The sequence below is a fragment of the Pleurodeles waltl genome, chromosome 7, assembly GCF_031143425.1.
Source record: "Pleurodeles waltl isolate 20211129_DDA chromosome 7, aPleWal1.hap1.20221129, whole genome shotgun sequence".
NCBI lineage: Eukaryota > Metazoa > Chordata > Amphibia > Caudata > Salamandridae > Pleurodeles > Pleurodeles waltl.
In genome coordinates, this window is record NC_090446.1 from 113408811 (window position 1) to 113694681 (window position 285871).

Genomic DNA, 285871 nt, shown 5'->3' on the forward strand with positions numbered 1-285871 from the left:
AAGAAGGCAGACCATTGGGTCAAGACTAGAGTGACCAAGGCTTCCACAGGGGGTGACCAAAAGAAAGGGGTCACAAAGCCTCCCCAGGGGAAGTGTGTTGAGACATCCAAGGGAAAAAGTAAAGAGTCTTCTACAGGGACCCAAAAACCTGCTCAGGAGGGTGAGCCCAGAGCCTCTTCACAGTCCTCAAATGGGTATAAGGGTAAAAACTTTGATCCCAAGAAGGCCTGGTGTCGCATCTGTACTCAGCATGGACACCAAACTGGAGGCAAGGCCTGTCCCAAGAAAAGTCCCACAACAACTACTACTCCAGTTAGCACTGGACTAGCCAGTCTCCAGGTGGGATCAAAAGTGTGCCCAGAGCAAATCAGGGTTCACACTGAAGCTACATTAGTCTCTGAGGGTGGGGTGGACTTAGCCACACTTGCTACCTGGCCCTCTAACATGCAAAAAATACAGGCAGCAGCTCTTAATCAATCAATGGGACTAGGATAGAAGCCCTGAGGTATACAGTGTCAAAGCCCAGCTCACCTGAGTTCTTGTTCAGTTCTGATGGAGGTTGAAGACAATCCGACCCCACCCTGAAACTGCTTGTTCCAGCACACTAGTTTTTAAAACAGTGCACTAAGAACAGAAGCTCAAGGGAAGGGGGGAAGTGGATAAAATAAAAAAAAAGAGAGACAACACCGTTCTTGCGTTTCCACTGTTGAAGTGCTGCACAAATCTGCGGCCCTTTCTGACTTCTGTAGAAACTGGTGCCTCTTGGATCCTGGTCTCTAGTTTCCAGGTTTGGAATGTGTTACTGCTCTGGGATGTGTTTTCTATTACTGTTAAGCTTTTTTCGCATATTTCCAGAATCTTTTATAAAACTAATACTGTACTTTTACATCAAAATACAGCATGTAATTTGTGCAAGTCCTTGATTTACTGTTTTCCTTGCTGTCAATGGTTTCCACTGTTCGATTCCCAAAAGTTCCATGAAAAAAAACAATGTCCGCTTCACAAAGTCCTGCAAAATAATCCTGCAACAAAGAGCCTTAATCACAATGCTCGTGGAAGGCACTTCGCCTCAAACTGTCTATACACGAATCCAGAAATTGCCGTCAAAGCTCCCTCAGGTAATAAAAAGTTTTGCACTTACTTGTTGCTGGCAAGAGATACTGATCAGTCTAACCTTGTCTTCTTTCTCTTTTGCAGGTTACTCGTAGGAGAGAGGCTGAGGCAAGGAGGAACCGGAAACCGGAAGAAGGAAGAGCCAGCAGCTGCGCCAATTGAAGTCAAGGAAAGTCTGTAAAGAGCAGGAGTGCCAGCGCCGAGGGATCTGTTCTCAGGTAAGCGGGAGGTAGACGAGCACAAGCACTGGGTGAGGCTCGGGGGATGCCTTTTATAGACAGGGCTGGGTGTGGTTCGAAGAGCTGGGTGTGGTTTGAAGGGCTGGGTGTAGTCCTCACATGCTGCACATGTTCTTGGAAGGTGTGCAGAGCTGGGTGTGGTTTGAAGAGCTGGGTGTGGTCCTCACATGCTGCACATGTTCTTGAAAGGTGTGCAGACTTTCAGTTATTATGCAAATGAGTTGGATTAACACATGGCCTAGGGAGGAGTGTTTTAAAGAAGCCTTGGTAAAAGCAAGGCCCAATGTGTAAACAAAACAGCACATTAAACAACATACACAGAAGCCTAGGGGGGGGGGGAAGGTGAGATAACAAGAAAGGCTTTGAATAGTAAGTTTAAAAGGGAGCTATTACAGAACCCACTAGTGCAGTGAGAGGGGACATGCTCTTTGCTGTGTACAAACCCTAACATACAGGTGCCAGTGTCACAATGGTGACAGACAAACTGGTTCCCCAGGACAGTACCTGGCTGGACAGACATATCCAGTCACTAATGCTGACAATCAGACTAAAGTCCATCCCATGGCAATGGTAACTTTAGAATGGGGAAGGGTCACTGGCCTGAAACAGGTGGTAGTCTCTTCTGCAATCCCAGTAGACTGTCTGCTAGGAAATGATCTGGAGTCCTCAGCATGGGCTGAGGTAGAACTCAAGACCCATGCAGCCATGCTGGGTATCCCTGAACTTGTGTGTGTCAAGACAAGGGCACAGTGCAAGACTCAGGGTGAAAAAGAAGTGTTGGAGTCTGGAATAATGGCCCAACCTTCCAAGAGGAAAGGAAAGAAGACTGGGGAACCAGCTTCACCACAGCAAAAGAAGCAGAACCTCTCTTCCCAGGAAGAAGTTCTATCCCCTGAGGGAACTGAGTCCATGGAGCTGGGACCTTACCAGGTTGAGTTCTTGGGCCCAGGGGGACCCTCAAGGGAACAGCTGTGTAAGGGGCAAGAAACCTGTCCCTCTCTTGAAGGCCTAAGACAGCAAGCAGCTGAACAAGCAAACGGAATTGTCAGTGGAACTCACAGGGTCTATTGGGAAGATGGACTCCTTTACACTGAGACAAGAGATCCAAAACATGGTGCCACTAGGAGAGTGGTGGTGCCTCATGATTTAGGGAGTTCATTCTGACCTTAGCCCATGACATTCCCCTTGCTGGGCATTTGGGACAAACCAAGACATGGGAGAGGTTATTCAACCATTTCTACTGGCCCAATATGTCCCAGAAGGTAAAGGGGTTTTGCAGCTCCTGTGTCACCTGTCAATCCAGTGGTAAGACAGGTGGCCATCTAAAGGCCCCCCTCATTCCCCTTCCAGTGGTGGGGGTCCCCTTTGAGAGAGTGTGAGTGGACATAGTAGGTCCACTGGAACCTCCCACAGTATCAGGGAACCAGTATATCCTAGTAGTAGTGGATCATGCTACTAGGTACCCTGAAGCAATTCCCCTTAGGTCCACTACTGCCCCTGCAGTAGCCAAAACACTCATTGGTATTTTTACCAGAGTGGGATTTCCTAAGGATGTGGTTTCTGACAGAGGTACCAACTTCATGTCAGCTTACCTAAAACACGTGGAATGAGTGTAGGGTGACTTACAAATTCACCATACCATCCATAAACCAATGGTCTTGTTGAAAGATTTAACAAGACATTGAAGGGCATGATCATGGGGCTCCCTGAAAAACTCAAAATGAGATGGGATGTCCTCTTGCCATGCCTGCTTTTTGCCTATAGAGAGGTGCCACAGAAGGGAGGAGGGTTTTCCCCCTTTGAGCTTCTGTTTGGCCATCCTGCTAGGGGACCACTAGCACTTGTAAAAGAAGGCTGGGAGAGACCTCTCCATGAGCCTAAACAAGATGTGGTGGGCTATGTTCTAGGCCTACGTTCAAGGATGCAGATTACATGGCAAAGGCAAGCAAAAACCTTGAGGCCAGCCAACAACTCCAGAAGATGTGGTATGAACAAAAGGCTGCTATGGTTGAGTTTCAGCCAGCGCAGAAAGTCTGGGTTCTGGAGCCTGTGGCTCCAAGGGCACTTCAGGATAGATGGAGTGGTCCTTACCCAGTTCTTGAGAAAAAGAGTCAGTTCACCTACCTGGTGGACCTAGGCACTAGCAGGACCCCCAAAAGGGTGTTCCATGTGAACCGCCTCAAACTCTTTCATGATAGGGCAGATGTAAACATGTTAATGGTTACAGATGAGGACCAGGAAGCTGAGAGTGAACCTCTCCCTGATCTCCTCTCCACTGACCCTAAAGATGGCTCAGTAGGTGGAGTGATCTATTCAGACACCCTCTCTGGCCAACAGCAGGCTGACTGCAGGCAAGTCCCCCAGCAGTTTTCTGAGCTCTTTTCTTTAACCCCTGGTCAGACACACCTGTGTACCCATGATGTGGAAACAGGAGACAGCATGCCTGTCAAAAACAAAATATTTAGACAGTCTGACCAAGTTAAGGAAAGCATCAAAGTGGAAGTCCACAAGATGCTGTAGTTGGGAGTGATTGAGCACTCTGACAGTGCCTGGGCTAGCCCAGTGGTCTTGGTCCCAAAACCTCACACAAAAGATGGCAAGAGAGAGATGAGGTTTTGTGTGGACTACAGAGGGCTTACTTCTGTCACCAAGACAGATGCTCACCCCATCCCAAGGGCAGATGAACTTCTAGATAAATTAAGTGCTGCCAAATACTTAAGTACCTTTGACTTGACAGCAGGGTACTGGCAAATACAAATGGCACCTGGAGCAAACGAGAAAACAGCATTCTCTACACCTGATGGGCACTACCAGTTTACTGTGATGCCCCTTGGCTTAAATAATGCCTCTGCCACCTTCCAAAGGTCCTGGACCTCTCCGCAGCCTTCGACACTGTTTGCCACCAAATCCTCAGCGCACGCCTTTTCGACGCAGAAATCCGACACAAGGCACTGGACTGGCTCATCTCCTTCCTCGCCGAAAGAACGTAGAAAGTTTGCCTCCCTCCCTTCCAGTCCCCAGCAACCAAGATCATCTGCGGGGTCCCCCAAGGGTCCTCCCTCAGCCCTACCCTCTACAACATTTACATGGCCCCGCTCGCCAACATCCTCCGCCCCCACAGAATCACCATCATCTCGTACGCAGACGACACCCAGCTCGTCATCTCCCTTACAAGGAACCCCACCACCGCCAAGACAAACCTCCACGTCGGACTCCTAGACACCGCCAAATGGATGACAGCAAGCCACCTCAAACTCAACTCCAACAAAACAGAAATCATCATCTTCGGCCCCAGCAAGACAGTATGGGCCGACTCCTAGTGGCCCCCCGACCTCGGACCACCGCAACACCCTCCACCCACGCACGCAATCTTGGCATCATCTTAGACTCATCTCTCTCCATGGCCCAGCAAATCAACACCATAACTTCCTCCTGTTTCAACACCCTTTGCATGCTACGGAAGACCTTCAAATGGATCCCCATAGAAACAAAGAAAACCGTCACCCATGCACTCATCAGCAGCAGACTAGACTACGGAAACGCCCTCTACGCTGGTACCACAGCCATGCTTCAGCAGAAACTCCAGCGAATCCAGAACGCAGCCGCACGTCTCATCCTGAACGTCCCACGCCATGAACACATCTTCGCCCACCTCAGATCCCTTCACTGGCTGCCCATCACCAAAAGGATAATTTTCAAAGTCGTCATCCGCGCCCACAAATCCCTCCACAACACTGGACCAGCCTACCTCAACGAACGAGTGAACTTCCACGCACCCACTCGTCTCCTCCGCTCTGCTGACCTCGCTCTCGCCACAGTCCCCCGCATCCAACGCACCACCTCCGGAGGCAGATCCTTCTCCTACCTCACATCCAAGACCTGGAACTCCCTCCCCACCAACCTACGCAAGACCCAGGACCGCCTGACATTCAGAAAACACCTCAAGACATGGCTTTTTGAGCAGTAAATCGGCATCACCCACCCTTCACCCCCCCACAGCACCTTGAGACCCTACCAGGTCAGTAGCGTGCTTAATAAAAATTTTTGATTGATTTGATTGATTGATTGAAAGGTTGGTGCATCAAGTCCTTGCTGGCTTGGAGTCCTTTAGTGCAGCTTATCTTGATGATATTGCTGTCTTTAGATCCAACTGGCAGGATCACCTGGTCCACCTGAAGAAGGTTTTGCAGGCCCTGCAAGCAGCAGGCCTCTCTATCAAGGCATCTAAATGTCAGATAGGGCAGGGTACTGTGGTTTACTTGGGACACCTTGTTGGTGGAGGCCAAGTTCAGCCACTCCAACCCAAGATCCAGACTATTCTGGAATGGGTAGCTCCAAAAACCCAGACTCAAGTCAGGGCATTCCTTGGCTTGACTGGCTACTACAGGAGGTTTGTGAAGGGATATGGATCAATAGTGACACCCCTCACAGAACTTACCTCCAAGAAAATGCCTAAGAAAGTGAACTGCACCGTGGACTGTCAAAAGGCCTTTGACACCCTGAAGCAAGCAATGTGTACAGCACCAGTTTTGAAAGCTCCAGATTACTCTAAGCAGTTCATTGTGCAGACAGATGCCTCTGAGCATGGGATAGGAGAAGTCCTGTCCCAAACAGATGATGATGGCCTTGACCAGCCTGTTGCTTTTATTAGCAGGAAGTTACTCCCCAGGGAGCAGCATTGGAGTTCCATTGAGAGGGAGGCCTTTGCTGTGGTCTGGTCCCTGAAGAAGTTGAGACCTTTTTTTTTTGTTGGTACTCACTTCATAGTTCAAACTGGCCACGCCCTCTCAGATGGCTAATGCAAATGAAAGGAGAAAACCCTAAACTGTTGAGGTGAGGTGGTCCATATCCCTACAGGGAATGGACTTTGTAGTGGAACACAGACCTGGGACTGCCCATGCGAATGCTGATGGCCTTTCCAGGTTCTTCCACTTAGACAATGAAGACTCTCTTGGGAAAGGTTAGTCTCATCCTCTTTCATTTGGGGGGGATTGTGTAAGGAAATGCCTCCTTGGCATGGTTACCCCCTGACTTTTAGCTTTTTGATGATGCCAAGTTATGATTGAAAGTGTGCTGAGACCCTGCTAACCAGGCCCCAGCACTTTCCCTAAACTGTACCTTTGCTTCCACAATTGGAACAGACATGGCACTCAGATAAGTCCCTTGTAAATGGTACCCCTGGTATCAAGGGCCCTGATGCCAGGGAAGGTCTCAAAGGGCTGCAGAATGTCTTATGCCACCCTGGGGACCCTTCACTCGGCACATACACACTGCCTCACAGCTTGTGTGTGCTAGTGGGGAGAATATGACTAAGTCGACATGGCACTCCCCTCAGAGTGCCATGCCAACCTCACACTGCCTGTGGCATAGGTAAGTCACCCATCTAAAATGCCTGACAGCCCTAAGGCAGGGTGCAATATACCACAGGTGAGGACATATGTGCATGCGCACTATGCCCCTACAGTGTCTAAGCAAAACCTTAGACATTGTAAGTGCAGGGTAGCCATAAGAGTATATGGTCTGGGAGTTTGTCAAACACAAACTCCACAGTTCCATAATGGCTACACTGAAATCTGGGAAGTTTGGTATCAAACTTCTCAGCACAATAAATGCACACTGATGCCAGTGTGGAATTTATTGCCAAATGCACCCAGAGAGCATCTTAGAGATGCCCCCTGAATACCAGTCTGACTTCTAGTGTGGGGCTGACCAGTTTCTGCCAGCCTGCGACAACCAGACGAGTTGCTGGCCACATGGGGAGAGTGCCTTTGTCACTCTGTGGCCAGGAACAAAGCCTGTACTGGGTGGAGGTGCTTCTCACCTGCCCCTGTAGGAACTGTAACACCTGGCGGTGAGCCTCAAACGCTCAGCCCCTTTGTTACAGTGCCACAGGGCATCCCAGCTAGTGGAGATGCCCGCCCCTCCAGCCACTGCCCCCACTTTTGGCGGCAAGGCTGGTGGAGATAATTAGGAAAACAAGGAGGAGTCACCCACCAGTCAGGACGGCCCCTAAGGTGTCCTGAGCTGAGGTGACCCCTGCCTTTAGAAATCCTCCATCTTAAGTTTGGAGGATTCCCCCAATAGGATTAGGGATGTGCCCCCCTCCCCTCAGGGAGGAGGCACAAAGATGGTGTAGCCACCCTCCAGGACAGTAGCCATTGGCTACTGCCCCCCAGTCCTAAAACACCCCCCTAAATTTAGTATTTAGGGGCACCCCAGAACCCAGGAAAACAGATTCCTGCAACCTGAAGGACTGCTGACCTGAACCCCTGCAGAGACGATGGAGATGACAACTGCTTTGGCCCCAGCCCCACTGGCCTGTCTCCTGACTCGAAAACCTGCAACAGCGGCGCATCCAACAGGGACCAGCGACCTCTGAAGCCTCAGAGGACTGCCCTGCACCTAAGGACCAAGAAACTTCAGTGAGCAGCAGCTCTGCTCAACAACCAGCAACAAAATTGCAACTTTTCTACAACTTCCAAAGACTTCACTCTTCCCGCCGGAAGCGTGAGACTTCACCCTCTGCACCCGACGTCCCCGGCTCGAGATCCAGAGAACCAACACCACAGGGAGGACTCCCAGGTGACTGCGACCTCGTGAGTAGCCTGAGATGACCCCCCTGGAACCCCACAGCGACGCATGCAGAGAGAATCCAGAGGCTCCCCCTGACCGCGACTGCCTGTAACAAGGAACCCGATGCCTGGACCAAGCACTGCACCCGCAGCCCCCAGGACCAGAAGGAACCGAACCTCAGTGCAGGAGTGACCCTCATGCAACCCTCTGCCTTGCCCAGTCGGTGGCTGAACCAAGTAGCCCCCTTGTGCCCTGCCTGCACCGCCACAGTGACCCCTGGGTCCCTCCATTGAAACCAATACAAAACCGAACGCCTGCTTTGCACACTGCACCCGGCCGCCCCTGTGCCGCTGAGGGTGAGTTTTGTGTGCCTACTTGTGTCCCCCCCCAGTGCTCTACAAAACCCCCTTGGTCTGCCCTCCGAGGACGTGGGTACTTACCTGCTGGCAGACTGGAACCGGAGCACCCCTGTTCTCCATAGGCGCCTATGTGTTTAGGGCACCTCTCTGACCTCTGCACCTGACAGGCCCTGAGCTGCTGGTGGGGTAACTTTGGGGCTGCCTTGAACCCCCAACGGTGGGCTGCCTATATCCAGGAACTGAGACTTGTAAGTGTCTTACTTACCTCACAATCTAACCAATACTTACCTCCCCCAGGAACTGTTGATTTTTGCACTGTCTACTTTTAAAATAGCTTATTGCCATTTTAACAAAAACTGAATGTTATTGCTCTAATTCAAAGTTCCTGACTTACCTGTGTAGAGTACCTTGCATTTTATGTATTTACTTCAAATCTTGAACTTGTGGTTCTAAAAATAAATTAAGAAAATATATTTTTCTATATAAAAACTATTGGCCTGGAGTTAAGTCTTTGAGTGTGTGTTCCTCATTTATTGCCTGTGTGTGTACAACAAGTGCTTAACACTACCCTCTGATAAGCCTACTGCTCGACCACACTACCACAAAATAGAGCATTAGAATTATCTAATTTTGCCACTATCTTACCTCTAAGGGGAATCCTTGGACTCTGTGCACACTATCTCTTACTTTGAGATAGTATATTCAGAGCCAGCTTCCTACATCAGGTGTGTTCAGCAATGAGTCAGATTTGTTGCAAGATTTTGAACACAGGATTGTATGGAAAAAAATGCTGCGCCTATGGCCATGAGTCCAGGAAAGTACCTAACTTGATGTTTGAACTGTTAAAAGAAGATCTCCAAAGGCTGTTCATTCAGGGCGTAGTTTAAGAAAAAGAGCTCTACGAGTGGGTGTCACCAATGGTCCTGATGGTCAACAATGCAAGTGAATGCATTAGGATGTGTCACATTTTGTGACCATAATAGGTGCATATGGGTTGATGGTTAACCTGATCCAAAAGTCTCAGAAATGTTGGCTGTTTTGAGTGAGACCAAATCATTTAGTATCATGGATTTATCCTCCACTTATCACCAAATCTTATTGCATGAGGTTTCAAGGCATTTAACATTGTTTGTCATTCCACTTTGGGTGAACAGGTTCATTAGGATGGCAAATGGAGTGGCGTCTTTTCCTGCATGCTCCACAGAGCGATATAAGTGGTGTAGGAAGTGGTAGCATGGGAGTTATGTTTTTAAGACATCATCCTTGTGTTTAGAAAGGATAGAGGGTATCATGATAGGGTAATTTAAAAAAGCATTAAAACAGTTTGAGGATAGTTATCTCACCTTGAAAAAAGAAAAGTGTCAGATCAGAGATGGCACAGTAATCTATTTTGGGTATACCATCTCTGGAAAGGGTATTTGTCCACATCAGAGCTTGAAGAGATTGTAATCAAGGAACTTGGTCATTGTGAAAATGACCTGGTAAAGTCATTTTTTTGGTTTAGTACAGTTCTACTCTCAATTCATTAAGAACTTTGCAGTGTGTAGTCAACTATTGAGAAAGGTATTCGGTTTGAGTGGTCACAGAAGAGTGATGCAGCTTTCAGAAAGAGAAAGTATGCAGATTACCCACGTTTTGGCACCCACGTGAGGATGAGTTTGACCACAGGTACACGTCTGGGGTGGAGGGGGCGATAGTGACAATTTTGGCTCAAATAATAGATAGTGAATAAAAGGTGGGGCACAAGTATCTTGAGCTCTCCAAGTTGTGGAGGATTACTAGTCTGTTATCGAGAGAGATGTCTTGGCCTGCATTTGGGTGGGCCAAAACTTCAAATACTTTAAGTACTTCTTGTGGTTTTTCCCCTTTACGAAGAGGATTAATCATCAACATCTAGTCCACATGATTAACTGCAAGGGCGATGAGCGAGAATAAAAAAGTAGATCGAATGGCTGAGTGAGTTCAACTTCCAAGAATGCTTTCAGGTAATCAGGAATCAGGATGTGATTGTCTTTTGCAATTCCCCATGCAAGGGGTGGGGGTGAGTGAGGAGGTTGTAATAAATGTAAATTGGGTGATAGAGGATGCCACAGGGAAGGAGAGCAGGTTATCTAGAAGACGTGAGTAAGTGTCCCAGATGATCATAAAACTGGTTCATAGAGTGGCCTTTTAACATTGAGCTGTCATGACGGGTTAAGCCTTACTGCAATTTATTTAAGAATGGGTGTTGGAGAGAAGCAGATGGGCACCCTTGAAGAATACAGAAGCAAGACATCTATTCTTGCCCAAGTGGGGCATATGGTAAGGAATCTCACCCAGGTCAATGTGAAAGAGCAGTATTGCTGGCTTAGTGTTAACCAGCAGGTTGAGACTGATGTGAAAGACTGCATCTTTTGTGCTGGTAATGACCACCTGAATAACTACGTTTGCCCCTTTGTCACACATAGAAAATCCCTGTGAGTCACATGTTACACTACGACTAACAGGGGCTCCTTCTAACTGTTGTGGAGGGGTGTGTATTGCTCGTGGACTACACATCTAAATGGGTATCCCCTAGATGTGCAAGCTCTGTCAATATGATAGTGGTGTTGCTTTACGAGATGAGTTTGTGGTAAAAGGATGCCAACAATAATAGTGTCCAGTCTATGTCTCAAGATGCAAGAATTTTGTTAAGTCTGTCCATCACCGATCTTGGAATTGTTTTGTATGCACACCAGGCTACTAGATTGGTGGAGCGGTTGAACGGGCTAGTCAAATCCTGTCTCCAAAGAGCACTGGACTAGAATTCGTCATTTACGGTGGTGTTGCGTGAAACATGGCGGGCACAGTGTTATGCTCCTTCCAGTAACCCAGAAGTCAACTTTTATATGTTTGAAATGCAGAGTGGCCAGCACAAAGCTTAGAATTGCCACTCTAAGTCGGAAGAAGTGGAGAGAAAAGGAAGCTCACTCAACTAGAAGTGATACCAGTGGCAGTAAAAGGACAGTTGACGATGTCAATAAGTGTGCCCTTGAGAGAGTGGAAAGTGAGTGACACTGTCCTGGTGAAGAGACATAGGCCCTCATTATGACCCTGGCGGACGGCGGTATTTTGGAGAAATGTACTGCCAACAGGCTGGCGGTACACTTCCCCAAAATATGACATTGGCGGTTTGGCTCAAGCCAAACCGCCAATGTACCACTCTGTCCGCCAGGGCGGTAACAGCCGCCAGGCTGGAGACTTCAGTCTCCAGCCAGGCGCCGGCCGTCACTGTCCCACCCGTGGGATTATAACCCCGCCTACCGCCATGATTTTCGGGGTTTCCTTCCTTACCGCCATGAAAACCAGGGCGGTAGGCACTATCAGTGCCAGGGAATTCCTTCCCTGTCACTGATAGGGGTCTCCCCCGCCCCCCTCCCCCACCCCAGAGCTCTCCCCCACCTTCCCACTCCAGGCCCCCTCCACGGCATACACGCACATTCACGCACCAGCATATACACCCATACACACACTCATACCCACATTCACCCACACATGCATACATCCATTTACACACACATCCACACCCACTGACATACATACAAGCACCCAGGCATTCACACAACACAACATACACGCACAGTCACACCCATTCATGCACACACGCATTCCACACGCCGCACACAGAGCATACACCCACACCCCCACACACACCACCCTCCACCCCCTCCCCTGTCGGAGCACCTAACTTACCTGCTTGCAGGGGATGCTCCAGCAGGAGACGGGATGGGGCGCTGCTGCCAGCAGCAGCGTCCGCCAGCAGAACACCGCCAAGCCGTATCATGGGTCATGATACGGTCTGCGGCGTTCTACTGGCGTGGCGCTGCTGCTGTCAGCCACGCCACCTTACCGCAGTCCGCTGCCATGGCCGCAGCCGGAATTCCGCCAGCCTTCTGGTGGAATTCTGGCTATGGTCATAATATAGCAGACGCTAGGTAGCCGCGGCGACGGTATTTTGGCGGCCGTCGCCACGGAGGTAGGCGGCATTTACCGCCATTATCATAATGAGGGCCATAGTATAGTGAAGAAGAGCAAATTGAAGTTTAACTGTCCTTTTAATAAGTGAACAACTATATGGTGGTGGCTGACACCAGTGATGTATGAAGTATGTCCAGGTGGTATGTCATCGAGAATCAAGTACTGGTAAAACTAGGCAAGACGGATACGGGTGAAAAAACGCACGATCCTAATCATCTTGTTGTGAACATGTCCACTCTTACAAGGCCACTGGACCCTAAGTGTAAAATTTTGGGTTGGTTTAGGGCAAACGAAAAGGGCTTGTTGGTGGAGAGACTTTGAGATATCTTAGTAATGTTTACTGTTTTTCCTTTGAGGTATTTTTCTGTAGTTTCTGACCTTGGTGTTTCCTTGTCTTTTCTTTTTTCATCTTCATCATCTGTTATGCTCTCATCAACCACAGTTCTTTCTCTTCCAAAGCTCTGTTCCTTGTTGTTCCATTGTTCCATTGTTCCATTGTTCAACGGGGGAGGGAGTGATGCTATGGACTGTCTTCTGTAATGCTGGAGTGGAATGGTGTTACGTCATTTGGAGTGTTGCCTCTACCAGTATTCTGGAGAAGATACTTACTGGCATCCTTCCTGTCTGCGTTTTGATGACCCTATTCGTTTTAATTAAAGATCTGTTTGTTTCTGCCTGGAAGACTGTGACTTATTTATTCCTTGCGGAGATTCATATCACAAATGTACTTAATATCTTTCTGTGCCCCTCTGACCGTGTATCCTACTGTTAACAGTAAAAGAGAAGATATCAACCATGGCTCATCTGTGATTCTAGGAAAACCAAACCCTATTTTAAAAAAACAGGAGTCGTCTCGGAATGATGTTCAGTTTCAGAAGAGAAACCCCCCACAGTGTGAATAGATACAAAAATGTATAGTAATAAGGTGATTGGCCCCTCCCGTATGTATCCACACAAGGACTGGGGAGCAGATTTCAGCCTGAAGCAACCATTAATTCTGAACTTGCAGAGTCACTTAATGGCAATTGAGGAAATGGAAAGAAAGTTTATGAAATAATCAATACACCTGTTCGTCCCTTATATACCTGGCAAAGGGAAACAGCCTATCCCTTTCCAGACTTGTAGTGTGTTACCCCAGTAAGCACACAGTAAACAAAAGTATTCAATAAGAATATTTAACACACCAACATCTTAAGATGAATGTGGATAAGCAAAACTGTTGGTATAAAAGCCAACATCATTAGATTGTTTTATCGAGTCAGGGGCGTTGCTCAGTCAGTAAGATTGCGAGGGAGGTCATTGGGAGGGTGGTCGTGGTGGTTATGGCGGGGGATGTTCGAACGTCAGAGTTTCCGAGAATCAGGACGGCATATAGGGGGTCATTATGACCCTGGCGGAAGGCGGAGAAGCGGAGGTAAGACCGCCAACAGGCTGGCGGTCTTTTTTTTTAAATTATGACCATGGCGGTTACCGCCATGGTCATCTGCCGGTTCTCCGTTCCGCCCGCCAGGGCCGAGACGACCGCCGGGCTGGAGACCTGGGTCTCCAGCCCGGCGGCCGTCATTGTACCGCCGGCGGTATTTTGACCCGGCTTACCGTCGTGGATTTCCTGCGGTTGGAATTCCTTCCCTGGCACTGATAGGGGTCTCCCCCACCCCGACTCCCTCCCCTACACCCCCCACCACCCCTGCCACGCCCCAAAGGTGGCAGGGCCCCCCTCCCCACCCCGACCCCCAACATCACTGCACCCATACCCACACGACACGCACGCAGTCACCACCTACATACTTACATACTTACACGCACACACGCCGACATACATGCCTACATCCACACACACAGTCATACACGCACACCCACATTCAAACATACATGCACACATCCATACAGACATACCCACAGACATACACGCACTCACACACCCCCTCCTCTACATACACACACGCACACCCCCATGCACCCACACAACACCCCCCCCTCCCCTAACAGACGATCGACTTACCTGTTCCGTCCATCCTCCGGGAGGGGATGGGAGCCATGGGGGCTGCTCCGCCGACACCACACCGCCAACAGAACACCGCCAGGCCGAATCACAGGATGTGATTCGGTGGGCGGTGTTCTGTTAGCGTGGCGGTGAAGGTGGAGCAACCTCCACTTACCCACCGCCCGCCAGTATGGCTGTTGGCGGCTCTCCGTCGGAAAAAGGCCGGAGAGCAGCCAACAGTCATAATACGCCGAGCGGAAAACCGCCACTACTGGCGGTCTTCCGCACGGCGGTCCCTCGGCGGTCTTGTAAAAAGACCGCTGAGGTTGTAATGACCACCATAATGTTTAAATACATTGTAGGACAAACAGGGTGCATGAGAGGGGCCTAAGGGGCAGTGGAATGGGAGAGGACTGCAGTTTAGTAGGAGTACCGAGAGAGAAAACACAATATTCTGTAAAATAACCAATATTTTTGAGGTCTTTCAAAACCGAGAGAGTGTGTTTGCGTTTTTGTCAGTGTGTATGTGAAAAGTCCTGCTGAAATCCGACTGACACCTCACAATTGCCGACTGAAAGCATCTGTACCCAACTATTAATCATAAATACATTTATTACGGGTGTGTAGAACCTCATCTGTGCTAAATCAAAAGATGTTCTTACATTTGTCCTTATCCATTGACCACTATCTACTGTTCTCCTAAAAACAAAGTGACCTGTTGTGTTCTGCAGGACTGTTTATGCCTCACTCTGTTTTATTGTTTATAATCTGCTGTTAGTGGAGCGTGTTAGATATTTTTGGTCTTTTTATTTTTATTTTTATTTCTTATAACTTTGACTTTGCTGATGATGCACACCTTAGTAGAGGTGTGTCTGGACGTCCCAGATGATTACTGTTCGTTTTTTTCCCACCCATCTGAAAGCGTAACATCTCTGGATAACAAAACAGAATTTGAAAAGGATTCCAAGGAAAACAAAAATCTTGGTGCCCTTCTACACCCTAGCCCCCAGAAATGTGGCCACGCCTACTGCAGCACAGCATCCCAAAACCATCAGCATGTTGGGTTTTACCGTGCACACTCAACTCTCGATGTTGCTGCACACCTCTAAAACTGATAGGTGTTTCTGTTTCATTACACCTCATAAAGAAAATCCCTACCTTTCCCCAAGTAATCCAATCCACATTGGCAATTTTCCTTTCCAGATTGAACAAAGAAAACCACATTTTCCTGGGCCTCCCTGTCTCTGGCATAGCTCGACTTTGGCATCCCTAAAATGTTGCAGATCATGTACTCCATGGTCCCCAGATAAAAATGTAAGATCATGCCTCCTGTTACTACACTAACCTTCTATGAAAAGCTGAAGCTTACATTTTACTTTCTACTTCGTGCATCAAGTACAACACAGTAAAAGCCCTTCTTTTCTCTCTGACAGTTTCTTCCCTACACCCCCTCTAGTATCCGTCATTCTTCAGGCACACATCTCTTTGGCTTCCTAGCTATAAAAGTAGCACCTGGATGGGAGATCATTCTCTGAGTAGGATGACCAATCGTGGAACTTGCTTCCAAGCCATTTGAAGACTCAAGATCTTCTTCAATTCTGGAAAACAATTGAAACCCACCTTTCCTTCCGTCTTTACGTGTCATTCCGGTGTGATGCTGATTACATTTTTCTGTGTTTTTCTTAGCAATGAGGGGAAAACACCACTGGAATTAGCTGTGCTTAGATTACTTTACAGGTGATGTTATGTAGCGTAACATATTATCTCCACTCTGAATCATTGGGAAGACTAGCTGACCAGGCATTCAGGGGAACACAATACAAATACTACTCCCATGCACATAAATCTCACATGCCTAAATATTTTACTCATGCTAGTGCCTGATATGCCATTAGCGTATTGTTCACTCATACATGCATGTGCCCCTTTAATCAATCGTTTTTCAAATTGCATACAAGGCAGACATTCTGGGGACCTTTTGGAGTGTAGAATCTCAGTGCTTGATGATTGCTTAATGAGAGATTTGTGAACACGGTAGGGGATGACAATTACCTTCCATTACATGATTCTATGCAGATTCCAGTTCTTAGGGCAAAGGGCTGAGAAGGAAAGGTACAGAGGTCTCACAGAGATAGTTGGGTTAGTGTTGGGAGCTGAATGACAATATGTGGCCACTGCCAGCAAGTGTGCACCTTGCACAAGTTGTCGTTGAAGCAGGTAGTGCTGGATGAAGGTACAGTCTGTTGACTTGTACCCCAGAGAGGCATGAAATAAGCTGGGAAATTGTTTTACTGTCTCAGAGATGCCAAGACAGTGTTGAGAATCTACTCTGTGTGCTCACACAGATTCACATGAATACTAAATAATACTAGACTTTATACGCGTCTCAGTGATGTTACCCACTCTCCAGTATGTCTAATTTCCTGCAAGCGCTTTCAATCAAGAGGCATTTACATTCAGAATGGGAGGGAACTGCTTGAGGGCGAACTTTTGGGTGTGCAGCTGTTCACTGGTCTCAAGCAACTAGTGTCATGGGAAGGCTTGGGCAAAGCAGCCTACCCGATGAGCTGTGTGAACGGCTCTCCCAAGAAATGCTCTCCTACTTTCTGAGGATGACTGGGGAGTCATTGTGAAAGGCACACTGTGATGTGACCTCTGCAAGCAAGTGATAGTCATCTTCGAGCAGTTTGACCTCCTTATACATGTGACTCAAATGGGTTAAACTCATTGATAAAGCTGGAAGACAAAATTCTGGCAAAGGTGCTGGCGAACCATCTCATTAGAGTAGTTGTATTGCTAGTCCATCCTGACCAGCTTTGCTTCAAGCCTGAGTGAATATCCCACCATGTCAATAGGTGCCCTTACAATGCCTTGGCATTGTCCCATGGAGCAGTAGGCCTGCTTATTTTTGTATTGGTTTACTTTAGATTGAATTGCTCACCCGGAATGAACTTCCTGTTTATAGTCCTTCAAAAATGAACATTGGCAACGGTTTCTGAGATATAAGGTGTTCCTCTATGGGCAACTGTGAAGGAGGGTTCATGTGAAATGTGGCATCTCAGAGCAGCTCCTTATTGGCAGGGACACTATGGAGGGACTTTGTCCATTATTATTTGCATCAGCGATGCAAACCTCTCGCCTTGTTGATCAGAACTGGTGCCTCTGGGATTTGAATAGGGCACAGGACTCGAAGATCAAGTTTTAATGTATGCTGGAGACCTTGTTTGGTATTTGAGTTGCTCCGATTTGCCCTGTCATCCCGTTATGTTGATCATTAATAACTTTTCAACTTCTCAGACCTCCATGTCAACTTGTTCAAATAAATTTTGTTTCTAGTGTAGGGTGGTTTGGGAGATCACCTGGCAATTGAGCCAGAGGATGGAGACTGTGGGTTTCAATATCCTATAAGTGTTTATTGCAAAAGATAAATCATTCAGCTCAGCACACAATATGAGACTAGTATTGGATTACCATAAATGAGATCCCAGCAGCTGACAGAATTTTTGGATCGGAATAATGAGTAGCAAGGCTATGTTTAAAATGGTATCTCACCCAAAATACATATGCTGAGAGTAAATGCTGCAAATTGGAGATGGTATATAGTCCTCCTTTCCTACTGTTGTGATTTCCTGCCTATTCAATAGCAGATGAAATGTTGAGATTTTTCAGGCTTGAGACACCCTGATTCGTCTACATCATTTGAGAAGAACAGATTGTGGTTGTTCTGTTTGTGGCATAATATCCTGAAGGATATTGGTTGGTGTGGATTCCTAACTAAAGAAACCCTGATATCAAATCTGGAGAGCTTTGCATTTGGAACATGATTTCTAAGTCAGATGCTGTACTTACTGTGTCAGAACAAGATGTTGCCATACAGAGACATTAAGCAAAACTAATACTTACAACTGCTCCTTGCCCTCATCCTACACCTCCATAATATTTAAGCACCTCGTTACTTCATTGCTGTTGAAACCAAGCTAACAACAATTGATCTTGAGTCCAGAAGGGATCAGGAGCCTACCTTATACTGATCATTAATGGGGTCATTATGAACATGGCGGTCTGGACCAGCACGCCGGCGATGGCGGTTATTACTGCCAATGGCAAGGCGGTCCAGACTGCCATATTTTGAACATAGTAGTGAACTGGCTTCAAAACAGCCAGTCCACCACCATCCACCACCAGGCCTGATTCGAACCTCCGGGCCGACTGTGAGCACATTGGACCTGGCGTTGGAGGCTGGACAGGTGGTGGGATTATGATGCCCTTTCCACCAGGGATTCCTTGGCGAGTTACCCTGCCAGGTGATCCCTGGCGGAAGGCATACAGGTGACAGGAATAATTATTCCTGTCACCTGTATGTGACATGCCAGGCCCATCCCCCCTTTCCACAATCCCTACCCACCCCACCAAGCCCCTAGAAAAGCCCCCACCACCCGAACACTGAAAACTGCCCCCCCCAACCCTCCAACCCTCCACCCCAAAACCCCATGTAGGCCCCCCACCCCGAGCCTCACCATCGCCCACCCCTACATACAGGTCCCCCAAAACCCCAACCCCCCACATCCACATACACCCATTCACTTACATGCATTCAGACACACATCCCCCCACATACACCCACGCACACCCCCATGCACTCACACACACCCTCCCCCCTACCCTCTCAGACAGCACTTACCTTTTCTGTCGCACTGCTCTGGGAGGGAACGGGCTCCCAGGATGCTGCTCCGCCGCCATCGCCACCTCTCCATACAACGCCACACCACGCGCCATTATTTGGCGGGATGCCAACTGCTGCCAATGGCAGTCTTTTGTTGACCGCCAGAACGGTTGGCGGCTGGGCATCCTGCAAAGTACATAATGACCCCCTAAAACTTCAGATTTCTTTGAGGCATGGGAATGAGATGATGGTGAAGTCTGTGAAGACGTCTGGAGGGAAGTGCTACTAATGCAGTTCCGACTGATACAATACGAATACTGACACAGAGTCCGTAGAACAAGCGTGGGTTTGGTGCATTGGGCATGACTATGCATTACACTGAGGAGAGATTTGGTTCACCTAGTGAGGAGCCATCCTACAATCTTGACCTGGGCTTCTGCAGCAGGTGTTTCGTTGAGAGTACTGGCATGGCATCTTGTTGTCACACGACTAGCTCTACACTAAATTCTGTTCAATATGGTTCTGTTCTATTTTTTGATGGACACCATACTGGTATTTTTTACCACAGTTTACTTGGGATAACCGTTTGACTAGAATGAGCAGCTTGAATGAACTTCAATAAGAACCACTTCCTGTTTTCCAATAAGGGTTTCTCTTGTGGGCATTTTTAATAAGCTGTACAATTTAGCATTGCTTTCATTTCTCTGTAAACCAGAGACAAACGCTCTCACTTGAAACATATTCTGCAAGTTAGGGTATTCGTATCTGGCAGTGTGCATAACTAATAAATTTACATCTTCAGTAGAGATGCCAAAGTTGTGTTCCTCTTGCTGCAGCCAATCTGTAGCAACTTTGGTATGCACACACCATGTAGGTCCACCTATCAGACAGGCAATGTTGGTCTTCTCTGATTGTGCGGAGTTTCCAAAATTTAATGGACTGATTGAATCTCCAAAGTAGGTAGATTTGTGGAAAAAGTCACTCACCGATCCTTGGATGACTATATAATAATCCCTTGTTTTCTACAGCTCTGAGTCTATGTAACTGACCAAGTCTGTGGTGATCTGAAGCTGTGAATTAGCTACTTTTGTCATCCTTTCTCAATTGAATAGCTGAACATCAAGAGAAAAAAACTTTGTGGGCACCATTAAGTCTTGTTTCGTATTTACTTACTAATATAATCATGATCATTTATTTGTAGCGTCCATCTAGGCTTTGCTCGATGGTTATAAGGAAATTTAAAAAGTGGCATACATTGGAAACAATTTTTAGATTCCCTTTAAGATTTGTGGACCAGAGTAATCATCTTGGGCCTTATTAATTGTATGTTTTGCTGTTTAGCCCCTTTAACATAAATTCATTTGTGATAACACATACGTTTATCATTATTGTTTTTTTCAGACAGTGTGGCGAGTCTTCCATGTACGGTGCAAAACTTAATTGGTAAGCTGTCCGCATTGCATTGTTGGCTTCTTGGATCATAGCCATTTTAGGTGCTGTGGGATTGCATGACCTAGTGGTTTTATATTTAAATCTTACCAGTGGTTGGAATCGTCTCAATGGCAAAATATGTGCCGCCCTCATCTCTAGTAAATCTGTATGGCGTGGTTACATAGACGATAATGATAAGAGTGGAGGTATACAAATGTTTTTTTTTATTTTAATTATTTGTTATCCCTGTCTCTCTTAGGGATAATGTTCCTTATTTAGTAACACATAAATGTCATGCTGATAATGCCTCAGATGATTTACCCGGTGACCACAGCCTTCACCAGAATGTTCATCATTGAATAATCCTATTTAAAACTGTGATAAGTGATAGTGCATAGCCAACGTTGTAGATTAAACCACCCTATTCCTTTGATAGATGCTTAAACTAATTAACACTCAGTGTTAACCTATAAATCCAATGTCACTTTCACCAATGCATTGTGAAATTTCTATGCGCACAAAAGTATTGCAGTGTATTGTAACTTCAGTTCCATTTGCATTCACCTAGTGCTTCTTACTCCTGATGAGGTGCAGATGCATCTTCAAAACAAGCAACATCATTTACAAAGCAGTCCCAAACAGCACCCCCACTTACCTTGCAAACAAATTCACTATCTCTGGTGGTTCTCAGCACATCTGCAGCCAGAACCATCCAAACGTAGAAAAGTAAGTTTAAAAAAGGATATACAAGGCAGAAGACCGTTTACATACATGCGCCTGGATCTGGACCAACATCTTTCGACCCGCCAGGACAACACCAACACTTCTCCAATGTAGGAAAGATGTAGAGAACATTACATCATTGCACAAATGGTTCACAAACCAACAAACCCTCCTGACACTTCTTCCTTTATGCTTGTCTTTGACCCTTTACCGAGCTCTGCTTCCTTGTGTCTAGGTTTGTGCTACAGAAATACCACTTGCGTGCATACATACATTAGTGGGCCAGACACACACACACACACACACACACAATAGAGTGCTTGTTAGCTTGAGTGTTGATTTGCAGTGTATTTAGAAAGTGTTTTGGTGTTGTGTGTTAATAAACAAATTGGTGCCCTTCTCTTGACGTTGGCCACAGCACCTTAGAGTGTAGGGGAGGGAAGACGAGTGAAGAGTAAAAATCATGCAATTTCCAATAACCTATAGTTGTGTATGGTTGAAAGGCTGTGGGCTGTAAGGTCTAAGTATTGTTGAAACAGATTTATGGTCCACCCCGCCCTTCATCAGGACGTGAAGAATTACAACATGTGAATCTGTACTTCCTACAATTATGTTCTCACAGGGACGTTCTCAACAACCACATTCCTATGAGAAAGACATAAACAAATTATACTAATGAAAACCTTGTATGATACGTATCAAGTAGTATATTTATCGCCACACCACAGAAAATAACTAGACATGAGTGATAATTATTTTCAACATTCAGACCATTCTAACCAATGATTAAATAACTCTCACTAGTGAACCACATATGCAGTCCCAAGGCAACAAAAATGGATACCGCTAAAGTGCAAGGCTACAAGGTTAACTCTTAACTAGTAAGTCTTATGAGGCACGATTTCCATTAAAAACAGGATCCCAATACTAATAAAATCAACAATAATTATAAATGTGGGCCCACAATCCTCAAGTGAAATCAGAGGTTTCTCTCCAAGTTGTGCTGGTGATAACACTGTCCACAATGTATATTTGGAACGGATATTCGATACATAAATATACGCTTGCAAACAAACATTGAGAGACAGCTATGCACAAAAATTAACCCCGACAAATTTGTTTGAAAACTAGTGGCAAGCTATCACAAAATTAACATAATTCCCATAATTGTCTGCAGTTATTTTAGAATATCAATGCCAAAAATATTGTCTGACAATATTGAGCTCTAAATATTGTTTACAAAAACATAGCTCAATTGAATGTAGATTTTTTATTATTAACTCCGATGGATGAATGTTTGTTAAAATCATGTAGGACTACACCATTTTGGTACCAAAGCAGTATCTGCTATGATTCTATAGAAGGAAGAATGTGATGTTTATTTTCAGCTTTTTCTGGGGCCTAGTAAAGGGGGTGATATTAGATGTGATGGTGCCTTTTGTTTGTATTTGTTGGATGTAACCATGTAATACTATGAATTTTTGTAACAATTGGATTCAAAGTGATGAAAATGAACATGGCTTTTTCCATTGGGTGGAACATCATGCTTTTGTATGTGAAACTTCAGACTGACCTATGAAATTGAATTGGGCAGATGATCCAGATAGATAGCCAACACCAAGGGTTGCATTAATTAATCATGCGTAGGGTATTAGTTAAACATTATGCTAAACAAAAATTTGAGAAACATCGGGGAACAATAGTTTAGACACTGTTTTACACTGATTGTATAAATAGTACATTTCAAGTTATATCTTGCTGAATGTATAATCTTTTTACATTTCTCATTTCGTTTGATGGAATATTCAAAGGATTTGATATCATCCCAATCTTCTTTGAGTCCATTTGTCCAATACCATGATACTATTTTGGTAAGGTTTTGTGCAACAGACAAGCAATAGGCTTCTGGGACTTTTGCATGTTTATTATTACATTTCTTGCTGCCCTGAAAGGAACACTGGACATTCATTTTACATTAAAAGCTGTTGTAACTGTGTTTCTATAACAAAATGTTTAGGGCTATGTCTGATGTCCTTACAAGACTGGAATATCTTTGATCTAGGGCTTGTTGATTTGCCATGTTCCATTAAGTCTGTGTATTTCCTGCCTACAAAAAGACAAGCCATTTCATCAGACTGTGTGCTACCCCCCTAGTTCATACTTGCCTTCTATCCCTTCACCTTGGAGGCAAGTTAGATGGATACTCCTGGTCTGGAGTGACGGGTAAGGGCATTAAACCTGTGATCAATGTAGTCAGAGAAGACATGAGATCAGCAGGTGCACCCTCATTGATACATCATATAGCCACCAAAAGGTGACATTTCCCACCAAGAGACTACGATAAACCCTGCAGTCGTAGTGGATGACTACTGATTCTGGCCAGCATACATGAAAGCTTTCCCTTGAAGACACGGAAACCCTAGTCGTGCTCTATGGCACCCATCAAGATGTAAAAAAAAAAAGCGATGTTGGTGAATCCTACTTTGATCATTTGCCAGGGGGTCCCATGAGCCAGATTTAGCCTCCAGGCTCACAGTAGTCGGTTTTGCCAATGTGAGTTTTACTTCTGATTCTATAATGTTCTACAGTTGAGGTTAAATGTTATATGAACCTCTTAAAAATATATAACTGATTATTTCTTATGGCTCAAGTTTTTGAAGTCTCCTGGCCTATAACAGCCTCTGGAAAATGTTCACTTTTTCACCTATAACTGTGCACTGTAGTGTTTCATGCTGGCTGCTGTTCTAGTGTTTAATGCTGGCTGCTATTCTACTGCTGTGTAGTACTTTCATATCTGGACCATATTAACTTCTCTGCTGCATGGGTCTATGAGAGTGGACAATTCATATATCTCAGGCTTGCTTTGATGAGTTACTGGTTTTGAATGCCGAGGTCAGACCTGCTGGAACTTTCGGATTCAGTCATGACAGCACCCCTGGTCAACTGCATTTAATCCCGGGAGATATTAAAATATTTCTTTCATGTCTCCTCTGTCACATCGGGACTATATGGATTTATGTTCTTGCATCTCACTTTGTAAGATTATGGGAGTCGACCATATAAAATATTTGCCCCGCTCTCAAAAGTGTGTGCCTGTGATATTCACTTTTAAAGAACTTGCCTCCGGAACACAATACTCTTGGCAAGGCTCAGTGCATTAGTGCAGATGTGTCCTCAAATCTGGATACAGTACTAAAAATGTGTCCTACAGAACAGGGCACAGCAATCAAGATGAATCATCAACAATGAATCATAAGGTGTTAACACAACTTCCTTTTTTGTACTAGTAAACCACCACATCATTGTGTAAAGATGCTCCTACAGTTGGCAGGATGACAAACTCTTTTGGGATGAATACCTTCTGCAGATTCCATCCTAAAACATGGTGCATTGGTTTCACCTTCATGAAACCAGCAAAACTGGCTATTCCTTGGGCATCATTATAGATTGCCAAGAGTGGCCTTTAGGTACAGAAGATCACATGCACCCCATAACACACACACTCTTCATTGTCAGTGTAATTTATGATTGACTGTGACATTGAAACATGTGTTAATAGACATAAAGATCTTACAGTAGGTCCTAGATGCGCCATTTCATGGATATGACAATTTTCAGGAGACAATCAGGTTGCTTGAAGTGGAAGTGATGCACAATGTGTCCTACGATTCTAACGAGAAACAATGGATACGTTTTAATGAACAGGGCTGCCACCGAAGTAAAGAACCATCATTAACTCTGGAGAAGACCCTGCATGACTGAAGGATTGACAAGAAAGTGTTGTAAGCCATGTTGAGAAAAGTAACATTGTAATCTACAAAAGTGGGATAGCCTCTGGCTTTGCCAGAATGCCTGTATGTAAACCACGATAAAGCACCACATTAGCAGAAGCAAACTGGTTGATTCGGTAGTCAGGACATTTCCTTACAGGTCAGTGTCTCTAAATTCAGAGAGAATGGGGGGGAAGCACCATAAACGTTTCAGGTCCTCTTGGCCTATTGAATAATCTCTGTTTTCCACTGTGCCTTTAGATATTATCACAGCTTCCTGGGAATCCTGCATACAGTGTAAGTGGTATTTAATTTCTTAATGTTCAGCCAGCTGCCCGTGCAAAAAAGTCCGCAGACCCTGTGTCCTCAAGTTGATGTGACTATAAAATTCACAGCTCTAGTGTGGTTGGAAGACTAAGTTTGTCTTTCACTCTGTCCTACGCCTTCTTGCCTTCTAGATTGGCGTAGGTGGCATTGTCAATCCTGAGTCTTAAAGATGATGAATCTATATTACTGAGTCATGCCAGTGATCTTGGCTAGAGCCTTCCATGGGCAGTATTCGCTGAATTTCTGGAGAAGTTTGTGTACCTTGAATTGGAGCTTCATTAAGAAGAACTGTCGATGTTAAAGGATTCTTCATACAGTCAATGAACTTCACAAAAGTCCCACTCAATGAAAATGTCTTCGACAGCGACAATCAACCAACATCTCCCACTTCTTCTCCAGAGACTTGTCTACGGGTGGGCAGACTTGCTGATGGATAACAGTGGCTGAAACTTTCAAGACTGGAAGACAAAGACAATACAAACAGTTTGAGGTGCATGGGGTAAAAGGAGTACTACTGCAAATGTGTTCTAAAATAAATAAACATACAGCTTCAAACTTGGCTAATGGGGCGAGATACCGAATTGTGACACCCTATTATGCTGCATTTTCTGTTGTATTTCCTAGGGACGCAGACAGGGATCCAAGATCCACCGCACTTTACAATAAACATAAGAAAACGACTTGTAAAGAGGACCTTACTCCTACAGCAAAGGTGCAACAACATGCAAAGCCTTGCCTCATCAGTGACAGCTCTGCCGTATGCAACCCTATCCAACTCTGTAAGCCAGCACACCTCATATTTTCAGACTCGCACCTGAACAGGTTGACTTTTTTCTTGAAACTCAGTTGCATTGAATGTAATTCAGCTTTAAGCTCTGCTACGCCTTTAGCTATTGCCATGATTCTTGTAAAGAAACGTGGATTGGTGCCTAAATCAGGCTAAAAAAATAATTTACTTGCAAATGTTGTGATGGAATATTATTTTAGCAGGCAGTGTACAGATGAGTTGAGTTGAATAGGTAAAAGTCTTCCTTCATTGCATATTGTTAAGTCTGGTTGATGGAATTTCTCAATACAGCGAGAGGAAAAACAGATAAGACTTGTCAAGTAAATGTGCATGTTTCATTCAAAGCCTAATTTGCAGACTGCCAGATGTAGTTAGAATTTATTAAGAAAGCTTACAAATAAAATATTTTGGTAGCCTAATTAAGATAAGTATTTTTAGATTAAATAAACGAATATATTGTTTGGCAAACATGGCAGACATAATCTGCAATATACATGCCATAAGTAATGTACTCAATATGTTCTTATGAATTATATGTATTTAGGGGATACAAGGCTCAAATGTCAAGGTCTGTGCAAACTAAGGATAATGGCACAGGAGCACACAGGCACCCTAGAAGTGAAGGCATCAAGTTTATGTACCACTGGTGAGGATCCTGCAAATGGACCAGGCAAAGGTAGGTGTCTCTGATCTTGATGTAGGTGTCTGGTGCAGCAGGGAGGTTTCTGCTATGAGGTTAGGTGCTAATTAGGAAACTCCACTTATAGCCCCTTCAGAAATTAAGGGCCAGAAGTACAATGCATTTTTGTGGTTGTAAACATTCCGATTCAGAGTTTGAGACATCCAGGTTTTTTTTACAATCTATAAAAAGAGTAGGTAACTTTTTCCAACTCCTAAAATTGGTTTACAAACGGATAACAAATCCCTATTTGGAAGGGGCACGTTGTAGGTGCCTCTTCAAAGTAGCTATTCCTATCCATATGTAACAGTGTTTCAGAAGCCATTAAAAAGCCATAAATAGCCACAGTAAACCATACTGATTTTACCAACTCCCATTCACAAAAGGGAAAAGGTCTTTTTCTGAATGTAAAAAAATGACGTTTGGTGGATAGTAGGCAGTGGTCCATTGGACCCCTGCCAACTCACTAACATACAAAAAACAGTAAACTTTGCTTTAAAAAAAAGATGACTTTATTGAAAGGCAATCACAGACGTGGTGGTCTGCTGACACCAGCAAGCCACCATCTCTCTGATTGCCTCCAATTGGAGTAAGTCGCAATTTGTTTCCTACATTATGAATAATATTTAATTATGGCAAAAATACCGGATGTAAAATGCTGTCTGTATTTTGCGAGCAGTAAAAAGCATATTGGGCCACAAATGCTTGCAGGAGTTAAGAAACAGGAGATTCAAGAGATGGGTGGAAAGGGTACAGGCCTGGAGGGATTTTACAGGTTGTCCAACTTGTATGCCAGACTTTGACTTGGCATAAGGCCATTTACATTTTTAATTCTAGATGTCTCTGTCACTTTTTGAGTGCACAGGGTTTGTTACCTGTGATCCTATAATCACTGCCACAGTATTTTCAGTTGGTGACAGCTAATCAATTGCTTAGATTATCATGAAGAGACATTCATCCCTCCCTCATTGTATGAAGGAAAAAGCTCTTTTTTCCAATAGGATTGGTTTTATTTTTAAATGTGTTGTCCTAGGAAATTTGGGGGATTTGAATCACAAATAATCCATGAACGTTCTCAATACGCAAAAAAATTTACTTCTCAAAGCCCACTCAACAACTTCCTCTAACACAAATATCTAAAACATTCCCTCAGTTTATGAACTCTCATTTAGTTTGTCCTGAGTGTGATCTGCATGAAGCTTCCATTTGTCCTGTTTGATTGGGGAGCTTTTGTACAGATTCGTCAAACTTCACAAAAGTTACAATCAAATCAAAACAAAGAGACTTAATTATAACTACAGTCATTATCATTTACTGTGATATATAAATATATATATGGTGTTTATGAGGCCAATATAGCAAAACTACAAGGCAAGAGAGCGCTGTACACAAGGTGGATTTTGCAGATGGTAGAACATGCAGAAGAAAGGAGAATGAGTAAGCATACAGCAGCATGATGGTGGTTTAGAATGGAGATGGGAAAAGTACTTGAGTGAAACATGCAAAAAGGATGTGGCGGTGATGGAAGTGAGAGCAGGGAATGGAAGGGATAATTCACTCTTCAGTATTGCACCTCCGTGTTTTCTGAGCCATATGGTCTAGAAATCAAATATCTGAGCCGTGCATCTTCTCCCAGTTATATCTTTTGAGTGTCACTTAAAAAATATTATTACTGATCTCAGTGACTTGCAATATCCTTATACATTACTGTTGAGTTCCATAACCATAAAGAGGAACATGGCCAGAGGCTGAGTTCTTTTATAAGGTTATGGATTTCCTCAATGACTTGCAATATCCTCAGCATGTAGGCCAGGGGAACTTTATCACATATAATACATGGTCACATCATCACCTTTCCCACAAACCACTTAAAACCTTGGTGCGAAGCTCTTCCGTATGAAATAGTGAGCATGTTTGCAAATATGAAGAATAAAAATAAAACCTTTAGTGAACAATTAAATACATCAAAAACCTGTTAGAAATGTGTTGCAAACACATATTAGAAATAGTTCAACACAAGTTGTTTTTTTTTTCTAAGTAAAGCTGCAGTAGCTCAGAATGTTTGGAAACATGCAGAGAGAGTCTAGATTTTATCTATATAAGCAGTGCGGGTGCGAAAAATAAACATTCTTTCTGCTTATCATTGTGAGCTAAACATTAAAGCAGAAGAAAGAAAAGCAACCTCCTGTTTTTTGTTGCTTTAAACAACTGCTTCAGTTGTGCTCCATGGGCTGACCTGCCTTTCACCTTGGCTACTGGCTCTGCAGCAGGCACATATAAAAGTTGAGTTCTGGCGTATTTTCTTTTTATAATTGGTGACTGGGTGCGTCACTAGTTGCCGATGATAATGACAGTAGAGACTGATGTTTATACAGGAATTACAGAATCCCATGCATTATAATTCTATATAGCCCCCGCAACTGCATAGCTGAGTCTTTTCGTGGTGCTGTAAACAACAAGGCTTCTGCTAAGCAGCCTCACAGTTAATTGCACTGGAGTTTTCTCTGCTGTAATCCACACTTGTCAGACTATCTGCTTTTTGATTTATACAAGATTTGTGTCACCAGTTCTGCTGATTGTATTGAATGACCTTTGTTCTCATGTTTCCATAGTAACTTTGCTGCCTGTGTCAGCATACCATTTATGACTCATTCATAACCCTGATAAGGGCATTAAATATGGCAATCAAACTGCGAGTTAGAAGTCATCCAGGCTGGAAGGTTTGTTATTAGATATTCGGTGTATGTACGGACTCACACAGACATTTAATCACTTTTCCAGTTATAAATTTCCCTACCAAGGGCTGCAAGATTGCTGTCACTGGGTCACTAAAACAATCAGTTTCCAGAAACTGAGGGAAGTGTTTGCTAACATGCGGAACATGACTTTGAAGACAAGGTTCCTATTCTAGGTACCAATCTGTATTTCAGTCTAGTACATGGGAGAGTAGGTTTTCTTTTCTGGATATGCCATTTCCATGCAGGTTGGCTTCTTTCAAGATGGTGACCTCGTTTCACAACATTAATCGAAGAGTGATCTGTCAAGGATTGCGAGAGTGGCCGATGGGCACTAGACGTTCTTTTTTCCTTCTTTTTTTTTTATAACCAACTCATACTGGAGAAGGGATAAAACGCACGTCTGAAATCTGGGAAGAAATATTTGACAGCCTTCTGGTTAGAAAGACAGTGTGCTGCACTATGCATGGCTGTTATAGCTAGAGCAATGCCTACAAGGGTATACAACCAGTCGTGGTTCGCAGAGGTTATAGGGGGTGGGAGGGAGTTGGGAGGAAGCTTAATAAAATAAAATAAAAAAACTTACCACCGTGCAACCAATTCTCTGTCGTCTCAGCACCAGGCAGGCACAGGCTCCCGGCCTGCCCTAGAGCCAATCCTGACACTTAGGATTGGCTGGGAGGGCCCAGCCCGTGTGCTCCCAGGCAGACTGGGAGCCTGTACCTGCTCTCTCCAGCACGGCAACATAGTGCCGGGCTGGAGAGAGCACAGTGCGCATGTGTGCTTGGCTGGCCCGAGATGGCCGGCCAAACATATATGCGCACTGAGGGAAGTGCACAGTGCACTCCCCTCAGTGCTCATCATCCCCAATGCCCCGCCCCTTTAACAATGAAAGGATAATAAATTTAGTTTATTATCCTTTCATTGTTAAACGATTTGCAGCGGTTGCTGGTGGTGGTGGTGGTGGTGGTGGGGGGGGGGCGGGTGACGCTCTTCCGCCATAGTAGAGGAGCCGCCACTGGATGCAACATGGTGCTTCAATCAAATGGGTCTTCCTGTTTGATTGTAGCACAATGTTGAGATACAAACGAAAGGAGCAAAGCAGAGATGTCGCCTTTACTATCAGCACTGCTCTAGACAAAAATCTAAATAATGTGGTGGCCCACTTCCTGCCTAGGCATTGCAGTGTGTTCAGTACAGGTTAGGGGGAACCCTTTAGATTGGTTGTCAGTGTTGTTTTGAGTAAATATATATTGTGTTAAAGTTAGGAGAAACAGCCAAAAGAGGTCTGATAATCTTGGTGACACCAATTAACTTTTCGAACCACTTGTTGATCCATGGCTGTAACTTCATTAAGATCCTTGTAGAAGGTTGCCTTACAGCAACACCAAAAGTGGCCACAAGAGGGTGTCCAATCACAACAAATGGCCTGATTGAGGCCTTGTTGCATAATGAAACAGAGTGCTGAAATGACAAAACATTGTTTAGGTGCCTGGCGCTCAAAATATCCTTGCACTGGTGCTAGCTGGTCAGTAACTCAGAGTCGTGAATCAAATGGAACATTTATAGTTCATTTCATAGGTTGCAGGATGAAGCTCAAGACCCTAGAGTCTACTGCTTGTTGTTGCATGCTTTCATACTTGATGACGCAGCACTTAGAGGCAGCTAACAAGGTAACATCACAGAACAGGATGTATAAATGCCCTGCAAATGTTAGGTAACAAAGACCATGTTTGTCAAGACAATAAAACTCTCTATCCCACAAGGGATCATATTTTGAAGACCCCTTTCTGAATAGCTTGGCTTGGTTTTAATTTAATTGATGTATTTATTCATGTTGCAAGCTAGCAAGCCAGACTTGCCAGCTCACATGGTCCCAACATGTCTCACGATTACGGCTCCCTTCACAAAGGACCCCGATGAGGGGGCTGAAACCACACAGTGGTAGAGAAAACAAGCTGGAAACCACTATACAAAGTGGCTTTCAAGCTTGTTTTTCAGGAGCTCTGAGCAGCCACTGCCCATTGGCAGTTCTGAAGTCATTTGTATGTACAAACTTTGTTTATTTTTTAAAGCACCTTTGGAAATAATATCAAATGGAGGCTCAATTTCATGCTGCTTGACATGACCAACTCTGTCCTAACTCTATCAAATGTCCTGTTTTCCACCAAGAGCAGTCTGCTGCTGGTAAAGTTAAGCAGTTCAAGCCTTACTCAGAGAAATAGTGTGGGTTTAGAGACTTTGAACTAAAGAAACACATCTAGCACAAATCAGTGACAGAATGTCAGCCAGAGCTTAATCTTTTCAGAAGTACTTCACTAAAACCACAAATGCTACACATTAGTGGCTTAGAAGAAAGAAAACAAAGGGTGAGCTGTAATATTACTGTTCAGTGAATATTGTGGTAGGTAGCACAAGCCACTGTCATGAGACAAAAGTGTATGATACTTTTATGGCACTATCCCCCAGTGAGTCATTGGGTATCCCCTGGGTAGTCTGTTTGGTGCCTGAAATTCCAAGAAGGGTGTCCAGCTAAGTTGAGAGCTTGTTTCGTCTATTCCTCTGTTTGTAGTGATATCGCCTCACCTCATTTGGCCTTCTTTGTGGTGGGCAGTACTGTTTCATTGTTGAGTTGTTTAGGGCAGAGGCTGTGCCTGGGTAGGTCAGATGCTATGGTGAGATTATGCGCCCAAGAGAGTATGAACCTCTGGTCCCTGGTGTTCAATGAGCTTGCCCTTGCATCGAGTATCTAGTGAGCAGTCAGCATTCATGGTGCTGGTGCAGGCTAGGCGAGCTTAGGCCTGCACCAGCATGGGCTGAAGAGGTGGCTTTGTGGTTGTGGTACTCACAGTTTGGTAAAACTTGCAGCTGGGCAATCAACCAAACAAACACCATTTGAACAGATAGAAGTACTTTGCTCCTGGTGTCAGCCTCTCCAGTAAAATAGTCCTCATTGGACACTTTGGCTTACCCGTACTTGGATTGCAGCAATTTTGTTCCAGCAGCTTCATGGTGCTTTAATGTTGTACGGGAACTCGAATATGCTAGAATTCCCAGGTGTGCTCCATCAATGGGGATACATGGTCAGGCCACACTGTGGCGACACCTCCGGGACTTTGGGCTTCACTTTTGTGGAATGGTGCAGCTCCTTTCTCAGTACACAGGAGACAACTTCAGCTTTTTATGGTCTCAGTCCACTTTTCTGGGCAGCATCTCTCATGTGTATTTGTGGTCTACTACACTCTCTCCATCTTGAACAGTTAGTCAGTTCTCTCCCTCCAAGCAAATTCCATGCAGTTCTACAGCATGGAAATGAAAACCAGTTGGAGTCACTGGCAGCATGGGTTATGCCGACATTCCTAAGACGGTGTATGAGTTACACAAAGGCATCCGTACATCATGGCTCCGCTTAGCTTCACTTACTTGGGGGTTGAACGTAAGCACCCAGCAAAAACAGCACAATCCTGAACAAATTGGGACAAGTAGCTCCGGTGCTCTTCTCTAAATCTAGAAAGAAATAGTTATCTGACTACATTATCTGCCCTATATATTGCTTTCCTTTCTGAACCAGTGGTCCAGGCCTTTATCTTTTCCTTTTTGCAGGTGGATTCAACTCCCTAAAGTCTACTTAAGTCGAAGATCAAACCGATGGAGAAAAGAAAGGTTAGAGGGATAGATGGAGAGAAGAATGGATGTTGGAGAAAAGGATAGATGAATAGATGAATAGATGGATAAGAGGAGGAATGGTTAATAGAGAAAAGGAAAATACAGAAAGAACTGATGGAGTGATGAATGGTGAAAGACAGGCAAAATGGTGGATTGAAGCATGAATCAAAAAGAGTGATGAGCGATAGTTGAATGAGTGAGAAAGATGAAAAGATGAAAGAAGGATAAAGGAAAGAAAAATGAAAGTCATGGATCTGTAAAACAAAGGACGATGGAAAGAAGAATAAAGATAGGATGAGAGAAGTGTGGTAAAAAGTGAGCAAAATAAAAGAGGAAATTGAAAAATAAAGAATGCAGAAAAGAAAAAGAAGGTAGAAGCTTGAAATGAAATTTAGGGTATATAAAAGAAGCAAAGGAAGCTAGTAAAATAAGGAAAGATGCAAAAAGATGAAAGTAGAAAGACAAAAGAAATATGTAAGGATGTAAGAAGAAAAGAAAACATGAAGAAAGAAAGAAAAATTGGAAGATAAAATCAAGCCCAAAAATATGGTAAAAATGGAATGTACATAAAAATAATGTGAAATACAGATGGATTTGTGAGTGAATGATAGGAGAAAGAATGAGAAAAATGGTAGAACTAAAGAAGTATGGAAACAAGATGAAAGGTGAGAGAAAAGATTAAACGAAATAGAAAACGCTGGTGTGGTTAATGAATTGGAGTATTTCATGAGTGCCCACTTACAGTGGCTTTTAAAACCTATAGCAAGCTAGACAATGTATTTGACAATTGTTCTATAGAGTGTAGTGGTGCCCGATTTTGTTTCTTCAAAAATTCTGTGGATGCAGTGACCCCTTCAATATATCTGAGGAAGGTCACTTACAGTGGGAAGTTCTTGATGAGTATGATTTCTTCCTGGATAGAGTCTATATTTTTTACAAAAATCTTTGAGGTTCGAAGTATAAATTCCACCACTTGGGCACATTATTTTCAGAATTTCCTTGGGGGAAGAACCCTTCCACCCCCCAGAACAAGTGCCAGACTAGCTTGCCTCGCTCGCTCCCTGAGTGTGAATTTGGGAAATGGTTTAAAGTGGTGACTGTTTTGTTTTTCAGGCTAATGGTGACTGGAACTGACTGAAGACTACTTCACCTGCTGAGGTAGCTGTTTCAGAGGACCTTACTTGTCCCCCTGACTGACCCTCTACTGGAGTTGGTCACCTAAAGTGACTCTAAGTGACCGCATTACAACTAGACCAACTGTTTAGTGAAAACATTTCTAAGTGTCAAGTTTGTTGATTTTACCAGTGCTTGTTCGTGAGATGCTTTTATTTACTATACCTTGAATATTCTACTGCCCCGGAACCCTCCGGTGGATCTTTTTCATTGTGGTGTCTAAAAATACAGGCTATTTTTATAAATTGGTGTCAGATTTCTTGGGTGTCTCGTCGATTCCTTCTTCAGTTGGTTTGGTGCTGTTTAATGCTTTACACTTGTTCCTTTGAGTAAGTCTTGTTGCTCGGAGCCACAGCTATCCAGGGTTGAACTGAAGGTTTGACATGAAAACTACTGGTCCTAAAGAGGTTGGTAAGTGTATTACAAAGTGAGGTCTCACAACCACTACATATAATACACCGTATTTTCTCACACACCCCATTTTTTAAACGTTTTCTTTGGAAGTAGTGCCTGACCCCTTCATCATCTCTGAGGAAGGTCAGTTACGGTAGGAAGCTCTTGATAATTTTGATATATTTTTTGAAAGCTTCTAACTTTTTCACCAAAATCTTTGAGAATCGAGGTATAGATTCCTACCCTCCAGAACAAGTGCAAGTCCAGGTTTCCTTTCTGATTCAGTCAGTGTTTATTGGGATATGATTTAAAGTGTGTGCTATTTTTTTATTTCAGGCACTTTCTTGAGATGAATCCTGGGTCATTGGTCACATGACATCACTTCCTGTTTTCACAGTGGGGGAATGAGTTCTCAAACATAATCTGGTATCAATTACAATTATCTCATCAGTTAGGGTTAATGTTGCCTAAAAGACTTAGCAGTGATGTCCATTAAAATGGATAGTTTCCATATGTTTCAGGAATGTTGCATCATCCAGACTGCTGTATGCTTGAACTTAATGACCCCTTGGTGGGTTACGTTTTGTTAAACGAAGAGCCAACGATGCCATGCGTGACACCGCTAACACATTTTGTGCAGCCTCTCTGATATTTAAAAGATGGTCATTGCCAGCATAGCTGTCCATGGCTCAGTACTCCACAGCAAAGGCTAGATGACTCATTGGAAGCGGAGTACTGCACTTGACACCAGAGCCCCCCTCTAAACACATTTACCTAGCATGGCACCAGCCTCAGCTCCTCTGGTTCATACATTGGTCCTAGAACACAATTTAGTTGCAATAACAGTGTTTGTTCTCCAGGATATGTTGTTCATACTATATTGCTATGGGTCAAATGTTTCCTTCGCTCCTACATATTCTCTGACTGTATATCTAGCCCTTTCAGGCCTTTCTCAGGATATCCAAAGAGGCTAGGCACAATGACCGAAGCAGGTCATAGCGACCCGACATCCAAACATCTCTGGAAGCAGCATTAACATACACACAATATCCTAATCCACAGACTCTGATCCCTTTCTTAGAGGGTGAACTGCCCAGAAGGATGGCAGGTCACCGAAGAAGTGTAGACCTCCTTTTACACAGGTACAAGACATGTGATGCAGACTTACATTGTATTCTAGAGTTGCAGTATTTATATCCTTTTTGTGATGGCCTGCTGCATACCTACATGATACATACCTTACAATGCTACCTCTCTTCAGGCAAACAGTTGACCTTTTCTATAAATCCTGCTTCTTGGGTCCACTGTGGCCTGCTTGTTTTTCCTTTCTTTACACTCACCTTCTGGCAGCATCAGTGCACTTCTTGCTTCCTCCGGTTCTCTTCTCTCCGTCTGTGCCAACTGTGTTCACGAACTCTTCCATGGTGCCACTTCACTTCATTCTCCAGCATGTGGACCTGGGCAACAGTGACAAGGAACCGTGAGACTCAGCAGGCTGGTATTGTGAGTTTGAGCACACAGACTTGTGGAAGTGATCTACTCTACAGGCTGTATGAGCCCAAAGATCTTTGTTGAGTAAGACCGTGGCAAGGACCTGTGAAAAAAGCAGGCTGGTGTGGTGGCCAGTAGTGATTGTGAGTTCACAGAGGTGTGCAAGAGGCTTTGATGGACTAAAGGTCTTTGGTGAGTGATTCAGTGTCAAAGACCAGTGATAAAAAGTAGACTGGTGTTGTGGCCAGGTGTGATGTTGAGCATCCAGAAGTGTGGAAGGAGTCTACTCTACTCTACCAGCTCTGGAGGCCTAAGGATCTGTTGTGTGGAAGACCGTGACAAGGACTGAGACATTACAGGCTGGTGTTGTGGTCAGGAGCAATTGTGAGTTCACAGAAGTGTGGAAAGGGTCTATAGTACACGTCTAGTCCGTATCGGTCTAAAGGGATGTGGTGAGGGAGTGTGTGTTGCGTGGACAGTAATGCTGTGCCGCAGAGCCACATCCCGCCTCTGTGTATAAATTTGTCTGGTTTCCCTGACCTTATGTGGTGGGTTTATGTTAGGAGGAAGAAGGGCAAAGCAACAAAGAGGACTTGAAGGGACTACATTCCCTCCTGGGAAATTATTTGTTTTGATGGATGGAAAGGCACAGGCTGCTAGCTGGCAGTGTTGCGCACATGTGGTGATCTTGAGTGAGGGAGGCGTGTGTCAGAGTACTGCGGATGAGTCCGGGAATTCACACTCCTGCACCTATACATGTCTTTCCTTGTTCATTGGTTTACGTGTATTGTGCCTTAGTGTACGGCTCTGCTTGAAGGCTTCAACTGCACACGTAAGTGATGCGTGGAAAGCTTGAACTAACCTTAGACACTGGTAACTACTATGGGTCATATTCCATTCGATTGGCCCAGAACAAGTACAAGTAGCTAAGATTAATTAACGCAGTGATATATCACTTTTGTTTGCTTTTAGCCATGCCACAAGTTCAGGGCTTTGTTTGTAGTGAGGCTTTCCCTGGTGCAAGGCTTTACCTGTAGTTAGGCATCAGTGAATGGCTTTACCTGTAGCACTGTACTAGAGTGCACGTGTCTGGTTAACCTGTAACCCTGCCCAGGGTGTTTACCTTACCTGTAAGTCCAGCCACTCTTTACCTGCCTTCCTACCCAATTGCCTCGCTTTACCTATAGTCTTACCTCAGTGTGTATCTTTACCTATAGTTCTGCCCGACTGTGTATTTGTACCTATAGTCCTGCCCCAGTGTGTATCTTTGTCTGAAGTCCTGCCCCAGTGTGTAGTCCTGCCTCCAGTCAGTGGCTTTAACTGTATTATTGCCCCAATACAACAATTCACCTGAGTCTTGACCCTTTAGGTGGCTTTATCTCTAGTGTTGCCCAGTTCTTTGGTTTTGTCAGTAGTCTTGCCACAGTGCAAATCTTTCCTCTAGTCATGCCCCAGTGTGTGGCATTACCTGTAGCCCAACTAAAGTATGTTTCTAGCAGTTCTGTTTTAATAGTCTATTTAGTAGAAACGCAAGAGGGGCACACTGTATTTGAGTAGGAGTAGGAACCAAAAACACTGTCTCATGAGCTGCTGCAAATATCAAGGGGAGGGGTGTGGGAGTGGGGGTGCTGGGGTACCATGGGGTGACAAATAAATTAAAAAAAGACCTACTGTTCGCCGCCGTCCTCTCCTAATGCCTCGCTAGTCCTCCTTTCCTGTTCTGGTGTCCCAGCATTCACTGGCACACCAGAACAGGTTCCCCAGCAATCCTGGCACTTTTTTCATGCTACAGCTAGTATGAAAGCAGTGCCAGGATTGGTCTGAGCAGCTCGGACTGCTACTCAGACACAACCCTGCAGCCTGTGCAGTTTCTCGAGCCAGGCTGTGTACCCATCTTAGGCCATCCAAACACACATGCGCACTTAGTATACTCAATTCCTCACCCCCCACCTCCCGAGGCCTAGCCCCACCTCTCCCTGCACCTGCTGGCTGAGCCAGCAGCAGAAAAATAAAACGATATTGAAGTATTGTTTTATTTTTTCTGCTGCTGGCTCTTAGTCAAGGGGGCAACACTCCTCCGCCATTGCGGAGGAGCCGCCCCTGCTCATGAGTATGTAATGATACATGTATGAAAAATTAATCCAGGGAGCTTTGTGTTTACTCCCAGTTTCTTTGTGTAGTGACCACCTGAGGTTGTTCCTTCACATACTAAGTAAGAAAGCAGGCACAGAGTGGTGATATCAGATGAACCACTGTAGTCCAGTGACTGATTATTTACACCCTCGAAATAAGGGCAAACTAAACTGTAGTTCAGGCTGTTCTCCCTTTAACAGTTCACAAATAAGAATATATTTGAAAGGCAGTTGGAGTCCGGATTTACTTTATTTAATGTTTTTCTCTGTGGCAAAGTAACTTTCACAAAAGTATATTTAAATCTCCTGAATTATAGCTCGTTTAGTTTAATACAGAAGTATCACCTGATTCTGAGCACTATTATTTTTCTGGAACCAGAGGATTTGATTTAGAAATGTTATTGAAAAGATGTGGGCATCAAAGGAAAGTACGACTGAAGCAGAAAAAATAAACCCAAAAATTGGCACCCCCGATTTCTCTCTTTCAACATCCCCTGTACTATGGGAAACGGTGAGATTTCCTACCTGGCCTATTCCTGTGATTGGTCATTGATATTATGACGAGTTAGTCGCCTGGCAGGTGGTTGCCTGACATGCCAACATCTGCGCCTCCCCACCTGTTGTTAAGTGGTACAAGGCAAACTGAAAAAACTCCCTGTTCCTAGAGGCTAATCTACCATATTCCCCCGCCCTAGAAAACATGAACCATGCCCACCCCATGTTACCTTCCTCTGTAGAGAAGAGATGGCCTTCTCCATCCTGGTCACCACCGACTGAAGATTCTCTGAGGCAGAGGAGGAGTCAACTAAGGATTCTTGATCTTGAACCCTAAGGACAGTGATTGATGAAAATAATCAGCTATCAATATGTGTAATGCAACATTGGTTTAAATGTCTGGGCAGATCGGTCCCCCATCCATGTGGGTAAAATCTTATGTCTTCCTCAATTGTGAAAGCTTAAAAATATAAATATGCAAACTCCAGTCGTTTAATTCTGATATGTAAAACCTCACTTGAGGTACACAATCTTGTATCGCCTTCAAACAGTCCCCAATAATGTACAGTACTCTGTTGCTCCCAAGTAGGCTCGAGCTATATATGTAGCAATACATGCATGAACATATTCCAAACCCACAGACATGAGACACATGGAAACACTTTGTACCAGGATACCATTCATAAGATATTTCTTTATTAAGGAAGTATATGGATTATCTAGAAAAAAACACAATACATTTACATGGAGTCATAGTCCTGACGAAGTCCCAGGGTAACACACAATGTGACGAAACATGTGTTGGCTGTCTGGAATTGTACTTTCAAAAAGGCACAAGATAAACAAAATAACTGAACCAAAGACCAAGTCAAGACTTGTCTTTTGAGCGTTGGTGTGCTAGGCGTTCGATATAATACCTACATAGTGTATGTATCACCTGTCCAAGCACTGAAAAATATCTGCAATAATCACTGAACTTTGGCCCACATCACTGTTCACCAATTACATGAAAAGAACACCCATTAAAAAAAATTAAATAAAAATTCGGTAAATATCCTCAAATTAGGCTAGCCCACACTGTGGCTAGTCCACGTTTTTTCCACATTTGTTTGCTACATTAAAGCATGTCCTACTGGTTTTGCCACTGTTGGAAAAGAAATAGCAAAAAATATTGTTTTCTTTGTAAAATTCATGTAGGGGAAGAACTGAATGTAACAAACAACACAGTTGTTTATTTTTCAGATTTAGAATTATCAGTCTTCTATTTTAATGAAAGCCCTTCCTGAAAGCAGAATGATATATTGCCAGCTGGTAGCATTAAGAGATAGAGAATTACTCCCCTGGGTGGAGCCAGGCCAAAGTCCACTCTATGCATAGTCTAACAAATTGCAAAACCATATATAATCCAGATAGCAGCACTGTCAAACCACACCTATAAGCACTGGAAAAGCCAATAGCTCTCGCCTTTGGGAATGATTGGCTATGCCAATAACATTAGCCATGCTATACTGTATCCCCAAAGCTGAACAGCTTGGCTAAATAAATAAAAAATGCCTGTTATGTATTTTGTAGGTGTGCGCACCATGCATGTGTGTGCCTACAAAATTACGCTGCTGTTTTTTCATTTTTATTTGCTGATCCAACGTACATTGGCGAATACAAAGAAAAAACATGCAAAGATACCCTTTTTGGGGGGAAGTGGGCACAGGAGAGCAACATGGGCAGGAGGTACACAAAAGTAACGGGGGGAAACAGATGTGGGGGAAGCAGTACTGGCGGGGCAACCTAGCAGCATCATTGGGGCTAATACAACACAGTGGGCCAGAAGCAACACAGAGGGTGTGGGTGGGGGCTGCAAAACAGTGGGTGGACTCGAAGCCCCTGTAAGCTAAAAGTATGTTTCCCAAGAGACAATGCCTGTGCTGCCTAGTGAGTGGGAGGAAGGGAAGTTTATCTGACCTAGGCAGGCCATTATTATGCAATATTGGAAATAATCATGCACTAGTATTTGGTGTATTGAGTAATTCACAGAAATACTACTTCAAGGGTCATTAAGTGCATGTTGGAAGTTGTCACAAATCAGGTGAATTGTGTGAAACTGTTTTTATGGCATTTAACACTATTATACATTAGGAGAAAAGTACTACTCTCCGTGTCTATTAGTACCAGAGCACAAGCAAAAGGCGGGTGTTAATTTTACACCAAAACAACCAGAAACTATGCTTGCACATTTATCTCTGAGTTTGCAGGAATGCCATGATAACTTGTTGTGGAAACAATATCACTGAATTGTGGGATAACAGCAAAACATCTGACGTTCTGTAAATGGTTCCATTAGTGAGGCTGTGGTAATTTCTCCCTAATGGCAATACAGCACAGCTGGACTGTATATAAAGAGCAGAATGTATTTCTGAAAGTGCTCCCATTGATGCCCCAAAAATGTTCTTCTAACTCCTTTAACGAGGTAAACATTTCCATATTGCTCGATACTGATGCTACAAAGAGCCACATAAGAATGTCCCTGACATCACCCAGTAACTCCTCCCCATAGTTCCTGATTTTGGGAGATTTGATAACGCCATGGAGGGAGGTGAATAACAGGGGTCACAAGTGAGCTGCTGAGGGTCACTTTAGAAATTAAAATTACTGGGAGAATTTGATTCCCAGTTCCTCCCTGTGTTTCACCCTCGGTCTCCCTCTGCTATCAGCAGGAGGAGTCCGTGAGTGTTCAGGAAAGGATGGGACTGAGGGGTAATAAGGAATTTTTAGGGTTCAGGGAAGGGTAGTGTTAAAGGTAGTAAGTGCTCTGTACTGTTCAGGGAAGCATACTATTTATTATTAAGGGGTAGTAAAGGTGTTTTGGTTTAATGGATGAGTACTGTTAAAGGTTAGCAATGGGTTTTTAGGGTTGAAGGAAAGGTAGTGTTAGCGGGCAGTTAGGGTATTTAGGCCCATATTTATACTTTTTGACGCTAAACTGCGCTAACGCAGTTTAGCGTCAAAAATTTAGCGCCGTCTAACGCCATTCCGAAGCGCCATGCGGGCGCCGTATTTATGGAATGGCGTTAGCCGGCGCAAGCAGACCGGCGCTGCCTGGTGTGCGTGGTAAAAAACCACGTAGACCAGGCAGCGCCGGCGTAGGGGGAAAATGGCGCTAGGGCGTCTTAAAATGGCGCAAGTCGGGTTGACGCTAAAAAATCGTCTTAACCCGATTTGCGCCATTTTTTCGACGCCCAGACGCCATTTAAATGACTCCTGTCTTAGTAAAGACAGGAGTCATGCCCCCTTGCCCAATGGCCATGCCCAGGGGACTTATGTCCCCTGGGCATGGTCATTGGGCATAGTGGCATGTAGGGGGGCACAAATAAGGCCCCCCTATGCCACCCAAAAAAATTTGAAAAATATAAAAAATTGTACTTACATGAACTTACCTGAATGTCCCTGGGGTGGGTCCCTCCATCCTTGTGTGTCCTCCTGGGGTGGGCAGGGGTGGCAGGGGGGGTCCCTGGGGGCAGGGGAGGGCACCTGTGGGCTCATTTTGAGCCCACAGGCCCCTTAACGCCTACCCTGACCCAGGCGTTAAAAAGTGGCGCAAATGCGGGGTTTTTTGACCCGCCACCTCCCGGGCGTGATTTTTGCCCGGGAGTATAAATACGACGCATTTGCGTCGCCGTAATTTTTTTAGACGGGAACGCCTTCCTTGCATCTCATTAACGCAAGGAAGGCGTTCACGCTAAAAAATGACGCTATTTGCCAATACTTTGGCGCTAGACGCGTCTAACGCCAAAGTATAAATATGGCGTTAGTTTTGCGCCGAATTTGCGTCGAAAAAAACGACGCTAATTCGGCGCAAACGGAGTATAAATACGGGCCTTATTGTTCATGGATGGGTATCATTAAGGGATACTAAGGGGTTTATAGGGCTCAGAGAAAGGAGGACTTATGGGGTAGTAAAGAGTTTCAAGGTTTGGAGAAGGGTAGTGTTAAGGGGTAGTAACTTTTTTTTAAGGGGTCAAGGATGAGTATGAGTAATGTTAAGGGGTAGTAAGGGGCTTTTAGGGCTCAGGAAAAGATAGCATTAAGAGGTAGAAGGGAATTTTTGCAGTTCAATGAAGGGTAGTCATAAAGAACAGTAAAGTGTTTTTTAAGGATAAGGGATAGGTAGTGTTAAGGGATGGTATGGTTTCCTGTTTCAGGGAAGATTAGTGTTAGCAGGTACCGTGGGGCTTTTAGAGTCCAGGGAAGGGTAGCGGTAAGAAGTACTAAGGGCTATTTTTAGAGTGTGTGGAAGGGTAGTGTTAAGAGGTAGCAAGGCATTTGTAGGGTTCAGGAAATGATATTGTTAAGGGGTGGTAAGTGGCTTTTAGGGCTCACAGTGTGGTAGCATTAAGACCTAGGCATGAGTTATTAAGGTTCAGGGAATGTTAGTGTTAAGGAGAAGTAGTGGGTTTTAGAGTTTGGGAATGGGTACCGTTAAGAGGCACTAAAAGGAGTTTTAGGGCTCACTGAAGAGAAAGAAGAGTTGCATTAGGAGTAGTAAAGTGTTCATGGAAAGGTAGCCTTAAAGGGTTTGTAGGGTACAGGGAAGAGTAGCATGAATGGAAATAAGAGGTTTTTAGAGTTCAGGGAATCATAGCACTAAGGGGTGGTAAGGAATTTTAGGTTTTGGGGAAGGTAGCGTTAAGGGGTATTAAGGGATTCCTAGGGCACAATGATGGGTAGTGTTAAGGTGTAGCAAGTTTTTTTTATTTATAATTCAGGGAAGAGTAGCGTTAAGGGGTGGTGAATAGCTTTTAGGATTCCAGAATAGGTAGCTTTAAGGGCTAGTGTTGGTCTTAAGTGTTCGGAGATGTATACCGTTAAAGGGTAGTAAGTGTTTTTTGAGTTCAGGGAAGGAGTAGCTGTAAGAAGTATTAAGGTTTTTCATGGCTTATGGATGGGTAGCATTAAGGAGTAACAGGGCTTTTAGGGTTCAGGCAAGGGTAGTGTTAGTGGGTAGAAAGAGGTTTTAAGGTTCGGGGATGGAAAGCTTCAAGGGTTTGTAAGTGTTTTTTTATGGTTCAGGGATATGTAGCATTAAGTGGTAGTAAAGTTTGTATTGGTTCATGGGAGGGTAGCGTCACAAGTTTGTAAGGAGTTTTTAGGGGTGCCAGAGGGGGCATTAAGGGGTAGTAAGGATTTGTAGAGTTTAGGACGGGTACCATTAAGGGGCACCATTAAGGAGTAGTAAGGGGTTTTCAGGGTTCTCCAATAGGTAGCATTAAGGTATTGTAAGAGGTTTGTATGGTTCAGGGAAGAGTAGTATTAAGGGATTTGTAGGATTTAGAAAGGGTATCATTACAGGATAGTAATGGGTTTTTAGGGTTCCAGGAAGAGTAACAATAAGGAGTAGTAAAAAGTTTTTAGGGCTCAGAGAAGGATGCTGTGAAGGAGTAATAAGGAGTTTTTAGGTTCTTAGATGGATAGCGTTAAGTGGTAGTAAGGTTTTCCAATTCAGAGAATGGTAACATTAAGGAAAGTATGGAGTTTTGAGGGAAGAGTAGCTGTAAGTGGTGCAAGGGTTTCTTAGCGTTCAGGGGTGGGTAACATTAAAGGGTAGGAGCGGGGTATTAGGGTTGATGGAAGGGTAGCATTAAGTAATGGTAAAGAGTTAATAAGGTTCAGCGAAGGGGTGCATTAAGCAGAAGTTTAGGTTTTTAGAATTCGCATAATGGTAACATTAGTCGGTAGTCAAGAGATTTTAGGGTTCAGGGATAGATAGGGTCAAGGGATAGTATGGGGTTTTAAGGTTCAAGGATGTGCAGTGTCAAGTTATAAGGAGTTGTTATGGTTCAGGGAAGGGAGGCATTAAGGTGTAGTAAGGGATTTTTTATGGATTCGGGAAAGAGTAATTTAAAATTAAATTATATGGAATAAGTTAATTTAATTTATATATACAAATATTACATTTCAAGAAAATTCAATATGATATTAATAATGCAATTTAAAAAAACATTCAAATTAGTAATTAAATTAACGTTTGATTCAAAAAAAGTGTTTCAGTCTATAAATAATAAAACTGGAATTGGAAAGAAAAACACTATTCTCCCAAGGAGTGCCCTGTTAAGGTATCTTTGAAGTTGATGATGGAAAGGGGTGGTAGGAGGTAGCTTGTCACAGTAACTCATTCCATGTGACTACCATTTGTGCTGCTGCCAGAGATCCAGAAATGAAATAATTATCTTATTATATAGGAGACATATAGCACTGCAGTGACGTGTGTTTGAATGAAAGGTCAAAATCTACTGTAACACGACTATGAATGATTACAGGGTTTGGAGTGTAGGAACATATTTGTGGAAGCATAGAGTTTCTACCCAATTAAAACATATACTACTCTCCACCAATATGTGGGCTGAGCCAAAACCCTCTCACTCTGTAGTCCTCCTGAAAGCTCTTTTTTAGGTTGATCACATAAGATCTGATGACAGCTGTGCCGTCATGCCAGACCTAAAAATGGTCTAAGCGTATGCTACGTTTCCAGATCTAAACCTATGCTAGACAGCATGTACACGCAGTTGCAGGATGGTGACTTGAATCCACCTAGATGAAACCCTCAAACTCACCCATTTTAAATGTGTATTGCAGTAAAATGTAACAGAATTGGCAAAATGAGGCACTTACTTATTTTCTTCAATCGTACACCTTGTCATAGCGCTCACAGATCAACCACGTAGGACATGCATTAGGGGTGGCGTAGCTGGTGGCCTGGCCCAGACCAAGCACGTCTGCGCAGAGAACACAGGCATACAGTGTATGACTTTGGTGGGTGTGTGCTCTGCATCCACAGGCGTGACCTTTTTATTTTATGCTCTGGAGGACATTACTTTGAATGGCCCAAATGGAAGCACTATTGCAAAGGAGTGCCCATGACATGGAGAGGGGACACCCCATGGCCATCATAGTTTGGAGACACACCAGACATGTACAGTTCTCCTTCTATGATGCATGTTCTATGCTCAGGTTATTCGCACTGAAGGGGGGGTGGGGGTGGGGAGTGGGGGGTGGGGGGTGGGGGGTGGGGGGGGCGGGTGTGTGTGTGTGTGTGTGTGTGTGTGTGTGTGTGACAGAGATGACACTAACTGTGCTTATCTGTTGTTCTGCAAAAGGGAACATTTGTGGTAGGTTTCCCTGCCCCCCCATTTTCATTGGTTGCCTGTGTGACAACACAGAATTTTCTTTCACCAGTGGTGGCTCCTCCTTTATGGTGGAGGGGAGTCGCCCCCTTCCCTCTCCCCCGCCAGCAGCTGTAAAACATTAAAAATAAAATAATAATAAACTATAGCCCATATTTATACTTTTTGATGCAAACCAGCGCAGGTTTGCGTCAAAAAGTTTACTGCCGGCTAAACGCCATTCCATTGCGCCAGCCGGGCGCCTTATTTATGGAATGACGTTAGCCGGCGCTGCGGCATGGTTAGAGTCAAAATAAATTACTCTAACCGGGCAGCGCAGGCGTAGGGAAGAATGGGGGTTGTGCGTCAAAGAATGGTGCAAGTCAGGTTAGAGTAAAAAACCTTGGCTCTAACCTGACTTGTGCCATTTTTTGACGCACAACTCCTATTGAAATGACTCCTGTCTTAGGAAAGACAGGAGTCATGCCCCCCTGCCCAATGTCCATGCCCAGGGGACTTCTGTCCCCTGGGCATGGACATTGGGCACAGTGGCATGTAGGGGGTCCCCCAATGCCACCTAAAAAAAAATAAAATATATACTTACCTCCACTTACCTGTACTTACCTGGGATGGGTCCCACCATTCATGGGTGTCCTCCAGGGGTGGGTGGGGGTGGCAGGGGGTGTCCCTGGGTGCAAGGAAGTGCACCTGTGGACTGCTTCCATGGTCGGAGACCGTGGAAATGAGCCCACAGGTCCGTTAACGCCTGCCCTGACCCAGGCTTTAAAAAATGGCGCAAATCAGGCTGGGTGCCATTTTTTAAGGCCCGCCACCTCCTGTGCGTCAAAATGACGCAGGAATATAAATAAGGCGCAGATGCCTTAGTAATTTTTTGTACGGGAACGCCTACCTTGCATATCATTAGCGCAAGGTAGGTTTTCACGTACAAAAAATGACGCAAACTGCATAATTTTGCCGCTGGACGTGTCCAGCGCCAATGTATAAATATGGAGTTAAGTTTGTGTTGAGTTTGCGACAAAAAAAATGATGAAATTCCGACGCAAACAGAGTATAAATATGCCCCTATGTTTATTATTGTTTTATTTTTGAAGGGGCAAGGCAATTGGTACGATGAGCACTGCGCATGTGTGTTTGGCCGGTTGTCTCAGGCTGGCAAAACACACATGTGCACTGAGCTCTCTTTGCCGAGTTGGAGACAGCAGACAAAGACTCCCAGTCTGCCCCAAAGTGCAGCCAATCCTAACGCTGTTTTCAGGCTGCCAGCAGCATGAAAGCAGCATTAAGATTGCCCGCAGGGCAGGCTGGTAGCCCTTTCCTGCTGTGATGAGGACAGAGGAGCGGCAAATAAGGTTAGGATTTTTTTAAATGTAGTTTTTGTGTTTGTCATTCCCCCTTGCACCACCCCACCCCGCCACACACCGCACCACCCCTTTACTGAGCCTCGAGCCGCGACTGTTTTGAACACTTTGTATATGCCAGCATTAAACTGAGGCTTGAACTGCATAAACCTTCTGCTATACTGGCCCTCTAATGTGCAGCCTAAACAAAAAGCTGAATCCATAAATACCCAGCAAGCACATAAGACTTTGTGCACAGTTGAGGATTGGGCCGCACTGAGCTAAGCAACCGATTGCACTTTAGAAAATGCTCCGCTTATGCACAGATATGTTGAAAAGGCTCACATGTACAGAAAGTAACACTACAAGCATACACCAGACCTACCGAGATTACCTTCAGATGCACACACAATCTATCAATGTGCCCAGTGACATTCATGAGCACCTAACTAATAGCTTGTACTGAACATATAGAGCTGAACAAGTGCACCAAAATTAAATGTTCTAATCGGCCAAAAGCAGAACTGCACTTATGTGAAAATATAGTGCATGTATCACATCTCAGATACTACAGAACAAGCTTAGCTGTGTGTACTGGCCTCCTTCAGTGCTTTGGAGGCTGACACTTTTCACTGTATTGCAGAGCTCGCATTTATATCTCACCCAGCAGAACACCAGGGTCCAATATAAATAGAGCCTAGCAGTGGCAGACACCCCCCACTGATGGATCCAAGAGTAAGTGCTATGTCTATGCCTGATCCACAATATAAATGATGGTGATAACTTTTGTTTCTTCAAGTGAATGGAATAGAATAGGGATCACCCTGCTTAGAAGAGTGCCCTGGAGGGTAGCATGATATGTAGCAAGGTGCTGCACGATCAGCGGTAAACAAGAGAGCTGGTACGAGCAATGAGTCCTGGGCCACATCACTCTTCCCGTCAGAGCAATCTTCCAAATGCGGCGCGTCCTATTCTAGCCTCGCAAGCACCCGGCGCCCCCGATTGCTTGGACCATCCATTGGGAACACACTGTGGTCCCCGGGGCACTTCTCGTCCTTTTAGCGCCGGCTTAACGCAGATCTTCATTTGTAGCACCTCATGAAACTGCCTCCTCCTGTTCTGGATTTGTCACAGGAATCTACAGTATTTCTACCCCGAGTGCCTTAAAGTTTTTGTCATCTAATTTTCAGGCTCTTAAAAAAAAGTCTTTGAGTCCTGATGATGATCTCGATATCCAGTTAAGGGATTGACATCTCAGCTGTTGTTACGGAGCCCATTTACACTGTTTTTTAATCCTTAACAGCCGTGCTATTCTTGTTTTGGATATGCACTTTAACCACTATGATCACGTGTGTATCACTTAAAAGAGCGCAGAGCATGCTTTGTCGCGTTACCCACTGTGCCATTGTTAATAGGTTTGATTTTTCCTTTTTCATAATTTTTCTCCTTACCAATAAACAACCATTCCGTGTTTAAGATTGCTGATATTGTGCATCTAGGGACCACTGTTCTGATATACTATGACTACCCAAGGTCCCTGAAGACTCTTGGAGTCCCTTGTTTCTCAGTGCTTATATAATCTTAAAGCCAAAGAATCTATTTCCTCTATTTCTCCCAGATGTTCTCTAAAGGAACAAAGGACAGTCCATTAACCAAAGTCACAAGGTTTGAGATTCTTAGCACTACAATAGAGCTTGGGGGTTCCAGCTAATGAAGGCTGGAACTCTTTAAAGTTGCTGGACACCAGGAGGTTTGAACCACTACAGTCCGGTTTCCAGAAAGGCCTAATCTTTGAAGTTGCAACTCTAAAACTTCCATACTGATAACTGTAGTGTCTGAACAGCTTCTTTTTTAAGGACTGAAAATCTAAGAAGCCGAGGAAATCGTAGAAGAATATGTTTCTTGGGAATTGCTAACTGCTGTGCGAGGGAATCAACACGATCTCATCCACACTTGAACTACAAGAATGATCACCTTGTTGTCTGTCTAAATTCTGGCTAAGCGTCTTGGAATCATGGAAAAAGGAGGAAAAAATATCAGAAGAGCCAGATGCAATGGCCACTGAAGAGCCTCTATTCCCCAAGCTTCATTCTACTAGGATTTTGTGCAGAACAAAGGAAGCAAGGCATTTGTTCCTGTATTCCCATCAACATTCAAGCAGGATGTATTCTGGCTCTAGAAGAATCAGAAGATGAAATTGCAGTTGGGCCATTCGGAGTCTGGTAAAAATGTCTTCACCAGATCCGTTTTGAATCTTGCTCCTATTACTTGTAAGTTCTGGGAAGATATGAGATGATATTTAAACTGACAAGAAAATAATGCAGATGAAGAAGACAAACTCTGGCTCTTACTTTCTGAGCAAGACTTATTGAATTTACATGAATTATCCATTTGTCTAGGTGTTGAGACATTGCTGTTCAATGTGTAAAATTCCCATCGGAGGGACCAATATTTTGGTGTAGGTATGTAGTTCTGACATAGGACCATAAGGAAAGACTTGGAATTGAAAATGAACATAGCCTACTGTGAATTGGATATTTTCGCTAAATGCTGGGGTGGATGGGAATATGCAAGTATGCATCTTCAAGTCCATGAAGTCATGAATTCACCTAGATTATTTAGAGAAATGATGCACTGTAATTTCTACATCTGGATATTAATTGTTGAAACCAAGCGATTACCCTGCTGAATGTTGATGATTTTTCTGAAGCGCCGTCTATTATTTTCAACAAAAAACACTTGAGAGGAAACCTCCAGGCCTCTCTCTGGAAGAGGAACTGGAGCGGTTGCTGCATTTTTCACCAGATCCTGGAGTTTGCTCATATAAGCTAGTCTCTTGTTGCTGTGCTGAGACTGCCTTGTTGGTTTGGAACTGAAAGCTAGAGAGGGTCTGAAGAACTCTAGTCTGTAGCCTTGCTTATCGCATTAATGACTCAAGGGTCTGAGACTGTTGAAATTCAGATGTCCTAGAAAGCTGAATCCGGTCTCTCACTGGAAGACCAAATAGAATATTTGGTGGTGATTTTGAAGCCGGCTTTTCTATGGGGAAATCAGTGTGGTAATATCACATCCAGTATTAGCTGTACCAAAGGGTACAGTCATTACAAAGTGTGCTTGCAGATTGATTTTCACAGGTTTTCCTACCATTCTGGATACTTATCCATCGATCCTTGCCATCTGCTTTCACTAGGCAAAGTATATTTGGGAAAGAAATCTCAGTTGTGTGTGCGCTCAATTATAAACTTGATCTGTCTGATAACAACTATTACCCCCAGAATCAGGATTTACTTCATACTAAGCACCTATGTTTGCAGGAGGTCAGATTTGGTTCAATATCATTGGCGCACAACATTGTGAGCAGAAAGCATGTTTTGTAAGGTTGCCTGTTTTGTGAATCAGTCATATAAATTCAGATTTGCAGCTGAAGTGTGTTTTCTTGTGATGGGTATTATTTTTCTGGTTTGTTGCTTGCTGCTGCTCCGCCTCGTAGCGCTTTGGAGCACTTAGATGGAGTGTCGTTACTCCCAGTGTTCTCTTCCTGGGAAAGAATTGAAAGGGTGTGTATGCTTGTTTCATCCTATACTGGCCACGTGTCTGTGGTTAGTGGTAGCCTGAGGGTCTCCCTGCTCTGGAGGGAAATGGGTTGATGTGTGCAGCGTTCCCTGGCTGAGGAATGCTGGGATTGGGACTAAGGTAACGCAGTAATGCTGAACCAGAAGTCCACCCTGCTGCTGGTAAGGCATGCTTTATAAGTAAAATAAAAGTAACTGGGACTAACTGTTTGTGTACCCATCTGTATCTATGCATCACCGAAATGCCTCTACAAAGATCCATTCAAAAACCTGTTCAAATAAAGCACCGTCACTTGTATTGCACCTCCTTGGCATTCCACTTGGTGCTACTCAGTATAAAGCATATACATCTTCAATGGATCCACAGCTCAACAGGAAATAACAATTACCTACAACACTATTGTTGCAAGGTATCATATGTAGGTGCTTGTAGGCCTACTTCTACTTGAGCCATAACTGTGCGTCAAATTAATTTGAAGAATTTAATCTTCCAAAGAGATAAAGTTTGAAACAATTAGTTCAACTCAATGTGACAGCACTGCAAAATAATTTGAAGAGGGAGCAAAATCCAAGAAGATTTTTTTGGGTGTCTGTCCTTGACAGCAGGGCATTTTATACAAACTTTAAAAACCCATCTGTGGTTTTTTTTTCTTCTAAATGTCTTAAAACATTTTGGGGTTGAACCATTTTAGGCCAAGAGAACAGAAAGGATACAGATCGCTAACACACATCAGACTGCTGAGGAATTATTACAGGTATGTAAATGGTTACTGTCTCTAGAACTTCATTTTTATTAGTTTATTTTACTGATGCATTCATAGGGCACAGGTACTAAAATGAAACTGCATAGCACCTACCCCAAAGGAATAAAGACGCTTGAAATATTATAGGCTCATGGCATCAAATTGACCGTCTAGAAAGAGAAAGGGTTGTAGGCTCTTCTTCAATTGTTTCGAGGCGTGTACTCTTTATAGGTTGCCGGCAGACAACTTTTATCTATAGGTTATCAAAAGACTTCTTATGACCTATAGCAAATACAGTGGGCTTTGAGTCAGCATTTGCTTCCCATTGGTTGACTTTCTTGTCACTCTCATTGGCTTTCTTCTAAGATGGCTTTCGTTCCTGCTCTTCTGTTTGTCCTAGCCCTCGAGAGCAAAGCTTCTTGACCATGCTTTAGATTGGATGAATTTATATCCTTCCATTGCTCAAATTCGAGGACATATTTTTTTCTTCATCATTTAGCACTGAGAATGCATGTGTGTTCTAGCTCCCTCCCTCATGTGCTGCTTTCCCCCTCAAATGCTTGCGCTTTCAGTGTTGTTTCCAACCCCTCATAGCTTCCCTATAAAATACTGTATGACTATATTTGTATAGTTGACAAAAGAGCAGATTTTAAGGATTCCTATTGTTTTATCTCTTGCTTTAACACAGGCCCTGGTGATAATCCCTGCTGCCTCTTTTACTGCCTGCAACCCCACCGCCAGCAGTAGAAACTTTACTGAGTGGGTCACAACAGAAGCTCAGAGATCCAAGTTACATCAGATTCCGTCAGACACCAGAACAAGAGAGGTGGCGCTCCGTGTCCGACAGCCCTGGAGCATTGCAACATACACGAGCTGGTCCCAGCCCAGAGTGGGGAAACAGCCATACTGTGGCCCCTACCAGGAAGTTGTAGTGAGCGCATGAAGATTACCTGAGCATGGGTTCCCTGCACCATCAATACCACATGCCGGCATCGCAGAGCCCTGCCACCGAAAGGCTCAACCCAACACTCGCACCTCTACCGAGTAGCATGGAGCTGTGAGCACTGCCAAAGATGGAGTAATATAGTTAGACACCTCATATTGCGTGGAAGCACTGGCCATCATACGTGAAGACTTTTATGGTGGTGTGGGAGGAGCTCACTGCTGGGCTTCTCCTGGAAGCCACTAGATCCACTCCCTGGGCTACTACAAGAACCAAATGACTCAGCATTTGTTTCAGTCTGAGTCCTGCTGAAAGTAAGTCAGATATTGGTAGGAGCTTCACATTCTGACACCTCTTTATTATTTTTAATTCCTGTTCACTGTTTCCCGAGTGCAACATCTTTCTTTGCAAAGACTTAAAATACTGATATGAATGTAGTTATGAGTTACCTTAAGATTTGTTTGCTTTTCCTTCATTATTGTGAGATGTTTATTTATGTCACATATATATATATAAACATTTTTTAACGTTGCTTTACAAACAAGCATTGGCAAAGGCAATAACTTGGCACTCACATTGTGAAGATGCGATCTATTGCCTGAGCCAGAGCTTGTTTCTTTTGTGCCTCTGTGATTTCTGGTATAGAGTGGATGAGCTACAAGCATACAGGCATCTGGGTATGTGAGTTTGAGTGCATGCCTTCATGAATCATGCAGTTGGATCTGAATTTGATCTAGGCTGACAGGCAGAGCAAATGGAGCATTTTAGTAAGTTGCTGATGTAGTAAATTTTCATTGGTACCCAGTTAGTTACAAAACATGATAGCTTTGAGTGAGGCCAGTGTGGTGTTTCTCTGACAGTGTATATTTCAATGTCTATTTCGGAATAACCGGCCTAAAAGGAGCTCAACAGTGGGAAGGAAGTTTTAAAGAGAAAAGAAAAGTTTGATTCTGGTCAGTAACCTGTGACAGAATTATGTGTGGCTTAAGTTTTTGTATGTTATCCTTGTAGGACATGAATTACACACAACATGACCAACCCTTTATGCCAGTGGGAACCTGGAGCAAAACAACAATACAAAAACTATGGTTCACCAAGGACTTATTTCTATAGACATTTAACAATGCAGGTGATATTCACTTTACCATACTCTCTTAATGAAACATTATCAAAGACCAACTAGCCTCTTTCCAGTAGAACAGGCAGTGCTATTTGTGGAAGTCATGGTTTGGTACAAGGGGAGATGCAGGAAAAAGCACTGTAAGGGTTCATGTTCGACACCTAGGATTGTGGACTCTGCCTTGCTCAAGATTAAGATTCAGGTGCGGAAGACATTGTTGTTTGGATGTTGTCATGTGGCCTTGGAAGCACTTCATGTCACTGATAAACAACACTTTGAGGTAGTGTTGTGATTTTTTAGCATATAGAAGAAGGGGATAGTCAGTTGATACAGCCCGAGGAGTTCAATCTATTGGTTGAACAATATGATGGACCGTATAGAGCCATGCGGGATACCACAAAAGACCAGAGGAACCGGGAACTTTAAGGATTGCTGTTTTACCACATGAAAAGATGGGGTTCAGGTCAGAGCCTGTGATGGATGTGAAGAAGGTTTCAAGTGCAGTTTGATGATCAATATTGGCAAAGGCCAGTCACACCACTAGAACAGCTAGGAGGCAAGACTCTTGGTGAAGCATAATAACAGCCAATTACATTATCAGGTCTTGAACATATCACCTAAATAAAAACAAAGAAGGGATAGATCACATACACCATCACAAAGAGAAATGTATTGAATTAAATATATGGAATGAATGATGTTAAAAGGGTTAAATGACAAATTAGAATATGTTTTGTTTTTTAACATGAAATGCAATTTTCATAGAAGACCAGATGTCCTCTACCTGTCACATGACCTCTAAATAAATCACACTTATTATTAATGGGAAGTAGCAGGTTAAGTAATGGAGAAGTGCTCGGATGTTGCCAGCTCATTTTTTTATACTTAAATATACATCAGGTGGACCCGGTAATCCTCAGAATCTGTATCTATTACCTATAACAATTTAGAATTTCCTGTCTAAATCATTTTTGAATTTGTATAGCTTATTGTTTTAGTCACAAACGTATGCAGCATAAAGCGTTAACACCATTGTAAGGCTTTTAATATATTTAAAGTTGTAGAATGTTTACAGATTATGAATATGGATTTGATCCTTGCTAGATAATTAAATTGTCCATTGTGATTGAGGACTGGATAAATTTGCATTTATTCTGTTTCTTTTTTCTCAGAATTAATTTAATTTTATGAAGTCTTACGGTAAACATATTTTTGACAAAATGCTAACAGAAGCACAGAATGCATTGAGTGATTGATTTCATTGCAACCATCCCGTATATCGTTTACATGTTAGAGAACTATGAATGCAACTCAACATGTAATGAAAGCTCTACATAAATCAGTGAGAAACTGAGCTGGGCGGGTATATTATTTGCAGAATATTTCTTCAAAGGTGTATTTGTAAAATAGCTGTGATACCATTTGAACTGGTGGCTTTGATACTGGCGGAGGGTATGTGGCCATTTGTAGTAGTTTTTAGGAAGTTGATATTGCCGGCTAGGGGTTAGCTAGGGCGGGGGTGTGTCTGAGGTTTGTCAGTATGGGTGTTTTCAATGTCATAGTTATGCAGACTGGTGTTTTTCTGTCGTTGAAATAATGATTAATGTTGGTGGGTATTGTCCTTGAGAGGGGATTAGAGAGGATTGATTCTGCGCTTAACAGCCTTGAAAACTGCTTTGACTAGCTGTTGATCTGCAATATATGTTTTTGGCTTGTAGTCTGCTGTTGCTGAGTTGTTTTCTGAGCCTTGCTGGCTTTTTTGTGATTTTTCTGGTCATGTGATATTTGAGACTTTCCGCCTGACTTTTTAGAATTGTTTATTTGCCTGGTGTTGCCATTAATCTCTTGAGTGTACTTGGATGCTGATAATTGGGGTTTTTTCAAGTGGGGGTTATGTCTGTCTGTATAAATGGTGGTGTCAATGAGTGGTTTATATCCGGTTGTGATGGGTGTGTTTTGTTTGTTTCAGTGCAATGCGAGTGGGAGGTACTCACAGCAAAAGTTGAGTTTTGTGATTCATACATATGATGTAAGGTAGTGCGTCCAGTTTGGTTTTGCGAACTCAGTTAAGACTTGCACGTGAGCTGCTGAAGAGACGGGGCTTCCAGGTGAAAAGAATTTCTTAAGTCAGTATTTTGTAACCTGTGGTCCAACTCAGGGGCTCTACAGACCAATTTAATTTCTAACCATTACTTTCTGTCACTAAACACCAGCATTTTAAGCTAAATAACTATGTAAATGAGATTCCTCATACGAGGATAATAGTTTAATGGCATAACGATAATACTTACGTGAACTGTTATGCATCCTCAATGTGCCTGATATACGAATTATTGAAATCACTCCTGCTGAGAGTTCTGATTTCACAGGTCTAGTGATGTTTACAGTGACCTGGGTCATGCACCTGCGTGCGGTAACTCTCACATTTAAACATGCATTTGCAGAGCAGAGTGACAACACTAGATGCCATGACCCAATATGCCCTGACCAAGATCTTGTTACCATTCGTGATATCCCTCCTACCGACACCAACATATTGAGAGGGGGGGTCCCTCCAGATCCCAATGGCTAACAAAAAGGTGAATGAAGACTACCTCAAACTGAACATGGTGTAAAAAAAAGAATTCATCCTTCCAAGAGCCTAGGTCTAGAGATGGATCTCTGACAAGGGAGGGATTAGATGGAATGTACAAAATTTAGACTTCCACTACACTGGCCTGACCCTCAACAGCTGTATTTGCAGTTCAGCTGTTGAAGGTAGGGCCAGCATCAACTTTTTAACTCCATGAAGTTTAAAACTCTACCTTTTGTTATTGTCTGTTCTCTCAGTCTAGATGGTAGCAATGCACTGCTTACCATAGAGGCTGGTTTCACTTAGGCTCAAATAAAGTGTCCTCCATGTTTCAGCCTCTTTCGTTGAAGATCTTAACAACTACGACCTGCGCTGCACTACCTGCCCTTTAAGGACTGCATCACCTTGTAAACCCGACTGATTACCTACGAGGCTGTAAGAGACCCCATTCTACAAAACCGAGCAGAAAAAACAACCATCTGAGGACCCCAATGATACACAAACGGTAATAATGTCGTCATAGATTAAATCAAGAAATGCAAAAAGGAGAAGGCTGGAAGTCAAGCCTTCTCTAGTTAATGCATTCAGGTCTTGGAATAACATCACTATACAGGTTGGGATCACCATTACCTCCAGCACATCAGAGCGTAGCACCAATCAGCTTGACTTACTCTCCGAGGCTGTTTTCAATGCAGCGTAGTCCTGTGGCTGGGTTTTCACTATATAAATACCACTACCAACGCGCATGATGCAATTACAAATTCACATCGAACAACCCAAGGTTCTTTTCCAGAACTCTCCTGTTATTAAATATTTTGCTGCTTTGAAAGGGGAAACAGCCTTTACATCGCTGTGCTTAAACAACGTAGTCTGAACCACAAATGCGTCTTTGCAACACATTCCTTTACCACTTAAGTCATAACAAAGACTTGCCTTAATGAAAGCGTTGTTGAACTGATGTTGGACGTTAAGTCCAACACTTTCCCTACTGTTGCGCAGACTGGAGTTGGAATAGTAAATTATACTATTCCAAAGTCCAAAGCTTTCCCTAAGGCAAGTCGTTGCAACTACTTGCGTAGTAAAGGAATGCATTGTAAAGATGAATTCATAGTTCAGACCGCGTTGTTAAGGCAGGCGTGGCAAATGTCTTTGTGGTTCCATCATACAACCCTTTAAAAGACATGCATTACTTCCCATGCTGCCAGTGTCCTTCCTTATAAGTGTCACCCCCACTCGCAACATTGTCGTCTTTCAATGGCCCCATATGATTCAGAAATAGCTGTTGCCCCTTACCTGGTGTCCTTCTTCTCTTCTACAAATGGGCTTTCTTCTGGAAAGCTGTAAATGGGAGATCTCCGGCTCCGAAACTGCTGGGACAGGGCACGGAACTGCCCCCGACTCTTACAGTCTGCAGGGGAAGTAGAGGAGCAGAAGCCAGATATGAGTGTTCAGCAGACATCCCTGTATTCCCACAATCTCCATCAAATTTCTATGACCTTGCAGAAAAGTTTTGTGAGTTTTACACCAAAATAGATGGAGGAAACCATGATAAATCACATTTACTGTGATAATCACCACATACCCGGGTACTGATCTATACCTACTGTGATCAATACCTCCATCATCTGATTTCAGTTACGAAAGAGCTGATAAAAAAACAATACAAAGTAGTGGCTTCCATCTGTGGGCTAGGAAGGGTCTTAAAATAGCAGCCATGATTGTTTACTTGTGGGCTGTCTGGGAAGCAGATGCATGGCCTTGTTAAATGTACCTTCTCCTAATCAAGCATATAGCCCTAGATCACACAGAAGATTGAATACTCATTACAGGTAGAGACAGCTCTGGTTTTCCTGCCTGTGCCACATGTGGCTGGGAGCTACTTGAATTCTAATGATTTGAATCCCTAGAGAGATGATAGCCTCTCATTATTCTGGGAAATAATATTGATGTACAACTTTTAATGCTGGAAATCGCAATGCTAAGAAAAGTAATGTGACTACACCTAACATGTTTCTGTAAGCCCTGGGAAGACACTTCTCATGGATTAAGAATGGAGATACATCAACCAGGAATAGTAAGCATTCAAATCACCAACTGTTGGCACCCACAAATTCAGCAAGTATGTTTTTTCACATATTCTTGCAATCCCAGATTCCCCTATATTAGTCAGAGCTAAACATAAATCTACTTTGTAGGCTCAGAGATGGTAAATATATGCGTATGTGCAAAAGGCAAAAAGAGTACAAAACAAGTGGGCATAATGTACTGGAATCTAACATACGTAAAATATGTGGGAATATCACATAGCCACAATACACAGGACTAGATTATAGACATAGTAAACAGAACAACTAGCTGGCACTATTGTGGGTGTGTGTAGGCAAAAGAAATAGCAGTCTGGCACAAAGTCCGGGGACAGGCTGAGCAAATAGGAATATTGTGTTGGCAGACTTGTCGAACATCTATGCTCAGAAAAAAGGCAAGTCGAAATGGCAAAAAATGTAGGTAAATCCAAGCAGGGGAAAGGGAAATAGCAGGTTGTGACTCCATGAAGGAGCATCTTAGTAACCAGAAATAGCAAGTTATCACAATAGCAAGAGCAAAGAGGGCCAGCATGCAGGCATACTGCTCTCACCACAAATAAAAACATTAACTTGGCACACGTAAAGAAATAGCCAGTTGGTGCAACACGCAGGAACATCACCGCTCCAGTGAATATGAAATACAAGTTGCCTCAATGTGTAATTACATTATATGCAGGACAGACAGTATCAAGTTCAACAACATAAAGGCATGCTATTTGCTAGTAGGCTCAAAAATAGGAATAGTAAGATAGCAACACATGCAGGAACTTTACACCTCCATCAAAACTGTATGGCACAACTCAGGTACATGACTAGGCACCGTGGGTGATGATGTATGGTTGTGACACATTGCCCCTAGGGTATAGTAGATCCAGCCCTCTTGTGTACTGGGGATCAAAGATATAACTCCCAAACCCCAGCCTGACCCAGCCATTGGCTTGGTCATTCGTACCATCGCAGCAGTCCTGCCACATGCGTATGTCCATAGTCGGGATGTCATCACAGCTGGCCATGCCCTTGGGGTACTCTGCTACACTGAAGACGTCTGGCTGGAGATGCCGGATGTCATCACCATTATCACAGAGCACGCGAGCCAATGAGACCTGTCGGATCTGGATGAGTTGGTCTGATGTGAACACGCCTGGGTTGGTGTACCAGAACCTGATGAGAAGGATGTGGTAGCATAGAATTAGAGGGTTATTTAGAAGAAAACAGAGGAGAAAACCTGACCTCTAACCAGGATGTTTATCACTGTGATGGACGGAAGAGGTGTTTCACCATGTGCATGAGCCTAGATTTTTAGTTGTGAATTACATACTCTCTGAACCACACTTTACCAAGGAACACATCATCAAAATCCCAAGGTCTTGTATCCAGTTTGTGTTAATGATAAATTACGTGATTTTTCTTTGCCCATGGAATCCTGTGACCCCACCACACACAACAGACTATTGACAAGATCTTTCTGCCCAGCTCTCATAAACCTTGACTATGTCGTGTCTCACATCCTGCCCCACCTGGAGTAGACTCTTCTAGGTGGGAAATTAAAGTGCCAGTAGACAGATGGTTTTCTTGAAGTGTTCACCTTGATAAGATTGAGGGGTTTAACAGGCATCCCTGTCCTATTGACAAAAACATGTCTTCTCATATTAGTTTGTATGTCTGTAGACTAATACATCTATTTAAATTAAATACATGGGATCTCAATCAGAGTATTAGGGTAACATGATGTCTGCCACAAAAGGAGATGCTCTATCTGCATTCCAACCTCTTGCAGTGTGCTGGGGAATGTGGTACGTGCAGAGCTGGCAACAGACCTGCCATTTTGGCAGACCCGAAGCCAGTGTAAATAGCATTGGAGTGTCTGCCCAATTGGGGGGCCCCTTGAACACCATTTTCACTGGTGTCTTTTCTGTCCAGGACCACCATATAAACCAATGGTAGTCTAGGACTGAATGTGTCCTGAATCGTGCCCTCACACCCTTGCTGTTTCCTCCCTGCACTTGGAGAACAATAGCTATGTTCTTTCCGAAGATAGTCCTTGGTTGGCATGGAATATCTGCTACCATGGCTCAGTGTTCCCCGAAAGCGAATCCCTCATGTATGTGGTGGGTATTTTTGTGGGAAATTGTCACCTTTCATAGAAGACACATTCTAATGGAGACCTTTAATATACAAGCTACAACGTCTTGGGTAAACAACTTAGGGGCATATTTAGGAGCCCCTTGCACCTCTGTTGTGTCACTTTTTGTTATGCAACGGCGGCGCAAACCTTGAACTCATATCTATAAGGCCACGCAAAGCCACTTTGCATGGCTTTGAAAGAGCTCATAGATATAGAGCAAGGCAGCGCAAATCACAGTGTTGCCTTACTCTGCTCAAGGGAGGCATTCCATGGGCATTGCAGTGGGTGTTCCCACCTAAAACCCATGGATTTTGATGCATCCCCAGATTTGCAAGAGCCTGTAAACCTGGGGATGCGCCAAAACCTTACGCCTCAGAAGGGGAAGTGCAATGAGTAGAAATATCTTTATTTCTCCTCGTTTTTCCTCTTTCTATGTGTGCTACATTCTGCAGCATACATAGAAAGGGGAAAAAGCCTCCCAGGATACCTTATGCGCAGGAAGGTGTCCCTGTGTCAAAAAGTCCATAAATATGAGTCTAAATACATTGTATTTAATATCCCATAAAGATAGTCGACATGGTAATTAACTCTAGTTTTTAGGTGGATTGCTCTACTTGATGTTGACTTCCTCCAACTGGCCCAACTAACCTACTTTTACCTTGCATGGGTGCTGTGAGAGCTTGCCACTGTACCTGTCTCCATCGCGCAGTCTTCTAAACTGAGTGGCCAGGAGACACAGCAATGTAGGCCCAACTCTGCTCCCTGGGACGAGGTCTTCCACCATGAGGGCTGGGAACAAGTCGATGTTTTTGGGTGTCCCGTACAAGCTGTTAAAGGATATGAATATTGAGGAGTAAGAGTGAGATAGCAATTATTATTATGGTCAAGCTTAGATAAGATGGGTTGCAGGAGAAAGAGATGGGTAAAATTAAAGAATGCAGAACAGGTCAAAAAAGTTCAACTGACTAACAGAATGGAGCAGACAAAAGAAAGTGCGCATTAGGTATAAAATCAGCTGGAGGAAGAGAAAAGGAATACGAATAGGTCATGGTATGGCAGAGGGGGAACTGAACAGATTAAACAGTGGGGAAAATAAGTGGTAGACAAAATAAGAAAATCACACGGAAAAAACTGAGACCTACCAAAGAAGTATCTACGATTAAAGGAAAGGGGCATGTCCAAGGAAATGGAGAAGGGCACAGGAGCAGTGAAGAATCTGTTCTGTGCAAAATAATGTTTTTATTAACTGAGATTTTTGGGTTCTTCATATGCGAAGGACTGCGGCTGAATGACTTCTAGCTAACAAATCTTTAAGAATCAAACTTCTTGTTATCTGCCTTCATATTCCTGCTCAAGGACAACCTGCTTTAAGAATCACTTAGAGAGGCTTTTCAATTGTAAGACTTCCATCTCCAGGGCCCCAGCTATAAGACTTATTTTTTCTGGGTTAATATATATACAGTACCCTGCTCAAGGATGTATAGCATTAAGACATTCTGTTGACTGTCCAGCAATCTGGTTTCTTTATTAGGTCTGCCTGCTATGAACCAAGAGACCTCTAGCTAATACAGTACTCTATAATTCCCTAATAAAATAGGATAAAACATGTTTTATTGAGTTTTACAGTTTTAGGATATCCTTGTCTACGATTTACAGCTGTAAGCTATCTTACTTCTGGACCTACATCTATAAGGCACCATTCTCTTGATCTTATACTTCAAGATATATTTTTCTTTGGCTCCCAGCAACAATGCTTCCTTCTCAGATCAGACTGCTGTAAGATATTTTCCATTGCATCTTACAGATAGAAGGTATCCTTTTCTGAGTTTTACAGTATATGCCCTCTTTCTCCAGGGCATAAGAATCTTTTTCCGCTGATCTTAATAAGATATTCTTCTCCAGAACATATTTTTCTGAATCTTACAGCTATAAACCATCCTTTAAGAGCCATTGCTTCAAGATCTTTATCTAAGGGACGTACCTCAATAAGACCCGATTGTCTCCGATATGCTGCTTTTGCAGTTCATGTAATTATGATTTATGATCCACACCATTTATCTGAAATTACACTTAATTAAGCAAATTACATGACTTTCACACATAGGCTACATTGTTTTACTTCTGACCTCCTCTAATGATCCTGAGGAAAATATGAAACTATTGAAAATATGAAAATAAATATACCTTTTGCACTTCTTATTTTCAAGAAGAAAGTCAAAAGATAACCCAAGTTTTAAAATATCACCACCAGGGTAAAATATTATCGGCTCAATCTGCTTTTCTAACAAAATCTCACTACTCTCCAATGACTTTTCATTTTATGGCTGATTCCGGCTGAATAACGATTGATTTCATATGATGATGATGATGATGATGACTTGCATTTCTAAGACTTGTACTTAAAAACATCAGACGATGCTTCAAGTGTAAATACAGCTTTAGTCAGTGTCAGCAGAACACCATGTTTCCCATCTTGGGATTCATGCGAGAACCAGCTGTGTTGTGGGAGCTGTAGTCTTTGTTTGCTTCCCTTCCATTAGTTAGATTAATGCAGCTCAAAGGAAGATTTGTAACCAAAAAGGCAGCAACTGGAAACATAGCATTCTGTTGACATGGAGGAAGGTGGCAACCACCTCTGAAGAGATCCTGTCGGTTAAGAAAAATAGATATTTTACTGTTCTGGTGCTTTACACCTTCTGGTGACCTACCTTCGTAGCTTCTCCCTTATCTCTAGGTTTTGGATCTCATTGCGGAGGTCCTCGAAGTCTTGTGCTGAAGTGAGGTTGCAGAAAACCCTGTAGTCATCGTATGGGGGGATGCCGTGGTCACGGCCACGCTGGATGTTGATGGCAGCCAGATCCAGAGAAACAGAATGCACCATGGAGAAGAGCTTCTCTGTCAGCTCCATATTCAGGAGTTCCATGGGGACTCTCATTTTCCCTGGCACTCCAAAAAGGCCACGCAGAATGGGGTCGATCCCACCCTCCTGAATGATTCGGAACGGTGAGAAGAAGGCCTTGTGCAATGGGAGGTGTCCTTCACGGATTGGCTGAAAGGTAGAATTCAAGCGTTGAAGGATTGGGTTGATCAAAGTGTGCCCAAAACGAAAGGCTGCTGTGGCAAATGCATTCAGGATCCCAGCATTCACACTTGGGTCATAACCTTTGTAATCCCCCAGCATCTTCATTCCGGCTTCCCCCAGAATCTTGGGTAGCCAGTGTGTATAGGTGATGTGTTGCATCTGGGCACCAATGATTTTGCGAGTCTCGTGATAGATGGTTTCACCATCCCAATGAGGATTAAGGCTGCGCAGCTCTTTGGCAACCCTGTTGTGTTCCCGGAACCACAAGATGTGCATTGAGGTAAGGCCCAGCTGCTCATTGGCCCTGTGATCCCCAGCTAAAAAGCATGGGACGGAGGTCTCATTTTCACTCCTCATACACTCTGTTGGAGGCCCCACTGCAAAGGGCAAAAGGTGCTTCCCTGTGCCAGGCACCAGTTGCCCCTGCTTTAGCATCCCGCTGTCAGGCTGGGCCATGTCTCTCAGCTCCAGAGACTCCTGCTCTGTGCTGCCATAGACATTGGAGGCGTCTATATATGACGTGAGGTGGTTGATCTGCTCCCGGGCATAGACTGAGTTCATCAATAGAGAAGTGGCACCGCTGCCACAGACAGGGCTGGAGCGCACAAAGAACATGCAGCGACCGTTGCGCACTCGAGGGTCGTTTTCTGGAATGGTGATGGAGAAGCATGGAGGGTCATTGGTGCAGACACTGGAGCAAGGTGCCCCATCTGAGAAGCGGGACATGCTGATGGCAGCCACTGTCTGATCCATGTCATGATCTAAGAACTGCCCCCACTGCATGAGCATGTGGGTGTAGTGGTCATCTGGTGTGATGGTCTCAGTGCCTACCATGGTTGTGGAGATGAGGCGTGGCAGCGGCAAGGGCAGCTCTCCAGATTCCTCAGTTAATGCAAAGCCACGGGGAAGGTTGAAGCCATTTTGGTACGCTGGGCGAAGCAGGCGCTGGAAAGCTGTGAGTGAGGCACCCCACATTGGATGACGTAGGTTATTGCACGAGCCATCGGGTGTTCGATAGCGTGTATGGAAGCAGATGTCAGAGCAGTTTGGGAAACGGCGATGAGCAGAGCATCCAGACAGGTTGGCAATCATGTTCAAGTAGTGAGGTGACACAAGGTCGTTGTAGTGATAGCCTGTAAAAAACACAAACAGCCTTAAATTGTTAATCCATAAAAGTTTTGACCCCAGAGAAATGCAAACTGTACTGGAGGAAGGTTCAGTCTCAGTTAAAACTCAGTTAAGTGCCCATTGCCCCCAACCACAGTTTTCTTTACAGAGCTCTGGCAAAAAGATGGCAAAGCATAAAGGGCCTGATGGATGACACAATTTTGCGGTTGCAAAGAGTGAAAATTGCCCTTTGCGACTGCAAAATGGCCTTGTACAACGTACCATCCCTATTTTGAGAGTTGGTATCCAGTTAACGACTCGCAAAATATGCATTGCGACTCGTAATTAAGAAGGGGCATCCAAAGGGCATACCTTCCTAATTGTGAGTCACAGAGAGATGTATGATTGTTTTGTGACAGTGAATGCGGTCACAAAACAATCGCAGTTAATCAATTTCAAACTGGTGGTAACCCATTTACAAACAGGAAGGAGACCCAACGGGACCCCTTCCCCTTTGTGAATGGTAGCGAAAAAATTTAAGAGCAGGCACTGGTCCCAAGGACCACAGCCTGCTCTTAAAGAAATCTTTTCATTGTCATTTTTGAAATGCACTCTGTTTTCCTTCAAGGAAAACAGGCTGCATTTAAAAAACGAACTGCCTTATTTAAAAAGCAGTCACAGACATGGTGGTCTGATGACCCCAGCAGGCCACCATCCCTGTGAGTGCGGCCATTCTCAAATGGGTCGCAAATTGCAACCTGCCTCATGAAAATGAATGAGGCAGGTCCCTTGTGACCTGTTTGAGAATCGCAAACAGTGTGGATAACATTTAGTTTTGGGACTCGCGATTCGCAAACTGATGGCAACATTGCGAGTCGCAAAACAAAAGGTCGTACATCTGGCCCATAAAGTTCCTCCCAGATGGAGATTTGGTAGGAATTTAGGAGCAGATATACAAAATACTTATTCTACATTTCCTAAATCGCGACTCCTTACAAACCGCTATTTAGGAAATGCAAAGTGGTATGTACAAAGATACTGATTTCCTGATAGCGAGTCCCACGAAGTAGGAATAGCTATTAGGAATTTGCTATTCAGGTAATACCAAACCATGCGTTACTATGGGCTAAAGGTCCCTGGGTACAAATGTCTTTGTATTTCCTAATTTACGATTTCCTATTAGCAAATCGCAAATTAGGAAATGCTAAAGCAAGGGTGATGTTCAACCTTCGGCCATCCTTTGGCACCCCAAAAAAAGTGGTGCACATGTAAAGCACCCTACGTGCAAGTGTGCACTTTAAAAAAGCATTTTGGAGTGCTTTTTTAAAAATTGCAAATGGTTACCATCGACTTTGAGTCGATGGTAATAGCATTTCCTAAATGCCCAATTCGCATTTAGGAAATGCTTTGTACATGTGTATAGGAAATCGCAAACAGGAAATCCCTATAGGGTAGAAATCGCAATTTGCGACTCCTTAAAGGGCTTTGCACATCAAAAAATCCCATTTTGCATTTTTAACGGCCCGTAAATTGTGATTCAGACCGTTAAGACATGCAAAACGGCTTTGTACATTTGGCCCTTTGGCACCGCATGATAAAATCTGCCTGCACTGAGATTTGGCAGGAGGCTTCCCAGGGCACAAAAATATCCTTTCTGCAAAGCCCTGACAGACTGCTGAGTACTGGCTGCTCTTGAAAATTCCAGACTGTCATGTGCACCCACCCGAACGGCAGCGTTAATAAAAAAGAGTTAATGTCAAACTTTTCACTAATGATAGGAGTGTGTCTGTTTTTAAGTACTTCCAATTCGTGGATGATGAGAGTACTGATGCACAAAGAGATTATGTTTGATCCTGGGTCCTGTTCGTGTTTATCTCCTCACCTGTAAGAAGGTATGAGAGACTACTCTAGATCAGTGGTTCCCAACCTTTTGACTTCAGTGGACCCCCACTTTATCATTACTGGAACCCAGGGACCCCCACTGAATTATTATTGGAATCGGGGAACTCCCCCACTGAGTCATTACTTAGAGCTGGGGACCTAATCTGTTAATATTATTCAAATTTCTAAGCAGTCACGGACCCCCTGAAGAGGTTTCTCAGACCCCCGGGGGTCCCCCAACCACAGGTTGGGAACCACTGCTCTAGGTCACACAGATATGAAGGCACCACAGTGGAAACTGATACTTGCAATGGATGCCGCTTGATATAAGAAGCCAGTGCAGGAATGGAGGGTGTGGGTCTAACAGTGCATGAATACAACTTTTGCACATAATTGTCCATTCGCTGAAAGCCTCAGAGCCTTCATTAAGGTATATGGCAGTTCAGGTTACTGTAATGTTCAATTACAGAGCAGAACATAGTAGCACTATTCATATCCTTATGAGAACAACAGAAGTGCAGCACGGCTCTTTGACTGAAGAAGAGGTGAGTCATGATTGGGCGTCCACCATTCCTGCCGTGCACTGTGTATACTACTAGAGCTCTCATCTGGGGCCCCTGGCTGTATTCATGAGCATTAACCCACGAGTATATATTTTGGGGCATATTTAAGAGCCCCTAGCGTCAATCCAACACCACATTAGCGTCATTTTTTTAAAACGAAAATGTTGCATTAGAAGGCCAAAAACACCACACTATATTCACAAAGTAACGCACATGCATTTTGACACTTTGTAACCCTTTGCGCTACATTATGCCTGCGCCAGGCATAATATATGCAAGGGGGGAGTTCCCCCATTAAGGGAGGGCAAAGAAAAAAATGGCAAAAGGAAATCTAACAGTTTTCCTTGCGTAATTTGTTTAGCCACTTATAACGTCTGCTTAGAGCAGGCGTTAAAAGGGGGCATGCCACTGAATACAATGGGCCCCTATGTACTCTGCAGGAGTAGTGCCAACATTTTGGAGTTACTCCTGCAGAGTACATCAGTAGCGGCAAAAAAATCATGCTGTTGCCCCCTATCCTGCACCATGGTGCACTGTATTTTAAATACGGCACGCACATGGTAGAGGGCACTAAAGGGTACCACAAAAGTGGTGCTACACTGGGTGCAGCACCAATTTTCTTAAATATAGCTTTTTTTTTTCTAGCACATTGGCGCCTTCTCTGTACTTGGGGTCACCTTCTGGGACCCGTAGTGTGGCAAACGTGGCAGGTCTGCCCACAGACCGTGGCCCCTTCTGCAACAATCCCCAGGTTGATACAGTCCTGAGGAGGCCCTTATATTCTGCGTAGGGTTGAAACATCGTCGACACCAGCAACAGACAAACCTTGAATTTAAAACTAGACACTGCAAAACTTACCAGTGTACAAATACATATATATACAGTTGTACATAATGTCATGGCTGTCTGTGTGAAAACCAATATATGATCATTTTTATCACTTAAACTGCTCAGGTTTCTTCTGGTTTTGGTTTTGGTTTCCCACACTTGGGGCACTGTGCAGATACTATCTCACTGGATCATGTTATTTTGGTCTTAAAAGCTAATTCTATGTCAGGACCGGAGGCTAGGATTATGACTTCTTTCTCCACTTTATTAAACAGCAGCCAAAGAGATAAGAAAAGTACTATTCCCATGAAACTCTAGGAATTGGAGTACAATAGAAACCAATCATAACAGAGGTAATTAGCCATTCATGAATAGGCAGTCCCAATATAGTCCTTTCATTATTTCCAGGATTCCTCTTTCTTCGCTGCTTGCAGCCATCATAAGTGGAATCCCTTATTTTTTCTGCTCGAATTTTATGTGTTTATTGCATTTGCTTCTGGTTATGTGTTAAATTTATGGTGTTGAGTTGATTATTCTGCTCATTACGGTCGCATGTACATTTTTCGCTCCTTCGCGATCGTTCGTTTGTTTGTTTTGTTTCTCGTGTGCACTGCGGTGTTCTTACCGCCACCAGGTGGCGTCTGTCAGAACACTCGTTCTTGGAGATGTGCTGAGGAGAATGCGTCCCTTCGATTCCTGTCAGTCTTCTAGTCAAAATTGCACGTCCTCCTTCAGCTATGTGAGCGTCTCCTGCTGTTACCGCCTGAAGAGTGACGCCCTTTTTTTATAAAAAGGGCCTGTCGGTTCACATAAGCTTTATTCGGCCAGCTGACCATCAAAGCAAAACAATACAATACAATATAAATAGACATCATAATATCATAACCAAATTTAAAAGGAATGAAATCCATGTTTGCCTGACTTAAAACAATTTCAGATCATTGTAAATAAAGAATGCGTATGCGCCATGCCACTACTAAAAACTTACTTACTGCATAAATTATCACATTTAAATTATGGCTTTTTTAAATCCTCAAGGCTAAAACATAATTCCTTAACTTCAATTCCCGACAAATTTTGCGAATCCATTTAAACCTTGGGGTTGAGTAAGTGGGACAAAAAAACATAAAATGCTCTACTGTTTCGGAAGAAATGCCACATACAGGACAAATATCAGAGCTTGGCTTAGGTCCCCATCTGCACGTCAAGGACTTCAGAGGTAAGGTTCCAAATCGAAATCTAGCAAACAAACTTTTGCCTAATAAATCAGGTATTATATCTAGATATTGTTCAAACTCTGGGTACCATTTAAAATCAATAAACAAATTAGTTAAATGACCATTCGATTTTTGGGAAATGTAGTTATTACGTATGTGGGACCAGTAAGCTCCCTTCAATGCTTTTACATGGGACTTCACGAGTTGATGGGGATTCTCCCAAAAGTCCCTCAATCCCAACGTACAAAACCAACTGGATACGTGTTTGATCCATGGGATGGAAATGGAGTTAGGACATCTTAACAGTTCTAACAGAGAAGACTTATATACGGCCAATTCGGGGACTATCCATAGCCTCACCCAATACAATAGAGGCCGTAAGATAATTAGGTCAGCCATTCATTTAAACCCTAGGTCTAGAAATAGGGGGGTTAATGGGGTGCTAATAGGGCAAGCGCATAAAGCCTGTGCAAAGCTATTCTCAATTTTGGTTATCCTACTGCTATCTGACATGCCCCAAATCTCTGCGCCGTAAGCAGCAGCACCCTGTGCCTTAGCCACATAAATCTTTACTGCTGGAGACACAACTTTAGGGATCATATTCCTATAAAGATGCAGTGTGGATGCTGCCCGATGTTGCAAATGCCCAGCGCTCTTGCCGACTTGTTCCTCCCAAAGGAGTGAATCTGTAAGTCTCACACCCAGATAGTCAATGGAGCTAACCTGGTCCAAAATAGCTCCAACTAACCTAATAGTACATTTCTTACGGAGGCCAGAGCGAAGCACCATCAATTTCGTTTTCTTCGAGTTCAGCTCTAAACCAAAATTCCAGCAGAATGAATTAAATCTATCTACGAGAATTTATAAACCCATAGGGGTTTTCGAAATCAGTAGAGAGTCATCCGCAAAAAGGAGAATAGGGATTTTCTGATTAACTAGAGTGGGAGCATCATTCTGACATGTCATTAGTTCTTGGACCACCTCATTGATGAATAGAGAAAACAAGAGTGGAGCAAGCACACATCCCTGACGGACACCTCTTTGAATGGGAAATTTGTTAGTCAATTCACCTTGATTGCCCCATCTTACTTGCGCATATGTGCCTTCATGCATTTGTTTCAATAGATGGATAATATCAGGTGGTGTCCCTATTTTGTATAACACTCCCCAAAGCTTATCTCTTGGGACCAAATCAAAAGCAGAGCGCAGATCAACAAAAGCAACATATAAAGTTTGCTTTGCCAAGACTACGTATTTCCAGTGTAGCACGGCCAACCTAAAGGCCTGGTCAACTGTGCTAATTCTAGAGCGGAACCCTGCCTGAAGTGGTGAAAGGATCTGCTGCTCCGTAACCCAGCTCGATAATCTAACTAGCAGCTGTTTGGCAAAGATTTTTTGTAAATTGTCAATTAAGCTGACCGGTCTATCATTAGTTGGGAGATTTGTATTGGCCTGTATTATTTGACGCACCATACTTCTTGCTGGGGTCTATTGCCTTTTTGGGGACACGCTCACAGGCAGGTTTTTTTCCCCTTCAAATATAGATCTGAGTGCACTGGGGTGTTGTGTCCCAGGCGGGCACCCTTATAAACCAGTGTGATTTCGCACTCTTCGTATTAAGCTGACACCCAGCTCCTATAACAACTATTATAATAATATACATATAACATATTGTTATATATATATATGGTGTTATCATATATATATATATATATTATTGAACTTACGTATTTATTAACATTTAAATAATGGAATTAACTGATGATGAGGAGTTCTTTGATGCTGTTGATGCCTCTATTTATAGAACAGTTTCTGAAGCAATTGGTCCTCTTGAGGTCAGACTCTCACAACAGATAGCACGAGGGTGTGCTAAACTTACAGCTTCTAGCCTGACTCCCTCAGCGCCACCTATGTCCTTTAATGACTCTCAATCTTCTATCATGGCTGCAATTCCAGCAAAGCGTCGCTGTGAAGCAGGAGTTGATCACAATGTTTTTGATCGTGTTAAGAATTCCCTTTTATCTCTTGCTGACTCCTCTCTTTCCTTGGACCCGCAATCCCTCTCTCTGTCTCTCCAGTATACTGACTCCTCTGGGGATCAAGATGATGGATGCTAGTCCATCTAGAACATGGCTTCCTTCCAACTCTCAGTGTACTCCTCAAGAGTCCACTTCTGACGTCACCGACATGTTAGACCCTGATGATATCATCCATCCTAGGTCTTCTGACTGGGCCCTGTCTGATAAAGTCGCACATTACGTGGGGGGACACATTCGTAAACCTTTCGAAAAAGAATCCCGCAATTGTCTTAGGGCTGAGTGCCCCCATCCTTCTCTATCCGATAAAGTAGCTCTTACTCCTGAACTGGATTCCAGAATGTCCATGTTCCTGCAGAAGTTTGTTAAGGATCCAAAAAAGGGAATAGACAGGTTGTGGCGTGCTTGTCAAGATAAGCTTCTAGATATTTTAGGCCCCTTGACTAAAATTCTTGACATGGCTGAAGACGCCAAATCCTCAGGTGTGCTTGTTTCATCTGATATTCTCTCAGGGTGGGCTCAACAAGCTATAATTTTTCTTAGCAATGCTAATTGTGCGCTCTCTCCTCATTAAAGTAGATTCCAAGTTAGGAGACGTAGCTGACTCAGAAGCGGGCCCTGTGGCCCAGGGTGGTTTATTTGGTGAACCTTTCTTAAAGGAACACCTTCACTTCCTTAGATAAAGCTCAATCATCACTGAAGAGAGTTTTTCCCACCTGTTTTTTCCAAGGGGCTGGTCGAGGAAGGGGCCGATCGACCAGCCGTGCTCAAGCACCTGCCTCTTTCAGTAGCCAAGGCTCCAGACAAATCCAATTCCAGGACCAGTCAAGATTCGCCAACTTCTACCCCACAAGAGACAGATGCTTCAGTTATCGAGGTGGCAGAGGAGCTGCAACAACCAATTCCGGTGAGTGTTATCCCTTCTTCCCTTCTAAAAGTAGGGGGCCACTTGGCAAATTTTATCCAGGCATGGGAGTCATTAACAAAAGATGCATTGGTTTTACAAACAGTCAAAGGTTTCCAGATAGAGTTTGTTGGTTCTCCCATTCAAGTATCTCGCCCAAAGCCCCTTGTGTTTTCCGCTCAGGATACCATTCTGATGGACGCGGAGGTTGCAGCACTGTTGGCCAAAGGAGCTATTTCTCCAACTGTGCTGCATCCTCGAGGTTTCATTCGCAATCTATTCTTAGTGGACAAAGCAGATGGAGGTCGACGTCCGGTCATCAACTTAAGGGAATTCAACGAATGGCTAGTTTATCGCCATTTCAAAATGGAGGGAATACACCTTCTACGAGAAGTCTTGCACCCTATGGATTGGTTAGCTCGCCTAGATCTGAAGAACGCCTAACTGACTATTCCAGTTTTCCTGCTGCATCGGCGTTTTCTTCAATTCATATGGAAAGATCAGGTTTACGAGTTCACGACCCTTCCTTTCGGTCTCTCTTCAGCACCATGGTGCTTTACAAAACTTCTCAAACCTGTGGTGGAACATCTCAGAGCTGGAGGTGTTCAATTAATGGTTTATCGAGACGATATCTTACTCCTGGCTCAGTGTCCCAGAGAATTCTCTCTCCAGCTTCAAACAGCTGTCAACCTGCTACAAGAACTAGGTTTTGTCATAAACGAGACCAAATCGCTCCTAATTCCTTCTCAAAAAGTGTTTGTTCTAGGTTTCACCATAGACTCAATCTCTACCACCTTAAGTCTTCCATCCCGGAAAACGACAAAAATTTGTCACGAGCTGCGACGTACTCTGACCAAGGGAAGAGTTTCACTTCGACAGAGTGCTCACTTACTGGACTACTTTCTTCATTTACACAAGCAATTTTTCCCAGTCCTGTCCATTACCGGGCTCTTCAACGGCTAAAAGCATATCACCTTCGCAAAGGTTTAACATACTTCCAGAAAATTCTTCTTTCGGAAGAATCGTTGGAAGAAATACATTGGTGGGTATCACATATGGAGGCAAGGAACGGGAGAGCAATCTTTGGCTCTGCTCCGGATCTTATAACCGAGTCAGACGCCAGCAAATAAGGCTGGGGGGCTCGTTGCGGGGATTTTTCCACAGTGGGAACTTGGTCTCCGGAAGAGCAGAATTTACATATATATATTGTCTAGAGCCTTTAGCTAGTTCGTTTGCAGTCAAGTCCTGGACCAAAGACTCAATCCATTTGTGCGTCCTCCTGAAGATGGACAATATCTCGGCGGTCCGTTATATCAATCATCTAGGGGGCACTCGTTCCAAGGCCCTTTCCAATTTGCGATCAGTTTTTGGCAGTATTGTCTGGATCATCAAATTTCAGTCACTGCTCAATATCTCCCAGTGCTCAAAATCAGATTGCGGACTTTCAGTCCAGACATTTCAGAGATTCCAGCCTTTGGAAACTTCATCCAGAGGTGTTTTCTCATCTCCAGGATCTATGGGGCCCGTTTACAATAGATCTTTTTCATCCAGACTGTATCACCAACTTCCCAGATTTTTCAGCTGGAAACCGGATCCTTTGGCGACCGCCACAGATGCTTTCCTTCAGGATTGGAGTCGCAAGAAGGGCTACGCTTCCCCCCCTTTGCAATGATAACTTCTAACATCCGCTCATGTTCATCGCCAACAAACAGATGTAGTGCTGGTGACACCAGTTTGGAAGTCGCAAGTTTGGTTTCCGGTTCTTCTGGAACTTTCTTGGGATTTTCCAATCCGACTCCCCCTATTTCCCTTCTTGCTTCCCAATCCGGACAATATGCCTCAACAGATGGTTCTGGAAAGCTCTCTCTCATTGATGGCATATTTCTGGGGACAATGATCAGTCCCAGGTCTTTTGCAAGACCTATTATCAAAGGCCTGGACTCCCAGCACGTCTAAGCGTTACAGATCAGCTTGGGGTCGATGGGCCCGTTGGTGTTTGCGAAGGAGTTACGATCTCATGGAAGCTGACGTAGTCCATGTTCTCAATTTTTTGGCCTACCTCGCTTCTAGGGGAATGGCATATCATTTTATTAATACCGTCAGGTCAGCTATTTCAACGGGACACTGTTTGGTTGATGGTTTTCCTCTTGGGGAACATAAATGAGTGTGTTGTCTCCTTCGAGGTATTAGACTCTCCTTACCTCCTGAGCCCCGCTATTTGTCTTTGTGGGATGTCAATCTAGTATTGAATCTGTTCTTGTCTTGGCAACATAATCAGTATCTTTCAAGGAAGGAACTTTCAGCCAAACTGGATATGCTTCTTTGTCTCATTTCCTGTAGAAGGGTATCTGATGTCTGTGACTTGGATATAACTGACAGAACTTTTTCTCCTTCCGGGGTATCCTTTACAGTGAGTAGACAAACTAAAACCAATACCAGAGTAGAATCTTATCCTGCTTTCCCGGACGTTCCTAAGTTGTGTGTTGTACGCTGTCTCAAAACTCATGAGGAGATGACTGTGGATATTGGCCCCCCTGGAGAGCGCCAACTTCTTATCGCATTGAGAAAACCTCATAAAGCACTTTCCTCACCTACCTTAGCTCGGTGGGTTTGTTGGGTTATGCAAGAGGCTGGTATTAACCTCTCCCTTTTTGGTGCCCATTCCACTTGTGGGGCTGTGGCTTCTAAAGCATTTTCTCTAGGTGCTCGCCTGGAAGATATCATCAATGCAGAAGACTGGTCTTCGGACTCAACATTCAAAAAATTATATTTCAAACCAGTTTTTGATATGGTTCAATTTGTGGTTGATAAGCTTGGAACTAGAATAATCCTCGCCTCCAGTCCTGACATAGAATAAAAAACTTCTTAGCTATTGTAACGGAAAGTTTCAATTCTATTAAGGACTCGAAGACAAGGATTATCCCGTCCAGTTTTTATAAAAGGAAATTCTTTTTTCAAGGAAACCTTGTCAATTTCTTCAGTAAGAGCCCCCTTTGAGTAGTAAGTAACTTATATTTATACCATTGTAACTATTGTATTTACACTTCTAATTGTATTGAATTGTTTAGATTTCTTATAAATTTGTTCTTCTCAAGTCTTTTCTTCATGGCTCAGAATATTTTGGTTTAAGATTATCCCCCTTTTTTCGTAGGGAATGAAGCGGCAAAACAGGATACTTAACCATGGATGACAACCTGCTTGCACGACGAAAGAGGAATCATGGAAATAATGAAAGGACTATATTGGGACTGCCTGTTCCTGATTGGCTAATTATCTCTGTTATGATTGGTTTCTATTTTACTCCAATTCCCAGAGTTTCATGGGAATAGTAGTTTTCTTGTCTCTTTGGCTGCTGTTCAATAAAGTGGAGAAAGAAGGCATAATCCTCGCCTCCGAGTCCTTAATAGAACTGAAACTTTCCATTATGATAGCTAGGAAATTTTTCATTGTTTTGTGCGTATGTAAATTAAAGTTATTGGTTGGTTGATAAATACAAACTTCATACTGTTTTTTTCTATGTTTTTCTTTGAGATTGAGTTTCAACAGTATTCTCTGTCTTGATGAAATATGGTTTACTTATGATTCATTCCTTACAGGACTTCCTGCTTTATACTATTTTTCAAAATAATTCAATGTGAACACATGTTCCAAGCTAAGACTTGATACCCAGGTTTGCATTGGCAATTGGGTCGCTCTTGTGTGGTCATAGTAACCACAGAAGTACAGCAATATCAGATAGAAAATGCAAGTGCAGGATCAATAAGCTAGGCCAGGGCCCCCCTCACTGGGGCTCAGAATTCAGGAGTCAAGTGGTCTACGACATGAGATGAGAGGGATTCAGTCTAAGTGAGGTTCAACATCAGTGGTCTAGACCGCAGACATCCACTTACCATGCCAAGGGGAAGTCTTAAAGGCATTTTGCCAATACCTCATTACTAAGGCTGCCAGTGTGCCATTTTACTGATTTTTAGATCTGGGTTTTGACACTGCAGCTGTCTATTAATATCTGTAAATATAAAGCACAGGAAGCTACTAAAAGGGGCAAGATTTCCAAATGAAGCTACAATAGCTTCAAATATGCAGAGCTACAGGTCCACCAGTGTTTGTGGTTCCATTTGGCCACATAGAGCACTTGTGTCCTGTAGACATCAAAGGCTGAGTGTATATCTATTACAAAATGTGAAAATATAAAAGCTGCAAATTATTTCATCAAAATATATATAGGGATAAACAAGAGAACTGACAGAAAATATAAATATGGCTGACTACAGAAGGACATGTGAAAAAGAAATACCATAACACTAGGATGCCTTCTCAGGATCTCTATCAAATCTATATATGGTGTTTGGGTGGATGGCACCTGAGTATTAATGTATATGAGGGGGATAATGTACAAGGGCATTAATGAGTAAATGAAGGTGTGCTACATGAACTGAACCCATAGTTTGGAATAAACAATAGTATGAAAAATGTTTCTCATGTCTATCAAAAGAGTGATCCTTAAAGAAGATAAAAATCAAAACTGAATCTTTAATTTAGGTTTAGTTTAAAGACTGTGGGGCCAATTAGCCCCTAAATTAAGAAATGAGTACTTACAAAAGATTAGCTAAATCAAGGCCAGACTGGAGCATGTGGCACATCATATCAGAGGGGCATATTTATCAAGGGTTTTGCGTTGACCTTGCACCAGCAGGTTATGCACCTACGCAGGCAGAGAGCAGAAATGCAAATATCCTGATAGACAGCAATCTGTAGTACTGCGTTGTGTGAAATAATGATAATTATGGCCCGAAAAGCCTGGGCTCTTGGGACGTGCATCACGGATTGGAAAAGGATGGCTTCAGTATCAATCAAAGTTGTATCTGCCTTCTTGCCAGAATCTGCAGTTTAATGGTGTTAGGTTCAGAGCCAATCTTGGAATGGTGAGCTTGACAGAAGGTAAGGTGGAGAGATTAAAACGATATCTGTATCTTACAATTCCACTGGATATCTTCCAAATAATAGTTAGAAGGCTCAGCTTTATAGTGATACCATGGGTGAACGTTTGTGCAGAGGCTTGTGTTTGCTTGGTCTCTATGATTGTGCAAGGGTTGATGTTTGCTTGGTCTTGGTCTCTATGGTTGTGCAGAGGTTATCCTTGCTTGATCACTATGGTTGTGTAGAGGTTGATGTTTTCTTGATCTCTATGGTGTGCAGAGGTTGACGGTGGCTGGGTAGCTTTGTTTCTTCAGTGCTCATCTCTCTAGGTAGCAATGCTATTTGTGTTGCTTTTCATCAGCCTGCACCTTGATCATTTGTCGAGAAGCTATTGCAATCTAGGGATCAAACCTTATAATGCTACGATTACATGATTCCTGTCTTGGATAGTATTTTGGAGGACTAGCTGACGAAGCTGGTGCCTTCCCACCATAATTAGGGTGTTCCTTGTCTGCTTCAGGCCTCTGTAGTCCTTTTAACAGTTTCACTGAGCTACCTTTAGGGTTCTACCACACACACACACACACACACACACACACTCTCACACCACATAGTCTTCCAAGTTTGCACATCAATGCAACGCAAACATAAGTTTATCTCTAACTCCTCTTTGCCATATTTCTAGCTGATGCATAGATACAGTATCAGACAATAAGAGCACCACTTTGGTTAAATCCACAACACCAAACACTTCCGACATGGTTCACACTACAGGTCTACACCCTTCCAACCAAGTACAACGTTTCGAACAGCATGCTACCTGTTCACAGTAAGAACTTCAGCACTTTGTCAGTTTTACAAAGCACTTTATAAATGCATCTATAATAGAGTTCATTCACTGAGGTCTTAATCCTGCCTGGCTATCTGCACCTTAGGGTATATCGGTCTGTCTGTCTCTCACCGGTGGTCAGACAGGTCTTACCCTGATGTCTGTACCTTGATATCCGTCCGTCTTATGATACACTTCGCTCTTTCACTTAAGGTCAACCTAAAATCACACCGTCTTACCTCAATATATGTATTTTTACAGTATCAGAAAGGCTTTCACTGTCTCACTTGACTTCAGACTCACATATGTTTCTCAGCAAACCCCAGTTTTGTTTCTGTCAGTCACCTCAACAGGTATAGGGCTGACTGTGTCTGAACATTTGTTCTCTGATGTCCATCTGCCACATACCTGTGCTGTTGAGCTCCACAGTCAGACCCTGTTGCACATGCTCCTGGATCAGCTGCAGAGTTCGCTCAAAGATCTCCCCTGCTCTTGCAGTCTCTATGGTGTAGGGATCCCTGGGGTAGCGGAAAAGGGCCAGCAGCTCAGTGGGGGGTTTTGGACGCCTGTTGAAAGAATAAAAGTATTTTTTACAAAGAGCTGTTGGGACTGAGGACAAAACCACAATCAATGCACTTTCTAAGCATATCCAGTATTTCATCAATGCCCTGTTATTTTATTCTCTGGTGAAAATAAGCACAATTCCAAGAACGCAAGACATAGAAAACTTTTAAAATGGTGCAGGCTCAGATATGAGGAATGATGAAAGGAATTAACTCTGCAGTCTGCAAAAAGGGGGATATTTGAGAGCAACATTTAAAGGCTGGTTGTGTTAAGCTGAGCAGTAACACAGGGGTTCTTCTAAACAGAAATGGATGGAAAAGCGTTCCAGTGGCAGAGATTGGAATACTATTAGTAGAAGAAAGCAACAAGACCTGGGACAGAGAAGGAGGAGCAATAATTGTGTGACAAATAGAACAGATGTAGAGACTAAATATGTTATACTATATCACAGCAGAAGGTCATTAAATGCCCTCATCCAACCATCAATACATCTTTTCACAGCCTCTGCTGCTTGTTATTTCTGCATGAAGTAATTCAGTTTCTGAAAAAGTACATTATTCCATAAACACACTACACTGTATGACACTATCTCTAAAGCATTTCAAGTGCTGGTTGAAGATAGATTTTCTCCAGATGTTCAGTACGTATGTTTGATGACCACCTCTATAATGGTGGATATTTTGTCAAAAGTAAAAAAACACTTTTGTGTCCTGAGATACACATTGACAGTAGGGTATCCCCGTTTTACCAGCTCCCTCTCTTTCTTGATTTACTACTATATGTATTCTTGGTGTCCTGTATGCAGTCCGTCCCTGAGATGAACACTGATGATATCGGATGAGGAAAGGAATAGATCCCCAGCATCGATATCACAGTTTATATTCGTATGGTACCTGGCTTATGGTACTAGCCATAAAGACAAAACAAACAAAATTAAAGCTAAATATGAGGAACTTGGCAGGCTAGAATTACTTCATGTGAGGTAATCTCAAGGCGGCCAAGTGGATTATGAAAGTTTACTAAAAGTAGCTATTGTAAAGACAGATATTAATAGCACAGATGCCAGGACAGCCACTGAGAAATATCCGGTATTTAACAGGGAGAGCTATGAGTACAGTGGCACATGGCACAGTGGGGAAGCATTCGGCTCTCAGATTCAGACATAACGAGGTCATGAACGGGATTAATGCAGTCTGAGACAAATCTGGTAAAATGGTTACCTCTTTTATTGACATTGCTAGAGTTTTAGGGAATATTACAAAACCCTGTATCAGGAATATCAGTTTCCCATCTCGGAATACATTTTACAGTGGTTGGGGCAAGAAGATAGGGCTGACCTAGACACCCTGTCTACTTTGTAGGAAGTCAAAGAGGCACTGGACTGTCTCCCAACAGGGAAAGCTGAGGGACCAGATAAGATCCCTCTGGAATTTTATCACACCTTTTTTCCTGCTATCTACTGACATGGGTGCTACATTTTTGGAGGCACAGTGGGGAAGGGTCATTCCTGAGTCCTGGGCAACTACAAATATTGTGACTTTAAAAAAAAAAGGAAAGCATCACTGAACCCAGGATCTTACTGGCCAATTACACTCATGAACAGTGATGCCAAAATCTATTCCCATGTGCCGGCATCTCGACAACGCAGGATCATTGCAAAACTGGTCTTTCCATGGCAACACAGCTTTGCGCCAGGTTGCAGTACGACAGGCCATGTAAAAAGGGCTATCATGCTGTTTGATGTAACCGAGACCCAGAGGACCCATATGGCAATGATCCCGCTCGATGCAGAGAAAGCCTTAAATTGAGTCACTTGGCAATTGGGAATTATTAGAGAAGTGTGTGCCTCACTTTTGAACTGCCATCCACATACGTATTGTAGCCTTGCTGCAAAATTACAGGTAATGAGTGTTGAGTCGGATATTATCAAGATCACTAGGGGGGCTCGGAAGGGCTGCCCCTTCTTTCCTCTATTTTTTTGTGCTCGATAGAGGCACCTTCCTGCATAAACTCTCGAACAATAGTGCTATAACTCCTGTCACGACTAACGGCTCTGCCACTAAGCTGCTAGCATACACGGATGACATTGTTATTGCCACACAGATTCTGATAAAGCGATTCTGGTGGTGGAGGAGGAGACTGCCAGGTTTGGGAAAGTATCAGGACACCTCCTAAATAGAGGCACAATTCCTCTGGCGATTAGATGGGAGTGGATACGGAACTGGATGAGATATTTTATCTGGAAATACAAGAGAGTGAAGAGGGCTTTGAGACATCTGGTCATGCCATGGATAGAGGTGGTTAGGTGGTACCTAACTTTAAGTAATATTACTGGGCATCTATGTTGCAATATATGGAGGTCCTGATTACCGATACCAGCAGTAGGCACCATGCAGCAACAAGTCCTCCCAGTACATATGAGCTATCTCTGGGCAACAAATCTAGAGGTTCCTTTGAGAATCTTGGAACCCAGTTACTATAAAAAAAAAGTCAAGTTTAAGATGATTGAGGCGCCCCATAGAATCTGGTTTATCTTGCAGGGTAAAATAGGAATGTCCGGTATAACCATTAAACACTGCTCTGGCTTTGCCCCCGTTTCCTCTGGTCTTCCATGACAGCCAGAGTCTGTCCTTGGAGAAAGCAGAGGTACAAAAAATAAGTGATCTCTAATTTGGGGGTCAACGTCTTTCCTTATGGGATTCTGGGATTTGCAACAGGAGTATGGTTTAACAAAGACAAGTTTTTTTTTAAATTATCTGCAGATCAAGTACAGTTTCATTAAAAATTAGTGTTTTAGTGTATGGTCTGAATCCCAAGGGCAAAGGAAAAGTAAGGGTTTTATAAAGGCTACTCACTGAATTGGATCTTGATGATATTGATACTGATAAGGCAATAAGGCTGTACACAACTTCTGATAACACCCTCTTTCTGTTGTCTCTGAGTTTGAGGATGAAGGTTCTGCTATGCACTAGGCTAAGAAGTCCACATTATAAGACCCTGTTCAATCTATATTTTATTGCCCAGAAGCTTCATATTTGGGGGACGTTACCATACTCAAACTGTCCACACTGTGGGGACTGTACTGAAGATATTAATCATGTTTTATTTCTGCATAAAGCTAGCTTCATTCAAATATAAAATAGCAGAACATTTTGGTAGAATGCTAAATATTCAAATAAGGATTACTTATCTACTGATGCTTCTCCTGAGAGAACCCCAATATTAGAATGACAAACTAAAGCTATGCCTGATTTTTGTAGTCATGGTGGTGGCTCGCATCTCTATCGCAGGGGCTTGGTTGAACCAGGAACCCCCCTCTTTTCACTGATGAATGTTTCATCGATTGTCTATGTACCATCTAGAGGACAACCTATATCACTGTAAAGGATGGGGGCAAAGCAAAGGGGAGCTCCATGTTTGGGCACAGGAAATGAATTGGCTAAGTGGATTGTGATTTGAGCTTCTCTTTCTGTCTGTTATTGGTTTAAATGCATATGTTTGGTTCTATGATCCCACACTCTGTTGTAAAGCTTTAGAAATCAGATGTAGAGGTTTGGAGAACTTTACTTTTAATATTTATGATTCCTATACAATTCCTATAAAAGCTATTGGCTTTTTTCACATTGATGAATTGATAAAGTTTGATTTTGGATCTATGATTAATTATTTAACATGAATTTATACAATGATTCTTTTTTCTATGTACTCACTTATTTTTTTTAAGTTCCTCCTCAAAAAAGGTAAGTGAATGATAGATGACCCATGCTTAGGAATGGGCTAAAAAGTAGAAATTGAACCTGACAACATTGTGTTTTATATGGGTACCTCTTTGGTTAAGCTTTATTTTAATGGAGTATTCTCATACTGCGGATCTGATGCTAAGTGGCAGCATGGTGTTATGCAAGTATCAGAGAACCAGGACCTGAAAGGCAACGTTAAAGGCACATACAGGCAATAGCAAACTACAACAGATAACATCATAACATAAGTAAGCCGTAATTAATAATCAGTAGGAATGATTAGGAGTAAAGGGTTGTATGGGACTACAGAAGCAATATCAGAGATAATAGCATTCTGGAACGGGGTGGCGCATCATCTTGTTAATCGAGGGATAATGTTAAAGAGATGTGTGTTAACAACCCTTTCTGTCCAAGGCACAGGGGAAGGTCATGCCACAGTTTTGAGATGTATAAGAATGAATGTTTACCAGGGCTTTCTATGTTTGCCTTCAGAATTTCTAGCCTGGTCAGTGCAGTATTACTGGTTATGCAGGCCTTTCCAGACACTTTCGGTGTATTGGTAAGGTAGAATATAAGGTCATGTAGATCAAAGTTGTTTTGTAGAGGATTTGAGCTGCAAGCAAGAGTCAGTGGAACTGTAAGAATGGGAGTGAGATACGCTCTAATATTTCTAAGCTAGTAATGAATCGGGCTCCTGCATGCAATAATGTTGAGTTGTAACAGGGTAGACTCATCAGGGTATTTCTCCTATGAGCAAGTTGAGGAAATGGACCACTGAACAAAAGGGTTTGGTTTTACATTTGTTTAATACATGGATATCTATCAATATCTAGAGAGAGTGAGTCAAAGTGGAAAGCAATGAGTCAGGATCTGAGGAAGACATATGTGGTTTGGATTGTATCACTGATAGAGTGAATAATGACATTTTTGAATGAGCATGTATTGACTGTTGATGAATATTGCCATTTCTTGCTAGGATCTAAGGAGGTTGGATTGTCACAGTAGTGGGATAGGAGAGAAGAAATGATGAGGTCTAGAGTATTACCTAAGGAGTTGAGGGCAATATTTAGACAAATGAAGTGCTGGTGTGTTATGAAAGGAGTCTCAGAAACCTTTGGTGGTGGAGTTTTGAGGGGGACTGAAGTCACCAAAATTGGTGTGAGACAGTGGTTGTGGACACAAAATTGAAGAATCTATAGATCAAGTGATTGTTTAAATCAGGCATAATATAGATGATATGGGATATGACATAGTTATGAGAAGGAACAGGTGTAAACTGGTAGAATGGTCAGATCACTTAGGCATGGCTGTAGCATGTTTAGTGGTTTAATAAATGGGGCAATACCGCAAACAGATCATGTGGAGACTGTTGGTGGGTGACTGTATGGACAAGAGGTTCTAGAGTATCAAAAAAAGAGGTTCATACGCAGTAAAATGTGTTTCACTAATGAAGGGTCTATCTAATTAATGTTTATAATACATACTGCAATGCCAGAGGTGTGAGTCTTTATCATTCGAGAGCTGATTAACATCACTGAAAGGAGAGGTGTAGGTAGTGGGTCAAGGTGATGAACTGGGGTGGCATGTGTTTTAATAATCATTCATTGTTAGCCTATACATATGAAGTATGGCATGGCCACCCCTGCCCTAGAGGTAAACACCACCCATATCCTGACCATTGCATGATCAAGGGTAAAATTGACAGAGGACAGAATAGAGGTGAAGACTTACTTGCTGAATAGTTCTGCTCGTGTTGAATTGATAGCGTTGTCTACACTGCTGATGGCCTCCTGAATTGATGTTGCCACAAAGGTGTCCCCATCTCGGCTGATGTCTGAAGCAGACAGAAAATGACGTTAGAGCTCAGTTTGAACAAGGCCCTAATGTTCTTCTCAGACAGCTATAGTATGCTCATCAGAGGTTGAAACAGAATAGCTGTAGCAAATAGCATGTGCATCGACTGAAAGACTGACCTATCCCAGACAGATCTTAAAAGGTGATAGCGGGAATTCTAGCTATACCTAGTGACAGGACAACCAGCTCACACATTTGCAGTGGTGATGAACTCTAATTTCAACAAATTACTAATTACTTGATGTGGCAAACACAGTGAGTGTGATTGTATGCCTTTGATGGTGGAATTGAAAGACAGAGCAGTAATGGTATAGCGATTAATATATAGGTTAGCAAATGCCTAGCTGGTGTTAACTTCTCCCCGCTTGTAAGGTAGTGCTCTCTATACAAAGGACACAAACGTTACCTTTAAATCTAACCCACTCAGAAAAAGGACAGAGGTTTTTGAAAAAATAATCTTCTCAGAAACTCTGCAGGTTTTTTCATCAGTGTGGTCCTAGGCCTGAGAATAAAAATGTTAATAAATGCCGGGAGAATTCATTATGGAAAAACGTCAGATAATAGTAATCATTCCATGCCTACGACTCTGTCTCACTCATCGTGAGTGGCTGCAGTAATTCTACATTACTGACATCCAAAATTTGGATGCTGATTACTTTCCACACCCAATGTTCTACTACTGAGAGAAGGCCCAGTCCCTGCACGTCAATATTTTGTACAATCTGGAGAGTGAACTGTTGCTGTTCTTGTACACCTTTTGAGTAAGAATTTTGAGGAATGGGGTATCTATGAGCTAATGTTGCCTGCAATTCTGAGGCTTCAAATTCAGTACTTCACATTTTGTAGAGTCTCTGTGCCACTGGATGTAGAATTTGCCCTGGATGGTCAGTTTATTCATTGGGGTACCCCTGTGAACACTCCACACCTTAGACTCAAAGCAAGTTCATCTGTTCTTTCATGTTTGACTCAAAGGTCTGCCACCTGTTCTTATGCTGATCCTCCATTACTGATCCACCTCTATCTGTCATTCCTGCCCTATTATCATAAGTTCTATGTATGGGGTTGTCTTCGAACGTACTATGCAGCAGGATGGAGTAAATCAGTGGAATAACTAGAGCACGGCTGATTGCAAGGAAATGACTGCTCCTGGGTTGAGTCTCTGATGCTGTCAGTGGGACTATTGAGAGAGGACAAAAGTCTTGTACTTGGGATCTTGGATCATATACTTCAGATGTCAATATGGAGGACTGACGACTCTTTGCTTTGAGGTGTCTGCTTAGGTCTTGTCTGTGGCCCAATTGACCATTAGTTTACCTGAGGAATGGAAAGGAATCAAATAGTTCAAGGGATGTGGAAGAATATCAAAAGGCATTTATGCTAGGAGTGATCCAGGCAAATTAGGGGTTTCTGCTGAGAAAACGTTCATCGCCACTGCTTGTTTCAGTGCCCTGCTGCTGCCGTAAGAAGTACTGATTACACAAGAGACAGACATGGTAAGACTGAAAAGTCTCTGTGATCTAGTGAAGGGCCTTGTGTCTTAGATACCCGCTTCAATACACTGAGGGGGGGTCAAACCTTTCTGGTAGTTTCTGATTGCAGTGTGTGTGTCACCACTAACTGCCCCAGGAAGAAATCGCCAAGTGGGGAAAATACTAAATTTAAAAAAAACAAGATAAAGTGGTTCAGAGGTAGCCCCAGGCCACCATAGTGAAGTACCAGTTCAAAACACAGAGGAAATAACAAGAACATGTTGTGGCACTGAGTGAAGAGATATAGAAATTCTGGAGTAGAAATCCAGAAGTTAAAAGCAAAGAAATACCAGGCCTTAAACTCATGTTAGGACCACATGGCAGGAATTTACTGTGAACACTAGTCCCCCATCTTGATTTTGGATGTAAACTGAAAGAAGAGAATGTAGATCTTGATCTTACATTGGGAAAAATGAGAGCGGAACGTCTGCCTATTGTCCATCTGTCAAAATGGCAATAGCCAGTAGTTTGAACCCTTCTTTTATGTTCTAAAGGGATCATTGGTATTAGCTGTCCTATTCCGCTGTGCAGGTACAGCTGACAACATGCATTCTCTGCCAAACCCTAACCTGGAATCTAAGTATGGCTTTATGGATGTTAGAGTACCCGTCTTGTAACGCTTTGAAGGGACCAGGAAGGGTGGGATGCCATGCCGGAGCACTTGTAGTCTGGGACTTGTCAGTGTGGACAGTGCATGCAGCATGCCTCACTGGTACACCAGTCAATCTCAGTATTTTGCTCAACCAGTTACAACACTGCGGGCCACACATCCTTTTTTGCCTAAACTACCCACCAACACGGATATCCTTAACTTTCTATATTGTCTTTTTGAGGTCAACTGATGTATGATCTGGAACCACTTTGAAATCAAACCCCTACACAATGGATTACTTTTATATTTGGTAATTAGGTGAGCTTTTAACATCCACGTTTGTCAAAAGCCTAAGAATAAATATTGACAGTGACTTCCCTCTAGATGCAAATATCCACAACTTCGAAAAGCTGCTTAGTCCCCCTACAGACACTTTGTTGCAACCAGCCATAGCAATAAAAGCTTTTATTTCACTAGCAGCAGTTTTGCCTCTTATTTCATTAGACTTGACAGCCTAGACTATATTGACACTGCTTACCTAGACCTCCTGGCATATCTCATTCGCAGCATTAGTGCCTATCATAGAGCCACTAGACCTCTGGGAAACCTGTGGCCACACTTAAAGCCTTGCAAACACTATTTCTTGCTAAAACATAAATTCTTAAAAATGAATGCCCTTTCCATTGCACATACCAAAGCCCATGTAAATTACTAAAACGGATCACAGTGGCCTTTCACATCAGGCCTGTCCCTCATGCTCACAAGAAGCCACTCTTAGAAGAAGCATAATTTGTAGAAACCAATCCTCTCCACATCTACTCCACAAAGAACCAGACAGCTTTCCGAAGGGTCCTAGAATCCCGATTGTATACACCTAGCTCAAAGGTGCATTCATCCATCTATGTTGCACACATTCAACAATCAGTCCTCCCTCTACTCAAGAAATTACAATCATATTACTGGTAGAACATCAAACCCAATTTGACACAAACATTACACACCCCAATTCACAATAAACACCTGTGAGGAAATGGGTGTTTTGCAGGTTCATCCCGAGGGAGGCTGGGCAGGTGGGCATCAGGTGACAGAGAGGGGAAAACACTGGCCAAAGCCTAGGGTGGGCTATCAAGCTCCACACACAAAGAGAAGTATTCAGCCTACTTGGAAGTGGGGAGAATAGAGCATTCTGGAATAGCTAGATGCAACACTTCACAGGATGTTGTCATGGGTTTCAAGTAACACAATGGCTGCAACCTCCCCTAAGGGCATGTTCTTGTCATAAAAGAGGCACCTCTTGCCCCCCAGAACTCATATCTAGCTTGGACAGGAGAAGAGGACCAAAAAAGGACTGCCCTGCTGACCTTGGACCTGGCAAAGAGAGGCTGCACTGGAGTTGGACTTCACCTGCTGCTCTTTGGGCTAGCAAAGCAAAGGACTTTGCCTGCCATATCCTGCTCAAGTTGAAGGCATACCTGGGCCCCAACCAGATACAGAGACTGTAAAGTCAGTTGGCTGATTTACTGTTCACCGTGCAGGGCCACAAAAGCTGAGGAAGAGGGCTTGGGGAGTTGGCAGACCAGATCACCAGATCCTTACTACTCGCCGCAGTGCAGCCTAGGAGACCGAGACCCAGTGCTCAAAAGTTGCACCTGAGTCTGCTGGACCCAGGAGAATTATCGACATGCAGTCTGGTCACCCAAATGGACAGTTATTGACAATAAAGGGAATCACTGATTTCGTTGTACCTGGTGGCCAGTAGTTCAGTGGCGAATGGACTTTTTCTGAACCTCAGAGGACTTCAAGGGATGCCGACCCTGTGGCCAAAGTTGCCCCACCAAGCCTTTGGATGGAGGACTAGCACCAGGAAGACCCTCGTCGACCACAGAGCTTCTTCAGCATCCTTGAGCATCTTCAGCATCTTGAATCCCTTGCATCAGGACCACTTCATAGAAGTTAATGGCAACTGGCCACCAACGCTGGAACTGGACTGAAGACTGCTTTTCTTCTGAAGGTAACTATTCTTTTGGACCTTGTTGGTCCTCCTGAATGATTCCCTGCTGAAGCTGTCCACCTAAAGTAATCCTAAGTAAGGGCATTCACAGTTAATGTAACATTTTGCTGAAAAACTTTCTAAGTGTACAATTTGTTGAATTTGTCAATGCTTGCTTATAGTTGAGTAAAAAGCCTTGATTTATAGTTTCTGTAAAAATCTCTATTTCTGGAACCAATACAGTTTATTTTAGAATTTGATGTCAAATTTCTTGTGATTCGTGTTTCCTTCTTTCTTTTTTAATTGTTTTGGTGCTATTTAAATGTTTTACACTTGTTCCTTTGTTGAAGCCTGACTGCTTGATGCCACAGCTACCTGGGGTTTGGGTTAAGTTTTATAAACAAAGACTTACTGGTTCTCAGAAGAGTGGGAAGTGTATTAGGTGGTGAGGTCTCACAACCACACCATATAAAAACAGATAAACTGACTAATAAATTGCTGCTCACCCCAGTTTCAAAGAAGAGCTACTGTATACAAATAAGGCCACTCTCCCACTTGATCACCACGTCACCTACTCTCCACTTCAGTTAGGTCATCACTGGACTACCACACCAAAACATAACCAAATGCTATGCCTCTCATCTGTGGTGGGAACAAGGATTCGACACTAAATTCTACAATCACCCAGAGAGCAAGCAAACCACCATGCACATGGAAACACATGGAAACCAACAAGGCAGAACACATACAGATTGGGTAACATCTATGAGATTAGTACACACTCAGCCACTCCCTTCACCCAATATTTGTACCTACCCTCTTCACTATGTACAACTAGATTCAAACACCTTACTCACTGACACCTTCAGTTTCCGATCACTATCTATATAACTTATCACACAGAAAAGCACACAAGCGCTCTCTCTCTCTCTCGCTCTCTCTCTCAGTCTATCCCTCCCACTCACTGCAGAGAAGATCTCAAAATGCAACATCCTCTGCGAAACAGCTGGGTGACCCATTGACACCAAACCTGAACTAATGATCCAGGTGGGGAGGATGTAAGTCTGAAATATAAGGTGACCCTTACAAAGGAACACCCAGACGTGGCCCATCCTTTAGGGCGGAGGGGCCACAGCCCCCCCCACCTTTTGCCCCTCATGAAGAGTGCCTGTCAGGCTGAGCAAAGGTCAGCCTTACTGACACTCTTCATGTTCAGGTCAGGCAGCCAGGAGCGAGACATGCGAGATGTGCACAGACTCTTGTCTGTCTGAGCTGAACTTTGCTGGGCTGAAGAGGTCACAGCTCCTATGGGCGTGACCTCCTTTTCTCAGCAAAGGTGCCTCGAGGCCCTTCCCCTCGGTGACAAGGGGAAGCGTCACCCATTGACTTTGACCTGGGCGTTTCAGGTTTAAGCCCTCAAGTGCCCAGGGCGAGTGTCAATCAGTGACACCTTGTCACAGTGTGGGGTGGGGTCAGCAGTCTCACTGACCCCATCCCACTCTGTGACGAAGCTGCTGCCTTCCCTCATTGGCTGACCTTAGGTCTGCCAATGAAGGAAGGCAGCAGTCCCAACCATCCAGGGACCTCCGAGCTAAAGGTGTGTGTGTGTGTGTGTTTTTTAAATGAATGTTTGGAGCATACGTGTATGTTTGAATGTTGATGAGTGTTGTGAATGGATGTGTGTGTGTGTGTGTGTGTGAATGAATGAGTGTGAGTGTGCTGCCCGCACCACTCCCTCCTAAAATTACCGGCCGCCACTGCCCTGACCTATAACCAGGGGTGGTTCCTCCTTAATAGCGGAGGAACGTTGCCATGCCAGCTACCACCTGTGCAGCAGGCAAACATAAATAAAAGGACATAATAATGGCATTTTATTTTGCCCTCACGCTCGCGCTGTGTGCAGTATGAGTGTGAGGGAATGGGGCGCGATGAATCCTGCAATTACAGGAACATTGTTGCCCCTTACAGTGCGCATGCCGGGTTGGCCGACTTTTCTAGCTACGGCCAACCAGACATGCGCACTATAGACCCAGGAATCCCAGGGCTGTCAAACAGTTAGGGGATATCTGGCCCCCAGTCTCAAAATGAGCGATGGGTTAGCCTGCTCCCGCCAATCCCGGTGCTGCTCTCATACTAAAAACAGCATGAGAGCAGCTCCAGGATTGGTTGGATTTGCCTTACCACTGAGCAGGAAGGAAGTCCTTGCATTCCTGCTTGTGGATGCTTGGAGAGAAGTGTCGCACCAGGGGGAGCCGCGAATATGGGGAGTTTGGCGTCATTGGCCCCACCATATATTTCTCTTTCAGGCCGCCACTGCCTATAACAAACCACATGACCCACTGCCCACACATGAGTCACACTGTGTAAACAGACCCAACTCTAACCCAACTTCTGCTGGTATTATTTTCAGAAACTAACTACCGTTAGCCACATCAGCCACTTTGCTCGCACTAATAAATATGTGCCTGGGGGGCCGTCACCAAGCCCCATATGACCTCTACCATTGAGAAAAACAACTCCGGAGCACTCTACCCTTATCCAATGTTGAAAAAGCTTCTTAAGACTCCTCGTCATCAGTTGAACTAAGGCTGTAGAGAAACCCACAAATAGCAAAAAGCCACTCTAACTTGGGCAGTTATAACCAATTTGGAGACCGTGGAGTGGCAGGAGTCATTTTTGAAAATGTAGCATAATCGAATGACCTGCAATCTTTGAAACTACCCTAATAATCAACGGAACCTTTTTAGACATCACATGCATTGCTGCAGGACCGAAGCTGACCAATCGCATGTCTCCATTGTTAGAACATTTTCCCAGGCTTCTACAGTGCTGTCGGGCATCAGATATCTGCTGCACATCCATCTTGTTCTTCAGTGTCTGACAGCCTCTTACCTTGTAGTCTGACAGACAGAAGGACTGGATGCACCCGGACGCCGACGGCACTGATGGCGTGGCACTCATACTGTCCCTGGTCTTGCAGGGCGACTGACGAGACCCTCAGGATGCCTGAGGACAGGATTATGTGCCTATGGTCATTGGGCAGTGGGCGTCCTAAGGAAGAAGTTGAGAGAAACTTTTTTTAATGAGAAATGTGTCTTTTATTGTACTATTTAAAACATATGTGTTAAACTTAATTTGTAAAAATGCATGCAGGCTTCAAAAGTCTGGGAATACACAAAAAACAAGCTATTAGGTGACTTTTGTAACATAAATAAGAACAAATAAATATTTCATTCATATCAAAATAGCTGCAAAGGCTGAACCTGCTATGTTTTCATTATTTATAACTTGTAAGCATCGAGTTCCTCCCTGCTGATATTCAGATTCTCTGAAACACAGTGCACTTCTGAGAAGCAGATATTTTCCCACATAAATCACCATAGTAACATTATTCATTTGTTTTACAAAGCGCTTGCTCTTGCAGTGGTGCTGTTCCCTAGCAGTGGGAAAGACAGTTCAGCAGCCGATAGCCACCTAAAATGAGACTTTTTATTGCTTGATTAGTGACTATTTTCTCCTTGGATGAACAACTGGGCCTTGTACGATTTTAGAGCTGTTAATAAACAGTGAAAGTGTTCTTTACCGTCGGTAAAGTTTTCTTTACCGTCGGTCTTCTCTGTTGTTCATATCTTAATGTCTCTAGAATTCTCACTAGTTAACTTATTGATGTAATCAAAACGAGTGGCTTTTTAGGTCGAGGGCGCAAGCGCGCTGACCTGTTGTAATCTATCTGTGGGCTTTTAACCACGCCCACCCCACACCCATCACTATCGCTCATTCATGGGCTTGCCTTTCAAAAATCCTTTGCTATCATTGGTAACTGCTTTATGTTTGTCCCTCCTTGTTACCACCTTGGACACCGACCTTGTTACATCAATAATTGCACGTTTGCTGATGTGTTTGACTGCAAGCGAACTTCTTTTTCCTTTTGTGTCTCACCTTCATGCTCATGGCAACCATGGCACTTTGAATCGGCCCACTTATGTCAACTGTTTTCAATTTATGTGGCAAGAAAGTTCTGTTTGAAATTTAAAACGCAAATTACTCTAACTCGAGCAAACGGGACACCTATTGCATTGCAAATGCTTGTTTTGCAGAGTAATTGAATTCTGGAGAGAAATCTCTTAACTAAAGGTTTCTGTGTTGAGTGAAAAAATTAAACCAGTGGCTCTTCGGGCTTGGGACACAATGAATAGTGATGTCACACTTGGACCTGACTAACACTAAAGACAAAAAACACGTTATAGATTCTTTAACTCTTTAAAGATTCAGGTGGGTCGAATCTCAAATTTAATTTTTAAGTTATATTTCTTTTAAAAATACAGCAGTGTTGCAGATATGTGAATATTTCTCGGTAGGTCCTTTTATGGGACAAAGCATAGCATTATAAAAATTGTCCCTATGTATCGACAACAGATGATTTCTCAAGGTCAGGCAGTCCTCCAACAACTGTGCCTGGGGCAATAAGTGGGTGATAACATGTGAGCATGCTTTTGCAGGGAAGGGATCTGTGAGTTATAGAGAAGCTGGACCCACCAAGGTGAGGGGGCTGGTGCTACCAAATCTAACCCCAAGATTGCACTGACTTTTAAAAATTGTCAGAACAGGCATTTAAATCCCTCAATTTTCATCACTGGGACTATGACTTGGATTCTCTGCTGAAATCAAGTGTCAGGCCCAAGTGGCCTTGAGTTTATCAGTGGAGTGGGAAGGATTCAAGCAGTAGTGGGCCAGGTTCAGGAATTAATAAGTTGCTTTGAGCAAGTAAAGTAAAAAACTAAGAAGATGTGTAATACTCCAAACCAAGAGGAGTACAAATCAATTGCGAACCAGGGCCCAAGCCTGAAAGGGGGCAATGAATCCCTATAACACACATCAAACACCCAGGTCTTTTCACCCCAAAAAAATATAGGAGAAAAGAAAGTAATCTCACTATGATGGAATATTCTTTTTTTAAGGACTATATCAAAAACATGATTTATTCATGTGACCTTTTTTTAATCCTGACCCAGGGATGCATGAATAAAATTATATGCGTCCCTTATAGCCAGTTGTAAATTTCCTCTTTTGCACCACTATATCACCCACTGCACACTCTGCTCACTTTCTCACCACCTTATTCACCTCAGGGTATTCTCCTTATTTCATAAAAACATCCGCAAGAGCTCCTCCCGGAGCCTCAGGGGGTTGTAGCCCGCTCTGTGAACAACTTTCGAGGGACATCGTGATTCCTGATGATGAAGCATGCCACCTTTGGTAGATGAGGGAAATCGTCATTAAAAAAGGAATATTCCATCATAGTTACTTCCTCTTCTCCTATATTTTTTCTTTTGGTGAAAAGACCCAGGTGTTTGATGTGTGTTATATGATTATGATGTGGGAGTGAACACCTGCTTGGTCTCTAGATCCCCCTTGGCCCCTTTTGGTGATTTGGCAATGATCCCCTATCATGGCTATCTTTTACAACCCAACCCTGGGGCATGGGCCCATTTTCATTGCTTGCATTTTGGCCCTCTGGCAGCCTTGCTACTCTGCGTCCTGCTTCAGAGGTGAGAAATCCCAATTACAGATGAGCAGATGGTGGGAGAATGAAAAGAGGCTGTTATGAAAGAACGAGAGGGAAGAATCACCATCATCATATCATTTTGTCCAGATGGAATTGGACATATGAGGAGCACGAGTCCACATGTCTAGGTATTGCCTGCCTAGATCACATCCTGAAAGCTGTCAGCAAGGAAAACCAACATTATCTGATTGGATTAATTATTCCAGGGTTTCCAAATTCTTTGGTGTTTTGGGGTGGTTCTAGGGGCAACCTTGGATCTCATAAATCAGCTTATTCAAGAAAAGTAATCTGTTCATGCTCCTCAGCCAAAGGCTTTGTTGGCGAGGGCTAGTCACTCTCCAATTTTGTACTATATCTCTTTGAGCAAAGAGTAAGCTGAAGTGAGGTTGTGCCTTCGGATATCGATTTGCCTCTTATAATATGTAACAAGGCAAGCTTAGGGGTATTGTGATTGTCCAAACATGTACTTTTGAGAGAGAATCAAAGATTTCCCTTCAAAACAATTAGACATTTGGGCAATCCCAACTCATATGAAAGAAGGTGCCAATCTCAAAATGACATTTTAGGCATATAGGTAAGGAATACCTGCTATTCCATTGCCTCTAACAACTGGAATAGCAACCATGTAAAGATTTAAGTTGAACTTGACAGAAATAGTCACCTTTATAGCAGATAATAAAGTAAAGACATCCCTCTGGTCTTCCTTGGATATGTCACCCACATCCTCTTCACACGAAGCTCGTACAATGGGAAATGTGCCATAGGAATTAATAATTAAATATTTGTTTATTTGAGACATTATTGTGTCCCTTATTTTCCCCACTGTACATTTCAGTTCCAGGAGACTGAAGTCTGGGATTTCATCTGAACCTTTTGCGTATGAGATAATGCATGCCATACTTGTAAATATCAAAAGAATGGAGTTCTTTAAAGTCTTGCTAAAGTTCAGCAAAGGCCCGAAGCTGAGATTCTGATAATATTTGCCTCATTTAGGACTTGGAAGCTGTTCCTCAGTCCCTCCAGCAGGAAAGATGCTTTGACCTCTGACACGCTGACGGAGAACTGTCTGTCATATTTAGAGATCCATGCAACTTTCTGGCGGCAAACTCCCTGGTCTCAAGAGAGCAAAAGTTGCCTTCACAGCAGTGAAGGTGCTACGGTAGTGCTATGTTTACAACACCCACTCACTTTTTGTCCTGAAAACACAAACTCTGTACAAAAGGTAAATTCCACAGATGCATGTGGAGGCTTTTTAACAAATTTCCTTTCCTCGTTAACCATGCCTTGCCTTGCAGACACAGACTGACACAATGAGTGACTATCATTCCACCCGGGGTAGGGCTAGACAGCAGTCTTATGAGGGATGGACCACGGGGTCATGGGCTACAGTCGGCAGAACCAATGGAGACTCCGCTAACTCAACGTCTTCCCCAACTCTCAAAAGAGCGGGAGAACCACAGGTTTGGTTGTGTGGGAAGACCTCTGGTTTATGGCATTCCTCCCACTCTGCCAAATCCTGAATAAGAACCTATCTGCTAACCACATGTTTACTATTGCACGTAACCAGAGAACCCCTGAAGGGCAGAGGCTTCTAGTAGAAGGGGTGGTTTGCCTGTAAGTCAACCCTTACCTTGAATGGCACAAACAGAGTCCCAGCAGATTTCAAGGGCAAGCTTTTAGCTGGGAGTGCCCCAGGAGGAAGTTGTCCCTCATGTATGTAATGTATAGGAAGATAGTTGCCCATTATTCATCTTTTGGTGGCATACAATGGCCCTTCTTATGGCCGTTAAATCCATTCATTCTTGATCATCAAGATTGATGCTCTGTAGTAATTCACATTGTGTGACCTGCCAATGCATCTTAGGGGACTTTAAAAACTTTGCTAGTGAAGTGCAGGGGTGTCTTGTGTTCCCAAATTAATTTGCTTAAAGATGATTTGATCCCTTGATAGAAGGAAAGTGGGAAATGGAGGGGATTATCTTGTAGAGTGAAACATATTAGTGAGATAATTTTCATTATTGTGATAACATCATAAAAAATAACAGTGGTAGGGCACATCCATGCACCATATCCCTCTGAAAGGAATCTAAAAGAGATGAAATATTATTGGGCCAACATAGTGTCTGGGTATTAGTGACATAAATTCCAAAATACTTAAAGCTAATTAATTGCACCATAAGTTACTAATCACTGACAGTCTCTAAGAGGCATCTGCGAACTAGGTAAAAAGTGGTAAACAACGGCGGTTTGTGCCTTTTGAAAGTGGTGGGGTGAATTAAGTGCTCCACCACTTCACAAAAAAATAAAATAAAACACCTCCTCCCTCCAAAATCCCAAAGTAAACAACCCCCTCCCTCCAAAAGTCCAAATAACACTAACAATAAAATAAACACAACTACTACCATTATATGCATTACACACACATGCATTACACACATACATGGATTACACATTTAAAAAAAGGCACTCACCCACGGGCTGCGTGTCCTCCTCCTTGTTCTTCTTCTCTCTGCTAGACGAAGAGCACCCCTAACCAATCCAGACACTGCTCTCATGCTGTTAATCAGTATGAAAGCAGCACCTGGATTGGATGGAGCAGCCTGGCTGGATACTCCTTCGGGCCCTAGAGGCCTGTGCTTGGTCTCCACCCAGCTTTCCTAAGACAGCTGGGTGGAGAGCTTCAAAGTGCGCATGTCACTTTGGCTGGGACAAAGCAGCCGGTCAAAGTGGCATGCGCACTTTCAGCATCCAGTCCAACCACTGCTCTTGTCCTCTTCTGCCAGAAGCAGAGGCAGTCCTCTGCTGCCGGCAGCAGAGGACACACCCAGCATGTCACTGGGCTGGTGCGCGCTGCACCGGAAAAAATAAAATGGCAATGAAATCTTTTCATTGCCAATCTATTTTTTCCTCAGTTCGCAGCTGGCAGGGGGCTACGCTCTCCCGACCTTGAGAAGAAACCGCCACTGGTGGTAGACCTGTTTATATTTAGTCCTGAGGTCTGCACAAACTGTTTTGAGATCTTTATTACCCGGATAACAGAATCACTTGGCCAACTAAGAAAGACCTTGGGATCATCTACAAGAAGCGATAGGTAATCTTCTAGCCCCTCCTACCAACAAAAGCATCAGGTGAAGTCATCCTTTTGCAGCCACTTGGACAGGAGTTCAATTGTTCTTGCAAATAAAAGAGGGAACAGCTGCTTCCCCATTTGGGTGCCCATCTCGATCAGTAAAGCATGTGAAAGAACCTGGGATTCTAATGTGTGGTTGTGTATACAGCGAATAGATATGAGGCTTGCAGAGGGCACCAGACCCAATCCTGGATAATATCTCAAACAGCCTTCTCAAAGTCAACCAGCAGTGCTTGTAAGCATGGGGCTAGGGCCAATGAATTATGAATGCATCTGAGATTAGTTTTAGTGGACCTGCCAGGTGTAAACCTGCTCTGGTCCCAATGGATCAGCAAATGAATAAGTAAAAGCAACCGCCACAACGTTGGCAAAAAGTTTTGTTTCTATATTGATCAAGGAGATGGACCTATATGAGGAGCATTGGTTGCCTGTTTTTTTCTGGTTTCATCGAAACTATGATGAAAGCCTCACTAAGATCAGGCCGAAAGATCCCATCTTCAGTCTCTCATATGAACATATGAATCAGATGTGGTATTCAGTGGAAACAGAGACGACAAATGGGTTCAACCAGTGGTGCATGAACAATTTTCTGACTTGGGGTGCTGGCGCACGGCATCAACTCACTAACATTATAGAAGTTTTGAAAAGCCTGATAGTATTGAGCAAGGGTGTGCAGCAAATGAGCAAAAATCTGCAAGTGGGGAGCAAGGTGGTGAATGAAATGTTAGTCCATGACATTGTGTGGTCACAAAGTCGTTCCAAGGTACATTACATTGCAATACTCCTAAATATATTAATATGTTGTGCTGGTTTTTACCAAAAAAACAGAGAATTTAAGAAAGGCCATTTACAAACTAGAGTGGTTTTAGCAATGTTTGCACACAAGGGTAAAATAAATGAGTTTTTATTTGTTTTCTCAACATGCTTCGAAATTTGGTTGCTACCACATTCCAGAATTAAAAGACCCAAATGAAAATTAGCCTATTTTTTTATATTTGTAAACTTTAAACAGAAACTTTATTTTGCAGGGGTGCCTTTCATGTGTCTCATTTATTTATTGTACATAGTACCCAATCTCATGAGTGACACAAATCTGTTGTCCATATATAATATAGATATATGTGACAAGCAAATGTGTATTGGTTTGTTATAAACTGTTTTCTGTGCTTTTCTTAATTACCATTGACTAGCAGCGGCTCCTCTGCTATGCAGAGGAGTGTCGCCCCCCTGCCAGCAGCTGCAGAACTTGATAAATAAAACTATCATATACCATGTTTATTATCATTTTATTTTCCAAGTGGGCGGGCCAGTAGTATGCACTCTCCTCAGTGCGCATGTGAGTTTCGCCGGTCGTTGCAGGAAGGTCAAACCCAATTGTGCACTGAACTCTCTCCAACCTGAACTGTGTTGCCAGGTTGGAGACAGCATGGACAGGCTCCGAGTCGTCCTGGGAGTGCAAATCAAGGGTGCTCAGGCCAATCCTGACATTGTTCTCATGCTGCCAGCAGCATGAGAGCAGTTTAAGGATTGGCCACAGGGCAGGCTGGGAGCCTGTGCCTAACGAGCAGTGATGCAGGGATGTGGGAATTCGGCGATGAGGGGATGGGCAGGTATGTTTATTTCTGTTTCTGTTTTGTGCCCCTCCTCCCCCGCTACTTTGTCCCTACACCAGTTGTGACTGACATTGACATTTAACTGCCTTGGAACAAGCAGCTAATGCTGCATAAAATGGAAACTGACCGAAAAGCCTCGGTTTCCATTATCTGCCTGAACATCTTCCTTATCTGGGGGTGCAGCAAGTACCTACTGCACCCTTAGAACCAGAGCTCCTGGATTCTGCCTGAAAACTAGTGGGGCCATGAGCCTTCCTTGTTAAAATACACAAAATCACCTCTCCCACCTCTTAAGCTCTTACAGCATGGCCTCTTAGATCTCAAAGTCTAACCTTTTCTTATCTCCCTGCATTTTATGGGGAGAGACATATTAGCAAACACAGAGGTCAGTTCTCTGTGGTTCACACCTTCCACTCTACTATACAGATTGGTGTAGAAGGAGGCGAATGCTCAGACACTTTGGCCCATATTTATACTTTTTTAGCACCGCATTTGCGTCATTTTTTGATGCAAATGCGGCGCTAAAAAAGTATAAATATGGGCCTTTGTGTTTTTCTATCACCTAGTACCATATAGCTTTTCAAATCTCATACACATGCCTAAAGTTATCATCGTTCCTAGTCAAATAATAAAGAAGTGTCCCAGCTTTGTTCCCATGTTCATAAACTGTGCTCTGGGATGCAAACCAGAGGTACTTTGCTGTGAGAAGTAATCTGGGTGCCCTTCATTGCTAACACTTCTGCCCTTGGATCACCTATATTCAAGCTCTACCAGAAGGTGAGCCTAGAGGAATGCAATCGTTTGTTTCTTGAATGTTTTGATCTAGGAAATATAGCCCGTACTCTAAAGTACTGGTGTTGATGGCTTCCTAAAGGACTTTCAGGGATTCCACTGAGCCCATTTTATTCAGAAAGTGGTCAAGATATTATTCTATTACATGGAGTTAGCATACTATTTGACACTGAGTCTCTCTCCATTTATATTCTTATTTTTTTTCCCAGTTGTAACCCCTGTATCTTTTGTGCTGTTTAAGTGATCTTTTTAATTATTGTGCATGACCTAGCCTTACAGTCTAAAATATTTAATTAATTTGTAATTATTTTTTTCCCTAATATTTAAATGTCTGTACTATATTTAGTGTATTGTTTAGTGACTTCATCATATTCGTTTTTATTTTCCAAAAATATAATTAAATCCCACAAAATTATTTTTGTTAAATACTTTAAATTCTCAATTTACTTGGATGTACTTTGATTTTAATTAATAACGGTGTTACCAAAAGGAATTAATCAAATTGAAATTAAATTACATTTTTAATAAGTGTAAAATCACATTTTTAGGTGATGGGGTGGAAGCCCTACCAAACTCGTATTCTTTATTTAATACTTTACATAATTTAATTGCCTTCATTTTTTAAGTAGTTTAATTTATATTTTATGAATAACTCTTACTAAACGTTATTTAATCAAATTTAAATGAACATCATAAATATTTTTATTAATCACCCAGACTCCAAAAACAATATTTACTTTGATGGTGTAGACCTCATGGATGTAGTAACCCACAATTTTACAGTCGATGTAGTTGGGGAGATGTAGTAGTCAGGAGATATAGTCATAACATTCAGTGGTTCCCAGCCTGTGGTCTGGGGACCCCTGGGGGTCCACGACGCCTCCTCAGAGGGTCTGCAACTGCTTAGAAAATTAAATAATATTAACACATTAGGTCCCGAGCTTTCAGTAATGGATCAGTAGGGGGTCCCCGCATTCCAATAATGATTCTGTGGGGGGCCCCAAGTTCCAGTAATGATAAAGTGGGGGTTCACAGAAGACAAATGTTTGGGAACCACTGGATATGTTCTCAGAGGACAAGCAAGAAATGATGGGATGTTACTGCCTTAAAAAAACCTGCGACACCCAACATGGTGTTTTTAGAGTGCAGGCAGGGGCAGAGACTGCCTTTCCAAAGGAACGAGTGTATTGAGGAACAGATGAGGAGAAGTGACGCCAAGGCTGCGAAGGGAAACAAAAAACAACATTGGTACAGCCATAGGTAGACCTCCAGTATGTCGACAGTAGGCTGAGCAGCACCAAGGGGGCGCCATCAGCTTGTGCAAAGGGCTTCTAGGAGTGGACTTATGTTAGGATTTCCCTCCAGTCAGCATGAATCGTTCTTTTTTTTATATTACATTTACGTCATTGCTTTTTAATATGCAAAGTCAGACATTTTGCGTTATAGGACAGTAAAAAAGGGATGTCATCTTAACAGCAAGATCATAATCCTATAAACAAGAAAAAATGAATATAAAACTGCAAAAAAAAAGTCTCTGACATCATCACTGCACACTACACATCCAGTGCAGTGTGTAGCTCCTTATGGACAATGCTCTTTACTGTCAAAAGATCAACAACTGGAAGAAGATTATAATATGGTAGACCACGATCAGGCAATAATTCCAGGATATAGGGACCAAAATCATGAATCCTTCTTATCCCTACCTACAGCTGTGGCACAGTCATTTTACATACCTACAGCAAGTGCACCTTCTCCCTCTGTACCAGTGGCTAACGAGCAATGCCACCACTGATCACCACATACAGTGTCCCATATCCTGCAGCCCATACCTCTCAATCGTCTAATGCGAGAAGCATGCCAAGGCCAAGATACACATTTAACCTGACCCATGTATGGAGCACGGGACAGAGAACAGCATACACCTCCACCCTCCTCAGCATGGAGCAGCAAATCGAGGCCAGGTACACCTCCATCCTAGAATGGGCATAGCAGGTGTCAGAAGACAGGATAGCACATCAGTCCCACCTGCTTTGGTCCACGCAATCCCTGGTGGTGGGTTTCCTTCTGCAGAGCATTGAAATTCCACGTCCTGGCCTTCTGTCACCTCCTGATCAGTGGGAACCACAAGAAACCGGGGCACATCTTTGAAATCAGAACATAAGCAATTTTAGTGCCAATTTTTATTGTTACAAAATACATTTCAGCATTATGACAATAAAGAAAAACAGGAGAAAAATGTGTTCCAAAGAAGACAGAAGACAAGAAGACAACTTTGACGGTAGCTAACTATACATCACACCCTCTCTGCAACCTCCACCGAGGGCGCGGAATCAAGGTACAAACGAAATCTGTGGCTAAGCAAAAGCCCACAGTGAAACGTTATTTATTAAATTAATGAAAATTATATTTGCCTAAATATTCTTAACACTTCTGGAAAGTGAATGTTCACCTTTTGCAGTATTTTTTTCAGCCACGAAAAGCGTATATCACACAATTTATTCTCAAATACTTCACTATTAATATGGACGGGTGACATTTATGCGTTTACAAAAATAGTACATTTCTTCTCCAGGGAATCCTTGAGGCAGTAACGGAAGATGTTGGCTATAAATGATATATAGAAGTTTTAGAAAAGTGGAATTTGTAGGAAACATTTTGAAAAATGATTTGACTAACTGAGAAAAAATCGGCATTTAGTATGAAATGTTATAAAAGTTGCATAGAAGTTTAAAAACACATTACACTGATAAGCAATATAATGTTGGGGTTCCAAATAATTTGGAGGTTTGAACGCATTTGGATTGTTCATAAACGAACATTTTCTGAAATAAATCGATATTTAGCAAACATTTTTTTCTGTATTATTAAAATTCCAGCTTTTCGGGGGGTTGGAACCGCATGATGAGCAAATGTTGGTTGAGAAGTAATCAGACATAGAGGAAATGATTAGGAATCGGACTTTCTGATTTATTTCCCACGATTGCTTAGTGGTTCTAAACCCCAAGTTTACAATAGAAGGACATCATGGTTGGAATGGTGTCAATGATGTAATTAGAGTCTCCAATGAAGTGCAATTTTGAACCCCTGCCAGGGTCTTCTTTCGTCAGTCATGGTTTTTTATGGGTCATGTTCTACCTTACTGTTTGTTTAGTTGTCTAAGGGACTTTTCTTAATCCATGCATTGTGCCGAAGAGTGGTATTTCTGACCACACCTGTCACGTTTACGCTTATGGCAGCATGTGCGGATGTGCACTGAGGTTTGTGTATATAAGCTGGTTGCTCACATTAGCACTATTTCATTTCCCTTATCCCACATTGTGCTGATCTCCGATTTGCATTTCCTGGTACACCTTGACATGTCACTCCGTGCAAAAAGAATGAGCCTTTGCTAGTGTCATGTGTTTCTACGGCTTTGAACATGCTTTGGACATGTGTATATAATTCTTCCTTATTATTGGGGTTGCATGCACCCCCTATTCATCTTCAGTTGGTACAGGAATGTTCTATGTAATTATACGTTTATTGAATTGTCTTAAGACATTAAGGAGCATGGGTGATGGGCCACAAACATGTGGTTGCACTATTGCTTCATATAAAGATCCTACCCCTTTTATTGCTGTTTATCCTACAACTGTCCCTGGGCGCCCAGAAACTCGACATACTAATAGGTGCACAGTCCGGGCGTCTTAGCAGGTGGTACTGGAAGCCTCTAGGGGGCATATTTAAGTGCCCCTAGCTCCACCTTAGCGCCGCCATAGAGTCTTTTTTTTTACGCTAAGGCGGTGATAAAGTGGCCTTTTCCTCACGCCATATTTACAAAGTGGCGCTATGCGTGCATTGTGCCACTTTGTAAACCCTTACGCCACATTATGCCTGTGCCAGGCATAATGTATGCAAGAGGCGTTCTCCTGTTAGGGGGGCTGAAAAAATGCCGCAAGGAAATCTAAGAGATCTTCTTGAGTCATTTTTTCCGGCACTTTTAACGCCTGCTTGGAACAGGCGTTAAACGGGGGCTTCCATTATTTAGAATGGCCTCCTATGTACTCTGCAGGAGTAGTGCCAAAATGTTGGTGCTACTCCTGCAGAGTACATCAATAGCGTCAATAAAAATTATGTTATTTCCCCCAACCCTGCGCCATGGTGCACAGTGTTTTAAATACGGCGCACACATGGTGGCGGTAGAGGGGGTGCTAAGAGGTGCAAGGTAAGTGGCGCTGCACTTAGTGCAGCGCCACTTTCCTCAAATCTGCCCCATAGATTTCTTCTTGTTATGCACAAGTGAACATCTTTAATTTCTGAAGCTGCACTTTCTCAAAACCATTTGTTACACCAGTTGTGCCCAAACCGAACCAAATGCATCCCAAACACTCAGGGGCATATTTATGGAAGACTGGCGCAACTTTTCTAGTGCCCCATTGGATCCCTCTAATGACACCATGTGTGTGCCGTATTTACAATACGGTGCAACATGGCAGTCGTGTCCACATTAGTGTCATAATTTATGGCGCGTTGCTGGATTAGCATAATAAATTATGGCGCTAATGCAGTAAAGCACAGGGAGAAACATTGTTTTCAATGGAAGCGTCATCTTAACGCCTACCTTAGGCAGGCACGATTAATGACATAGTAAAATCTAGTAAATTTCACTGCGCCATTTTTCTGGGCCTCTCTATGTGGGAACGCCCCCCTTGCATACATTATGGTGGTCATTATGTACACGGCGGAAACAACCATTCATGTTGGCGGTCAAAACACTGACCGACAGCGACCCCGGAACCCCGCCGGGCAGATAATGAACTTTTCTGTGAGCCGGCGGGCGGAAACTTTGCAGCTTCAGCCGCCACTGCCAGCATGGCGGGCCAAACCGCCATTATCAGAATGAGGGCCTATGCCTGGAGCTGGCATAATGTGGCGTAAGCGTTTACAAAGTGGCGCAATGCTTGCATTGCGCCACTTTGTAAATATGGCGCTTGGGAAATTCCACCCTAACATCACAATTGCGTTTTTAAAAAAAAGACGCAAATGTGCCACAAGGTGGAGCTAGGGGCATCATAAATATGCCCCTCAGATTTCTGGCACATGAGGTTCAGCCAGGTACTTGGCTATTCAACTTTTACCTTGTACGATGATATGTGCCGAAGCCTGAATTGAGCCCTCGCTGTTGCTCGCGTTGCAGTTGTACTGTGCTTGATCGGAGAAGGTGACGTTCTGTATGTACAACCCTCCTGAGGGAGTGAAGGTGAAGCGGGCATTCTCATTGAGTGGGGAGCCTGCGTCTGAGGTCCACACAATGCGGGGGCGTGGGTGACCCGAAACTCCACATTCTAACGTGATGCTTTCCCCAATGAGCACTTCTGTGTTCTGTGGCTGAATCACAAAGATGGGCTTTGCTGAAAAAACAGAACATCATCAGTTGTACAGGACCAACATGTCACCTTGCAACCACTTCAGAGCTCTGCGAACCACTGGGGGATATAGAAATACAAAGTTAATAGCAGAAAACAGAAGAAAACATGCAGATACTGTTGAAAAGTGCATGTGCATCAATCACAGGGTGGAAGAAGGGTCGTGAGCTGATGCAGGAGTCAGTAAACCGCCTACTAACTCTGTAACATCTGACAGTGACTCGTCACACAAATAGGTTGCAGAGACTCAATGCTTGCACTGGCCTTTTGAAAAGAGCTGTAAAAGAGATTGTAGCACTGAGGAGTGCAGTCCCGCTGCTTTAGACTTTGTGGATGGTATGTAGCTGATATAGAAGCTACTGACCTCTGGTGTGTGCTCTCATCACTATCTATGGTTTGTTAGCAAAAGAAAACCCCTCTCACACTGTAGCCTTCTGTTAGGATGTACAGACACAATGCATTGGGCACTGGATCTGTATCATGAACAGATGCATTGACTAAGCCCAGAGCTAAGCACCTAGGCCCATATTTATGGCCTTTTGTCACAGGGCAGGAATGCAATGTATCAATGCAATACAGTGTATTCCTCTCCTTTCCCACTGAGCTGGCACCATTTTGGCGGCCTAGCAGTAACACAGGCACTCTTGCACCATGGTGCAGGGGGGTCCGCATTGTAGGCAGGATTGTTTTTGTGCAGGAAGGTGTACCTTCCTGCACAAAAACAATCCTGAAGAGGCACCTTCCTGCACAAAAACAATCCTGGGAGGCCTTTTCCTCTTTCTATGTGTGCTGCAGATATTTCTCCTCATGGTGCCTCCCCCAGTGGCTACATAAGGTTTTGGCGCATCCTCATGTTTACAAGGTCTTGTAAATCCGGGGATGCATCAAAACCCATGGGTGTTGCATGGGAACACCCACCACAATGCTCATGAAATGCATCCCTAATGCAGAGTAAGGCAACACAGTGATTTGTGCTGCCTTTGCCTTACTCCATATCTATGAGACCATTCAAAGCCACCCAAAGTGGCTTTTCGTTGCCTCATAGATATGATTTAAAGGTGTGGCCACTATTGCATCACAAAAAGTGACGCAATGGCGGCATAAGGGGCTCATAATTATGCTCACTATTTTGTGCAGCATTAACTGGAAATTTCTCTGAGATAGAGCATAAGCTGCGGACTGCAAAGTTTGGAAACCATGAGAGGCGATGACTGCTCACTGATTATGATTCATGTTTTCTGCAATTCATGCACTAACTCAGAGACATTCACAGTTAAATGGATCTGCTTTAGACAAATGCAAAGAAACAGCACTCAACCCTGAGCTCTGACAGCTGAACTCTTCATGGTTTAATCCCTGGTGCTGGCAATGGTATTCTAATAATAGAGAAGCTGCTTGCACCTGATATGTATTAACACTCTGTATTAGTAGTTGATTGTGAGAAATTCAGTTGTTAGTTGATTGGGGTCTGAGCCCTGGTCAAGCAACAGCCACAATCCCTTGCAGGATGAACCATAAAAAGTCACTAAATTGACCTGTGCTTAACCCTGGGTAACTTGGCACGAAAAGCAAAGGCAATGTGTGAAGTATTTATGCAGCACAAAAACAGAAATAAAGTAAAAACACAACGCAAGAAAAATCCCAAAACAATTTACAAAACATAGAGAAAATTGTAATCAAGTATTTGACACCAAAATAACAAAAATCCAATCAGTTGAAACAGAGTTATGAATTTTTTAAGTTTAAGGTTCAACATTGTGCCTAAAACATAAAAGCACCGACCGCCGTCATATGGTTGACGGAGACTGGGTCAAAGTTGAAAGTTAAGGCCCACTGCGATGGAGCGTGGTTTGTAATCATGAAGTGGTTGGGCCCGATCAGTGCTTGCCTTTGGGCTTTTGAGAGAAAAATGTCTGGGAAAGAAGTAGTTCAGCGGGGTAAGACTGCAGGAGTGTCCAAGGAGGAAACATCATTGTAGGATGGCCATGGAGCGAAGCCGCGGTAAAGATTTTTACCTTTGGACTTAGTCACTGAAATGGAAGTCAAAAATCTCCAGTGGGACGAAGCAAACAGCTGTAGCCGAAGACAGTTCCACAAGATTGGATACCCTTTTGGCGAAGGACTGCTGAAACGGATTTGCTGCTGTGGAGAAGAACATAGCAGGAGAAGCTGCAAATTCTATCCGGCTGGCAATACACCTCGGGTGGATAGGTGAGCAGGTTGGTCCCAGTCTCTTCCTGGTTCTCAGAGCTCTTTTTGGGCAAATTTTGTCTGTCCTGAGGCTTGGAAAATGGCCATATGGGTACCTTAGACCCCACCACCAAGGGCCCAAGAGCGGATGGAGACCTCTTGGGGGTTCAGGACTCACTCATGCTGGGTCCAGGTGCGGCTTCAAGATAGTGGGAGCTTGTTATGTCCCTGTGGCTCTGAACAGAAGGCCAGCGAACTAGCCCTTGGAGTGAATTCTGAGCGCAAGGTAGAGATGTAGAGCTTAACAGCACGGCTGGGCTCAGAGAGTTCATGGCAGACTTCAGAAAGCAAAGCAGTCCTTACAGGTACAGCAGGAATGTGGGAGAGTGCACAGCAGGCCACAGCAGCAGGCAGTCCTATGAGAGTCCTTCCACAGGTCCAGTAGTGAAATGAAGTGTGGCTCTGAGAAAGTCCTAGTTTTATACCTTTGTGTCCGGCTCCTAGAATGCGGGAGAAGTTTCTGGGAAGATCTTTGAAGTTCTGGGAGTTTCCTGCCTACCCTGCCCTGGCTGGCTGCATTGACAATACAGGATTATTGGGCCTATTGTGAGGAAACAGGACACACCCAATCCAGGTGCAAGTAGGGCTGTGCTCAGCTCTGCCCCCCCATCCTGCCAGTTGATGGCCCACTGAGGCACACCTAATCCCACTATTGTGTTACTGTCTGTGAGGCATTCACAAAGTGTAACTGCCAGCTACCCCAGTCATGTCACTCAGGACAGGCTACAGACACTGAGGGCTAAGGGCAGGAAAATGCAAACTTTCTAAAAGTGGCATTTCCAAAATTGTAATGATAAATTCGACTTTACCATTAAAGAGGGTTTTATCACTACAATTTCACAGGTACCAAACATGATATATGTACCTCATCTGATTTAGGAATTACAGATTATTAAATGTTATAAGGAATCCCCACTATTATCCTGTGGGGCGATAGGCCTCACAGTAGTGAAAAATGAATTTGGGAGTTTTTCACTACCAGGACATGTAAAACAAATGTACATGCCCTACCTTTTAATTATATAGCACTCTGCCCTATGGGATAGGTATGGCCTACCTTAGGTGTGACCGATATGTAATAAAAGGGAAGGTTAAGGCTTGGCAAGGAGGTTTTGAATGCCAAGTCAACATGGCAGTGTGACACTGCATTCAGACTGCAATGAGGGGCCTGGTAAATGTTTTAGAGGGCTTCTTAAGTGGGTGGCCCAATAAGTGCTACAGGCCCACTGGTAGCATTCAATTTACCGGCCCTGAGTATATGATGTACCACTCAACAAGGGACTTACAAGTAAATTAAATATGCACGGAGCCCTAAGGCCAACAAAAACACATTCAACAAAAAAGTGGAAGGAAAAGGTAAAGATTTGGGGGGTGATCCTGCAGAGAGGGCCAGGTCCAATACTGATGCTCTAGATGCTTCATTAGTGACAGACAAACTCCCTGTCCATGAGAAGTGGATTCACACTGCACCAGACTTCAGTCTTGTGGAAGGTTTGTTAGTGATAGAGAAACTGCTTGCATCTGAAATGTAGACAGACACTGCATTGGGAGGTTATTCTGTGGATGATTTGGTAGTGATAAAGAACCTCCCTGCCAGTGAAGCATGCAAAAGCACTGCATTAAGAGGTGATGCTATGGATGTTTTTTTAGTGATACAGAAGCTTTAGGCTCTGGTGCCAGAAATGGTCTGTTCATGATAGAAGAGTTATTATATCTGTAGGACACAGTCTTTAAGCTACAGATGATATAATAGTGTTAGAAAAGTTCTTTCTCTTTTTGAGCTGTGCAGACACATGTCATTCGGTCTTGGTGAGAAGAATATTTGTTAGTGATAGATAAGTTCCCATCCTCTGACGAGTACATATTTACTGCGTCAGGATGAGTACAGGGGAATAAAGAAGATCCTTTCGGTACACAGGGCCCTCGTGCTTCCAGGTGCCCCACTTGAGTTTAAGGCATATGCATTTCAGTGAGATATGGGAGCCTCAGTGGCCCCTCACTGCATTCCACAGGGTGGCCTACAATTTTGCTTAACTCCACCGACTGGGATTAGGATGGTTTGTTCGTGACAGAAAAGCTTCTTACTTCTAATGTGTGCAGACACACTGAATTAGACCCTTATGCTGCAGGGGATTTTTTAGTGATAGAGAATCTTCCCGCCTCTGAGGATTGCAGAATCACTACATTAGACCCCAGTGCTACAGCCGATATATTAGTGATAGAGAAGCTCTCTACCTCTGAATTGTGCAGACACATTGCTTTCGGTCCTGGTGAGAGGGATATTTGTTAGTGATAGAGAAATCCCACCTCCTGATGAGTGCAGAATGACTTTGTTAGGCCAGATATTGGGATTGTATGATAGTGATGAAGAAGCTCCCTGTCTCTGAAGTTTGCAGACACTCTACATTAGACCCCATACTATCAATCAATCAACCAATCATAGCATTTGTAAAGCGCACTACTCATCCGTGAGGGTCTTAAGGCGCTGGGGGGGGGGGTGCTGCTACTGCTTGAACAGCCAGGTTTTGGGGTGTCTCCTGAAGGTTAGAAGGTCCTTTGTCTGTCGCAGGTGGATAGGAAGAGTTTTTCATGTCTTGGCGGTGAGGTGGCATGACGATCTGCTCCCGCGGTCGTTCTGTGGATGCGTGGAATGGTGGTGAGGGCAAGGTCAGCGGAGCAAAGCTGGCGGGTCGGGGTTTAGAAGGAGAGTCGTCTGTTGAGGTATTCTGGTCCGGTGTTGTGCAGTGCTTTGCGAGCGTGGGTGAGAGCTTGAACGTGATTCTCTTGTTGACGGAGAGCCAGTGAGGGTCTACCAGGTGGGCTGTGATGTTGCTGTGGCAGGGGATGTCCAGGATGAGGTGTGCAGAGGCGTTCTGTATCCATTGCAGTCTTTTTGGAGCTTGCCCATGGTTCCTGCGTAGAGGGCATTGCCGTACTCCAGTCTGTTGCTTACGAGGGCTTGGGTGAACGTCCTTCTGGTTCCCGTGGGGATCCATTTGTGGATCTTCCAAAGCATGCAGAGGGAGTTGAAGCAGGAGGAAGAGACGGCGTTGACTTGCTGGGTCATTGATAGCGATGAGCGATGCTAGTGATGTTATATTAGTGATAGAGAACTCTGTTACTCAGAGCTATGCTGACACACTGCTTTCTGTCTTGTTGAGAAGGACGTTTTTTTGTGACAGAGTAGCTCCCAGTTCAGTTTCATTGTATTAGGCCGGATACTGGGATGGTTTGTTAGTGACAGAGAAGTTCCTGGTATCTAAAGGTTTGCAGATATACTACATTATAACCAAGTGCTGCAAATGGTTTGTTAGTCACAGAGAAACTCTCATTCCAAAGTCAAGCACTCACTAGGGCTCCCAAAGTAACGGAGCAAGACTTCTTGGGTCCGGACACCCCCAGCAATGTTCCGGGCCATGCACTGATAGACTCCTTTATCAGACTCCTGGGTGTCTTGGATCTGCAGGGTGCCATCATCAAGCAGGTTCAGGCGGCCGTGATCTCTCATTTCGATCTCGTTACTGGGGACACAAAATAGATTCCTGAGTCTCAATGAGTCATGAACAACACTTAAAAACATTTAAATCATGCATACTCAAAGCAAAAACAAATTTCATTGCGCTAGTATCCTGCTGAGCCTTCCAGTGTCGTTGCACCCACTTTATAAATTGGGTCTAAAAATGGGGAATAAGTGAGCAATCTGGAGTTGCCCCAGTTTTGGTGGTGTTATAATTCCTAATGATATTGTTTACCTAGGCACATATAAAGTCTCAGACATTTAACAAGCAAATGCATAGATATGAATGTGTGGCTTGTATATGAATTCAATACTGAGGTGGTTGGAAAAGTCTGTCTGCGAAGTCTCGATGGGTAGGTTGCTGCCAGTGCGGCCTCCTTCCAGCTGGCCCCATTATTCGCTTCCCCCTGGGTCAGGGGGCAGAAATAAAGTCATAATAGAGCCGGCGGCAATGCTGTAGTGCTTAGGGTGCAAAGCAAAGAGTGAACATCGTGACAGGGCTGGACGGGTGGGCCCTGCACCGCCCATGCCAAGTGCATGGGCAGTGGAGGGGCCCTTCTGGGGCCCCCCTTAACCCCGTCTCCACCAGCTGTTTCATGGAAGTGCTACCATCATGAAACCGCTGGCAGAGAAGGGAGTTGTAATCCCCAGGGCAGCGTTGCTTACAGCACACATGCACATCAATAGATAAAATATTTAGAAAAATGTGACATTTGCTTTGATAATTTCCTGGTGTTATGTACCAAATTTTCTATTCAGTCCAGTGCATCTCAACGGAAAGGTAATATGGAACCAATACTTTACTGTTAGTGGAGAGGGCCCTCACTAATCTGAGGCTAGAGGTGGCCAAATGCAGATTATAGTCAATGTGTCATGAAATGAAAAGATCAATGTTCAACGCTTCCTGGAATTAAGTGATCTTCTGGTTTACATCACATTTCCAAGTACAGTTCACGCTGATAGCCATTTTATGGTATTTCCTAATAAACATATGTTCTTCAGATTTTGTTATTAGGTGCAATGATGAGAGATATGTAATTGGGGTGCATTGCTTCAGTATGGTCAAAATAGAAGAAGAGTTGCAAATTCACGGCTCCTCCTATTTTCTTGAATAAATGCATTTTTAGATATTCACAATACACTGCCCTACTGATGATAACTGGATAAGCCTTTTCAAGTGGTTTAAAAATCAAACTAGCAGAACAGATGGTTTGTTCATATAATGTAATCAAGGAAAAATCCATGCTTAATATTTTTAAATGCAGGAAGAAAATGCAGTAAAATTTAGTGAAGATATAAGCCCATATTTGACTTTCATTAATAAATTCAATGTACTGGTTTGCTAGATCGTTAGTAAAGGTAATCTCTGCATATTTAGCCTGTAGCCTAAATATATATTTATCAAACCAGATAGCCATTTGTGAAAGAGGAAAGTACATTGATTTGGAACTGTGCCTCGAATGGAGGACTATGGAAGAGGGTGCAAGATATAAGGATATTTTTCTGGTATTTCTGTTTGGAAGTAGGCTTTGTAGAAATAATTTGGGCTTTTGCCCGAAGTTGTTATATAGAGAGTTCCTAGAGTTAAGATGGCCAAAGTGCTAAACTAGTCCTGGATGAAAGCTAGTATTTTTTATGAAAGTTTCAAGTTTTAATGAAACTATGAATTGAGTTTTCTAGTTAGAGATGTAGCCAAAGTCACATTTTCATAATTTGTTACTGGTTTGTCGCATATATCCTCCTAATCTCCATGTTTAACCACTTTCAATTATGAGTTACCTAGGCAGTATCATACTATGTATGTAACCTAAATCGGCCTTCATTATTCCCCGCACAAACTGACACTGTACCGTTTTGCCAAACAATTGAACATTTATTATTTTAAATCAAGGTGTTTCTTTTCAGGATTGGCAAAGTAATATACGCAGGGAATATTACATAGCCTTAGACTATAGCTGGTCAATTTATTGTTTATCTTGGGGATCATTTTGACTATAAATATTAGGTGAAACCCTAATCCTAGACCAGGTGAGAAAGCAGATTTTTCAGAAATGTTTTTAGAATGTGAACACTGCAAACATTTATATTACTGAGATAATGACTCACTGGAACTCCCACAAATAGCATCCATTGTACCATATTTTCCTTGTAACTATCCTAATGTTATTGATCAAGTAAAGTAGTGATCGTACAACTGTATATATAATAAAAGCTGTGAGATTTTGGAGAGCAGATCTGGTATTTGGATCCATAGCCATAGGATAACATTGTTTCTTATGAGAGGGGATCGCCAGCCACACACTGGGAACTGTGTTTTATGATCACTGTGGTAATCTCAGACATTACAGTACCAATCATATTTTTTCATGGGGTGATCAATAGTCAACTTTCCCTCCCAAAAGACAACAATGGGCGATGATTCATGTGAGATAGGACAGCGATACCTCCTCGATTCTTAACACTCGATTAGAAACAACACAGTGATTGTAACCACCATAATGATAAATATATTCTGATTGTAATTTGATACCCAGCAATGCTTGTTTTGTTCTTTGTTAATACTTTGATTATGTATTGGATTGTATGACTTCTACTATTTGTTTTTTCGTTTTACTTTGTGCATATAGTTAAGATACTGTTAAAATGTTCATTTAACCAGTAACATTACTGGCTGGATAGTCGCTAATTATTGAAACAACTATGTTAGGCTGTATCTACTGTCAAGCTTCACCCACTTCCTTTGAGCTAAGCCTTGACTGCCTATCCATGCTACCCTGGAGAATCAAGACCCAACAAACTGGTTAGTAGGAAAATACATCTTTACATTTCTGAAAAAAAAGCCTGTCATTGGCTATGATGATAACCTCTTACAGATGTCCATTACCCTGTTTTGTCACTAATCTGTAACATACGGAGATGGTGCCACTATACAATAATCAAAATGAGAAATACTCTTCTATTTTATTTGAATGAAGACATTATGACCCTACTTGGTACATTTTCTTTTGAGTTTTCTGTTGAAAGACCTACATCATGACCCTCAAAGACTCGTGAATGGTTCCTAAGACTAAAGGGAGTTGTTTTGAGCACATTCCCTACGTTTTCTTTGTGTCCTGCCTCACAAACATTTTGCATTTCAAAAATGGAAGAAGGACTCACCTGTTGTGTAACCAGATGATCTCCGGTTTTGGGTTACCCTCTGCGCGACAAGTGAAGTACACTGTGTTTCCCTTTGTAACATCTACATCTTGTGGCTCCAAAGTAATGCGTGGTTTTTCTAAATAAATAAAGAAAGAAAGAACCACAAAGGTAAATGCATTTGCAGGTCAAAAGAAAAGAATCACATAACAGTTTCTGGAGTTGTAAGAAGTATCATTGATGCTAAAGCCTACGCAAGGTTTCCAGAGTCTGTCTAGACCTCAATGGAGTGTTTGGTGTGCCATTTCTCTGGCAGAGGTCTCAGAATTTAAATGATGTAATAGTCAGGATCTGGTGCCAAACCCCAGGCCTGAGTCTCAAAACCCTGGATGCAGCTGCAGAACCAGGTCATGGATGCCAAGTATAGTCCCAGAACCATGAACTAATATCAATCACACGTCATAGTTAACACCTCCCAAGTGAAGTCCCAGAGCCTGCCATAAATGCAAGAAACTGCTATTGGTGCCAGACTCTTGGTGTGATTCTCAGAGGTTGGCACAGATCTATTGAATAATCGATGAGAAAAGGGTTTCTCTGCACTCCTCTGGAGTCTGAGACCAAGACAAGGCATATAAACAACACCTAAAGTATACACTGGATGTGCTCTGCCTCACAAGAGAACAGAAGCATTACTTATTTTAAGTAAAGTATTACTCTCTTACATTTCTTGAAATGCTGCATGTATCGTATACATTAGGATGCTCTGAAAATGAATGTTAAGGACTCTTAAAAGCATGCAGTAACTTAAGGCCTGATTTAGATATCGGCAGACGGGTTACTTCATCACAATGGGGGCGGATATTCCGTCTGCTGAAATCTAAATCCCATTGGATAGAATTGGATTTAAATTTTGACGGACGGGATATCTGTCAACACTGTGAGAGAATAACCTGTCCGCCAATATCTAAATCAGGCCCTTAATACTAGTTTGGTACATAATATACTTCCAAAACAGAGGCACTGGTGCAATGATCCCAATGAATTCCTAATAGTAAAAAAACACCAATAGGAATATAGCCCGAGAGAAACAGTTCATATATATATATAACAATACAACCGGTGTTGTGGTACCCAGATACACCTGCTGCCAACAATAATTGTGATGGACAGGCAAACTTCTAATGCTGTGGATCATGTGTGCTTTTTCCGGGACTAAAATAGTGAAATTTCAATAGGATATGCTCCTATCAATTACCTTGTCTAGTTTAGATAAGCCAAAACTGAAGCTTCAGTAACCTGATGGACATCAGCAGATCTTTCAAGGTGTGGTAGAAGACTCAAATCCATTTGCACATTTCACCATCCTTCACCAGCCTTAAGGTGATGCTCCCTCTCCTTGCTAAAACCATCTTGCTATTCTCATCATGAACACTAAAACGGTTATTGCCACAATAGTCTATCACGCACCTGTAAACCTTCTGTCACACCTTAGTTTCATCGCTGACAGTAGCAAGTTTTTGGGGATTATAGTTTTGACATTCCCAGTTTACCTATTGGACAATAAGTCCTAGCACGCTTGCCACCCCACAAGACTATGATCAATGAATATGTATTATGAATCACACAGGGTTATTAATGATGTTAGGTATTTGAAGACTATTGTGGTGGTGGCTACACACAAAAACTAATGTCAAGGGACATGCTTTGCCTGTAGTGACAGTGCACTGCTGTATATGTCTGATTGATCCTTGTCAAAAGGGCACCATTGGCTCATGTTAGATAGAGGGTGCGCTGTCCAGCCATGCGCTGTGGCACACCTTTGACATGATGCAAGCCGTGCAGACTGAGACAGTGCCCCATATTACAGTAAAGGTGGTATCCACAGTGCAGACGCAAAAAACGCTTCTGCACTGCGGGCGGCACATTAATAAGGGGTGCATCTGCTGTTAGACACCACCAATCTGCCTCGTTGTACAGGCACCAGAGCGGCTGCATTTGAAAGTAGAACTGAGATCCCTCTACAAGTTTGGTGCAGTGAGTGATTGCTCCCGCTCAGGGAGGAATATGGCGATGCAAGTGCCTCCATTTCTCCCCTTTCAAGGGTCACTTCTGGGGGGCATACTGACTGCGCCCTATCTTTATTTAGCACAGAATTAGAGCACCTCCTGGTGGCCCTTTTGCCTCTGCGGCCACATCTCTAGTATGGCGCGGGTGTAAAGGATTCCCTTGTTTGCAGAGACCAGGGCCCCATGCATCTGAGAGGATGCCATAGTGAGATAGTGGTGGCCCACGTTTAGCCACAGCAAGATTTGACTTGCAGAACGGGCTTCACAAACATCTGCTACCCGTTTCTGCAGTCTCACAGTTCCCCTGAGTTCAATAAAGGGTGCAGCCTCCCCTTGTAGCCCAGGGGAACTTTCTATAAAACAGCCCTAGGGTTGCATGGTTGCAGTTGTATAGTTCAGCAAACCCTATCTTAAGACCCTCAGTTTATTCACTAGGGTCGAGTGCAAAGCGCTCTGTCCCTGGTGTGATCTCTCTATGGGCTTTTAACCACGCCTATTAGTTTGGTTGGTTCATCGGCTTGCATTTTACAATTTGCTTCATTTAATTGGTGAAAGGCATGCATACGTGTTTTTCCGGTGTTTAGCCCTCTCGAGCACACCGGCCAACTACCGAAAACATACGAGGCTCCATGTTTTCCATATGGTTTGTGGACTACTTTTTCTCTTTATTTCGCAGGCAGCGCAATCTCGCTGGGCAGTAATCGAGCGATTTGCATGACACAGACCATGTTACATGGCTAACTGCACTTCTGCCAGTTAAATGGATAATTGCACTTCTGCCAATATGTTTCACTGCAAGCGAACTTCTGTTTCCTTTTGTGTGTCTCCGTCACGCTTCATGGTGCCCCTGGGTTCGGTTATGTGAAACTGTTTTACTTTTCAGTTTATGTGGCAAGAAAAGTCAGGTTATGAGCTTAAAACGTGAATAGATCTAACTCGAGCAAACGTGTGACCCGTTGCATTGCAAATGCTTGTTTTTTGGAAGCTGAGGGCTTAAGTGGGCTGTCCTATCAACATGGGAAACTTGCTCATGAATGCAGTACTTTCAGTACCGAGTCCTGGCAACAAACCCACCACTGAAAACAAATGGAAACGTGGGTTGGACATGGGTCAGCTGGGAGCCTACCATTTAGCGGTTCACTTACAATACACTGTTTACATAAGAAAATAGATACATTGCACATTTGTGTGACTAATCTCAACCTCTACGTATGCGTAATTGTTGTAAGTGTGCAGTTTATGCACAAAGTTTGTTAGATTATTAAATCAGCACTGGCCTATACAAACTTATGTAAACCTTCATACACTGCTGGAAATATAAATAATTACTCCAAGATCTCTCAAAGTGGGGGGGGTGGAAAGGGTGGCAGATAAAATGGGCTGGAGTCGTGAGGGTCAAAGACACAAAGAGCAGACAGCAAAGTTTGACAGACAACTTTTATAGTTAATTTTTTAAAACTATGTCCCAAAGAAATCGGCAAAAAGGACAACTGTGATAGTAAATTTGATCTGGTTAACTTACATTAATTTAAATAACACATAATTTAAAAAATAACTTATTGCTTAAAAAGATCACCGAGAACCAAAAAGATGTGATATAAATGTGAAATCTGAAGAGAAAAATATAATTGAACTGAAATGAAAAAACACAATATCTAAAAGTGACTAGTGAGTCAACCCCGTGCTAGCATAAATGTATGATTTTACATTTCATGCAATGGTGTTGCTTTTTATCTATTTATGCTGTTTCCGTTAATAAAACTGAATCATTCTAATTGAACATTTTAGGCCCAATTCATGAACTGCATTTTATAGTGAGTAAAGCAGTACTAAACGTGTAATGCTTACTTACTTACTAAAAAGTGCAATCCACAAACCTATGAGTGTAAATCTCCACCTACATCTCTCCTACCTTTTCTTTAGAGAGATCTTCACTAGTTTACTATTTAGTAGTAAATGTGGTAGGGACCAGGAGAAGTGGCTGCAAAAGATTCATACTTACTAGGCCTGTGCGGGGAGCTCAGCTCTGCTGGCAGAGCTCATGGAGTTTTTGGAACTCCGCGCTAAGCTTGGAGCGTGCCGTAAGTCAAAAAACTCCACTAGTCCCGCCAGCAGAGCGGAGCTCACCCGGTGCGCGCTGAAACCCAGAATGGGCTGCACAGCGCAAGCGCAGACAGTTTGCGCTTGCGCTGTGCAGCCCATAACTAGGCTGCAGAGTGCACCGGAGCACAGAGGGAGGCCGCTGCTGCAGGGAGACTCGTCGCCATCGGACGAAGAGAAGAGGAAGAACCCCGTGAAGACCCAGTTAAGTCCTTGTCTCTTTTTATCATTGTTTGTGCACATTGGTGCACAAAAAGGACTGAAATGGCAGCTTTTGCTGCCTACAGTCCTGTTCTGAATTCAGGCCAGGGCCGTAGGCAGTGAAAGCTGCTGTTTCAGGCCTCTTGTGCACCGGCCTGCCCCGTATACAGTGCACATGGAGCAGGCCGGTGCACAAGAGGCCTGCAGCTTTCACAGCCTACCAAGCCGTAGGCAGCAAAAGAAAGCTGCTGTTTCAATGTCACTTGTACCACCAACTCATTTCCCTTTCTCAGTATATGCCTGTGCCAAAAAATGTGTCCTTAATGAACTCTTAAGGTTTCATTCCTTCATCCAGACATCTTTATGGGGCCAATCTTCCTTCTTATACTGACCCACTTTTTATAGATTGGCATCAGCTTTAATTTCGCTGATCTTATCTTCCTAAGTAATGCCAAATCCCCTGCCATTAACCACAATGGCATCATACATTCATCCTTACCTATGGGATTGTTGTCAGTCACAGGAAGGCGTGACAAGCAACCAGCAGTATTGTTCTTGATCACTGGTACATATTCTACATGGAAAACATATTCTTGCAACCTGAGCAACCAATGTGCTGTGCATTGAGTGGCTGCACCTGCACCTTTTGTTGTGAAAATATCAGCCAATGGTTTATGATCAGATCACACATAAAACATATTGTCTAAAGAGAGTGATTCCCCAGTAACACACATGTTTATTTCTCAGTTACAGAATACTTATGTTGTCCTCTTTTTAAAGCATTCGATGCATACTCTCCTACAACTTCTTTTCAACTTTCACCTGTGCAAGCACGCTCCTTAAGCTCTATATTCTTGCATTCGTTCTTATGATGGTGCGTAACCTGCTGCCAAACTGTTTTAGACAGGGAGCTAAGGAAATCTCAGCCTTCAATTTTTCCAAACTCGCTTTCACAATGCTCTCACCGAGTAGACAACTTTGTTTTTCAACAGTTCTCACACAGCACCAATGGCGGCTCCTCTGTTATGGCGGAGGAACAGTGCCACCCCTGGTGGGAGCCAGCAGAGGAAAAAGGGAAAAATAAAATGATATTAAAACCATTTTATTATCATTTTATTTTTCTTGTGGTGATAGAGCCACCTGAGTCTAGGGTGGGGTGGGGCCATTATTACAGCAGGGGGAGGAGGAGTAGTGCGCACAGTAAGTGCACATCTCGGTTTGGCACGCTGTCCAAGGACAGTCAAACCAACATGCGCACTTAGATCTCTCCACCGGGCTGTGTAGAGGCACAGGCTTCCAGGCCCTGAGCGAGCGTTAAACCAGCCCGCTCAGGCCAATCACGCCGCTGTTCTCATTCTGGTAACCAGTAAGATCAGCATAAGAGTAGTGTCTTGATGGGCGTCTGGGAGTCTGCACAGTGTGTACCAGCCCTTGGGGAATCGGGAGTTGGGATCGGAGCAGATGAAGATTGAAACCGTGGCGGGCTGCTGCAGGTAAGTGCTTTTTTATTTATTTACTTTGTTATTTACCCCTACTCCGCCTCACGCATCCCCCCCACCCGCCATTTATCATATATAGCAGCCGCCGCTGCACGGCACATCTGTTCAGAAAAGTTAGCAATGAATTTGGAGTTATATTCAGTTATCCCTATGACCGTAGCTGCTCTTGATTGTGGGGACTAGATGCCTTTTGATTTGCTCGATCTAAGCTCTTTTTAGTCAACACCCATTACAATCAATGTGATGATGCAAATAATCAACCCCTCGAGTACCTATGTGACATTTGCTCACTTTAATGTTGAAGTCCCTTTCTTTTACGATATCCAAAACAAATTTGAGTGCATAATAGTGTTCTTGCCAATTCTTTCCATTAATATGTTGCCTTGAAAGTATGTGACATTTTTTAAATTCTCTACCAATTGTTGCCTCCCGTTCTGGAACACTGCTGAAGCCAAAGAGAGTCCAAAGGGCACGTGACACAACCTCAGTTCTCCTTCCAGGTCTCAAAAGAGGTTAAAGGTTTGGATTCATCGTCAAAATCTATCTGACCCAAACTGCCTTCCACGTAACATAAGTTGGAAACCTAATCTTTCTTGACATATCCCCCTGATCAAGGACCATGTTCGAAATAGTTTGGGGTTGTAAACACAACATAATCATCATTTTAATTTACAAAAAAGAAATGTAACACGTTATGGATCAGTAATTTTGCTGATAGCAAGCAGTACATTAATGGTACTTACCTCTCTGCAGACAGGTAGCTTGGCAAATCTGGGAGAGGGAGACTCGTACACTAGAAAAGTGACGCATTGATACTGAAAACAGACACATGGGCACTGATCAAGGCAGACATGGACAATAGAATGGGGGTGCCAAGACAGTGGGACTGGAAGACACTGATAGCCATATTTATACTTTTTTAGTGCCGCATTTGCGCCGCTTTTTAACGCAAAAGCAGCGCAAACTTACAAAATACAATTGCATTTTGTAAGTTTGCGCCGCTTTTGCGTAAAAAAATGGCACAAATGCGCCGCTAAAAAAGTATAAATATGGGCCTGAGTCTGGGACAAAGATCCAGAAGACACAGGTCTTCTGGAAAGCCAACAAGCATGGCACAGACCATACCAACGTCACCAGTGCCCTTTAATGACATAAAATATTGTCACATATAATTCACAGGCCCCCTGGCTGTGTGCATTCCTTGAAAGAAGTAAAACACTGCATAAAATATGATAAGCGAAACAAAAGAGTAAACAAAACATTCTAAAGAGTCCATTACCGCAGTTGAACTCCTGGGCTGTTATGGTGGTAATCGACCTGCCCTGCAGCCTTCTGGGATACTCGCATGTGGCAGCGGTCTGGGTGTTCCCCTGTTCTGCAAACTTCCGGAGCAGCTCGGCAAGCCACATCATGTCGCAGTCACATACCAAGGTGTTGGAGTCTAAGCGCCTGTCCAAAAACAAGATGGTGGATTAAAGGCAACCATGGGTGCACCCAGTAGTCAAGTCAGTTCCCTTTTGAACAGTAGTCTGATTGCAAGTGTGAATGCTCTAGCTGAAAACCTCCTTATGCGTACAGGATGGAGAAGTGTGGCTCAATGGTTAGAGTGGCAGACCCTGAAGCAGAGATCTGGCTCAAGACCAGGGTTCAAGTCCCGCTTTGGCAGGTCTTGGGCTCAATTCCCCTTGACCAGATAATTCTCGCCTCGGTGCCTAATCTAATTCATGGGTCCCACTCTGCAACTCTGGGCAATAGCTTGCTTAATCTCCACAACGGCCCCAACAGCGCTTGGATGCCTGGTTTCACCCTGGGGGTGCTCAGGAGTGGGCGCCTCACAGGGAAAAGCCAGGAGGGGTTCCATAGCGGTATGAGTACAGCGCCTTGAGACCCTAACGGGTGAGTAGTGCGCTATACAAGTGCTAATTTACATTTTTACCTGTCAACTCTCCTGGATTTGGCGGGTGTCACTCACTTTTTAATTCTATTCACCTGCCTGACAAAATGCCTCCTTATAACTTAAAGACTCATCCCTGGCCTTACCGGTAGAGGACTACGTGTGAGTTACTCTTCAGATAAGGGACTTATCATGGTCCTATGAATAACAACACATACTATAAGCAGTTAGAACATTGGAACTTGCCTACCTGGGCAACAATATGGAACGGACAACTACTGGACCACAAATTTGACAATTGCCTATACACTTTTCTATAACACAGCTTACCCATACTTGGCGGATTCTAATATAGCCTTAGAACCCGCCGTAGTGGTCTCTACCGGCTATTAAAGGCCCGCTCCCGCGTTCGGCTCGGGCCTTTAACAAGGGAGAGGGCCTTTAATAGCCAGTAGAGCCTGCTACGGTGGGTTCTAAGGCTGTTAGAACATTCTGCCACTCAGGGTAGAATGTTCTATCAAATAAAACAAATTCCTCACGAAGCCTGAGGGGATTAAAATCCCCTCGGGCTCCGTGAGGCTTTTTTTTTTTTTTTTTTAACACATGCTTTATTCGATCAATCGATCATCAAGCCAATATACAATAGGAGTAGTAAGAATAAGGATAAAACCAATAGTGATAATAATAATAATACATAGAAAAAAGTTATAAAACATAGATTCCTAAGAGCATAGTCCAATTAAAATTCTCAGTACACATAATACACATAATACAGTTTCGACCCCCATCCTGCAGTTCTTATAAGAGTAAAAAGAGTAAAAGGTGGGGCTCTGAATTAAAACACAGTCCTTACAATGGAATTGCGTATTCGCCATGCTACTAATAAATATTTACTGACAGCAAGTATTAAAATCGTAGAATGGTGACTTTTTAAAATCCTCAAAGCAGAGGCACAGTCTCTTATCCCCATTTTGCGGCAAATATGACAGATCCACTTAGACCTAGGAAGGGTGTAAGCAGGGCAAAAAAACATAAAATGTTCAACCGTTTCCGATTTTGCACCACAAACTGGGCATGTACTTGTATCTGTTTTTGTACCCCATCTGCACATCAATGACTTCAACGGCAATGACCCAAAACGGAATCTGGCATATAAACTTTTACCGGGGATGTCAGGAATATTGTCTAAATATGGTTCAAATTGTGGATACCACTTAAAATCTGTGAAGAGATTTGTTAAGGTGCCATAAGTTCTGTGGGAAATGTAATCGTCGCATACATAGGACCAATATATGCGTTTCAGCACAATGGAGTGAGCCTTTTCTAGTTTATGGGGTTCCTCCCAAAAGTGGCTGAGGCCAAGTTTGTTAAACCAACTAGATACATGTTTAACCCAAGGAATAGAGGTTGAGTTGGAGCACATTAGCAGATTGTGGAGTGAGGTCTTATAAACGTCTAATTCGGGATTAGTCCATAGTCGTATCCAATATAGTAATGGTCTTAAAATAATTAGATCGGCTATGCGTCTCAGGCCCAGATCTAGGAACAGTGGTATCAATGGAGTGCTAGGAGGACAGGCACATAAGGACCTCGCAAAACTGTTCTCACTAATAGTTAGCCTGTTACAGTCAGAAAAACCCCGGACCTCTGCTCCGTATGCGGCGGAACCCTGTGCTATGGCAATGTAGATCTTAATTGCCGGGGAGACAGTTTTTGCTGTCGTACCCCTATAGAATGGCAGGATTGATGCCGCACCATGCTGCAGGCGACCCACACTTTTATTGATCTGTTCTGCCCAGTTCAGATTATCAGCAAGCCTTACACCCAAAAAATCAATGGAAGAAACCTTATCCAGAAGGTTCCCTTCTAAATGGATAGTACATTTCTTCCGCACTCCTGAGCGGAATGCCATTAACTTGGTTTTTTTATGGTTCAACTCTAGGCCGTAGTCTCGACAAAAGGAGTTAAATCTATTGATAAGAGTTTGAAGGCCCATTGGAGATTTAGAAATGAGAAGAGAGTCATCAGCAAAAAGAAGGATTGGAATTTTTTGGGCGCATAGGGTGGGGGCATCATTCTGGCACGTCATTAAAACCTGTACAACCTCGTTAATAAAAATAGAGAATAAAAATGGTGCCAACACACAACCCTGGCGAACACCCCTATTTATGGGGATTTTGTCCGTTAGTTCGCCTAGGTTCCCCCATCTCACCTGCGCATATGTGTCCTCATGCAACCGCTTTAAAAGTTGGATTAGATTGGCCGGAGTCCCTATTTTTTGTAGCACCTCCCACAACTTTTCCCTCGGAACTAGATCAAATGCTGATCGCAAATCAACAAAATCGATGTATAATGGTTGTTTAGCCAGGGCTGTATATTTCCAGTACAGAATGGCCAGTCTAAAAACCTGGTCTACTGTACTGGTCCTTGGTCGAAATCCGGCTTGAAGAGGGGAAAGAATGTTCTGTTCTTTGGCCCAATTGGTTAATCTACCTAGGAGTTGCTTGGTAAATATTTTTGGGATGTTATCAATTAAACTGATTGGTCTATAGTTTGTCGGGAGGTTTGCGTTACCCTTTTTATGGATGGGGATAATTTCTGCACCCTTCCATGTCATGGGGATCTGCCCCCCTTCAGCAATTTTGTTGGAGAGTGTATTGATGTACCAAGTCCAGACTATTGGTTCTGACGAATAAAGATCCCCCGGAATTTTGTCTGGACCTGGAGCTTTCCCAAGTTTTAAAGAACTAATAGCATTGGCTGTTTCTTTGATAGTGAAGCAGATATGGCTCTTAGAATCCTGTGAGCCCCCTACAAGGGGAGCTGGTCCATGGTGCTCATCAAGGGTAGAGAGAAAATCTTGGTCTGCTTCCCCAGTAACTAAGATTGTGGGGGTCTCAATTTTTCTATATAAGCCCGAAAAATGCTCGACCCATTTTTCTGGCTGTATATGGCTTCTCACACCAATCCTTCCCTCTTTCTCTCGCTTACCTAACAATTCCCAAAACAATTTATTGTTGTTGGATTGGGTAGCATCCAACAATTCCTGCCAAGTTGTGTCTTTCCAGTTTTTTTTTGCTCGGATGATGGATTCTTTGTAAGTACGTCTAGCTACGAATATTTCTCCATGGGTTCCTCGTCAAACCATGAGCTAGAAGTTTCTCCTTGGTGTCTTACCCCAACCTTCCTGTAGAATATACGTTGTAATCTTATGATCATATTTTCATGTATGTATAAGAGGGGGATATCATTGGAATCATAGTCACTGTATGGAGCAAGGATGTCTATAAAAGCCTGATAAATCTCACGTAACAGATAAGGGTTTGACTGGACCTTTGGCCCCCTGACCTTCGTAGATGTGATGTTCATGGTAGGAATAGGGACCAAGGTAGTTTGTTTGTTCAAAGTCCTACCAAAAACATCACCTGACATAGAGAGTAACAAGGGATAATGGTCGCTTTCGGTTCTAACATCCACCTTCATATCATTCAGAAAGGGCCACAATCTCACATCCACTACAAAATAATCGATTACGCTTGTAGTTGAACCACGTTTAAAAATGGGCGCAGTATCCAGGTCAGAGGGCATGCGGCCATTACATGCCCCGAGACCATGTTTCAAACAAAGGGAAGCCAATTGGATAGCTACACGAGAGTTAAAACAGTTATTATCACCAGTCAGCTGTGCAATCCCCCATGTTTGATCTTCATCCTCTGTGAGACCAGTTAGTATCACAGAGGGTTCAAAGGTGCAATTTACATCCCCGGCTATTATTAGGTAGGAGGTTGATTGCAAGGTGTCTAGAAAATCAAGAAGCTGTTTTAAAACTTGGGACTCAACCCCTCGCGAAACCGAACGGGCATAAACATTGACAAAAATTATGGTAAAATTCTGTTGGAACGTGATTTGTAGTCCCATCAGGTCTGGGCTGTCAAACTTTAGAGTCTTATATGTGCACTGCACAGTTTTGTTTATTAACATCAGAAGTCCTCCTTTGGCTCGACCCGTCAGTTTTATGGAGGGTTGAACAACCACATTGAAGGAAAGGAACTCATCTAGGGTAATCAGCTCTTCAGCCCATGTTTCTTGAAAAAGACAAATGTCTTGGGTGTTGATGTATGAGCACCAGTCAGTATCGTCTAATTTCCTCCCAAGGCCTGCTAAATTCCATGTCATGATTGATATGCCTTTTTCCTCAATGACCGGGCTTAGTGGCTGTGGGTTGGGCCTCTCAGGAATCAACTTTGTGTCAGTAGGTCCATCGGAAATCATCAGACTGGGTTCCGCTGAACTAGTCTCAAGAGTTGTTCCCTGGGCTATTGCCAGTCATACTGGGTTAGGCCGAATAGAGTCGACATACCTGGAATGATTACTAGTTACATTGTTGCATGAGTAACCAGAAATTTGTGGTTGGCCTTCCATCTCCAATGCTGTCTCTAAGGTGATGTATCCCCTTCTTTGTTCCATAAGAGAGTTCGGTCATTGAACAGAATAAGGTTTTCTACCAGGAATCTATTGTGAAACTCGATTGAAATTACATCATATGTTGATCCTAAAGGACACCACCGCTTGGTGTTACAGATATCTGATCGTATAACTGATAGACAATTTCTTTGGTGTCATAGCCAGTGGATAACTTTATTAACCCTAGACTCATGATCCTCACTGAGTCCTGGTTGCAATTTCGGAACTTGTTTTAAGAAAAGAGTATTTGTTCCAGGCTTGAGGCATTGGGATTTTGACAATGAGTCTGGATCGTGAGGAGTCCTCTGGTAAGAAGGGGCACTAAAACAACCGGGAGGGAGTTTGGGTGCGAATAGGTCGCTGGCATTAGGTTTAACATAGGACCTCCTGAGTGGGAGATAGTCAATCTGCTTACAGCTCTTTGATGGCAAGTAGTTTGAGGGCCCTGGGGGAAATTTGTTGATAGCACTATGGTTTCCCATAGTCTCCCCCTCATCTAATGAACTTTTACTATGTTGGCTCGTCTGTGTAGTATTGGATTCAGGGCGTATTACGTTCCCATCTGAGCCAGCCCGATGTATCTTCTCCTTTTGATGATCAGTAGCCTGGCCCCCCTGTGCAAGCCTGATTGATAGTGTTGGGTCAGTCATTGTATGGCCTATGTTTGCCCCTTCTTCCTTAAATTTGCACTTGCATCCACACTCTAAGTTCTCCCGGAAGCATTTGGCCAGTTGTGAAACCAAGGACCTAACTTCTTCTATTCTCTGAAGTATAAGGGCATTGCTAGGTTCAGTGAAGGGGTGCATTGAGAGGGAGACGGGAACTGGATTTGGGGTGCAAGCGATAGCCTCTTTGTTGATATCATCTGTAGTTGTATCAAGAACTCTGGGAGTTTCATCATCCTCAGCTAAGGCCTCAAACCGGTTTCTACAAGGTATATTTGAGATCAGTTTGACCGCAGGACTTGGTGATATGGCTGGATTAAGGATGTTACCCTCTGTTTCTGCATGGGGAGATCCGCACCTGTGCACCAATACATTTGTCGTGTTTATTTTATCATTTGGGGGCGGGGGGGGGTAGCAGGTGCGTTGTTAGTAAAGTTGCACCATTATTGGTCAAACCTGTGTCCAGACCTTGATTCTTTGTCCTTTTCTTAAAATAGTCTTGTATCTTCCCAGGTGGAACTAGGGCATTTTTCCCGAGGGAGGCACCATTATGATTGGGTGAACAATTTAATATCGCCTCAACCTCTTCAAACAACAGGTCTATCTCCTCAAAGGGTTTTTTGGGCTTGGTGACCAATTTAGCAGTACGCTTCCTCTGCTTTTTACGGTCTGACAAGGGGTCTAGGGAATCGTCAGCTTTCCTTTTCCCCATGGAGACTGTAAAGTTATGAAATACCAGTAATTTATATAAATTAAGACTTACTTGGTGTATTTAGACAGTAGATGAAAGAGAATAGGCCCAGCCCAGCCTCATCCGGACGAAGACGGGCGCAGGACGGGCCCGCCCTTGGCCCGGGCTTTGCCCGGGCGCCGCCTGCGTGCGTCCCGCGGGCGGGAGCGCGATAGTTTAATTTAAAGGGCTCCTGCCCTTGGTGCTGGCTGCCGCTGCCGCTGTCCCCCGGTGAGTTTGCGCTTCCCGCTGGGCAGGAGCGCGATAGTTTAATTTAAAGGGATCCTGCCCTTGGTGCTGGCTGCCGCTGTCCCCCGGTGAGTTCGCGCTTCCCGCTGAGCGGGAGCGCGATAGTTTAATTTAAAGGGCTCCTGCCCTTGGTGCTGGCTGCCGCTGTCCCCCGGTGAGTTCGCTCTTGCTGTGTACAAAGAGAACATTGGAAAGTTGGCGCTGCGGGCTTTTACCGGCCAGTAAAAGCCCGGAGCACTCCATTGTTTTCAATGGAGCTGCCAACGTTCCAATGTTCTAATACATAGGGACATATCGTTGCATACTTTTTGGCCTTGAAAAAGTCATTGTGTGACGAAACACGTGTTGGCTGTTTTTTGTATTGGATCAACAACGGGCTGCTATTGTATGTATTACAAGCACATGGACTACATGGATTGTACCATAAAAAAGGACTGTGTTTCCAACAGTTCAACAGAAATTAACTGAGTTGTAAGGAACTTCCCTTGATACACATAAACCTACGAGGTTACAAGGAGAGAGTAAAAGACTTCGCTTCAATCTTATTTTGCATCAAAGACTGTTTTCAATATTATCGTTCAGTGAATTACTTAACCTGCTGTATATAGTTATGTTTGAGTGCTGTGGTCCTTACCTAATAACTTAAATGAGTCACCCGCCTGTCAAACCTATATCAACCTTCAAAACGTGTTCTTTCCACATTGATCTGAACGTAATCACCCTCTTAAAATGCCTGGCTTCACCTGCATTGTGAGTGAATAAGTTGACATGTAATAGGATGCAGAATAACAAAACATGTCCCAAGTGGTGTTTGTTTTAAGAGGTCCACTCACACGTTTGCATAGTAAATGGCCTATGACACCCATCTAAAACATTACACATGTAGCCCAATCTGGGGCAGAAATCAATCACTATGGATTCCACTCGGAGCCTGACCCCATTACTATTGGAGACAAAAACGGACAAGTTTCATCCTCCTGGGTGAGGAGAACAGTTTTTAAAAACAAAAACCGGGGCATTTCACAAACTTAGAAGGACTACCATTTTGTATTAACTGAGGGGCGCAACTTAATTGACAGTGATGAGCTGCTAAGGAAACACGAACAATGTGGCATTATGAGGAATTAAATGCACCTTTTACACACATTATCAAGTATCTGAAATAAATGCTTTCTTCTAGGGACTGCTAAATTCTACCCTGAAGCTCATAACAGCTTGACTCCTCTGTGTGTTTAGTCGACCCTCTCTGAATCTTGGGACGTGTACTAAATGCCCTACAATTTGTTGAGACAGATGCTGCACAACTGGGATAGTCCCAGCCAGATAATCCTGGGCGCATGGCAGCTCTGCCCTTGTGGCAAATGGCAGACTCATAGTATGACCAATGGAACAAGTTAGTGATAGGTAACATGATCACGCAGCATTGTATGTGGAAGATATCATTCCCGATATTTATATTTCGTGGCAGATATCACCATGAGACATACTCAGGTGCAGATAACATCACCTTGGGACACAATTAGTGAAAGATGTCACCACAAGGGGCATATTCATCATCAGCTATCACATCCATGGGACACAGCCATGGGAAAATGTCACATCACCATGTGACACAATTAGGGACAGAGATCATCACTATCCCGCATGTTGGAGACTCATAGCATCGTCGTGGGGCCGAGCCAGTGACAGCCTGAACCTTGGCACAAATATTGAAGGATATCATCACCATGGGGCGCATTTAGTAACAGCATCATCTTGCTGACAAATAAGTGAAAGGTAACATTAACATGCGGTACATTCATGATGGATAACATGACTGTGATGCACAATCAAGAACAGATATCTACACCATGGACCCCATCAGCGGCATCTGTAATCTCATTACAAGACTGGAGGCTCCATTATGCATTGTTTTACAACAGTTTATTCCCATTTAGCAGTTAAGTTGAAAGAAAAAAACTACTATACACCCATAAGGCTCTTAATCTGAACAGGAATAAGTAATATAGAGCTCCTACGATGCATACAGGCCAACAAACCATCACTTTTTATTTTGTTGACGATACAGTCTAAGATATGTTTAACACACATATTTTTTGCTATCCTTTCAGACTTGCTTTCCCTTGTTAGAAATACATTCTGATTCTTGCGTTACAGGTCTGGGTTGTTTGATTTGAGATTGCGAGTGTGCAGCTCAAAAATAATCTTTGTTTGTTTTATTAGTTGGAAAGAGTACACGTAGTACTCAGCCTTGTGTATTTTAATCACGAATTTGAGCGCGCAATTTCCTTACCGACTTAGAAAGGTCTCATTTTTTTTTAAATATAGCTTTCCAATTAGACATATACCAGTAAATATGGCGAATACTTTTAAAGATTCCAGGGGTAAGGGTGCTTAGTTAGGATGAAATAGGAAAAACCCATGTGAGTTTATTGATGCATCACTCTACCTAGTTCATAAGGTTATTTCTTAATCTTTAAAGACTGCGGCTCCTGATACAGGCACTTTTGTGGCTCAAGCTACATCACGTACCCTGACCATGCCCGATGGTGGAAGCAGGTCGTACTTTCAGCATTCAGGACTTGTGCAAAGTGCAGTACCAAGGTGGCAAACAACTATGTAAATCAAAGCACTTGGTATTGACTGGTACATTACATAACGTGGATGATATATTTGATTGCTAGATTGGTGGTGCCTTCCACAAATTGATGATGCTTTAAGCTCTCAATCTAAACCCTATAGCCGGCAGTGGAAATGCAAGGTTTATACAAGATCATTCGATTCAATATGTGATGTCTTAGAGAGATATGATGATGATGTTAATTATGCTGACGTGTATATCGATATGTAATACAATGATGATGGTTGTGATGCTAATTTGTTTAAAAAGCAGAGAATGCATAATGTTTAAACACCCCTAATTGGTATTACGGATTCCAGTGAACACCCTATGTTTAATCCTCTCTTAGTTCAGCACCCCCACTCTTTCGAGTGATCTCTTCTATACATGTTGAGGACTATAGTACGTCAAGGCTGAGGTCGCCTCTAGAAAGGGCCACCCTGGCCAAAATGAGGGGAAGAAATTTCACAACCCACATTATCTTATAAGGCTGTGGCTACTCTCATCCTTGATCCCAGAATAGTGACACACTTGAGCAATGGGTAACGGTATCCTAGGAAATGTGCTGTCAAGATAAGTAGCTTGACATTTTGGTCCACTTACTCAAATTCAGTTGTGGCTGTCGAGTGGGAAAAGTGGCAGGTCGGGGAGAACAAGAATAAAATATATAAGGTCCCTATTAGATCTCACAGCCTTAGGGTGGTCACCCTCAACATTTTGCCTGCCTCCTTCTGTTTTTGCTGGTTTTAGGACTGCGCACTTTACCACTGCTAACCAGTGCTAAAGTGCAAAAGTTCTCTCCCTTAGAACATGGTGACATTGGCTCATACCCAATTGGCTTATTCAATGTACTTATAAGTCCCTAGTAGAAGTGCACTACATGTGCCCAGGGCCTGTAGATTAAATGCTACTACTGGGCCTGCAGCACTGATTGTGCCACCCACATAAGTAGCCCCCTAAACGTGTCTCAGTCAATCAATCAATCAAACATTTGTAAAGCGCACTACTCACGCACTACTCACCTGCTAGGGTCTCAAGGCGCTGAGTGGGGGGAGAGGGAAGGACTGCTACTGCTGGAATAACCAGGTCTTGAGGCGTTTCCTGAAGGTCAGGAGGTCCTGGGTCTGTTGTAGGTGGGCGGGGAGGGTGTTCCAGGTCTTGGCGGCGAGGTGGGAGAAGGATCTGCCGCTGGCTGTAGTTCGATGGATACGAGGGCAAGGTTGGCGGGGCGGAGTTGGCGGGTGGGAGTGTGGAAGGTGAGTCTCTCGTTGAGGTAGGCCGGGCCTGTGTTGTGAAGAGCTTCGTGAGCATGGATAAGGAGTTTGAAGGTGAACCTCTTGGTGACGGGAAGCCAGAGAAGGTCTCTGAGGTGGGCTGAGATGTGGTCGCGGTGAGGGATGTTAAGGATGAGGTGTGCAGAGGCATTCTGTATACGTTGTAGTTTCTTCTGGAGCTTGGCTGTGGTTCCTGCATAGAGCGCATTGCCGTAGTCCACTCTGCTGCTGACGAGGGCGTGGGTGACCGTCCTTCTTGTTTCGGTGGGGATCCATCCGAAGATCCTGCAAAGCATGCGGAGGGTGTTGAAGCAGGAAGATGAGACGGCGTTGTCTTGCTGGGTCATGGTGAGTGATGAGTTTAGGATGAAGCCTAGGTTGCATGCGTGGGTGGTGGGTGTTGGTGCAGTTCCTAGGGTGGCTGGCCAACAGGAGTCATCCATGCGGAGCGGTTGGAGCCGAGGATCTCTGTCTTGTCTGAGTTAAGTTTGAGGAGGCTCTTCTCCATCCAGTTGGCGATGGCATGCAGTCCATCGTGGAGGTTGGTTTTGGTGGTGGCGGGGTCCTTTGTGAGTGAGAGGATCAGCTGGGTATCATCAGTGTAGGAGACGATGTTGAGGTTGTGGGATCGGACGATGATGGCGAGTGGTGCCATGTAGATGTTAAAAAGAACTGGGCTGAGAGAAGATCCTTGGGGAACACCGCAGATGGTTTTGGTGGCCCCCGACAGGAAGGGAGGGAGGTGGACTCTCTGAGTTCTGCCGGAGAGGAAGGAAGTGATCCAGTCAAGAGCTTTGTGGCGGATCCTGGCGTCGTAGAGGCGAGTGCAGAGGGTGTGGTGGCAGACGGTGTCAAAAGCAGCCAAGAGGTCCAGGAGGATGAGGGCCGCGGTTTCGCATTTGTCGAGCATGGTCCTGATGTCGTCGGTTGCGGCGATGAGGGCGGTCTCAGTGCTGTGGTTCGTTCGGAATCCTGATTGGGAGATGTCCAGTGTGTTGTTGTCCTCCAGGAAGCGGGTCAGTTGGCCGTTGACGATCTTCTCGATGACCTTCATCAGGAAGGGGAGGAGGGAGATGGGACGGTAATTCTTGAGGTCTTCGGGGTCCGCTTTGGGTTTCTTCAGTAGGGTGTTGACTTCAGCGTGCTTCCAGCTCTCCGGAAAGGTGGTGGTCTCGAAGGAGCTATTGATGATCATACGGAGTTGGGGGACGATGATGGGGCTCGCTTTGTTGAAGACATGGTGGGGGCAGGGGTCAGAGGGAGATCCGGAGTGGATGGTGCTCTTGGTTTTGATGGTGTCCTCTGCTGCCTTTCTGTCCTCTGGCTCTGCTGAGAAGTGCTCTCCAAGGGCTTGGATTGAGCTTGCCTCCTGTTTCCTGAAGTCTCAGGGCCAAAAAGACTTCATCTCTGCAAAGAACTCCTTGTACGGCGACAATCGACGCCCAGCCTGCCAGAATTGACGCACAACCTGCCCAGAGGTGAGAAAATCACTGCACGCCAAACCGGAACAACGCAGCCCTGCTCCCCGAGTGGAGATCGCCACACTGCCAACGTTGTGACCGGAACTTTGACACACGGCCCACCAGACTGACGCATCACTGAGTCGGAACGATGCAGCCCGACTTCCATGCAACTCTTCCTGTATTCTTGTATTTTTGTGGTGTTTCTACTGTGTTATTGCATGATTTATTGCACATATACTTTACACATTGCCTTCCAAGTTAAGTCTGACTGCTCAGTACCATGCTACCAGAAGGTAGGTACAGGATAATTTAGATTGTGTGTGACTTACCCTGACTAGAGACAGGGTCCTTGGTTGGACAGGGGGCTAACCTGACTGCCAACCAAAGACCCCATTTCTAACAGTCCCCAGTGCCAGATCTCTTTCCCCAAAACTGAAGAAAGTCGTTTTTCCCAATTGGCAAACCTTTTGTTACCACTGTAAGTCCCTAGTAAATGGTACCCCTGGTACCTAGGGCATGGGGTACTAAAGGAAGGCTTCTGAGGGCTGCAGCACGAATTGTCAACCTTAGGGACCCTCTCACTAAGTGCACACAGTGCTGCTTTCGCAGGCTGCATGTCTTGGTGCAGAACCAAAATGAAAACACTACATGGCACACAGCCTCTGTGCCCTGTCTCCCTTTACACTGCATGCAATATATGTAAGTCACCCCTCTGGCAGGTCTTCCAGCCCTAAAGGCTGGGTGCATTATATTACATGTGAGGGCATAACTGTATGGGCAGATATGCCCCAGCTATGTCTTTGTCGATTCTCAGACACAGTAAGTGAACCGGAAAGAAATTTTAAGTACATATGCTGGACGCTGGTCATTATGAGTTCCCCAACTACATGATGGTTTCACTTAAAATAGGGATGTTTGGTATCAAACATCTCATATTAATAAACCCTCACAAAACCCAGTGACGGATTTATTAATACATGCACTCAGAGGGCACCTTAGAAGTGCCCCCTGAAAACCTACCAACACCTAGCGTGGGCACTGACTGGTCCAAAACAGTACAGCCACTTTAGACAGAGTTGTAGACAAAGTTCTGGCCCGCTGGGGTGAGATCCAATGCTCTCGAGGGCACAGAACAGAGGCCTCCTCTCCCAGGCAGGATGGACATTCCTGGGCGGGAAGCTTCAACAGCCTTGCCACCTTTGTAATGTAGATAAGGTTTATAACCAATTCTCTTTAAATTCACAAGGGTTTTCAAATTAACTCTTGCAGGAGGATTTTATCTCCAATCAAGAACATTTTACTGAATTTTCTCCTTTGTCCGTGGAGCTGGTAATTAAGCTTATTGAAGCTAATAACTCTGGAACTCCTAATGATCCTTGCCCCTTTAAAATCTTGCATCTGGTCCCTAGGAAGAATGTCATACATTTTACTACACTACTCAATAACATCCTCAAATCTAGATGCTACCCTACAATCTGGAAAAAAAGTGTCAATTATACCTTTAATAAAGAAAGCCTCATTAAACCCCTTGGAAGTTAGTAATTATCACCCTATCTCACAACTTCTGCTTCCTGCCAAAATAGCTGAGAAAGCTATGAATACAGAATTATGGGCCAGATGTAGGTACTTTGCAAATTGCGACTTGCAATTTGCGAGTCCGAGCGACTCGCAAATTGCAACTCGCAATTTGCAATGCAGAACGGTGTCTCAGACACCGTCTGCGAGTCGCTATGGGGTCGCAAAGACCCACCTCATTAATATTAATGAGGTGGGTCGCAAATTGCGGCCCCATAGCGACTATGGGCACTCATTGACATGGAGGCCTGTTGTAGTGAGCAGACCTCCATGTCCGTGACTGCTTGTTAATAAAGCAGTTTTTTTTTTTTCAAGTGTAGCCTGTTTTCCTTAAAGGAAAACGAGCTGCACTTTAAAAAAAATCCGAAACCTTTTGTTTCGGAATTTTTTCAGGGCAGGTAGTGGTCCCTTGGACCACTACCTGCCCTGAAAAAATATTTTGGGGTCCATTCACAAAGGGGAAGGGGTCCCATGGGAACCCCTTCCAATTTGCGAGTGGGTTACCATCCACTTCAAGTGGATGGTAACTGCGACTCCATTTGAATAGCATACCACTGCGAGTCGCAAATAGGAAGGGAACACCCCTTCGTATTTGCGAGTCGGAAATGCATTTTGCGAGTCGGTCCCGACTCGCAAAATGCATTTCTGCATAGCAAACTCCGGTTTGCGACTCGCAAACGGCAATTTTTGCCATTTGCGACTCGCAAACTTGTTGCTACATCTGGCCCTATCATCTTTCCTTGCTACTAACCAATTGCTCAATTCATCTCAGTATGGTTTTAGAGGTAGTCACAGCATGGAATCTGCTTTGATTGTAGCTACTTGAGCAGATCAGAGAGATAATTGACAATGGTGGCAAAACTGCCCTCATTCCTTTAGATTTGTCATCAGCTTTTGACACCGTCAGCCATAAAGTGCTGCTGGCCCGCTTGGAGAGTACTGAAATCAGTGATTCCGCCCTGACTATGTGAAGGAAAGTACCATCTTGCCTGGCATGTTACCCCCATATTTCACTGTATATATGTTGTTTTAGTTGTATGTGTCACTAGGACCCTGCCAGCCAGGGCCCCAGTGCTCATAAGTGTGCCCTGTATGTGTTACCTGTGTTATGACTAACTGTCTCACTGAGGCTCTGCTAACCAGAACCTCAGTGGTTATGCTCTCTCATTTCTTTCCAAATTGTCACTAACAGGCTAGTGACCAATTTCACCAATTCAGATTGGCATACTGGAACACCCTTATAATTCCCTAGTATATGGTACTGAGGTACCCAGGGTATTGGGGTTCCAGGAGATCCCTATGGGCTGCAGCATTTCTTGTGCCACCCATAGGGAGCTCTGACAATTCTTACACAGGCCTGCCACTGCAGCCTGAGTGAAATAATGCCCACATTATTTCACAGCCATTTTACACTGCACTTAAGTAACTTATAAGTCACCTATATGTCTAACCTTTACCTGGTAAAGGTTGGGTGCTAAGTTACTTAGTGTGTGGGCACCCTGGCACTAGCCAATGTGCCCCCACATTGTTCAGGGCCAATTCCACGGACTTTGTGAGTGCGGGGACACCATTACACATGTGCACTATACATAGGTTACTACCTATGTATAGCTTCACAATGTAACTTCGAATATGGCCATGTAACATGTCTATGATCATGGAATTGCCCCCCCAATGCCATCCTGGCATTGGTGGGACAATCCCATGATCCCCCGGGTCTCTAGCACAGACCCGGGTACTGCCAAACTACCTTTCCCGGGGTTTCACTGCAGCTGCTGCTGCTGCCAACCCCTCAGACAGGTTTCTGCCCTCCTGGGGTCCAGACAGGCTTGGCCCAGGATGGCAGAACAAAGAACTTCCTCAGAGAGAGGGTGTTACACCCTCTCCCTTTGGAAAAAGGTGTTAGGGCTTGGGAGGAGTAGCCTCCCCCAGCCTCTGGAAATGCTTTCATGGGCACAGATGGTGCCCATTTCTGCATAAGCCAGTCTACACCGGTTCAGGGATCCCCCAGCCCTGCTCTGGCACGAAACTGGACAAAGGAAAGGGGAGTGACCACTCCCCTGACCTGTACCTCCCCTGGGAGGTGCCCAGAGCTCCTCCAGTGTGCTCCAGACCTCTGCCATCTTGGAAACACAGGTGCTGCTGGCACACTGGACTGCTCTGAGTGGCCAGTGCCAGCAGGTGACGTCAGAGACTCCTTCTGATAGGCTCCTCCAGGTGTTGCTAGCCTATCCTCTCTCCTAGGTAGCCAAACCTACTTTTCTGGCTATTTAGGGTCTCTGCTTCTGGGAATTCCTTAGATAACGAATGCAAGAGCTCATCAGAGTTCCTCTGCATCTCTCTCTTCACCTTCTGCCAAGGAATCGACTGCTGACCGCGCTGGAAGCCTGCAAAACTGCAACAAAGTAGCAACGACGACTACTGCGACCTTGTAACGCTGATCCTGCCGCCTTCTCAACTGTTTTCCTGGTGGTGCATGCTGTGGGGGTAGTCTGCCTCCTCTCTGCACTAGAAGCTCCAAAGAAATCTCCTGTGGGTCGACGGAATCTTCCCCCTGCAACCGCAGGCACCAAAGAACTGCATCACTGGTCCTCTGGGTCTCCTCTCAGCACGACGAGCGAGGTCCCTTGAACTCAGCAACTCTGTCCAAGTGACTCCCACAGTCCAGTGACTCTTCAGTCCAAGTTTGGTGGAGGTAAGTCCTTGCCTCCCCACTGCACACTGCATTGCTGGGAACCGCGTGTTTTGCAGCTACTCCGGCTCCTGTGCACTCTTGCAGAAATTCCTCTGTGCACAGCCAAGCCTGAGTCCCCGGCACTCTAACCTGCAGTGCACGACCTCCTGAGTTGTCCTCCGGCGTCGTGGGACCTTACTTTGTGACTTTGGGTGAGCTCCGGTTCACTCCACTTTGTAGTGCCTGTTCCAGCACTTCTGCGGGTGCTGCTTGCTTCTGAGAGGGCTCCTTGTCTTGATGGATGCCCCCTCTGTCCCCTCACGCAATTGGCGACATCCTGGTCCCTCCTGGGCCACAGCAGCATCCAAAAACCCTAACCGCGACCCTTGCAGCTAGCAAGGCTCGTTTGCGGTCTTTCTGCATGGAAACACCTCTGCACGACTCTTCACGATGTGGGACATCCATCCTCCAAAGGGGAAGTTTCTAGCCCTTGTCGTTCTTGCAGAATCCACAGCTTCTACCATCCAGTGGCAGCTTCTTTGCACCCACAGCTGGCATTTCCTGGGTATCTGCCCACTCCCAACTTGATTGTGACTCTTGGACTTGGTCCCCTTGTTCCACAGGTACTCTCGTCAGGAAATCCATCGTTGTTGCATTGCTGGTGTTGGTCTTCCTTGCAGAATTCCCCTATCCCGACTTCTGTCCTCTTTGGGGAACTTAGGTGCACTTGGCACCCACTTTTCAGGGTCTTGGGGTGGGCTATTTTTCTAACCCTCACTGTTTTCTTACAGTCCCAGTGACCCTCTACAAGGTCACATAGGTTTGGGGTCCATTCGTGGTTCGCATTCCACTTCTAGAGTATATGGTTTGTGTTGCCCCTATCCCTATGTGCCCTCATTGCATCCTATTGTGACTATACATTGTTTGCACTGTTTTCTATTGCTATTACTGCATATTTTGGTATTGTGTACATATATCTTGTGTATATTTGCTATCCTCATACTGAGGGTACTCACTGAGATACTTTTGGCATATTGTCATAAAAATAAAGTACCTTTATTTGTAGTATATCTGTGTATTGTGTTTTCTTATGATATTGTGCATATGACACTAGTGGTACTGTAGGAGCTTCACTCGTCTCCTAGTTCAGCCTCAGCTGCTCTGCTAAGCTACCTTTTCTATCAGCCTAAGCTGCTAGACACCCCTCTACACTAATAAGGGATACCTGGACCTGGTGCAAGGTGTAAGTACCCCTTGGTACCCACTACAAGCCAGGCCAGCCTCCTACACTATGTTACGGTCTTTTCTAGCAAGTCGAGAGTGATCATTCACTTACAGTAATTTTGGTTCTAAGTTGTTCTCTCTTCCGTGTGGTGCCCCTCGGGGCTCAGCATTAAGTCCCACACTGTTTAATGTTTAGTTTACTCCTCTGGTAAAGCTGATAGGCTCTTTTGGGTTCAATATAGGGTCGTATGCTGATACTTCCTAGACAGTGGGATCCATCTCCACTGACCTGCTTGAAGTTGACACACATTTCTGTACTAGTGTTCAGGAGGTGAGATAATGGATGAACAAAAATTATCGTAAACTTAACTAATTTCTTCTATTTGGTCGCAACACCTCATTTTCGTCCCACATGTGGTGGCCGCAGGATCCAGGAAACCTGTCTCACCCAGTCAGAAAAGTTAGGAATGCTGGAATTTGTTTTGACGACAAGCGCACCTTTGCATGTTAGTCAAGTCCCTTCCACATGTTTCTGTCTGTTGAAAACCCTGAGGAGAATTGTTCCCTTTATCCCCTTTGAAGTCAGGAAAATGGTAATTGTTGCCCTTCTACTATATAGAGTTGATTACTTTAATGCTTTATTTATGGGCTTACAACCGTGCCTGTTGAACAAACTTCAAATCCTACAAAATAATGCTGCCTGGCTGCTATCAAACACCCTTAATATTCAGTCTGCTCCTCAGGCAATTGTTGATCTACATTGGCTGCCTGTGAAAAAACAGTAATACTTAAGGCTATTTGTGTGGCACATAAAGCTTTGCATGACTCAGTACCGGAATACTTAAAGTCAAGATTCTGCTGGAATGTTCCCAACAGAACACTATGCTCTGCCTTTTCCAAGAACATAATAGTCCCATGGTGTAAAAAAGCTCTTTAGGGTGGGAAGAGCTTTTTTTTGTCTACAGGAAATGCATGGAACAAGTTACCAATGCACTTTAAAACTCAGTCCAACCTGATCTTCTTCTGGAAAGGGCTTCAGACCTAGTTTTTTCCAAATTAACTTTTTTGTTTCTGACAGATCGCTAACACCAAGACACCTCTGAGCTTTAGTATGCCTTATAAAAGTAAGCTTAAACTTCTGTTTCTTAAGGAACACCAAATCAGCCTTATCCCGAAAAACCAAGAAAGGGTTTATTGATAAGAATTGCCCCAAAGCTTGGGGCCTTGGCAGGAACTGAGATGGAAAGTGAGGCTTAAGTCCTCTTATTTGTGACACTTTTGTGTAAAAGATCGACAACTGTATCCAACTAGGGGGCATAGCTCACTCTTCCCCAGCATGTGTCTTCTGTAGGTATGTTTTTCCAGGGCTGATGGATCCAGGGTTAATTTTGCTGGTTGCCTAGGACCAAATAACAGACCACAACATGGTCTGTCCTTACAGTAATATTGGCAAGAGTTCTTCCCCTAACGAAGGGGAGAAGGCTGAATAACCTCAGCTGGAGGTCAATAGGGAAGACTTGCCATGCATAGTAAGTCCACCTCCCAGTTCCTTCATGTTGCCTGGGGACAGGATAGCTTGTTTCACACATTACTGGGTAAGGTTGTCAAGTGATCCTCGATTCTGGAGATTCTGAAGGTTTTCAGAGTTCTATTTCTCTGTGACTCAAACTCTGTTCCTGGGTCTTATATATTTTTCCCTGGATGAAATGGGTCTCATTGCATCAGAGGTGACAGGTTTGCCTCTGAAGGGAGCAAGAGAACTGTGTGCCTTTGATTCAGGGCTGTTTCAGAGCTTTATATTCTTAGTCAAGTAAAAGTACACTAACTTTGTTCCTGTTGTAAATTTAAAGGGTCACAATCATTTTCGGCTGCCACTTCAAGATGGAGACTATAATTAATCTCAGGGACCTACTACTCGCAGGAGATTGGATGGTTTGGTTAGATATGAAATATAAAACCTAACATTTTTCGTATATCAGCCACACAGAAAGTTCCTTCAGTTCATTTCTCAGGATCAGATCAACATGCTTGCTTCCCTCCCCTTCAGTCTCTCTTCAATGCCTTGGTGTTTTAACAAACTTCTGAAAAATCTACCAGCGAAATTCGGGCAGCCGGGTTTTAAATTGTGATATAGCTGCACAATAAGCTCTTCATGGATCAGTAGAAGGACATTAGTGAGGTAGGTTCCGCCGGCCATATCACTGATTCATGATCCAATAGAAGTACATTTTCCTTCGCAGCAGATGGAGTTTCTGGGGTTTCCTTTGGATTCACAGGGGGAGTTATGGAGGCTTTCAGAAGTGAAGTTAGCAAAAGCAAGAAATAACTGGTTAGTTTTAGATCTTCAGACTGCATCTTTATGCCAGTTGGCAAGGCTGATGGGAATTTTGTCTTCTTCAGTTTGAGCACTTTGTCTCTACTACTAAGCACTGCAGAACCGTACGTTTTATTAACAGACTATGAGTTAGTATTAAGAAAAGAGGCAGTGCAGCTTTTTTCGCCTCTGTGAACGCATTATGGTAGCCTTTCTCCATGTTGTCTATTCCCGTTCAGGTGAAAAGCATCATGAGTCTTGTAGTTTTTTTCTTTCAAATCTACTGAGAAATTTAAATAAGTTGCAAGAAAACAACACATCTGTGTCCTAAATAAAATCACTTTCTTTCAATATTCAGGAATATTCGAACTATCTTATGGCCAGTCTGGGACAGGTTTTGCCTACAAGCTGAATAAGAGCAAAACTTGCCCAGAAGGTCTATTGAACATAGATATCAATTGAGATTCACTTAAAATCTGGTAACAGCTAAGCTCTAAGGACAGATGCCACATTACTTCTGATTAGGGACAGTTCTCACATGGGCCCAAGGTTCTAATCAAAGTCAAAAGAGGTCAAAACTACGCTGCCTGACTCATCTATGTCATGAAACACTCTGACTACATCATTCCTGCCCTAATGACCTAATCATACAAAAATCAGACTACACCACCTAAGATCCAAACAAGCTGCAATGGCTCCACTGACGCAAAGAATCAAATTCAGACCCTTATGTACTATCTGCAGGAAATAGGTTCAGAATACCTGCACATGGAAGATAGCCACTTCACCCCCCAGATGAAACAAAAGACCAGTAGTATGAACTGGCTCACCCAAGTGGAGCTGATTCCAAGAGATATGGGGCACATCAGTTCACCTAGCAGTTTGGTTGGCTATGAGACATGCTTCAGAAACTACCTAGTTTTCTACCTGCAGATAGGGTTGATGGTGGGCCTCTTAAAAACTGTGCCAAAACAATACTAAGCCATCCTTCCTATAAGAAGGAGCTGGCAATATATACGCAGTGGGTACCACTCCTCAAATATCCAGTGTAGGATATTCCAACATCATCAACCTCCTTATCGACCACATGCACAATGGCTGCACACAAGCCGAACAAGCACTGAAAAGTGAATAGAAAACGCCAAGTAGAAAATTACAAAACTACTTCATAAACAAATGATGATCTCTGATGAAGCAATGGGTGGAGTTTCAAACAATCATCCTTGTACACAAAGCTCTACTTGGTTGCACATGCAGATACTACTCTGCGGTGCAGCTGCTCAACCAGTCCACCAGTCGCCTGATGCCCATGACAGACTAACGGTCCGATTGGTGAGGTACCAACATCAGGAGGATTAGCCCTTGACTCACATGGCGCTACTCCATGTAACTCCCTCCCTTTGCTTGTGTGCTCGAGGCAGATTAACTGAAGTTTCAGGAACCACTGAAAATTCACCTATTGCTTATCTACCACCACCAACGCATTCATATTGCACCTTCAAACCTTTCAACCCCAAAGGAATCTGACGCCATCAAGAGTAAATCTATATAATAGCAAATTAATGAAATGAATACGAGTCCTGATGGGGAGCAGCTGTCACATGAGGTCTCAGTAGGGAGAATCTCACAAACATCTGACTAGGGACAGATAACACATGCTGTCCAATTAGGAGCAAAGAGAACATTAGGACAACTCAGGGACTGATGTCACACATGGGTTGCATTGCAGCTTCACATTTCATGTTGTTGTTGTACTGGCAGATATCACATTGGTGTTATATTAGGGATATATCTACCCCACTTTCTTGAATTAAAGATATACATTACATTTGGTCTAATTAGGCACAGATATCAGATGCGGTCATGGGATGAAATAATGTTACCACAAGGATCGCATTAGTGGTATATACTACATGGGAGGAGATCTAACCGAGCCTCTTATGGTATTAGTGGTGTGTACTACATGGGATGAGGTCTAACCAAGCCTGTTATGATATTAGTGGTGTGTACTACATGGGAGGAGGTCTAAGCGAGCCTGTTATGGTATTAGTGGTGTGTACTACATAGGAGGAGGTCTAACTGAGCCTGTTATGACATTAGTGGTGTATACTACATGAGAGGAGGGCTAACCAAGCTTGTTATGGTACTAGTGGTGTATACTACATGGGAGGAGGTCTAACCGAGCCTGTAATAGTACTAGTGGTGTATACCAGTGGTTCCCAACCTGCGGTACGGGGACCCCTGGGGGTCCGCGAAGCCTCCTCAGGGGGTCCACGACTGCTTAGAAAATTAAATAATATTAACAGATTAGGCCCCCAGCTTTCAGTAATGACTCAGTGAAGGGGTCCTTGGATTCAAGTAATCATTCAGCGGGGTCCCCGGGTTTCAGTAATACTGAAGTGGGGGTCCACAGAAGTCAAAAGGTTGGGAATCACTGGTGTATACTACATGGGAGGATCTCTAACCGAGCCTGTTATGGTACTAGTGGTGTATACTACATGGGAGGGGGTCTAACCGAGTCTGTAATGGTATTAGCGGTGTACACTACATGGGAGGAGGTCTATCTAAGCCTGTTATGGTATTAGCGGTGTATACTACATGGGAGGAGGTGTAACCAAGCCTGTTATGGTATTAGTGGTATATACTACATGGGAGGAGGTCTAACTAAGCCTTTTATGATATTAGCAGTATATACTACTTGGGAGGAGGTCTAACCGTGCCTATTATGGTATTAGCGGTGTATACTACATGGGAAGAAGTCTAACCAAGCCTGTTATGGTATTAGCGGTGTATACTACACGGGAAGAAGTCTAAACGAGCCTGTTATGGTATTAGCATGGGAGGATGTCTAACCAAGCCTGTTATGGTATTAGCGGTGTATTTTACATGGGAGGAGGTCTATCTAAGCCTGGTATGGTATTAGCGGTGTATGCTACACGGGAAGAAGTCTAAACGAGCCTGTTATGGTATTAGCAGCATATAGAACAGGGGAGGAGGTCCAACCGAGCCTGTTATGGTATTAGTGGTGTATACTACATGGGAGGAGGTCCGAACGAGCCTGTTATGGTATTAGTGGTTATATTCTACAGGGAAAGAGGTCTAACCAAGCCTGTTATGGTAATAGCGGTAATAGCGCTGTTAGCGATGTATACTAGATGGGAGGAGAGCTATCTAAGCCCGGTATGGTATTAGAGGTGTACACTACATGGGAAGAGGTCTAATCGAGCCTGTTATGATATTAGTGGTGTGTACTACATGAGAGGAAGTCTATCTAAGCTTGTTATGGTCTTAGTGGTGAATACTACAAGGGAGGAGGTCTAACCGAGCGTGTTATGGATATATTTTGCCACTGTTGCATGGGTCATATAAAGTTATATTTACATTGACTGGACAGGATCAGATAGCTGGGGAGTCCATCGGTGAAAGAAGGGTTCTCCACGGAAGCCAAAGACGGTATTTGATTAAAAATGATGTGGTTATTTAAATGTAACAAAGCCCAGAAAGCTGAATGTTGAACATGGAACCCTGAGAGAGGAGCGCGCGCGATTACTCACAGAAGCTTGAGGGAGGGCAGCTGTGAGAAAGTGCCCGGCTGTATCCTGGCGATCCGGTTGTTGTGGAGAAACCTGTCAAGAGGAAGAAACGAGCGGGACTTGTTAATTGTGCTGTTGACATGTTCTCAGCCTTTGAGATCTCCGGTGCCACCCCGTGCCATGCAAAAAACATACGGTTTCCATCTTATAAAAAGCAGGAAGCCTGGTACCGGCATTCTGCCAAGGGAAACTTCTGGTCATAGAAAAAGCACATTCTGAAACCTGTGAAATCTTTACAACTTTTTCTTAGGACCAAACTCCAAAGCAGGCCCCTCGGAAGCTCCTCTGTTTCTTTATTCACCTCCGCTTACTTTCAGCACATGCCCTTTGAAGCGCTTGCAAAACGGAACAGACAATGGGCCCTATCTACTTTCCTGCGGTTTCCACACCGCGGCCTTCACGCAGCAACTCTGCAGCAAATAGGAGACTGTTGACAGGCAGATGGGGCCTAATGAACTCAAACCTGTGATGTCATTTGAAGTTAAAGGTTGAGTGACATCACTTCCCTGGCAAAACTGATGCCGAAAAAGTGGTTGCCTTCTTGAGCAGCATGCTAAATACTGTCCAGGACACCTTTAGGGCGAGCTGTGTGGAAAGAGGAGGCGGCAGGGGATGTAATGCATTCTATTTTATATATATCTATATATATATATATAGATATATATAGATAGATAGATATTTTAGTTATAGTTAAGACCTAGTCTTCATTGAAAAATGTTTTTTGTTTTGCCAATAACTTTGACGCCGTTTGATGAATCTTCATGACATTTGCAAATCTAGTTCTCCACTTACTTCACGTGAGATGTTGAAATTTTGGGGTGATTCTTCAAGTGGGGCGGAGAAAATGGGGGGTCCCAAATCACATTTTCCCCATAAAACTTCCTATAGGGATTTTAGGCACAACTACAGCCCAAACCACTGAACAGATTTACAGCAAATGTGGCAGAAAGCTAAATGTTTGTCCAGAAAGAGTGCTTTTTGTAATTTGATGCTAATTTGTTCAGTAGTTTAGGTGTTATGACAGGAAAAAGAAATATAGATATCTAGGGATGGGGATCCTCCATGGATTTTGGTGGATTCGCGAATCCATGTGCCAACAGCAATACTGTGATTGGCTGTCCGCAAACTGAGAAGAAAGTTGCAGCTGCCATTTTGTTTATTGGGACTTGGTACCTAGCAGGGGAAATCAAATTAAAAAGTGATAGAAGGATTCAGAATAGAGGTACTCTGACCCCATGGGACTAATGGAGGAGTCTGTGAGGGACCCCTCATGGGCAAGAAGTTGTCCAAAAATGCTTTTTTTGGTACACATGGATCCGAGGATCCACCCAGATCTTCCTAGATCCTCACAGATTTGGGTGGATCCAGATCCCAATAAAAAAAAACACATACACTCACTCACAGACCCGCACTCCGGCTCACACTCACTCACATACCCCCTTACACACCCACGAAACCAATCACAAAACCCACTCACAGACCCTCAAAACCACTCACACACCCACTCACAGACCTGAACAGCACTCACACAATCACTTACAAACCCACACAACTCACACCCATTCACACACCCCATAGAGCCACTCACACACCCACTTACATACCCACACAGCCACTCACACACCAACTCACATATCAACTCACACTTCACAAACCCACTCACAGGCCCAAACAGCATTCACACACCCACTTAGACACCCACACAACTCACACACCCACTCACACACCCACACAGCCTCTCACACACCCACGCAGCCACTCCCACACCCACTCACAGACCCAAACAGCCGGTTACACACACACACACACACACAACACACATACCACCTTACACAGCCACACAACTACTCGCACACCCACTTACACAACCCCTCACACACCCAGGTTACAGGGAAGTTATAGTTAGTTAATGGCATTAAAACCATCGAAACTCACTGTAACAAATTAAATGGCACAGGGACGTTATAATTAGGAAATACAGTTTAAAAAACCTTAGAATTCACTGAAAGAAACAAAGGTTACTGGGACGTTATAGTTAGGTTCAGATTGTACACACACAAACCATAGCAATTCAGCAGTTATAGTTGTAGCTATCTCAAGTAGCTATACCTCGTGCCATAAGGTAACCATAACTCACGCCCTGACCATGCACTGCTAATTACCCCACATACTACATCACTCATGACCTCTTCTATGACATCACTGAAATACCACTGCAACATTTGCAGTGAAATTGTTTATGAGATAACTGTGCATGGCGGGGGTGCAAGTTATAGTTACTTTAGGGCAGGAGTTATAGTTACTTGAGATAACTATATCTATAACTGCTTAATTTCTGTGGTTTTGTGTGTGCAGAATCTGAACCTAAATATAACGTCCCTGTAACCGTAGTTTTTTTCAGTGAATATTACAGTTATACTTATCTCAAGAAACTATAACTGGTGCCCTAAGGTAACTATAACTTGCGCCTTCACCATGGACTGATAATTACCCTACATATTACATCAATCATGACATCTTCTGTGACATAATTGATAATATCAATGCAACCTTTGCAATAAAATTATTGATGAAAAAACTTGCATGGAGAGGGCACGAGTTATGGTTACATTTTTCTATGGAAATTTGCATGGGGGGATGTGCTTTTGGACCCCCTTTTTCGCGCCCCCCCCGCTTGAAGGATCTCTCCAAAACGTTCCAGGAAGAAGCTGAGTTGGATGAGACACTTCTTTGGTAAAGTTCTGTGACAATTCATCAAACGCACCAAAGGTAAAGTTATTAGCAAACCAAAAAAAGCAAACCAAAAAAAGCAATTTTCTATGTATATGCTCTCTTTCCTCCTGTATCCTGCAGATTATGTCCTAATATCTGTGGAGCATTTAAAGAATTTGCTGAAATACAAAGACAATAACTTTGGACCAGAGTACTCTTTAATTAGCATCTTTGCCCTCATTGCAGTACCTTTGGTAATTAGCGCAAGTGGGGGAAAAACAGGTTCCTGTGCCTAAAACAGAATTATAACGTGCAAATTATCACACAGACCACAGGATTTCCCCCACACAAATTTCACCAGGTAAATCCTGCTGGAATGTAGCTGAGAAAAACTGCAATATTGGGAACAGAGGAAACTATGTGGTATTACTATGATAGTCCGGGACAAACGAAGCCTGTACTATTCCTAATTGCCTGAAAGATATTACTGCATTATTTTACTGGGGCACTTGTCAAACACTGGTGAAATAAGCAGCTAACCTGACACGGAATATCTACACTCTAGTTATGCAAACAGAGGTGGTTGCTTGGCCTGCATGCTCAACCTCGGATACGAGTCAAGAATACCAAACTAGTCAGTTTACCATAAAAAAATTCCATTTACTTACAATCTTTCGAGGCTGGGCAGGTCATCAAAAATGTCGGGCTCCAGTGTCTCCAGGGCATTGAAATGAAGGTACCTATCAACAGTAAAACAAAAATATTGCCACTTCTTAGTCAGTCTATGTCCAAAATATTACATAATACATGGCAGAATATGGAAGAGAATGAGAAAGAGCATATTCAGAGTCCAAAGACCATGATGAAGGGATGAAAGTCTTGTGCAACTAGGCTGGTGCCACCAAAATTCTGGTGTATGAGCTGGACAATGGGATGACAATTGTATTCGGTAAAGGAAAAAGGGATTCAAATCATTGTGTGTGGCCACAACGGTAGGGAGATGCTCTTGGTTCTTGGGTCAGGATGAGGGGCTAAGAATCCTGGTGTTAAATCAGGACAATGGGAAGTGGCTGGGACATGAATCCTTGTGTATGGCCAGGATAGTATGATGAGTCTTGGTGCATGGCTCCAGATAAGGAGAAGAGTATCCTGGTGTTTGGTCAAGGACAATAGAATTGGAGTCATAGATCACAGCCCAAGAAAATGGACTTTGAGAAATGGTGTGTCAATTGATGAGAAATTGTGTGTGCCACCCAGGATAACTGGATGAAGATCTTAGTGCATAGCACAGACAAATGGAGTGAGATTCACTCGAGGCAATCCTGGACAATCTGATGACTGTTGCAGCATAACCCAAAAAATTATGTCGCTCTGGGTGAGCAGCGCAGTGCAAGGTGATAAGAGTCTTTGTGCTACCCAAGTTATTGGGATGAGAATTTTCGTGCATTCCCTTCCCAGCAGATCTTAAGGAAAGCTAGATTCTGGACCTCACAAAGGTGTCACACATAGAGGACCTTAGAATACTTAGTAATCACCCACTCATCAACTCTTTCTCTGCATAGTCATCTGCTGACAGAGAAAAGGGCCCCTCATGTAATAGCATCAAAGGTGCAAAATTAGCGCTATGATTATAAAATCAATGTGTTTAAACCCACCAAGGGACTCTTTCAATTGTTAAAGAGCTGTCGAATCCCAAAGTTCCACACAGTCACTCCGAAAAAAGTGGTGCAACTCTGTACAACAATATTTCAAGGACAAGATGGGCATTATCCTTGCTAAAATTACAGTGCCTGAGGATAAATGTGTAGCAGAGGAAACTGCCAAATCTCTGGAGATCACATTGAAATCTAAATTCTTAGTCTTACACTAGAAGAAACACTTAACTTGGGGAGACCCTCTCTCTTATGATGGCTGAGAAATCGCTTCTTGACTGAATGACCCTTGGCCTTTATGTTTGATCAAGTAGTGTCATCCTCAGCTGGCTTCATAAATACAGATTGTCAATTGCTTATTTGATGCATCCAATCAGGCCTGCTATTAATTAGGGAATCACTCTGAGATGGTCCTTTCTACTTCATTATAGATCTTGTGGTTTTGGGTATCAACAGTTTAGGGATGGCATCACAATTTTTTTTTTCTAGACCAATTGGTTGAGGGGAAGCATACAGGCATTAAATAACACAAGAGAGAAGGTGTGTCGCTTGGATGGTCAAATATGGTGTCTGCCTTTCTGTGAGGCTCTGGACGTGACCCACCGAATTCTTCATCGTCTGTTTTAGGCAGCGCTCACTGACATCGATTGAGGGGACCTGGGCTCTTAGAATGACATGGCTCAGTGGCGGCCTAACTTAGAGAGGATGGCATCTCCCCAGGGCTAGCAATTTGCCAGGGTCAATGCATCCTCTGTCCCCCTGCTTGATTGGCAGTGAGTAGCCTTGGAGCTACCGGCCTGTGTTTGACCTCTGACTCACTGTGTCTTAGCTCAACCCTCCCGAGGACAGAGAAAAGATTGCGGCAAGTCTTCAATTGAAGCCACCTTTCCTCCAGGGGACCTCCAGGTGAGCGGGGGCAGCAGTAAGTACTAAAATCCCTAAGAAATGCGGCCCGGGAATTGGCTTGGCCAGTGTGGGTGTGACCAAGTGGTTTGGCCTTCTGTGTTGAAGTGCACATATTTAGAAACCTGATCCTGAAGTAACAGGGTGTGGGTGGTGTGGCTGCATTGCAATGGGTGTCTGGAAGCCCATGCCCTCTCCCTCTTTCCTCTGAATAAAGTGTGGCTTTTCTTGGCCGGCACATCAGCCCTCCTAAGGGGTAAAATTGCACCAACCTTGTTTCACGGGGTAGAGGCACCCACAGATATAGGGCAAGATTTATTACTTAGATATGTGGGAATTTAGTTTCTGAATTGATTCACTTTAGTCCCCTTCACTTGGGAGTGCACGAGTCATCACCCAAGACACTCTCCTCCTGTGGACATCTTGCATTTGTACTGCCTCAACATTCATAATGCTGAATACAGACAGCCTAAGTACCACCAATACTGGGCATGACACAGTGATACTCAGAACATGGATAAACAGTGCAGACATGAGAAAAATGTGGATGCAACTGGTGTCAAAAGTAGCCCCTTTGACCTGACACTGGCTGCTCGTGCCCCTATAAAGTAACATGGATGTTTGCCCCATACATTGACTGTTAAATGAGTCAGGTCAGACAGCCGCAAATGGCAGAACGGAATCCCATAAAATGGCAGCTAGCCAGGTAGAGGTCTCGAATGGCTCGTGCAGGTTTAACCAGGGAACTGAGAAGAGGTGGCCATGGAGTAGTGTGCTGCACTCTTTACCTAGCAAATAACTGAATGGCAGAGTACAGTGAGGTAGGAGACAAATGCAGCACGGGGACTTGTGTGACCCCTTGGCTCGGGCTCCTGAAGCTATTGTGAAAAAGATGGCCCCATTGAGGAAGTCTGCTGAATCCCCTGTCCAAAACAAATTAAACTGGATCCTAAAGGCAATATCTGAAACGCCCACTGCCTGAAAAAAAAAAAAGGTTGACGTGGTCATGGTGTGGCTGGACATCTTCATGAAAATCAGTTAAAATCTGGCTGAAAGAGTGCACAGCCATCACGCATGCTTGCAAGACATGATGTCACAGACATCTGACTAGGCAAAATGGATCCAAGAATCAACAGAATAAGTTATGTTTTTTGAGGGCCCAACTGAGAATGTAGACAGCAGAGAAAGTTGTAATAATTTGCATACTGTTGGGATGCCAGAATTGAAAGAAGGCCGAGACCACCACAATATATGGAAGTGGTTCCAGAAAGACATGTCTCGCCATGGCCCTCACTTTATAGTGGAAAGAGCCCACACAGTGCCTGCTAGGCTGCTCCTTTCAAGAAGAGCTTCTTGATCTATTGTTGCCAAAATCCTAAACTATAGGGACAAAGGCACTAATGGGCATGCCACAAGGAAGGCAGGGTGATTGGTCTTGAACATTCAAAGGGCAAGATATTCCCAGATTATACCAAGTGGTCCAGCCCAAATGAGCATCTTTACCCCTCAAAGAAGAAATTAAGACTCTTTGAGTTAAAATATGCACTGTTGCTCCTTGCAAAGCTGGAATCATTGCTGACCTACACTCCCACTTCGAAACTGAGCCAGAAGCCACACTGGAATGGGATGGACAATATGAAGCCATTTGTCAGACAGGAGATCAAGGAAAAAAAGAAGTGACCCCCTACTCGTCCTATGCTATTGCAAAAGTGCAGTGGCAGGGCCAAGCATCTATCTGGAAAACAGACCCCTACACTGCATTCAAATACAAGAAGGCAGAATGGAAGCCATAGCCATGGCAGCAACCTTAAAAGACATATGGTGCAGCCTGAGAAATACCATGCTCGATTTGCGACCTCCGTAGAATAATCTGTCACAGATGATGACACTCGGGGTACACTGCCATTCCGGATGGTTACTTCTCAAACTTCAGACAATCCGATATCTGATCTGATATGACGGTCAGATTGATAGGCATTATGTGCATGTGTAAACATAAGAGTACATTTAAATGACATGTTATTGCTGTTGCTGACTCTTGGGTTGACTCCAACATATACTGGCTCCGCTTCAGGTATGTGTGCAAGTCTGTGGTTGGGGTGGCATAAATTAGTCTTGGTAGGATGCCTCCTTCTCCTCCTGTTGTGTGCCACAGTAAAGGTCACATTTTCTAAAAATATTGGTAGGGCACTATTGACAGGGAGACTGGCTGCACCCATGCACATATAAGTAAAGTGAGCCTGTGCCTTTCACAGGGGCCAGACAAGCCAATACCTAATTAACATATCTGTTCAGTGGTAATGAGAGGAAGTATACACAGTTTTCAATATTAATCAGTTCACTTGACAGGCTACTGTTGGGGTATTTCTCGAATGTTTTCTAGGGCAGGAGGGAAGGGTTTCAAGTTAGAGTACATTGAGAATAGCACACAATGGTTAGTAGCACAACACATCACCATCCAGCATAGCTGACACATCACCATCCAGCATAGCTGACACATCACCATCCAGCATAGCTGATGGGATGCACTAGATGTAACAGCAGGAGGTTTGCACTAACCATCAGCACACAAGATCATCCTACTGCACAAGGATGCTAAACTCAAACTAAAGAATAATAACTGGGACTATCAGGGGCTAAATGCAGTGACTAAACAATATTGCATACATTCCTCCTGGTTAGATGGAAGGCCCCCATTGTATTTCTGAATGAGACACATTTGGTACATGCAGAGGGCCTTTAACTACAGCACAGATGGAGGGGACAGCTTTACAGCATGGTTTACTCTGCATATGCATGAGGAGCTCTGATATAGATGACTGGAAGTCCTTTAAAGGAGAAGAAAATTTGCAGTAATGTAGAGAGTAGATAGGTCCTCCTCAGAGGCAAATTGGCTGGAGCCCTGGTGGTGCTGGGAAGCACATACACCTGAAATCTGAGTTAAGCTGGGCACATGCTCAAGCTGCACAAAGTCCAGGTGCCATGTGTAGATACCATTTGGGTCCTGGGTAGGGGGGCTTCAACAGGAGTAATGATGTCAATTTGCTGACTCAGGCTCTATCCTTATCTAATATCAACTAGTTAAGGGGATGGATGGAACATTGGCCTTTAAGAGACACATGGAGGAGCAGACTACTTACTTACAGGGAATGCTCATTGTATTCTGTGTTCTAATGGGGCAAAATAGCATCTCCATTTGCAACTAGGAGGCATATAAAATTACAATTAGGGGTATAAGTATCCAAATATGGTGGGAGTGCGGCAGATGATATTGAACGAATTAGGTAAGACAGAATCGTCCATAAACACATTAAAATGCAAGCTGCAACCAGCATGGCATCACAGGGGAGCATTAAACAACTTAGAGAGCAACACCTGGACACATAGTTGGTTAGACCATAGGACATGTTTAGCACAAACACATAAGTAATTCGATAAGGCAAGTAAACTGCTGGTGCAATTGATTAAGTGTCACTGATCACACCTGAGATCACCTCACTTAAAGATAAAGCTGGGAGACTTGTATATATGCAAGAGGAAATGCAATGCATTTTCCCAGTACTATTGCACTTTGTAGAAAGCTGTCAATAAAACATGTGATGCACAAGCACTGAGTTTCCAAGAGAAGACAATGCTTCCTAGATTGGCACCAGAACAATGGGCAGTGAAGGAAACCCCTATCTTTGAACAAGAGATTAGGGATACACTTCAGGGTCTGGTTGAAGGGAAAACACCAGGGTCAAATGGCATCCACATGTAATTCTATGCAATGTTATTCCCTTCAGATGATCACCAAATTAACTGCAAGTATGCAACAGCATCGGAAGAGGAGCACTTCCCTCCCTCAATATTGGAGGCCATTATTATGTTTATCCCTTAAGCCGGTACGAGACCTGACAAACGCCTCACGTCATTAGACTAGGAACATTAGGGGATGAGCTTGGAATTCCATTGAGTAACTCCATATATAAGGTCTTGCTATACAAAGAAGATGTCCTGCTTTATCTTAAAAATGTGATGGCTGACTTATCCACCATAACAACAATACTCTGGCATTCTGGCAAATATCTGGATTGAAATTCAATTGGTCCAAGTCATATCTTTCCCAGAATGTGCAACAGTCCCTTGATTTACACTGGGACCAGAAATGGACAAGAATTCCTTCCACATCAAGGGGTGAATATCTAGCACTCTAAAGCTGATATGCTAAATGGCAACCTTGCAGTACCATCTGAGAAATAACAGATTCAATTCTAGAATACACTGCCCTTATTTGTAATAGCTGGGCATCCGTAGCTAAAATGTTGGTCTTGCCCCAACTGCTTTATAGCTTCATTATTCTGTAGCTGATTCTACCTATGTCCTTCTTTAAAATGTTAGCACAATTTCTATGAGATACTTTGGGGGTAGGGGGATGCTGGTAGGCATGGAAAAGCCCTTGTCACCTTAAATCTACCAGTCGAATGTGGGGCCCTTGGGGTACCAGATATTGAGAAATACTTTAGGCTTCGGAAACTACTTACTCCTGGAAGAGCCGAATATCAATATCACAACAGTTGGGGACTTGTTCCATGATGGAGAACTAGGGCCTGATTTAGAGTTTGGTGGAGGGGGTTCCTCTGTCACAAATGTGGAATGGATATCCTGTCTGCCGTATTTAGTCCCATAATAGCCTATGTAGATCATAATATGGTGGATGGGATATCCATCACATTTGTGATGGAGTAACCCGCCGCCAAACTCTAAATCAGGCCCTTGGTCTTTTTAGAAACTGGTGGAGACGATGGGCTGCAAAAGAGACAATCCTTAAATAGGGACAGGTGGTTTCAGGAATCCTGGCAGATGCAGAGTCAGGAAACACAAACACACGAGCTAATACAAAGCCTACATACTATGGGAGATGGGAGGGAACTGGTTAATGGCTATACTGGGCACAATTGCTGAGTGAAGAAGCTATTGTACCATTACTTATTGACTAGCAGGAAAATGGCATACTTTGGGTTTTCAATGATATGGAGTGGGGAAAGATCCTTCATTATCTCAATAAAGTTTTGTGAATGCAATCAATCAATCAATGAGGATTTATGAAGTGTGGCAAATCACCTGTGAGGGTGTCAAGGCGCTGGTTTTGCTATCTGCTTCGCTGTGCTCTTTTCATTCGAGCAGCCATGTCTTGAGTCCTTTTCTGAATTCCCGAGTGATGCGGCATTCCTGAGGTTCAAGGAAAGGCCATTCTAGGCTTAGGCCATCATGTGAGAGGAGGAGCATCCTCTGCCATTGGATCAGCGGATCTGGGGGGTGTCTGTGAGGAAAAGGGAGGCGGATTGAAGGTGTCTGGTTGGTTGGTGGAAGGTTATTTGTTTGTTGATGTTTGCTGGTCCTTTGTTGTGCAGAGCTTTGTATGCATGGGTCAGCATCTTAAATTGGCACCTCTTCTGGATCAGAAGCCAGTGTAACTGCTTGAGGTCTGGGGTGATGCTGGGGAGGTCAAGGATGAGTCTTGCCGCTGAGTTTTGTTTTGTCTGTAGTCTCTTCAGTAGGCGTGCAGAAATTACTATCTATAGAATGTTACTGTAGTCCAGCTTCCTGGTCATGATGGCTTGAGTGACGGTCCTTCTGGCATTGATTGGGAGTCACCTGAAGATCTTACGGAGCATGCGTAGGGTGTGGAACCAAGCGGACAAGACTGTTTTAACCTGTTTCTGCATAGATAACCTGCTGTCCAAGATGATGCCAAGGTTACGGATGTGGTCAGTCAGTGGGGCGGAAGGCAAGAGTTCAGCAGGCCACCAAGTGTCATTCCATGGCGAGGTGTTGTTCCCAAAGATGAGGACTTCTGTCTTGTCCATGTTGAGCTTGAGGCTGTTATTCTGCATCCAGTCACCGATGTTCATCATACATCTTTGGAAGTTAGTTCTGGTGGTGGAGGGGTCTTCTAACAGCAAGAGGATGAGCTGGGTGTCATCGGCATAAGGAATGATGTTTGAGTCCATGCGATCTGACGGTGTTGGCCTGGCGGGGTCATGTACGTGTTGAAGAGGGAGCACCTGAGAAACGGTCCCTGCAGATGATCTTCTTGGGTTCTGAGGTGTAATGTGAGAGATGGATTCTCTGGGTTCTGCCGGTGAGGTTTGGGGCAATTCATTTGAGGTTGTCTCCCTGGATTCCGACTGGGATGGTTCAGACACATCTAATTTTATATTTTACACTGGGTCTATCTCACCTCAGATAAAATAAGCAAGATATATCCAAGCTCTTGTTCATCATGCCCAGGTTGTTGGGAGCACAGCTCTGATTTTATTCATATGCTGTGGTAATGTCCTACCATGGTACCTTCCTGGAGCACAATAATAGAAATCTTCTCACAGGTTAAAGGAAAGGCAGATTGTTTTTAATTTCAAATAATCTTATTGATTTTGCTAAGCATGCAAAACCAAAGGAATAATAAATACAAAAATCAAAGGAATATAAGGAATCTATGACAGTTGGAAATGAAACAATAAATGAGGAAGTAGCAGAAAAGTCAGTGTGTCCAGTCCCATTGTTTGCTTCTTGGATATAGAATAATTCCTTCGGGAATAAACATAAGCAGTTTATAACATAGCATTGGTATACACATATCCTTTAAATGAATACTCAGGAGAGACTAAAGAAAGTGAGCGGAAAGATCATGCATCTGGGAGTAGAAAGTGAGGTCAGATTTCTTGCTCTTATAGCAAGACTTGATAGAGAGTTGAGTTAATTCCCATATCGAAGCCGGTGGTATGGCTAAGGTTCTGTGCTGACACAGACAAAAAAATTAAATCTAGATACCCAAGACATTCAGGGGGTTTGATGGTGTTGAAGTAGGTGTCTATGGATTACCAGATATGTTTGTGTTGAGGTTTTCATGGGGAATATTGAAAAGCGATATTGTCTGCAGCTCTAATATGTGTACCGAATTTAGCCAGGCTGTGACTGATGCTTTGTTTGCGTCTTTCCAGTTGGAGGTAATTATTTTAACTGATGTTGTTAGTAAGAGGTCGAGTAAAAAAAGTTAACGTTCATGATATCAGGATCAACAAATCCTTTAATGAGATACGCAAGTGCGTATTTTGAGATTTGTGATGAAACTGAAAATGTTGTCCCAGAATGTTTGTACAGATTTATAATAGAAGAGTAGGTGTGCGAGATCTCCGACTCCTTCCTTACACCGCCAGCAAATGGGGCCATCTAGGATGTTCAGATTGTGTAGACGGGATGAGGACCAGTAAATTCTGTGGATTAGCCAGAATTTAGTTTGAGATAAGGCTGGTGCAATTTTGTGTGGGGTGACCGACTTCCATATTTTATTCCGTTCACCCTCTTGAAAGGGGTTAGAACAGTGTGAGTCCGAGCGCTTCATTCTTTTGCACTTCACACCCGACATTATTGGTTGTAGTAACTTGTAGAATTTGGAGATGTGATGGTCTGTTTTGTTAAGTTTATTAATAAGTACTGGGAGGGATAGGTTGTTTGTTTAAAATATTGATATGGTGATGCACATTTCAATTACGAGGAAGTTATAGAATTCTATATTGTCCAAGTGATATTGTGTTTGTAAGTTAGAAAGGTATATGGGGAGACATTGGGGGCCTAGTTGTTTGGGGAACTGGATGCCTTTGGATACCCAGGAGTCCCAATATAGGGTTTGCCCGCGTATGTGATTCACGAATTGTGTCAGAGTGAGGCTAGGTTCGAAGATTTAATTGATGAGGATAATTTTTGTCCACACTTAGTAGACCATTTCTGGTGCTTGCAAATAGGTATGGAGAAGCGCCACAATGTTTGAGATAGGTAGTGAGTATCGTAATAGGGCTGAGGTTGGCTACGATGTTTTTTTTCTACCTGAAGCCATGTGGGTTTATAGTTATCAGGTGTAGAAAACCAGTATGAACCTTGTTTGGCTAAAAGTTTGTCTGTTAATTCCTAGAGTTGGCAAGGTTAACACCATCCAGTTCAATAGTAATGTGAGCATGTTAATTAAGTAGTTAACTATTGGTGTTATCTTAATTTTTATTGCTTCAATGTGGCCCTGCCATGCAATGAATTTAGGTGTCCAATTTTCAGGAAGATCTGACTTTTTTCCAGGGTAAGCGCTTCGTTATCATCAATGGTGTCTATTAATTTTGATCCAAATTCCATCCCTAGGTATTTGAGACAGTGGGGTTGCCACGCTGAACCGGTTTCTCATAACATTCCTTTTGTTCCTAAGGTATTTAGTGACTTGACCTCTGTTTTGTCCCTATTCAATATATAGCCAGATACTGAGGAATGCATTTCAATCGTTTCCATGAGGACATTGATGGATGTACTGGCATTTGCGGTCACTATTACGATATCATCTGCATTAGCCGAGAGTTTTGCCACTTTGCCATTGAACCTGATTTTGGATATCTTATTGTTGTTTTGTATAGCTAACAGGAGTGGCTCCAGTGCAATACAAAATAGGGAGGGCAAAATTGGGCATACTTGTCTTGTACCGTTTTTCGAGTTTAAACCGCTGTGATATGAAACCACTTGCTCTAACTTAAGCGCTAGGGTTACTGTACAGGGCCATATGCAGTTTTATGAAGTTGTCTCCTAGGTTAAAAGATTTGAGAGATTTTTCAAGTCAAGTCCAGGAGACTCTACTGAATGCTTTTTCAGCCTCACTTGGTATCCCTACTGTGGCTGATATGGAGGATTTTGCTCTTTCCAGATTGTGACAAAGGACACGGGTATTGTCATTAGACCTAGGATTTTTTAGGAAACCAACTGATGAGTTGCCTTTTAGATGTGGTAATAAGAGGTTGAGTGGTTTGGCAAGGATTTTTGCATGCAATTTGCAATCAAGAGTTATAAATGATATAGCCCTCTAGTTCTTGTTAATAGGGGATCTTTCCCTTGTTTAGGGATCACGACTATGGTAGTTTCGGCAGTAGTGCCACTAATGCTGCAGATTTTGTGAAATAGTAAAATAGTTATTATAGAATCTGTCAAATAGAGGGGTAAAAAGTTTTATAAAAGTTAGCTTTAACGCCGTCATGGCTGGGTGCTTTATTTTCTTTTAAGTTGCTGATTGCTTTTATGATTTCCCATGCAGAAGTTGGCTTATATAAGGTCTCTTGCATTGTTCTGGGGTTACATGCTTGGCCTCAGAGTACAGATCCTTATAGAATTTTCGGAGGATTTCTAGTATTTTTTTGGGGGGTTAGCTTTTATTGACTTTAAGGGCAGTAATCTCATCTTGGTTTTGTTTATTCCCGAGGTATGAGGCTATCAGTTTGCTAGCTTTGTTGGCCTCTCATAGTTTAAGGTCTTTAAATCTATTAATCCAGACGCCTGCTCTTACAGTTAAAATTTTGTTATATTCATATGTTTTGCTCGTGAAGCGAGAGAGAGTTTTTTGTTTAGCTTTTTCATATGTAGTGATTCAAGCTTTTTTATTTCTTCTTCCAATGTAATTAGTAAGGCATTATTAGTTTCATTGATTTTTTCTTTTATGTTAATTAGTGTGCCTTTTGATGTTGCTTGGTTAACATCCTAGAGTATTTGTACAGTCATAGTCATTGATGAGTTATCTGTTAAATAGTTTGAGATAGTTTCTCAGATTTTCTCTAAATTGTCTGGATTAGTTAAGATGTCGTTATTGAATTGAATTTCCAAATGTTTGTTTGGGGTTTAGGATTTGTACCAGAAAGCAACTTAGTGATGTAGACGTGATCTGAAAGTAGTCATGTATGAATGTTTTTTCTGGTCCATTAATTGGGCATGGGTTCCATATATGAGAATGTAGTCAGTTCTAGTGTATGTATTGTGTGGCACGGAAAGAAGGTGCGGTCCCTGGAGTCTGGGTGCTGAAGTCTTAAGATATCCTTTATGTTTTGTTTGGTACAGACCTTCTGTAAACCTTTATGGGCTTTGAGAGGTGGTGTTATTTACAACTAGATCGATGGTCGTATCTAGTGGTAGATTGAAATCGCCTCCTACTATAATTAGATCATTGGGTGGTAACCGGCCTGTGTTGTCGGATGTAGTTCTCCAAAAGGAGGGGTCATCATTATTGAGTCCATGTATGTTACCAACATGGATATTTGAGCCTTCTCTGTTTAATGTGGACCTTATCCATCTACCCTCTGCGTTGGTAAGGTCGGACTCAAGTTTAAGATTGGATTTTTTGGAAATTAAGGTGATGAATCAATTTTTATTGTGTATCGCAGGGGAGCAGATGACATTTGTGACCCAATTATGTCTGAGGGTATTGACTCCTTTGAGTGAAATTCTCGTTTCTTGGAGTATGATGATGTCCCCTTTGGATTTGAAAAGGTACTCCATTATTTTGCATCTTTCACTGAATGGTTTAATCTCTTGACATTCAAGGAGACAATATTGAGATTATCAGTGAGTGTGGGACTTACCATGTTAATAAAAGTAGAACTGGTATGCGAGAGGGATGAGATTAGACTTGCAGTCCCTTGTCACGTATTGGTATAAAAAGTAACTCTGATCTTGAAGTGAGTATTCTTGCTGTATTACGTTGTTCCCTTATCAGATGTTGTGAGTAGGATAGGAGTCAGTATCTTGTGCGGAGCTAGTTCGGAATGTGTGCACGAGACTCCGATGAGAGACCTTAAAGCATGTGGTTAGAAATAAAGGAAACAGAAACAGAGAGATTCTTAACAGAAGAAGCAGAAGAAGACCCATGAAAGAACAGAAAAGGCCCACCCTCAATTCCCTGGCCCACCTTCCTCCACCCCCCAAAAATATTGCCATCAAGGAAGTGACAGAGAAGAGCATCTGTTCATCAGAACTGGAGAATATACCATGACTACACTGAAACACACCATGAACAGTGTGAGATGTAAACATGCGGTAAGTTACAGTTCAGGTAAATTAGTTAAGGAAAGCATGTATATTGTGTGACCAAGATTAGTGACCCCTTAGTGCTGAGTGGAACAGGGTTATAGTTAACTACATTACTAGTATTATGTAACTGTGTAGAAATAGTAGAGCAACTTAGTACGTCAGTGCATTATTCACAACTATGGGTTGGGACTATAGTCATGGTGGTAGGGTAGCAATCTGCCCAGCACAAATGAAAATCAAAACTGGTTCATGGGCATAAATTGGTATGAGACACATATGCTCCTGTATGTAAACAAGTTTGCATGTGTAAAGCATTAGGAAACATTTGTACTTATCTAGAGCATACAACATCCATAGAAGTCCATCATAGATCTGCTATTATGGGCAGTGTCTTGTTCGACTGTGAGGTAAGTCACCTATTCCTTTTGTTGGAAGTGAAACAGGAGATTTCCATCTCATGGTCCTTCGTCACATCGAGAAAGATTGACTTATAATTCGGGTCTTTGGAGGTATGGTATCTGCCTATCATCAGAACTTTGAATTTCGCTGGCCTGCAAAGGAGAATTGTAGTTTTGTGTGTCTTAATCGGTCCTGGAGAGCCAGGAAGACTTTACTGGTGTCAGCAGTAGTTTAAAAATAATCCTGTGAATTTTGATGCTATTCCAGTTAGTATGGTCATTCTTGCACATGTAAGTTGTATTGCCTCAGTGTGTTGGAATCTTAATGACTTACCTCCTATTGGTCTTGTGGTGTTTCTGTTCGGTGGCCTGAATGTAGGGATTCAATGGGGCCTTTCCGATTCTAGGCATCAGTTGAACTTTAGGCTAGTAACCTGCAGGGGACAGCTTTCTAGGAATGATAAGCAGGATCCAGCAGATTCTCTGTGCCTTTGGAGATCTGAAGATTCTTAGATTTCCCCTCCTGTTGTGCTCTTACAGTTCAGCTGCGTCTTGCTTCATGTTTCTCGTTGACATTTGGAGAGAGTTTAAGCCTTTGGATGCTTGGGTAGTAACATCCTGTACTGGGCTGATTCTGGTTTCTGCCTCTGCTTTATCCGTCCCATTCTGTACTCTTTCTTTGGGCTTGCAACCATGCCCATGTTACATCAGTCACATACATTGGTTTGTGGGCTTGCCTTTTAAAATCTGCTTGCTTTCATTTGTGAAAGGCATGCATACGTCATGGCTTTTCCAGTGTTTATCCCACCTACACAGCACCGATAAACTACTAAAGACATACGAGGCTCGATGTATTCAGCATGGTGTCCGGACTACTTTATCTGTTTATTTTCCACGCAGTGCTGTCGCGCTGCATTTTACACAGTGCGATCGCGGTGCGTTTGTTTTATTCTTTACAACGCTAATAGCGCTAACTCGAGCAAATACGAGACCTGTTGCATTGAAAATGCTTGTTATTATTGATAGCACCTATGTCTGCTCTCATCACTGTTAGTTCCAGTTGCACTAAATGTGTGTTTTGTTTTGTTGATTTTGTGAGGTCATGTACATCTGCCAGTTTTTTAAATATCATGCTCATTGTGCTATTAATATCTCTCTTGTTTTTGATTAGTGATTCCGGTAGAGGTGGCTGGGCTTTTGCTTGAAGTGGGTTGCAGAATCTTTATCTTGCATTTTAACATGGCTTGATGTTACTTTTAAGTACAGCAAGAAGCTTTTACGTCCAGACGTAGTACATAGTTTTAGTTAGTATTGTGGAGTTGCTCTCCTTGAGATGCTGTGCATGTGTGAGCAGGAGGTCGGTATTGCTCACTTGTGCGTAGACTGCACACAGGAGAGTCATTTGCAGAGGTATTGTTGCAGAGCATTGTCCATCGGAACACATGTGAGTGTCTGCTGTGGGACTCTGTGCGGCTTTCACACAGTGGAGAGCTGTCTTATGTTGGCAGGCCTAAAGAGTTTGCCCCAAGGATAATGGTGATTCAGTCTTATCTATGAGCAATATATCTTTAGGGTCCTGCTGAGACCAGTCAGTAAGATAATTATTAAGGCCTCAGAGTTTGAGTTAGGCCACTTGACTAGATATGGCGTCTTTATCCCTATAATGTGCTTCTTCCATGTGCTGAACACATCTCAGCACGAGTATATCTCTAATTGGCCACATCAGGAGGCAGAAAATTGATACTAAGACATCGGGCAGTGTTGTCTGATTTTGAGTCTGGTGAGCAAGTCTAAAGACGTTATCATTTATTTTGATCGGGTCATACTATGGCTCAATTTGGACTCAGGCAGGGTTCAGGTAAATTAGTTAAGGAAAACATATATATTGTGTGACCAAGATTAGTGATCTCTTAGTGATGAGTTGAACACGGTTACATTTAACCACTTTATTAGTACTATGTAACTGTGTCGGAATAGTAGAGCAACTTAGTACGTCAGTGCATTATTTACAACTACGGGTTGGGACTATGGTCATGGTGGTAGGGTGGCAATCTGCTCAGCACAAATAAAAATCAAAACTGGTTCATGGGCATACATTGATATGAGACACATACCCTCCTGTATGCAAACAAGTTTGCAGGTGTAATGCAGTAGGTAAACATTTTTACTTATCTAGAGCATACAACATCCATATAAGTCCATCATAGATCTGCTATTAAGGGTAGTGTCTTGTTTGACTGTGAGGTAAGTCACCTTTTCCTTTTGTTGGAAGTGATGCAGGAGATTTCCATCTCATGGTCCTTCGTCCCATGAGAAAGATTGACTTATCTTTGGGGTCTTTGAAGGTATGGTACTTGCCTTTCATCACACATTTTGGAGATATTAGATGTTTCTGGCAGGGCTCTAAGTTAATTGAGATAGTACCTGGTGCTGTTGGTGTTCTTAAGTCATTACAGTGTCTCTCACGTGCACATTTTATGGTGTGCTACGATCCTTAGTCCGTTCATGTCTTGCAGCCATCATTTTGTTTGCACAGGCATTGCAGTGGTGAGGTTTTGTTTCGGAGGAAACCTCTCCATGCAGGGTCTTGCAGGGTCACAGGTTTTGGAGTCTTGTCCTCCACACCTTCTGGTCGTGATATCTGTCATTGTGTAAAGTTCCACCGGTCCTGGAACACCCAAACACAAGACATAGTACTCCATGCCGAAGGAAAGAAGGAACTATGCTGCCATGTGCTTCTTCGCCCAAGCCAAGACCCCCCAAGGAAAGGCAGATGTAATGAGAATTGAAATGCACCTGCTGGACACATTTAGGAGGCCTAAAAATGATTTAAAAATTACCAAGTTTTTAGACTTGCATTCTTCCTGGCTAGGAGAAATGACACCATGGTGTGGAACAAAAATGCCCATACATACATAGAGCAATTGGGGAATGGTCAAAGTCAGAAAGTAAAGCCCTTCATCGAGAGATAGAGAGAGGAAGAACAATTGCTGAGGAAATTTCCAATAGCTGGCACATGAAATGACAACTGAAAACCTGTTGAGGACAGTGAAAGATAACGACAAACCACTATGAGCACCTCTACCAAGTTACACCACTTTTTGTGCGGTGTTGGGTCAGAATGCCTTGGAGAAGTGGGGGGTCTCTACTTGTGCAGAGCTCTCTCTACTGTGCTTGTCTGTCAAAAAATACAGACGCGAGTCATGATTCTTGAATCCTGCCAAGCACTCCCCAATGACTGCCACGTCAGCACTAGCACAACGATGCACACATGCATTCACTTCAACAACCAGACTCAGGGGAGTTGAAGTGAATGAGGACAAGAAAAAAAAAGATGCACACATGCAAGTGCTTACACAGTTGTTTTCACTAAGTGACTGGGTACACTGAGTTATTTCTGGGTTTTGTCAGTGTTTGTTTCCGTATGTTTCATTTTTAGTTCTGGTTTTACCTACAACTGTTCTTGTTAATGGGATCCCTTCTGAGCATGTATGAATAAAAGGCAATCGAAATGTCAGTTATGAGTAAGGTTGCTTACAACGCGGGAACATCTAATGTAACAGTGTAACGCATGGGACACTCAAATTGGATACAATGAGGCCAACAAAAATCTTCTGTGAAAAAAGAGAGAAGGTGGATCCCTTCAACACCATCAGTTTAAAGAAACTGGAACAGAAGAATACCAAACACAGGTAAGAGGTCAGAAACCTTCAATAGTGATGTAAAGGAGATGTGATAGGAGAAATTGCAGAAGTGACAAACTTTTTGTGGGTGTAAAAAACTAATTAGTCTTGCCTCTGCCAGTCAAGAGAACTCCCTGTTCACTCCCATAAAAATCCATTCCCATTAAGAATTATTAATTGCAGGGATATGTAGACAGCAACAAATCAAAACTTTAACAAAATTATTTAAGGCCAGATTTAGAGTTTGGCAGAGGGGATATCCCATCCTCAGTATTACAATTCCATTATAGCAATTGTAACTTGTAATATCGCAGACGGGATATCCAGCACGTTTGTGACAGAGTAACCCCTCCGTCAAACTCTAAATCAGGTCCTTAATTGAAAGCTCTTGTGAAAAAAGAGCACTCCAGATGTTTGAAGTTTTTAACATCCAGCAAGTATATAATACCTGTGCATTCTTTTTAACTCTACCATGCTTGTTGGTGGGAACTACAAGAGATTATTCTCACAGTGTAACATTAAACCAGGACTGACTGACTGGCAGTGAGCCCCCTAAATTTCAAATCCACACTAGTGGTTGGACAGAATATCGAGGACAAAATATTGAAAACTAAATATCGACAGGTAAGTAAGTCTGGATTTTCCATACCAAACTCCACATATATGTACCTATGTGGTACATGTATCTTCAAGGTATGTAGATGTGGAGTTAGGAACAGTAAATTTGTACTTGCCTATATGACTTACCTTTTGATATTTTGTCCCTCGAAATTCTGTCCTCAATATTCTTCTATCTCAATATTTTTGGTGCAGTTATTCAGTATTAGAACATTGAAATGTTGGGGGCTCCATTGGAGGCAATGGAGTGCTCTGGGCTTTTACTGGCTGGTAAAAGCTTCAACATTCCAATTTTCTTTGTTCAACAGCAACAGCTGTGAACAAAGGCCTCAAAGAGCCAGAGGGGATTTTAATCCCCTCGGGCTACGTGAGCACTTTGTTTTATTAGAATATTCTGCCATCTAGTGGCAGAGTGTTCTAATAGCCTTAAAGTCCTAAGTAGCTGGGCTATGCAGCAATTAAAGTCACGCTTACTTGTTAAAGGCCTCATCTTCTACTCGGGCCTTTAACGCTGGAGAGGGCCTTTAAATGGCTGGTATAGCAAGCTAAGGCGGGCTCTAAGGCTATATTAGAACATTGGAATGTTGAGAGCTCTACTGAAGACATTGGAGTAGGTCTGGGCTTATAATAGCAGGTATAAACCTTCTGCTCCAACATTTCAATGTTTGTCTTTCTGTTTTTCCATTTCTAATTTAGAACGTTCTACCCTCAGTGGGTAGAATGTTTTAATAGCCTTATATCCCTCCTGCCTCAGGCTGATCCAATTGTTAAAGGTGAAGTTCCTCATTATAGCCCTCGCCTGCAGCTCAGGCCTACAACTCCGGTTCAGGGCCTTTAACAAACTTGTAGCCCTCTGCAGTGGACCATAGTACAAACCCAGCAGGCTGAAATTCCTCAGTATGATTTACTGTGAATAAACCTTTTTGAAGAAACGTTATGCAGAGTTATTGCAATTTCCTCTAATTCAAATACAGCTTGATGAATTTACCTTTGATCATGAAAGCTTACAAATGAATTACAAATACATTATTTGGTTCAACAAATTATGTTTCCAATGCGTTACTACTGATGATTAATTGCTAATTATATTAAGATAGACTAATGCAGAATACAAAACCTGAACTCATAAAAAAATAATAAGTGCTGTAAAAAAGAGCTAACTTGAAGACAAAATAACGTTTCATTGAAGAGAACAAGCCACAATTTCTCCAGATTACAGAATCGTACGATCACAAAAGGAAGGGACTTTAATATCAGCAAGCACTAGCAAAGCCAATACGTCTCATATGTATTTTAAGTTCTGGCTTTAATATTTTTTTAAAGCCTGCTGCAGGTAAAAAAATTGCTTTAGGTATGTGATGCGTCTATGAAATATATAATTTAAACTGTGTTGATTCATTGTAGTTTTGAGATGTACAATAGTCCCTCATGCATTGCAATGTACAAACTCCACCTAGGGCAGAATGATAACTACGCACTGCCCTTTCCCTTCGTCCAGCAACTGCTACAAACAATACTCACAGCTGTTCCAGAGATCGAAGGCCTTTGAATGTGTGTTTCTGTAAATTCGGAATGTCATTTTTATACAGGTAGCTGTAAGAAGAGAGGAGAGGGCGTAAAAGCTATTAGTATTTGATTCATAACACAAATGATGGGGACAACATTCAAAAAGAATATTCATAGACCTATATTTGCAGATGTACTCCTATGTGCAGGTGTAGATGTACAAGTTTTGGGAATTCACATAAAAGTAAAGTAGTATACCTTAATCTCAGCTTCCCCCATACAGATGTGTAAATAGAATTCAACTCTGATTAGGGGAAAGGAAGCCTACTGTGCAAATGCCCATTTTTTTCTTTCTATGTCGGCCACTGATTGTGAAGGTCCAACCCCCCACTCTCTTGAAGTTTAGGCTTTTTCGTGTAGTCCTGTACTTCCTCTTTATATGTTTATACCATGTGGTGAAGGTCTGTCCTTCATCTTCTCCCGCTGCCCGTCCTCCCCACCCACCTGCTCGTCTATCAATGCTTGTCACTCGTAGGTCTGGCCTGGCCCTCTAATCCTCATTCACGTCTCACAATGCCTGTCTGCAGAGGTGAAGGCCTGTATCTCCAGCCACAGTAATATCTCCAAGGCCGGTAATTTGACCCAATCAGTGCTTAATTTGTGCCTGTGTTAATAGGTGCTCAGCATCAGCCCTTATATGGTAACGTAACATCAGCACATATTTATGGCAGTCCACCACTTGATGGCACTGTCAGTCTTTTTTTTACAAGAAAAAAATACACACATTAGCAAAGTGTTTAACAATTCAATATCTGATTTAAAATAATAATAACAGGATGAGCAGGCAATTTTTGCAATAGGGTCACCTAGTACAAACCAAATTGTAACATTTGTAGGAATGCAATTGTGAGAAATGGGGAGGTAATGGTGTGTAGGTGTCATTGGCACTGGTATTTGGCGGCACTGGCAGGAACCTGAGGTGGCACAATCAGCATTGGATTCTTGAGAAGTATCTTGGGTCCTAGCATTTGTTATTTTGCAAATTAAGCACTGGATCCGATTGTCCGTACTCGCCCCTATTTCTCCTCTCGATGACTGTCACACAAACCAGTGGCCTGTAACTTTCCTCCCTACTCTCCATGCCTGCCAATGGAAGTAAAGGGCAGCCTGTCTCCTTCCCAGCTGCCCATAATTCCTCCTTCTCATCGCCCCCAGCGACCGCGATAGCTAGAACTGGATTCCTGATTCCCCTCTGCCCCTTCACTACTAATGCTTGACAATGTAAGTAGAGGTCCACCCTCCTCTTCTTCTTCCACCTAACACCTGCCATTGGAGGTGAAGGCCTGCCCATCCTCATCCTCTCACATTGCCTCATTGAAGGTGACCCTTTGCTTCCATTGAGCTGCTATATGCGTGCAGTATTAGTAATTAATAACATCGGCATGTGGTTGACCTTGATGTGAATGTTACTCATTAGTAGATGTTTAGGGAGGGGGGCCAGAGAAGGGACAAACCACAAGAGTAAGCCATGAATGCAAAACAGACGTCAGTGCCAAACAGCTTTTGCTCAGATAGCGCCCTGGGCAAAACACAATTTGGCTCTCCCTTCCCACTCATTATCTTTAATTGTCATTATGTTGGGGAAATAGGTGGGGTACAAGGAAAGTGAGGGGAGGAAGAGAAAGAAGAACACATGCTTCAGACCCATGGTTAACACATTAGTCTTTAGAGACAGCTTGGAGAGAGACTGATGTAGGCTGAATCTGCCCCCTCTGGAGGTTGGGTACCAGGCGTGGGCCCAGCTCACCCACTCTTAATGTCAGCTCAGGTGCCAAATAGCCAAAGTTTGCATAGCATTCATGGTTGGAGGATGCTATAGCTGGAAAACAGGCAGGAGGCATGCTTTTGAGCTGGGTATTAACTGATATCACAGCACACAAAGGTGCCAGCTTGCCCAGGAGGACTGCAAAGGGTCAAGTCAATTACCATCAGGTATCCTGTACGATTGCTCTGAGCTTGCCCGTGTGGTTACAAAAGAGCAATATCAACACCCGACAGAGGTCAGAGCTTACCTTGTCATTCACCGATTGGTGTCTTAATATTAAGTGTCATAACTTGCCTAGAAAATGGAGGTACAAAATGGCCTGCAAATCATTAGGCCTGATTTGGAGTTTAGCAGACGGTGGCCTGTCTGCCAGAGTTATGAAGGACATTATACCCCCCACCTTGATGGGCTACTGCCTGCCAAATTTAGAGATCATCACCAGGTACCTGTGGTAACCTCTGTACCTTCAGAGGAACCACCATCATGGCGGTTCCAAAGAAGATACAAAAAGTTTAGTGGACGGCTGTCATCCACCAAACGTTTTTTTTTTTCAAAAACAAAGTCTCAAGGTGGCAGTCTGTTTTTGTAAAATGAATAACTAACGCCTCCCACGCCCAGGAAGTTTTATTTTACTTGCTGTGACCTCCAGGTTTTCCTACCAGTGACAGACACAAAAACAATCATCACACTGTCTATGTAGGACAGTCGGGCTGTTGAGTTTATTCCAACGGCACCTGCTCCGTTGGATTGCTGGAGTAGGTTTTGCAATGGCCGAACCAGCCGGGGCACTACAGTCAGAAAAATGATGCTCTGCCTGACTCAGACCAAAATTTTGGCAGAGAGGCTACTCTGGTGACCCTGTCCCCAAACTCTAAATCTGGTCCAAAAACTAGCATCTCAGCACACCGGAGGCAGAGCTTGACTAAAGGTTGGTGATGTGGGATGGATCAACTTTTGGCATTCACAGAGGGAACGGCAGGGCTGAATGTGTGCAAGCATACACTCACAGGTATCTGAGGTTTCTGAGCTCTTCGAAGGCCCCTCGTGCGATCCGTCTGATGTTGTTATTATTCAGCAACCTGCATAAGAAAGGAAACAAGGAAAGAAACAGAGCAGACAGTGAGTTGAGATTAAGGAGTACTGAATGCAGCAGAGAGGCCAAGGACTGGATGGACACAAGTTTGAATTGCTCTTAGGGCTTCATTCGTAGTGCTGACTACAATTAATTCCTGATTCTCCGGATGACAGGATCACAAATTTCAAGAAATGCGGAAATACTCCACTCAGGTGCCTCCCTTCTCTGGGAGTTTCACTAGTCCCTTGTCTCCACAACAGGTTTCCCAAAGCTTGCTATTTTTACATCGACCTAGCTACCTGTGGTCAGCGGCGGCTCCTTCGTTATGGCTGCGGCACGTCACCCCCCTGCCAGCAGGCAAACGTGAAAAATAAAATGGTAATAAAACTATAAAATGATAATAAAACTATTTTATTATCCCTTTATTTTTCTTCACGAGACAGGTGTAAGGGGCGGGCCACAACAATGACAGCACTGAAGGAGGAGTGGTGGGCCCTGCTGTCAGTGCGCATGTCAGTTTGTCAGCCGTCTTAGGATGGCCAAACCAACATGCGCACTGAAATCGCTACAATCTGAGCTGCGTTGCCAGGTAGAGAACAGCAGGCACAGGCTTCCAGTTGGGAGTGCAAAACCAGCCCGCTAAGACCAATTACTGCGCTTCACTCCTGCTGGGTATTAGTATTAACCCGCATGAGAGAAGCATGTGGATTGGCATAGGGGAGTTTGGGAGCCTGTGCACTGGCAGTAGAGGAGCACTGATATAGCGAGCAGCAAGTAAGTGCTTTTATTTTTTTTATTCTTTTTGCCCCAGCGCTGCCCCACCATTTTGTTTTTTAGATACCAGCTGCTACTGCTTGTGATGTCAGTGATGTCATTGGTCCTGTCATATGTCACATCAGCAGCAACATCCCTGATAACAGTAAAGTCTTCTTCATCTGTTCTGTGATGTCATCATTGATGTAATCACTGACATCACATGTTGTGACATCCATGGAACATATGTTAGGTTATCAGGAATGCACTGTGTGGTTCTAGTTTTCTGTCTTGAAATCTTAAAATTGTGCATATAAGGGAGCTATTCAGGTAACGTCTGCACAAAATATGTTTTTTTAATCTCATACATAACATGCACATGATATAACAAATGACATCATTGGTGGCACCATTGAGGCATGTGTAGCCTTTTCCTACCTCACAAGGATCTGAAGCCATTTCTGAGTGGTCCACTAAGTAGGTAATCAGTTTGTGATACACAGCAGGCAGGGCCTTAGTTTCAGGTGTAGCCTATGAATATTATGTTTGTGGCTTGTGTGATTTTCGAAGGTGTGCTCCAATCGGATTGCAGCGGGTTTGCTCCAGTGCTTGGTATGAAAGGTAATGCAAATCAGAGAGAATTTGCATACGCAAATCAGGGTAGTATGCACTATATAAATGCAACTACAATACAATACATTACAATACGATATAGTACAATACATCTTGTACCCTGTACCTGACTATTCATGTTTTACGGAACAGCCAGGACTGTATTGGATATTGAAATTCTAGATGGTCGATAACTAACCTGATTCTTGCAGCTTGGCTGTCTTGTCAGATAAAGAGCTCCAGCCAATGAAGGGGTTTTGAATAAGATGACGAAGACTGGAGCCATTGAGGCCCTAAGATTCTTTGTTTTTCTTAGTTTGGTTGAAATAAGACGGGGCCATGTCACAAAATCGCCAAGTGAGCAACGCAGAGAGCCTTGGAGTAGATACATATTGTTATTGGTAGCCATTTTGCATGGATAGATGGGCTGTGTGGTCATGTCTGTGCACGTTTAGCACGTTTCTCAAGGCATCGATCTAGATTTGTTGTGGCTTGTCAATTAGGTATCGTGTCACCCCAACATGGAGCCCAGTAACATAATGACAATACTAGGGCTGTCTGGCCAGGACCCTGTGGGGAAATCCCATGCGTGACATACAAATAAAGTAGCATTCTCAAGTTATAGAAAGAGCTTTTTTGTCACGTGATTAACCTACGTTAGAAGGGCGAGGTTGGAATCCAGATTAACATCCTAATTATTTTCCATCAGTCCAAGTGATTTAAGACAATTGATGTCTTGTGGCTTATGGTGGTAAGGTCGTCATTATGTCAGGGAGGACAGGTAAGAATCTCTGTTTTAATAGAGTTTAGTCGATTCTGTAACATTCATTGGTTCACTGCCTTCAGGCGTGGGCCAAGGGCGAAGCGGTCCAAAAGTCTTTACAACTTTAGAATGATGAACAAGCAATCACTGAAGTTATCATAGGTAAGGGTAAAGGAGTTTGTGAGCACCCTCCAGGAGTGGGTCAAAAATAAGTTCAATAGTAGGGTGGCAATGCTCGAGCCATGAGAGACGCATTCGCAGAGAGAAGGGTATTGGGTGGAACAGAAGAAGCGTGACGGCTTTGGTTTTATCGACTAGGTAGAAATTGATCTGCTTTGTCGTTGGTTAGTTTACGCAAGCTATTATCCACCCAATGCGGAAAGACATGGAGATGCGCTGCAAGATCATGGACGTAGCCTCCAGCTGCGCACCCAGACCGTAGTCGCTCAAGTAGCAGGCGAGCCGAGCAAAGAGCATCGAAACACACTTTCCTCAATGCCCCAAAGAGAGCTGGCTACCTTCTCCAGAACGTGGCAAGATAAAGGCCCATATTTATACTTTTTGACGCTAAACTGCGCTAACGCAGTTTAGCGTCAAAAAATTTTGCGCCGTCTAACGCCATTCTGAAGCGCCATGCGGGCGCCGTATTTATGGAATGGCGTTAGCCGGCGCAAGCAGACCGGCGCTGCCTGGTTTGCGTGGAAAAAAACCACGTACACCAGACAGCGCCGGCGTAGGGGGAAAATGGCGTATGGGCGTCTTAAAATGGGGCAAGTCAGGTTACGTCGAAAAAATCGTCGTAACCCGACTTGCGCCATTTTTTTTCGACGCCCATCCCCCATCAACATGACTCCTATCATTGTAAAGATAGGAGTCATGCCCCCTTGCCCAATGGCCATGCCCAGGGGACTTCTGTCCCCTGGGCATGGTCATTGGGCATAGTGGCATGTAGGGGGGCACAAATCAGGCCCCCCTATGCCACAAAAAATTAAAAATAAAATACTTACCTGAACTTACCTTAATGTCCATGGGATGGGTCCCTCCGTCCTTGGGTGTCCTCCTGGGGTGGGCAAGGGTGGCAGGGGGGGTCCCTGGGGGCAGGGGAGGGCACTCTGGGCTCATTTTGAGCCCACTTGTCCCTTAACGCCATCCCTGACCCAGGCGTTAAAAAGCGGCGCAAATGCGCCGTTTTTGGCCACGCCCACTCCCGGGCGTCTCTTTTGCCCGTGAGTATAAATACCACGTAAAGGCCTGGGAGTCATTTTTTAAGACGGGAACGCCTCCCTTGCATATCATTAACGCAAGGAAGGGGTTCACGCTAAAAAATGACGCACACTCCGGGCACTTTGGCGCCCGAAGCGTCTAACGCCACAGTATAAATATGGCGTTAGTTGGCGTTAGTTCTGCGTCGAATTCGCGTCGAAAAAAACGACGCAAATTCGGCGCAACCAGAGTATAAATATGGCCCAAAATGAGCAATCTAGTAGCTTAAGTAAGGGCAGATCCATTTGAGTTTTCTTCTAAAACCCTCAAGTTTCACCTTGTTTTTAGCACGCTTGACTCAGAAACACCAGCATCCTGAGAGGCAATGATCGCCACAAACAGCTGGCCCAGGAAAATCTGAAATTGCAGTGACTGTTGCCAAATAAGCCTTTTGAAGTAAACATGAGCCGTGGCAGATGTTTTAGACAAAGAATGGAATGAAATGAATGATATGTTGTAAGTTGCCCAGTAACGATCTTATGACATCAGTGTTCTGCCTTCCAAAAGCAACAAACTCGGCCAAAGCGCACTTGTTTCTGATAACATAAGACATAAGTAAGAAAAGCGAGGCTCCTAAGAAGTAATACAACTACACCGAGAGGAACAGCGAAGCCACTGTCTCTTTCACACACGCTGTCACTCTCTTTAGCCGTCCATCACCCATGCTTTCCACCCACTGCTTATTTTGACCCTGGTTGTTTTCAATCATCAGACTTTTACCTAGTACGAGAGATAGAGAGAAAAGCAGCAAAGGAATCCAAGAAGAAAGAAAAGAAAGACAGAAAACAGTGACGGAAGGAGAAAGCAGGGACTAAAAGGTTCCCTTAAAAGTAAGATCTATGGGCAGGAAGTATACATAGCTCGATGAAAGAGACATTAACCCATATTTATACTTTTTTTTGCACTGCTTTTTGACGCAAATTGTATTTTGTAAGTTTGCGCCGCTTTTGCGTCAAAAAGCAGCGCAAATGCAGCGCTAAAAAAGTATAAATATGGGCCTAAGAGAATTCAAGATTAGACAGCCCTGGGATTCGGCAACCTCAGCATTCACCTGCGGTGTCAGCAAGCTTCTGAGTAAAATGAATGCCTTGGAACATATTGTTTTCCAAACTAAGCAGTGTCCCCTCACCTTTTGTGAACACATACCTGGCACGGCAGAAGATAAACAGATCTAGCACCTAGTGGTCTCCGGAAGACCTTGGTGCCGTCATGCTCCTGGTTGAAACATGCAGTAACCAGGAAGATGACAGTGTATGTCCAGTGGAGTGTCTCTGTGAGTTCAGTTTCCAAGTTAAATAATATTAAATAATTTAGTTTTCATCTTTATTTAGGAAATCTAGAAGTATGTCTTGGTCCTCGAATCCCGAAGTTTCTCTTGTTTCCTTTCAGGCCAGTAGAGATGCAGACACAAATAAATTAGCCATAGATAACCTGCTGGGGGGTCTTCAGCTTGGAAACAGGTATCAGGTTATTTAGGTTTCCGATGTTTCCCTGCATCTATGAGATGCTTAGTACTGATGCGCATTGGATACGATCGCAGTAGAATGCAACATGAAGGGAAGCTTCAGCTATACTACACAATGGGAAGAATGAATGATGCTCATTGGATGCGAATCTCAGTAGAATGCAACATGAAGGGAAGCTTCAGCTATACTACACAACAGGAAGAAGGAATACAGTTCCAGAACGTTAATCCTGTGAGGTTTCCAGGTGTGAAGATACAGACTTTTTGTGACTTACATTCTCGTTTAGCACTTCTCTGGGTGCCTCGCCTTCAGCTCGGGCATTTAACGCGGGGAGCGGGCCTTTAATAGCCGGTAGAGCCCGCTACGGCGGGTTCTAAGGCTATAATAGAACATTGGACTGCTGGGAGCTCCATTGGAGACAATGGAGTGTGCTTCTAATGGCTGGTAAACACCCAGGGCCTCAACATTCCAATGTTCTTTATTCACAGCAACAGATGTGAACAATGGCCTCACGGAGCCCGGTGATTGAAATCCCGTCAAGCTTGTGAGGCCTTTGTTTTATTTATTAGAACATTCTGCCCTCTAGTGGCAGAATGTTCTACTAACTAGCCTTATAGACCTTTGTAGCTGGGCTATACCGGCCATTAAAGTCCTGTTTCTTTGTTAAAGGCCCTCGCCGAGCAGGCCTTTAATGGCCAGTATAGCCCGCTACGGCAGGATCTAAGGCTATAATAAACATCCAGCACAGTCCAGAAATGCATTATAGCTAGTTGGCTATCAATGTGTCCAGAGGCACTTTCCACCAAGAAACACCACAAATGAACATACACCAGGACTCCTTAGACCACACATACCACACTTGTGCAAGCACACAAGACATACTAATTTGAAAAACACTCAAGGCCTGATTTACAAAGGTAAACTTACACTTTTGTGGATGATTACAATTTGTTCCTATTCACAAAACATTTTTACGAGTAGTAACTTTACAACTGCGGAGTCTCCGCACATAAAAAGATAGGATAGTCCTATCTATTTATGTGTGGAATCTCTCCCATGACTGCAGACTTCACAGTCATAAAAATTGTTGTGAATAAGAAAAATCGTAAACTTTGTGTAAGTTTACCTTTGTGAGTTGGGCCCCCACGGATATAACATAACTAAAACTTGCCTAATACCAAGCAACAACAAACACAAACTATTTGCATGGGAAATGGGCACATCCATCCACAATTGGTAAAGCCCTCCAGTCACAGCTCCCATGCACCATTTCAATCAGCCGCAGCTTAATAAAGGAGACCAATCACCAAACATAGAGATGACCAACAATACAATAGCCCTAACAAGTCACTTACTAGCGATTCAGGCTTCTAGCTGAGATGGAAACCGTGCAAACGTTCATAAAGTCACCACTGGTCAATGGCAGACGGAGCACGGCACAAATGCCAACATAACATCAACGTTTTGCTTATATCCAGGAACACAGGAGGTGATGTGGAAAATCAGGAGATGATGTCATCATTGTGTGACTGCACTGTGTCCTTAATTGTTGGGGGAAATGGTTTGATCTTGCCTGTTTAAAACCAGAAACATGTCTTTCACAAATATAACTGAGAGGAGACTGGAAAGAGGTGCAGCTGAGTAGAAATGTACCAGACCTGCAGCTCAGCCAAGGGAAAGTCGCTACAATCCTGTAAATATTGAGGGAATTTTCATCTGGCATGAAATGCGTGTGAACTCGACATCTGGCGTACCATTACATTAAAAAAATGCATTTTTTGGGGGAAGTGTAAGTCCAGGAATGTAATGTTTTGCGAACATTGTGTCGCTGGGTAATGGGCGCCTCGTGTGCGGGTGATGGCGCCGCTTGTAAAGCCTCTGGGCTGATTGCGGCCTACTGAGACTGGAGAGGGAAGCGGCCTGGGGGAGGCCGGGTTAGTGGCCGAGAGCTCGGACCAGCTAATGCCACTAAAGGGAGGCACTCTGCACCCTGCTTCGGTATTTATTTGAATCGTCTTCACAGTTCCACAACCCTAAAGAGCTTTCCATAATTTTATTACTGAAACTCGTGCGCTCGCTCCCAGCCTGCTTTGCGCCCACTGCAGACGTCACATCAAAGGATCCGCAGTTCTGTGTGCTGCGCCGTTCAGATGTCCCCCAGAGTGCGCTTAAAGCACAAAAGGTCTAAAGTTAACGAGAACCAGAAAGCCAGAACATACAAGAATGCAGGCCATCATCAGTAAAGAAAAGCAGGTGACTCCTCGGTATACGGATGCTTAACAATTACAGCCGAGCAGGATAGGGTCTGTGCAGCATGGATGAGGGTAGGATGACCAGATTTTGAGGAGCAAAAACCGGGAGAGGTCAGACATAAAAGAAGGACTAAAGACTTTACTCTCACTTTTATATCTGGCCTGTCCCGTTTTTTTGCATAGCTCTGTGAATGTGTTCCTATACGTGTGTGTGTATATATATATATATATATATATATATATATATATACTTATATATATACACACATTTACAAGACTACATATATAAAATTAGCTATGGCTTGACCTCCCACCCTGCACCCCCAACCCGCCCACTCCCACCTCTCTCTGCTCCCCACTCCGTCTCGCTGCTGGGAGCAGGCAGGGGATTGTGTTGTCTGAAAGTAACAGATAAATTACTTTAACTATCTTATACTTTGTAGGCATGTGTTAAAGGAGAGCATACCTTTAACTTATGCTTCCCTACATGATCTGACCTTTGTCCCAAAACCCGGTACATTTATGTAAAATTAAGAGAATTGCCAGGACACCGGGACAGTCCTCTAAAAACCAGGACTGTCTGTGGAAATCGGGGACGTTTAGTCACCCTAGATGAGGGACAAGAAGCAGGGCCCATTGGGGGCCCAGAAGTTTGGGGGCTCCAGGCCCTGAGAAATACCAGTGACCAGGCACATGGGTAAGTTGAGTAAAGGCCCAGTGGTAAATCTTGGACTGGGTTACTGAAGGGCCCAAGACTAGGAGATTACTGGAGAAGTGACACAGCAACTGGTAGGGATAGTGAAGGCTTGAAGGCAAGGCTATATACAGAGGGCATCATCTACAAAGTTTTAGACCATGGCAGCACCGCAAGCTGCGCTGGCCTGAGTCAAAACTAAAGTGCAGAAATGTGCCATATCTACAAGCAACAGAGCATTCCTGTCCTTTTCCACTGCGATGGTGCACAAAGTGTTGCCATGTGCTAACACAGGCACCCTTGCGTCATGGTGCAAGGGTGTCTGCGTTGTGGGGGTGATTGTTTTTGTGCAGGAAGCAGCACCTTCCTTCTCAAAAACAATTGCAAGAGGTGTGCTCCTCTGTCTATGTGTGTTGCAAAATGCAGCACACATAGAAAGAGGATAAACTAGGAGGAATAATGTTATTTCTCCCCGTTGCGCCACCCTTATGCCACGCCTGGGGTAGCGTAGGCTTTTGACGGAGTCCCAGGTTTACAAAACCCTGTAAATTTAGGAGTGCGTCAAAATCTATGGGTGTTGCGTGGGAACACCCACCTCAACACCCACTGAATTCCTCCCTGATGCAAAGTAAGGCAACGTAGCAACTTGCATTGCCTTACATCATATCTACAAGGCCATGAAAAGCCATGCAAAGTGGCTTTGCCTCGCTTTGTAGATATGGCCCTTCAGCCTGTGTCACCAGTGTGTCACAAAAAATAACACACCGGCGGTGCAGGTCACTTTTAAATGAGGGCCAGAGTCTCTAAGCATGGACAGGCCAGTCCTGGTTGACATGCATATAGCACCCAATAGGGCCTTTGTTTCCCCTTTTAGTATTCAATTACCATTAAGCACGGTGATAGAATTTCCATCAAGATCAGTAGAAGTGCACCTTAAATTATCAACATCCACGTATAGACCACAGACATGGACAGAGTTGGACACAGATGAAGGGAGGACAATAACTGGCAATGCCAGTTGGTCAGCTTATAACTGAAAGCACCTCTTCAGTCACTGGTGAGTTTAGGCACTCTGTAAGTCACCATAGATTCATTGTCTCATTAGTCCTGGCACTCAGGCATCAATTCCTTCGCCCACCCACTCATTGTTTCATTCATCCACTTACCCATCCACAATAAAATGAATACACAAACTCAACAAGCATGTGCAAGATTAAGTAAAATATTAAAAAAAGAAAAACCTGTGCCCCCTAAAAGTGGCAGGCATATCCTTGCAATATAAATATATATATATGCATAGCAGTGGGCAGGCAGCCTGGAATAGTATTATACCCATTATATTGTTGTTTTAAAGTTCCATCGTGGCTGCCATATTTAGAAGCTACGCAGTGGCCAACTCGGAGTGGTAAACAATAATACTCTATACACAATACCATTTCAAGATGGCTAGTCAAGAAATATTGTGCTGACATCCATCTTGGAATGTACTGTATATAATGTAGCACTATGGTACAGATCTGAATTGGCATTTATGATGCTTCTAAATGTGCAGTGTCAATAACTGGATGCAGAAAAGGCCTTCTGGGTATTCTCCTTCAAGGCTTGAATATAGTTTGGCATTTTTCAGTAGTCAGGGTGCCACACTACACTGATTAACATATGTCAAATGTGTCAATGTCTCACTAAAAGGATACCAGTTAGGATGAACAATCAATTGAGAGTAAAAAAACTCTCCTTTCCAATCTTGTAACCCTTGATTTGTGATAAAGACAGTACTGGTAAAATCAGCAAGGCACCAAACTCCTCCTGACATCAGGAAGGAGGAAATATGCAAATCTAGGAGTAGATTGCAGAAGAACAATCCTAAACGCTAGATGCAAAATCAGGGAAAACATAGAAGCAAGTAACAACAATTGTGTCTATAAATCATGGAACAAATGCTTTGCAAACATATCTTCTTCTCATAATAGCCACCATTATATTTGGTTCGAACAGGAACTAACATCATAGGAAAAGACTCTATTATATCTTGGATTGGGAACCTCAGACTTCCTCCTATGGTTTGATCGCCATCCAGGAAAATGCTGGTTATAAGTTCTGACCACATCTCTCTCAGTAATGTCTAAAGTTTGATGACTGAACAAAGTAGAAGTCCAAGTTTGACATTTCTCACATGGTGCTGATTTAAGAAACCCTGACATCGCTCTTCCTATTCTGATTTCAACACAGTTTGTGGAAAATACCTCTGGGTAAGCACAAGGTCAGAGGCGCCTGAAGCATCCAGTGAGTGAGGACACCCAGCCGTGAGTTAAGTGTAGAGGTGGGTGAGCCCCTTAAAGCTTGAGCCAGATGCCGATCTCTGCCTCAACTTGGGGTCCTCATGGGGTCACAAGTCCAAAGTGAGCCAAGCTTTCATGTGACTGCTGCCCGCCATCCTCTCTCTTCCATCATGCACAAAGTTTAAAACAAAGCATTACCATGTGAGGAAACAGGGAGAGCCAAATAGATACCTTCTTACTGACTTGTAGTAAGTGAAACCAGAAAACTTGGGATTTATCCCAGCTTCCCGCTTAACCAACTTGTATGATCCTAGGCAAATATTTTGTTTCAACAGTGCCCCCTTTTCTTCACTATTGCATATGAAAGCACCTTCAAATATGTGCAGCATTCAGAATATGAGCGGTAGAAACATACTGTGTTTGAATTACTAGACTATAATGTTATATAAGATTATGGGCCACATATAGGATACACGACAACTGACATTGCCTCCTAGTTCGCTAAAGGTGTCACTTTGGAGGAGACAGGAATTGTTCTACTTCTAACTTCATGTTTAAAAATGATCAGTTTTAATAATTACCTCTTGGTGAACCAATAATGTGACTCATTAATGTCAAAGGGGCCACATGTTCAATAAATGTGTTTTTTATATTTTGTAGAGACTTTATCATATTTCACGTGATTTTTGTTTAAGAATTTCCATGACAAACATTTCTGGGGCTCGACTCATGCATGGGCTATTATAGCCAAGGCAGGCCCTTGGCGCAACTCTGCTCTCCTCTCTGTGTTAATTTGTTGGCTCGGCCACCATTAGCTGAGCATCACACCTATCAACAATCAACTTGCTGATTGGCTGCATCTGGAACTCTGCTTCTTCTTCTCAGCACACTCAGTCTACGGTAATCTCTTGGTTTTGTTCTCATTACAGATCTCGCCACAGATGTAATAGACAGCGGTTTTCCCAAAGGTAAAGCAATAATACACTATGGATAACACCAGCATAAAGGTATACATTAAAACTGTGTACTCAGTTACAGGTGACAAATCAATAAAGAACTGCTCCAAAGAGGATTTAACCAGGATTACCACAGTGTAAGTCTTCTACCCCACAAGTTTGTCAGAGTTTAATCAACAGAAAACACTTGTCTACAACAGTAAACTGTGAGATTCTATGTAACCAAATACCTGCCGACAGGCTTTAACTAGGCCTGGGCAGAATTTCGATTATGGCAAAGTAATCAGAGTAACTTCCATAATTCTGCCTTACTCTTTGATGCAGAATAACCAATAATTACATGATTACTTCTGCTTGCATAATTAAGAGTAATCGGAGGGGAAAAAATCTTACCATAACAGCACATTTAGTGACGCGAGGAGCTGCTTGTGCTCGCTATTCATTTCTGCTCAATTTTGCTTAGCAGAAAAGGTATCCTTTTATCCATTTTGAATGCGAGGATGCATTTTGCACTAAGAAAATAGCCCTAAGCTGGGGAAAAATTGTACTCCAAGAGCACATTTAGAGTGCACTATCACCCTTGAGGGAATCCTGGGGCTGAGCAGTCTGAATCTAGACACACCTAGGGCTTAGTTGGACTTCTCGAAAAGCGAGATCTTCAGCTCCTTGCGGAATTCAAGAAGTGAGGTGGAGGCTCTTATGTGTAGCTGCACATCATTCCATGCTGTAGGAAAAATATAGTACTTCAAAAAAAGGAGGGGATGGGAGGATTTATGGTCCAGTGTATATCCTCCAAAGAACTTGATAATAAAATATGATACACTGTTCCAAAAGAATAGGGAGAGGAAGTAAAGGAGTCCTGATCATCAGGAGCAAGAGTCCTCACACACCGTACTTGGTGTCATGCTTCATCATCGGACAGCTCCTCGTCAGACCGGCGCTGCAATGTCTGACGGGCTCCCCCCTAAAAAAGGGGGGGCTCTTTGCCGGAGATCTTTTGTTTTTGCCGATGATGCCACGGAGCAAAGTATGGGTCCGTGGGGAAGGAAAGTACAGGAATAAAGGATAAGATTGGCTCAGGACCCTCACTAAGTGATTTATTCTTTGATGTTGGGAAATGGCCAAGATTAAAAAAATGGCAAGGGAGTGAAAATTTAGGTAATGCTCAGACACTCACACAAGAAAATTCAAAGCAGGAAGTCGGTAATTATCCGAAATTCCTTAATATGTGGTCGACATGTTTCGCGTCTTAATATGGTCTCAGCAGGATCCTACGACGCTTCTTCAGGACCTATTAAATAATTGGACTTCTTCAATCGAAACCCAAGTGAAAAAAAGAAAAAATTATATATATAGACTCCTGCAATCTATCGTTTACAGTCAAAACGTAGTCAGTCACTTACTAGGATAGAACAAGACTGGCTTTTTCCTATCAGTCACCCATCTCCACTAGAGAAAGGGCTTCATGGGATCACGTAGGCCTGATGCCCAATACACAAACAATTTGTGTGCGTTTCGGTGTCAGGCGCAGCACCTACCCTCAGGCTCCGTTCCCGAAACATGTCGACCACATATTAAGGAATTTCGGATAATTACCGACTTCCTGCTTTGAATTTTCTTGTGTGAGTGTCTGAGCATTACCTCAATTTTCACTCCCTTGCCATTTTTTTAATCTTGGCCATTTCCCAACATCAAAGAATAAATCACTTAGTGAGGGTCCTGAGCCAATCTTATCCTTTATTCCTGTACTTTCCTTCCCCACGGACCCATACTTTGCTCCGTGGCATCATCGGCAAAAACAAAAGATCTCCGGCAAAGAGCCCCCCCTTTTTTAGGGGGGAGCCCGTCAGACATTGCAGCGCCGGTCTGACGAGGAGCTGTCCGATGATGAAGCATGACACCAAGTACGGTGTGTGAGGACTCTTGCTCCTGATGATCAGGACTCCTTTACTTCCTCTCCCTATTCTTTTGGAACAGTGTATCATATTTTATTATGGAAAAATATAGTAGTAAGCTCGCCCACCATATCTGTTTTTCTGTATGCGTGGAATTAGAGTAAGTAGGAGTCCAGACAAGCAAAGGTGTCCGGAAGGTTTGTGAGAGCAGAAGCGACTGTTGAGGTATGCTGGGCCAGTGTTATCTGGTGGCTTGGAAGTGTGGCCAAGGAGTTTAAATTGTGCTTCTTTGTGAATGGGGAGCAAGTGGAGCTCCTTCAGGTGTGCTGTGATGTAACAGCGGTGCAGGAGGTTGAGCATTATTCTGGCATCCAAGTTCAGAATGGTCTGCAGCATTCTGGGGAGGTTTTTCTTGATTCTGGCATAGGGGGTTTTCCCATAGTACAGCTTGCCTGGGACCAGCGAGTGCATGATGTTTTTCCAGTTGCTGACTGGGAGCCATTTGAAAATCTGAAATCTTCCTCTGCCTCCCTATGGTATGCGAGCATGAGATGGTGATGGCATTAACGGGTGGTCATGTCGAATTTGTTGTTGATGATGATCCTAAGGTTCTTCATGTGAGTGGTGGGTCTCCATCCTAGCTCAGTTGGGCAACTGGTGGAGTACCATTGTGATATGCTCTTCCAGAAGGCCACCATTTTGTTCTAGTCAATATTCAGCTTTAGACAATTGGGCTTCATCCTGTGGGCAATTCCAGTCAAACAGGCATTGAACTTGATCTAGATGAGGGAGAGAATGAGTTGCGAGCTGTCGGCATAGGAGAGGACGATGATATCGTCATAGCAGACTATGCTGGCTAGAGAGATCATGTATGTATTGAAGAGGGTCGAGCTCAGGGCGGATGCTTGTGGAACCAATAGATGAGTTCCCAGGCGTCTGAGGTGTGCAGTGCCAGGCTGACTAACTGGGTTCTTTGAGTCTGGAAGGAGCAGATCCATCGGAGTCCTTAAATTCTGATGCCTGCTCACACTCACTATTTGTGTTCTGTTGCATTAAGCGCTATTTCTTATCGCAAAAAGCATCCTCGCATCCAATTTGGATTCAGGGGGAATCTTTGCACTAGGAAATGGCTCTAAACACAGAATTATTCTTTTTTGCGTAATTCACATGCAATCATGCAGAATTCTTAAATAATTCTGCGTGATTATACTAAACAGAGTTATGCAAGTTACACCCACCATTATCTTTAACACAGTTTAATACCAATCTACCCTTAAAGTCCTATTGGCCTTAACATATGCTTTTCACAATACATTTTAGGCATACTGCCTTTGTTGGACCATTTCATAATAAATTCTTCAGAGCTATAGTTTCTTACAAACTTTTCCCATTTAACAATTTATGCCTACTTCCTGTCACCGTTTAGGCCTACTGCCTGTCGCCATAACAAAGTAATAAGGCCTACGGTATTGCGCAGAAGCTTTCCCATAAGTAAACCACTAGGCATGCAGTCATGTTACAAATATGTGTAAAACTAAAGTTGGCAAATTAATTTACAACCCCTGATAGGAGGGCCTAACAAGCCGGTGTGCAAATCTACCTTCAGGGACAACCAACACTAAAACCCTTGCCTTCGTCAGAAGTCTGTGAGAATCCATGTAATAAAATGCTAGTATACAGCCTTTAACAGAGTGTGAAAACAATCCACCCTTAAAAGCTTTTTAGAGCTAATACAGGTTTTTCACAATAAAAATGTCAGACTTACTGCCTTTGTCATACTTTTTCAAACAGTTCAGACTTATGGCATCTAACATATTGTTTCCATATGAAAAAAATCATTACATAACATTCCCAATGGAAAGCCTATAACCTTAATCATTAACTTGTCACCATAACTAACTTGGGATTGCTGTATTGAATATATGCTTTCCCATCAGGCATACAGTCATAAAATGTAACTTATGTATATTGGGTAAAACAATACACAAACACTCCGAAGAGGGCCTATCAAAGATTCTCACACCGCAGATCTTCTACTGCCAGGGTTTGACAGAAGAGGCAAACCAACACCAAATCCCTTGCTCACTATAGTAATCTGTCCTTTTAGATATGACAAAATAAAAGGCCAGTCTACAGTCTTTAGCACAGTGTAATAACAATCTACACTTAAATGCCTATTGGCTTTAGCATATGCTTTTCACAGTAAATATGCTAAACCTCCTGCTTTGTCATAACTTTTCATAATAAATTGATCAGGTCAATAGTTCTGAGCATTTATTTGTCACCATAACCAACTCAGACCTACTGCATTAAGCATAAGTTGTCGCACAAAGCGTAATACACGCACTGTTTTTCATAGGAAGCACAAACCTTCTTCCCAATCAAATGTTATACTCGGGGAAATCACCATAGGCGAAGTCAAACCCTCAAATGCTTCTTAAAATTATTTTTCTGTTGATCACATAAGGATAGCTGGACTGTCAAACAGGCCTAAATGAATGAAAATATAATGAAACCTGGACACTGGAGCACAGTGCGATGATCAATGAGGCTGGGAGACGAGGCACTGGGACAGGGAGTGATGTGTCCTGGGACTGACAGTTTGATACTGAGACGAGAAACACAGACAGGGGACAGTAAAACAAAGGGACAAGGAGACAAGACACTGAAGAATAAAACATGGACCCTCACACTGGGGAAAGAAGACACATCACAGACATTGGGCCAGGGAGATATAGCACATGGAGAGGGAAAACAGGTGCTTGTACGGTGCATCAAGGAGACCAGGAGAGTGAGGCTCGAAAAGGAGAACACACTGAAAGAGAAGATTGAAGCAGGACAGCAAGACACGTACTCCTTGAGAGGGACAAATATATATCAAAATGGGGACAGGTATTTAACACCAGTGGAACAGGGAGAAGCACACACCTGCACAATGAGACAGGAACAACAGAAAGAAAGACACAAAGAAAGGAGACATAGGAGCAGAAGAGGAGGGCACAGAAAATGGGCAGGGAAAGAAATGCAAGAAGGAGGTGCACTTGCACTGATGCAGGAATGCCCCAACATTAAGGCAGGAAAACTCAGACACAATCTATGCACACTAGAACCAGCAGGCACAACATTGAGACAAGATGAAGAGGACATTGATAGTGCAATATAAACATACTCACACTGGACGAGAGGGGTGTAAAGGAAACACCACTCAGCATAGTAACACAACTAGAACAACCAGATATTTTACAAATCAAAAAAGAGGAACCCTTTACACAGAGAATAGTGTAGGGATCATTAAAGGAGGCTCCATAGACTCTTGTAAGCTCCCGGAAACTGAATGAGGTGACATGACAACTCTCACTTGAACTTTAGAAGATAGCATAATCATCAGATAGATTGGTAATCATGATGTAACTAGTCTAAATTGTTCTTCTGAGCAGCTGGTTGAGTCTTTCTAAAATCATGAAGTTTGCCTTGATCAAGCGTTTCCTAGAAGAGAGTGTTCTGATCTCATCCTCTAAACCTTGGAGAAGATTAAATGAATGTGGTGCAGATGCTGAGATTTTACTGAGTGGCCTTCTGTGAGGTCACATTGCAAAAGTACACAATTCCTGTGTGGTGAAAACATCATTCCTCTTGGAGGAACATCTTATCCTACACCCACCACCAAATGTGGTGGTGATCCATGCCCCGTCTCATCCTGGAAGAACAATTACTCCTGCCTTTGACTGCAGTACATTTCTGAACATATCCAACTTAAGAAAGTCAGATCAGAATTTGTATATGTCCTCAAACATACGCTTGTGGCTTTTCAAATATTTACAAGACAAACCATATTGTAAAACACACAATTCCCACCTCGTGCAGATTATTTGGCACTTTTGGAAGATAAATCTACATTTGTGAGTCCATTCCCACCTTCCAGGAACCTGTAAATAAGGTATTTGTGGCCGTAAACATACTTTTGTGGACGAAAAGTCTTCCGTGAATAGCGCCCATTATGTAAATGAAGCAGCCATGCCTCCCATTTGTAGCTTCCCTCAAATCTTTGACCTGTGTGGGAGTTTATGTCAAAATATCCAATGACAAAATATCCTACAACAGTATTGGGTGCAGAATATCAACTATCTCTACATCATCAAGGTACGTGTAGGCAGGCAAGTATAGATATACTAACTCCACATCTGTATACCTTGATGGGGCGTAGCTACGGGTGTGTGTGTTGGGGGTGTTACACCCCCCTAATAAATGTATTTTCTGATAAATGGTAGGGTACAGGTGCTTTTAGTTGGGTATTGTAAGCTGTCTGTCGGATTCCACCAGGAACTCACCAGGAATGTTTACATACACACAGACAAAAATACACCCACTCCCTTTCCTTCTCTTTGGTTTGACAGTCTTAAAAAATATAGGTTATTTGATAAAATACTGTGTTTTTTCTCACTAGTTCTCCTACAAATCCACATTTCTCTCCCTTTTCACTGCCCCTTAAGTCCCTCTCATGCGCCCTGCTTGTCGTATAATGTATTTTAACATGATATGCCAGTGTCATTGTTGAAAAATCTGAAGCTCATTCCCCCATCAAACCCCCCAGCAAATCTTATTGACCAACCTACGCCCCTGGCTGTGTACATTGGTCCAATTTTTTGCGGCAATAGATTAGGATGGGAAGGGGAGTACTGCTTTCTCCTGATACTTTAAAAGTTCTGATCCCCAACCCTGTTCACCATAGCCCAGTGTTAATCAAAATGTAGGTGTTCAAGCTGGCCAAGGCTGTCAAAAAAGCAGGAAGGTAAACTAGGTCTGATCAGTCAGTTAGGTAAAACTTAACCCGGCCCTCCCTTCCTAGTCCATGTTTAACTCAGCCGAATATATTGGTGAAAGAGAAACATTGATGAGAACGTATCAACAATTAAGAGATCTTCATAAATTAATTGTGTTTCTTTATACTTCTGAAAATTCAATGACTGAAATGCAACCTACTGAAGTGCAAATCAGTGTTACTGTGCTCATTTTATTCTGCTTGATGTACAGTTGACCACTGTATACTGACTGCAGGAAGACACTTGGCGCTATACGATTATAAAGGAAGAAATACTCAATAAAGTGAACCGATAAACTCTGCTTTACTCACAGTGTGTTGAGGTTCTTGAGTTTGCTGAAGGTTTCCTGGTGAATATCTCTGATGCGGTTGAAGCGCAAATCCCTGAAAAAACAAAAAAACAAATAATGATACCAACCATCAGCCAAGTGACATCTGAAGAAAGAAAATGAATGGAAAGACTGTGTCCAGAGCCAGGGAGACTGAGACACATTCCTCAGTTCCCCTCTGTCTTCTGTAAATGAATCATTCCTATCTATGCCAGTGGTTCAACCCTCTCCTATCAGGTTGCGATCAGTCATTTAATATATTTATTAATTTACTAATGTAGTTACATCCCATCCTCTACAGACATCCTATTTCTCTCTGTTATAGCACATATCTGTTCTGGTTGTATGAGAAAAGGTTTGACACCTGAAGCCCATGCTATATGTGATCTGGTGTTGTGAGGAAAGCTTGCACTGCTACACGCCATACTGTTTAAGTTCTGGTCTATTTGCGGATGAAGCTTACCCGCTGCTCCCTAAGCTGTATAAGTTCTGGTCCATTGTTCGCAGATGAAGCTTGCCCCGCTGCTCCCTAAGCTGTATAAGTTCTGGTCTATTGTTCACAGATGAAGCTCACCCCGCTGCTCTCTAAGCTGTATAAGTTCTGGTCTATTGTTCGCAGATGAAGCTTGCTACGCTGCTCCCTAAGCTGTATAAGCTCTGGTCTATTGTTTGCAGAGGAAGCTTGCCCCGCTGCTCACTACGCTGTATAAGCTCTGGTCTATTGTTCGCAGATGAAGCTGGCTACGCTGCTCCTTAAGCTGTATAAGTTCTGGTCCAGTGTTCGCAGATGAAGCTTGCTACTTTGCTTACTACGCTGTATAAGCTCTGGTCTATTGTTCGCAGATGAAGATTGATCTGCTGCTCCCGAAGTTGTATAAGTGCTGGTTTATTGTTTGCAGATGAAGCTTGCCCCGCTGCTCCCTAAACTGCATATGTTCCGGTCTATTGTTCACAGTTGAAGCTTTCTCTGCTGCTCCCTAAGCTGTATAAGTTCTGGTCTATTGTTCGCAGATGAAGCTTGCCCCACTGCTCCCTAAGTTGTATAAGTGCTGGTTTATTGTTCGCAGATGACGCTTGCAACGCTGTTCACTGCCAAGTTCTGGTGCGCTTTTGAGACAAGCTTGAACTGCTGCTGCTCAGGCTGTGTAAAATAATGGATGGAGTATGTGGGCATCTCGCACTGCTGCTGCTCATCCTGTATAATTTCTGGTCTGACTGTGAGTGATGCTTGTGCTACTGCAGATTCTGCCGGATATTGTTTGGCCTCTTTGTGAGGGAAGAGCATTACTGCTATATTAAGTTTTGGTCTGTTTATGGAGGAATCTTGCACTACTGCTGCTGCTTGAGCTGTGAACATTCTGGTATCTGTGCAAGGGAAGCTTGCATTGCTGTTGGCTATGTTGTATATGTTCTGGTCTGTTTGTGAGTTTACCTTGCACTGCTGCTGCTCATGTTGTATCCATTCTAGTTCACATATGAGGAAATCGTTCATTTCTTCTGCCAATTCTGTATAATTTCAAATATATTTGTCTAGGAAGCTTGGACTGCTGCTGCTTCTGTTGTACAAGTTCTGATTTCAATGAGAAAAGATTGCACTGCTGCTAGCTGTGCTGTATAAACTCTGGTCTGTTTGTGGGAAAATCTTGCATTTTGCTTCTTGAGCTTTATCCATTCCAGCCTGTATACAAGGAAAGTTTTACCTACTGTTGCTCTGTTGTAAAAGTTCTGGTCTCTTTGAGTGGGAAGCTTGCACTTCAGTTGCCCCTGTTGTATAAATGCTGGTAATTGTGTGAGGAAATGTGCATTGGCACCGCCTAGGCTCTGCATCTCCTGTCGTGGCTTGCCCCCAAATTGCCAACATGATAAATGGCTTACTTTAATGAACTAACCAAAACATGCAACCAACTGGACCTTCTGTACACAAAGTCCTAGCTTAAATCTCTTAAAGAATCTACTAACTACTTGCATGGTATATGTGGCCAGAAATATTGAAATCAACTGCTGAGGTACAGGATCCCCACGTCTAAATGAATACCCCCCACTTCAAATCACTCCTCAAGAAAAAGACCCTCGATCCACCAAAATCATCCAAATGGACCATTTCTGTGAAAATGAATAGAAGGAGTGGTCTTCTTGCAGCTATCCTCTTTTGTGAGGGGAATTATCTACTTTCAGATCAACAGTCCGGGTGGCTCTAGGGCCGAGGGACAAACACAACATTGATATCATTCTGGAAAATTCAAAGTAATGGGACAAAAACCTGAATTAGCAATACTACTTCTTTTGGACCTTTCTGCTGGTTTTAACTCAGCCCATCATGACACGCTGTTACAGCGACCTGAGAGATCAGCATATAAGGAAACGTGCTAAACTAGATGTCCTCTTTTCATCAATAAACAAAGCTTTGTGAGAATGACACCATTCATCGCTGCCCATTACAGCCCACATTGCACAGGACTCGAGCATTTCTTCACTCCTGCTCAATCTTTACCTCACTCCCTTACCAGATCTAATATGTGCTTTCAATGGCAAATGTTACAGCTATGCAGACAACACACAAATCCTTCTAAAACTGGAACGCCCTCTAAATATTACTACATGTGGACTCAATGAAAGCCTCCGAACCACTGACAAATGATGATCAACCATCTTAAACTCAACTTTTCACAAACTGAGAATAATGACTTGTGAACAATGGAATAGTCACCAACCCACTAGAATGAGCCCAAAGAAGTGAATTTTTCATCATCATCATGGACTAGAGACTATCCTTTATTAATGAAGTCACAATGTACAACATCTGCTTGAGGTAGACACTTATGTGCACCACTAAGCACTACAGATCGTTCTCGCCTTCATAATTTCACACGTGCAGTATGCTAACAGCATGTACCTAGGTGCTCCCTGGTTTCCTCTACGAACACGGTGAAGGATCCATTACTCCACAGAAAAACTACTAGTGCTCCTTCACCCAAGGGAACACATGACACCAGGGCTCTAGGCATAGCAGTGGCTGCTGATAGCCAGATGCTCTGTCTTCAGGGCACTCTACTTCATCCATAGTGCCACCCAATCGGAAGTCCCATGGTATCTCCAAATTGACTACACTGCCAGAATAGGGCACTACTTTCAAGATTAGCACCCTGCCTCACCTTGCCTCCTTAGTAGAAACATCCTTTTGGTGGAATGTCATTCTCCATGAAAGCATCAAAATGTTGGAACTCCCTGCCAGCCAAGATTATATCCGGGATCATCCCAAACATTCAAGAATGATGTGAGAACATGGCTATTCCTGAGATGATGACCCAAAACATCTGACATTAGACAGAATATAATCTGTGGTCAGAACAATGTATTCTGCCCAAGAGGCCAATCTCACCAAAATGCCCTTTTCATACTCTACACATGATCATCTGTGAGCAATGCAGGCTGAATGTATTTTGGAAATCAGGCGTAGCTGTAAACCCTGCAATGATGTCATACCACAGCTAACTGTAATCAATCACAGGAGCTGGAATTAGTGGTGCTGGGGGCGCTGTAGCACCCCCAAAATATTCATGCTGGAGTTCAGAAGGCGAAAGAGCAATAAGGATGCCTTTGAATTTTATTTTCATCTTGTCACATTTGCTGTGAGTTCAAAGTCAGAGGTTGAATGTCAGGCTGTGGGCCTGAGTTAGATCTTTGTTGGGGGGAATACTCTGTCACAAACGTGATGGATATCCCATTCGCCTTCTTATGATTTCCATAGCATATAATAGGATTGTAATACAGTGGGCGGGATATCAGTCATGTCTGTGATGGAGTATGTCTTCTGACTAATAGTCACTTATTCTAACATTGAGATTGGTGTTTACTTTTCTTTCTTTGACTTGTAAATTAAAGGATTTTGTAAAGGGGACTATCTGACAACCTTGCTGAGGTGAAAGGAAAGGATGTAGGATGGCATTTTCCTTTGAACACACACAATTTAAAATACCTGTAAATCAGCTGTACAAATATTTCAAAATATATCAGCAGTCAGAAAAGCACATAAATGGAGCACAGTAGTTTGTAATTCTGAAGTGTGATGGAAATAAATGTTTTAATGGGATCAAAACAAATCATGGCAACTTAGAGATGAAGAAATTATAAATATTTGCTGAAACCCAATTTTCACTTATTTTCTGTTTATAGTTGTAGCAGTAAAACTACAAGTTAGTGTGTTTTGTTTGCCATTTCAATGGAAAATGTGCTATCTGTAATTGATAGCATGCTAGTACACCGCACTTTAGTAATGTATTTGCAGAGATGTAGTCCAAAATGCACCATCAGCTAGATACTACATCCTTACCACTCTCCTGCTGAAAGGGCATGGCTCATTTGCTACACTTGTTCTTTGTGCGACTCTTGGGTTTTTCACAGTCGCTATGACCTTGGTGATGCAACACTAAGGGCAGCACCCCCGCTATGAAAATTGTTCCAGCACCACTGAAATCAGTATGGACCGTATAACAATATACTCTTTTGATGGTCCAAGTAAGGTATCTCTGAAATGCTAGGCTATTACAGCAGCAGCCCATAGGCTATTAAGGGACTTGCTTACATTAACAAAACATACTTAGGCCCACAAAACACATTTACCCAACACCAAAGATGTTAATCAGCTATGTCCAGAGGTGACCTGTCACATGTAGTGGTCATCCTGGAGGACTCTTAAACGGTACAACCAAGATGTGAACGGAATCGCTTTATATAGCTGCTATCCTGGAGGATTCTAATAAGGTCCATCCCTGCAGGTCCCAACATTCAAGAGTAAAAGTTAAAACCCAACATCACAAACCAATGTGCCATTTAAAGATGGCAGCAATACAGGCCTTGGAGGCAAATCTCTCCCCTCTCTCCATCCACTTTGACTCATCTCTTCCCCATCTCATAAAGAAAAGACTTACAAAGCTGGTAGTTCTAACTGTGGCATTTTTAGTGTCGGTCTTGAGATTGAGGAAAAACAGATTAAAGAAAGGTTTTCTATAGTCAGCAGAAACATAACCTGGAATCTTACAAAATAAACTTGTAAATAATCAGCTTACATATGATCGTAGCCGGAGGACGTTCATACCTCATCCATCACAGTGCTCATCGCTTCACCCCAAGACAAGATAAGAGCACTTCCCTGGTCACTCATGACAACGAAAAGCTTCCCACATAGTATCCCAGCAAATACACACCATGCAACCAAGCTCTGCCATTCATGGACAACCCACCGATAATACGCTTCAGCAGCCGACATAGAGTAAGAAGCGCTATATAAATGCCACTCCTACTACTATTTGAAACCTGATTGACCTATAGGAAAGTTTCCTTCTCGATAGAGCTTTTATTATGATATTTATCTGAACCTTGTATTCTCTCAATGGAAAAGCTCTGTTTCCTTAACTTACTTTTAGATCCAGTCCATGGGCAGCTGCTCCCAGGATTACATGTCAGTTTATCATGAACAAAATTATCGCCAAACATAAATATTGTGTCATAAATATTATTTACAAAAATATCTTACCATCGGATGTAGATTTTGTAGTATTACCCCCAATGCACTATTTATCTAAACAATCATTAGGACTAGATATTTATGTCAGACACTATACTGACATCAATATTCAGGCAACAAACTGAAGCCAGATCACTATAATTGGGAATTTTGTTATGCTTTTGCAACAGTCTCACAGGGAGAGAAATTGTTTACTTAGACCAATATTTCACATCGTGGAAATTAGTAGAATCCAAGATTTTGATGCTAGTTGTATACCTTGCAAAATGTTTAGCCAGGTAGCGGAATTGTCAAATATCTGAAATTTGTAACCATTTGACAGTCCGGATATACTGATGTATGTTGCTTTTGCCAAAGCTGTAGTATTTGCTTAAAATATCTATAATGCAGATGAAGCGATAGGCTGTAATTAATAAGCAGTCTTTAACGTTCTTTGCGTAAGAGGTCAATCCTCAGAACATGTGAACCTGGGTTGAAGGATTCAAATTAGAGTTTGCACACACTGTAGTTTTAATGTAATGAACAATTATTTTATTATATTTAATTCTTACTGAATTTCCTTCTGTGAAAATATTCTGTGATTTTAACTGCCCACAAAATAAATATTTTTAAGACTTAAGTTCGTGACTGGCTGGTCTCAAGATGGCACAATCCCCTCTTGCCAGCAGGGTGAGAATGGATGATAAGGGAGTATGATCTCTTATGGTGATAGGCTCATCCTCAGACACAAGGGCTCTTGGTCACAGGACAAGCAGTGTCAACACCTAACCCTGTCCACAAGAGGAGTTCAACCACGAGGAGCAAAGCAGATGGCTGGATGGGTGCACTCTTTGGATCCTTGCCTCTTTTGAGCTGGGTGTTGTTTTGTCTACCTGCATCGCGGCTTCCAGGTGTTGTTGTTTAAAGACTCCAATTATCTTTTTATTTAGACACGTCCCTCAGGTGTGCTATTCTGATCCGGGCTCGCTGAAACTTTACATTTTTCAGATAAAAGGGACTCTTTTCATCCTATCATATTTTGTTATGTACTTTCCATGGTATCTATCAGAAGTACCGTATGTGTGTGTGTTAAACTAAATATAATTATGTTGGAATTCTGGACTTCTTTGTTTTGATGATGATGACCCCGATAATGAGAAAGTTCGCTTTAGATGCTCCCCCAACCCATAGAAAGGGGTTGCGTGGGGCAAGGGATCAAGTCTAAGTGGTACTTGCAGTCCAAATCCAAAGTTATTTTACCAGCCTGATTTTCCAACCTGTAAATTTGGTTCTGTTGTTCCAGCATATGGGAATCTGAGTGTGGGAACAGTCTGTCCATTATATTTGGTTGGAGCAATATCCCACCCGCTGATACTGTCCTTCTCAGCTTGCCGCTGAGGCCTATGTGTTCAGTTTTCCATGACAATGCTAAAACATTACACTTTACCTTTGTAAAGTTGCATTATATTTGCTGCCACTTGAGACTGGAAAGACAACTCTGGGCCAGGTGCTATCTAAATAAATAGCCCTCCTGCACCGAAAAGATATTGATAGACAAATGGGTGAGTTGGCAAGGCCTGTTTGGGAACTAGAAGAGTTTGTGAAAGGAAGATTATTTGCTCCCCTGTGTGCAAGTAAAATTTCCACCAGACTGGGGTTACTAAAACTAGATTTACAATACGTTTAGGGGGCGCGTGTGTAAAGCAAAGCAGAACTTTGTGGCACAAACGGCAACACTGATCAACACTGATCAACCTTTGTGTGCAAAATATTTTTATGCTTAAGGTTGACACAAATATAGCTCCACAACTGCCTTGTTTCACAAAGCACTAGCCCGCTAATATAAATGAAAAGGCAGCATAGAGAGGTGGGAAGAGTGCAAACACTCATTGGTTTTCAACCAAAGCCACGCCTAATAAAGTGTGTGACCTGACACTGCCTGGAATCCTGAAACTAAATGAAAGCAGGCCCATACAAGGGACACCCTGCATTACCATGTAATATTATAACATGTTACATGGGCCAGAAAATTACACACTTTAGACAACACTCCCTTGAGTTGTTGTCCTTGTGTTGAACTTTCTACTATAGGGTGTACCTCGATTACAAAGCACAGGCAAAGCTATGGTGACTCACCATTGATCCATAGCGCAACACTTAGCACTGCCCTAAAAACGCCTTTACATGCAAGCGCTGAGGATGGCAACTTCAGCCTACAACTCTTGGCAAATATGGTGCTGCTCCCGTTTCTTTTCCTTTCTCACAGCACATCACTGCGGGATTTCACACAGCGCTGTGCTGGAACCTCCTGATATAGAGACCAGAAGTCAGGTCTGGTGTCCACCAGTCACACTGAGCTGTACCAATTCTTTGAGTGAAAGAACCTTGCACTGCTGCTGCCTGTGTTGCACCTGTTCTGCCTGTAGGAAGCCTGCACTGTTGCTGACCTTACTCTGCCTGTTTGTATGTATGGGAAGCCTATACTGCTGCCGACTGAGCTGTCACTGTCAATGATGGAAGCACTTCTTTGATGTGATTACTGGCTTTTAATCCCAATTATACATTCTGTTCTTTAGAACGTTTATTGTGGTGTCACACCGTTGAGGGAAACCGGGGACTAAGTGCAGAGGATCAAAGGCCTAGGCCTAGGATCAAAGGCCGAGCGTAGCTTGGTCAGTATGTTGGGGGGTGAGCTTCAGATTTCTCAGCAATCACGGGGATATCTTGTTAAAGCACGTTAACAGGACATCAGGGGGGCTTAAGAGGAAGGGGAAAGAGAGAGGAGTGTGGAGTGTTAGGGGTACTAAAAACACAATATTTTTCAAACCAATCAACATTTTTAAGGCTTTCAAAACATAAACGAGAGAGCGTGTGTGGTTTTGTAAGGATGGTCATGTAAAAAAGCCCAGGTGAGATCTGATAGACACTTCAGATAAACCACCTCAACACACTTGTACCCAACTATTTACTATAGAATACACTTATTATGGGGGGTGCAACAACCCAAACACCCCCCTGGAGGTACGCCACTGGGCCTAGTAGGATGAAACCTCCTTTTTACCATTTAGGAGTAGATATAATACTACTCTGAGTGCCTCAAGACCAGCAGCTTTGTAAGAACTAAAGGAAAATTGAAATTGAGGACCTTAGTGACATCACGGCTGACTCTGGGGCAGAATGGCCCTCATAGTGCCGAAAAGCACACTTAAACTGGATGCATTTGGATGCAAGTGCAGAAACATGCAAGTTGTTAGTAATTGCATGGACTTGCATCCTAGTTCAATTAAGAGTCTTAAAAAGAATGTGCCAAGAACCGCACGTAATTGGCATTATCAGTCCAGACCTGAGCTCAAATTATATAAATCTGATCTTTATACCTATAAAGAAGTACTAATTGATACCAATGCAATGGTCACTCCTCCCATATTTCTGCTGGAGGAAACTATGAAAAGGAAATCTTAGTTCAAGACCTTACTTTGTCCTAAAAGAGCTAATGCTTCTCCATTTTGGAATCTTGAGGGTACTTCTTTTTCAGGCTACTTCTCTTACAAGTTAACTCAGTGGCCACTCCCAATTGGGAGGCAAAATTTGACATCCTTCAGATGGTGCAGAACCTTAAACATTACTGGACCTATCCAAAATATGCTGCATCTTCTCGATGATGTGTTGGGCCTCACGGACACCCGATATATACTTGATGCTTGTCTAGCCTTGAGAAAGGGAGTTTTTCCAGCATTTAGTGCCAGTGTTTTGGAGGCCATCAACAATTCCCAGACACTTGGGGTATTTACAAAGAAGGTGAAAACCCCTTGTAATAAAATTTGTATTTCACTTCGATGACACTAACAGCTACCATCCCAATCCTATGGAAGAGTTTGGAAATATGTATGACTGAAGAGACTGAGAGCATTGTGTGAGGAAATATTTGCCTGGACATCTTTCAGAGTGGCTTTCAACCTCATGGGTTGACTGAAATGTTTTTGCAGATGTTAACGATTTAAAGGAATAAATTCTGTTAGATTTGTGAGATTTGTGAGGCATTTTTCACACTCTTGACTATAATACTATTATCCCCGGAGATTTGAGAGAGACATTATGGTCAGGGGCAGTGGTGTAATGCAAAATGATGGACCCCCCTCCCCACACAAAATTTAATGAGAGGTAACTGTGTTTCCCATAATGCACAAACATTCATGGACCTTGGGCTGAAGGGGGCCCCTTGAAGGGCTGGAAGCCCCCTGGAGGGTTGTGTCCCCCCCCCCTTCACCACAGGGTCAGTAGGGGTTACGTTACACCTCTGGGCAGGAACCTTTTTGCAACCTGCATTTTGTAGCACATAAAGTTGTACGACAGTAATGCAACTCACATACTATAAATGCCCCCACCGCTCCAATCTTTCCTCTGTGGTTCTCTGCTCGTATTGAAATATGTTTCAGTAATAGATTACGGATGGACTTGGGGTATGGCTGGAAAAAGGTGAATACTTCCTCCTAAATGGGAGGGGTTCAATATAAACATGTATAAGCGCGTCAGATTCGGCTTTTGTGTGAAACGTCCTACTGCCATATCATACAAAGACAGTTTTAGGGAAATTTAAGGAGTGGTTTAGGAAGGGAAATGCTGATAAAAACACATACCACCAAAATAATAAAACAATTGCTATTATCAAATTACACTTCTAAAGTTACTACAGCCCTACATGTGTCAAAACAAATGCAAATGTATACCCCGGCCCTGCCTTGGAGTAGGTCATTAAACGGCCACCCATGGGTACTGCAACAAAATCCCTTCGAAAACAATGGAAGTAGGGTGATAAAATAACACTCCAAATGAACTAATGATAATATAATCAAATTATTAAAAATTTAAAATAATATAAATTAATCTAAAGACAAAATGATTTAAAAGATGGAATATATAGTAAAAAAATGAAAATTGTTACTGACAGTGGGAAATAATTATTCTTTAAAACATTATTTATTTATTATTATATTTAAATGTTTTTTTAAGATAATTTGCTGTGACATTTTATCTTATGGGTTTCTGGGCTCAAAATAACAATTCAAAATTGATTTTCATATTACAATAAATATTTTTGTTAGTTTATTTTAAAGAATAATATATTTTAATAATGTTCCCTATACTTTCCTGTAGGGAGATATGCACCAAGATGGTGGACATCTCCAGCTACGTGTGCAAAGTTACAAGTAGTAACTTTAGACTCTTAAATTCTATTCTAGGAGGCTCACGCCCCTGTTTTGAGGAGATGCAGACATATAAGACCACTCCTTGGTGTAAATGTACACTCTGAAATGGTGAATAGCAAAATTAGAAATGGTGAACAGCAAAAAAGTGTAGAGTTACCTCCTGGTGTAATATATACAAATGAGTAAGCATACACGTGTATAGGTTCCTCAGACTCTGCCTTTGTGTGAAACGTCATATTGTCATATCATATCAAGAGAGTTGCACAAGCTCCTTTTTGATCAACTTTTGCTGCAGTTCATTGGAAGATGCCACAGGACCCCTTTCTATAGCCCGTTGGTCCCTCAGGATGCACTCTTATATGCATGTGGCTTCTGGCTATAAATGCCATTGACAGTCAGATCCTATTCTGTCTGGGGCACAGGTGGACTGTATTTTCTCTAAACTTTTGCACATGCTTGTTGGCCTGGCAGTGTGCAATTGGAATTGAGGCTAGTGGCTGAAACTTAAATATGACAACATAGAAGTAATGATTGTCTGGGGACATGATCAGCTCTCAACGTCTGCAATCTGGCAAGAGGGTTTAGGGGTGCGCCCTGCATCAGTAAGCCAAGTAAGTAACTGTGGCTTCGAGTTGCACTATCTGTGTTATCTGAAGCTACGGCTGTGTAAGAAGTCTGGTATCTGAAGAATGGACAGTGAGTCACCTAAATGCTAGATTGAAGCAACATCGCAGACCCTATTTGCAGATAGTTCACAGCGGGGCCCACACCGATGCAATCTAAGCACAGATGTTTGCTCCATGCAATGCTTAATTTGTGCTTGTTGTTTCCGGTGCTTGGCACCGGCACTTATTTTTGAGAGCCGGGGCCTATTCTTCAGCCTCAAGCATTTGCTGCGAGCAAAAGACACCTATGGGAAAGACGGAGGAAGGGGAAAATGAAAAAGCGTCACAATGTGCGAAAGCAGAAAGCTGTCAGAGTGAGCTAAAGGGCGAGTGGCTGTAAATGGATTGCAGAGGCACGAGATGTCTTCAGGATTACGCCGCCTCAGTGTTCCGTGTTTGCACATTGAAATACAGCAGCCTCGTGTTTAAGAGGAGGGCTTTGGGCACCGGCACCTTTTTATTTACAAATTAAGCACTGGCTCCATGGTGATTGTTCTGTGTTATTATTAGGTCAAGCATAGCAGCGCGCAAGTGCTGCTTTTATGACGTTATAGCATCTACGTGGGCTTTAAACCACATCCAACTCACGCCCATCACTTCCACTCCTCGTTCATGGGCTTGCCTTTCAAAAATCCTTTGATGACTTTGGTAAATGCTTTAGGTTTGTTCCTCTTTAGGGCGGTTTGGTTCCCGCCTTGGCATCAACCCTGTTGCATGGATAATTGCATGCTTGCCGATATGTTTGACTGCAAGCAATCTTCCTTTTTCCTTTTGTGTCTCTCCTTCACGCTCACGCTCATGGCGGCCATGGCGCTTTGAATTGGCTCGCTTAGGTCAACTGTTTTACTTTACATTATCAATTTTTGTGGGAAGAAAAGTCCAGTTAGGAATTTACAACGCTAATAACTCTAACTCGAGCAAACACAAGACCCACTGCATTGCAAGTGCTTGTTTTATTTACAGGGGGGTCCACCCTATGGTCCCATTCCCTTGTCCCACCCGGACAACGGGCAATTTGCCACCTGCATCTGCTGCATTGTTTCTTTGCGTGATGCAGTGGAGTCAGCGAAATGCAGTCAGCAGGAAAGACGCAGCACAAAGGCCGCATACCTACACCCCCTAGACTTCCGGATGATGTCACCCAGTTGAACTTACTGTGCCACCTTCAGACACACAACATTCACCTATTTGCCACTAAGATGATGCCTTAAAGGCAAAAAAAGAAAATTACAGAAAATAGTTATTAATTTGATATATTATAGCCCTTTTATCCAAAGCTCTGTACAAAGAATAATGGTACAAAATTATGTAACCACAGCCGAAGCTGAGAATGATAACAATTGTTTAGTGAATGTCCTTTTAGGAAGATTCCCAAAAGACAAGAGAGTAGAAGCAGATGTCACTGCAATAGGAAGTTGATTCTCTAACGAGATTCCATAACAAAGAGCAGATAATGGGAAAATAGTTAGATGGAGACTTTGAGAACGAGGTGCGGGTAGATGAAGATGATCTCAGAAGTCAACTATGACCAACCATAATACGAACTCAAAGAGCACGGATAAGGCGTCTCCCAATACCTTTCATGGACAAAACAGAAAAATCAAAATTTACACTGAGGACGGAACGGTAACCAAAGAAGTTGCTGAATATAGTGAGGAGGGTGAGAAAGAAGATAATGCAAGCAAGAATTCTGAATAGATTGTAACGTGATTCTTAGGTGTTTAGGGACCTCATTTAGAGAGAAATCTATTCACAAAGGCATGTAAGGGTACATGAAGGAGTACCACTGCTGTACTCTTTCGCATACCCTCAGATGCTTTTGTGAATCGTCCTCCAATCTTCTAAAATGGGAATATTTGGGTCATCTTCATACACCATTTGTACAAACAGAAAAAACGTTGCCCTTCTTGCACTTTTATTGATGGAGGTTGGATAAGAAAGATTACACAGAACAGTACTCCGGTAGTACTACTTCCTGCACTCATAAACGCTTTGTGACTTGGCCACAGAGATGGGCAATTAAAACAAGACAGACCAAACATCTGCAGAAGTAATTTCAAAGAGCCAAAAGAGATAATAGGTAGGATTTTGAAAATGTATAAGAACAAGTTTTGGCAAAAGAGGCAATCTGAGGTTGAAAATCTAGTGGAGATTAGAAGAAAAAGCCTACATTTAGGGCAGGGGTACAGATGGTAATAGTAGGAGATTGTAAATAAATAAGAGCAATAATAGCACAGGAGGAACTGGGAGGGGATAACAGAATTTCTATTGTAAATGGGTTAAGTTTTAAAAAATGGAGAAGTCATTCAGACCTGACTGCTAACATGAAAGTTGAGATGTGTTCTGAAGAGAGACAGAAAAGGGGGGGAAGTAAAATTACATTTTGGTATACCCAGCACAGGAATGAAACTCCAAATTATGAGCAGAAAAGACAGAAAACAGGAGAATAAGATAGAGATGAGAAGTGAGTCGAGAACTGACTCTAGTAGAACCTGGAACTTTACAGGATAGATTGCAGAGACAGAGCCTTTTTAGGAGACCAAGAATGGGCGGCCAAGAAAGTCTGTAGAAATCCAGAAAATAAAAGAGTCCTTAATTATCAAAGAGGACAGAAAAGGATCTAGAATTAGGAAACAGAGCAAGGCAGCATCAGTGGAGAAGAAAGGGACGAAATCCATATCATGCTGGCAAAAGGAAATTAAAAGCATGAGGAAAGGATGAAAGCTGGGGAAGAAAAATCACGATTGTATAAAGAAGTGAAAGCAAAGAACTGGTTCTGCAGTTGGAAGGACCACTAGGACTATGTGATGGTTTCTTTAGAAGAGGAAGTGTAGATAGACCCTGTTGGACTTTTTGCCTTACGCAGGGTCATCCCCAGTCTTTTTGCCTCCTTCCTCCTGGTTTTTCTGAGCTCTCGCTGTTGTCTCTAGGACTCTGAGCACTTTATCACTGCTGACCAGTGCTAAAGTGCAGGTGCTCTCCCATCTAAAGTTGGTATGATTGGCTTATACCTAATTGGCATATTTAATTTACCTATAAGTCCCTTTTACAGTGGTATCTCTATACCCAGGGCCTGTAAATTAAATACTACTAGTGGGCCTGCAGCTCTGCATGCGCCACCCACTGAAGTAGACTTTTAAACCTGTCTCAGGCCTGCTAGCGCAGGGCCTGTGTGCAAGTGTCTGCCACAGGGACCTGGCATCTAAACTTACTTGCCAGGCCCAGAACTCCCCTTTTACTACATGTAAGTCACCCCTAAGGTACGCCGTAGCTAGCCCTATGGGCAGGGTGCCATGTATGTAGAAAGGCAGGACATGTGCCATATTGCATTACTACGTGTAAGTCACCCCTAAGGTACGCCGTAGCTAGCCCTATGGGCAGGGTGCCATGTATGTAGAAAGGCAGGACATGTGCCATATTGCATTGCCTGTCCTAGTAGTGACAAACAGCCTAACTTGGTGTCTCACTGCTGTGAGTGCTGCCTTCTCATAGGATTGCATCAGAAATGCCCTGCCTTATGTGTAAGGGGTATTGTCTGATTTATGAGGGGTAGCGTAGGCGTGTTTGGTATGGTTGTGATAATAAATGCTGCTTACTGGTGTGGGTGTATGTTTTATTACTATCACAGAAATGCCACTTCTAGAAAGTGAGCATTTATCTGTGCTTATGACTCTGGTGTTTTGCAGCTTGACTCCAATCCACGTCTGGGCAGAGTGACAGTTGGGGCTTTGTGCATACTTTTCAGACAGCCTGTACACAGGGAGGGTGGAGGTGGCACAGAGGTGCATCTGCATACTGAATAGTCTTCCTGGGCTGAGAGAAGGGAGAGGCGGGCACACCTGCATTTGTAAAGGCTGTGCCCTGGCCTCACACAATAGGGTCGTTAACCCCCCACTGATGTTTGGAGCCTGTGCTGAAAGGAGAGAGGGGGCACTCCCAGAACCAGTTGTAACTGGCTGGAACCTCCTCTCCCTACCATTGTAAAACACTGTAAGAACTGACTATCAGTACAGGGGAATTTTCCCCACAATGTGGAGACTCTTGGAATCATCTTTGAACTGGCACCAAAGGCTGAAAGGACTCACCAGGAACCGCCATGGACTGCTGCTGCTGTGCTGACCTGTGACCTGCCTGGTCACTGTGAAGGACTTGCCACTTGCTGCCTTTCCCTTGTGCTGGCCTGTAGCTGGGCCCTCCACCTGAGGACCTTGTCTTAAGATTCTGCTCCCCAGGGGCAGGGTGCTGTGGCCCCTGACCCCTGCATCCATTTCTTCACCAGGGGTGCTTCTCCGTGGTTGCGGCTGCCATAGCGCTGATTGCAGCGCGCTTATGGAGCCTTGGGAGCTCGTAGGCTCCTTGCTGCATTGTGCCCCTTTAAATAAGATCACCGCAGCGGCCCGGGAAGCTGGAAGAACACTCGCGCACCGCATCGGGTGCAGGCAAGTGTCTGCTAGGGCCCCAGGAGGGGTCCGATCTTCTTGTGGCTTCACGGCAGGACCAGGGGAAGGCGCGGGGAGTGCCCCCTGGCCTCTGCGTTACGAGCAGGACGCTCCTTTTCTGCTGTTAGGTAAAACGGGCATTATTGTGGGCCCCCCCCTTGGTGGAAGGGCCAGTGGAGGCCGGGGGGGCCCCCAGAGATCGCGGGTCCCGGGAGGGGCCTGTCATTAAACCGGAGGGGGTGCGTGGTGCCCCCCTCCTGCCCTAAGTTGTTTTTGCTGGCTTTGGCCCCCCTCGTGAGGGCCGGTTGAGGCCCTGGGGGGCCGCCAGTAATCACGGTCCCCGGAGGGGCCTGTCTATTGAAGAGAGGAGGTGCATGTCGCCCTCCTCTGACCCCAGAGTATAAGGGAGGCTCCCGTTTTGCGCATAGGAGCGCCGGGGCCCCATTGTTCGCCTTCTAGGCACTGGAGGTGCCTTCATCCAACCAGTTACTGTTTAAAGGACCAATATAGTTGCAATCTAAAGTTCTTTCTACAGGCTTTTGTTTGATTCATATATTACCTACCTGCGTTTGATGTTTTTACATATGTGTATGCAAATGTTCCTTTTATGGACATGCTTGCTAATATGTTTTTCTAACTTGCCATATGTTTTCTAATGTTCCTACTATGGGCATTTTATGATATTCTTATGACAAGTGCTGTGATGTAATAACGTGTTTTCCTGACTACTGCTTATGTTGCAGAATACTGAGTAACGTGTGTTATGTGTGACTACTGCTAGGCTGCAGAGTAACTAATGTGTAACGTTCTGACAACTGCTAAGGTAGCAGGATAGTACTAATATGTGATGTTTGGTCTGATAATTGCGTGTGTACAATACAGTATATTTTCATATAATCTGGTGTTGTGTTTCCTTTGTGGTGGGGATATTGCGTCACATGTGTTGTGTGTGTTGTGCAAACGCTTTACACATTGCCTCCGTGTTAAGCCTGACTGCTCGTGCCAAGCTACCAAGGGGGTGAGCAGGGGTTATCTTGGACGTGTAACTCCCTTGCCCTGACTAGAGTGGGTACGTTCTGCCTGGCTGAGGTGCCTACCCTAGCCAACCAGAAACCCAATTTCTAACAGACCCTTAAAGGAAGGGGGGGTAGGGGACAGAGACCGGTTAGGCAAGGAGACCAAGTAAGGGCCCTTAGAGAGATGACAGGCTTAGTTAATGTGGAGGAAAGAGGATCTGATGGAGACACTTCAGGCCTAACAACCAGAAGGGAGATGAAACTTTACAGCCAGAGACAGAAAAGAAGTCTGGGGACGGAGAAGAATGATCAGAGGCCGATCAGGATCCTGCTTCAGACACCGGAAGAACAGGGGAGGTCCTCCAGACAGAAGGAGAAGGAACTAAAGTACAAAGTATGGATATTTGAAAAATTAAATTAGCTGAAAATTCCTGTTTGGAGCTGGAAGAACACAGCGAAGGATTAGAAAAAGTAACAAAACTCGAGAACCTCTTCCTGAATATGTTTTCAAAAAAATTATTTGATATACTTAAGGCAGAGTGAATACCTGCCATGAGCTGCCAGGAACAGGATGGGTTGTCAAATGTGTAATTGGTGCTCAGGATAGCGCTCAGAAGTGGAAGAGAAGACAGCAGAAGAGTAATCTAAGGTTGAGCAGGCTTCCGTGTGGGCTTAAAGGCCAACATGAGACTATAAGACTCAAAGGAGGAGAACAGAGAATCAGACAGAGCGGAAGAGGCGCGGCCCTTACAAATACAGGCCTTAAACTGGGGTGAGTGACTTACGAGCGGCCGAAGAGGAAATGGCTCTTGATATCAGCTACGTATTAAGGGGCCCTAATGCAGGAAAGGAAAATAGGGGCCCTCGTGCCGCTTAAGCTGAAAACAAAAAAACTGGTATAATTTGGGTGTGCCCCGGTGCCACTACACCTGCTGCACTATTGATAGGTACGCCCCTGCTTGATAAATGTGGCGACGACAGTAAGTGGAATTGAGAAAGCTAGTGGTTTTGTGAAAAGGGGAGCGTCAATGGGGAGCAGCTTTACCCCCCTCCCCCCTTTCAGAAGTGAGGCATTCGTGGAGCAATCAGATGCAGGGCCCGCCATTCGAACGCAGAACTTATTTTGAGCCAACGTGGCCCCCGTACATTCACACTGAAATGTAAACTTAATAGATAACACAGAATGAACTAAACGCAGGAACTGCGAACGCAGGAACTGCGTACGCAGGGTGGGGGGCGGGGAGGTGAAGGGCAATGCCAGGAATCAGGCGAGGAGCGAAGTGGGGGATATTTCACAGACATAGTTCCCTCTTTTTTGCAGCTGGTCTCAGCCAAAATAAATCATCTAAAGAATGTAAATATTTTCCATGAGGGTTTGCTGGATGGTAACGCAATGAGTCACCCCACCTCCCAAGAGTGGTACCCGTGATTGAAGAATTGACACAAAGATACACAAAGCGTGCTCCGGATAGATTCGTGGCTGAGGGGGTCGTGCAAAGACAAACACCGTCTTTAGCTCTGGGTTTTGGCCCCATGGATTGAAGGAGGGAGAATCCGAGCCTTAGTCAGACAGGAGGGCGGATGGCTGAGGGTGGTTGTTGTCACTTAATTATATATCGTATCATTCTTTGGCATGGACGGGTGGGCGGTTGATGCCGACATACAGAGAGCGTTCGATTAAAATAAAGTCAGATCAGAGGATGGACGCGGACGGCCTTGCTACAAAGAGAAACAAACTCACCCCAGGTTACATCACTCGGAGTCCAGAGAGAGAAACAAAGAGGCATATTTACAAGCCCCTTGCTCCAACTTAGCGCCCCCACAGTGTCATTTTTTTACGCTAAGGTGGCGCTAAAGTGGTTTTTCTGCCGTGCCATATTTACAAAGTGGTGCAATGATTCCATTGCCCCACTTTGCTACCCCCTGTGCCACATCATGCATAATGTATGCAAGGGGGCGTTCCAGCGCAGGGAGGCCTAAAAAAATGACACAGTGAAATTTACATTTTACTGCATCATTTTTAATGGATGCTCGGAGCAGGCGTTAAAATGACGCACCCATTTTAATCAATGCGCTTCCCTGAGCTTTGCTGTGCTAGCATCAACATTTCTGATGCTAGTGTAACAAAACGCCACAATAGTGTCAAACATTTTGACGCTATTGTGCTAACAACTGCCATGGTGAACCATATTGTAAATACGGCGCAACCATGGTGTCGTTAGGTGCCAGTTGGGAGTCGCAAGAGGATGACATGATGTGCCACTTTTCATAAATTTGCCCCAAAGTGTCATCTACGAATGTGGAAGGCTCAGAGACTGATACAGAGAGATTTGCTAGATTTGATGGTGAATGGTGAAGCGTTTGCTACAGAGAGAAACAAAGTGTCATCTATAAAAGAGGATGGCTGAGGGACTGCTATACTCAGGTTACATGACTGAGAGAGTCGTACAGAGAGAAACAAAGTGTCATCTATGAATGTGGATGGCTGAGGGACAACTACAGAGAGAAACAGAGTGTTAGATGAGAGGGGGAACAGTGAACGGTTTGGTACAGAGAGAAACAAAGCATCATCTATGATTGTGGATTGCAACAGTTTTGCTACAGAGAGAAACAAAGTGTCCTCTACGAATGTGGATAGCTCAGGGATTGATACATAGAGAAACGGAGTGTCACATCCGAGGGTGAATGGCGAAGGGTTTGGCACGGAGAGAAACAAAGCATCATCTATAAATGTGGATGGCAAAGAGAAGTCCTCATTCCTAATGTGTTGTACGAGCACTCAAGTGACGCAGCACGACGTAAAAGATTGCATTCATTTACTCACTAATCTAAAGGCCCACAAGCTAATTGGTGTCCCAAAAAGTCCATACTCAAACTTTAGTAAATCCGGTCTGGGTATCAGCTCCGATTAATTAATACTCAGAGAAACATCTGATGACCTCAGAGAGTGGATGGCTTGTGAAATGATGGAGAACAGGGTGTGATCTCTGAGGATGGATGACTTGTGAATTGATAGAGAACCGCATGTGACCTCTGAGGGTGGATGCTTGTGAATCGATACAGAGAGAACGGTGTGTAACCTCTGAGGGTGGGTGTTGTGTAACCTCTGAGGGTGGATGGCTCGTGGATCGATACTGAGAGAACAGTGTGTGACCTCTGAGGATGGATGGCTGGTGGATCGATAGCAAGAGACCAGCGTGTGACCTCTGAGGGTGGATGGTGTGTGACCTCTGAGGGTGGATGCTGATGAATCGATACCGAGAGAACGGCGTGTAACCTCTGAGGGTGGATGGCTGGTGGATCGATTTAGAGAGAACGGAGTGTAACCTCTGAGGGTGGGTGTTGTGTAACCTCTGAGGGTGAATGGCTGGTGGACGCATACCGAGAGAACAGCGTGTGACCTCTGAGGGTGAATGGCTGATGGATGGATACCGAGAGAACAGCGTGTGACCTCTGAGGGTTGATGGCGTGTGACCTCAAAGGGTGGATGGCTGGTGGATCGATACCGAGAGAACAGCGTGTAACCTCTGAGGGCGGACGGCTGGTGGATCAATACCGAGAGAACAGCGTGTGACCTCTGAGGGTGGATGACTGGCGGATTGATACAGAGAAAAGAGCGTCTGACCTTTGAGGATGGATGGTGTGTGACCTCAGAGGGTGGATGGCTGGTGAATCGATAACTAGAGAACAGCGTGTAACCTCTGAGGGTGGATGGTGTGTGACCTCATAGGGTGGATGGCTGGTGAATCAATACATAAAGAAAAGCATGTGACCTCTGAGGGTGGATGGCTGGTGGTCGGGAGAACAGCGTGTGACCTCTGAGGGTGGATGGCTGGTGGTCGGTAGAACAGCGTGTGTTCTCTGAGGGTGGATGCTGATGAATAGATACCGAGAGAACGGCGTGTGACCTCTGAGGTGAGGATGGTTTGAGGGATTGTTAGAGAAAAAAACAGCCGTCCCTCCAGGGTCCTTTCAGTGGAAATAATTCAATTTATAAGGACACTAGCCTGATGAGAACATCCCTCCACAGCCTGTGACTGATCGCCTCTCAGTGGATGTGATTCCTGTTATTTTAGGACATTAGACTAACGTTTCTCTACAACCCCACTCTGACCCTCCCAGTGGAAGCGAAACAAGTTATGAGAACATTTCCCCCGAGCCCGCGCACGCCTCTTCTGCGGACACGGTCCAATATATCTCTTCTGAGCCACAGTGGGTCCCCTCTAAGGGAAGTAATTACAGCTATGACAATACTGGCCCTATGAGAGCGTCCCTGCATAACCCCAGCGTCTCCCTCTCAAGGGAAGAAGAGCAAGTTATGAGAACATCTCCCGCAGCCGCAGTGTCTCCCTCCCAAGGGAAGTGATTCAAGCTTTGGGAATACTGACCCGATATGGTTCTCTCCACAGCCCCAGCGTCTCCCTCTCAAGGGAAGTTTGCAAGGTATAAGAACATCTTTCCACAGCCCCAGGGTCTCCCTCCTAAGGGAAGTAATTCAAGCTTTAAAATACTGACCCGATAAGAACATCTCTCTGCAGCCCCACCGTCTCCCTCCAAAGGGAATTGATACAAGTTATAAGAACATCTATCCACAGTCCCAGGGTGTCCCTCCCAAGGGAAGTGATGCAAGTTATAAGAACATCTCTTCACAGCCCCAGTGTCTCCCTCCCAAGGGAAGTGTTGCAAGGTATAAGAACATCTTTCCACAGCCCCAGTGTCTCCCTTCTAAGGGAAGTAATTCAAGCTTCAAGAATACTGACCCGATAAGAACATCTCTCCACAGCCCCACCGTCTCCCTCCAAAGGGAAGTGATGCAAGTTATAAGAATATCTCTCCACTGCCTCAGTGTCTCCCTCCAAAGGGAAGTGAGGCAAGGTATAAGAACATCTCTCCACAGCCCCACCGTCTCCCTCCGAAGAGAAGTAATGCAAGGTATAAGAACATCTCTCCACAGCCCCAATGTCTCCCTCTCAAGGGAAGTGTTGCAAGGTATAAGAACATCTCTCCACAGCCCCAGTGTCTCCCTCCCAAGGGAAGTGATGCAAGTTATAAGAATATCTGTCCACCGCCTTAGTGTCTCCCTCCAAAGGGAAGTGATGCAAGTTATAAGAATATCTCCCCACTGCCTCAGTGTCTCCCTCCAAAGGGAAGTGATGCAAGTTATAAGAATATCTCCCCACTGCCTCAGTGTCTCCCTCCAAAGGGAATTGATGCAAGTTATAAGAAAATCTCTCCACAGCCCCAAGGTCTCCCTCTCAAAGGAAGTGATGCAAGTTATAAGAACATCTCTCCACTGCCTCACTGTCTCCCTCCCAAGGGAAGTGTTGCAAGGTATAAGAACATCACACCACAGCCGCAATGTCTCCCTCTCAAAGGAAGTGTTGCAAGGTATAAGAACATCTCTCCACAGCCCCAGTGTCTCCCTCCCATGGGAAGTGTTGCAAGGTATAAGAACATCACTTCACATCCCCAGTGTCTCTCTCCCAAGGGAAGTGATGCAAGTTATAAGAATATCTGTCCACCGCCTCAGTGTCTCGCTCCAAAGGGAAGTGATGCAAGTTATAAGAATATCTCCCCACTGCCCCAGTGTCTCCCTCCAAAGGGAAGTGATGCAAGTTATAAGAAAATCTCTCTAGAGCCCCAAGGTCTCCCTCTCAAGGGAAGTGATGCAAGTTATAAGAACATCTTTCCACCGCCTCACTGTCTCCCTCCCAAGGGAAGTGTTGCAAGGTATAAGAACCATCACTCCACAGCCACAATGTCTCCCTCTCAAGGGAAGTGTTGCAAGGTATAAGAACATCTGTCCACAGCCCTAGTGTCTCCCTCCCAACGCGAGTGTTGCAAGGTATAAGAACATCACTCCACAGCCCCAGTGACTCCCTCCCAAGGGAAGTGATGCAAGTTATAAGACTATCTCTCCACTGCTTCAGTGTCTCCCTCCAAAGGGAAGTGATGCAAGGTATAAGAACATCTCTCCACAGCCCCAGTATCTTCCTCTCAAGGGAAGTGTTGCAAGGTATAAGAACATCTCTCCACAGCCCCAGTGTCTCCCTCCCAAGGGAAGTGTTGCAAGGTATAAGAACATCACTCCACAGCCCCAGCATCTCCCTCCCAAGGACAGTGATGCAAGTTATAAGAATATATGTCCACCGCCTCAGTGTCTCCCTCTCAAGGGAAGTGTTGCAAGGAATAAGAACATCTGTCCACAGCCCTAGTGTCTCCCTCCCAACGCGAGTGTTGCAAGGTATAAGAACATCACTCCACAGCCCCAGCGAGTCCCTCCCAAGGGAAGTGATGCAAGTTATAAGAATATCTGTCCACCGCCTCAGTGTCTCCCTCCAAAGGAAGTGATGCAAGTTATAAGAAAATCTCTCCACAGCCCCAAGGTCTCCCTCTCAAGGGAAGTGATGCAAGTTATAAGAACATCTCTCCACCGCCTCACTGTCTCCCTCCCAAGGGAAGTGTTGCAAGGTATAATAACATCACTCCACAGCCGCAATGTCTCCCTCTCAAGGGAAGTGTTGCAAGGTATAAGAACATCTCTCCACAGCCCCAGTGCCTCACTCCCAAGGGAAGTGTTGCAAGGTATAAGAACATCATTCCACAGCCCCAGCGTTTCCCTCCCAAGGGAAGTGATGCAAGTTATAAAACTATCTCTCGACTGCTTCAGTGTCTCCCTCCAAAGGGAAGTGATGCAAGGTATAAGAACATCTCTCCACGCCCCAGTGTCTCCCTTCAAAGTAAAGTGATGCAAGTTATAAGAATATCTCTGCAATGCCTCAGTGTCTCCCTCCAAAGGGAAGTAATTCAAGCCTTAAGAATACTGACCCGATAAGAACATCTCTCCACATCCCCAGTGCCTCCCTTAAAAAGTAAGTAATGCAGATTGTAAGAACCTCTAACCACAGCCCCTGCTTGTTTCTCCCAATTGGAATAATCCCAGTTCTCTCCCTGACCACATCACTCCTCTTCCTGAGGCAAGGACCAGAGCATCCTGCTTTTGGAGATATGAGTGCTGGGGCCTCTGGGTCATACCGAGAGAAGGACTCAGAGCCGCACAGCTCTGCATTGCTGCCTCCACAGACGCCATCACTGATTTCCATTTGTTTGCTATATTTATTTAAGTATTTTCAAGAACAGAAAACCTCACTGCTCGCATATGACTTCTCTAACTGGTGCCAAACAATTTCTATGCAACGACGTGCCAAGCAAATGATAAACCGTATAATACACGTCAGTAAAAGAGGTAACACAGAATATAGGAGGACACGTATGAAGAGGCTAGGAGCCACGGGGAGCAAGCATTGGCAAATCCAAAAGGTCTCACCTTAGGGACCTGTCGGTTTTGGCAGTGGTTTTAGCCATGCGGTACAGAGTCCCCTGTGCTTGACGCATGGCTAAAGCATTTTTTAAAGAAAAGCTTTTGACGCTTCTGGCCAGGTCCTTTTGTTGGCACAAACACACCAGGCCTACAAAATGCCCCTGCTGCTTTTTTCTTTCTTTTTAGTTTTCGATCTGAGTTGGATCGGTTACTAAAAAGGAAAAAAAACGGATGAAACGTTTTGTTTCTCTTCAAAATTAGGGAGAGGAAGCAACTTGGGGGTGAGAGCATCATGGGGCGTAGGTGGGTGGCGGAACAACATGGCGACGCGGTGCAGAAGCGACACAGGAGAGCTACAGGGTTTTTAAAGTGGATCAGGGCAAGCAACACAAGGGGAAGGAAGCATCACGGGGGAATGGGAGGGGCCAGAAGCAACGCAGGGGACAAGGGGCAGAAGCAACACAGGACGCGAGTAGGAGTGGAAGCAAAATGTGGCATAGGAGGTGGCATAACCAACACTGAGCGGTGTGGATGGGAAGCACCAAACAGGCAAAAGAAAAGTGGATCTGGTGGACCAAAAGCAAAAGTGGGTGAAGTACACTGGAAAAAAGAGGAACAAGGAGCGTGGCAGGAATGGGAGCAGCGAATCACATGAGGGAGACAGCAGGAAAACACATCCACTTTCACGGAATGCTTAAACAAAGAAAATGGTAGCACCTGAAAAAAGTAGTCCGTGGAAGGACGTACTAATGCAACCATGCTCCAGCAGAGGGTCAAACGCAAGAAGAGATAGCAAGACGCACACAGCTCACAAACAAGAAGCAAGCAAATGAGAAGGAAAATGAAGCTAACCAATGGTAAGCAATATGGGCAAGATGTATGAAAGCCTTTTCCCCATATAGCAATTCTATTCTGCGAGTTGGTGACCTGTTACTAACTCGCAGAGTCGCTATTAGGAAGGGGCCTGCCAAGGGCGTCTCTTCATCATAGTGAAACTCAGGCGGATGTAAGATTGTTTTGCGACTGTGAATGTGGTAGCAAAACAATCACAGTTACCACCAAATGGGGGCCCCTTCCCCTTTGTGAATGAAGCTTAAATATTTTTTCAGAGCAGGCAGTGGTCTAACATACCACTGTCTACGCTGAAAAAATTTAAAGAAAACTTTTTTTTTTTTTTTTAAATGCATCGGAAAACGGGCTGCATTTCAGAAAAAAGCTGCTTTATTTAAAAATCAGTCACAGACCTGGTGGTCTTCAGTCTCCAGAAGGCCACCATCCATGTGAGTGTGGCAATTCCCAATAGGGTTGTAAATTGCGACCTGCCTCAAGAATATTGATGAGGTAGGTCTTTGCCACCCCATTTGGAATCGCTAAATGTGTCTGAGACGCATCTGTACATTTCATTTTGCGAGTCTGTTATTGCAAATCTCAAAAAGTCGCAATTAGAGACTGGCAAAATGAAATGGTCATAAATCTGGCCCAAAGTGGTGGGGCTCTAAGCTCACTGTCAGATAATATGTCTTGCAAGAGGAAGTGGATGCGCTATATAAGCTAAAATCAAAAAAGAAGCAATTTAGCTGACGGGTGGATGTTGAGAGAGAGGACAGTTGCTGCTAGCAGGCCACAAGGAACGGTGCAGTGCAAGGGTTCATTAGGGGCAAAGCAAAAATATAAATGTGCCTCACAGAGCCCTCCCCACCAGCTAAAAAACAAACAGCGTCACTTTAAGCAACGCTCCGGTGGCGCTGTGCCCTTTTTCATATTTGCAAGGCGCCATTAGGGCACTCTTTGTGGCTTAACGCCACATTGTAAATACGGCCCCTTTACATGCATCACTTTGTTTGAAAGTGGCATTCTATGGGTGTTGCTGTGTGCATTCCACTGCAACACGCATCGCATTACGACAGTGCCCCAGATTTACGAATAAGCGTAAACCTGAGGCAACGCCAAAAACTAAAGCCACCACAGAGGTGAGGTTAGAGTAGCTCAACTAGGAGAAATAGTTTTATTCGTCCTTGTTTTTAGCGTTTTCCTGTGTGCTGCTTTCTGCAGCACATGTAGAAAGAACAAAATGCCATGAATGATTGCTTATGTGCAGGAATGTCTCTTCCTGCACATAAAAAATCTTTAAATAATGACTATTTGCTACTTCTATGTGTGCTGCATTCTCAATAGCTGTAATACTCAAACAGCATACTGCAGAGCGGCTGTTGCATCACAGCAAGGTCGGTGGTGCCTTCTTTCTGTTGGGATCTGGTAATCACGCAGTGACACTCAGAGGCACCCCGGTACTCTCATCACACCGATGTGCGGTGAGGAGGCGCCTCTCACACAGAGGTGAGGATGACTGGCTTCGCAGCACTGCCTAGAGTACTTACATAAGTACAGGACAAGGTTCTCACGAAGTGACACGCACTGGCACCCCAGTAATCTCATCACTCCCATGCGCGGTAAGGAAGCACCTCTCACACAGAGGTGGGGATGACTAGCTTCTCAGCACTGCCTGGAGTACGTCCTTACATACAGGGTGAGGTACTCACGCAGTGACACGCACAGGCACCGCGGTACTCCCATCACACCGATGCGCGGTAAGGATGCGCCTCTCACACAGAGGTGAGGATGACTGGCTTCGCAGCACTGCCTGGAGTACTTACACAAGTACAGGACGAGGTACTCACGCACAGACACCGCGGTACTCTCATCACACTGATGCGCGGTAAGGAGGCGCCTCTCACACTGAGGTGAGGATGACTGACTTCGCAGCACTGCCTGGAGTACTTACACAAGTACAGGACGAGGTACTCACGCACAGACACAGCGCTACTCTCATCACCCTGATGCGCGTTAAGGGGGCGCCTCTTGCTTCGCAGCACTTCCTGGAGTATATACATACATACGAGGTACTCACGCACTAACAGTAGTGGCCGGGTGGCTATACCGATGCCCCTCGCTCAGAGTTGGGCACTACATACAAGAGGAGACACTCACACCCGGAAGCCGCCAGGTACTCACAGCACTCCGGTGCCCGCCGGCACCGCGGGAACCGCGTCCAGACCCAGGTGCATGCACCGCACCGTGGCCTTGAAGCAGAGGCAGCGGCTGGGGCAGGCCCGCGCCCCCGGGGGCAGGAGGAGGGCCAGCAGCAGCAGGAGTACCTCCGGGGGCCCGCACTGTGCCCGCATGGTGCTGGCGGCAGCCCCCACTCCAGGTCTGAGAAGCAGCCGGACCCCGGGCTCCCAGCTGTGGGGCAGGGATCCCTCCCCGGCACATCTGTCTTCTGTTACACCCTCCCCCCGCCTCCCCTCCACTGGAGATTAATATTCATAAGACACTCAAGCACAGCCCCGGCAGGCTCCCTGCCCGCCGAACTATCCGTGCCCCCGGGCGTCTGGCACTGATTAATTAGAGGCCGATTTCCCTAGAAAGTTTCCATGCCACCTCCCTCAGACTTCGTCACCGCACCCTAACGGGCCCGCAGTAATTCCCAAAACTATTTGAGGGAAGCGCTCCCTGCCTGGATCTTGGAGTTTGGGTGGGTAGTGGGGAGGGGGTGGCTTCAGAGGGGCCCGAGGAAGTCTCTATCTCCCTCAGCTTTCATGCCCCCTAATTCCCAATGGTCACGTTTTACAGCAGACAAAGGTACGTGTGGTCAACGGGTCTTAAATCCAAGCACTTGAAGGCGCCGAGAGAGGAGCCGCCCACCTCGCTGCGCTATTCCACCTCTACCAAATACGCCGCAATCAACAATAGTTTAAATACGGGGTCTTAATTTAAATTCCTGAAATACGCTCAAACAAATGCCCCTTCTAACCCGCTCTCTAGATGTCCCTTCACGCGGCTGCTGTGGCTAGCTCCTAGACTTGAATCTCTGCAAAGTATCGCGATAAAGCGCCAGAGCTGGTGGGAGAGGGCTTTAGCGGAATCATACGAGGTGTTGCGGCTGTGCTGCAGGCACTCCGTCAATTACTTGCGAATTTTGGCATAATACTTTCTTGTTGCTCTAATAATAGAAGAAAAAAAACTAAAAATAAATTATCTGCGCTTTCATGCCTGTGAAGTTCGACTGAGAGATGTGACTCTTACAAAAAGCACAAATCTATGACTTACACATTACGCGCTATGGTCTGAAGCAGGCACATTAACCCTCCATGCTATTTAATGAGAGTTTAAACCTGTGATCAGAGATGGCTCCAGCATGTGCCTTGACCACCTAAGTTAAATTATTGCTATTATCTGAAACACCCAGGAAACACCCCTGCAGCAGGCGATTTAACTGCAGTGTTTTCAGCGGGCATCTCCTTCCGATACTCAGCAGTGGCAAAGACAACAAGCATTGGCAAAGCAAATGGACATGTCTTTGACTAGCAGCGTGTCGGCTTTGTCAATGCTTCCTTTGTTCTGTCAGTGCGTTTGCAACACATCATTGCTGGTGGGGTGGGAAGTGCTGCTGAACACTCTCCAATATACAAAAAATGCGAAAAAGCACAATTATTATGTTTTTTGGCATCCTAATCCACACTCTTCAGTGGTAATAGTCAGCATTAAGAGATCTTAACCCTTTGTGCACGGATGTGCGCCTTGTGAAGGAGCAGACTGCCATGGCTCACAGGGAAGCTCCCCAACGCCTCCAAGGGCTGCCACATTGCCCCAGGCAGCTTGCTGTAGAGGGTGGACCTAAAACATGATTAACAAACCCGAAAAGAGGGGCTGGAAAGGGTCCCTACTGGGCTCTCTTTCTCTGTACTCCAACTCTCCCCTCCTCCCCATCATAACAATCTTGAAGCAGCTAAAAAGAAGAAAAGCAAAACCCTGACATACCTAAAGGTGTAACCTTGGCCAGGGAAGGTGTAAGGCTAGGAAGAAAAGAATAATTATTAGGAGGACCAGGATCACCAGCAGGACCAAAACTGCTATGAGTATGGGGGACAGATGAAGGTCAGAACCAGGAGGACCAGGGCCTGGAGACTCTAGAGAGCCAGGGCTAGGACCACAAGTATCCGGAGGAACAGAAGAGCAGTGCCAGGGAGGACCAAAAGGAGCAGGGAATTAAGGCAAGAATGATCAAGAGCCAGAGAAACAGGGCGCGTGGGACCATGGCAAGGAAGACCAGATGGAACAGGACTAGGTGGCTGAGGGGCAAGAGAAACGGTAACAGGTGGACGAGGACCAGGGTGGCCAATTCAGAGCCAGGAAGAACAAGACAGTGAGGGTGAGAAGTGGGGCCAGGGGAGAAGGTCCAGAAGGCAGACCAGGAGGATGAGGATGATGGAGAAGAGGAGAGCAAGTGACAATAAAAACCCAGGACCATGGGTACATGTAGACCAGACAGATTAGGACCAAGAGGATGAGGATCAGGAATAAGAAGAACCAGGAATACAATGGACTAGGAGGATGGCCATTGACTACAAAGAGGACCATTAGGAACAGGACACAAACAAGGGCCTGGGATATGACAAGGACACAGGAGAACCAGCAGTATAATGAGCATCAGGAGGAAAACCTAAAGGGGGCGGAGGAGCAGTGAAAGGAAGAGTGCCAGAAGGCGTAGGTCAGGACCAGGAGTAGAACAACCTGAAAAATGATGATGATGAGGAGGAGAAAGACCAGGACAAGGAGGAACAGGAGAAGGAGGAGGACAATGAGAAGGAGCAGAGCAGAAGGGTCAGGAGGAAGACGAGAAGAAGAATGAGGAGGTGGATGAGAACCTGGAGGACGAGGAGGGCACGGTCATTCTACGTTCCATGCATAAGGATATGCCCAGAGTTACAGAGGCCACTGCTCTTAGTTTCTCCACTTAGGCCACAGTATCATCAGAGAGCCCACCTCTTAGAAACCACTTTAAGCACTGCTTTACCCCTCAGCTGTCTTAACACACAGTTTGTGACCAGAACATCTTTACTCTCACATTATTCCTTGTTTTCAATTTGTTTGGCGGAAGAGTGTGTTAAAAATAATACATCAGCCATCACTGGTTCTGTTCCTCATGATGTGGCCCCTCATGACTCTGCCAATATATTTGAGCCCACTTAACGCACTACATAACCCCCTCAGCCGTCTTAAAATGCAGTGGCGACCAATCGAGTAAACTGGAACAGCTTTACTATCACATTATTATTTTTTTCCAATTTCTTTGGGGCAGAGTTTGGGGAAAAACAATGAATTATCCATTCCTCATGAAGCCCCCTTTTGTTGCACCCAATGTAGGCAATCCCAGAATAAATATTTTCCATTGCTAACATTGCCTACACTCTTAAAGTCATGGTCAGTTAGAGTTCTGTGCATGACTACACCTCTCTAAGATCAGAGAGTATGTCATCAGGAGCGCTTCGAATCTATGCTGCATGATTGGCAGCACAGAATTTTGAAGTTCCGATACCATGTGATTGGATGCTCAAGCCTGTGGAAAACATTTGAGGCATATGTTATACATTGGAGAAGCAGTGTGTGCCTAGTGCATGTGGGAGGCATTTATGGAGACAAGCACATGGTGCACATGAGTACAGGACATATGAGCTGTTGATGTATATTCTGGATTAAGAAGCTGTGACTGGAGTAACGCAACCAGGATGTAAAATGGTGGGTGCTTGAGTACTGGAGGTCTGAGATTGCACAGCGGAGTACTATCTTGGTAGGGGCATGTGAAGGACCCTGGATATGTGTCTTGACATGAGCTGTACAGTGAGACAGCCATATGTAAACTTTCTGTCTGTGTCTTGGAGAAGTACAACTGGGCCAGAGTTTATAGGCCTTGCATGAGGAATCATCATTCTACCTTCCTTGAATTCCTACTTAGATTCACATTTGCTGTAGATACTGAAGGTCAGAAGAATAAAAAGCAAGGGTTACTGCATTTCTACTGTAAAAAAGTACTTTCTTATTTAGTGGTAAGTTATGTGGCCAAATTGACTGAGAGATTGCCGGTCAACTGGGCCTTTTAACAGAGGTGGTGACGCGATCCTGCCTGATAAAGCACCTACACAGGATCAGGGACAGTGTTAAGCATGAAGCATGTATGAGGAAATGTGCCCCTAAGCAGCACCAGAATACAAGATAAATAAAATATAATTTCAAGGAAATGCATCCCCAAGAGCCAGAAGTAAAATGTAAACCATGCAGGTTTATTGAAATAATGCAATACATTAGGACCTTGGAGATGGCGGTCCCCGGGAGCCGAATACGGCTCAGGGAGGAGGACCACAACCCTCTATAAGTAAACAGGACCCAGGGGAATGGGGTCCCCGGCCAAAAACGGCTTGAGGAGTGGGGCCTTATGCCCTGCCCCCTAAATTAAACAATGCAAATCTGAGATGCTGTTTTTTTTGTCCCCGCAGGAGTTACAAATTTACCTGAGGGCATCCTCTACCTCCTTATGTCTTCACCATGCAGGACAGGGTTGCCCAAAGTGGAACCCCGTGTCCTCCATAAAATGTACCAGTGCAGGCACACTCTCACTCAGTGTACATACGCAGCACAAACACTGTCCAGTACTTTTACCTCCATGTATTGCGCTAGCCTATGTGCACAGACATTCAGCACATACATTCACTCTGTGTGCGCTTCTCCATACCACAGCCTTTCTGCAATGTGTCCATAGAGCTTTACATGCAATGACACCCACTACGAGCACACACATTCACCATGTGCGCAGTACACAACACTTCACCCGTCATGCATTGTACTTCTCTCAAGCACATATAACTCCATGACATGCTTTCACTGTGCACACACTGCACAGCAGTACATCTGTTATGTAATGTATACCTCTCTGGTATATATACACCCAGTACACACACTCAGCATGCATGCACTGCACAGCACTGCTCTATCCCTGAACTGCACCTTTAACAGGCACACATACATTCCAGCGCAGAATCACCACTCCTGTGCTGTGCAACACTTTCATCTGATAGCGGGAGGCCAAGAGTGACTTAAGCACACAGCAGCGGAACTTTAAAAAGGCGAATGAGCCTGTATGCCTCACTCCAGTAACACAGGTTAAAAAGGACCTGTTCACTCCTGCTCATCACTACACGGTGCGCAGCCGCCATTGCGCTTGTGCTGCTTAACTCTTGGTGAAGGCAGTACCTTTCCACCACTATGAGAGTAGCACTTTGGACACCTCCCACAGTCCAACAAGTCTGTAGTATGTAAAACAGGCCTATGTCATGGTGCACACGCATGATCCATGCTTGCCTATGACAACAAAAATCAGCATTAGGCATCCAGACAACAATGCAGTTGGTCACTTACCTTTCCATCCCAACAGGGACGCATCACCATGTGTACCAAAATAAAAAATGTTGGATTGAATAAATAAATAAATAAATAACATATTAATCACAAAGCCCTTTTGCAGCAAGGCATTACCCAGTAGACCTAAATAGTAACAGCACCATTCAAAATAAGTGGATGTATTTTGTAAAGCAGAATAACTTAGTGTGGGAATACTTTGGACAGTGGACAATATTTCAAAAAATGTGTGCTCCGGCATAGGGGAAAGTGTAGGGATGCGTCGTATTTCTGTAAATACGACGCATTGCTTCACTTCCAAAATGACGCAGCACCACGCAGCAAGCTGGTTTGCAGCTCCATGCTGTGTCATTTATTGTAAATGAGGCCCTAAATTTCTTCAACACTGTAAAATAAATCATTGCAGAATTGCGCTGGACCGAACTCTAATGAAGAGTGCTGATTGAATGAATGCAATGGGCAAGGCTGTACAAGGTAGACAGTGAAGAAGCTATGAAGAGCGTATTGTGGTCCAATAACAGTAACCCGCTGCCCCCATTCAGCTCTTAGAGGTAGTTCTTTGTGGTCCTTAGAGGTAGGAGCACTCATCAAAGCTGTGGCCAGCTTTGCTGTCCCTGTGTGCTCAAAGGAGAGTTAATTTGGAAACTTTGGATAGTGAAATACGTCTTGGGTCAGAATGTTCCCAGGGAAAGGGAAAGGAGAAGAGGTACTATGATAGCAGGGAGAGTACTTCCAGTAAAAAATGAGCATCCAGATGAGGGATTGGGTGAATGTGAACAATCTTGGTAGACAAATGAATGGCTCAATGGAGTTTAGATCCCCAGTAAAGTTTTGGTGGTGAGTGGAAATGTAATTAAGATTATATGAAAAGAATTGGGATCTTAAAGAAAGCAGTTACAGTCCAGAGTGGACTTGGAAACGATGGGTTAGGGATGGAAACATGTGGTAAGTGTGGTGGGGTGGATGTAAACAAGATACAATGACGTTCTAGTATTGTAAACACCAAGGGGATTGATATTGGAGCTCCCTGTCATTCACCTAGGGAGATTTAGAAGTGGGCATTTATACTTTTTATGGCCAATCCCAGTGTTAGCTTTATTCTACTATGTACCTGTATGTGACATAGATTTATGGCATGGTTTCAAAAACCAGTGAAAAGAGTAGGAAGGAGACTACTCAAGCCTTTGGGCTTGGTGGGGGTCCCCAAAGGGGCAAGGCATCGTGTACTGGTGAAATGATCTACTTGGAAATAGCATTTGGGAAAAGTGGATGTCTACAGCAGGGAGGTGTATATTTACGTTTGTTGTGATGCATTTTGCTGCACTTTGAGGTGGTGGTTTGTGGACAGAAGGAATAGCTTTGACTGTGGTTTCGAAACATATGGTATTTTTTAGCGGGGTGCCATGCATGTTTGGTTTGAGTGTAGTTTGTGGTGTGTGTCAGTAGGTGTATAGCCAGGCTCTATTAATGTCTGTATCATATTATTACAGTGCTTGTGAGTGGCCATGGGCGGTGTGTTGCATACTTCAAGGCTGAGCTGGAGTAGATTTGAGCCTGTTTGGCCAGTGGAAATACTTAAGTCGAGTAGACTTTATAGATGTGTCCTTTTATTCTCAGGACTCACCCTGTGCTTCTCCTTGACTTTCCCCCTGGTTCGGTACTAGAATATTGTAAACAAAATAATACTTGGACAGAAATATTGTGCCCTAAATATCGTTTAAAAAGTATTAATAATAGAAAATCTATACCCAAAGAGATAATATTTAGGACTCCTTATTTCAGCCAGACAATGCCTTTTGCTAATAATATTTTAACTTATACCCTGTCTGGGAGAACTTATTTCTGACCCCCACCCCTCCTTTTCATTTCCACATTCACTCCTCACTGGTTGATCCATGAATGCAGAAAATGCTGCGCATGTATCATGATGCATACAATGGTATAGGAGACCGCGATGCACAGATTTACATCCATCCTTTTGTGAACAGTCGTGTATCAGAATGTGATGTTGTACTACAGGAGTACTAATATTTTTTTAGCGCCGCATTTGCGCCGCTTTTTGACGCAAGGGCGGCGCAAACTTACAAAATACAAAGCGGCGAAAAAAAAGTATAAATATGGGCCCAAATGTCTATCACTTATAATGAGCATCTCAGATTTAGGTTGTGCGGCTGCAGCCAGAGCAAACATGAAACCGAAGATGGGTGAGGCTACGAGCTAATTAACGCAGTCCGTGTGTCCTCCACTGCCCTCATTTCTCAGGACTCTCACTTGCAGCCCTCAGCCCATGGGACTGCTTGTGTCCTCCATGGTGTCTCAGCGGAATAATGCATTCAGTCCAGGTATTTGTGTTCGACCTCAGCCACAGGTTTGAAACCTGACGGGCCCACTCAACCTTTCATCCTTCCGAGGTCGATAAAACGTGTAGAACTGAGCTGAGTAACAATAAACATCTGTCATCTCAGCACCGAAATACGTTTCAGCGTGAACGTGTGCACAAATGCACATTATGTTACGAAGCGCATCTTGTATGTCTGAATTCCACTAATGTATTTAGCTTGTACCTACGTTTACAGTGTCTCGAAGTACCATGAAGCGACCAGTCGGGGATGTGTCCTCCCTCCATGTGAAACACCCAGTCTGAACTCTTGAAGCATGTCATAGTTTAGTAACAAATAAAGCAAAACGTCAACCATGACCAGTCTTCCCATTCCCTCTCCTGCCCTCTGCATGCACCGCCCACCTATACATTTACCACCTGTTTAAAGTAGGCGGTAAATGTATGCGGTAAACCGCATGGAATATTCCGTGTAGTTTTATAGGTGTAGAGCTCGGCTCACCCGGTAATTCCCCATTCCATGACGTTTTACACGTAAATTTCACAATAATAGAGCGATTTTACTGCACAGAAAGAATACCACTGATTGTGACAAGATCGAGGTAATGTAAAAACCGCCCAGTAGCGTGCAACGCAAAATTAGGACCAATAACTGTTAGCTCTGGAGCGAGGACTTGAAAACAAGGGGTTCTCCGCTCTTCACGGAGATAAGCTATTTACTCCTACATCAGGGGTCACGACAGGCCAGCGTGAAACAAATGCCACCTTGACAGTTGGCACCGTTTGACATCCTAACATTATCCACTCAATGAAGCCAAGTCTTAGCAAAAAAAATCCATATGGGTTTGGAACCGAATTATCATGTGTGTGTTTTCCGCCTCCTTTGTCTAGAAGCAGGGCCGGCTTTAGGGCGGTTCGAGCGGTGCGGCCGAACCGGGTGTTGACCTGGATTGGGGGGGAAGAGGGGGCGCTGACATCAGGGGGGCGCTGTGTTTAGCAATAACTTAGAAACTTGCGATTTAACAGCATCTTCTGAAAAGTTTATTGTGTCTCCAGCCTTCCAAAATCAATTGAAATGTCAAGACACCTCTTGTGATCAATGGTCCTGCTAGGGAGAGAGATGGGAGATTTGTGTCAGCTTTGACTCGCCATAAAGTATCATAGAGGGTTAATGTACCTGCTGCTAAGAACAGAACTATGGGGGTGATTCTAACCCTGGCGGTCGGTGATAAAGCGGCGGCCAACCCGCCAACAGGCCGGCGGTCCAAAAAATGGAATTCTGACCCTGGCGGGAACCGCCAACACAGCCCGCCAACTTAACACTCCGACCGCCACGGCGGGACCGACAAACAGCGCGGCGGTCACCGCCAACAGCCAGGCGGCAGACAATGTTCCGCCCACACTATCATGACCGGCCAATCCGCCACCTTTTCCGGGGCGGGAGCACTGCCGATAAAAACACGGCGGAAACAGACTACGAACGGGAAAACGTGCACCTCTACGCACTCCACGAGGAAGGAGGACAGCATGGAACCCGAATTAAACATCCTACCTGCTCTCGTCTACCTGCTCATCTACCACGAGTACGAACGCCGGCGCAGACGACAACGGTGAGTACTGCACCTACGACACAGGGGAGGGGGGAGGACGAAAGGTCACGTGCACACACATACGCGATACACCCACCCCCCCAAACCATGTACACACCAATGCAGAGCAACAAGTCACAGTGAAACCACCCAAACCCCCGTAAAGAAAACAAGGACATAATTAAATAGTGACTCGAAATTTATGGGAAATAAAAACCACTGATAAGTCACGGTCAAATAGCAATAACAACTCAAATCTCCAAAATCAATATCCAGTGCATACGAAATACCGAGGCAAAAAGTCCTGCACAACTAACGAGATTCAAAGTGTCCGTGGGCCAAAGTGTAGCAACACAAGGGCAAAGCCCACACAGGAGACCTGAGTCCTTTGGAGAGAACACTGCAGGGGCATCTGATGAAAAAACTACAGGCACCTCAGGGGGAAGGGAAGGGGGGGGCACCACAGCCACATGATTCCACGACGCCAGATCCACGAAGGGGCCACCATGCCCACTCGGCCATCCTGGGGAGTGCAAAGCCACAGTCTCTCAAGTCTCTACAGTGGGTGGGATGCCCACTCGGCCATCCTGGGGAGTGCAAAGCCACAGTCTCTCAAGTCTCTACAGTGGGTGGCTTGCCCACTGTTCCATCCTGCGAAGTGCAAAGCCACAGTCCATCAGGTGGATTACAGTCTCCACTGGTCAAGGAGGAGGCATGGTGGGCACAGTGAACCGTTAACAGTGCATGACAGGAAGGGCCCAGCGGAGCGGTGCTTGAGACGGCGGGGCCCAGCGGAGCGGTGCTTGAGATGAAGGGCCCAGCGGAGCGGTGCTTGAGATGAAGGGCCCAGCGGAGCGGTGCTTGAGACGGCGGTGCCCAGCGGAGCGGTGCTTGAGATGGCGGGGCCCAGCGGAGCGGTGCTTGAGATGGCGGGGCCCAGCGGAGCGGTGCTTGAGATGGCGGTGCCCAGCGGAGCGGTGCTTGACAGGAAGGGCCCAGCGGAGCGGTGCTTGACAGGAAGGGCCCAGCGGAGCGGTGCTTGACAGGAAGGGCCCAGCGGAGCGGTGCTTGAGACGGCGGTGCCCAGCGGAGCGGTGCTTGAGATGGCAGTGCCCAGCGGAGCGGTGCTTGAGATGAAGGGCCCAGCGGAGCGGTGCTTGAGATGGCGGGCCCCAGCGGAGTGGTGCTTGAGATGGCGGAGCCCAGCGGAGCGGTGCTTGAGATGGCGGAGCCCAGCGGAGCGGTGCTTGAGATGGCGGTGCCCAGCGGAGCGGTGCTTGACAGGAAGGGCCCAGCGGAGCGGTGCTTGACACAGCGGTGCCCAGCGGAGCGGTGCTTGAGACGGCGGTGCCCAGCGGAGCGGTGCTTGAGATGGCAGTGCCCAGCGGAGCGGTGCTTGAGATGAAGGGCCCAGCGGAGCGGTGCTTGAGATGGCGGGGCCCAGCGGAGCGGTGCTTGAGATGGCGGGGCCCAGCGGAGCGGTGCTTGAGATGGCGGTGCCCAGCGGAGCGGTGCTTGACAGGAAGGGCCCAGCGGAGCGGTGCTTGAGATGAAGGGCCCAGCGGAGCGGTGCTTGACAGGAAGGGCCCAGCGGAGCGGTGCTTGAGACGGCGGTTCCCAGCGGAGCGGTGCTTGAGATGAAGGGCCCAGCGGAGCGGTGCTTGAGATGAAGGGCCCAGCGGAGCGGTGCTTGAGATGGCGGGGCCCAGCGGAGCGGTGCTTGAGACGGCGGTGCCCAGCGGAGCGGTGCTTGAGATGGCGGTGCCCAGCGGAGCGGTGCTTGACAGGAAGGGCCCAGCGGAGCGGTGCTTGACAGGAAGGGCCCAGCGGAGCGGTGCTTGAGACGGCGGTGCCCAGCGGAGCGGTGCTTGAGATGAAGGGCCCAGCGGAGCGGTGCTTGAGATGGCGGGGCCCAGCGGAGCGGTGCTTGAGATGGCGGTGCCCAGCGGAGCGGTGCTTGACAGGAAGGGCCCAGCGGAGCGGTGCTTGAGATGAAGGGCCCAGCGGAGCGGTGCTTGAGATGGCGGTGCCCAGCGGAGTGGTGCTTGAGACGGCGGTGCCCAGCGGAGCGGTGCTTGAGATGAAGGGCCCAGCGGAGCGGTGCTTGAGATGGCGGGGCCCAGCGGAGCGGTGCTTGACAGGAAGGGCCCAGCGGAGCGGTGCTTGAGACGGCGGTGCCCAGCGGAGCGGTGCTTGAGACGGCGGTGCCCAGCGGAGCGGTGCTTGAGATGAAGGGCCCAGCGGAGCGGTGCTTGAGATGGCGGGGCCCAGCGGAGCGGTGCTTGAGACGGCGGTGCCCAGCGGAGCGGTGCTTGAGATGGCGGGGCCCAGCGGAGCGGTGCTTGAGATGGCGGGGCCCAGCGGAGCGGTGCTTGAGATGGCGGGGCCCAGCGGAGCGGTGCTTGAGATGGCGGTGCCCAGCGGAGAGGTGCTTGACAGGAAGGGCCCAGCGGATCGGTGCTTGAGATGAAGGGCCCAGCGGAGCGGTGCTTGACAGGAAGGGCCAGCGGAGCGGTGCTTGAGACGGCGGTGCCCAGCGGAGCGGTGCTTGAGACGGCGGTGCCCAGCGGAGCGGTGCTTGAGATGAAGGGCCCAGCGGAGCGGTGCTTGAGATGGCGGGCCCCAGCGGAGCGGTGCTTGAGATGGCGGAGCCCAGCGGAGCGGTGCTTGAGATGGCGGTGCCCAGCGGAGCGGTGCTTGACAGGAAGGGCCCAGCGGACCGGTGCTTGACACGGCGGTGCCCAGCGGAGCGGTGCTTGAGACGGCGGTGCCCAGCAGAGCAGTGCTTAAGATGAAGGGCCCAGCGGAGCGGTGCTTGAGATGGCGGGGCCCAGCGGAGCGGTGCTTGAGATGGCGGGGCCCAGCGGAGCGGTGCTTGAGATGGCGGTGCCCAGCGGAGCGGTGCGTGACAGGAAGGGCCCAGCGGAGAGGTGCTTGAGATGAAGGGCCCAGCGGAGCGGTGCTTGACAGGAAGGGCCCAGCGGAGCGGTGCTTGAGACGGCGGTTCCCAGCGGAGCGGTGCTTGAGATGAAGGGCCCAGCGGAGCGGTGCTTGAGATGGCGGGGCCCAGCGGAGCGGTGCTTGACAGGAAGGGCCCAGCGGAGCGGTGCTTGAGACGGCGGTGCCCAGCGGAGCGGTGCTTGAGATGGCGGTGCCCAGCGGAGCGGTGCTTGACAGGAAGGGCCCAGCGGAGCGGTGCTTGACAGGAAGGGCCCAGCGGAGCGGTGCTTGAGACGGCGGTGCCCAGCGGAGCGGTGCTTGAGATGAAGGGCCCAGCGGAGCGGTGCTTGAGATGGCGGGGCCCAGCGGAGCGGTGCTTGAGATGGCGGTGCCCAGCGGAGCGGTGCTTGACAGGAAGGGCCCAGCGGAGCGGTGCTTGAGATGAAGGGCCCAGCGGAGCGGTGCTTGAGATGGCGGTGCCCAGCGGAGCGGTGCTTGAGACGGCGGTGCCCAGCGGAGCGGTGCTTGAGATGAAGGGGCCAGCGGAGCGGTGCTTGAGATGGCGGGGCCCAGCGGAGCGGTGCTTGACAGGAAGGGCCCAGCGGAGTGGTGCTTGAGACAGCGGTGCCCAGAGGAGCGGTGCTTGAGACGGCGGTGCCCAGCGGAGCGGTGCTTGAGATGAAGGGCCCAGCGGAGCGGTGCTTGAAATGGCGGGGCCCAGCGGAGCGGTGCTTGAGATGGCGGGGCCCAGCGGAGCGGTGCTTGAGATGGCGGTGCCCAGCGGAGCGGTGCTTGACAGGAAGGGCCCAGCGGAGCGGTGCTTGAGATGAAGGGCCCAGCGGAGCGGTGCTTGACAGGAAGGGCCCAGCGGAGCGGTGCTTGAGACGGCGGTGCCCAGCGGAGCGGTGCTTGAGACGGCGGTGCCCAGCGGAGCGGTGCTTGAGATGAAGGGCCCAGCGGAGCGGTGCTTGAGATGGCGGGGCCCAGCGGAGCGGTGCTTGACAGGAAGGGCCCAGCGGAGCGGTGCTTGAGACGGCGGTGCCCAGCGGAGCGGTGCTTGAGACGGCGGTGCCCAGTGGAGCGGTGCTTGAGATGAAGGGCCCAGCGGAGCGGTGCTTGAGATGGCGGGCCCCAGCGGAGCGGTGCTTGAGATGGCGGGGCCCAGCGGAGCGGTGCTTGAGATGGCGGTGCCCAGCGGAGCGGTGCTTGACAGGAAGGGCCCAGCGGAGCGGTGCTTGACACAGCGGTGCCCAGCGGAGCGGTGCTTGAGACGGCAGTGCCCAGCGGAGCGGTGCTTGAGATGAAGGGCCCAGCGGAGCGGGGCTTGAGATGGCGGGGCCCAGCGGAGCGGTGCTTGAGATGGCGGGGCCCAGCGGAGCGGTGCTTGAGATGGCGGGCCCAGCGGAGCGGTGCTTGACAGGAAGGGCCCAGCGGAGCGGTGCTTGAGATGAAGGGCCCAGCGGAGCGGTGCTTGACAGGAAGGGCCCAGCGGAGCGGTGCTTGAGACGGCGGTGCCCAGCGGAGCGGTGCTTGAGATGAAGGGCCCAGCGGAGCGGTGCTTGAGATGGCGGGGCCCAGCGGAGCGGTGCTTGACAGGAAGGGCCCAGCGGAGCGGTGCTTGAGACGGCGGTGCCCAGCGGAGCGGTGCTTGAGATGGCGGTGCCCAGCGGAGCGGTGCTTGACAGGAAGGGCCCAGCGGAGCGGTGCTTGAGACGGAAGATGCCCAGCGGAGCGGTGCTTGAGATGAAGGGCCCAGCGGAGCGGTGCTTGAGATGGCGGGGCCCAGCGGAGCGGTGCTTGAGATGGCGGGGCCCAGCGGAGCGGTGCTTGAGATGGCGGTGCCCAGCGGAGCCGTGCTTGACAGGAAGGGCCCAGCGGAGCGGTGCTTGAGATGAAGGGCCCAGCGGAGCGGTGCTTGAGATGGCGGGGCCCAGCGGAGCAGTGCTTGAGATGGCGGGGCCCAGCGGAGCGGTGCTTGAGATGGCGGTGCCCAGCGGAGCGGTGCTTGACAGGAAGGGCCCAGCGGAGCGGTGCTTGAGATGAAGGGCCCAGCGGAGCGGTGCTTGAGATGAAGGACCCAGCGGAGCGGTGCTTGAGACGGCGGTGCCCAGCGGAGCGGTGCTTGAGATGAAGGGCCCAGCGGAGCGGTGCTTGAGATGAAGGGCCCAGCGGAGCGGTGCTTGAGACGGCGGTGCCCAGCGGAGCGGTGCTTGATACGGCGGTGCCCAGCGGAGCGGTGCTTGAGATGAAGGGCCCAGCGGAGCGGTGCTTGAGACGAAGGGCCCAGCGGAGCGGTGCTTGAGACGGCGGTGCCCAGCGGAGCGGTGCTTGAGACGTCGGTGCCCAGCAGAGCGGTGCTTGAGATGAAGGGCCCAGCGGAGCGGTGCTTGAGATGGCGGGGCCCAGCGGAGCGGTGCTTGAGATGGCGGGGCCCAGCGGAGTGGTGCTTGAGATGGCGGTGCCCAGCGGAGCGGTGCTTGACAGGAAGGGCCCAGCGGAGCGGTGCTTGACAGGAAGGGCCCAGCGGAGCGGTGCTTGAGACGGCGGTGCCCAGCGGAGCGGTGCTTGAGATGAAGGGCCCAGCGGAGCGGTGCTTGAGATGAAGGGCCCAGCGGAGTGGTGCTTGACAGGAAGGGCCCAGCGGAGTGGTGCTTGACAGGAAGGGCCCAGCGGAGAGGTGCTTGAGATGGCGGGGCCCTGTTCAGCAGTGCTCTTCTGCACGGCGGGGCCCTCTTCAGCGGTGCTCTTCTGCACGGCGGGGCCCTGTTCAGCGGTGCTCTTCTGCACGGTGGGGCCCTCTTCAGCGGTGCTCGTCCAGTAGGTCAAGGGAGCCAGACCTGGCCTGGACTCCCTGCTCACTCGCCCTCCGACCGTGCTGTTGCTGGACCCTTCGGTGACGGAGTCCTGGGCCCTTTGGTGTCCTTCCTAACACCCGGGATGGGGCTTGTGGGCCCCTCCTGCTCCGCACTCCTGCTGGCTGACTTTTCCGCCCTGCTGCCCTTTCGCTCCTTAGATGGGGCCCTCGGGCCCTTGCCTCCCCTAGCTGTTGTGGCTGGTGATGTGGGAGAACTTGGCTCCTTGGGGGCAGCCGTGTCAGTCCTCTCACGGCGGCCCTTTACCTTCCTGGTCTTCTTGCCTGGTGGGGGGCTGGCTGTCCCCTTGCTGCTGATTGAGGTGTCACTGCTGGCAAAGGGTGGGCTCCAGAACCCATGCACCACAGTGACACTCGAAGCTGGGCTGGTGGTGGCTGAGGTGCTCTTGGGACTCTTTGCAGATGGAGGGGTTGGGTCAGTGGAGGGAAAGAGGTCAAGATTAGCAAGGAAAACTTTCTTAGGACCAAGGTAAAAGGTAGGAGAAGTGGAGATGGAAGTGGAGGAAGAGGATGTGGTTGTAGGAGAGTCAGGTGTGCTGTCTTTGGGTGCAGGTGCATGTGCTGGAGGCTGTCGTGAGGTGGATGGCTGTTGGGTGGGTGGCTGCCTGCGTTTGTGTGTCTTGGAAGAGGGGGTGACAGACACAGTGGGAGAGGACACAGGGGACGTGTAAATGGTAGTGGGACTGGAGGGTGTGCTGGTGATGGAAGCACTGGCTGATGGTGGTGTGCATGAAGGTGTGAGTGTAGACGTGACAGGGAGGGAGGAGGGAGACGAGGAGGTGGGGGACACAGAGGTGGTAGTGACTGCTGGAATGTCTGCATCTGGGTGTTGCTTGCGTGAATGCTTGTGGCTTCTGTGGTGCCTGTGTCTGGATGAGCTTCCCTTGGGTGTTGAGGTGTGTGCAGGCTGGTCTGATGGTGTGGATGGGATAGGCTGAGGAACAGTAGACAGAGACAGGCTAGAGGCAGTCAGAAGAGGGAGGCTGAAAACAGGGACAATGGCTGCCGTCAGTGCTGAGGCCAGAGCATTGAACGATCGTTGATGGGCAGCCTGACCCGAATGAATGCCCTCCAGGTATGCATTGCTCCGATGCACCTCCCTTTCTACCCCCTGGATGGCATTCAAAAGGGTAGTCTGCCCAACAATGAGTGTCCTGAGGAGATCAATGACCTCCTCACTGAGGGCAGCAGGGGTAACAGGGGCAGGGGCTGAGGTGCCTGGGGCGAAGGAGACGCCCGCCTTCCTGGGCGAGCGGGCACGGAGCGTAGGCTGAGGGGCTGCTGGGAGGGCGGGGCTGGTGCGCTGGGTGGCGGCTGTACCTGGAGAGGCGGGGGGCCCGGATGTTGCCGCCACCGCTAGGGAGCTCCCATCCGAGGACGTGTAGGTGTCGCTGGTGTCACCACCGGTCCCCGTTGTGGTGCTCCCCTCACCCTCCGGATCACTGGTGCCCTCGGTGTCTGTTCCTGGTCCCACCGGGGCCTTGTGACTTGCAGCTCCCTCGTGCTCCGATGCCAATTCTCCTCCGCCTGATGATGCTAATGCACAGATGCACAAGAAGACGAAGAAGAAGGGTGGGGGGAGAAAAACGAAGACCAGGTTGAGTGCATGCAATGTCAACACCGTTGGCGGAGAGGACAGACACAGGAGCCTCATGCACTAAGCCGCGCATTCGGGGTACACTACTCAGTACTTCGGACTAGGACTACAGGTCTAGAGACGCCAAAGGCGCACATGTGCGATGCTGGACCATCGATAGCTGTACTTGTCACCCTACAGAGGTGGGGTCCGGGAGCACAGGGCCATGCCTAAAGGAGCGGACTACACAACAGAAAGCGCCCTGGCCTAATGTCACCCCCAACCCTCCTCCCCCACCCAGACGCCTCCACTGCGCAGAGAGATAGCAGAATGTGCTGATACTCACCCCCTTGTGTCTGCTGTGATGTCCTCAAGCGCCCATCCAAATCAGGGTAGGCCACCGCCAGGATCCGGGACATCAGGGGGGTCAGGGTACGACTGGCACCCCTCCTAGGTTGGGAGGCCATCCCCAGCAGTGACTCGGCGGTCTTCCTGGTCCCGCGGCGGATGTCCTCCCACCTCTTGCGGCAGTGGGTGCCCCGTCTGACGTGGACCCCCAGGGCCCGGACTTCCTTGGCGATGGCACGCCATATGTCCACTTCCTGATGGGCGCTGACCTATTTGACATGTACAGGGTGGGAAGGAGAAATCATCATATTCCTGCATGTTAGATGCGATTGGCCCCCCCTCCCCAACCTTGCCATATGGCACATGCTCTCATCTGTCGTGCGTTGCACTCCTCATTCGCCCCCCACCCCACCAACTTAGCATCCACCCCACTCCACACAGGCATAGCCCATTCAATGTGCACCCAGTGTACTTACCTGTTGGTCTGGAGGACCGTAGAGTAACGCATACTGAGGGAGGACCCCGTCCACGAGCTTCTCCAACTCTTCGGAACTGAAGGCGGGGGCCCTTTCCTCAGTCGCAGCAGCCATTGTCACTTCCAGACCGAGGTCACAGCAGCACTTGCAGTATAGGTCCTCTCCTGTGGAAGATCAGGTCTCGAGTGATTAAGCAGATAGAAAATGGCGGTCACGCCCGCGGCGGTGCGTACCGCGACCGCCGGCGCACCTCATTATTGGCTCCTGAAACCCATAGGCTTCAATGTTAGCCAATGCGGCTTCGTATAGCGGTCTTCGACCGCCTACCGCCACGGTGTGCCGCGCCAGCGCATTGACCTCACATCCCATTGTCCCACTTCACAGGTCAGGCAGCCGCCATTTCAAGGGCCCACATGGCATTATTTGTACTGCGTCACACAGGCCTAGGCCTTGCATTGCCACACATACACGCCTTTCAATACATAGATAATCGTGTGCTATGCATGCAGTGGTGAACGTACCTGTGACTTGCTTGACTCTGTGCTCCATGTTGTCCTTCCTAGGCACCGTCCACTGGGACTTGCGAGGAGAAGGATGAATCCTCGCGTGTACCGCCCGCTGGTGGACCTGTCGACAATGGAAGAACGCCACATCATACTACGATACCGACTTGACCGAGCCACTATACATGAACTGTGTGCCCAGCTGGAGCCAGCCCTGATGTCCCCCATCCGCCAACCCACAGGAATTCCCCCTCTAGTGCAGGTTCTGTCAGTCCTCCATTTTCTGGCAAGTGGCTCATTCCAGACAACAGTGGCCATGTCATCTGGAATGTCTCAGCCTATGTTTTCAAAGATCTTGTCTAGGGTGTTGTCTGCCCTGACGAAACACATGCGGCGCTACATTGTATTCCCTGAGGAGGTAGATTTGGCCACTGTGAAGGGTGATTTTTATGCCCTTGGACATATTCCCAACATAATTGGTGCCATTGATGGGACCCATGTGGCTTTAGTACCCCCAAAAGACGATGAGCAGGTGTACAGAAACAGGAAAAGTTACCATTCGATGAACGTTCAGGTGGTCTGTTTGGCTGACCAGTACATCTCCCATGTGAATGCCATGTTCCCTGGGTCAGTGCATGACGCGTATGTGATTCGAAATAGCAGCATCCCTTATGTGATGGAACAGCTACAGAGACAACGTGTGTGGCTAATTGGTGACTCTGGTTACCCCAACCTGCCTTGGCTATTGACCCCAGTGAGGAATCCCCGGACCAGGGCAGAGGAACGGTACAATGAGGCCCATGGGCGAACTAGGAGGGTCATTGAAAGAACCTTTGGCCTCCTGAAGGCCAGGTTTAGGTGCCTACATATGACAGGGGGATCCCTGATGTACTCACCAAAGAAGGTGTGCCAGATCATCGTGGCCTGCTGTATGCTTCACAATCTGGCATTGCGACGTCAGGTGCCCTTCCTGCAGGAGGATGGTCCAGATGGTGGTGTTGAAGCAGCTGTGGAGCCTGCGGAGAGTGAAGAGGAGGAAGACGAAGAGGACGACCCAGACAACAGGGACAGAGTTATCCAACAGTATTTTCAGTAGCACACAGGTAGGAATCACCCACGCCATTTACCATTTACTGAATGCCCCCTGCATCTTTACTTTGTGTATTTCCCCCCAGTTCTTTTAAACTGAAGTTTACTTTTCCCTTCCCTTTTCAGTGCTGTATGACCCACTGCGTGACTTCTGCTTGGTTAGCCCATGGACTAATGCTTATTGACATCGGTATGTTGTCCACACATAAATAACAGGACATTATTGATAAGTAATGTGTTATACATTTGTAAATAATACAGGCTGACTCCCGAATGATTTATGTGCAATGAGTGATTTATTTTTAGTGCTATATTTTGGTACATGATATTAAAACGGTGAAGGGTGAGGGTGGAGTTATGTCCATGGCAGAGTCCAGTTCTCGGTCGCACAGGTGCATTGTTCATATGGCTGTGGAAGGATGGAGCAGGGGCAGTTCAAGGTTGGACAGGGTGACACTGTGGGACAGTGGAATGACATCCGGGGGGATATTAGACTGGTGGGGGTCTTGGCATCCTACTCTGTCTTCCTTTGAGATCTCAGGTTCCTCTTGCGGGGTGGTTGTTCTTCAGCAGGAGGTGGGGTTCTGGTGGCCCGTCGTTCTGTGGGGGCCTCCTGACCACTAGCGCAGGCGGAGGTGGTAGGCTGTTCCTGGCTAGTGACAGGGGCCCTTTGCGGTGCCACATGGTCCCGCAATGTGGTTTCTATCCGGTTGAGGGCCTGGACTATGGTCCCCATTGCGGTAGCGATGTCCCGGAGTTCATTGCTGAACCCCATGTACCGTTCCTCCTGCTGTGCCTGGATCTCGGTGAACCTGGCCAGTACCGTCGCCATCGTCTCCTGGGAGTGATGGTATGCTCCCATGATGGTGGTGAGGGCCTCTTGGAGAGTCGGTTCCCTGGGCCTGTCCTCCCCCCCCTGTCGCACAGCAGCCCTCCCAGTTGCCCTGTTTCCCCGGGCCTCTGTCCCCTGGACGGTGTGCCCACTACCACTGCCCCCAGGTCCCTGTTGTTGTTGGGGTGTTGGGTCAGCCTGGGTGCCCTGTAGTGGCGGACACACCGCTGATTGACGCGTCCGCGGGACAGAGGCATGGGCCCGCTGGTTGGGAGCTGTGCTGGTGTTTCCAGAGGGGTTTGGGTCTGCTGTGGCCTGTGTCTGTGTGTGGGGAACCGACTGTCCAGAGGTCCCCGATGGTCCGGGCTGGTCGTCAGGTTCTAGGTCGACAGAGCTGCTGTCCTCGCTGGGGGCCTGTTCTGGGGGTGGGATGGACATCTCTGGACCCTCCGTGGCGGTGTGTTGGCATTCGGGCCCTGCAGGGGTGAAGGAGTATGGTTATTGTTTCTGTGTGTGCCATGGCGTGCATTTTGGGTGCCCTTGTCCCCCAGTGCTGGCATTCCCTTGTGGGAGGTGTTGTGAGGGTTTGGGGGGGGTGTATGGGTATGTGCAATGGTCATGCTTTGGTGGTGGCTGTCTATGGTTTGTGTTGGCATTCAGGGGTTGGTGTTGTTTAGGGTGGGTTGTGCTGGTGAGACATTGGCAGGGAGGTTATGTGCTGGGGGGTGATATTGGGGGGGGGGGGGTTGGCATGCTGGTGGTTGGGGGGGGTGAAGTAGTTGAGATTCAACTTACCAGAGTCCATTCCTCCGTGTACTCCAGCAAGGCCATCAGGATGCAGGATGTTTACCACCTCTTGCTCCCATGCTGTGAATTGGGGTGGGGTGGGTGGGGGTCCGCCGCCAGTCTTCTGCACAGCGATGTTGTGCCTGGAGATCATCGAGCGCACCTTCCCCCGTAGGTCGTTCCATCGCTTTCTGATATCTTCCCGATTTCTGGGATGCTGTCCCACAGCGTTGACCCTGTCTACGATCCTTTGCCATAGCTCAGCCTTCCTTGCTATGGTGGTGTGCTGCACCTGTGTGCCGAAGAGCTGGGGCTCAACCCTCATGATTTCCTCCACCATGACCCGGAGTTCTTGGTCCGAAAACCTTGGGTGTCTTTGGGGTGCCATGGGGTGGTGTGGATGAGGTGTGGGGTGGTGTTTGTGGTGATGTGCGTGGTGATATGTGGTGATGTGTGCGTAGATGTGGTGTGGGTGATGAAGTTGTGTTCCTGTGTGTGTTGGGGTTTTCTAATGCTGTGCTCGCTATCTCTATCTCTCTCGCTCTCGCCTTCGCTCCGATTTCCAACTAGTGGGGGTTTGTGGGTGATGTGGGTGTGTGTTTTATAGTTGATTGGATGTGTGGGAGCGTTGTTTGTATGTGTCTCAGGTGTGCGTATTTCAAAATGTCCAATGTGGCAGTGTTTTGGTGCTGTGTGTGTATTTTGACCGCGGCGGTGTGTACCGCCAATGGAATACCGCGGTTGAAAGACCGCCGCGTGGATTCGTGGGTCAGAATGGCATGGGCGTGTTTGTGTTGGCGTGATGGTGGAGGTTTGGTCATCTCCAGTTTTCCGCAGCCCGCTGATGTGGCGGCCTTCCTTGGATGTCGGATTTTTGGCGGGTTCACAGTTGGTGGTCAGAATGACCGTGGCGGTCTACCGCGGCCGCGGCGGTAGAATGGCGGACTTCTGACCGGCGGTAAGGGCCTTTTACCGCCGAGGTCAGAATGACCCCCTATATTTTTTGTGGATAGATGAGTGGGTTAGTAAAGCCAGCCTTTACAACCACTTTTAAAACAAATGTATGTGAAAGGGAGGCTAAGGAGAGATAAGGGGCACATTTGCCGGGTGGTAGTGAGGGAATCCGAGGAGGTGGTCATGGTGTTGGGGGGACGCCAAAAAAAAACAAAAAACTGTTTACACAGGGCACCACCAGCGGTAAAGCTGGCCCTGTCTAGAAGCCACAGGGCATGCCTTGTAAACCCAGGGGTGGCTCCTTCGCTATGGCGAAGGAGCGTCACCCCCGGACCAAGAGCCAGAAGATGGCAAATGAAATGAGCCAGCAGTAGAGGGAGTGGCGGGGCTGGGCCACGGGAGGTGGTGGGAGGAGAGAGTCCACTAAGTGCGCATGTGTGTTTGGCCAGCCGTCTGAGGCCGGCCAAACACACATGCGCACTTAGGTTTCTCCAACCCGACTGTGTACACAGCTGTGCTGGAGAAACAGTCTGCCGGTCAAACCAATCCTGACGCTGCTTACATGCTATGTTTAGTATGTAAGCAGAGCCAGGATTGCTGGGCAGCCTGTGCTGGTGTCCTAGGAATGCTGGGACACCACATGGAGGAAAGAGGAGCACAAGCTTTTTTTATTTTATTTTCCCTTCTCTGTCCCTTTCGCCCTCCCCTTAAGATTTGTGGTGGTCGCTGCTGGGTAAACCCCATGCTGCTCTTTCTTCGTGTTTTTAAACAGGGCACTGGTAATAATGCGTTGCAACATGGCTGTCGGCCTCCTACCTGCAAGAAGGATCATTTAGATCCGGCCTTATGTACAAAACCATGTTTAGGTGCGTGACTGTTTTCACCACACATCCGACTTGAGGAGGGGTTTGAGGAGGCCACAGCTCAACATGAAATAGTTTTACAAACTCTCTTTGTGAGCAGACTTGTCTTTCAACTCAAGCAAGTCCCGGAATCCCTCCCACTCTGTCCTTGACCCTTGGCATCAGTGTTCTGGCAGATATGTGACACCTACTGTCCTGAGACTTCTGGAACCACATAGCGCCTATCAGTTTGAGAGCTACGATGCTACATTAGAGAAAACTGGGTGCTAGACAAATGCAGGTAATACCACAACATGACATCCTCACCAAAAAAAAGAAACAAGTTCTCCCATCCGGCTCGAGCTCTTAGTTCTCTACAACACAACCTGCATAACACCTGGACCAAAGACGGAAGACCCTTAGGGGCATATTTACAAGAAAGTGGCGGATCGGTCACGATGCGCCACTTTTCTTGCATCGCCCCAGCCCCACCTAATGACACCATTGTGTGCCGTATTTACAATATGGTGCACCCTGGCAGTCATTAGGACAATAGGGTCAACATTGTTGATGATATTTTGGTGCTTTGTGGCAGATGCTAGTGCTGCAAAGCACAGGGAGGCCCATTGATGTGTGCATCACTTTAAGCAGGCGTTAAAAATGATGAAAAAAATGGTGCAGTGAAATTTTGTAAATTTCACTGTACCATTTTTTCAGGCCTCCCTGCGTCGGGACACCCCCTTGTATACATTATGCCTGGATCAGGCATAATGTGGTGCAGGGGTTTACAAAGTGGTGCAATGCCATTGCGCCACTTTGTAAATATGGTGCAGGAGAAAGGCATCTTTAACGTCTAAGCATAAAAAAATGGCACTAGTGCAGAGCAGGGTGGGGCTAAGGGCTTGTAAATATGCCCCTTAGTCCTTCCTCACCGACTTCACCAAATAGGAATTATTTTCTGGTATTTTTATGATGCACTGCATTTACCTGCCATGTATCTGTTCTATGCTGCAAACAGCAGGGAATGACACATCACATGGCCTTTGATCACTTTGTGGACGCAACCGACCATGGGTGGTCAAGCCTCCTTGCCAATTAGTCCTTTGGTTTGTTGACTTAGTATTGGATCAACAGACCCGAAATGGATGACATGAAAAAATACATTCCTCATTCAATCACCGTTGTTTATTTTAATTTTTTACACCGGGCTCTCAAATGTCCTGGAACACGATTTCAAGAACAGTTCATAGATTCAATGGCCAATATATACAATAGTTTAATCCTTTCAAGCCCACCAACACTTTTTGCAATGCGAAAACTACTAATTAGATTTACACCACACTATAAAATGCATGCTATCTTATTAAAATTCTACATTCATGTCAAGTTTGGCATACATCTATTTGGTGGTTTTACTGCAGCAGTGAGCAAAATTTCCTGTGTGAGCTACAATGAGAAAACATATCTTTTTGGACCCTCCTTAGGTTTTTTCCCACATGCATGTAAAAAAAGAAAAATTGGCATGCCTGACCTCAGCTGAATATCCTAAGCACGTACCTTCATTTTATGCAGATCCGTCCATGGAAATTAGAGTTGAAGGTTGATCACTCATGAGAAGTGGTGCATGAGTTATACAACGCAGAATATATATGTGTTGTAAAAAAAAATTGTAGTCCTCAAGAAGGTAGTTCAGCTATCCATTAAAATGTGTTGACAAGCATACTTAGCACATTTTCTATCAGATTTGATTATTGAAATTTTAAGGACTTGAATTCATGATCATATGATGAATTATGAAAAGTTCTACGATAAAAATGGATGCAACTTAATTAGTATTTATTATGGAATATTTTGATACATTGTCTTGTTTTTAATGCTTAATACATTTTATATGATTATAAAATAATAAATGTAAAAATATATACTGTATGTTGCTGTTTGAATGTGTCTATTTTTTAACACTCACACTTTGATTTATTTGGTCTCAAACTTAAGGGAATCTTACTGTGTTTTTGTCTGAGTGACTCTTTCTCTTTGGTTTGTTGATGGTTGCCTCTCTTTCTGTTTCATAGTAGTTTCAAAAATCACCAAGTTAAGAATGATCCCTCTTTCAGGATATACCAGTACATTGCCTTTAAGTGTCTGAGGTGTGCTGTTAAAATAGTCAATTTCAACCATATGAAATGGACATACCCAATTGTTGTTACTTTCTGGCACTAGAGATATCAGAGGACATATGCTGTCCCTGGAGCACAAGCAGTGCATACAAAGCATACATTGTAACCCAAAAGTAAAACAAATGCAATATAGGTTTATAGCGCTAGGCCTGATGCTGGTCTTTAGGCGTATTTCAATACATTGGTAGCAGGCAGGGACCCTAAAGAATGAAGGGCATATTAGAATGGTCAACTGCAGACAAATATTGCATGGAAAGTAGTCTGCACAGATCAAAAATTAGATACAAACTTAAAAACTTGGAGAAATCTAATCAAAGTTGTTAGCATGCAGAATACTGATGAAGAGATCACTCCCATACAAATTAGCTTTGTAATATGGACCCAGACACCCTTTGGGCACATCAACAGTGCGAACAAGAGTGAAATATATTACAGAGTCAGCCCAAAGGGCAATCATAAAGTTTGTAGATTATGTCATAGCCAAGTTTACCACTCCAGGAAATCACCTGTTGCATGTCTTGCCTGTTCTCATCCAACTGTGTCAAGGTGGCAATAAACTATACAGCAAGATTACTCAATGGTGAGATAGAAGGTCAATTTCTTGGGACATCAGATCATGCATGAGGGTTTGAACCACAAAACTAACAAAAATATATGTCCTCCTCAAATTAAAAAGCCCACTAACTATAAGAAACTCATGTAGTGGGGTCTTAAGTAGTATGTTGAGAGGAAGATTCACACATCTCACACATTAACTTAGGGCCCTAGTCACAAAGGTAAATTTACCCATGTAGATTTACTCACATGTAAATTTACTTTTGCACCTATGTGTAAACCTATAATTTTACCATTTTTGAGTCTAGATTTACACCTAATTGTAGACTTACTTGTCACCAATTCCTGTTACCAGGGAGTGAAGACATCTAAGACTGAATTTATGAGTGTAAAGTTACCACTAGTAACTTTTCAGTCTTAGATGGAGAACTTCACCACTAGAGGTGAGATCACCCTATGGAAAAGTATAGGGAAAACAATACATTTTATTCATTATTAAAAAATAATTTAATGTAAAATAAATAGAATTCTATTATAATAATTATTATCAACGTAGAACTAATATAAAACATTATAGCACTTCAAGTCATGAAATTAAATGCTTATTAAAGAATGTAATTAAAATGTCAATTTAAAGTATAAATATTATTTTGAAACAAAATTCGAAAAAGCCCTCTTCACTAGTATTTTAATATTTCATTATTATTTAGTATGTCTGAGTATAAATTATGTTTTTACTTAATTTAACATTGTATTTCATATTAAGAGTTAATTTTTTTAAGAAAAGAAAGATAATAAGCTTCCAAAATAAAAACTAATTACATATAATACAACTAAAATAATTATGTACACATTTATTTTTTAAATCAAAATAGTTTAATTACTTTAACAATATTTCATATGGATTTCGTATGGGGGGTTATTTTAAGTCTTTGTCTCAATCATTTGCTATGGGAGTTAGCTGCAGAACCTGTGAGTAACCATGTGTGGTGCTAGACTTACTCCAAGTACGTTAATGACTGTTTTGTGGTTTTGGCTCTAGTAATGGTAGAAGTATATTTGTAAATAGCAATGGTTTTACTCTTTTGTGATTGCAAGTTTATATTAGCATGCCCATTGCTAAACCCCTCCTTATCCGTTCTTAAACCTCATTTTCCAGACACTCCATTGTTTTCTCCCACTTTTACTAATAAGTAGTAAACCTACATGCATGTAAGGATGGGAGAGGTAGAGGTGAAGATTTGTACCCTCAGGTTTGTGAATCACGTTTTGTAGTCCGTAAGTAGTACTTACTGACTACAAAATGCCCTTTGTGAATCCGGAGAAATGGGGTAAAATGTGAGTGAGACGAACAGCAAATACATGGTTTAGACAACCTGGAAAAACGTTGTTCAATGCTCCTACTTTGATTTCCGTTGAGAAAAATATGATTTTTTTTGGGAATAAAGACATTCTGTCATTTTGCGTAGCAACGATGTCTTGTGTAAGACACGGCCAGACCAATAAGATTACTATCTCTGCTAGTAAGCCCTTACATGCGTTAATCCCTTTGAGAAGACCCTATCAGTGACTGGGTGGGAAATGCAACTATTTTGCAGATTCGATGAATGAATCAAATCATGGGGACAGCTCAAGAACCACTTTAACATTTACAAAGTGATTACACCAAGGATAGTAATTTCTGTAATTCCTGCATCACCAGCTGCTATACAGTTATGCATGAATTTCCCAAACAAGGTGTAAATTGGTATTATCAGAAAAGTCCAATACCTCAAGAATTAGCCAACCCTCATCACATCACTGCAGACTGTTGTCCGTCTGTGGCAGAAAACTTCTACCTCAATTCCTTACACATAACATACAGTGCAGAATTGTGTGAGGGAATGCACACTGATATAGAATAGAAGTTGTAGTCCTTTCCTTATCTCCAAGAAGATGAGGGATAAAATTATAGCTGGCAGAGGAAATGTGTGGGCTTAACAGTGCCCTGCCCGAAGTGGTCTGGTAGCCAGACAAAGACATTTTATAAAGCTGCCCTCACTGCAATACAATATATTCTTACAGAACTGTTTTTATGACAGCCTGTAACTACTTCTGAAATTGAGTTGTTTAGTCTTTTACCCAGTTAAAAGTGCAAAGTCATGCATTGTGGAAATGAGAATATTGAGACATGGCAAGTTGATTCAAGTCATGGATCAATTACTTCAATTTAATGGTCTAGCTAACTGCTGGTAAAGTCAGAAATGGGAAAGCAGATAGGTTGGTTACCAAGAGTGCTCTTTATGGAGAGCTCCTTGATATGGACCATTTTGGAGGAGAACCAAATATCTGTAGGTAACTCCATTACAAACTTAAAAGGAGGCTAATTACCCATTACCCAATGGAGTTGAGATGTTGGAGCTGATGTGGTGTTGAGACGTATGATCACAGAGGTATCTTTTCATGGGGATCTGTGGAGATTTCCAGAAGCTTCCATACCCAGGTGGATGCTATCAGGATAAGCCTCAATGGTGCTTGCCACAAACAACTAACTACGAACGAAATAAGAGGTAGTGATAGAAAAGTATATACAAATATCTTAGACCAGTTGCTCCATTGAGCATTGCCCGTGGATTGTGAGTGAGGGTACTTAGCATTTTGATTTCTCTCAGATGGCAAAAAGGTCAACCTCCAGGATCCCCCGTCTAGTTATGATAGCATTGTTAGATCACCAGGGTACTGATTTGCCATTTTGTTTATTAGTTGATACGTCCTGCTGAGACGGTCTACAAAGTTGTTGTCATCTCCTACAAGATGCTCTGTTAGGGGTCTTGGGGATGAATAACCCAATGCCAGATTTCTAAACTAGTCTAGACAACTGTAGTGAGTGTATGCCCCTTTATTTTTGCAGATGGTACATGTGGTCAAGTTATGAATGACCACTGGTCTGATGGAAATTAAGCTGTAAAATGCTTGGAGTGCTAGTTGCACTGCCGTCAGTTTGAACATGTTAATGTGCAGATGTTAGCTGGCCCATGTGAGTTCCTACCCATGCGGGAAATGTCTGTGTTGATGGCCACTGGTTGCCAGGTGTCGACGAATGCCCTACTTAGTAGGAAATTCCATTGTTCTTCCATTGAAACTTGGGCTGAAACCTGGGCTCCCTAAGCACTAGATGACCAGTCGCGTGTGATCTCTCTCTTGCAAGGCACTCTTGCAGACAGCGTATGTACAGTGAAGCCTTTGGTACTATTGTAATACAAGCTACTGGCATGTCTATTTCATTACCATTTTCACTGCCAGAGGACATCATGGATAGTTGACATCTTGAAGGGCTATGACTTGATGCTTAGACTGAGCAGTCAGAGTTCGAGTATTCCTTGCAACGTCCCATCTTTCTTGGGGATGTGAAAGTTCAGGAAATAAACTGTCTGTCCCTACTGAAGTGGGGACAGCATTGCAGAGCTGGTGTGGCGAGGAGCATGGTCCTATGATGAAGCATGTCACCCAATGGTGAGTCAGGGCTACTGTTCCTGTAAGGCTAATGCATGTGGTGATTGAAAAGACCCCCTACCCTAATTGGTGGAATGAAGCTCGTTCTTTTCAAACAGTGGGGCATATTTATACTCTGTTTGCGCCGAATGTGCGTCAAAAATTTTGACGCACAATCGGCGCAAACCCTGCCCCATATTTATACTTTGACGCCCGACCCCCCGGGCATCAAAATCCCACCAAGTGCGTCATTTTTTGGAAGGGGGAACCAGCCTTGCGTTAATTATATGCAAGGTAGGCGTTCCCTTCCAAAAAATGACTTTAAGGCCTGTGCCCCTTATTTATACTCTGGTGTCATTTTGACCCACAGGAGGGGATGGGCCTTAAAAAACGGCGCACAGCCTGATGTGCGCCGTTTTTTAACGCCTGGGTCAGGGCAGGCGTTAAGGGACCTGTGGGCTCGGAAGGAGCCCAGAGGTGCCCTCCACTGCCCCCAGGGACACCCTCTGCCACCCTTGCCCACCCCAGGAGGACACCCAAGGATGGAGGGACCCATCCCAGGGAAGTAAAGGTAAGTTCGGGTAAGTATTTTTTCCGATTTTTTTTTGTGGCATAGGGGGGCCTGATTTGGGCCCCCCTACATGCCACTATGCCCAATGACCATGCCCAGGGGACATAAGTCCCCTGGGCATGGCCATTGGGCAAGGGGCATGACTCCTGTCTTTGCTAAGACAGGAGTCATGTCAATGGAGGTAGGGCGTAAAAAAAAATGGCGCAAATCCGGTTTGAGGCCTGAATTTTGCCTCAGACCTGACTTGCACAATTATTTGACGCACAACCCCCATTATCCCATACGCCGGCGCTGCCTGGTGTGAGTCATTTTTTTTTACGCACACCAGTCCGCAGCACCGGCTAACGTCATTCCATTAATAAGGTGCCCGCATGGCGCGTTGGAATGGCGTTAGCCGGCGGTAAAATTTTTGACGCACAGCTGCGTTGGCGCAGTTGTGCGTCAAAAAGTATAAATATGGGCCAGTGCATCTTATTTCAGTTATAGGTTCATATAGGGAGACTGATGAACTGGACCACATAATCCTCCCTAGTTTTGTATCCCTAAAAATTTTTTTGGTATATATTATAGGTTTTCTAAGGTGCATTTGAACATGGTGCTTTAGCATGGACAGAAACTGAATGTGCCTCAATGAAGAAGTCATCATCTTCCTCTGTTGCTTGTAGTTTGACTTTGTGATGCTCAGCTGCACACTTAATGACTATATGGTATGCTATGATATCATCCAATGTTCATAGTTTGACGGGATGTGGCTCCAAAGACAGTCCATCTTGGAAATCCACATTATAGTCACACCTAGGGTAATTTCCATCATCTGTAGGTAGGTGCTCACCATAGAGATCTGCTGATCTGCCGTGGTCAGAATTTGTATCAAGAGTGTTATGAGGATGTGGACTGTGTACGTGCTGAAGTCGGCTCACTAGGCCTGAAATTCTTGGGAACGGGATATGCCCAGAGCTCTTCTGACATTGCCTCCTTGAATGTGAGGCAATGTTTTTTGGTGTGGGGTTTGCCTTTCGCATGTGGTCCAGTTGGAGGCAGTCAAACTAAAATGTGACCTCAGACTGGGCCTATAAAGACCCATCTCAGTGATAGATCAGACTGCTCATCTTCATCTTTTCTGGGTTTGGGTGGCTCAGTGCAGCGTCTGGTGGTGGTCTTGATCATGACTTGTGAGTCTAGTTCAGCTCCAAGTAGCATGGGAACTTGGATTTACAACAGGGGTAGAATCTAACAGGTATATTCTCCGTAACCCTTGCCCTAATGAGTCATTCGCATAATGCAACCTGGCCTCGTAAAAAGTATGGTCTGATTCGACTCCGAAGCGCAGACACAAAATTTGTTCAGAGTAGAAACTTCATTGAGTTGATGTCGAAGATTTTGTTTCTGTATTGGAGAATCGTTCAAGCAGAAAAAAACAATCTACAGTGCATTCTAAGTACTCCTGCATTGTTAGTTTTAGTGGTGGTATCAAGAGTCACCTTAAAACCAAAGCCTCTGTTTTGAGCAAAAACATGTCAGGAGTATTCAGAGCATCTGTTCTACTGCAGCACATTCTGCAAATTTATTTTTGACACCATCTGAAACTCCTGGGCTTCCTTTTAGCTTTAGTACCTAGTATCAATGCAATGATGATTTGTAAATGGCTAAATAGCAGCTTGGCAAATATTCCCAAGCAGAATATTGCCAAGGGAGTAAGCCCCTTTTTTGGCATGGCGTTAATGGGACCTTTTGATTTTACTAAATTTATATGTATAATGTACTTATATCTGTTCTTGTGTCATACACTTAATACTTCCATCCACTATAGCATACAGCACGGGACAATGGGTCAGCCTACGTCAGCCACTGGCTTTCACTTTAACTGCATTTCACCCTTTCACAAGGAGCACATTCACACACAAGGCAAGTTCCCTTCAGGGCCAGTGTGTTTCGTTTTATTTTATTAGCACTTTAGTGTTACCTTTGTTTGTACAGCCTAATGTGATGGGAATTGTTTAGATTGATGGGGGCTCAGTAGCCTCATTAACAATAACGTTTTCTAAAAACTTTGACAACACAAAATAAGAATTGCCAAAAGGCAGGCGGCCAATGCCAGACCTATTGGCTTGTTTGTGAGTGGAATGATATTGTGGAATGTCTGTGAGTTGTCTGCAAGCACATGGATAGGAGATCTGAATGCATTTGAGTATCTATCGAGTTATGCAGCTCTTGAAAATAGTTATCTCCGGTAAACAGGAGCAAAGGAAGCAAATAGATGTTTAATTTTGATTAGAGGATTAGTATTGTAAATATGTACTGCACACAACTGCTCTTTTGGCATCTACTAAATGCAGTACCATTTCAATCCTGCAGGCGTGAGTTTGGAAAGAATGTTAATAATCTAAGGCACCAACGTTTATAACAAGGCATGAATGTGCAGGTAAGGCTGTTTTATTATTGTAGACTTGAATAAAAGGCTCTTTCATTGCTAGCCCTTGCAGTTTTCCAACAAAAATGCTACCTTCTGTGTTGTTTCCTGTACACAGTATTACTGCTACAGCTCAAAGGGTGAACACATCAGTCTGGCAAAATAATATTTTGATCCCCAGTGGGTTGTCTAGAAGCTCTAGGTGGAATAATACGTCCTAAAAAATGAAGGGCTTTAAATAGAGGAATTTCAAAGAGATTGATTATCTGATTGGTTGTCTGTCTTGTGCCCATTGCTGACAAATGAACTGCAACAGAGGTATATGTCAGACCTGTACCTTTAGAGGAATAAAGATAGCAGAAAATGTGTGATGGGTCAGCAACGAGTGGCTGTACCGAATCTGAATCATGGATAGATCCTTGACAATAGTCAAACAGACATACACTCTGGCAGGAAATTAAGGTAGCACGACCTATGATTTCAGGAGTTAAATTGCTAGATTGAGCAACTGTGTTGATGAATTTGGCCTTGCTAACAGATTTGGACAAGCGGAATTTACAAGGTGGCTAAATAGACATCTCCAACAATTGGGAATACTTTATTTAGCTCTTGCTCATACAACTAAGATCAATGTCATGGGCTCTCAACTTTTTTCGTGCTCCGCTTGGGAATGATGGAAAGTGGTGGAAAAGCATATTCAAATGTCTGTGTTCAGAATAGTTCATCCACAGCGCATTCCCTAGGGAGTGATGCCGTGGAAATCTTGATGCAAAACATTGGCATTTTTTGTTCTGGCTGTTGTGAACAGATGCCCCATTTTTGAATGAGTAAGTTGTGAATCTTGGGATTGATCTCCAACTCATGAGTGCTTAGATTAACAAGTTACTTATATTCAGTAAAGCTCTTTCTGGTAGAGACTCTATGTAACCGCTGATTCCTCACTTTTTGGATATTCCCTCAGGTGTCTGACTGGATCTGGAAACTTTTCAGTAGTACCTCTGCTCGCCAATATGTGGCACTGCGTGACTTCCACTTTTGCGGTGATGTGTGGGGCCTACATAGGCGCAACCCCTGTACGCTGACGTTTGCTTTCAAGACTGTTCACTCCCCTAGAAGTGGAGCTCCAGAAGAAAATTGGTAGACTAGTGTGCAGGTTCCTAAACTTGGGATCTTATTAAAAGGGGACAGAGGCCAGTCACATAATGGGGAGGATCTATGGCTAGATACAGTCTCTACCTGAAATAGTGTTACAGATGTTAAGTAGCTTGTTCTTCCGGCAGAGACTACTGCCAGAGATTTCTCACCTTTTGAAAAGATACTAAAGCAGAACCTATTTGAAGCAAATCTATGGGAGGGCTCAAACCAGATTGTGATGCTCGTCAAGACAATAGTGCTTTGTGAATGTGTGCAGGGACGTCCAGGTATCTGCGTGGCAGATGAAGAGGACAGGGACTCCACATGGGACTCCACATGCCAATGAAGTGGTGGCAGCTTTGGCCCTGGTGGAAGAGCATGCAATCCTTCTGGGAGCTGCTTTTTTGCTAAGGTGTAGCAGATCTTAATGCAGAGCACAATCTAGTGAGATATGGTATGCTTCTGCACAGCCTTGCCCTTCTTTGCACCAGTGAACCCCACAAAGAGCTGAACGTCCACCCGGTGAGATCATTGTAAAAAACGGAGTGCACTTTTGGGGCCCAAGCAATGGAGCATATCCTCCTTAGATGGGTAAGGCGGAGCATAGAATATCGACAGGGTGTCAGATTTGCTGATATGGACGACCTCACAACTTCAGAAGAAAAGATGCCCTCATATGCAGAACCAGCTTGTCAGAGAAGAAGGTGGTGTAAGTTTGAATGCATACACAAAGCCGGAAGCTCACTCACATGTCCTGTAGCAGTGAAGGCAAACAGGGATTGATGGCGAGGAGCTGTAAAAGATAACTCTAGAGCGACAGAAAAGGACTATACCTCAAATATGTAAGGACAAAACGGAGGACCCATAGGGCATCACAAACGGATGAGGAGGAAACATACGTTGCTGCCCTTATGCATGACAACAGGTGACTTGGGCGCTGATCAGGCAACCGTAGGAAGGCTGAGGGCCACAAAATAACCTTTAAGCATGCCCAAAGCAAGGTCTTCCCTGGCGAGTGACAGAACAAATAATCATACATCTGTAAGTTTGGCCTGGAGGGGGTCAGTTTGGCAAATGTGACACCAAATCACAAGTTGTCCCAACAGGTTATACGTTTTTTTGTCGAGGGATGACTGGCTGCCAAGATCCACCTCTGGAGAAAGGCCGAAAGCATTTAGCTGTCACCACTCAATCTCCACACATGAAGGTGAATGCTGAGAAGGCCAGGATGGAGAACCGACATCTGCTTCAACAGTAGGTCCTCACAGAGGGGTAGCTTGAACGGAGGACAGATGCTTAAGCCCAGGAGTTCTGGATAACACACTTGGGCCCATATTTATACTTTTTTAGCACCGCATTTGCGTCGGTTTTTGACGCAAAATCGGCACAAACTTACAAAATACAATTGTATTTTGTTAGTTTGCGCCGATTTTCCGTCAAAAAACGAAGCAAATGCGGCGCTAAAAAAGTATAAATATGGGCCTTGGTGTGCCCAGTCCAGAGCCACTAAGATGACTTGGGCCCTGTTGTTCCTGATCTTCATGAGATCTCAGGGCAGGAGTGGTATTGTCAAAAAGGCACAAAAGAGTCTTGAGTTCCACTCAAGGTGGAACACACCTCTGAGCGAGAGATGCATTGGGAATTTCAACAAGCAGAAATGCTGACCTTGTGTATTCTCAGGAGTGCCAAACAGATCCAGCCAAGGTTCTTCCCATTTGCTTAAGAGACCTTGCACCACCTCTGGCTGTAAATAGCAATTGTGATCCGCTATGCTCCTAGGGTTGAGTTCACCCACTGTGCCATTCAGTGAGCCCACCGGGTAATTCACCAACAGGAAATTCCTTGGTGGTCCAGCCATTTCCAGAGGTGCAAGGCCTCCAAACAGGATTTGCAACCCCACCTCGTCCTGTTTGTTGTAGTACCGCACGGTGCTGATGTTGTCTTTGAGCACCTGTACCAACCTTCCCTCGATAGAAGGCGGCAAGGCTTTCAGCGTTAAGTGGATGGCCCTCAGGTCCAGAAGATTGATATAGAGCTGGGACTCTGCCAGAGATCAAAGGACCCTGATCTCCACCTCTCCCATATGGCACCCCTGACCTCTTAATCTATGTTGCCACCAGCCATCACTTTCGTGAACACCCAAGGAGTGCTGGTGGGTGCTGATGAGACCAAGGGGAGCACAGCAAATGAAAATGCTCCTCTTCCACCATGAATCACAGGTAGCGCTGATGGGCAGGCAAGATGGGGAAATGGACATAGTCATCCTTCAGGTCCAATGCCACCATCCAGTCTCAAGGGCCGAGGGCAGACAAGACCTGTGCCAGGGTGAACATTTTGAAGTTCTCTTTTCGGAGGAAGACATTGAGAAGGAACAAGTTTACAATGGGGTGAAGCCTGCTGTCTTACGTGGGTATCAGAAAGTAGATGAAATAACAACGTTTTTCTTATTGCACCCTCTTGATAGCCCCTTTTGCCAAAAGAGCTTGTAATTCCTGCCAAGAACCCACATGTCTGATGGTATTGCTTGCCAGCCCGGATAGAATTTGTGGATTCTGTCTCCCACCAGGTGACTGTGACTCTGCAAAGGTACACTTAAGAGATTTGGAAAGTGGGGCTGCGGGAGGGATGGCTGACTGAGCGGTTGAATTTGGCTGCTGTGGCGTTGGGCACCACAGCATCTGCCTCAAAGCTGTTCGATTTCTTGTTGGGGTTGGAGAGACTGGCAGTAATGAATGCCACAGTGGAAGCCACATTAGTGAGGTCTTGACATCACCTGAAAACACTGTAGAATGTAACCACATATGGCAGCATTGGGTACCAATAGCTCCCTGACTAAGTCAGTGGTGTCCAAAGCACAACTAATTGTGATCTTGTCTGCATCTGAGCCAACCTGAATAGCCTGCAAAAGAACTGGGCAAAGAGCCTTAAAACTCCTGGAAGAACTTTCACCACAGAGCCCCAGAGGGCATGTGTGTAAGGGCCTATCAAAGAAGAAGCATTAATGGACAGTAGTGCCACACCAGCAGTTATAAGAGGCGTTTACCAAATGTCTTTGCTCACCTTGATTCCCTGTGAGAGGGAGTGGTAGGAAAATTGATAGAGTTGGTCTGCCTATAGGAGGCGTGCACCATGAGGCTCTCCAGAGAATGGTGGTGTGACAAAAAGAATGGGTCACCTGGAGCAGGATGATGGTGTCCGACAATCTGACGGTTAACCAGATGGCCGGTACCTGGCTTGGTCCAAGCCCCCAGAAGGGAATCTTCAAGGCCTTTTTAAAAGGCCTTGAAGAGGCTCAGAAGCAGTCTGACCAGGCTGAACGACATCAGTCAGAATATTTGCCTTGACCTCCATAATAGGAAGCTGAACGTCAAGGACCTCAGCTGCAGGTCAAGGACCTCAGCTACCCTGTGCATAACTCTGATGTAGAATTCAGATTCTTCCGTGGCCAAGCCAGGAGGAGAAAAAAAGTTCAGACTCAGAGAAGGTGTCTAGTCCAGCAGCAGCTTGCAATCCCTCGTACCAATTGTCATTGGCATAAAGTTGAGCGAACGTCTTATCCCGATCAGAATAATTTACCAGAATCTGTACCAAAAAGAGCGTGTAGGGAATAATGCCTCCCTGGTAGTAAGGCAAGAGCAGAAACATTGGCCGGATTCAGTTGGGACATTGGTTGAATTCAATTTGGCATGTAATCTGCGACGGAAAGGACAATCAGGACCACCTCTTCTGTTGTCGAAGCCCGCTTAGGTGTCTGTGCATGGGTCGCGATTGGGTTCCAGAGCTGAGGATAGAAGAGGCACAGAGAGACCATCTGGTGGCAAAGGCAAACCTGCTGGTGGTAGCCCAGGTGGTAGGCCTCTCTGCTCAGTGGATCCTGAAGGTGCACCAGAGGGAGTCAGTATTGAGCTGAAGAGTCGGAGCATAGCCGAGTGAAACTCTTCAAACTTAGGATGTAATAGAAGCAGCTGTGGAATGCACTCTAAAGTCAGCTGTCTTCGGGAGTGGGAACAGGACCATCGGTGTCGCCCACGTGCTTCATCAGGGGGGGGGTATGAAGGAGTAGAACTGCTTATGCTCACTTGATTTTGAGCACACAGAAGACCAGCCTCGAGAGTGACTCAGTCAGCTCTGGGAATGGGAGCGGGACTGGGAACAAACTTTTGACTCCGAGTGGGACTTGGAGCAGTCCTGGCACTGGGACTTTTTGTGCTTGGCGATGCAAAGTTTCCCTTTGCGTTCCCTGATGACCTTTGGGTTTATCGATGCGCAGTCCCTGTAGGTCTTGGGAGTCATGGCTTGATCCCAGACACTAATGAGGAACATGCCGCTGGAAGTCTCTATCAGAAAGTGCTCGCTGAGGTGGTCCTCAAAATTGTGTTCCCTTCCAAGAGGTAGATGCATTGCAGACAGCCTAGTGACACATCTGTTGAACAATGAGTGACGGGATTAGGGAATGTTTCCGCTCTTACTTCTGATCATGGTACATGGTTGCCATGTTGACTGTGTAATTGAGTACATTATTCCCATACAAGTGTGGAACACCTTCAGTGTTAGAAACAATGATTTCAGTTCCAACACATAGATGCACAGTAGTTTTTTTTTGTTGCCCGGCTCCAATTCCCTGGAAGTGTGAGGAGAGATATGTACTTTCAGCCCTGAAGGGAAGGGTTTGTTGTGTTGTATGGGTGTGGATCAATAAACTGTAACCATTTTGTCGGATTTTGTGTAACTCACCAAAGGTTTTTGTGCTTGATGAGGTGCAGCATTAGACATCCCCAATTCTCAAATTCCCTCCTGAAAATGAGGCATACGAAGACACATATTGGGAGCCGGCTCTAAGCATGAAGCCATCGTACAAAATCATCACTATTCTCACTATCAGATATTGTGAAGTCTGGAAACAGCAATCATTCTACAAAAATGCCTGAACTCTGTACATCATTAGGAACGCTTGCATCAACTGAGTGCCAACTAATAGTTTTGGATTTCCAGTAGATACAGATGGTAGTTTTTGGTGCCGATGGTGAAGCAGGCTTAATGTTTGTGTTTGGGACAGGCATTGCTGAGAAGATGTTCCCATTATCAGCCAATTGTATAGATTAGGGTAAACATGAACTCTATCTGCAGAGGTGAGCTGCCACAATTTCAAGACATGATAAATACTCAGAACAGATTTTGACGAAAGGTAAAATTGTGAACTGATATTGCTTTGCATCTAGCCTAAATCTCAGGTACTTGGAATGAACCCCCCATACGTGAAAGCAGGTATTCTTCCAGTCGAATGCCGCTAAGAAGCCGCCTTGTTGTCAAGCAGGATCAATTGCTGCAATGATGTAATTTTAAAATGAATGGTCTGCAAGTAGGTGTTGAGAATTCACAGACCCAGTATTGGACACAGCTTGCCACCCTGTTGCAGTGTAAGGACACACAGAGTAAACATTCCTTAACGTCTTTGATGCACTGAAACCTTCTCTGTTGTTTCTTTGCTCGTCACTGACTGAATCTCCACCAGCAACGGAGGTCTGTTGTCTTTGATGACTAGGAGTCTTGATGAAGATATATTTTGGAGAGGATGCAAGAGTAACGCTGCTGTACCATGAATACCCATGTGCCTGACTTACTGCCGTCCACCTTTGAGAGAAATCCCTCAGCCTTCCCTCTGGGTTACGTGTGGGGAGAGAGCAGCCTTCGCAACGCCTTTTATTGCAGTCACAAGTCCATTCTGCAGGGACTGATGTGCATTTTGTTGTTTTTGGCCTTATAGCTGAAAGGTCTGCTAGTTCAGTTGACTGATAGGAGAAAAACCTCGCTGCAAAGGCATGGACGTCATCTAGGGGTCTCCAATTAGCTGGAATGAAAATGTCACTTACCCAGTGTACATCTGTTCGTGGCATCAGTCGCAGTAGATTCGCATGTTCTGCAATAGCTCGCCATCTGGTGTTGGGCCGGAGTGTTACAAGTTGTTTTTCTTCGAAGAAGTCTTTCGAGTCACGGGACCGAGTGACTCCTCCTTTTGTCTCCATTGCGCATGGGCGTCGACTCCATCTTCGATTGTTTTTCCCCGCAGAGGGTGAGGTAGGAGTTGAATTGTAGTAATAGTGCCCATGCAATGGAGTGACTAAGTATGCACCTATTTAAGGTTGAGATGATACATATATAAATAATTGAAGGTAACTTCCAAACTGCTACAGGCTCCCGGGGAGGCGGGTGGGCACATGCGAATCTACTGCGACTGATGCCACGAACAGATGTACACTGGGTAAGTGACATTTTCAGTTCGATGGCATCTGTCGCTGTAGATACGCATGTTCTGCAATAGACTAGTAAGCAGTTATTTCCCCAAAAGCGGTGGATCAGCCTGTAGGAGTGGAAGTAGTCTGAAATAATGTCCTTAATACAGCTTGACCTACTGTGGCTTGTTGTGCGGATAACACGTCTACACAGTAGTGCTTGGTGAATGTGTGAGGCGTAGACCATGTGGCTGCCTTACATATTTCTTGCATTGGGATGTTTCCTAGAAAGGCCATGGTAGCACCTTTCTTTCTGGTTGAGTGTGCCCTTGGTGTAATGGGCAGCTGTCGTTTAGCTTTAAGGTAGCAGATTTGGATGCATTTAACTATCCATCTGGCTATACCTTGTTTTGAAATTGGGTTTCCTGCATGAGGTTTTTGAAATGCAATAAAGAGTTGTTTAGTCTTTCTGATGTTCTTTGTTCTGTCAATGTAATACATTAATGCTCTTTTGACATCTAATGTATGTAGTGCCCTTTCAGCTACGGTATCTGGCTGTGGAAAGAACACTGGAAGTTCCACTGTTTGATTTAGATGGAACGGTGAAATAACCTTTGGCAAAAATTTAGGATTGGTCCTTAGGACGACTTTATTTTTGTGTAGTTGTATAAAAGGTTCCTGTATAGTAAACGCCTGAATCTCGCTTACTCTTCTCAGGGAAGTAATGGCGATGAGAAATGCCACCTTCCAGGTTAGGAACTGTATGTCGCAGGAGTGCATGGGTTCAAAAGGTGGACCCATAAGTCTAGTTAGGACAACATTTAGGTTCCATGAAGGAACAGGTAGTGTTCTTGGTGGTATAATTCTCCTAAGGCCCTCCATGAATGCTTTAATGACTGGTATTTTATATAGGGAAGTTGAATAGGTAGTCTGCAGGTATGCAGATATTGCTGCAAGGTGAATCTTAATGGAAGAGAAAGCTAGGTTAGATTTTTGTAAGTGAAGCAAGTAACCCACTACATGTTCTGGAGTTGTGTGTAATGGTTGTATTTGATTAATATGGCAGTAGCAAACAAACCTCTTCCATTTACTTGCATAGCAGTGCCTGGTGGATGGCCTTCTTGCTTGTTTTATGACTTCCATACATTCTTGGGTAAGTTGTAAGTGCCCGAATTCTAGGATTTCAGGAGCCAGATTGCTAGATTCAGCGATGCTGGATCTGGGTGTCTGATCTTTTGGTTGTGCTGTGTCAACAGATCTGGCCTGTTGGGCAATTTGATGCAGGGTACCACTGATAGGTCTAGCAGCGTTGTGTACCAGGGTTGCCTTGCCCAAGTTGGTGCTATCAATATGAGTTTGAGTTTGCTTTGACTGAGTTTGTTTACCAGGTAAGGAAGGAGAGGGAGAGGAGGAAAAGCGTAAGCAAATATCCCTGACCAGTTCATCCATAGGGCATTGCCTTGGGATTGTTTGTGTGGGTATCTGGATGCGAAGTTTTGGCATTTTGCGTTCTCCCTTGTCGCAAACAAGTCTATCTGAGGTGTTCCCCAGAGTTTGAAATAAGTGTTCAGTATTTGGGGGTGAATTTCCCATTCGTGGACCTGTTGGTGATCTCGAGAGAGATTGTCTGCGAGTTGATTTTGTATCCCTGGTATAAACTGTGCAATTAGGCGAATTTGGTTGTGAATTGCCCAATGCCAAATTTTTTGTGCTAGCAGGCTTAACTGCGTGGAGTGCGTCCCTCCCTGCTTGTTTAGATAATACATTGTTGTCATGTTGTCTGTTTTGACGAGAATGTATTTGTGAACTATTATTGGTTGGAAAGCTTTTAGTGCTTGAAAAACTGCTAGAAGTTCTAGGTGATTGATATGCAGTTTTGTTTGATGTACGTTCCATTGTCCTTGTATGCTGTGTTGATTGAGGTGTGCTCCCCACCCTGTCATGGAAGCATCTGTTGTTATTACGTATTGTGGCACTGGGTCTTGGAAAGGCCGCCCTTTGTTTAAATTTATGTTGTTCCACCACAGAAGCGAGAGGTAAGTTTGGCGGTCTATTAACACCAGATCTAGAAGGTGACCCTGTGCTTGAGACCACTGTGATGCTAGGCATTGTTGTAAGGGCCTCATGTGCAGTCTTGCGTTTGGGACAATGGCTATGCATGATGACATCATGCCTAGGAGTTGTAATACCATCTTTGCCTGTATCTTTTGTGTTGGATACATGCGTTGTATGATGGTGTTGAAATTTTGAATTCTTTGTGGACTCGGAGTGGCTACTCCTTTTGATGTGTCTATTATGGCTCCCAGGTATTGTTGTACCTTGCGTGGCAGAATTTTGGATTTTGTGAAATTGACGGTGAACCCTAGTTTGAAGAGGGTTTGTATGATATGATTTGTGTGATTTGAGCACTCTATTAACGAATGGGCTTTGATTAGCCAGTCGTCTAGATATGGGAACACATGTATTTGCTGCCTTCTTATGTGTGCTGCGACCACTGCTAGACATTTGGTAAAGACTCTTGGTGCGGTTGTTAATCCGAAAGGCAGTACCTTGAATTGGTAATGTATTCCTTTGAATACAAACCTTAGGTATTTCCTGTGCGATGGGTGTATTGGTATATGGAAATAAGCATCCTTGAGGTCTAAAGTTGCCATGTAGTCGTGCAGTTTTAGCAATGGCAATACTTCTTGTAGTGTGACCATGTGGAAGTGGTCTGATTTGATGAAAGTGTTCACTACTCTGAGGTCTAGGATTGGTCTCAGCGTTTTGTCCTTCTTTGGTATCAGAAAGTACAGTGAGTAAACTCCTGTGTTTATTTGTGTGTTTGGCACTAATTCGATTGCATTCTTTTGCAATAGTGCCTGCACTTCTATCTCCAGGAGATTGGAATGGTGTGTTGTTAAATTTTGTGCTTTTGGTGGTATGTTTGGAGGGAATTGTAGAAATTCTATGCAATAACCATGTTGGATAATTGCTAGAACCCAAGTGTCTGTAGTGATTTCCTCCCATGCTTTGTAATGATGACCTATTCTTCCCCCCACTGGTGTTGTGTGGAGGGGGTGAGTGACATGTGAGTCATTGTTTAGTAGTAGGGGTTTTGGGGCTTTGAAATCTCCCTCTATTTCTAGGGAATTGCCCTCCTCTATATTGTCCCCGAAAACCTCCTCTATACTGTCCCTGGTAAGTGGACGGTGTTGCTTGTGAGGTGCTGGCTTGTGTGCTTTGACCCCGAAACCCCCCTCGAAAGGGCGTTTTACGGAATGTGCTGTAATTCCCTCTGCTCTGCGGGGAGTAGAGTGCGCCCATGGCTTTGGCAGTGTCTGTATCTTTTTTGAGTTTCTCAATCGCTGTGTCCACTTCTGGACCGAACAGTTCTTTTTCATTAAAAGGCATATTGAGAACTGCTTGTTGAATCTCTGGTTTAAATCCAGACGTTCGGAGCCATGCATGCCTTCTGATAGTTACAGATGTATTAATTGTCCGTGCAGCTGTATCTGCAGCGTCCATGGAGGAACGGATCTGGTTGTTGGAGATGGTCTGTCCCTCCTCAACCACTTGTTTTGCCCTATTTTGGAAGTCTTTGGGCAGATGTTCAATGAGATGTTGCATCTCGTCCCAGTGGGCTCTGTTATAGCGCGCAAGTAGTGCCTGGGAGTTCGCGATGCGCCACTGGTTTGCAGCTTGTGCTGCGACTCTCTTACCAGCTGCATCGAACTTGCGGCTTTCTTTATCTGGGGGTGGTGCATCTCCAGATGTGTGAGAGTTGGCCCTTTTCCTAGCTGCTCCTACAACAACAGAGTCTGGTGGCAGCTGTGTTGTGATGAAAGCCGGGTCCGTAGGAGGCGGCTTATACTTTTTTTCCACCCTTGGTGTGATTGCCCTACTTTTGACCGGGTCCTTAAATATGTCTTTTGCGTGCCGGAGCATACCAGGGAGCATAGGCAGGCTTTGGTAGGAGCTGTGGGTGGAGGAGAGTGTGTTGAACAAGAAATCATCCTCGACCTGTTCTGAGTGGAGGCTTACGTTGTGAAATTGTGCTGCTCTAGCCACCACCTGAGAGTACGCGGTGCTGTCTTCTGGTGGAGATGGTTTTGTAGGGTATGCCTCTGGGCTGTTATCTGACACTGGGGCGTCGTATAGGTCCCATGCGTCCTGGTCTTGGTCACCCTGGCTCATGGTGGTGTGAGCTGGGGAGTGTGATGGCGTTTGTGCTGGTGAAACGTTAATCACGGGCGGAGGAGAGGGTGGTGGTGTAACTCTTTTCACCACTTTTGGTTGTGGTGCTTGTTCCGTCTGGAACTCCAACCTTCTCTTTCTCCTAATGGGGGGAAGGGTGCTTATTTTTCCTGTCCCCTGCTGAATGAAGATACGCTTTTGCGTATGGTCCACATCAGTTGCTTGTAGCTCTTCCTCAAACCTATGCTTTTGCATTTGGGAGGTTAGCGAGTGCTCTTCTGTATAAGAGCCCGAAGCTGGGTCGCTTGCAGTTTGTTTCGGCATCGAAACTTTGTCTGCGTGTTTTTTCGGCTCCGAGGTGACTTTTTTCCTTTTCGGGGCCGAAACCTCTCGGCGTCGATCTGTTTCGGTGCCGCTGTCTCGGCGTCGAGCCGTGTCCACACCGGCATCTCGGTGTCGAGGCTTGTCTCCAGCACTTTCTCGGTCCCGAGAAGGCTGCGTGCCGGTGTCTCGACCGGAGTCGGACGATCTCGGCACTGTTTGGGCCTTTTTCGGTGCCGACGGTCGGTCACCGAATTTATGGGTCGAGCCATGGCCTGGTGGCAGTGGCGTCCCCTGGGCCTTGTAAATGTTTCTTTGTGTGGTTTTCGACGTCTTACTCACGGTTTGTGTATCGTCGAATCCTTCGGAGTCTGAGTCTTGGATCGAGAAGGTACCTTCCTCTTCCTGTTCCTCGAACTCCCGTCGGGCTGTCGGTGCGGACGCCATTTGAAGTCTTCTGGCTCGACGGTCTCGGAGTGTTTTTCGGGACCGGAACGCACGACAGGCCTCGCAGGTGTCTTCGCTGTGCTCAGGTGACAGGCACAGGTTGCAGACCAAGTGTTGGTCTGTGTAGGGGTATTTATTGTGGCATTTGGGGCAGAAACGGAACGGGGTCCGTTCCATCGGCGTTCCTCAGCACGCGGTCGGGCCGACCAGGCCCCGACGGAGGATCGAAAAACTACCCCGAAGGGCACCGGAGCTCTTCGATCTTCGATGCGGTGTTGAATCTAAGTACGCCGATCCCGAACGCAACAATACCGACGAAAATCTTCAGAAATTAACTATTTTTTCCGTTCCGAAACTCGGAGCGACAGGAACACGTCCGAACCCGATGGCGGAAAAAAAACAATCGAAGATGGAGTCGACGCCCATGCGCAATGGAGACAAAAGGAGGAGTCACTCGGTCCCGTGACTCGAAAGACTTCTTCGAAGAAAAACAACTTGTAACACTCCGGCCCAACACCAGATGGCGAGCTATTGCAGAACATGCGTATCTACAGCGACAGATGCCATCGAACTATAGCTTTTCCTGGCAGCTGAGGTAGATAAAAAAAAGTGCTTTTAAATTAATAGTGTGTGCGTGCTTGCGGGTGCGTGTGTTTATGTGAGAGAGTATGTATGTAAGTGTAAATGTGTGTATGTGTAAGAATGTGTGTGTGAAACTGAAGGTCAAAGAGAGTGTGATGTCACTTCCGCTATTCCTGGATTTCTGATGAATTGACGTTCATGTGCAGATTCTGTCTGCGCTGAAACCACAGCACTCGCGAAGGAGCCCGTAGAGGTATCTGAATCCGTCGTCCTTTCCATGCTTTCAGCACCGCATTCATATTGAGCCAAACTTGTGCGGCCCAACAAACGGTAGGTCCAACAAAAAATCCTTCACTTCCGGGTGGAACCCGGAAATAGGCAGTAAGAAGTGACGATGTAAGGTGATGCTGGCATTGATTTGCTAGCACACAAGATCAGCTGTGTTGAGCGTGCAGAGAACGCCTGCACTGGCAACTTCCCTTTTGATGTGTACCTGGAGATGTTGCAGGAGGTCCTCCGTCGCTTCCTACAGGAAGGGGTCACGCCTGTTAGAGTGCTTGTGAGTTGGCGATGCGAGGTAGATGCACCCATTACTACTGATTTCCCTGCTTCAGCCAATTATTTGCTATGCCTATCTAGAGCAGGGGCCTCAGTGACAGAAGGATTAATAAATCCATTTTGAGCAGGAAGGATGACCATGAGCTTGGGGGGATGATGGTCCCTGATATAAAGCAGCTCTACATTTTCCACCTGTTTTAATGGGACTCTTAAAAGTTCAGAGTTGTTTAGGATTGTCCTTTGCACCCTGTTTCCAGTGTTTCAATGAAGTCATTGTCCTCTCACTCTGTGGCAATGGTTATATCACGTTGTAAACATTCCACTTGGATTGCTGCATGGAGGGCAGATGTTTTATCTGCAGAAAACAACCTTTTTGTAAAGATTCTTCACTGTAGTTTGCTAGATATCTTACCTTTGCACCATCAGACTGAGGGACAATATGGCCTGTGTCTGGATCAATGCAATGTGTATTAGTCGAGAATAGTCATTCCGATGTGTATATGTTGAGGAATCATCAGAAATGGGCTTAAAGCCTTTCTCAGAGGTAATGATGTTTCGGGAGTTAAGCCGTGGGAGCTCCACCCCAACACCCTTGACGCTGCCCCAGATTTACATGAAATCGTAAATCTGTGGCAGCACCAAAAACTAACACTACCCATGGTGCAACGAGGAGAAATACTTTTATTTTGCCTCATTTTTGCTTTCTCTGTGTGCGCTGCAGAAGCAAAGGGCCATGAATGATTGTTTATCTGCAGGAAGGTGCCCCTTCCTGCGCATTCCTGCACATAAACAATCATTCAATAATCACGATTTGCTACTTCTGCGTGAGCTACATTCTGCAGCACACATAGAAGTGCCAAATCACCACTGTAAATGTTTATGTGCAGTACGGGACACCTTCCTGCACATAAACAATCATTCCCTTCAACCCAGACATGCTTGCACTACGGTGCTAGGGGAAAACAGAGGTGTGCCGTATTTTTGTAAATACAGTGCTTCCCTGCATTTCAGAACTGATACAGGGCAGCGTTGCCAATTTTGGTTCTGCGCTACACCAGTTTCTTGTAAATATGCCCCTTGGTGTGACATCTAGGGCAATATATGGTGCATTTTCCCCCAACCACTCCTTAAAGGATTATTCTGATGACACGGAAGGTAAGGAAAAAGGCCTCCTGCCTAGCCCCTCCCAGCATCCCTCCCTCCTCCCGCGACCTACTTCATTGAGGCCGTAGTGGGCGCGCCACTGGTAAGCCCATCTGCACCTGGACCAAGCCCTTCCACATGACCCCTGGCTCTTCTAAGATACACTGCAGCCAACCTCCGAGACATGGATACCGGACGCACTGACAACCACTGCTGCCGCTCATCCCCCCATACCACCAGGGGATCATTCCACTGCCGCCTCATCTTCAGCAACCAAGGTACCCGACACATCAACGAGACACCCCCCCCCCCCCCCACCCCCCCACAACACAACTGCAGTGCATCCTACTCAAAACATGTTCAGTAGTTAAACACACCACCGAACTCTGGGACACAATCTCCTCCCTCACCCTGGACATCATCATCTTCACAGAACCTTGGCTCAACCCCACAGCTGAACCAAACATCGCCACACCCATCCATGAAGGTTACAGGATGACACATTGGGACTTAACCAACAATCACAGAGGCAGAATCACCATCATCTACAGGTACACCATCCACTGCACAACATCACCTGATGACCTGGCACCAGTAAGGGAACACCTCAATTTCCAACTCCAATAAGGCAGAAAAAAAGCACCATCAGAGGCACTTTTGCCAAAAGACCACCAGGATCATGCCAACGCTTCTGCAACGCCATCCCGGAATTCATCGCCCTGCAAGCAATCAACTCCGAGCCGAACATATTCCTAAGGGACCTTCATTTCCACCTTGATGACCCAGGGACCTCCTGGAAAGCTTGAGCAACATCAGTCCTCAAACAGCTGGTTACTGACCCTACCAACGCTGCAGGACACACCCTCGACCCCATCTTCATCTCCAGTGACAGAGTCAAATACATCCACACCACAGCACTCACCTGGTCCAACCACCACACCGTACACTTCATCTCAGGACCGACATACTCTGGCACTGTGCCCCCCAGATCCATGTGAAGAAACTGGAAAAAGGTATCAGTAGACCAGTGGAAAGACACTTTCCATTCCCACTACCCAATCTCTACACACAACCGTGAACAAGCACCAAACAGCTTGTCTGAGTGGAAAAACAGAGTGAGCCGACGCCATTGTCTTCCCCCTCATCCCAAGACAGCCAAGGCCAAAGAAAAAAGCAAAATAGCAAGCTGGTTTACTGAGGAACTGCACCCCTCCAAATGCAACTGCCGGAACCTTGAAAGGAAGTGGCGCATCAGCAAAAAAAAACAGAAGACTGCACCAACTTCGGGACTGCCCTCAACCAGTACCACCACCTCCTGAAAGAAACCAAGAACAAAACTAGCAGATCGCATCAAGGTCAGTACAAAACACAGCAAAGAACTCTTTGACATTGTGAAGGAGTTCACCAATCCTGCAGCCACTGAGAGCGACATCACTATCTCCCAGGAACTGTGCAACAACCTTGTGGACTTCTTCCACAACAAGATTGCAGCTATCTAAGGAACATTGGAATGCCAACCCTCTGCCACAGACAGCATCAACCAGCTCACATGTACAAACACGAACCCCAAAAACATTCGGACCCACTGGGAACTCCTCACCATGCAAGACACTATCTCCTTCATGAAAGCCGTTTACTCGAGAGCACATTCGGACCCATACCCCCACCATGTCTTCAACCTCAGAAGCAAGAGAATCGGTGACAAGCTCAGGAAGGTCCTGAATACCTCTATCATCGCGTCTTCCTTCCCAGAAATCTGGAACACATGCTGAAGGGAGGTCCCTCCTGAAAACAAAATCTGCCGACCCAGACAAACTGAAGAACTACCGGTCCATTTCTCTGTTCCCCTAGCCAACAAAAGTCCTTGAGAACGTGATCAACCAGCAACTCCACCCAACACCTAGAAAACCACAACCTATTGAACTCCTCCAAATCTAGATTTTGAACGAACCACAGCACCAAGACAGGCCTTACTCCAGCCGCAAATGACATCAGAGCTCTCCTGGACCATGGGGAAACAGTGACCCTCATCCTCCTGGACCTGTCTGCCACGTTTGACACCGCCTACCACCACATCCTGATCAACAGACTCCACCACATCGGGATTCAAGGAAACACCCTCAAATGAACCGCCTTGTATCTCATCGGCAGAACCCAAAGGACCAGTCTCCCACCTTTAACCTCAGAGCCCAAGATCATCATCAGTGGAGTCCCCCAAGGATCGTACCTCAGCCCAACCCTCTTCAACACCTACCTGCACCCCACCCAAGCCATCAGTGTCAAACCACATGGACTCAACATAATTTCCTACGTTGACGACACACAGCTCATCCTCTCGCTGCCCAGAGATCCCTCCACCACAAAAGCTAACTTCCACAGATGCATAATGAATGTAGCGGAATGGATGAAGGACAACTGTTCCAAACTCAACACCAAAAAGCAGAAGTCCTCATCTTTGGGAACAACACCTTGCCATGGACACATGTTGGCCCACAGAGCTCTGCACCCCCCTCCCCCCACCCCCCACCCCAACAGACCATGCTCACAACCTCAGCATCACCCTGGATAGAAAGCTGTCCATGAAGATACAAGTCAACACAGTCTCATCCACCTATTTCCACACCCTTCACATGCTCTGCAAGAGCTTTAGGTGGCTCCCTGCAGACACCAGAAAGACCGTCACGCAGGACCTCATTACCAGAAGACTGGACTACGGAAACATGCTCTACGTAGAAATCACAGCACACCCCCTGAAGAGACTTCAGACAATAAAGAACTCCGCAGAAAGTGTCACACTCGACCTCCCCAGAAGGCCCACATCACACTGGCTCCCGATTAGGAAGAGATACCAGTTTAAGATGCTGACCCACACCTACAAGGTCCAGCACAACGAAGGACCAACATATATCAACAAACGCCTGACCTTCCACCGACCGACAAGACAACTCAGATCAGCTTCCCTCCCCCTTGCAGAAACTCCACATATCCGTTGAGCCAACAGCAGAGGACGCTCCTTCTTGCACCTGGCAGCCAAGGCTTTAAACAGCCTCCCCTTGTACCTCAGGACCGCACTGTCACTCCAGTGATTCTGAAAAGACCTGAATGTTTGAATGATCATTCCTCCACGCAGCAGCATACAGCTCCAGCACCACAAGACCCTCACAGGTGAATTTTCCGCACTCTATAAATGTCTGATTGATTGATTGGTGATGGACTGGTTATCAGGATAACTCTGTGGCCTACACATTGTCAAAGTTGTGAATGTTCTTTGGCACTTACAAATTGCAGCACTTTAAAACAATTTTGTTTCAGTTGCACCACAGTCTCAAAAGTGTAGTCAGCAAGTTGAGGATTTGTGGATTTTGCTATGTGACCAGGAATCATTTTCAAATCCGGTACACAATTCTTGTAGATGACAACTTGGAATATTTTGAAACCAACGTTTTGATGACAGGACAGTTCAAGAAATGAAATATCATTTCTATGTTGCGATATCATGATGTTGAAAACATTTGGTTCAAGAATTGCTTTTGACATTGGAAACACTGTCCCAAAGTGCACAGATTCTAGTAAAAAGCAATTTGGGTTTCCACAAACTTTCACTTTTTTACATCAGATAATGTGAACCAATCCAGGTGGAAGACTTCACGCAATTCCCTTAGTAGAAACTTATGTCCTATGTAAAGATATGGAGAATTCGTGCTAAGGACTCTATTTTGTTTGTGATGCTACTCATGCTGTATTTGGACTTTGATACACAGAGCATGGTTCTGAAGTCTGATGTAAGTAACCACATGTCTGGCATTACCCCTGCAGCCATCATAGTGAAATGCAGATGGCTGGTTAATTCTTACTGGGATCTATAAATGAAAAGTGACTTACTCTATTGTATTCTTATTGTTTCCCCGTTTCTAAACTTACTGTGATTGATTACTATAAGTGAAGGCTCCCTGTTCTATGTGGATGTTATAGTATGTGAAAGGCGAAGAGATGGTTGATACTTCCAGGCTCAAGTGATTCATATAGAGCAAGGCTTGAATTCTTACTAAAGCATCCTTTACAACTGCTATAAGGCAGGATGGCATGCCTATACAACACTTTAAATACACTGCCCATGACACAGAAAGTATCCATTATCAAAACTGAGGGCCAGATATACAAAGAGTCGGAATAGGGATTTCCAAATAGCAATTTTAACTGAATCGCTGTTTGGAAAAAGCTATTCCCTATGTTGGATACTTTTTGTTTCATACTTGTGATTACTAGTGGGTCAAAAATAGAACTGCGTCATGAATATTAATGAGGTAGGTCGCAGTTTGCGACTCATTAGGAACGCCTGCCATCACAAGGATGGTGGCCTGGAGACGTCAGCAGACACCAAGTTTGTGACTGCCTTTGAATAAACGTTTTTTTATGCTGAAATGCAACCAGTTTTCCATAAAAGGAAAATGGGACTCGATTCAAGAATAAAAAATGAAACGTTTTGTTTTCTTATTTTAAGAGCCAGCAGTGGTCCACAGGATACTGAGCAGCTGTTTTAGCTCCTAATTAAAAACTTGTTGTGGCTGAGTACTAGCTGATTTTTATTTGGTTCTGTATGAAACGGGGACATTTATGCAAACTAATTAGGCCTGTTGCAAAGGAAGTACAGATTGCAGAAATCATGTTAATTTTCATGTTTTAAAAAACGAGATTTTGGCAAGTTAAGATCCAATTTCTATCCATACTTGTCAATGAAAATGCATTTCAATTCATAGGGTTTGCCGTTTTGCAGTTATGAATGCATTTGGAACAATGATAATCCGGAGCGCAGTGCTTGATTCAATATGGAATTAGAATAAGGGCTAAGGAGTTTGAAAGTGGCAAGATGCTTTTAACTCAGCAATAAGTAAGGTTCTTCTAAATGTGGTCACACCATGGAGGACAGATGACAGTGGTAGCTATTTTGACATTACCATAAGGAAGCTACCTGCCCTTGTTGGATGTGATTCTATAGGTTTGGTGAATTTGACAACATTATATTTCACCCGTCCATTTTAAGGAAACGCTGAATAGGCATATATGAGGAGGATGGAGTCAAGAGTACGGGGACCACTGATCGCTGGAGTGACAGTGGCATAACTTTACCAGGAGCTGAGCAGAATGAACAAGGTCATGCATAACCTATAGATAAATCACCAGAACATATCCAGGCATGGGCTCAGGATAAGCTAATTGGACACTCCAAATATGGTGGATTATTTTCCTGTATACTCATTACCCGAGGCAAGTGAAAGGAGAGAGTCTGGGTCAGATATCAAACGCTTCTGGAGGGGTACCATTGAAAGAGCAGAGAGAAGTGAGCCGCCTTGAGCAGAAAGGCTTATGCTTTCTAAGCCACTGTCCAGACATCCCATGATCTATGAACGCTTTGTTTAGATGAGCAAGGCGCACAAGCCTTTATCATTTGGACAGTGAATAAATTACTTGTTGCAGCCCGCTTTTTGGTGTGTGCATAAGACAGATCGAAAGATGAATTTGGGATTAAATTAACACAAGTGAACGGCATTTCAAGGTGAGCAACATACTGTGAGACCTGTTGCATTGCAAAATCCGGTGCACACCATTTGTACCCAAATTCCCTACAAAATCATTAGTATCTTTTGTCCACATATAGTCTTTTCTAACCCAACACTGTTTCCTAAAATTTAACACACATTTTCTTTCAGTTTCAACATATTTCTATGAAGAATAAATCACTTATTTGGGGGTGATCTTTGGTCTATTTTAAATAATTTAAATGTTTTTTGTGTTCAACCTAAATCTACAGAATACCTGTAAAAAAGATTTCAGGTTTGACTTAATATGTATAGTTCTTAGCAATTCTTAGCAATCTTGCATTCTTTCCTAACAATAGCTGTCACTTGTTTTGTTAAATTCCACATTGTTATTATACAATTGTAAAGTGGATATTGATTTTTAAAGCTTAAATATACTTTAGCTGAGAGCAACGCAGTGATTTGATCCTTTTTGATTTCTGTCATAAAGCAAGCTTTAATTAACATAAAATCAATATTAAATGATCAATTGTACTTTGTGCATACGAGTATTTTTGCCACTGTTTTCTTTGTGTCTAAGTGTTTTGCGACACAGGGGGGATTCAATGAGACCTCAGTGACAACATGTGTGCCAGATGACCGAATTCTGTAATTGGAAGAGTGATGGAGAAGGACGTAAATGTGGTGAGAAGTGTAACTTCGACACTTTCTTTGATTAGAAAAGGTGTTGCTCTTAGTGTAATGTTGTCCTCTAAGAACACAGCAAAGGGCAGCAATGCCAAAGAGACTGCAGCTGCCCACTCTTCCCAGGTGACTGCACCGACAGTATTGTCTTCTTTGTAATAGTACTTTCCTTTGTAAAAGAAAAAGGAGAGGGCATTAATGCAAGTGATTGTATCAGTGCATCACAAAAAAAGGTCAAACCAAATTAAGACTCCCTGAAGGTATCGTAAAAGTTGAAGGAGGGAACCTGATTTGAATCTGATTTGTCAAAAAACTCGACACATACAGCCTCTGGAAGCAGCTTGGATTGAGAAAGATACTGTCTCAAATTCCAGACAGGAAGATTTAGGGTATAAAGACTGGGTGGAACAGATGACCTCTTCTCTGAGAGGAAGTTCTGCACTTGAGGGGGAGGCCAAGGTGGTACACAACTTAATTGGATCACGTTGTAACTAGTCATCAAGGTCATAAAATTTTTAGTAGAGTTCTCTGCAATGCAGATTCTAAGTCCAGTACGTTGCCAGTGCGTACCCGATTTAGAGCCTAGATGCTAACTCCAACCATCAAAACTCGGGAAATTTCTTATTAGCAATGGTTGCAAAATCATTAATCTTTGGTCCACTCAAAGTCTGAAACTTGCAGCCTTTCAACTCTTGAAGCAGTTCCCACTACTGATTCGTGAAAATCAGTTTGCTTAGGCAATCCACTGCCATATTTTCCTTCCCCATTGATTTACTGCTTACAGACCATTACTTGACTATGGGGTATACCTATAGGCTTATCCCTTCATGGCATTGAGGCTTGGACCACACACCTACCTCTGTGTAAAAATATGGCTGACGTGTAGTCCTGCTGTATCTGATCATGTTTCCCTTGAGGGTACTGTAGGAAAACTTTTAAGGACAGTCTGACGTCATCTGGCCCCAGGCGACTACTAAGGGTTCCGTCACCAAAGTTGGGGAGTGGAAAATAAAGAAGGATGTATATAAATCAGTTCTTTGAGATGGTTGTAAAAGTAATTCCGCTGCTGCTGAAGAATAACTTCATGAAGACTAATTTGCAAGAAAACATGCAAGACAAGAAAGACACATTACACCATCAAACTCAGTACACGCAAATATGTTATGAAAATTTTTCTCCAAAAGCACAGGAGCCATTAGCTGATTGTTGTAAACCCGAACAAGGGTGGAAATGCTCACGACTGCCATATGTCTGTATTTGTCTATTAAACTGAGATTTGCAATAGTACTAGCATGGTCTTGTTGTTGACTGAGAAGCCTATAGCAAGTAAAAGGGTGACTGTAATCCTCAAATGCCTTGAAGCAGATTTGAAGACAGCTCTCAACAGTCAGTCATTCAGATATGGGTAGAGACGAATTCCCGGGTGACTTTTAATCAATTTGTTTTACTTTCCCACTCTCTCCTTCCTTAAATATCACTCTTTCCATTTAAGTCAATGTTGAAATAAGTTTCTCTCTCATCCAAAATGTTCGCTATGTGCTTCTTCCTAATACCTTTCCTGGAGTACGTAAGGATCTTACGCAATAAGAGAGCTCTGGGAAAAATGGGGGCTAGAGACCTTGGCTAGCCCATTCTCAAATGGCATTGACACCTTGTTGTACATGCCACATTGATTTACAACAGCAGTTTAGTAAGCCTTTGATTAGGCTCTGATGAGAGAGGTGATAGCTGCTCCATCATGTGAGTACTTGGGCCTAAACTCTCAAAACTAAACCGATTTCATCTTGCTTAAAGTCACAAGAATATGTTGTTACAACACTAAAGCATGCATAAACTTTAGCAACTATTATTTAAAGGTGTTTTGCAGAGCTCGGCTTGGTATGGCCTGGGAAGAATGGGGAGTGAGACATGATGTTCTCATTCTGGCATCTGCAAGTGTCTTTGAAAGCAAGCTGCATCTGCAGTGGAAATAATGCACTGTTTACTAAATGTTATCAAATGTACCAGTAAGGTGTCATATAACCAATAAACAACTACTTGTCTTGCCTGACACTGAATCAGTGGGTAAATATCCATCTGTGAACAAGCTAATATATTTTTCCACTATTGTGAGTTCCATGAGCTCCCAGGCCCAACAGCTGAATAAAACATATCTCTCAAAGAACGATCCTGCATATGGGAATTGACAGTGAGATGTACAGAAGAACCTGGTAACAGTGAGGTGGGTGAATGAGCCCCAAGTCTGAAGCATTTTTACCCAAAAGCAAACTGGTCTTTGCAAGACATCCTCGAAAATAGCAATCACAGTCCAAAGCAAGCTCTCTGGCTAGGATACAGTGGTAGTGAGAACATAGGACCAATGGTTTCTCAGTATCAATTTAAGGAGTCATCATAGGAGTGTGCTTCTCAGTAGCAAACTGGGATAGGCTGATGAACTGGGTTGAGATAAATAGGGCTGGCTCTGGCACATGGGCCACCTCTTCTTGTCTTCATTGATGGTTTGGTAGGAAAAGCACCTCCAGGCCTGTCACCTAGTTTTTGGAAACTAAGAATGGCTCCCTTTTCAGACAAGGTGAAGATCACTAAACACATTGGCAATTCTTCTTCTGATGGGTGGAGTCTGTATAAACAGGACACAAGGAGAAGTCCTTTGTGTCATGGCCTCGGCCCATACACTGTGTGTAGCAGTGAGACAGACTCTTCACTAATCTGTTTTTGGAATCAAACAGAAATCTTAAACTGGAATTCCTCGTCGTAACCTCACAAGAAGGGTAAAAAAAAAACATAATGGTGGGAAAAAAGACCAACGCTGTAGAAGTGTCTGTGTCACAATCACTTTCAGAATCAGTCTACAGAGTGCTGGTGGTGGTAAAATCACACTAAAGCTGCCATGATGGCCGCTGACAGCAAAACAAAAGGAAAATGTTACTTACCCAGTAGACATCTGTTCGTGGCATGTAGTGTTGTAGATTCACATGCTTTGCACAAGTCTGTCATCTAGTGACTGGCTCGGAGTGTTACAAGTTGTTTTCCTTCAAAGAAGGTTTTCGGGTCACAAGATCGAGTGACTCCTCCTCTCCGTAATACTGTGCATGGGCATTGAGTCCTTTGTTAGATTGTTTTCCCGCAGGTGGGTGAAATAAAGAGTGTGTACATGTGTACAAAGATAGATATAAGAAATTAGGGGCCAGATGTATCAAAAAAGCCCTTTGCGAATCGGTAATAGCGAATTTTAAGAAATAGCTATTTATGATTCGCAAAATGCTATGTATCATATTTGCGTTCAGTAATAGCGATTTCTTAAAAATCGCAAATGCTATTACCGAATCGCAAATAGCGATACAGCCCCCATTCGCACCTATGGCCCTGTAGGCCCATATTTGTGATTTTTTTGCATTTCACAAATAGCGAATTCCTAACTGGAATTCGCAATTTGGAAATGAAAAACCCCAGGGTGCTGGGGGCCTATGGCCCACTCTGCTGCAACCCAAAACTTTTTTTGGACATGTAAGGCGCACACATGCCAAAGGGGCATGTGTGCGTTACATGTCAATTTTAAAAATACATTTTTAAAATTTGCACATGGTTACCACCAAGTTCTACTTAGTGGTAATTGCGATTCCTTAATGCCAAATTCGCATTAAGGAATTGCTTGATACATGTGGTTTAGAAATCGCAAATAAGGATTCCTTATTTGCAATTTCTTATTTAGAGAATCGCAATTTGCGATTCTCTAAACGGGCTCGCAAATTTAAGGAATCGCTGGTTTAGCGATTCCCTAAATTTGCGTTGCGAATGCCTTTCATAAATACTGAAAGGCATTTTTGCATTCGCAAACGGGCATTCACACCGTTTGCGAATGCAAAAAGGCTTGATACATCTGGCCCTAGATGTCCATGCAATGTATATGGAAAATGTTACTTAACCCAGTAAGTCATCTGTTTGTGGCATGTAGTGCTGTAGATTCACAGGCTTTGCATAAGTCCGCCATCTAGTGCTGGGCTTGGAGATTTACAAGTTGTTTTTCTTCCTAGAATTTTTTCGAGTCACAGGATCGAGTGATTCCTGCTCTCGGTAATACCCAACATGGGCATCGACTCCTTTGTTAGACTGTTTTCCCGCAGGAGGGTAAAGAGTGTATAAATGTATATATAGATATGCAGTAGAGAAATGAGATATCCATGCAATGTATATGGAAAATGTAACTTACCGAGTGTACATCTGTTCGTGGCATTAGTCGCTGCAGATTCACATGCTGTGCACATCCCGCCATCTGGTGTTGGGCTTGGAGTGTTACAAGTTGTTTTTTTTCGAAGAAGTCTTTTCGAGTCACGAGATCGAGGGACCCCTCCCATTTCGGCTCCATTGCGCATGGGCGTCGACTCCATCTTAGATTGTTTTCCCCGCAGAGGGTGAGGTAGGAGTTGTGTATGCTAGTAATAGTGCCCATGCAATGGAGTGAATACGTATGTACATAATGTAGTTTAAAGTAATATATTTACAAATTTACAAATGTTCAAGATCAACTTCTAAACGGCTACAGGCTCCCGGGGAGGCGGGTGGGCGCATGTGAATCTGCAGCGACTAATGCCACGAACAGATGTACACTGGGTAAGTGACATTTTCCGTTCGATGGCATGTGAAGCTGCAGATACACATGCTGTGCATAGACTAGTAAGCAGTTATCTCCCCAAAAGAAGTGGTTCAGCCTGTAGGAGTTGAAGTTGTTTGAAACAATGTTCGTAGTACTGCTTGACCTACTGTGGCTTGTTGTGCTGTTAACACATCTACACAGTAGTGTTTAGTAAATGTATGAGGCGTAGACCATGTAGCTGCCTTACATATTTCGGTCATTGGAATATTTCCTAGAAAGGCCATGGTAGCACCTTTCTTTCTAGTTGAGTGTGCCTTTGGTGTAATAGGCAGTTCTCTTTTTGCTTTAAGATAACAGGTTTGAATGCATTTAACTATCCATCTAGCAATGCCTTGTTTTGAAATTGGATTTCCTGTATGAGGTTTTTGGAAAGCAATAAATAATTGTTTTGTTTTTCTAATGAGTTTTGTTCTGTAAATGTAGTACATTAACGCTCTTTTGATGTCTAATGTATGTAGTGCTCTTTCAGCTACAGAATCTGGCTGTGGGAAGAACACTGGTAATTCTACTGTTTGATTCAAGTGGAACGGTGATATGACTTTTGGTAAAAATTTAGGATTTGTCCGTAGAACTACTTTATGCTTGTGTATTTGAATAAATGGTTCTTGTATGGTAAATGCTTGAATCTCACTTACTCTTCTTAAAGATGTGATGGCAATTAAAAATGCAACTTTCCATGTTAAGTATTGCATTTCACAAGAGTGCATGGGCTCAAAAGGTGGACCCATGAGTCGTGTTAAGACAATGTTGAGGTTCCATGAAGGAACTGGTGGTGTTCTTGGTGGTATAATTCTCTTTAAGCCTTCCATAAACGCTTTTATGACTGGTATCTTAAACAGTGAAGTTGAGTGCGTAATTTGCAGGTAAGCTGAAATTGCGGTAAGATGTATCTTAATGGAAGAAAAAGCTAGCTTTGACTTTTGCAAATGTAGTAAGTATTGTACAATATCTTTGGCAGATGCGTGTAAGGGTTGAATTTGATTATTATGGCAGTAATAAACAAATCCTTTCCACTTATTTGCATAGCAATGTCTAGTGGTAGGTTCCCTAGCTTGTTTTATGACCTCCATACATTCCTGTGTAAGGTCTAAGTGTCCAAACTCTAGGACTTCAGGAGCCAAATTGCTAGATTCAGCGATGCTGGATTTGGGTGTCTGATCTGTTGTTTGTGTTGCGTTAACAGATCTGGTCTGTTTGGTAGTTTGACATGAGGCACTACTGAGAGGTCTAGTAGTGTTGTGTACCAAGGTTGTCTTGCCCATGTTGGCGCTATTAGTATGAGTTTGAGTTTGTTTTGACTCAACTTGTTTACCAGATATGGAAGGAGTGGGAGAGGGGGAAAAGCGTAAGCAAATATCCCTGCCCAACTCATCCATAACGCATTGCCCTGAGACTGATGTTGTGGGTACCTGGATGCGAAGTTTTGGCATTTTGCGTTTTCCTTTGTTGCAAATAGATCTATTTGTGGTGTTCCCCAACTCTGGAAGTAAGTGTTCAGTATTTGGGGGTGAATCTCCCATTCGTGGATTTGTTGGTGATCCCGAGAGAGATTGTCTGCTAACTGATTCTGAATTCCTGGAATAAATTGTGCTATTAGGCGAATGTGGTTGTGAATCGCCCAATGCCATATTCTCTGTGCCAGGAGACACAACTGTGTTGAGTGTGTCCCTCCCTGTTTGTTTAGGTAATACATCGTTGTCATGTTGTCTGTTTTGACAAGAATGTGTTTGTGGCTTATTATGGGTTGAAATGCTTTCAGCGCTAGAAATACTGCCAATAGTTCTAAGTGATTTATATGAAACTGTTTTTGCTGACTGTCCCATTGTCCTTGGATGCTGTGTTGATTGAGGTGTGCTCCCCACCCTATCATGGAGGCATCTGTCGTTATTACATATTGTGGCACTGGGTCTTGGAAAGGCCGCCCTTGGTTTAAATTTATACTGTTCTACCATTGAAGCGAGGTGTATGTTTGGCGGTCTACCAACACCAGATCTAGAAGTTGACCCTGTGCCTGTGACCATTGTGATGCTAGGCACTGTTGTAAGGGCCGCATGTGCAACCTTGCGTTTGGGACAATGGCTATGCATGAGGACATCATGCCTAGGAGTTTCATCACCATTTTGACTTGTATTTTTTATTTTGGATATATGGCCTGTATTACATTGTGAAATGCCTGAACTCTCTGTGGACTTGGAGTGGCAATCCCTTTTGCTGTGTTGATTGTCGCCCCTAAGTATTGCTGTGTCTGACACGGCAGAAGGTGTGACTTTGTGTAGTTGATTGAGAAACCTAGTTTGTGGAGGGTTTCTATGACATACTTTGTGTGTTGTGAACACCGTTCTAGCGTGTTGGTTTTGATTAACCAATCGTCTAGGTACGGGAACACATGTATTTGCTGCCTTCTGATATGTGCAGCTACGACTGCCAGGCACTTTGTAAAAACTCTTGGCGCAGTTGTTATTCCGAATGGCAACACCCTGAATTGGTAATGTACCCCTTGGAATACATCCTTCACACAGAAAGTACTTAAGGTTTGTATCGGTATATGGAAATATGCATCCTTTAGGTCTAGTGTTGTTATGTAGTCTTGTTGTTTGAGCAGTGGGATTACGTCCTGTAATGTCACCATGTGAAAGTGATCTGATTTTATGTAGGTATTTAATGTTCTGAGATCTAATATAGGTCTCAGACTCTTGTCTTTTTGGGGTATGAGAAAGTACAGAGAGTAAACTCCTGTTCCTTTCTGTTGGTTTGGTACTAATTCTATTGCTTCTTTCTGTAGCAATGCCTGAACTTCTAGTCCTAGAAGATCTATATGTTGTTTTGACATATTGTGTGTTTTTGGTGGGACGTTTGGAGGGAATTTGAGAAATTCTATGCAATAACCATGCTGGATAATTGCCAGTACCCAAGTGTCTGTTGTTATCTCCTCCCAATGTTTGTAAAATTTGCTTAGTCTCCCCCCCACAGGTGTTATGTGTTGGGGATGTGTGACTTGGAAGTCACTGCTTGTTTTGAGGAGTTTTGGGGCTTTGGAACTTCCCTCTACTTTTTGGGAACTGTCCCCCTCTATATTGTCCCCGAAAACTTCCCTGCAGATATTGGCTCTGATAAGTGGGCCTTGTTTGTGAGGTTGTGGGTTCTGTGCTTTGCCCTCGAAACTGTGTTTTTCGAAATGTGCCTCTGCTCTGTGGGGAGTAGAGTGCGCCCATGGCTTTGGCCGTATCAGTGTCTTTCTTAAGTTTTTCGATAGCAGTGTCCACCTCCGGCCCAAACAACTGCTGTCCGTTAAATGGCATATTCAGCACAGCTTGCTGTATTTCCGGTTTAAATCCTGATGTACGCAGCCATGCATGTCCCCTTATTGTCACTGCTGTGTTGACAGTTCTAGCAGCTGTGTCTGCTGCATCCATTGCTGACCGTATCTGATTGTTGGAGATTCTCTGTCCTTCTTCTACTACTTGCTGTGCTCTTTTTTGGAACTCCTTGGGCAAATGTTCTATAAAGTGTTGCATTTCGTCCCAATGAGCCCTATCGTATCTGGCCAACAAAGCCTGTGAGTTTGCAATACGCCACTGGTTTGCTGCCTGTGCCGCCACCCTTTTGCCTGCTGCGTCGAATTTTCGACTTTCTTTATCTGGAGGTGGTGCATCTCCTGAAGTGTGTGAGTTCGCTCTCTTGCGAGCTGCCCCTACTACAACTGAGTCCGGTGTTAGCTGTTGTGTGATGTACACAGGGTCTGTTGGTGGCGGTTTATATTTTTTCTCCACTCTTGGAGTAATGGCCCTTCCTTTTACAGGCTCCTCAAACACTTGTTTGGAGTGTTTTAGCATTCCGGGTAGCATGGGAAGACTCTGGTACTGGCTGTGTGTGGACGACAATGTATTAAATAAAAAGTCGTCTTCAATGGGCTCTGCATGCAGGCTGACATTATGAAATGCCGCTGCCCTCGACACCACCTGTGCGTAGGCTGTACTATCTTCTGGTGGCGATGGTCTAGCTGGATAACAGTCAGGACTATTATCAGACACTGGCGCATCATAAAGGTCCCACGCGTCAGGGTCATCTTGACTCATTCCTGTATGAGTCGGGGATTGCATAATAGGTGGAGTGGCTACCGGTGATGTTTGCGGCGATAGTTGTGGAGACTGTGGCGGGCTTACTTGTTTAGCCACCTTTGCCTGTGGCTGCTTGTCTTTCTCCTGGAAGCCAAGTTTGCGTTTCATCCTAATAGGAGGGAGAGTGCTGATCTTCCCTGTTTCTTTTTGGATGTGGAGCCTTCTTTGGGTGTAGTCTGGCTCCATTGTCTCCAATTCCTGTCCAAATCTATGTATTTTCATTTGTGAGGACAGTCCTTGTTCCTCTGTGTAGGAACTTGATTTCGGTTCCGAGTCCGGATGTTTCGGAAACCTTTTCGGCTACTTTTTTAGGTTCCGACTAAACCTTTTTTATTTTCGGTGTCGTTGTCTCTCGGTGCCGAATTATTTTGGTGCCGCTGTCTCGGTGCCGAACTTGCTCGGAACCGCTATCTCGGGCCCGAGATTGCTGTGTGGCGGTATCTCGACCGGAGTCAGATGACTTCAACACAAGCGTGCCCTTTTTCGGTGCCGATGATCGGTCACCTATTTTTCGGGTTAAGCCATGGCCTGTTGGCGGTGGCGTCCCCTGGGCTTTTGTGGTCTTCTCATGAGTTTTATGTTTCGACGTCTTACTCACGTTTTTCAGCGTTTCTTCTGGATCGATCTCATCCGAGTCCGATTCCTGGATGGAGAAGGTTTCTTCTTCCTCCTCCAAACGCCCTTGTCCTGTCGGCGCCGACGCCGTTTGCAGTCTTCTTGCTCTTCGGTCTCTTAGTGTCTTCCTGGACCGAAACGCTCGACAGGCTTCACAAGTATCTTCCTTGTGTTCTGGCGACAAACACAAGTTACAGACCAGATGCTGATCTGTATATGGATACTTGTTATGGCATTTTGGGCAGAAGCGGAATGGGGTCCGTTCCATCAGCCTTGAAGAGACACGTGGCCGGGCTGACCAGGCCCCGACGAGGGATCGAAAAAACCCCGAAGGGCCAACGGAGCTCTTCAAAAGTCGGTGTTGATCTGTTATAACTAACCCAATACCGAACGCAAACAATACCGACGATTTTTCCGAGATTCTAACTAACTTTCCGAACCGAAACCCGGAGCGAAAAGGAACACGTCCGAACCCGATGGCGGAAAAAAAACAATCTAAGATGGAGTCGACGCCCATGCGCAATGGAGCCGAAATGGGAGGAGTCCCTCGATCTCGTGACTCGAAAAGACTTCTTCGAAGAAAAACAACTTGTAACACTCCGAGCCCAACACCAAATGGCGGGATGTGCACAGCATGTGTATCTGCAGCTACACATGCCATTGAACACATATTTACAATATATTGTACTACAACGGCTACCGGCTCCTGGTGAGGAGGGAGGGCACATGTGAATCTACAGCACTACATGCCACAAACAGATGTCTAATGGGTAAGTAACATTTTCCGTTCGATGGCATGTGTAGAAGTAGATACACATGCTTTGTATAGACTGTAAAGCAGCCCCTCTCCCCCATCCCCAAAATAATGTTTTGTGGGGAGTAGGTCTATGTCTGGAGTTGCCCACATTTTGTAAGTATTTCTGAATTACTTGCAGGTGAATTTTCCATTTGTGGACGAGTTGCTGTGTCCTGCTTAATAGGTCCGCTAGTTGGTGGTACTCTGCCACTATTTGAATGCGATTGTGAATCGCCCATCTCCAAATTGACTGGGGTAAAAGGGATAATTGGGATGAAGGTGCCCCCCCCGTTTTTGCAGATAATACATTGTTGTCATATTGTCTGTGCATATTAATACTACCTTGTGTGCAATTTGTGTCAGAAAAGCTTTGAGTGCTAGGAATACTGCTAGTAATTCCAAGTAATTATGTGATAAGTCTGTTGGTTGGAGTCCCATTCCCCTTCTACGGTGAGGCTGTTGAGATGAGCTCCCCAACCTGTTTGTGATACATCTGTTGTAATGGTGGTCTGAGGCACAGGGTTTTGAAAGGGCTGCCCTTTTGATAGACTGGTGTGTTCCACCATTGCAGAGAGCGGTAATTCTGGTGGTTTAACAACACTAGATCCTGAAGCTGACCCTGTGACTGAAACCAATGTTGAGAGGCACTGCTGTAGTGGCCGCATGTGCAGTCTTACATTTGGAACTATGGCAATACATCAAGCCATCATTCCTAATAACTTCATCACTAACTTCTCTGTATAAGTGCGGTTGTGTTGTAGTTGAGATATTATGTGTTGAAGTGCCTGAATCCTTACTGGGTGTGGGTATGCTAATCCTGACTGAGTGTTGAGAATTGCTCCCAAATGCGGCTATATTTGTAATGGTTGTAGGTGGAATTTGAGGTAACTGATCGTAAATCCTCAACTGTGTAGGAGATCTATTGTATACAGAGACCGTCTTTTCGACTTTGGCGGACAGAAAAGCCCATCCGCTAAAGTCCTGCGGCAAGCCACCGCCAGTGCGGTGACCTTCCTGCGACACCTATTAAGAGTTTCCCGCTGGGTCAGCGAGCAGAAAGAGCTCACAACATTGATGCCGGCTCGTAATTGAGCCAGAGGCAATGTTGCGGTGCTTAGGGTGCAACAGCACTCATTGCGCTTTTTACTGTCTGCTAAGCAGGCAGTGAAAAGCGAGACTGGGTTGTCCATGGGGGGCCCTGCCCTGCCCATGCCAAGTGCATGGGCCCCCATGTGGACCCATGCACCCCGTCTCCGCCAGCTTTTACATGGCTGTGGCATGGCAGAATCTTTCTTGAGCTTTTCTATAGTTGTGTCCACTTCTGGGCCATTGATGCTCCTTGTTAAGGGGCATATTTAAGACAGTTTGTTGTATCTCAGGTTTGAAGTCGGAACATCTTAACCAAGCATGTCTTCTGATGATTACGCTGGTGTTTATGTCGCTAGCTGTAGTGTCAGCCGCATCTGTAGCACTTTTAATAGCATTATTGGAAATTGCCTATCCCTCTGTAACTATTTGCTGTCCCTGCTTTTGATGCTCTGCTGATAGGTATTACAGCAATTCTTCCATCTCCATCCAGTGGGCCCTGTCGTACCTAGCTAAAAGAGCTTGGGAGTTAGCTATTCTCCAATGGTTTGCCGCTTGTGAAGCTACCCTTTTTCCTGCAGCGTCTAGCTTTTTGCCCTCCTTATCTGGAAGAGGAGCATCACCCGTTGATTGACTGTTAGTCCTCTTCTTTGCTGTACTCACTACTTTTGAATTTGGTGGTAACTGAGTTGTTATGAAAACTGGGTCTGAGGGAGATGGATTATATTTTTTATCTACTCTAGGAGTGATAATTCTGTCCTTCACTGGTTCTTTAAAGATACTGGATGAATACCTAAGCATCCCAGCTAGCATTGGGAGGCATTGATATTCCTTATGTGTGGATGTTAATGTATTAAAAAGGAAATCCTCCTCTATGGGGTCCATATGCATCTGCACATTATGGTATGCAGCTACTCTTGCTATAACCTGATTCTATGCTGTAGTGTCTTCTGATAGAGGTCTAGCAGGGTACAAGTCTGGATTGTTTGAGGTAATAGGATCAGAGTCATATAGATCCCATGGATTCGTATTCTATTGATTATCACTAAGATCATCCCTGTGTGGTGAAGCTGAGGATGTCTGTGGTGAGAAGTACATTTCATATATGGGTGATGGTGGTGGTGTTGAAAGAATAAGAAGAGGAGAATGTGGTGGCGAAGGCTGTTTCTGTTGTAAAGCATTTTCTCCCTCTTTGTCCTTTGAGACCTTTTTTGGTGGAGGTCCAGCATCTAAGGTCTCCTGAAAGGTTAACTTCCTTTTAAAAGGCACTGGAGAAGAAGCAATTATTCTTCCTGTGCCCTTTTGAATTTGTATTTTGAGCTCTCTAGCATCCATGGCCCCTAAAATTAGTTTTATGTCTGAGGTTTCTTGTGTGAAAGTAGTAGGTTTACTACTTGTAGTTTTTGGCTCCGAAGGTTTATTTACAGAGTGTTTTGCTCAAACTGAAAGTATCATCTCCGAAATGGATAAATGTTTTTTCGGCTCCAAAATTGATTGATTGATTGGGCTCAGTACTGAAACAGATGGAATAGTCTGTTTCGTCGGTGCGAATGCACTTCAGTCTTTATTCTTGGTGCCAAACACGAAGGTTAGTCATCTGGACTTGTTTTTTGGATCAGACAATGGCCCGAAGGCAGTGCAGGACTGAGGACCAGTGCTGGAGACTTTTTTTTAAATGTCTTTGGGTGGTGTGACAGGGAAATGAAAATGTCACTTAACCAGTGTACATCTGTTCGTGGCATTAGTCGCTGCAGATTCACATGCTGTGCATAGTCCGCCGTCTGGTGTTGGGTCGGAGTGTTACAAGTTGTTTTTCTTCGAAGAAGTCTTTTCGAGTCACGAGACCGAGGGACTCCTCCTCCTTTGTTTCCATTGCGCATGGGCGTCGACTCCATCTTAGATTGTTTTCCCCGCAGAGGGTGAGGTAGGAGTTGTGTATGTTAGTAATAGTGCCCATGCAATGGAATGAATAAGTATGTACAAAATAAAGTTTAAGTAATATATTTACAAATGTACAAATGTTGAAGATTACTTCCAAACGGCTACAGGCTCCCGGGGAGGCGGGTGGGCGCATGTGAATCTGCAGCGACTAATGCCACGAACAGATGTACACTGGGTAAGTGACATTTTCAGTTCGGTGGCATGTGTAGCTGCAGATACACATGCTGTGCATAGACTAGTAAGCAGTTATCTCCCCAAAAGCGGTGGCTCAGCCTGTAGGAGTGGAAGTAGTTTGAAATAAAGTTCTTAGTACGGCTTGACCTACTGTGGCTTGTTGTGCGGATAGCACGTCTACACAGTAGTGCTTAGTAAATGTGTGAGGCGTAGACCATGTGGCTGCCTTACATATTTCGTTCATTGGAATATTTCCTAGGAAGGCCATGGTAGCGCCTTTCTTTCTGGTTGAGTGTGCCTTTGGTGTAATGGGAAGCTCTCTCTTTGCTTTAAGGTAGCAGGTTTGGATACACTTAACTATCCATCTGGCTATACCCTGTTTTGATATTGGGTTTCCTGTATGAGGTTTTTGAAATGCAATAAACAGTTGTTTTGTTTCCCTAATTAGTTTTGTTCTGTCAATGTAGTACATTAGTGCTCTTCTGATGTCTAATGTATGTAGTGCCCTTTCAGCTACTGAGTCTGGCTGTGGAAAGAACACTGGTAGTTCTACTGTTTGATTTAAGTGGAACGGTGAAATAACTTTTGGTAAAAATTTAGGATTAGTTCTTAGAACTACCTTATTTTTGTGTATTTGAATAAAAGGTTCCTGTATAGCAAACGCTTGAATTTCACTTACTCTTCTTAGAGATGCAATGGCAACGAGAAATGCAACCTTCCACGTTAAGAATTGCATTTCGCAAGAATGCATGGGTTCGAACGGTGGACCCATGAGTCTTGTTAAGACGATGTTGAGGTTCCATGAAGGAACAGGTAGTGTTCTTGGTGGTATAATTCTTTTTAGGCCTTCCATAAACGCTTTAATGACAGGTATCCTAAATAGTGAAGTTGAATGGGTAATCTGCAGGTATGCAGAAATTGCCGCGAGGTGTATCTTTATGGATGAGAAGGCCAGATTTGATTTCTGCAAATGTAGTAAGTATCCTACTACATCCTTTGGAGATGCATGTAATGGTTGAACTTGATTACTATGGCAGTAGCAAACAAACCTTTTCCATTTACTTGCATAGCAGTGTCTAGTGGATGGCCTTCTAGCCTGTTTTATGACCTCCATACATTCTTGGGTGAGGTTTAAATGTCCAAATTCTAGGATTTCAGGAGCCAGATTGCTAGATTCAGCGATGCTGGGTTTGGATGCCTGATCTGTTGTTTGTGTTGTGTTAGCAGATCTGGCCTGTTGGGTAGCTTGACATGGGGTACTACTGACATGTCTAGTAGTGTTGTGTACCAGGGTTGTCTTGCCCATGTTGGTGCTATTAGTATGAGTTTGAGTTTGTTTTGACTCAATTTGTTTACTAGATATGGAAGGAGAGGGAGAGGGGGAAAAGCGTATGCAAATATCCCTGACCAATTCATCCATAGAGCATTGCCTTGAGACTGCCTGTGTGGGTACCTGGATGCGAAGTTTTGGCATTTTGCGTTCTCCTTTGTTGCAAATAGGTCTATTTGAGGTGTTCCCCAAATGTGGAAGTAAGTGTTTAGAATTTGGGGGTGAATCTCCCATTCGTGGACCTGTTGGTGATCTCGAGATAGGTTGTCTGCTAGTTGATTCTGGATCCCTGGAATAAACTGTGCTATTAGGCGAATGTGGTTGTGAATTGGCCATTGCCATATCTTTTGTGCCAGGAGGCACAGCTGTGTCGAGTGTGTTCCCCCCTGTTTGTTTAGATAATACATTGTTGTCATGTTGTCTGTTTTGACAAGAATGTATTTGTGGGTTATGATGGGTTGAAATGCTTTCAACGCTAGGAATACTGCTAACAATTCGAGGTGATTTATATGCAGCTTCGTTTGATGTACGTCCCATTGTCCTTGGATGCTGTGTTGATTGAGGTGTGCTCCCCACCCTGTCATGGAAGCATCTGTTGTTATCACGTATTGTGGCACTGGGTCTTGGAAAGGCCGCCCTTTGTTTAAATTTATACTGTTCCACCATAGAAGCGAGATGTATGTTTGGCGGTTTATCAACACCAGATCTAGAAGGTGACCCTGTGCCAGTGACCATTGCGATGCTAGGCACTGTTGTAACGGCCTCATGTGCAGTCTTGCGTTTGGGACAATGGCTATGCATGAAGACATCATGCCTAGGAGTTTTAATACCATCTTTGCATGTATTTTTTGTGTCGGATACATGGCTTGTATAACCTTGTAGAAATTTTGAACCCTTTGTGGACTTGGAGTGGCTATCCCCTTTGTTGTGTTGATTGTCGCTCCTAAGTATTGTTGTGTTTTGCACAGCAGAATGTGTGATTTTGCATAGTTGATGGAGAAACAGAGTTTGTAGAGGGTTTGTATGACATACTCTGTGTGGTGTGAACACTTTGTTAGGGAGTTGGTCTTGATTAGCCAATCGTCTAGGTAGGGGAACACGTGTATTTGCTGCCTTCTGATATGTGCAGCTACTACTGCTAGGCATTTTGTAAATACCCTTGGTGCGGTCGTTATACCGAACGGCAACACTTTGAATTGGTAATGTATTCCCTTGAATACGAACCTTAGGTATTTCCTGTGCGAGGGATGTATCGGTATGTGGAAATACGCGTCCTTTAGATCTAAGGTTGTCATATAGTCTTGTTGTTTTAGCAGTGGTTATAATCTTGTAGCGTGACCATGTGAAAGTGTTCCGATTTGATGTAGATGTTTAGTGTTCTGAGATCTAAGATTGGTCTCAGTGTTTTGTCTTTTTTTGGTATTAGAAAGTACAGTGAGTAAACTCCTGTGTTCCTTTGTGTACGTGGTACAAGTTCTATTGCGTCCTTTTGCAGTAATGCCTGAACTTCTAATTCGAGAAGGTCTAAATGCTGTTTTGACATGTTTTGTGTTTTTGGTGGGACATTTGAAGGGATTTGGATAAATTCTATGCAATAACCATGTTGGATAATTGCTAAGACCCAAGTGTCTGTTGTTATCTCCTCCCAAGCTTTGTAAAATTGGCTTAGTCTTCCCCCCACTGGTGTTGTGTGAAGGGGTTGAGTGACATGTGAGTCACTGTTTGGTTGTAGGGGTTTTGGGACCTTGAAATCTTCCCCGGTTTCTAGGGAATTGTCCCCCTCTGTACTGGCCCCGAAAGCCTCCCCTTTGATACTGTCCCTGGTAGGTAGACGGTGTTGATTGTGAGGTGCTGGCTTGTGTGGCTTGACCCCGAAACACCCCTCTGAAGGGTGCTCTGCGAAATGTGCCAAAAGTGCCTCTGCCCTGCGGGGAATAGAGTGCGCCCATGGCCTTGGCCGTGTCAGTGTCCTTTTTCAATTTCTCAATTGCCGTGTCCACATCGGGTCCAAACAATTGTTGTTCGTTGAACGGCATATTGAGCACTGCCTGTTGTATCTCTGGTTTAAACCCGGATGTGCGCAACCATGCGTGCCTTCTTATGGTTACCGCTGTATTTATTGTTCTTGCAGCTGTATCCGCTGCATCCATAGAGGAGCGTATTTGGTTATTAGAGATATTTTGTCCCTCCTCAACTACTTGTTTTGCCCGTTTCTGTAATTCTTTGGGTAGTTGCTCGATGAGTTGCTGCATCTCATCCCAATGGGCTCTGTCATATCGCGCTAGGAGCGCCTGAGAGTTCGCGATGCGCCACTGGTTTGCAGCTTGTACAGCAACCCTTTTTCCAGCTGCGTCGAACTTGCGGCTCTCTTTGTCCGGAGGTGGGGCGTCGCCTGATGTGTGCGAGTTGGCTCTCTTGCGAGCTGCCCCTACTACAACTGAATCTGGTGTCAGTTGTGATGTGATAAAAGCAGGGTCAGTGGGCGGTGCTTTATATTTTTTCTCCACCCGTGGAGTTATCGCTCTGCTTTTGACAGGTTCTTTAAAGATCTGTTTTGCGTGCCTCCCGGGAGCATAGGCAGGCTTTGATAGGTGCTATGGGTGGAGGAGAGGGTGTTGAAAAGGAAGTCATCCTCGACAGGTTCTGAGTGTAACGACACGTTATGGAACTCTGCTGCCCTAGCTACCACCTGTGCATACGCTGTGCTGTCCTCGGGTGGTGAGGGCTTGGTAGGGTACGACTCAGGACTATTGTCTGATACTGGGGCGTCGTATAGGTCCCAAGCACCCTGGTCATCTTGGCTCATGGTGGTATGAGCTGGTGCATGTGACGGAGTTTGTGCCGGTGATGTATGAGTTACAGGTGGAGGAGAGGGTGGTGGAGTTACTTTTTTCACCACTTTTGCTTGTGGTGTTTGTTCTTGTGTTTGGAACTCGATTCTCCTTTTCCTCCTGATTGGGGGAAGAGTGCTGATCTTCCCTGTCCCACTCTGTATGAAGATCCGCTTCTGGGTGTGGTCTACGTCAGTGGTTTGTAACTCTTCTTCAAATCTGTGTTTGCGCATTTGAGAGGACAGTGATTGTTCCTCTGAATACGAGCTGGCAGTCGGTTCGGTTGCTGGGCGTTTTGGCACCAAAACTGTGTCTTTGCTTGTTTTCGGCTCCGAGGAGAATTTTCTCTTTTTTGTAGTCGAGCCTTCTCGGCGTCGATCATCCTCGGTGCTGCTGTCTCTGCGTCGAGCAGCTTCGGTTCCGCTGTCTCGGCGTCGACCCTTTTCGGCAGCACTTTCTCGGTCCCGAGATTGCTGCGTGCCTGTGTCTCGACCCGAGTCGGACGATCTCAGCACCGGTTCGCCCTTTTTCGGTGCCGATGGACGGTCACCTATTTTATGGGTTGAGCCATGGCCTGTTGGCAGTGGCGTCCCCTGGGCCTTGTCTGTTTTCCCGTGTGGTGCTTGTTTCGACGTCTTACTCACGGTTTCTCCGACGTCGAACTCCTCCGAGTCCGATTCATGGATGGAGAAGGCTTCCTCTTCTTCTCCTTGTTCCTCGAACCCTCGTTGTCCTGTCGGCGTGGACGCCATTTGCAACCTTCTGGCTCTTCGGTCACGGAGCGTCTTTCGGGACTGAAACGCACGACAGGCCTCACACGTTTCTTCTTTGTGCTCGGGCGACAGGCACAAGTTACAGACCAAATGTTGGTCTGTATATGGATATTTACTATGGCATTTAGGACAGAATCGGAACGGGGTCCGTTCCATCGGTGTCGATGTCGCAGTCGGGCCGACCAGGCCCCGACGGGGGTCGAAGTTACCCCGAAGGGCTACCGGAGCTCTTCACGATTTGGTGTCGATTCTATCTAACCCGATACCGAACAAAACAATACCGACGTAGTTTTCCGAAGTTCTGACTATCTTTCCGTCCCGAAACCCGGAGCGAAAAGGAACACGTCCGAACCCGATGGCGGAAAAAAACAATCTAAGATGGAGTCGACGCCCATGCGCAATGGAAACAAAGGAGGAGGAGTCCCTCGGTCTCGTGACTCGAAAAGACTTCTTCGAAGAAAAACAACTTGTAACACTCCGACCCAACACCAGACGGCGGACTATGCACAGCATGTGTATCTGCAGCTACACATGCCACCGAACGTTTACTAATGTACAGCGCCTGAGGTATGGAGTGGCTGTCCGCATCGGAGTCGTGTTCGGAATCTGTGTCTATGATGGAAAGCGCTGTACTTTGTTC

General features: G+C 44.7%; 1 protein-coding gene across 1 annotated transcript; it reads right to left on the minus strand.

The window, feature by feature from the left end:
* Window positions 1-21765: 21765 nt before the first annotated feature.
* LOC138303797 (peroxidasin homolog) lies at window positions 21766-214778 on the minus strand. The gene is made up of 21 exons (XM_069243211.1): window positions 214535-214778; window positions 187355-187426; window positions 169223-169294; window positions 166406-166477; window positions 147433-147504; window positions 144014-144085; window positions 120593-120762; window positions 113469-113586; window positions 110144-110313; window positions 104255-104527; window positions 101163-101279; window positions 90926-91084; window positions 83800-83902; window positions 78173-78330; window positions 63109-64615; window positions 61093-61227; window positions 59228-59436; window positions 57485-57599; window positions 38960-39062; window positions 35952-36068; window positions 21766-25636 (listed from the first exon to the last, which is right to left on the minus strand). Exons 1-20 carry the CDS (start codon window positions 214702-214704, stop codon window positions 35964-35966), a joined length of 3972 nt encoding a protein of 1323 aa, XP_069099312.1. The 5' UTR covers window positions 214705-214778; the 3' UTR covers window positions 21766-25636; window positions 35952-35963.
* Window positions 214779-285871: the final 71093 nt, after the last annotated feature.

What these genes read in the sequence shown, in the direction of transcription:
- LOC138303797 (XM_069243211.1), bottom strand. Translation starts at nt 214,704, where the DNA reads ATGCGGGCACAGTGCGGGCCCCCGGAGGTACTCCTGCTGCTGCTGGCC. An exon ending in CTGCCCTCCCTCAAGCTTCT is followed by an intron (nt 120,763 to 144,013) that starts GTGAGTAATCGC and finishes GTTTTTGGACAG; the next exon opens with GCGCTTAGACTCCAACACCT. An exon ending in ATAAGGGAGAAGCTACGAAG is followed by an intron (nt 61,228 to 63,108) that starts GTAGGTCACCAG and finishes ATCCTTTAACAG; the next exon opens with CTTGTACGGGACACCCAAAA.